The sequence below is a fragment of the Microcebus murinus genome, chromosome 19, assembly GCF_040939455.1.
Source record: "Microcebus murinus isolate Inina chromosome 19, M.murinus_Inina_mat1.0, whole genome shotgun sequence".
Lineage (NCBI taxonomy): Eukaryota > Metazoa > Chordata > Mammalia > Primates > Cheirogaleidae > Microcebus > Microcebus murinus.
The window spans coordinates 43,548,750-43,792,542 of record NC_134122.1 but is presented as its reverse complement, the minus strand read 5'-3'; the positions used below and the strand labels follow the sequence as shown (position 1 = coordinate 43,792,542).

The following is a 243,793-nucleotide window of genomic DNA, read 5'->3' as shown; positions in this document are numbered from 1 at the left end:
ATTTCCTTCCTCTTGGTACACTGATTTAAAAAAACCAGTGGCGAAATCTTGAGGTATCAAGACAGGAAGATGGGATAGAACAAGGCCTTCAATTGAGAGAAAGGGAGGGAATCAAGAACATGAGAACTAGTTTGGCATACGGCAGGAGGACAAACCTTTCTTGATATAAAAGGCAGACTTCGGTATTTCAAGACAGACCTAAAGTAGAGGGGAGGAAAGCTTGGAGAGTTTACATTCAATGGGAGAAGAGTGGAAGAGAAGCAGGGGACATTAGACTGACAGGTTTGAAATCTCCAGTAGGAAAGGAAGATTTGATGCAAAATAAAGAGGTTACTGAAGATGCACTACGTAAACTTAAAATGGCTACCACAGCAGTTCTCAGCAACATGGGAGGTGCAAAGAATGTAGCTGGTTAGATTCATCCAGGATTGGGGACTGGCAGAATGACAGTGGCCAAGGAAAGAAGAAAAGTGATCTAAGAACGAGTGCTCTTGGAAGTCTCCCTGAAGTAAACGACTAATAGAGTATAGGTTATGTAGGGAAGGAAGTCAAGTAGGAAGAAGTTGACAGAGTAGAATGAAGAACTGATGATTTTAAGATCTTGCTAAGGTTAGAAAGTGATTTATGGCAATATAACTGGCATTCATTCTCCTGTATTAACAGTTATGACAATAAAGTGAAAAGGGCAGAGTTTTTGATTATTTGATAAAATGATCCTGTTAAAAATCCCCATTTCAATTCCAAGCACTGCCGTCACTGATAAAGGCAGGATAAAAATGACAAAAGAATCAAAATTGATTAGGTAAGGAATAAATTTATGTAAGCAATTTTTATACTTAAAAGTAGATACTTTGTATAGCTAGCATTAGATTTTTAGAATCATGTTTTTTTTAAAAAAATTATGGTTTCATAAAGTTCAAATTTCCTTACTATAGCACAAATATCCATGATTTTAAGAAGTTCTCTCATCACTGTTAAAATGGAAGATTTAAATCATTTTAGAAGTTAGTAAAGGCACCCAAATTTTCAATAGGATTTAGGTTGAATGCTTGGGTGAGAATTTCTCATACAATTATAGGTGATTAGATCCTAATAAAACCAGTCAAGCAAAACATAATGTCTCTTAAGGAAAACACAGAATTTCATTTTAGGATGTCAACAACTGTTAATACTAAAATTAGTTTTTTTTCCCCTACTTCCTGGGCCACAGACGGCTCCAGTGGATTGGGTCTTATAATTACACAAAAGGCAGAGCAGGGTCAGGGTTAAAGCACTAAAAAATTACTTAGTGGTTGATAGTAAGCCTTTGGCTACTTCTCAGTCAGGCACTTTCTCTCAGGTTAGTGCTTCTGTTTTCTTTAAAGATGCCTACTCCCATTCTATTCAAGCATCTGTTGCCTTCAAGGGTGGTAGTGATTTGGGTGGGAAGGAAAAGGGCATTTTCTGCTTTCATATGTGAGGTAAGCAAACAGCCCTTTTAAGATTTTCACTACCAATGATGGGGAAATGTAGTAAGGTTCAAATGCTCCCTTCTATACTACTTATTCCAATATCCTTTTTCCTTCCCAATTGGAAAGACAATGCTGTACTTACATACTAATCAGTTTGGGGCACACAAATGTTATAAGGCGGGAAAAGAATTTAGACTAATATATGAATTAAATTAAGCAGAACTCCTTGGTCAAAAAGCAGAATTTGTGAGGTGGAGAGGAAGGAAAAAAGGAAAGAGGTAAGAAAAAGGACCAGAGTGCTTACTGTTCATCACTATCAGCCTTATTTTGGAGACAGAGTCTGGCTTTGTTGCCCGGGCGTCAGCCTAGCTCACAGCAATCTCAAACTCCTGGGCTCAAGCGATCCTTCTGCCTCAGCCTCCAGAGTAGCTGGGACTACAGGCATGCACCACCATGCCTGGCTAATTTTTTCTATATATATATTTTTAGTTGTTCGGCTAATTTCTTTCTATTTTTAGTAGAGATGGGGGTCTTACTCTTGCTCAGGCTGGTTTTGAACTGACCTCAAGTGATCCTCCCGCCTCAGCCTCCCAGAGTGCTACGATTACAGGTGTGAGCCACCACGCCCAGCCTACTATCAGCCTTTTCATGGGAGACTTTAGTAAGGGGGTTTTCAGGGAGGATACTGAGATATTTTTAGCATCAACATTTAGGAAAAAAGAGGAGCTTTGTGGTCTTTGGGCCACAAAGCTAGCTGAAAGAACATAGCTTGGAATTGGAATAGATGAATAGGGAACTGCTCATACAGTACAGTTAGAAGTATCAGGATAAAAATTCCTGGAAGCTGAAGTCTTTTTTATTGACAGAATCAACAGCACATTTGTAGGGCAGAGATGGTCACAATATCCTGCCATAGCAATTTCTGACATTCAAATTAGACCTATATAAATGTGGCTCCTTTTAATTTTTTCAACTTTGTATTATGATCTGTACGGATGGGTTTCTAAATTGAAACAAATTCACATCTCCCCTATAGTTTTTGGAGAATAACAGCTTGGACCAAATTTTTTTAAAAAGGTGATAGGCTAAAAGACTAAAAGATAACAACAAAAAACATTAACTAAAACAAGCTATCAGGACCAGTCAAGAATAACTTAATATTATTCATTTTGTTCTTTGAACATCTTACTTAAGTGCTTTATTAGGGCTACTAGTTCAGGGTTCCCACCACGTGCATCAATTTGTTTGTAGGCTTTAGATTCGAGCTCTTTAAGAGTTTTCCGAGTGTATTCAAAAGAACCTACATCCTCAAGATAATGCACACAGTATTTTTTAATATCTATGTTTTCTGTTCTCTGGCGCAAGATATTCTGCACCTGGGTGCTTTCAGGCCTCGACCAAATAGCATGAATAGTGGGAAATGAGAACTTTCCTTCTGTTAGATCTTCACAAAAACTTTTGTTTTCACTATATTCTTTGGAGTGTAGGTTAGCATAATCATCCCTAATTTGGAAAAAGAGCCCAAGTGTATTAAGCAGTGGCTTTAAATCATCTTTGTAATCAGAGAACAACTGCATGAGACCTACTGCCAATCCAAACAGTCCGCCTGTCTTTTGTAGCACCATAGCTTTATATTCTTCTTCAGTGGGACAAGTGTAATTATCCCTCCAGTAAATATCTAGGCCTTGTCCCTGATGGAGTTCCAAAAGTTGGCGGGTGAAAAGCTTTACTGCATCTGGGTGATCAAGGGTTAAGACTTTCTCTAAGCCAAGAAAATACACGTAATTGGCAGAATTGATGACAGATGGAATTCCATAGATGCTGTGTGCCACTGGGAAGCCACGTCGGAGTTTTGAGTTGTCTTCGATATCATCAATGAGTAAACTCGCATTATGCAACATTTCTGTCACTTCAATGATAATCTAATAAAAAAAGAATTGAAAATTTCACTTTATTAGAACTATTCAAAATAGCTTTACAGTAACATTATGAAAATCTCAGGTATCTTAATTTTTACAACTAATAATTATTTAGCAACCTCAATATAAAATAATACATTGTATGAACATTAAGTTCAATCAAGAAGTAGGAGTATTTTTATGCAACAGCTATTAATTTCTTGGGGATTAAGAATGAGATTCAGAATTGCCTAAATACCTGTAGCTTGTCTTCTGGAACTTTCAGCCAATGATTAAATGCCTGTGAAAGTTTGGTTCTCACTTGTTTACCTGCAATTTAAGAACAAAATCTGACAATAAAATGAATAGAAACTCCCTTCAAAATTGCTCAAACTTGGTAAATCCAGCCCCATCAATCCATTACCTACTGCAAGGCTTGCGTTCCACTGCTTGACACCCCATCCTCAACACCTCTGAAATCCACAACCTTTTAAAATTAGGGCAGGCCTGAGATTCTAAAGCACTTTAGTGGCACATAGGCCAATCCTTTTATCCTAACTTGAATAGACAGTTTTGGTGTAGGATAGGCTTTTTAGGCATTATGGCCTAATTTATTACCTTTTTTGAAAAATCTAGTTAGTGGCAGTTAATTATCAGTATATATTTTATAGAACTATTGGTATTTTTAATGAAATGTACTTTACTATTGAATTACCTCATAAAATGATCCCTTAAAATTATCTACCATTCCTTTAAATTAAGGTTTTAAAGACTAGGCAGCTCTGCTTCTTTCCTATCAACTATGAGACTACTGTACTCAGAAGTATTCCCTTTTAATATCCTTAGTTTAGTTAAAAGCTAATCTCTTTACTGTGAGCATTTCGCTTTTCTTTTTTGAGACAGGGTCTTGCTCTATTGCCCAGGCTGGAGTGCACTGGTGTCATCATGGCTCACTGCAACCTCAAACTTCCTGGACTGAAGAGATACTCCTGCCTCAGCCTTCCGAGCAGCTTGGCCTACAGGTTTGCACCACCACACCTGGCTTTTTATTTTTTGTAGAGACAGGGTCTTGCTATTGCCCAGGCTAGTCTCGAACTCCTGGCCTCAAGAGATCCTCCTGCTTTGGCTTCCTAAAGTGCTAGGATTACTGTGCCGAGTAAAGAGAGATCTTTGGATAGAAGTTAACCACTAGTAGTAGTTAGTCACCATGGCCCAAATATAAAGCAATGATAGATGAAAATCACAAATAGTTCATTTAATTAGAATGTTCTGAGCTTCCTGATAAATGAATGCATAGTAACATCCCAATTTTAGATTAGGTTTCAGGAAAATGGTTACATAAAAAGTTAAGTTTCAATTAACCAAAACACTATTTCCTAAGTCCTATATAATATGTTTTCTCAGTACCAATCGCCCAGACAAATGACTCTACAAACTCTCCTTACATATCCTAATGGGACAAAGTTTCACTTTTTATGAGAAGTCTAGGAAGAGAAAATATCTCTCTTCTGCTTAATAATCCTTAAGGTGCACATGGTCTGGGTAGCAATTATATACTTCATATTCCTCATCTACTTTCCAGTTTGACAAAGATCAGTCTGGGCTGTACTTACAAAGCACAATTGTGCAAACTAATCTATTACCACTTTAAAAAAAATTACTTTTGAAGATGAAAACCACAGAGTCCCATTACATTTGGAGTCCCATTTTTCATTTCACTTCCAAATATTATATAGAAAACAGTACAATAAATGGCTTAATTTACAGGTACTACAGGCTTTTAAAATTTTTTCCCCTTGATGAGATTCTAGGATCTGACCTGATATTTTTAAGTTCCCAAATCATTTCTAACATTGAGGCTAATCACAGAGATCCCTCAAAATTAAAACAAAGATTGTTCTTTTCTCTTTAAGACCCGAACATTACTCTCTTTTTGCGGTCCCTATTCCTCCACTCCCAACTTCATCCTCCTATCCCTAACTACAAAGGCATGGGAACTCACACTAGGGCAAATAAACAAACAAATTAAAGTCATTCTCTTCACTAATTTCAGAAAATCCTGGTATCATTATTACTATCTTATTAGCAGAAGTAATTTTATAAAAGTACAAATGATCTGGCCCACCTTTAAGTTATTTTAGTAACTCTGAAGCTTTCTGTAAAAAAACAGATGTGTGATACACATTGCAATGCCCTATTTCTTTAAGAAAATCTTCAAGGCCATATTCTATCATGGATCAAGAACGTATTTGATAAAAAAGATAAGGTATCAACTAAGAATTTTAAATATGTTATCTAATGGCTTAAAACACTACTTCCAGGTAATGAGAACTTAAAATAGGCTTTGTCTCTTAAACAAAAAAAAAAAAAAGAAAAAAAATTAGGCTTTGTCTCTTAAACAAACAAACAAAAAAAGAGAACTTAAAAAAAAATGTTACGGAAGTAGTTCATGGCATAGGCAAGCATTGTGTTAAAATGAAACTACAGGCAGTCCTTGCTTTGCATGTAGTGGAGTGGGAAACACTCAGGAGACACTTGTTAGACTCCTCAGCACTCTGATAACTGGCATGTTTTATGGCAGTCCAGTTCTGGCCAGTTTGCCAATTTGTTACCAAAGAAGTCCAACAATAGGTAGTGGGTAGAATGAAGGAAAACAGTGCCATCTTTCTCACTAGGAGATCCTGAAATAAGTGAAGTTACTAATTGCTGAACAGATGTCACTCAGTAACAGTCTCTTGGCTTTTTCTTAAACAGCGGGCAACTTTCCCTTTGAATTCTCTATTTCTGTCTTCCCTGCATGCTTTTTTTTTTTTTTTTTTTTTTTTTTTTTTGAGACAGAGTCTCGCTTTGTTGCACAGGCTAGAGTGAGTGCCGTGGCGTCAGCCTAGCTCACAGCAACCTCAGTCTCCTGGGCTCAAGCAATCCTCCTGCCTCAGCCTCCCGAGTAGCTGGGACTACAGGCATGCGCCACCATGCCCGGCTAATTTTATATATATATATTAGTTGGCCAATTAATTTCTTTCTATTTATAGTAGAGACGGGGTCTCGCTCTTGCTCAGGCTGGTTTCGAACTCTTGACCTCGAGCAATCCGCCCGCCTCAGCCTCCCAGAGTGCTAGGATTACAGGCGTGAGCCACCGCGCCCGGCTCCCTGCATGCTTTTGAAGCACTGATATTAGCAGGTGAGTCTCCATTAGGGTCTGCCAGAATAGAATGACATTACTCATGATGGTTTTCAAGGTGTAGCTCAGGAGCTAGCACTGTTTTGACTTTTGATAACTGTATTTATCCTTCTTGGGCTCATGAATAATAGAAATGGATATATTACCACTGAGGTATACACTGTAGAATAGAAATAAAAACATGTCTGTTATGATTGAGTTGAGAGCATCACTAAGGTACAGTTTAGCCACATTACGGGCTAGATAGGTTTTTATAGTTGTCTAGGATTTACTACCTTTTATATTATTTCTATAAGAAAAACCCTCATTTATTATATTCATGAGTTTTTACTCATTATCATTTTCCAAAGTTTAAAAAAAAAACAAAATAAAATAAAAACATACACGTACATGTGATTAGGCAATTGTTAAGGCAGAAGCCATGTCCAGGTCATATACCCTTAAAAAGGAATAATGTGAGCTATGTTTCCACATACTGTGATTTAAATGCATTAAAATTTGGCTCTCAAAGGAACTAGTAGTGTAAGAAATGCAGCATGTGTGTGAGATACTGGAAAACATGGACATGGAAGGTAAAACTTGAATACAGAAAGTAAATGAAGTTTTTTGTTATATAAATTTGAGTAACTTTCTCTAACATTTAAACTGTGGGAAATTCAAACATGTGATATCCACAAAGAATAAAACTTCCAGCTGTTCGCGGTGGCTCACGCCAGTAATCCTAGCACTTTGGGAGGCCAAGGCTGGCAGATCGTTTGAGCTCAGGAGTTCGAGACCAGCCTGAGCAAGAGCAACACCCTGTTTCTACTAAAAATAGAAAGAAATTAATTGGCCAACTAAAAATAAATAGAAAAAATTAGCTGGGCATGGTGGTACATGCGTTTAGTCCCAGCTACTCGCAAGGCTGAGGCAGGAGGATTGCTTGAGCCCAGGAGTTTGAGGTTGCCGTGAGCTAGGTTGATGCCACAGCACTCTAGCCCACGTAACAGAGTGAGACTCTTTCTAAAAAGAAAAAAAAAAAGAATAAAACTTCCAATGAAATACCAAAATTAAAAAAATTTTCTTTTAGAGACAGGGTCTCATCTCACTATGTTGCTCAGGCTGGTCTCAAACTCCTGGCCTCAGTGATCCTCCTACCTAAGTTGCTAGGACTGCAGGCAGGAGCCACTGTGACCAGTTCCAAAATGTCTTAAGTATTTTTATTTTTCTAAGGAATGTTACATAGCTGGATATTTTTAAAAGTGTCTTAAAAAATTACCTTTTTTTTTTTTAAAAAAAGAGATGGGGTCTCGCTATATAGCCCATGCTGGAGCACTGTGGCTATTCACAGCTGTGATCATCACTATAGCCTTAAACTCCTGGGCTCAAGCCATCCTCCTGCCTTAGCCTCCTGAGCAGCTGGTACTGAAGGCATGCACTACTGCACCTGGCAAAAATTACCTTTTGAGTGAAAAATTATGAAGTTCTGTTTATAATTTTTCTCATACGCATCACCTTAAACAGAAAATCTCAAGAGCTAGCATGTCTAACCTTTTTTATTTGCTAACATTTGAATGACCACTACCATATGAAAACTAAGCTATATGTGGACTGTAATCAAACTGTTACCTGGTAACTGAAGTAAGTATTTATAGGGTTCTAGAAGAATTCTTTGGACTGTTTCTTGAGTCTTCTCCATTGTTTTTAAATTTCAAAGCTGATCTGTCAAAAAGAAGAAACAAAAAAAGATCTCATGAATCTAATTATCTTTTGAGTTCAAACTGCAAAAGAATTTGTATCTCAAGGTGTATTTGGAAAGGCAGACTTTCAGTTTGGTTTAAAGAGAAAATTCTACATGCATGAAGCCTTGAAAACATTATGTTAAGTGAAAGAAGCCAGTCACAAAAGACTCCATTATGGGATATTATATTATTATATATAATATTATATTATCCCATTTGTACGAAATGTTTAGACTAGTCCAATCTATAGAGACAGAAAGTAGATCAGTGGTTGCAAGCATGGGGAGGAGAGGAATAGGGATCGACTGCTAATGAGTATGGGGTTTCTTTCTGGTGGATCAAAATGTTATAAAATTAAATTGTGGCGATGGTTGCACAACCCTGTAAATATACTAAGAACCACTGAGTTGGTGGTATTAAATTACATCTCAACTTTTTTGAAAAAAATTCTTTTTTTTTTAATATATTTTTTATTTTTTAGATATCAAGTTTAGCATATAAAAAATTCTTCATTCAAGTGATTACACTGGTCAAAATGTTCACTTGGTTTTTAATTGGTTTTCTTAGTTACGGAACTTATATCAAACCGTTTCTTTTTTAAGAGAGAGCACTGGCTTTGTCATCCAAGCTGAAGTGCAGTGGTAGGGTCACAGCTCACTGCAGCCTCCAACTTAGCTCAATCCTCCTGCCTCAGCCTCCCAGGTAGCTGGGACAAGTGTGCACCACTGAACGCAGCATAAGCCTTTCCTATTTTATCAACCATACAAGGCTTAATTTGTTGACAGCACATAAATGTCAAAACAAATCCACAGAATTAGGAAGATACCTTTTTATTTAAGTGATTACTTAAATTAGTAAACATATTGTTTCTATGAACATTAAGATGGGTATGTTTTATAAATTTAAAATTTAAAGAGATTCCCCCTCCACTTAGTATTTTCTATATAATTAATCCATTTCAGAGATTCTGACTGAAGATATGCATTAACTTGAATGCAATTATTTTATTAAAAATATTTCTCTGCAGTACCTTATTATTCTGAATTTCACATTTATTTTAATATTTCCTAGAGTATCACTTGTGGTCATCCTAGGGTCTTCCTTTACTGTTGAATCTCTACTGTTTCTTTGTAAATTTGTTTCTATTTTACTTGTTCTCATATTAGGATTCTTTTTTTTCTTATTGCTCTGGCATCTTTGGTATATTTTAGGTTTATCATTTTTTTCTTTCTTCCTTTTTTTTTTTTTTAGAGATAGGTTCTTGCTCTGTAACCTAGGCTGGTATGCAGTGGCATGATCATTGCTTATTGTAGCCTTTAACTCCTGGCCTCAAGCAATCCTCCCACCTAAGCCTCTTGGGTTGCTGGGATTACAGGCATGAGCCACTGGGCCCAGCTCTTTTGTTCTATTTCTTTTGCTGCTTGGGGCTATGATTTGGCCTCTGGGGTCTTAAGCCCTCTCCTAACCAATTTTCTGGCTTCACAACACAAGGCTAAACATAATACGATATCTAATGGCAGTTCATGATCAGTGCTGTTCAAAGAGTTGCACATTATTCAATTTTTTTTTTTTTTTTTTGAGACAGAGTCTTGCTTTGTTGCCCAGGCTAGAGTGAGTGCCGTGGCCTCAGCCCAGCTCACAGCAACCTCAAACTCCTGGGCTCAAGCAATCCTCCTGCCTCAGCCTCCTGAATAGCTGGGACTACAGGCATGTGCCACCATGCCCAGCTAATTTTTTCTATATATATTAGTTGGCCAATTAATTTCTTTCTATTTATAGTAGAGATGGGGGTTCTTACTCTTGCTCAGGCTGGTTTTGAACTCCTGACCTTGAGCAATCCACCTGCCTCGGCCTCCCAGAGTGCTAGGATTACAGGCAGGCGTGAGCCACAGTGCCCGGCCTAGTTTAACTCTTTATTGAAGGCAGATTACAATTGGATATTAAAGCATGAATCTGGCACAAAGTTCAGGTTACTCTTTAGGATTGCAAAGTCTGTTCTAGATGATTATCTATGTGAACCAATCATAAAAAAAAATCAGCACTCCGCCAAAGGAAATTATTTTAGGAAAATGAATTCAAAAAGAAACATTTCATATAGAAAATTTCTACATCTACTTTGATTAGTAATTAATATTAAATATATTACAAGCCAAAAACAGTTCATAAAATATTTTGAAATAATAAAAGTAACTATTGAGTAACCTATTACCTATGCTGTTTGATCTGATATAGGTTGTCTTACTCTTAGGAATTAAAGAAAGGAAGATACAAAGTAGGGAAAATAATGGCTTAGGTAAAAGATTATTGAGCATCATTAAAGGTAGGATTAAAAAAATCTCACAAACACCACATGCACTCTCTAATAAATTGGAACTGACGGGCATACAAGTGCACAGAGGGAAGTAGAAGTCATTGGAAATCAAGTAGGAGGAAGGGGGAAGAAAAGGAGGGGCAAAAACCCACCTAATGGGTACAAGGAACCCTATTCGGGTTATGGGCACATTTATAGCCCTGACTCAAGTCTTGTAACAAAGACATTTGTATCCCCTTTAATATTCTGAAATAGTAATAATAATAATAATAGTCTCATAAACTTTCTATTTAAATCTTCTTAACTAGGTTGGGAGCAAAAATCATGTTTATATCTTTTTTTAACAGCCTCCAAAGCACATATGACTTAAATTAAAAATCAATGAGACCCATTCTCAGAATTCTTTTTTGTGTCTGGATCACTAACAGGTGTACTGCACAGAAATCAGAGCTAACCTTTGTTTCAATTCTTAGAGCTTTATGGCTGATGCTATTTCTCAACTTAAAAAATTTATTCCGTTGCTCATTCAGAAGAGTTTAAGAATACTCAATTAACAAATAAGTCCATTAATGTTCCTTTCCCAGAGGATGTTTAGATCCAACTATTCTCAGCGGTAAGAATAAAAAGAAACCTCAATTTTTCCAAGTATCAAAAACCAATGTCTTGTGTCGTCTTAAAAGTCTAAGGGATTCTGTACACTGGCATGTGCTCTTTACTGCCTGCTTTTTCGTTTTTCTTCTTTTTTTATTCAAAGGACTCCCAATTTATCAGAGCTGGAAATTTCAGCTATCATGTAGCAGATTATTCTTTCCACCGTATGAACGAACTACTAACGTAGTAGCCTCCTGGTTGGGCTCCTTGCATTTGCCCCTCTAATCAATAGTCCTCTACTCTTCAGTCAGTAATGATAGCGAAATTTAAATCTGGTCTTCTCCCTTCCAACTGAGAACCTTTCGAAGATATCTCATTTCTCTTAGGACAAGAACAAAACTCCTTAATAAAACCTATAAAGTTCAGCAACATCCCCTATCTCAGCTTCAGTTCTTCGAACTGGAGGAGCTCCCTTCTGACACTAGGCTTTCTAACATGTTACTAACTCTTTTCGTCTGGTGGGTCCTTTCCTTAGTTAACTCCTTTAGCGCTCTGTTCGATCCTCACTTGCTTTGGAAAGTCTTCCCTTAACTCCTTAAGTCCAATTTCTTACTTCACACCCTCCTATCACCATGTATTGCAACACTATCACTGTTGCAATTTCACATTTCACTTGGGTGTCTGTTTTAACACCTGTCTGTCTTCCTAGGCTTAGGTCTACGAAGGCAGAGGACATACCAGTTGTTCCACATGGTGGGCGTTCAATACACGTGAAGAAATGGAAAGTACCTTCTAACGCACTAGAGGACGAAACTAGGGCACAAACATACAAAAAGTGAAAACACAATGCAAGGTGTTTTTGTTTGTTTTTTTAAAGGGAAGGGCCTGGTTTCAGAATTTCTAGAGACATACAAAAGTTACGCGCAGCTGTGACACACAGAGTGAATCCTTTCACTCAAACTCCGGGAGACGATGGAGTCTGAAGGAAACTAAGAGATACGGGCAGGGCATTTGACAGCAGCTTGGCAGAGGGCTTGAAATGTTTACTGGGCTAGCACAGAACTCGCAGGGTTTAGAACCGTGAGGTTTCTGCTTCCGCTCCACTGGGTCACCTCTTCCTTCTCCCAGTCTTAAGCAAGGGGATGGAAAATTCATACACAATCCGGTTCAGCATCCGGGTTCTCACCCTCCTTTCTTTCTTTCCTCTCGACCCCGCCTTCCAGCCTCCCCCCGCCCTCCTTCCCATCCGGGTCCCCCCCAGCCGCCACCACCGCCGCTCACGGTTCAACGATGATATCACGACTTTCACACAGCCAGTCCAGGGGTCGCAGTACCAAGCATCAGCTTCTACTTTAGAGTTCACACTAAAGCGCCTCTTGATGCCTACATAAATCCCTCCCCCTACTTCACCACAGAACTCTCCGCCCTTCTCAGCCGCCAGCGACACCGCATAACTCGGTGCAAGAAAATGCGCCATCCCGGTCACACTGCGCAGGCGTCGTTGCCACCTCCCCCTCTGCTTTGGGGCCCCGCCCCTTTCCCCTCCCCTCTCCCGTCTCACGCAGGCGCGGGGCATTTCGGGTCTTGCAGTTCTCACTGGAGAGAGTTAGCACATTGGCCCCAGAGACTGGACTGCATTTCCCAGGAAGCTTTGAGGCGTAACTTTCTGTTTCCATAGAACTGGGATAAAATGGCGTCGTTGTTTGTATCCAGGGGGCCAATAGGAACATGGTATGGGCGGGTTCTAAAGAACCCTAACCAATCCGAGGTCGTCTGAGAGGCCATCCGGGAAAGAGGTAGGGGAGGGGAAAAAATCTAGGGGAGGAGAGAAAAGAGGGAAGGGGGGGAACGTGGGGTGGGGGGGGAAGCGATGTTTGCCCGTCAGTCGAGTCCGGAGTGAGGAGCTCGGGCGCCGGAGCGGAGGGAGACTCCTGAGCTTAAGCTTCCCGCCGCCACGGCCACCGATTGGACCTTTGCCTGGAGGGAGCCGCAGAGGGTCCATCGCCGCCGTCCTCTGGAGGGCAGCGCGATTGGGGGCCCGGACCTCCAGTCCGGGAGGGATTTTTCGTCGTCCCCCCTCCCCCCAACCAGGGAGCCCGAGCGGCCGCCAAACAAAGGTACCAGTCGCCGCCGCGGGAGGAGGAGGAGCCGGAGCCTCAGCCTCAGCAGCCGCTGGACCCACCGCCCTTCTTCCCCATCTCTCCCCCGGGCCTGCTGGTTTTGGGGGGGAGGAGGAGAAGGGACTCTGGACGTGCCAGGGTCAGATCTCGCCTCCGAGAAAGGTAGGGGACATTTTCTGGGGCTTTCGTGGTCTCCTAAGGGGGTCCCTTCGGTAGTCACTGGGCCCGGCCGACGAGCCCGGGAAGATCGCCGTGGTGGTCTCACCGGCGCCTGAATTCAGGGCCTCGGCCTCCCGGGAGCCCCCGTCCCCCCTCCCGCTTTTGCCGTGTCCGAGCCGCCCCCTGGCCGGGCGGCCGCACACTCAGCGGTTTAGGGGCCTCGGCGGGGGCCCTGGCGGGGTAGGGGCCCGTGCCGCCTCGCGGGCCCTCGGCTCTCTGGTCGTGCTTGCGACGGGGGCAGATGTTGATCCCACTCTCACTTGTCGGGTCTCCATTCGAAACGGGACGTGGGCAGAGGCTCTGCGGAGGGTCGGTCCTGCTCGCGGCCCTCGGGCCCGCCTGGCCCCTTGGCGGCCCCCGGCTGGGCTCCGGCTCCGACGCGGGGCTGTGCGGCCCTTGGGGGCGCGGACCGGCTCGGCCCGGCGCGGAGGCCCAGGGAGAGGGCGGCCGGCCCCGCGCCGGACTCCGGGCTTGTTGTTGAGTTTCTTCTCTGACAGAAATGGCGTCATTGTCGGAGACGGGAAACTCCGTCTGGTCCCGACAATGGGGACGGGAAGCCGCCGAGCTGTGTAGGTGGCTGGGTTTGCGGGGATGGCGAAGCCAGAGGGAGCCCCGAATCGGCGTATGATGGTTCGGGGGCTGACGCCCTGTACGACTCTTTCTTCGGGGTTCGGGCTTCGCTCGGTTCCTTCCCTCCGCCTCCGCCAGTGCAGAGGGGTGCCTACGGTGTTGACTGGGTGTCTTTTGTTTCCCCTCCAGGTGCAGGTGAACCTGGTGTTTTCGAGGGTATATTGGTCCCAGAATCATCATGAAGGTAAGATTGGCTACAGAAAACGAACCTCTGGGGTTATTCAGGAAGTAAGGGGTTTGGACGAGGTCGCTGTGTGAGGCCTCCAAGTTGTGCATAGGAAGGTGTGTTTGGTGGCTCAGTGACCGAGCCCTTCCCTTGGAGACGTGGGGGTCAGCTGGTGTGAATATCCACGGGCTTTGCTGTGGAGTTGGAGTCAGTTATAGGCTATCTCATTGAAGATATGTACATCGTCTGTTTTTGCAGGGAATGACAGGAATAAGTGCATGAATTAAAGTGTTGTAAAAAGTAAAATAAAAAGCAGGTCAAGTAATCTGACTCTAGAAACCGAACTGTATAGTGGTTCTATCAGTTACACTGATGAAAGAAAATCTCATTTATTGTGTGAATAGTACTGTGAAATTTTAGCAGAAAACCATTTAATTAGCCGCACAAATAATCTTAGTTGAAAGATTTTAAAAGAATTTTGGTGATCTTTATACAATTCACAGATATCCGCAGTTCCTTATATCTTCCAGGTTGTATGTTTTATTTTTCTTTATTGATCTAGTTGGCCTGCAAATTGTCTGTTGAGTTCCTATCTCACTGCTCATGTAAATGAAAACATAACAGTGATGTTACAGGAATGATTCCTTTTTGTTAGTTATAAATCCTTGCTGACCTGTGACCTGTGTAAAAGAGTGGGTGAAAAGTGATTTTATTAGGTAAACTATCTACATTGGTGTTGAATGAGAATTTCTTAAGAAAAGTGTTGAGTTGAATAATATATAATAAGTTCAGAAGCTGAATAAATACGGGTTTAGTTTGGAAGAAATGTTGTAATTTGTCACAGTTCCCAATGTACTGCCTGTCACATCTTAAGTACTCTGTAAATGTTTGGTTAAAAGAAATGGTTGTAAGCTGAAGGTCTTTTAGATTTAAATTTTCTTTTTCTCTTCCTTTCATTTCCCTTTTTTAAAAAACAAAACAAAACAAAACTTGTCTGTTTGAAAAAATGAAAGTAAGTTGGTAACTTTAGCCTTAAAAGTCTCAGGGTGAAGACTAGGCAAATGCAAATTCTTTGGTATTATTTTAGAACTGCTAATTGTAAATGCTCATCATTTCCATTCTTACTACCTTTAAAAAAGGGTACTATTAATGTTAAAAGGAAAATGTTATTAAAATACATTTCTAACTTTATATAAGAAGGACTTCCTGTTATTGTAAGTACAGCAAATCTTCTCTTAGCGAATCAATTAGTAATCTCTAAACACTTAGCTTATTTCTTATGACTTGTTTTCTTATATGATAAAAGATGAGAAGCTGTCCATGATTTCTATTTGCTTTAGCAAAAATTGCAAATTAAGAATGTTTTTAGTGTTGATTATACTGGGCATAAATTTTCTTCTTTATGTGTTTCCAATTTCTATTTTACAAGGTAATTGAGCGATAGAAGGACTTAGGCCATCTATTGTATCTTACCAAACATATTTATACTTTGAAGCAAGCTTTTAGATTTGAATTATCTATCCTATTATTAACAAAAAATTCTTAAATTTTATTAAGTGACAGTGTAGTGAGGTAATTGAAAGAGTATTTTGTAATATTTAGTAGTAGTATTTTCTGGTTGTTGCTTTAAAGTTCTGAAGTAAAGAAAAATGCATATGCTATTTTAAATATTATATGTTTTATCAGCAATTTTCCTGTAGTACCACCTTCAAGATTTTAAAAATAAATCCCTCTGACTAGTATACAAATATTTTGTAATATTTTTGCACAGTGTGTTTTTGAGAAATAAGACTTGTAACAGAAAAGCATTTGTGCTTTAATGTGGATCATGATGTTGATGTTATGTTGGGTGTGTGTCAGGTTTATTTTTCATACTTCTGATAAACCTTTCAATGTTAGTGATAGCACCATTATCAGGAAATGATAGGTTATTGAAGTTTGATAATAATTCCAACACTTAATTTTTATTAATGTGAGATTAACTTCCTATTTTTTTAAATAAAACTTTTTTTCTGCTTTTGTTTTGTGCATGTTATTAACATCTCCTATTACATTGCAGTAATTTTTTATTTCAGAGTAGCATGATAGAACTTTATTTCTTACTACTGCAGTACATTTTTGAATGTGTGGGAAGGGCTAGACATATCATATTCTTTAAGAGATGAGTGATTTACATGGTTGTACTTAGAATCTGGGTAGATGGGCTTTTTCAGATGTACCATTCTTTCTTCTACAATAACTGGCTTAGACCACATAAAAATAATTGATTGATTACAAATGCTCTTTCTTAATGCTGTGTGCATGTTCTCTTTCCCTTTCTCTCTCTTACTTTCTCTCTCCTCCTCCTCCCTCACTTCTGTCTCCCTGCCTTTTTCTTTCCTCTGTCCCTTGTTTCCTTTTCCTGTCTTCCTTCTGTCCCACCCCTGTTTCATAAATCATTCATTTAACAATGACCCCTTCCATGTGTTAGGCAGTGTGGAATGAAGGTTAGTAAAGTTTCTGACCTGTCAATGAGCTCACAGTTTGGTAGAAAACATAGAAAAATTGAAACTTACAGCATATTGAATAGTAAGAGTATGTATATTATTTCAACATAAAGTAATAGTCATAAGTGCTATGGGAGGACAGAAAGAGGACATCTAAATCAGAGCCATGGAAAGTGTTCTGATGTAGTTGCTACCTAAGCTGAGTGTTAAAGCTTTTGCTAGGCAAAAAAGGGGAGAAAAGGGTGTTTCAGACAGAGGGAACAACATACTGGAAAATAAAGAACAAAACAAGGTGATGTATCTGGAAACTCTATGTAGTGTGCTGTGGTTGAACTAAAGCATGATACATGTGGGGTAGAATTAGAAGGGCAGTGATGGGAGATGAAGCCAAGTGAGGGGGTTGAAAATTTTCTTGAAAGCTACATGGAACCACTGAATGTTTTTAGTAAGGGCTTTTGTAAATATATGGAGAGATCACTTTGGTAGTATTATAGTGAATACATCAAAAAGGAGATCTGCATGGAAGGTCTGGAGATTCCAGATGAGAAATCCAAGTGAGAAATGAATAAGGACCTGAATTAATGCAGTGGGAGTGGAGCAGAAGAGATAAATCTGAGACATTTATTAAGTAGTATTCAAGACCTAGTAACTCACCCTGAGGTGAGAGGAAGATGGAGGTTTCTATCTTGGGAAATTAGATGGATGTTATTGTCATTTGAAGCATGTTGTGGTTGTAGTAAAGAATGCGTAGGAGGTCCACATCCAGATGGACCTATTAATTAAGAGTTGAAAGCAGGTAGGATGAAGCCAAAGTCTTGGTTAATCCAGTGTGAATGTTAACCTTATCATTCATATTTTAATATTTGAAGGGCTTTAAGATCCATAATATAGCAAATGTATTTTGTGCTATAGATTTGTGGTCTTTTTGATGAACAGGTAATTCTGTAAAATACTAACTTGTTGTCTGTCCAAATTGCTAAATCTTTGCTTATTGTAATTTTAAAAACTATACTAGGTGAGTACATATTTCACTGAAGAATGTGTTTTTGCCACTTCAGCTGGTAAATTCAGTCACTGAACAGATTATATACCTTCTTTGTAACAGACATGGTTCTGGGTTTTGAGGATGCAGCAGTGAACAGACAAGAAGAGTTCTTACCTTCATGGAGTTTTCTTTCTACTAGGGTAGACAGACACTAAGAGAAAAAAGTAATAAATGCTATGAAGAGAAATAAAGCAGATTAAGAGGTTAGAGTGACAGTGGTGTTACTTTAGGTAACAACTAAAAATGGAGGGCTTGTTTGAGGAGATGACATGTAAGTGTGATGTGGAGCCAGTGGTAGAGTGAGCCATTCAGTTTTCTGGGGTAAGAGCATTCCCTGCAGAAAAGCAAAATGCAAAGTGAAGTGAAATGTGCTTGGCATGTTTGAGTGTGGCATATATAAGGAAGGCCATCAAGGCTGGGGTGGTAGGAGATGCTAGAGAGGATCACAAAGGCTGGTACAATGTGTAAGGCCTTGTAGGACATGGTAAGGACTTGAGTAAATCTGAATGTGTTAGAAAGTCTTTTTTTTAAGTATTTTTTTTCTTATTTCAGCATATTATGGGGGTACAGATTTTAAGGTTTCAATAAATGCCCATTTCCCCCCCTCCCCCAAAAGTCTGAGTCTCCAGCATGACCATCCCCCAGATGGTGCACATCTTACTCATTATATATGTATATCCCGCCCCCCTCCCACCTGCCCAATACCCTATTACTGTTGTTAGAAAGTCTTTGAAGGGTCTTGAGTGAAGTGATCTGATACACATTTTTAAAACAGAACATCAACTGCTGTGTAGAGAACAGACTGTGGGAGCAAGAGTAGAAGTAGGGAGGTCAGTCACAAGGCTCTCCAGCTAGTTCTGGGGTGAGATGGTGGTAGATGAGGTAGGAGAAGCAGTATTTGAGATATATTTGAAGGTGGGGTGGGGATGATTGGATTTGAATGGATTGGGTGAGGGAAAAGTTCTACTTGCTGCTACTTACAGATGAATATTCCCCTCTGCCCTTTAAAAAAATTTTTTTTACTGTGATTAGTTGGTTGATGGGATTCTTAGAACTAAGTATAACCAAGAAGGCATTTCCAACTCTTAGCCTTCCCTTAGTAATGAGTAGTGAACATTGAGTTGAGCAGTCCTGTCAGTTGTTTTTGGTTTTGTTTTTGAATTTTAAGAAATGAGATATAATTCACATACCATCAAATTCACCTTTTTAGAATGTTGAAATTCATTACTCGTTAGTATTTCACAAGATTGTGCATCTATTACTACTATCTTTTTTAGATTTTTAAATTTTTGTTCAAATTTTATTTTTTTAGAGAACAGGGTCTCATTGCCTAGGCTGGCCTCAAACTCCTCAGCTCAAGTGATCCTCCCACTGTAGCCTCCAGAGAAGCTGGGACTGCACCACTGGGTCTGGCTGTCCATCACTACTGTCTTTAACTCCAGAACATTTTTATCCAATGAAAAAGAAGCACCTGGCTGTACGGGGTGGCTTGCGCCTATAATCCTAACACTCTGGGAGGCAGAGGTGGGCGGATCATTCGAGTTCAGGAGTTTGAAACCAGCCTGAGCAAGAGCGAGACCCTGTCTCTACTATAAATAGAAAAGAAATTAATTGGCCAACTAATATATATAGAAAAAATAAGCCGGGCATGGTGGCGCATGCCTGTAGTCCCAGCTACTTGGGAGGCTGAGGCAGGAGGATTGCCTGAGCCCAGGAGTTAGGCACTCACTCTAGCCTGGGCAACAAAGTGAGACTCTGTCTCAAAAAAAAAAAAAAAAAAAAAAAAAGAAGCACCTTACTCATTAGCAGTCCCTCCCTCTTCTTCCCTTCTGTCCCTGTACTGACAATCACTAATACACTTTCTATCTGTAAGGATTTGCCTATTCTGAACATTTCCTATCAATGGAATCATATAATTTGTGGCCTTTTGTGTTTGAAAACATTTTTGGAATGTTTTCAAGTTTCATCTATTTTGTATGTAGCATGTGTCAATACTTTATTCCTTCTTATTGCTGAATAATATTCTATTTTGTAGATTTATCACATTTTGTTAATCCATTTGTTATTAATACTTTGTGGACATATGGTTTTTTTTTTTTACTTTTTGCCTATTAAGATAATGGCGCTGTGAACATTTGTATACAAGTTTTTGTGTGAACCTATATTTTTAATTCTCTTGGGTCTAAGGAATGAACTTTTCAGTTTTAGGGTGGCAATATTACCTGTATGATAACCTATTGAGTGCTGAGTTTTAACTTTAGGTGTTTTGTTTTGTGGCAAGTGCCCAGAGTTGGATATTTAAAGTAAGTCATGCACCATTTATTGAACATGTACTATATGCTAGTCTCTGTTATAGCTATTTAGGATATATCAGTGAATACAGCTAGGAATTCTTGGCTCTGGATTTTACATTTTAAGGTGAGAGGGCAGACAAATAAGAATGAATATAAATAAATAAGTTTCTACTTTGTTAGGTAGTATGGAAATAAGAAAACAATAGAGCTGGGTAAGGAAGATAGAGAATGTGGGGGCTGGGTCAGATTGCAGTATTACATAAGGAGGTCGGGTTAAGCTTTATTGAGAAGACATTTGAACAAATACTTGACTGAAGGAGGCAAGTCAATTAGCCATGTGGCTTTCTGGCAGGACAGCCTTCAGAGCTGCTCAACATGTTCAGTGAACAGTACAGAGGCCTGGGTGGCTAGAGTGGAGGAAGGAAAAAATGGGTGGGGATGAGGTCAAGACAGGTAAAAGGGCTGTGGGTTGGGAGTGGAGCAGATCAGATCTCTAGGTCTTTGGGGGCACCTTTGTATGGACATGGCTTTCACTGTGATAGAAATGGGGAGCTACTGCAGGTTTTGAATGGGATGGTGCAGTATCATTACAGAGTGGCAAAGTTTCATTAGATTTTGAAAGGGTCACTGAATGCTATGTTAAAAACAGCCAGTAGGTGAGTCAGGATAGAAACTAACCAGTTTGGAAGCTATTTTGATAAAGGATTATGGCAAGATGATTGGTGTCCTCAGTGAGGGAATGAGGAATGGTCAGATTATAGATGTCTTTTTTTTTTTTTTTTTTTCTATCTATAGCAAGTGCATATAGATGTCTTTTGAAGGTAGAACCAACAGGAGTTCCTGTCAGATTGAATGTAGAGGAAGGAGAAAGAGGACACCAAGATATTTTGGCTGAATAACTGGAAAACGAGTTTAGGATGAACTCCAGTTTTCATCTTGGGAAATGAACATTTATATTTTATACTTGTGAAAAACGCTTACTGGTATATTGCTCTGTGAAATGTGGCTCTAAACAAAATACAGATATGCTGTATTCATTTTTTACAAATGGACACATTTAAAAGAGTTGCAAACTTTTATTGATGAATTGGTTAAAAATGGGATTTATGCTTGCCTTCCTTTTGGTGTCACAGAACAAAAGTAGTGAATCTTGTAGGATGTTTCTACATTCATGAGACATATGCACTATTTTTCTGTGTAAGATGACCCACAATAAGTAATGGAAACCATAGTCCTATTAATTCTTTTGATCTTAAACAATTGCAGATTGTGGAAGGTGTGGATTTTGGTAAGGTGTGTAATGCAAATAGAATTAATTTGAAGTTTTTATCGATTAAGTGCAAAATATCACTGTTAGCTTGTAACTTAATTTGAATATAAAAGACTAAGGAAAATATTAAAGAAAATATGTCAATAGTGCCTTCTTTTCAGTTTAGCCTTCTTTAAACCTAATAGACATTGAATAAAATATAAGCTTTAACTAACCTTTGTTCCCAGGATGATTGAAATATTTTTGTTTTTGCCTCAAAATAAGACAGTTTATTTGTTAACCTCTTAATCTACTAATCAATATGTTTAGCTTAATTTTAAAAGAGAACTTTTGTTATAAAACTTTTTACATTTTTGCTGTCTTAGGAGTGCAGGAAAACCTAACATTCAAGTTTTCCATGGAAAATAATGTGTTTTTAGAAATCTGATAATTTTCATTCTAAAATTGGAGACAGCATTCAGGTTTGGGGAAGAAAAATTGAAGTTATGAAAATAAATAAACAGTTTACTAGAAAAATAAAGCAGATCTACTAAGGTCAGCATAGAGAAACCAAATTTTGTGTTTACCTTACTATACTAATGGTCATATTTTAGACTGATTAATAAAAGAAAGGGACATAGGAAAAGATGCAAAAAAGGGGAAAAGTTTTAAAACAAAACTTGCTTTACTCTGAGCGTAGTTTCCAGTATTCCTTAATTAACACTTGCTCATACTCTACTCATATAGTACAAATACAGGCTTCAGAGGAGAGGAAGCATAGCTTTCATTGGGATCTCACCATGTTGCCTAGGCTGGTCTTGAACTCCTGGCTTCAAGTGATGATCCTCCTGCCTTGGCCTTCCAAATGCTGGGATTACAGGCATGAACCAGTGCACCCTGCCATTTCATGAGATTCTTGATGGAACTGCAATACAAATGTTATATACACAGCTCTGTAGTATCATCTGTTGCTGATCTGCTGCTAATCTATTTAGTTGTTTGTGTATCCTTCTACTCTTACCATTAAAGAAACAGTTAACCAAGCAGTCACTATTCATTTTTTAATTTTTTAAATTTAAATCATTGCGTAGCCAGAAAAAGTTTTTATTATATTGTTTCTAAGATGTTAGCATTCACATCAGTGCATGTATACGTTGAGTATCCCTACCCGAAATGCTTCGGACCAGAAGTATTTCAGATTTTGGAATATTTGCATTTATATACTTACTGGTTAAGCATCCCAGATCTGAAAATCTGCAGTGCTCCAACGAGCATGTCCTTTGGGTGTCATGTTGGTGCTCAGAAATTTTGGATTTTGAGTTTTTCAGATTAGGGATATTCAATTGCAATGAATTGCTCAAAATGTTTACCTTTTTGAATGTGTAAGAAGAATCTGAATTTTTCAATTATAGTTGGCCTTTGATTCATGGAAAATTTTTATGAAATAATTTCAAAAGTTTACTCAGGAAATCTGGAATTACAGTTTTTAGCAAATTGGGTGTAATTTATGAAAAACTACTATAAAACTTAATATATGCTTGCTTTTACCTTTTGCATAGTATTTTGCCGTAATGGGGTTATTTAAGGTGAGGATAATATCTAACTGTGAATAACCAGATGTACTTAGCTTTAGGATACAGTTAGAAATAAGTGTAAAATTTGACATTACTCTGTCTGGCATCAGTGTCTTTCCAGCTTAACATTAGTGTTAGTAGTAAGGTGGTAGAAGGAGCAACTTCTCTGGGTCATGATTATTAATTTGTAAGGAAGAAAATCTTACAGAAAATAGCATATATCACTTCATCAGTTAAGAGAATAATAATTCTGCATATAGCTTTATACTATTAAAATGTGTCAGGTTATAGTATATCCTGGATAGTGGGACAGATGCTTATGTAGACTTTTCTTTCTTTTTTTGGAGACAGGGTCTTGTTCTGTTTCCTCAGCTACTATAACCTCAAACTCCTGGACTCAAGGGATCCTCCTGCCTCAGCCTCCCGCGTGTCTGGGACTACAGGCGTGCACCACCACTCCTGGCTAATTTTTCTATTTTTTGTAGAGATAGGGTCTTGCTGTTGCTCAGGCTGGTCTTGAACTCCTGACCTCAGGCAATCCTCCCACCTCAGCCTTCCCCAAAATGCTGGGATAACAGACATGAGCCATTTTGCCGGCCTACGTTTTTCTTCTTCTTCTTTTTTTTTTTGAGACAGAGTCTCATTTTGTTACTCAGGCTAGAGTGAGTGCCATGGCCTCAGCCTAGCTCACAGCAACCTCAAACTCCTGGGCTCAAGCAATTCTGCTGCCTCAGCCTCCCGAGTAGCTGGGACTACAGGCATGCGCCACCATGCCCGGCTAATTTTATCTATATATATATTAGTTGGCCAATTAATTTATTTCTATTTATAGTAGAGATGGGGTCTCGCTCTTGCTCAGGCTGGTTTCGAACTCCTGACCTTGAGCAGTCTGCCCGCCTCGGCCTCCCAGAGTGCTAGCATTACAGGCATGAGCCACCCACGCCTGGCCTACAATTTTCTTCTTTAAGCCAGTATTTTCTAGTTGATAGGTAAATTGTTGGCAATGTGACTTTTAACTCTAGGATATCTAAAGTCATGTATAAAGATTCTATTAATGCTGCCTACTAATTTGATGATCTTTGTATTACAGGGCATAACTGCTTATGAAAGCATAATTATTGATAACTGTTTAATAACTTTAATTGAGAAATCCCACCCAATTCCTTTCTTTTTTTGTGGTCACACTAGAGTGCAGTAGTGTCATCATAGCTCACTACAACCTCCAGCTCCTGGACTCCAGTGATCCTCCTGCCTCAGCATTCTAAGTAGCTGGGCCTGCAGGCACAAGCCATAATGGCTGGCTAATTTTTCTATTTTTTGTAGAGGTGGCATTTTGCTATGTTGTCCAGCTTGTCTTGAACTCCTGGTCTCAAGAGATCCTCCTGTCTTGACCTCCCAAAGTGCTAGGATTACAGGTGTGAGCCACTGCGCTGGGCCCACAGTTTTAAAATATCATTTACAGGCTGGGTGCGGTGACGAGTGCCTGTAGTCCCAGCTACTTAGGAGGATGAAGCAGGAAGATCACTTGAGCCCACGAGTTCAAGGCCAATCAAGAGCCACTGACTGCACTGCAGCCTGGGCAACATAGTGAGACTCCATCTCTAAAACAAAACAAAAATATAATTTAATAGCAGAAATGAAGATTATAAACTAAAACCCTTGAAAAAATGGCATTTAAAGAAAAGATTTGCTTCATGCTTATAGTAAAAATACATACTTTATATATTATGTATAATTTAATTAAATATTAAATACTTATATAACATATATAAGTCATATTTAAATATAAAGAACCAGATTTATTTATTCTGAGAACTCTTTGCTCTCATTTCTAACCTTTACTTTCCTAAGTTCTTACTGATGCAGAAGCTTCTCTTAGTGAGTATAATACTTGTCCTCTCTTCTAATTTACTGCTTGAATATGACTGTAAAAACTGTCTTTGTTTAGCTAACGTGCCCAATAAACATTGTAACTTAGTGATTAAGAGCATATGTCTTGGAAAGAGAGAGTGTACTCTTGTTTCCAGTCCTGTCTCTCTGTCCTTTTGGCTGCTGAGGTTTGGGTAAATTTACTTATTTTTAAAGTGAACATAAACATCAGTTTCATTTTTTGTAAAATAGGAATAATAGCACCTATCTTGTAAGATTGTGTAAGTTACACTAAATGAAATAACATATTTAAAATGCTTTACACTGTGCTTGGCATAGTCCTGAGCAGTCAGTACATGGTAGTATATTATTGGCAGGCAGCTGTCACTTTTTAAACTGATAGAATGAGGATTCTTTTAATCAAGACTGCTTGGGATCGAATTGCAACTACTGCTTACCAAGTTTTGGGCAGCTTTCTTAAACTTTCCAAGAAAGCTGGTGTCCTCATTTAAATTGAGGAATGATTGTAGTACTTAACCTCAGGGGTTGTTTGGGGTTACTAAATGTGATAACAGAATTTATTGCATGCTAAGTAAGTTTCCAATAGATTGTAGCTGTTACAATTAGTGCTACTGAAGGAGTTGCAAATTCTTGTGAATTTAAATAGGCTTTCAGGGTGATGTTTATTTTGAAGTTGCAGTTTTGTGATTAAGATTAAAATCTGCTATTTTTATCGTTTTGAAATCCTTAAAAACAAGGTTTAGTGGAAAGTGACAACCAGATTTCTTTTCTCTAAGAACTCTTTGCTGTCATTTCTCACCTTTATTTTCCCAGTACTTACTGATGCAGAAGCTTCTTTTAGTGAATATAATACTTGTCCTCTCTCCTAATTTGCTGCTGTCTTGCCCAGATGGGGTTCTTTTAAGGGAAAAGTAAATTTTACTTCTAAGCCTAGAGGGTTTTAGTAGATTAGGTGAACCAGTAGAGATACTTATTTTCTGGGTAAGTGTCCACCTCAAGCCTTACTTATGTAGGGCAAAAATTTTTCATCTCTTGATCAGATCGCTGTTCTGATGTGGCACTTAGTCACCTGAAGCAGGTCTAGCATGGTGAGCTTCTGGGGGTGGGGCAAATGAGTGCTGGGGCCCTGCCAAACCCCCAGTCTCTACTCTAGGGAGGAGTAAAAAGAAAGCCGAACAGGCCTGAAGACAAAGGAGCCACTATTGCTGTCAAAGTTTAAGTAAGGCAGCTTGGCTTGTGTTTGTTTTGGACTTTTAAAAAGATTTAGCTGTTTACATTTTCAAATTTTCTTGATAAGTATATCTCATCAAAGGACCTATTTCTGTTTTTTTTTAATCTGAATATTCTTACTGAAAATTGCTTAGTGATTTCTTTTTTAAAAAAGTCAAACCAGAGGCCTTTTGACATTAAGAAGTCAAAACTTTTGCTTTGCTCCAGTTGGTAGAAATGTTTTTCCAAACTAATTCGACTACCAAAATTAAAGAAGTTTTTGGCTGGGCATGGTGACTCAACACCTGTAATCACAACACTTTGTGAGGCCTAGTTGGGAGGATAGCTTGAGCCTGGGAGTTCGAGTCTAACCTGGGTAACATAGCAAGACCTCATCTCTCTAAAAAAAATAGGCAGGGACTGTTTGTGCCTGCAGTCTTCCATACTCAGGAGGGTGAGCCAGGAGGACCACTTGAGCCTAGAACTTTGAGGCTGCAGTGAGCTATGATCACACCATTGCAGTGCACTCCAGCCTGGGTGATAGAGCTTGAACCTGTCTCTTTAAAAAAAAAAAAAAGGCTTTTTTTTTTTTTAAAAACAGTCTCACTCTGTTGTCTGGGCCAGAGTACCCTGGCATCACCCTAGCTCACAGCAACCTCAAACTCCTGGGCTCAAGCAATCCTGCTGCCTCGGCCTCCCGAGTAGCTGGGACTACAGGCATGCGCCACCATGCCCGGCTAATTTTTTCTATGTATTTTTAGTTGGCCAATTAATTTCTTTCTATTTTTAGTAGAGACAGGGTCTCACTCTTGCTCAGGCTGGTTTCAAACTCCTGCCCTTGAGTGATCTTCCCGCCTCGGCCTCCCAGAGTGCTAGGCACTGCACCCGGCCAAAAAAAAAAGGCTTTTGAAAACAGTAAAAATTTGCTGAAATATCAAAAATTGTAGAATACTGTATAGTGAACTATACATTCTTCCTTCCTGTTGGTAACCTGATTAAACAGTTCGGGGTATATTCTTCCATACCTTTTTCATTGCACATAGAAACTTACATGGATGTATTTAATGTTTGGCTTTATAAAAATGGGCTTATATTGTATATATTCATAATTTTCTTTCCTTCTATATCAGTGCATACAGATCTGTGTCATTTGTTTAATGGCTTTAGAGAGGTTTTATTTACATTCAATGTATTTTCTCTACAACCAAATGATTTATATAGGGTACCACTATGTTTCTTTTAGTTTTGGTAGATATGTAGAAGCCTCACTTATAGCAGTGTTTAGCATTCAGTAGGTACTCAGTGTATATTGCTTATTTATTTGGATGTCTAGTACTGCTAGGTGGCGAATAATCCCACTATCTAGAACAGGTAGAAAGCCACTCAGGGTGGTGTAAGTTATTGCAACTACCAATTAATGAAATCTAATTGCATGAGATTGCTACTAAAAAATAAGCCATGAGGATTACTGAAGGAGCATCCCTGCACTATATGGCTATTTCTAAAGAAGCTTATACTGTTCTTTGGGATAGTGTTAACTAGAAAGGTTAATTTTGCAACAGACCACTGTGGGCAATGACCCCAGCAGATGCTCAGGGTCAGAATTTATGGTTCATAAGGAATTCTTTAACATTATAGTTATATAATGTTTTTATATGGCACATCATGTTTTTTTTAAAATTTCATAATCATTAGGTGTTTCTTATAATATCCCTTTGAGGCAGGTCAGCAGCATTTTCCTTTTTTATGGTTGAAGAAGTAGATATAAAGATGTTGAGTGATTTGCCCACAGGCACACATTAAACTGGTCGCAGAGCCTGTTCTCTTGTTAGTAAACTGAACCATGCTGCCTCTCTATTAGTTATTCTAAATGAGTAATGAAGTTGTTGCCATTTAGTGACCTTTTGATGGCTTTATTGAATAGTAAATGTAGTTTAAGAACCTTTTACCTGCTTTTGTTATTGAAAGAAAACAGTTTTAAAGTTAGAATTTACTTGTATTATGGTATTAAACATTTTTATGTAAATTTACCTTGTTGTCTTAAAAATTAGAATAAATTATATGAAAATATATTAAGATGAACTACAGTGGACTTAGTTCTTCTGGGAGAACCTTTGCTAGCTTGAAAATGAGTTGTGTTGGGCATGGTAGCATGTGCCTGTAGTGTCAGCTACTGTAATGTCAGCTACTCAACTACTGGTTGAGGCAGGAGATTCGCTTGAGTCCAGGAGTTTGAGGCTGCAGTGGGCCCTGATCTTGCCTGTGAATAGCCACTGCATTCCAGGTTGGCAACATGCTGAGACTTCATCTCTCAAAAAAAAAGGAAGTTAGTATTGTAAATTAAAATGTTGGAGGGAAATGGTACAGTGCTTTGAAAAGTTAATATTTTAAAGTAGGAGAAAAATGAATTCTCAGGTTATATTGCTATAAGTAATTTTGGGTTGAAACACTGTGGCCCATATAGCTAGAAGAGACTTTCAAAGTTCATTTGGCCCTGTGGAATTAAGACCCTAACTATTCTGCCAGTTGACAGTATGTATAGAAGGTTATGTAGACTAAAGAATTTTACCTGGGTAGCTTCCCTTAAATTATAAGTTTACTTTGTCCATTTGAAACATTTTCTGTTTACTTGTTTGAACTTGGCTCTATTATTCCATTCCCCCTTTAATTATTTTTCTCTAATTTATATGTGCCACCTTTTTTCTTCCCAGTTAAAGAATTCCAAATTTAATCTTTCTGCATTGATGGAGGTAGTGAGGAGGGTCAATTAATATACAACTATTGCAAAAAGATTTTATTTAAGGGATCATAGGAAGTCCGAAAATTATATATTCACAGTTGGAGTGTTAAGACAGATGCTTTGCATTAATACAAGTCTGTGATAATAAATAATGGTTAATCCTCATGTAGTTTGGTAGCACAATCCAAATTTTTAGGAAGGATGTAATTTCTGAATTCATCTTTTATTGCTATAGTAACATCCCTTTTATGTCGGTGTTAAGCTGTCATCAGTTTTGTCTTGTTTTGAAATAGTATTATGGTATTTATTACACCAGCCTCTGTCCTGGTCATGTTCTTTTTGCTGACGCCATCATCATCATCATTTTTGTTATTGAATGATAATTTTGCTACAACGTATTTATTGCTTAATATATGTCAATCTTTTCTTATATTTTAAAACTTAATCTGCAAAAAAATCCAGAGAGATATCTGTGAATGTTCTTATTTTACAGATGAAAAAAATCAAGGCTGAGAGCGATTATGTAATTTACTTAGGGTCATGTCACTAGTAAGTGGCTGAGCTAAGACTTAAACTACTCCAAACCAGAACTCTTACTAATGCTAATGCTGTTCTACTTATTTAACTTATATCTTTACTTAGATATCTAGTTTCCTTAGTCCACAGATGATTTAGAACTATCAATACTGTGTGAGAGCCCACAGCTACTCGAGAGGCTGAGGTGGGAGGATCCCTTGAGGTCAGGAGTTTAAGACCAGCCTGGGTAACACAGCAAGACCCCATTTCTTGGAAAAACAACAACAACAACAACAAATACTTTGTGTGTGTGTGTGTGTTTATATCAAGAGGGAGGAATTTTGAAATGGGCATAGTGAGAGCTGGATGGACTGAGACACTGAAGGAAAAACTATAACACATGTATTATTGCTTAGCATTAAGTTTATTTTAAAAACTATAACACTTTAAAAACTATAACACATGTATTATTGCTCAGCATTAAGTTCAGTTTTCAAAGGTGGGCCTTAAGTTAGCAAGCTTTTAATATGTTCCTTATCTTTGTTTAAGAGGGCAAGGGAAGTAGAAAGATTTAGAAAGTGTTCCATTAAATTTTCATAAAAGATAAGTCTATTTTCTGGAAAGTGTAAACTTCACTTACTTGCAAAAAATCAACTTCTGTGGAATTTGTCATTCTTCCTTGGTGTTGGACAAATAAGTTGCTGCTATATTTTGAAAGGATATTATGTTTTAAATTCAAGACTAATTATTTCAATTTTTTTTTTTTTTTTTTTTTTGAGACACGATCTTGCTCTGTCACCCTGGGGTAGAGTGCAGTGGCATCATCGTAGCTCACTGCAACCTCAAACTCTCAAGTGATCCTCCTGCCTCAGACTCCTGAGTAGTTGGGACTACAGGTGCGTGCCACCATACCTGGATAATATTTTCTATTTTTGGTAGCGACGAGGTCTTGCTCTTGTTCAGGCTGGTCTCAAACTCCTGACCTCAAGCGATTCTCGTGCCTCCCAGAGTGCTAGGATTACAAGTATGAGCCACCTTACCCAGATTAATTATTTCAAATTTTTTAGGAGTCAAGAAACTATTGTATAGGGGTATACAGATTGAATTTTGAGGTATTGAAAAGGACAGAGGCTTTTATAGGCATCTCATTGCTAAATTTTACAGTTTACTACTTCTTCACAAAACCACTTAGCAAATTTACTTTTTTGCAGAATGGTGGCAGGATTGGGCTCTATGTTTGTTTCTTATTGCTGCTGTAACAAATTGCCACAGATTTAGTAACTTAAAACAACACAGATTTATTATTAAATATTTTATAATTCTGGAAGTCAAAAGTCTGGCATAGGATTTACTGGGCTGCATTCCTTCTGCAGGCTCTAGGGGAGAATTGGTTTCCTTGCCTTTTCCAGCTTCTAGGGACTATATGGTTCCTTTGCCTCTGATCTCTCTCCTCTGTCTCAAAGCTAGCAGCCTACTGTCTCCAAATCTCTCTCTGACTCTGACACCCTCCTGCCTCCCATTTCCACTTACGAGGACCCTTATGTTAACATTGGGCTCACCCAGATAATCCAGGATAATCTTCCCGTTTTATGGTCAGTTGATTAGCAGACTTAATTCCGTCTGCATCTTTAAATTCTCCCTTGCTAGGTAACGTCATATTTTCACATGTTCTAGAGATTAGAATGTTGGACATTTTTGGGTGAGGGGGCATTATTCTGTCTACCACAGGCTCCTTAGTTTAGCAAAATTTGTTAGCCTTTTAGGCCTATCTGTAAAATTAGATTAATATTTACTGTTTATCACAAAGGAATTTTATGAAGATAGAAATTATATGCCAATACAGACAGGCCATGCAAAGAATACACAATTAATAGGTGCTTTCTGGTTGATCTTCTAGGCAAATGCTTGCAGGATAGGTAGTCTCCAAGGTAACCAGTGGGCTTGGTAAACTCCAGTCTGAATACCTGACTTTTCTAAAGGCAGGTTTTTGTTTTAGAATTAAGCCTTTCCGGACCTTTATGTGTTAAGGATAGTGATGATTTATAGAACAATGTTGACAAAATAGATGAGTGCTGTTTAACTCTAATTTGTTTTATGACTTGAGTCTGTCTTAATCTAGAAGATACAACTTGTTTTTTAAGCAGGTGGCTTTTCTATTTACTACGATTTCCCAAAGGATTGCTGTAGAAAATAATTGAGGGGACCTTGAGTAATTGTGCTTTTTTTTTCTTTAAGAGACAAGGTCTTGTTCTCACCCAGGCTGGACTGCAGTGGCGTGATCATAGTTTACTGCAACCTTGAACTATGATCCTTTAATCATATGCTCCTTTGATCTGTTTGGACTTAGCCACAGGGATGGTCTGGATGCTTAAGAGCAGTAGTGGCTACAGCCCTGGTGGTCTGAGAGACCACCAATTAACCTTGGAGATGTCCTTAAAGGTCAGAACTCCCCACTGGGTACAAGGGGGTCTTAAAAACAAAAGGTCACCATTGGCTAAAAGAACCATGCCTTACCAAATACCAGGCCCTCTTGTTGGACTCCCCAGAAATCAGTCTCAAGATGTGTCAAACCTTAAATCTGGCCACCCTGATACCCATGGGACCCCTTACCAACTTAACATATTACTGCACAAAAACTATAGAATAAGTATATTCTATCAGACCAGATTTAAAAGACACCCCTTGGACAACCCAGATGACGAATGTTATACACATGTCAGTAGATTCATGCTGGACGACATCTGAAAGGCAGGATATGCTATAGTCAGCCTTAATGGTGTTGTAAAAATAAGACTTCTACCTCCCAACATTTCTGCCCCAAAGGCCGAACTGATTGATCTCATAAGAGCCTTATTGTTGGGAAGAGAAAAGAGAATTAGCAACTACACAGACTCCAAATATGCCCTTCTTATCCTTCATGCTCATGCTACTATTTGGAAAGAACGGAGATTACTAATAACAAACAATTCTCCCATTAAACATCATTTTGAAATCCTTCAATTATTATAGGCTGTCCTGAAACCAGCCAAGATAGCTATAGTACACCATAGAGGACATCAAAAGAAAAAGTCAGACACAGCTTCTGACATATGGAACAAACTATCTTCCTGATGGGCTGCTTTTAGGTAAATGCTGTGGTCTTGGCTAGGATCCTTTATAATCCCCATCATTATCATAATTTTTACTCTCCTTTTCTTTCCTTGCATTATTAAACTTTTAAAATCTCTTGTCTCTCAGGTTGTCCGGACTGCCACACAACATGTCATGGCACTTCAAAGGTTTCTCCCTGGCCCTGACCCTCTTCAGAGATATAAAGAAAGAGACTATCAAAATCCCCTTGATTGGGCTGCTTGTTCCTTCTACTGACAGCCACTTGACTTCCCTGAGGGCCCTGAAGATCCCTCCTGCCATAGTGAGGTGCCTTAAATCCCATGTCCTGACATGCAGTCCCATTAACAGAGAACACGATGTCAGTAATTTTGGTTCCCACAGGCAGGGTCAGTGTCCCTTACCAGCAGGAAGCAGATTCAAAAGATGGATCTTCTTCCCTCGGCCTCCCTTGTAAGATTCCAACTGCCCAAAGGTCTTAAGGAGGGAAATGTTACAGAGCAGGAGACTAGGAGACAGGGCTGAGATCAGATGCAGAGGCTTGCAGAGTGGGTGCAGGTGTTGAAATAAATAAACCCCAGGCAGAAGCTAACTAGGCTACTAGGCTAGGAGCAGATGCAGGTGTTAAAGTCTAACTAAGAGGGGGCTGATGACCACAGACAAGAACCGGCTTCAGCTGACTTGTCTGCTCTCTGGGTCACCATACATAAACTTTGGCTAATCACAATAACATTTGCATTGTGGTTTTAAAATTTCTACACCCTTGAAATTGCTATGATAGCTCTGAAACAACTACATGAAGTATAAAAACAGGAGGGAACCCAATTCTAGGAATTACTACCCAAATTCTTAGGAAAAAACAACCCCTTATTCTTGAATCTTCCTCCCTTCAATTAGTGAAGCTTCCTAAGACCAAAACCCTTTCCTTTTGGTGCAGCTGCTCTTTTCGAGCCACCTCTTTTTCTCTTGAGAGAGTGTACTTTCACTTTCAATAAAAGCTACTTGCTTGGCTTAAGTGGGTGAGTCCTGAAATTCTTTTCTTTGGAGAAAGAAACCTCCGCCTGGAGGACAGTAACAATAGTACATGTGGTATTGTGTATGTAACATTTTTTAAATTAAAATATCTACACCTCGTTTTAATGGAGGTGATAATTTCAAGTGCCATTCTTCATTGTCAGACTTCATCAGAAGTAAATTAGAAGTAAAAGAGAATGTGGTATCGCTTACCTCATCACCTTGATAATAGAGAGTGGAATTGATTTGTTAGTTTTAAATCCTGTTCTGCCTCTTAAGTAGTTGCATGGCCTTAGGCAATTTACTTCTTTGAGTTTTCAGTGTATGAAAAATGTGGATAATAATATTTACTTCAATGCTTTGTTACAAGTTAAATAGGATGATGCATGCAAAATACTTATTACCATGTTTAGTTTATAAGTGCCAAAAAATAATAACTATAATATATTGTTGGGTTGAGGGAGGACCACTTTACTAGATGCCTTCAAATTCCTAATTGGAAATAGTTTAGAATGTGTACTTTATATGGTTAGTGTGCATTGCATTAAGATAAGATGGAGGACTTATTACCTGTGCATTTAATTATTGGAAGTCAAATTCTTAGAGCTTTGATTAATCTTTGTTCTTGCAGCCAAAATATGAGGGGATTTTTTGCTTTCTGGTTGATTCCCCCCATCCCCAACATTTAATTTAAAAAGGGAATTGATGCCGGGCGTGGTGGCTCACGCCTGTAATCCTAGTACTTTGGGAGGCTGAGGCGGGTGGATTGCTCAAGGTCAGGAGTTCGAAACCAGCCTGAGCGAGACCCCATCTCTACCAAAAATAGAAATAAATTAATTGACCAACTAAAAATATATGTACAAAAAAATTAGCCGGGCATGGTGGCGCATGCCTGTAGTCCCAGCTACTCGGGAGGCTGAGGCAGTAGGATCGCTGAGCCCCGGAGATTGAGGTTGCTGTGAGCCAGGCTGACGCCACGGCACTCACTGTAGCCTGGGCAACAAAGTGAGACTCTGTCTCAAAAAAAAAAAAAATAAAATAAAAAGGGAATTGAATGGCTTTTAGAACCTCTGGAAAATACCTGTTTGGGGGGCAGTGTCTTAAGATAATATAAAATTCAGGAATATAAATTTCAGGTGGGAGACAGTAGAGCCTAGTATTTAAGAATATAAACTTTCAAATTAGACTGTTTGAATTCTAATCCCGACATCATTACTTAACTCCCTTGTGACCTTGGGCAAATGACTTAAGCTTCTTTGATGCTTAATTTTAAATCTTCTCTGAAATGATGGTAATGATAAAACCTACTTCCTACTTTGGAAGGATTGAATGAGGTGATCCATGTAAAGCATTTAGTGTGGTGTCTAATATTCACTAAGTGACCCACAGCAGTTATTGTTAGTAATGATAAATAGGAAAAAGGCAGGTATTCAGATGTTAGGGTATATTGCTTATAACAATGTTATCAATAGGAATATAATGTGAGCCATGTGTAATTTTAAGTTTTTTAATAGTGTGTTAAATAAATTAAAATAAACAGGTATTGAAATTCATTATAATACTTTATTTAACCCAGCATATCGAAAACATTCTCATTTAAACATGTAATAGTATCAAAATTATCAGTGAGATATTTTACATTTTTTTCATACTATGTCTTTGAAATGTAGTATGTATGTATACACCTATAGCACATCTTAATTTGGGCACTAAATTAAGTGGAGATACTTGGTCTGTATTTAGATATTTTTTGAAGCATAAAAATTTATAGTTGAAAAAGATTCACAAATCCAGGTTGTTCTAAACATATAAAAGTCATCTAATAACTAACTGACTTGAGTATTAATTTTTAAGTTACAATTATATATATTTTATTTTTATTTTTATTTTTATTTATTTTTATTTTTTTTTTGGAGACAGAATCTTGCTCTATTGCCCTGGGTGTAGAGTACAGTGGTGTCATCGTAGCTCACTGCAGCCTCGAACTCTTGTGTTCAAGGGATCCTCTTGCCTCAGCCTCTCAGGTAGCTGGGACTACAGTTGTGTAGCCATGATGCCCGGCTAATTTTTTTATTTTTAGTAAACACGGGGGTCTCACTTTTTATTAGGCTGGTCTTGAAATCCTGAGCGCAAGTGATCCTCCTGCCTCAGTCACCCAGAGTGCTAGGGTTACAGGCGTGAGCAACTCCATCCAGCCCTACAATTAACATTAATTAAGTAAAATTACAAATTGTGTTCTTCTGTAATAGCCACAGTCAAGTGCTCAGTAGCACATGTGGTTGGTGGCTCCTGATTGGATAGCACAGTTTTGGAGGCTCTTTCTCCTGTGTCTCTGTGTTCTTTCCCATGCCTGTCTTGGAGTTGTTTTATGGTGCTTATGATTTTGTATTTTCTGTAAGAAAGTTCTTTCTTTTTATGTAAGGTTTTGCTGTCTTCATTTAAATAGCATCATACTTTTATTGAATCCTGGCATTTCTTGATGTACAGAGAATAAATTTTTTTCCTTTTCATTTCTTATGCCCTTTTAGATATTTTTCTTTGATGGTGTCTCATTTTAAAATAGTTATTTTTTCCAATAATTTTAAATTAGTTTTGTTTAGGCCCAGTGTGGTGGCTCACACCTGTAATCCTAGCACTCTGGGAGGGTGAGGCAGGAGGATCGCTTAAGGTCAGGAGTTCGAAAGCAGCCTGAGCAAGAGCGAGACCCCGTCTCCACTTAATAGAAAGAAATTAATTGGCCAACTAAAAATATACAGAAAAAATTAGCCGGGCATGGTGGCCCATGCCTGTAGTCCCAGCTACTTGGAAGGCTAAGGCAGAAGGAGTGCTTGAGCCCAGGAGTTTGAGGTTGCTGTAAGCTAAGCTGATGCCACAGCACTCTAGCCTGGGCAACAGAGTGAGACTCTTTCTCAAAAAAAAAAAAATTAGTTTTGTTTAAAAATAATGTTGCTAAAATATATTCAATAGGTATTGTGTCTGTCATGTGCTAGGTACCCTTTTTGTTGTTAAAATAACATTTACGTACTAAACTTCATATATATAGCCCATTTACCTTTTATTTGACTTAGATAATAAATTATTTGATTATTAATACATAATTTATTTTTATATACTTTTTAAAGGAACATTTAAGATTTTAAATAAAATTTTATGATTTATTTTCTTAATGTCTAATATTTAAATAGAAATAAAAACTTAGAGAACACAATATACTCTAGGTAGCCTACACAAATTTAAGGAAATATATCATAAATGGAACTTCTGTATAAAAAATTTAAACCAGGTGCCCTAGAAATTGTGTATCTTTGACAATTTTTGAAACATCTATATGATGGAGGAAAAACATCTATCACTGAAGAATAATATTTATTTACAATATGTTATTGTGGTTATCCTTTATTTCTCCTGTAAGGCATCTTTAATGTAGAATAAGCTATATCTAAGTAATAATAGTAGTGATAAAAAATGATAGCCAAAGTTTATTGAGTACTACTTTATATGTGTTATGTCTTCTAAGCACAGATATCTCATTTAATCTTTATGACAATACTGTGAGAATAGATACTTTTATTATCCCTCTTGACAGATGAGGAAAATGAGGCCCAGAGAAGTATTAATAGTAGAATATGGATTTGAGCTCGGGCTGACTCCAAAGTTTACCTTCCTAAAAACCACACAACCTACTTACTGGTTGCTGGATAGAGTGAAAAAGCAAATGGAAGTGTCACTTTCCACTCCTTAGTAGTTTTCTGAGTTTCTTTTATGGGAAAGCTGGGTTAGAATGATGTGGAGAGTAGAGAGACAGTGTTTCAGCAACCCATTTAAAGATATTTAAGAATAGGACTAAATATTTAAATTCCTTCTTGTGACAAAAAGATACCAAGTAAAGCCACATTCTTTTCCAGTTCCAGATTCTTTGCACCATACATTTAAAAACTAGCATGGACTCTAGACCCTTTCTGCTGGTCCTAAAATGAAGCTTTAGAATCTTTTGCAGGATAGTGCTATAGGCAGCTACCATCAATGGATAGGAATTAGAATTCAAACTCTGGTGTAGACCAGCTTTCCTACTCGGATCTCTTAATCCATAATCCAGTATTCCTTTCTATTATATCTCAGAGAACTGCTCCACTTTTAAAAAGCAGTGCCAGGGCCGGACGCGGTGGCTCACGCCTGTAATCCTAGCACTCTGGGAGGCCGAGGCGGGAAGATTGCTGGAGTTCAGGAGTTCGAAACCAGCCTGAGCAAGAGCGAGACCCTGGCCGGGCGCTGTGGCTCACGCCTGTAATCCTAGCTCTTGGGAGGCCGAGGCGGGCGGATTGCTCAAGGTCAGGAGTTCAAAACCAGCCTGAGCAAGAGCGAGACCCCGTCTCTACTATAAATAGAAAGAAATTAATTGGCCAACTGATATATATATAAAAAATTAGCCGGGCATGGTGGCGCATGCCTGTAGTCCCAGCTACTCGGGAGGCTGAGGCAGAAGGATCACTCAAGCCCAGGAGTTTGAGGTTGCTGTGAGCTAGGCTGACGCCACGGCACTCATTCTAGCCTGGGCAACAAAGTGAGACTCTGTCTCAAAAAAAAAAAAAAAAAAAGAGCGAGACCCTGTCTCTACTATAAATAGAAAGAAATTAATTGGCCATTTGTTTTCTAATATATATAGAAATACATATAGAAAGAAATATATATATATTTCTAACATATTCTAATATATATATTTCTATATATTCTAATATATATAGAAAGAAATTAATTGGCCATAATGTTTTCTAATATATATAGAAAACATTAGCCGGGCATGGTGGCGCATGCCTGTAGTCCTAGCTACTCGGGAGGCTGAAGCAGGAGGATCGCTTGAGCCTAGGAGTTTGAGGTTGCTGTGAGCTAGGCTGATGCCACGGCACTCACTCTAGCCTGGGCAACAAAGCGAGTGCCAGGATTCAGATCTCCTCAAATGGTAAACACTGATAATCAAGACCCATTTGTTTCTGTGAGCAAATAACTCCTTGATGTATTAGTCTAGTGTTAATTTTGACTGAGTTATTGACTAAGTTAATTTGTTATTTCTTCAGATATTAAACATTCAGGCAATTTTAGAAACACAATTTATCTCTTAGAAAAACACCAAAAAATTTCTTATATATATGAACTTGTATTAGGTTCACACTTTAAGATGGCTTTAGAAAGTACAATGAGAAACTTATAAGACTGCATTTTTTCTTTTCTTTTTCTTCTTTTTTTTTTTTTTTGAGACAGAGTCTCGCTTTTTTGCCCAGGTTAGAGTGAGTGCGGTGGCGTCAGCCTAGCTCACAGCAACCTCAAACTCCTGGGCTCAAGCGATCCTCCTGCCTCAGCCTCCCGAGTAGCTGAGACTACAGGCATGTGCCACCATGCCTGGCTAATTTTTTCTATATATTTTTAGTTGGCCAATTAATTTCTTTCTGTTTTTAGTGGAGATAGGGTCTCGTTCTGCTTAGGCTGGGTTCGAACTCCTGCCCTTGAGCAGTCCTCCTGCTTCGGCCTCTCCGAGTGCTAGGATTACAGGCATGAGCCACGACGCCTGGCCAAGACTGCATTTTTTGTTATTAATTAATTACAGAATCTCGTTCTGTTGGCCAGGATAGAGTGCAATGGTATGATCATAACTCTCAGTGCAATCTCAAACTCCTGAGCTCGAGTGATCTTCCCTCTTCAGCCTTCCACGTGCTACCACACCTCGCTAATTTATTTTAATTAATTTTTTTTTTTTTTTTTTGTAGAGACAGGGTTTCAATATATTACCCCAGGCTGGTCTGGAATTTCTGGCCTCAACAATCTTTCCATGTCTGCCTCCCAAAGTGTTGGGATTATAGGTGTCAGCCACTGTGCCTGGCTAAGGCTGCAGTTTTTAATCGATGAAACGCCTCCGGACGTGGATAGAAGCCAGCTTTTACGGCAAACGTTAACACTGTATTTTAGTTCCCCATCTCCATGCCTCTTAACGTTATAACTTAAATTGTTGTGATTGTAGTATTAGCTGTGTCGATGAAAGAGATAAGGAGTTCTAATTAAGTATGATGAAGATCTCAAAATCGAAGTAGAATGAAGCAGTACAACTACATAAACACCATTCTGCTAAACAAATACTTAGCTACAGATAGGCACAGAATTTGTTTATGATGCAGGTAGTCATTTATGTATACATTTAATATGATATAGTAGTTGACTTTTAGATTAAATATGTGAGTTTAAACTTTTTGAAGTTTTTTAATTTTTAGAGAATTCAGTGATGTTGAAATTCTGGAGGCGAATAAAAATAAATGATTAGAGATGAATACGTTTCAGGGTAACAAACATGCCAGTGATACAGCTTTAAAATTTTATTATGGCAATTTAAAACATACAAAAATGAAATTAATTGATGTTTCACGTACTCATTGCCTAAGCTTCAACAGTTGACAGAATTTTCCATCCTATTTTATCTCTTTCACTCTGCTCTCCCTCTTATCTTCTTTCCCCCTCACCATGTAGCATTTTAAAGCAAATCCCAGATATTGTTTCACCCATAAATAGTTCAGTATGTATCTGTAATACATACGGACTTTTTCTTCACAGCACCACCACAATGCCATTGTGGCAACTAATAACATTAATGATAATTCCTTAATGTTGCCTGGTAGCTAGAACATGTTCAGATTTGCCTGTCTAAAAAATATCTTTCACAATTTGTTTGTTTACATTAGGACCCAAATAAAGTCCTCACATTGCAATTGGAAGATATATTTCTAACTAGTCTCTTAAGTCTCCTCCCTTTTCATGCCCTTTATTGATGGAAAAACTGTGCTATTTAACCTGCAGAACTTCCTACATGATGTTTGGCTGATGGTGTCTTTGTAGTTTGGTTAACCGCTGTAATTTCCTATAAACTGGTAATAAGTTCTGGAGGTTTTTTTCTGGTGAATATCCTTCATAGGAGGTGTTATATTCATTCTATTACATATCATCAGAAGGCACATAATGTTAGGTTGGCTCGCTCTCAGTATTGGCAAAGATTGGTCATTGGTTTTAGGTGTTGTCAGCCTGATCTGTCCTTTTTAAAGTTCTTATCAACTTTCACTCAGAAGTTTTAGTAGCATCTGAGTATTGTTGCCTAGATCTATTATATAAGGATTGTAAAATGGAGATTTTCTAATTATCTCACTCCTACATTTATTAATTGAAATTCTATAAAGAAAACTTTATTTTTTTTTTTTCAGATAAAATATTATAGGTTTATTTAAAACTTAATTCTCACCTTGAGTATGCAAAATACAAACTCCACAAAATGTTCATTTTACTTTGTAGTTTACAAATATACAAAATAGAAGTTTGTTTAAAGTTATATTACATATTTATTAAGGCAAGGAACTATATAGAAAAAAACATTTGTTCTACTAAAGGCATACTTGGGAATAAACCATTGTACAAATTATTGCACATCTGAAACCACAGTGCATAACAGACTGTCTGCATAAAAATGTTAAAGTAAACCAGGCTTATTTACCTGACTTAGGTCATAAATGTAGATCGGAAGACAAAAATAGATTTTCCTTGTCAAAGTATGCAGCAGTTTGAGAACTTTGGCTTCCTCGTTTGGTACCTTTAGAACCAAGACTCACCAAGCACCATCATTTAGGCTATTAAAACACATTTTCAGTACCTGAATTTCTTCCTTTTCTTCTAACATCATAATAATGGCTTTTAGAAGGCAAAAAGAATTACAAGGTGATCTTTACGCTTATATTGCATCAAAACACAATTCAAGGGAATTCTGGTCTTCCCTCCCCCAACTCACGGATCTAATTTATACCCTGATATCCACAGCTTCCAGTCACCCCCCTCGGTGTTTTGTAAGTCCAGGAATATTCAAGTTGGATTTAGAATTGGAATGATAAGAAGATCCAGTTACAGACCCCATCTGTTCTTTGATTTTTCACTTTTGGATTCCTCATTGCTCCTGATTATTCATTCACGAGTGGACTCAGTTGGGAAACTTGACCATGATTGTAGTGCTCCAGCTGGGCTCCTCCCCTTGTCGGGAAGACAGTGTGAAAAGTAAAAAATACTGAATTCTCTTTTGGCAGTGTGGGTCATATTCACTGTTTGAGACTTAAAAGTGTCTCTTCATGTGTAAGGCGAGGTGGTCCGACCTGGAAAACGCCCGGTCGCACTTCTGGCACTGGAAGGGGCGGTGCCCGGTGTGTTTGCGGTAGTGCCTGGTCAGTTCATCGGAGCGGGCAAACTTCCACCCACAGCCGTCCCAGTCACAGTGGTAGGGTTTCTCACCTGTGTGGGTTCGCAGGTGTGCCTTAAGATGAGAACTCTTTGTGTAGGTTTTGCCGCAGCCCGCATAATCACAAGTGTGGGTGGCGGTTCTTTTCCGGGGCCACGATCTTCTTCCCCTCTTTGGCTTGGGCTCCTCCGGCATGCAGGAACCCGGTGTCAGGAGCTCTTGGTAATGGAGCGGCGGGACCTGCGGCTGCAGCTGGTCGGACAGGAAGGGTGGGTAGTTGGGCCCGGGGTGGGCATGGAAGCCTGGGTGAAGCGGCAGGGCGGGGTGACCGTCCCTGCTGCTCAGCAGTTCCTCGGCACCCAGGGTCTGCGTAGTCCTGCTGGGGAGCTGCCGCCCCAGGGGGAAGTCGTGTGCAGTCGGCCGGTGGCCATTGCTGAGAGGGGGTCCAGCGCCTAAGTGGGCCTCCAGGGGCCGGCTGACGGTGCACGAGGGGACCGCCTCCTGCTTGATCTTGGGGCACATGCGCGGCGGCCCGCCGCTGTAGGGCGCCACCACCACCGGGTGGCTGCCGTCAGGGCTGCCTTTGCTAACACTGATGACCGACGGGCTGCCGTACTCCGAAAACTTTATTTTTTTAATTTTTTTTTTTTTTTTTTTTTTTTTTGAGACAGAGTCTCACTTTGTTGTCCAGGCTAGAGTGAGTGCCGTGGCGTCAGCCTAGCTCACAGCAACCTCAAACTCCTGGGCTTGAGTGATCCTTCTGCCTCAGCCTCCCGAGTAGCTGGGACTACAGGCATGTGCCACCATGCCCGGCTAATTTTTTATATATATATCAGTTGGCCAATTAATTTCTTTCTATTTATAGTAGAGACGGGGTCTCGCTCTTGCTCAGGCTGGTTTTGAACTCCTGACCTTGAGCAATCCGCCCGCCTCGGCCTCCCAAGAGCTAGGATTACAGGCGTGAGCCACAGCGCCCGGCCTAATTTTTTTTTTTTTTAGAGACAGAGTCTAGCTCTGTCACCTAAGCTGGCGTGCACAAGGGCGATCATAGCTCACTGTAGCTTTGAACTCCTAAGCTAAAGCAATCCTCCTGCCTCAGCCTCCTAAGTATTAATAGCTTGCACACCACCACATTTTTTTTTTTTTTTTTTGCGAGAACACAGTCTTGCTTTATTGCCTGGGCTGGAGTGCAGTGGCTTGATCAAAGCTCGCTGCTGCAGTCTTTTGGACTCCTTGGCTCAAGCAAGAAGTCCTTCTCCTTGCTCAGCCTCCCAAGTAGCTAGAACTATAGGCCTGTGCCACTACAATGACCAATTTTTAATTTTTGTTAGAGACAGGGTCTTGCTATGTTCCGCAGGCTGGTCTTGAACTCCTGGGCTCAAGTCATCCTTCTGCCTCAGCCTCACAGAGTGCTGGGATTACATACATTAGCCACCCCATCTGGCTTATTTATTTATTTTATGGTGCAAATTGTGTATTTAGAATTAGCTATCTGGACTCAGTTTAGATGATCTCAATTTTGTTGGCAACATCCAAGGCGTCATAGTCAGGAGCTAGTTGGACATATACCTTCTTTTTTTCCATAGGCCTGATCAGGGTGTTGACCTTGGCCATATCAGTGTCATAGAGTTTTTTCTCAGCCTATTTGATCTGTTGCTTCTTGACCTTGACATCCACAATGAACACAGATGTGGTGGTGTCTTCTTCATGGCTCACTCAGTGGTCAGGGGGAAATTCCTAATGGCATAGTGGTCAAGTTTGTTTCTGCTGGGGGCATGCTTCCATTTACATTTGGGCTGCCTCTTGGGCAGTCAGGAGGTGGGTGATGCATGCAGATCTCCTTTTTATTTTTGGTAGAATGGACACCTTTATCATTGCCTTTTTGGCCTTCAAAGCCTTGGCTTTGGCTTTGGGGGAGTAAGGATTTCCTTCTTCGCCTGTGATGCACCATCTTGGTAAAAACAGACTGTTTAACTTCTTTTATCTTTGTATCATTTTTTATCTTATTCTAAAAATCTTCATTTCTAATAGCATTAACATTATATCTATAACATTAGTTTTGAAATAATACTAGTCTTATTAGTAATGATAGTAATGATAATACATATGAATATAGTTGAAGATTCGTTTATGGGTTTTTTTTTTTTATCTTTAGGCTTTATTCCACTGGGGATATAATGTCAGAATACTTTTAAAATAAAAATAAAAATTTAATAGAAAATAATATTTTGAATATTTAAAATACCCAAGATAATTCTTTTCTATGTGTTTATGCCAACAACTTAAAAATAGGACATATACTTCAGTTTGGTTTTGGTTTTTAGGGATTGCTTTATTTTTTTCCTTTTTAATTGTTTTTGGTGTAAAATATTTACATGGTTTCAAAATGTTGATGATATTTTTAAAAAGATGTTCCTGGTTTGCATATCGTTTTTCTGCCCATATCCTATCAGTAACTAAAGAAATGGAGTATTATTTTATCATATATATGTTTTTACTTAAAATTTAATTTATGCTTACATAATTGAAAAAATAATTTTTTTTTTGAGACGGCATCTTGTTCTGTTGCCCCAGGTAGAGTGCAGTGACATCACCTTTGCTCACTGCAACCTCAAACTCCTGGCTCAAGCGATCCTCCTGCCTCAGCCTCCCAAGTAGCTGAGACTATAGGTGTGTCCACAACAGCTGGGTAATTTTTCTATTTTTAGGAGAGATGGGATCTCACTCTTGTTCTCGATGGTCTAGAACTCCTGAGCTCAAGCTCCTGCCTCGGCCTCCTAGAGTGTTAGAATTTACAGGTGTGAATCACTGCGCCCTGCATGCTTACACGATGTTTTCAAGGTTCAGATTTGAAAGTTCAGTGTAAATTTTCCAAGTCACCAGCTAATGATTATGAGACATTAGTACGTAGTTCTTGTTTATATATTACGTTTTAGAATTTTAAATATTTTACTGGGTTTTGAACCTGTTGCATGTTATTAGAAGGCAGATGGAACTGTAACTGTTTAGAAATTGAGATTATGATATCTGTAGATTATCAGTTTTATTCCTTGTAATCTACCCTCCCAATCAGTTAATAACTATTGAAAGACATTTTACAGGCTGATATACTGAAATTCTGACACAGAATCACACTTCCAGATTATGTTGCTCAAATTTGCCAGATTAGGTACTTCTAATGGAGGTATTTCTAATGGAGTACTTCTAATTAGGTACTTCTAATGGAGAAAAAAGGGATCTTTCCTTGAGTTTGTTACATATATATTTGCTTAATGCCTTGTTACCATAGAAATAGATGTTAGAATCAGCTGTTAAGTAGGTAGGTGGTGACAAATTGGCTGTACTGCTGTATTGGGTTGCTAGACTTTGTTTGGCCCTTTGTGCTTTTCATCCTTCTGCCTTCTCTTTTATTCTTTTCTTTTGCTCTATGTGCATTTTAGAATATTTAATGTGGTTAAACCCAAGTTTATTTACCTAGGCTTGGGCAATAGTTTACTTTTGCATACATTTATACTATCTATAAGTAGATATTTTACCTCATATCCACTTATAGATAATTATACTGAATTGACACATTGTCAGTGCTTCTAAGAAAAGGTCTGGAAAGAACTGTAATGATGTTAATAGTGATTGTCTCTAGAGGGTGATGGTAGAGAAAACATTTATTGTCTTATTTTGCGGAATTAAGATATTTGATTTTTAAAATGAGCTTATACTGCTTTATTAGTTATAACTTTTTTACTTGTAAAAATTTGTTAATGACCAATCTTTAAAATATTAAAAATTAAGGGAGGAAAGTGGAAATCCTCTGTTAGAGCATATATATTTTTGGCCTTGACTTTGACATTTAATCGTGTGATGCTGATTACCAGTTATTGTAGGTAGATACTGAGGATAACATTACCTATGTGTCACAGTGTTGCTATAAGATTAAATGAGATCATATTACTAAAGCATAATGGTTGGCACAAGGTGAGCAGTCAGTAAAACAGGAGCTCTGGTCTTATGGATCCTAGATTTGCTGCCCTATAGGTTTGGGGAGAGGGTAGTATAGCTGTATAGGTATGAGGAGGGTGTTGTAGAATCTTAGAAGAGCTATGTATTCATTTCAGTCTACAACCTGCCCTTGAAGCTTTCTTCTTGGCTCTTTAGTTTTACTTCTGCTTTTCTCCTCTGTCAGTATATGTCTAGTCATTTTCAGTTATTTATTTATTTATTTATTTGTCTCACTCTATTGCCTGGGCTAGAGTGCTGTGGTGTCAGCCTAGCTCAAAGCAAGCTCAAACTCCTGGGGTCAAGCGGTCCTGCCCCAGCTTCTTGAGTAGCTGGGACTACAGGCATGTGCCACCATGCCTGGCTAATTTTTTCTATATATTTTTAGTTGGCCAATTAATTTCTTTCTATTTTTAGTAGAGATGGGGTCTCGCTCTTGCTCAGGCTGGTTTCGAACTCCTGACCTTGAGCAATCCACCCGCCTCAGCCTCCCAGAGTGCTTGGATTATAGGTATGAGCCACCACACCCAGCCCATTTTCAGTTTTTGGCTCAGCAGAGACTTTGGGGTTCATTTTGTACCTGTTCTGTTATTGTTACCTGCAAATATATATATAAATTTATCTTGTTAATAATAGTAAAAGAAGTTAAAATGTCAAGTTTTATATATATCTGGGATTAGCCTTCTTCACCCAACCTTAAATTGGATCATGTGATTGAAAAAAATATTTTTGGAGTGCATCTTCCAGGTGTCACTGTCGATATAATTTGGACAATTTGGAATTTCCAGGACCCTTTATTAATTTATGAATCAATAACTTTGGAATCGAGTATTTGGAACTGAAACGGTTCCCAGAATATTCAAGATACGGAAGTTTCTGTAGGCACATACAATTCTTCACAAAAGCAGACTCTCGGGGACAATCAGGATGGTCGCAAAATTATGTCAAATACATAATGAAATGAGGAAGCAGATAATTTACATTAAAGGGTATATCTATTTATTGTATTATTGAAGTCCAAATACGTATTTTTAGTTTAATTTTCCAAATGATTAAAACATGTGGCTGAAAAGTTAAAAAAATACATATAAAGGCATATAGTATTATAAAAAAAAAACCTTTCATTCTACTTTTCTCCTCCATTTGTTCAGTTTCCCTTCTTTCTGCACAGATAGCCATTGTTACTTGTTTTTATATATTGTTTGAAAGTTAGTTACACATAGAAAAGTACACACAAATTAGCCTTCTTATTCCCCTTTTGTTGTCTTCAGGTTTTACGTTGTACATACTAAGTTGTACACTTTTTAATTTTGTGACTTAGCACATCTGGCAGATGTTTCTATATCAGTACATAGAGAATGCCTTCATTTGTGTGTTGTTTTTTTGTGTGTATACTCCTGGGGCCAGGGTTATATACATTTTTAATTTTGATAATTAAAAAGAACACACAAATGAAAAATACTCTAGCCTGGACAAGAGAGTGAGACCGGTCTCAAAAAAAAAAAAGTATATATATTTTGTAGAGAATGGGGGCTGATTGTGTTGCCAGGCTGGTCTCGAACTCCTGACCTCAAGCAGTCCTCCCATCTTGGCCTCCCAATATGTATTCTTTTTTTTTTTTTTTTTTTTTTTTTTGAGACAGAGTCTCCCTTTGTTGTCCAGGCTAGAGTGAGTGCCATGGCGTCAGCCTAGCTCACAGCAACCTCAAACTCCTGGGCTCGAGCGATCCTTCTGCCTCAGCCTCCCGAGTAGCTGGGACTACAGGCATGCGCCACCATGCCCGGCTAATTTTTTATATATATATCAATTGGCCAATTAATTTCTTTCTATTTATAGTAGAGACGGGGTCTCGCTCTTGCTCAGGCTGGTTTTGAACTCCTGACCTTGAGCAATCCGCCCACCTCGGCCTCCCAAGAGCTAGGATTACAGGCGTGAGCCACAGCGCCCGGCCAATATGTATTCTTTTTAACAGCTTTATTGAGGTGTAATTTGCACACAAAATGAAACCATTGTAACTGTAAAAATCAAGGAATTTTGAATAAATGTGTAGGGTTGTACACCCATCACCAAGATCCAGTTTTCTTTTTCTTTCTTTTCTTTATTATTTTATTATTATTTTTTTCCTTTTTTGCTGTAAATTCGTGTTCCAAAAATCCAGTTTTAGAACATTTCTATCACCCTTAAAAAGTTCCCTGCTGCACATCTGTAGTCAGTCTTCCTATCCATCTCCAGCCCCAGGCAACCAGTTTTCTCATTTGTTTTTGCAGTTCTAAACTAGTCAGTTTTATGGCTGTAACATAATTTATTTAACCACTCCCCTATTTTTAGACATTTAGGTTGTTGACCTTTTGCTTTTAACAGACAGGTCTGAGATGAGGTAATTTTGTATATATATTACTTCATACACTACTAGCAAGAATATCTGTAGATTAAGTTCCCAAAGTAGGTTTACCAATGAAGGCATTTACACATCTTTAATTTTTATAATTATTGCCAATTTTTCCCATATAGGATATACAGATTTACATTCTCTCCAGTAATATGAGTGCTAATATTTTCTTAAAATCTTACTAGCTAAGTATATTAATAGACTTCTGAATTTTTGCCAGTCTGATATTGAAAAATGGTATTTTGGAGTAGTTTTTATTCAGTGGATTTTATATCAAACATGAATATGAGCATCTTTTCATATATTTAAGAGCCAGTTGTATTTTTTTTTTTTTTTTTTTTTGAGACAGAGTCTCACTTTGTTGTCCAGGCTAGAGTGAGTGCCGTGGCGTCAGCCTAGCTCACAGCAACCTCAAACTCCTGGGCTCAAGCGATCCTCTTGCCTCAGCCTCCCGAGTAGCTGGGACTACAGGCATGCGCCACCATGCCCGGCTAATTTTTTATATATATATATATATATATCAGTTGGCCAATTAATTTCTTTCTATTTATAGTAGAGACAGGGTCTCGCTCTTGCTCAGGCTGGTTTTGAACTCCTGACCTTGAGCAATCCGCCCGCCTCGGCCTCCCAAGAGCTAGGATTACAGGCGTGAGCCACAGCGCCCGGCCTGTATTTCTTTTTATATGAACTACCTCTTCCTGTCATATGCTCGTTTTTCTGTTAAATGGTTGGTGTTTTAAAAAAATTACTAATTTTAGTATTTATATATGAGAGATTAGATCTTTGTTTAATGATACTCAGTACAAATAATTTTTAAGAGCTTGTCATTTATGTATTTTTTTTTTTTTTTTTTTTGAGACAGGGTCTCACTTTGTTGCCCAGGCTAGAGTGAGTGCCGTGGCGTCAGCCTAGCTCACAGCAACCTCAAACTCATGGGCTCAAGCAGTCCTCCTGCCTCAGCCTCCCGAGTAGCTGGGACTACAGGCATGCGCCACCATACCCGGCTAATTTTTTCTATATATATTAGTTGGCCAATTAATTTCTTTCTATTTATAGTAGAGACAGGGTCTTGCTCTTGCTCAGACTGGTTTCGAACTCCTGACCTCGAGCAATCCTTCCGCCTCGGCCTCCCAGAGTGCTAGGATTACAGGCGTGAGCCACCACGCCTGGCTGTCATTTATATTTTGATTTGTTTGCTTTGTCTTTTTTTTGCCTTGTATGTTTTTTTTTTATGGTTAAATTTATCAGTAGTTTCTTTTATAGCTTCTAAACTTTGGGTTAATTTGCTATTTAAAGTAAGTCATATATTGAATCCCCTTCGAAAATCATAACTTCTTATATTACTTTGAATTAAGCTAGAGTTTTGGCCAGACCTACTGAATTTCATCTGTGATAAATAACATTGAACATATGTTATCTCAGCATGTACAAGTATATGTATTGGATACATTTTGGGTTATATTCCAGGGGCCAGGGTTATATACATTTTTAATTTTGATAATTATCATCAAGTTGAATACATGTATCTTTTAAGACTATTAAGATATTACATTGCTAATGATTAGTGTAGAATTTAATGGTGATTAATGTTCAAGATGCCAGATTGTTACATTCCCCCAGGACTAGAAAAGCTTTGGTTGAAAATAAAACGCTTAGCTGTAAATAAGAATCTTCTTTTTTCATTATGTATTGGTCTTCAAGGTACCAGAATTACATTTTAGAAATTCCTTGGGAAAATTTGGATTATCTATTAAAATTAAAAATTTGCATGTTCAGTGTGTTCCCTCTTGACATCTACCATAGAGCAGCGCCTATATAGGCTCACAAGGAAGCATGTATGAATATGTTTGTTGCAGCCTTCTTTGTAATAGTGAAAAATTAGAAACCATTTGATATCAACAATAGAGAAGCTAAATAACCATGGTACATTTCTACCAGGGTTATACCACAAAAATAATTTAATAGCCTGTGTTTACCGATATGCGAAGTTTTTTAAAACATGTTTTGAGTGAAAGAAAAGTTGCTGTAATCCTAGCTCTCTGGGAGTCTGAGGCAGGCGGATCGTTTGAGCTCAGGAGTTCGAAACGAACCTGAACAAGAGCGAGACCCCGTCTCTACTATAAATAGAAAGAAATTAATTGGCCAACTAATATATATAGAAAAAATAGCCGGGTATGGTGGCGCATGCCTGTAGTCCCAGCTATTTGGGAGGCTGAGGCAGGAGGATTGCTTGAGCCCAGGAGTTTGAGGTTGCTGTGAGCTAGGCTGACTCCAAGGCACTCTAGCCCAGGCAATGGAGTGAGACTCTGTCTCGAAAAGAAAAGAAAGGCATTGTATTGAATATAATACCAATTATGGAAAATATATTCAGAGAAATACTATTCTGTGTGGATACATGTACATGTATGTAAGTGAAAGTCTGGAAAAATCTAGAAGGACGTGTCAAAATGATAATAGTGATTACTGATGGGAAGGAATTGAGATTGGGTATGGTGATTTAGGATTTACTTTAATTATTTTTACTGTTTTATTTTTATTTTATTATTTTTACAAGGATAACATATTCATAGATTATATAACTAAAAGCTAACATGTTGGCCAGAAAAATATATAATTTTGTACATAGATCCCTGTAAATGCAGAGAAAGGAGACTGGAAGGATATCCTTCTTTTTTTTGTTTGTTTTAAAGAAATAGGGTCTCACTCTTGCCCAGGTTGGAGTGCAGTGGTGGGATCATAGCTCACTAGAGCCTTGAACTTCTGGGCTCAAGCAATTCTCCTGCCTCAGCCTCCCAAGTAGCTGGGACTACAATCATACACCACCATGCCCAGCTAATTTTTCTTTTTTGGAGAGAAAGGATCTCACTCTACTCAGGCTAGTCTAGAACTCCTGACCTCAAGCAATCCACCCCAGCCTCCCAAAGTGCTAGAATTATAGGTGTGAGCCACCACTCTCACCGCCCGGCCCCCCCTTTTATTAGTTCAGGATCAGATCTGTTCTTAGGAAATAGGAATCAGCAGTGGGGAAAAAAGGTAAAATTCTTCATCCCTTTATTCAGTCAGTCACTTTATATGAGGATGTCTCCAGCCAGTCTTTCTGTCTTCATCCGTACTTAAGTGCAGGCTAATTATATCTCATTCTAGATTATGGTAGCAGATTCCTAACTTGTCTTTCTGATTCAGCCTTGTGTTTTTTTTTTTGTTTGTTTGTTTTTTGAAACAGAGTCTTGTTCTGTTACCTGGGCTCGAGTGCAGTGGCATCAGCCTAGCTCAGTGCAACCTCAAACTCCTGGGCTAAAGCAATCTTCCTGCTTCAGCCTTCTGAGTAGCTGGGACCACAGGTATGCGCCAGTGTGCCCTGCTAATCTTTTTCTATTTTAGTTGCCCAGCTAATTTCTTTCTATTTTTTTTTAAGTACGGTAGAGATGGAGTCTGGCTATTGCTGAGGCTGGTCTTGAATTCCTGACCTCAAGCTATTCTCCTGCCTTGGCCTCCCTGAATGCTAGGATTACAGGTGTGAGCTACCAGGCCCAGCCCAGTCTTGTATTCTTGAAGTCTGTTTTCCATGTGGCAGCCACAGTGACATAAATCAGATCTTGTCATTACTCCTCATAAAACTTTGTAATGCTGCAGTCCTACCCCTGGGCTGTGGACAGGAACTGGCTGCACTGCTGCCTGAGCCCTGGTTCCCCAGTTCTACCCCCATCACCCCCCCACGCAAAAATTGTCTTCCATGAAACTTAGGAACTAGCCACGCAGCAGGAGGTGAGCTGGAAGCAGGGAAGCTTCACTTATATTTACAGCCACTCCCCCATTACCTGCATCACCACCTGAGCTCAGCCCCTGCATCCCCCCTCACTCTGCTCCCCTGAAAATAGCGGTTGGTGACTGCTGTTATAATGGCTTTCCTGTTGCTGTCAGGCCATGCTTCTCCACTGACTATGCTAATTTATAATTGTAGACTCCTATATTACCACCTTTCCCCATGTATTGCAGTTCCCCAGAATTGGTTGTTTCTCATTTTAGGTCATTGCTCATCCTAATTCTTTTTCCTAGACTGCCAGTTATCTTTTAGGTATCTTTCCCTAATATCCTAAGATAGATTTACATCCTTTTTATGCTCCCCTTAATCAGAACCTGATCAGAGTAGTTATCTTTGTATAGTGATTGATCACTTATGCCTCCACTAGATTCCTTAAAAACAAAGACTAAGTTTTAAATTATATTCTGAGTTCCTAACTAGTGCCTCATAGAGTATAGGCTTTAGGTTAAATATAGGAATCAGTGAATGGTTAATCTTATGCAACCTAACTTAGTTTTTTCTCTTACTCTTCTGTCTCTTGTTCTTTTCTCTACCTACTAATTAATAGATAGTGACTCACAGTTCGAAAAACACTTGTGGCCAGGTGTAGTGGCTCACGCCTGTGATCTCAGCGCTTTGGGTGGCTGAGGCAAGAAGAATGCTTGAGGCCAGGAGTTTGACACAGCCTGAGCAACATAATGAGACCTCGTCTCTACCAAAAAAAGAGAGAGAGAGAGAGAGAGAGAGGTTAGCTGGGCATGGTGGCACATTGCCTATAGTCTCAGCTACTTGGGAGGCTGAGGTAGGAGGATCACTTGAGCCCAGGAGTTTGAGGTTGCAGTGAGGTATGATGATACGAGTGCATTCAAGCCCTGGCAATAGAGCCAGACACTGTCTTTTAGAGGGAAAAAAAAAAAGAAAGAAAGAAAGAAGGAAAAGAAAGAAAAATATTTGTAAGGAAATTCTGATTTACCAGATAGAATTGTCAGAATAAGATCTCTCTTCTGCCAGATTCATCTCTTAAGTATTTAATAATTTTTTTTTTTTTTTTTTTTGAGACAGAGTCTCGCTTTTGTTGCCCAGGCTAGAGTGAGTGCCGTGGCGTCAGCCTAGCTCACAGCAACCTCAAACTCCTGGGCTCAAGCAATCCTCCTGCCTCAGCCTCCTGAGTAGCTGGGACTACAGGCACGTGCCACCATGCCCGGCTAATTTTATATATATATATTAGTTGGCCAATTAATTTCTTTCTATTTTTATAGTAGAGACAGGGTCTCGCTCAGGCTGGTTTTGAACTCCTAACCTTGAGCAATCCGCCTGCCTCGGCCTCCCAGAGTGCTAGGATTACAAGCGTGAGCCACCACGCCCGGCCTATTTAATAATTTTTTATTCTATGTTAATGATATTGGTTTTTTTTTTGTTTGTTTGTTTTTGTTTTTGAGACAGTCTTGCTCTGTTGCCTCGGCTAAAGTGCCATGGCATCAATCAGGCTAGCTCACAGCAACCTCAAACTCCTGGGCTCAAGCAATCCTTCTGCCTCAGCCTCCCGAGTAGCTGGGACTACAGGCATGCACCGCCATGCCTGGCTAATGTTTTCTATATATTTTTGTCAAGCTAATTGTCAAGCTAATTTCTTTCTATTTTTAGTAGAGAGGGTATTTTGCTCTTGTTCAGGCTGGTCTTGAACTCCTGACTTTGAGCAGTCCTCCTGCCTTGGCCTCCCATAGTGCTAGGATTACAGACGTGAGCCACCACGTCTGACCGATGATATTGTTTTAAAATTTCAATTTCTGATTTGTTTGTTGTTAGTAAGCAGGAATACTATTGATTCCTCTGTATTGACTACGTATCATGTGATCTTGCTAAAACCACTTATTAGTTCCAGTAGCCTTTGTGTACATTGCTTTGGATTTGCTTGCTTGATAGCTGATCATGTTGCCAGTCAGTAAAGACTGTTTTAGTTCTTCATTTCCACTTCAAGTGCCTTTTCTTTTTCTTTCTTGATTGCTTTGGCTAGAGTCTTTAAAACAATGCTGATTAGAAGTGGTGAGGTGGACATCTCTGATTTTTTGTTTATTTTAGGGGAAAACATTCAGTCTTTCACCATTAAAGCATGATGTTAGTTGCAGGTTTTTTTATACATTCCTTTTTTCAGGTTGATAAAATTTTCTTCTGTTCCTAGTTTGCTGAGATATTTCATCAGGAATGGATTGGGGATTTTGCCAAATGCATTTTCTGTGTCAGTTGAGATGGTCATATGGTTTTTATTTTTCAATTTGCTGATGTTGGTTAATTATACTGATTGATTTCTGAATTTTAAAACAATATTCCATTTTTATAGTAAACTCCACTTGATCATGATATATTATCTTTTTAACATTGTTAAATACTATTTGCTAGAATTTTATTTGGAACTTTTGCATTTATGCTCATCAGAGGTATTAGTCTGTAGTTTTATTTTTTCATAATGTCATTATGTATTAGAATAATGTTGGCCTTGTGGAATGAGTTGGGAAGGATTCTGCCATCTTCAGTTTTCTATAAGAGTTTGTATTGAGCTGATATTATTTCTTTTTCTTTAAATGTTTGTAGAATTCACCAGTGATTCTATCTGGGCCTTGACTTTTCTGTGTTGAAAAGTTTTAAACCACAGATTCAATTTTTAAAATAGGTATAAGGGCTGGGTGCAGTGACTCATGTTTGTAATCCTAGCACTCTGGGATGCCAAGGTGGGAGGATTGCTTGAGGTCAGGAGTTCAAGATCAGCCTGAGCAAGAGCAAGACCCAGTCTCTACTAAAAATAGAAAAATTAGCCGGGTGCAGTGGTATGAGCCTGTGTTCTGAGCTGCTTGGGAGGCTGAGGTAGGAGGATTGCTTGAGCCCAGGAGTCTGAGGTTACAGTGAGCTATGATGACGCCATTGCACTTTAGCTTGGGCAAAAGAGCGAGATTCTGTCTCAAAAGAAAAAAAAGATAAGTCTGTGCTGGTTATCTATTTCTTCGCTGAATGTTCTTTTGTAATTTGTATCTATCAAGAAATTTGTCCATTTTATCTAAGTTGTTGAATTTATTGGCATAGAGTTGTTCATAATATTCCCTTATTATCCTTTTAATATTTGAAGATTCTGTAGTGATATAACATCCCTCATTCTTGACATCTTTCAAGTTTTAAGAATGATTTTTGTGATTTCCCAAATGGTTTTTCACTTGTCCATTCCTACCATAATACCTCATACTACATGGCTGAGGAAACCAAACGGAATTTCTGTTAGTTGTTGAGTATATCTATTGCAGGTATCCACTTAATAACTTCTAGGTCAATGTTTCTCAATCTGTGGGGTGCATTAGAGTTCCCTGAAGGGCTTGTTAAAACACAAATTCCTCTGCACACACCCCTTCCCTCCAGTTTCTAATTCAGGATGTCTGGAATGATATCTGGGAATTTGCATTCTGTTTATTTATGTATAAATGTATGTGTGAATGAGACAGGGTCTTAATCTGTTGCCCAGGCTAGAATGCAGTGGTGTCATTAATAGCTCAGTGCAGATTCCAACTCTTGGGCTTAAGCAAAGCAATCCTCCTGCTTTCAGTCTCCTGAGTAGTTGGAACTACCGGCCCATACCACCGTGCCTGCCTAATTTTTCTTTCTTTCTTTTTTTTGTAGTCACGCTATTGCCCAGGCTGGTCTTGTACTCCTGGCCTCAAGTGATCCTCCAGCCTTGGCCTCCCAAAGTGCTAGGATTACAGGCCTGAGTTACTGTGCCAGCCTGAGAATTTGCATTTCTAACAAATTGCCAGGTGATATTGATGCTGTTGGTCCTAGGAGCATACTTTGAGAACCACTTTTCTAGTTTATATAATAGTACAATCCACAAACTCATGTCAACAAGAAAAATGTAGTTATCATATACAGGCATACCTAATACAATATGCCGAAAGTGAGTTAAGCAATTGAAGGCCGCGGTGTCAACTGTTGTGTGTTGTGCACCTACCTTCAGAATATACGTGTGTTTTCCCTCAGAATATATATTTACAGGGCACATTACTCATGTACATCAACATAAGAAATATTTATTACTGAAGTTTGTTTCTTATCTATTTTTAAAATAAATAAATAAAAAGTTCAGGATTTTTTATGTGCTCAGTGAATCTTCCTCATATCAGCTGGAATTTATCATCTCACTTAGATAATCACAGTCTAGTGCTAGTGGATTCTCTCTTCACCATTTTCTTAGGGAAAAGGGGTTGGCAAAGGAAACGCTAGACTATTTTAAGGGCTTTACTGGCTTTTTTTTTCCTGCTGGGAATGCTTATGGAAGGGGATGCCATGGAAATGTTTTTCATGATTTTAGTGGGGATTAGAAAATCCTAGGGAGGCCCAGTTTAACAGGAGGCTAGATAGGTGTGGTTACCACATTAGTTAGCAGGACAGGTTTGATAATGAAATTCTCATTGTTTTGACTTATATGGGATCCCTAGGTAGATAAGCAACCTAGTAACTCATTTCATTGGTTATAATTTTTTAAAACTCCAGGTCTTATGATAAACTATCTAATGTGAACTGTCCTATTAGAATGCTTCCAGATTGAATCTGTTTAGTTCTCACAGCCTGTTGAAAGAAGGCAAGATCAAGTATCCTGGAAAGGCCTTCCTATATGCCTTCACTTAGGATACCTTGTGTGCATTTACTTAAATAACTGTGCAAAAGGTATAGAGGAATAATATTCAATTCTTAAAACTTGATATTGACACTGACTTAGTAATTTCTGGTAATTTAATAGAACACCAGTGTGATCTAGCAGTAAAACTAGGTACATTTGGAGAGTTAGGAGATAGAATTTTGATCTAAGTATGTTTCTCTACACTAATCCTGAAATTATTTCTCTTGGTCCTAAATGTATAGTTTGAGCAGATATACTCAGCAACTAATAGAATCCTCATTTAGTGTGATGTAGTATGATAGGAACAGTCAAGTAAAAGCTATTTAGTGCCACCATTAAAATTCTGAAAGATTCTGGGAAATATCAGGAGAAAAAAAACATAAAAACAGAAAGAAAAAAAAAACCCAAATATAAGTACATAAGAAGTTAAGACATTTAAAACAGTCTCATTTACATTATTTTTAATTATTAAAAATAATATCACTGTTTATCTTGTCATAGACTGATAACTTATAAAAAGAGAATTCTCTGGATGTGATGTATAAGAAAGTTCTTTCAAGTTTTAGTCATAAACTGTAATACAAATTAAGACTGCATAGATGGCAAAGACTATATATTACTGTAAGTGATTTCATTCTTCAAAATTATTGTTCTAAGTATCTGACTTTGTATTATAGTGAAACACAAACACACACATACACACACGCACACACACACACGCTATGGGAGGATCACTTGAGTCCATGAGTTCAAGACTGGTCAGAGCAACATAGACCCGTCTCTCTACAAAAATAAAAATAAAAAAATTAACGGAGTATAATGAAACATGGTAATTTTATATGAATTTCAGTAATATAAAAATAATTTATCATCACTATAGTGGACAGAATTTTTTTTTTAAGTTTAGGAACAGTGCTATGTGAATAATGTTGATCATCTTTCCTGCCATGCACATATCATCTTTTCTGATTCCAGAACCCATGGATAAATATAACTGCCAGGAACTTAAGATTCCAGAAAACATTTTTCCAGAATATCTGGAAAATCACCTGGCCTAGTCAAACAAAATTGCTACTTGAGGATATTTGCTGTTGATACCCCTATCATTCCTCTACCTAGTCATGTGTTCATAGGACTAATAGCTTAGCTGCTCATACTTTTCTTGAGCTATTTCTGTCATTAATCTCTACATCATCTGATTAAGTACAAAATCTACTTTTAAAAGAATGGTAATAATAGCAGATTAAAGCAAGCATATATTTATCAAGTGCATATTACATATCATGTACTATTAAGCATTTCACATATGATTTTTAGTGTAACAGGTCACAACTTTATTACATATTTAATATATAAATAATTTATATTTAAATAATATATAAATATATTATATATTTATTTTGTTACTGTAATCAACCCCACTTTACAAATGTGAAGCTACTCTCAGAGAATTAATGACTTGTCCCAAGGGTCATATAGCTAGTAAGTTATGCACTTGTAGTTGACCCCAGGTATTTTGATTCCAGAGCTCATGCTTTTCACTTCCCAATATAAGGTGTCTCCCAATATAGGGTGCTTTTTGAAATATAAGTAATTTTCAACTTAAGAGAAGTCTCATTTAGCAGGGTTTATCTAATGTCTGTTCTTTTTGATTGAACACATATTTCCAGAATTCTTCCAATATGTAGGTGCTTTTCTAGGACCAGGGCATACAAAGATGGATAAGATGCTATTTCCACCTTAAGTAGCTCAGTTTAGAAGACAGATAAAAATCTATTAAAATACATTGTGAAATGGTCACCTTTACAAAATTTGGTCACCTTTACAAAGTTTGTAAATTTGGGACAAGCAAAGTCAATATATAATGTTGTATCAGTGAGTATTGTAGCATTGGTTACCAAAGGGCTCAGTACATTAGAGCTCTGAAATTAGAATGAATTCTATGACTTAGAGTGTTTATTACATATTGTATGGGTCAGTTTCTTTTGGTCACTAGACAAGTAATTGATAGTTTTTTGAGAGATCAGAGATTGCTGTTTCCTGTTGATGGCTTCTTTCAATGTCATATTCTTAAGAATATAAAATAGGATAGAGTTTCCTGAAGATATGTGGGAATATGGCGGCACCCGCCTTCCGGGATCAGAAAATTGGTGCTAGTCTTGCAGATCTGTACAATTGCCATCTCCTTCAGGACCTGTGGTGGAAAAGACCAGGACTGGTCAGCATGGGAGCCTGTACCATGACTAGTGTGGAACTGGAAATAACTGTCCAGAGCATCAGCCAGGCAATAGCAGGATGAACTCGAGTGGATGGTCAAAAGTCAACTCCAGCAATGGAGGGAATGTGGGATGCTGCTCAGATGCCTTTTAACTTCTGGTTCAGAAATGGATCTGAAGGGCCAGCAAGCTTCTTCAGGGGTGTCTGTGGAATCTCTCTGGAAACCTGACCTCATCAACCATGCTGTGAAGCAAGAGGCAACTCTGGACTTCAAGCTTTTCCTTCTCCTGAGCAACTTTCTGTTCTGGCCAACTCAGACACTGTGCATGGAGGCTGCCAGGGCCCAGGCCTCACTACTCATCAGGACTCTTTACCATTTGTAAATGCTGCAGGCTGGATGGGGCCTGCTAACTGGCAGTGTCAGAGAGGTCTCTGCTAATTCTTGACCTATGTAAAGTCATTTCTTTTGTGTGTGGTGATTTATTCATTGAAATGTGGGTGAAGACATTTGACAATGTGACAGAGGGAATTAATGTGCTAATTGGAAGTATGCACTATCCTAAGATGTTCCTATGGTGACTTTGAACCTTTAGTCTTAATGGGTCCTTGTGGGTCCTGTAGTTTTCTATTGGCACACAATTTGTGGAGAAGGTGGCATCACAGAACCTGAAGTTCACTCACCTTAGGTCAAATTCCACATTTCTTTGGGGAGAGACCCTAAAGTGTCTACCTTTAACTCAGTAGGTTGTCATTCATACCTTTGTGACTTGTCCCTGTCATTGGTGAACTTACTTTTAATCCTTGGAAGATGAGAGTCATTTTTATTTTCCACCCAATGTAAAATTGAGTCCTGAGATCCACGGAAAAACGTTACCCCAACCCATGTTTGTTAACCAAATATTGTGATGATGACCAAGGATGGCTTATTTCGTAGTCAAAAGCCCTTGTGAAACTTGAGGTAACTGTGATGCTTCCTCCCTGTTACACATGTACATGTTTTGCCCTCGGCCACTGCAATGTCACCGCCATCTTTGGTTTTCTTTTTTTTTTTGTGAGTGGGGAATCCTTGGGGGAAGACCAAAATGCGTGCCTTGGTGGATAGGTACACTAAGTAATAGCATGGAAGCAGCATTCTCAAGGTAGAGGATGCCAAAATGGCGTCTCCGTGATTGCTGTCAGTCCCATGGATCCAAGCCTTCGATGAAAGAGAAGGTGGACCTCTTCAGAATTTAAGTTGAGACCTGGTTCCCTGGACCTTTCCCAGGAGTTCAGTCCTAGGCCAGGCTTGTCGCTTAGTTTTTTCTGGTGTGTAGTCACTGAATGTCTACTCACTAGTGATAATGGTAATGTGCTGTAAATTCTTGGTGTGCAGTATTTGACATCACATTCCAATTTGCCTTAAAGTGCTTTTTCATGCCTGTTCCTTATATGAGTTTTACGAAGAGAGTGGATTATATTGGCCACTACAAGGCAAGGCCTGGGGCTGAAACTCCGTGGATTATTTAAGTAGAGGGAGAGAATTGATTTTGCTACTATTTGATGAAATGGTACAACATACATAAGGGCTGATGTGCTCACTTTTCATCTGGTTTTGAAATGACTTTTCATATTATACAGTTGCTATATGGTCATGTACAAAGTTGAGCTATTTCAGGAGAATATAATGAAATTTAATCTACTGAAATCCCTATTTGTATACCTACACTCACTGTGACCATTTTGTATGATTTGCAGTGACGCTTTTCCCTGACAGTACCTATTTTATAGGTTCCGACCCTTGTCATGGTTGTTTATGAAGTAAATTTCTGATTTCCCACTGGAAAAAAAAAATGGGATAAAAACTTGGTCAGTGGAGGTTTTTGAGAATTGTTTTTAAATAAAAATATTCTTAGAAATGTTCTCCAAATGCATCGTTAGTTCTTACATTTTAAAATATTGTACTTATACCTTCTAATCTATGTCAGTAAATATTCCTAACATGTTCAGATAGATATACACAAAAACAGTGCCAGTTATGGTTTCTCTTTATTCTTATTTTTGAGCTGGCTGCACCACTAGTCTCCTCTATTTTCTAGATCATTGAAGTTTATTTTATTTATTTATTTATTTTTTGAGACAGAGTCTCGCTTTGTTACCCAGGCTAGAGTGAGTGCTGTGGCATCAGCCTAGCTCACAGCAACCTCAAACTCCTTGGGCTCAAGTGATCCTCCTGCCTCAGCTTCCCGAGTAGCTGAGACCAACAGGCATGCGCCACCATGCCTGACTAATTTTTTCTATATATATTAGTTGGCCAATTAATTTCTTTCTATTTATAGTAGAGACGGGGTCTCACTCTTGGTCAGGCTGGTTTTGAACTGCTCACCTTGAGCCATCCGCCTGCCTTGGCCCTCCCAGAGGAAGTTTAAATATGTTTTGAGAGCGGAAGTTACTCTAAAACAGATCCAGAGCCATTTGCATTTCAGTAGGTTGTGACCTCACTAGCAAGATAACAAACAAGATTAACTTTGCCTTCTGAAGGTAGAATAAATTGGCTATCTTTGAGTTACATGGAGCTCCTTTGCTTTTTTGGTACTTGGAGCAATGTCTTAAATATAACAGGCACTTAATGTCTTCCCCAGTTTCTCTCTTACCTCTTCACCAATGCTGAAAATTCCAGCTAGAATGTCTCTTTGGAGTTATTTAAGTTTCCAGGAATATATATAGATACTCCTCTGTTAATATCTGTGAGTGTGCAGATACCTGATTTGTAGATGCGTATCTGAAATTTACTTATAAATGACTTGCAGTTTCATCCTCTATACAGTAACTTAAACTTTAAGGACAATTTTAAAGGTCAGGCACGGTGGTTCACACCTGTAATCCCAGCACTTTGGGAGGCTGAGGCAGGAGGATTGCCTGAGCTCAGGAGTGCAATATCAGCCTGAGAAACACAGCGAGACCCTGTCTCTACGAATAAATAAATAAAATTAGCTGGGCATGAGTCCCAGCTACTTGGGAGGCTGAGGTAGGAGGATCGCTCAAGCCCGAGAGTTTGATGTTGTAGTGAGCTGTGATCTTGCTACTGCACTCTAGCTGAGGAGACAGAGTGAGACTCTGCCTTAAAAAAAAAAAAAAAAAAAAATGTTTTAAAGAAATATAAATAGCATCGAGAGAAGATTTTTTGTTTTGGGGAAGGGTTGATTTTTTAAGGATATGCAATAACTTTTACAATCCAATAAAAATGAGTAGCTTAGAAGATGGGTAAAGAACAAATGAATACATACTACTTGACAATAATTTCAAATTTACAAAGAATTCATGTAATTCTCTTTACCAGGTTGGCCAGTTATTGACATTCTACCTCATTTGCTCTATGTCTAATCTCCCTCCCCCAATGTATGTGCATACATATGTATCCATCATCATTATCATCATTATCTTTGAATTCTTTCAGAGCAAGCTGCAAAGTAGACCATTCTGTCATTCCTACATAGTCCAGTGTGTAATTCCCAACAAAAAGGACACTCTTTTACCTAACCTGTATTCAATCCTCCAAACCAGGAAATCAGCATTGGTACAACATTACCATCCTATCCACCGACCCTCCCTTTCAGAGTGTCTCTTTTTTCTTCCTATTCCATGCTTCTATCAAGGAACAGTTAGTTGGTTATCACTTCTTCAGACTACTTCAGTCAAAAACTGTTCCCCAGCTTTCCTTATATTTTATGTTCTTTTTTTTTTTTTTTTTTTTTATTTATTTTTTACTTCCATCAGCTCAGAGGTATCTTTTTTTTTTTTGATACAGAGTCCTGCTTTGTTGCCCAGGCTAGAGTGAGTGCCATGGCGTCAGCCTAGCTCACAGCAACCTCAAACTCCTGGGCTCAGGCGATCCTCCTGCCTCAGCCTCCCGAGCAGCTGGGACTACAGGCATGTGCCACCATGCCCAGCTAATGTTTTCTATATATATTAGTTGGCCAATTAATTTCTATTTATAGTAGAGATGGGGTCTCGCTCTTGCTCAGGCTGGTTTCGAACTCCTGACCTTGAGTGATCCGCCCGCCTCAGCCTCCCAGAGTGCTAGGATTACAGACGTGAGCCACTACACCCGGCCTTTCATGTTCTTTAGAGTCTTAAGGAATATAAACCTTATATATTTTGTAGAATAACTTCAACCTTTGTCTAATTTTTCTCATTACCAGGGTTGGTATACCATAGAAAGGATGCTTTTTTGTTCTTTTTTTTTTTTTTTGAGACAGAGTCTCGCTTTGTTGCCCAGGCTAGAGTGAGTGCCATGGCATCAGCCTAGCTCACAGCAACCTCAAACTCCTGGGCTCAAGCAATCCTTCTGCCTCAGGCTCCCAAGTAGCTGGGACTACAGGCATGTACCACCATGCCCGGCTAATATTTTCTATATATATTAGTTGGCCAATTAATTTCTTTCTATTTATGGTAGAGACGGGGTCTCACTCTTGCTCAGGCTGGTTTCGAACTCCTGACCTCAAGCAATCCACCCAACTCGGCCTCCCAGAGTGCTAGGATTACAGGCATGAGCCACTGTGCCCGGCTGCTTTTTTGTTCTTGATGCATAGTATCATTACACCACTGATAATTCAGTAGTATTACAAGATTATTCCAATATTCTGTTCATCAAACCACTGGTCAGCTTAACCTCTATTACAGCTCTATGAATCAGCTACCTTTATGATGGTTGCCAAATGATGATTCTCTATTTCTATCAGTCCTACTACCATTATTAACATTTTACTATAAGGAAGAGCTTTTCATTTTCTGCATCTTAAAAATAGATTTATTCATTCATGTCAACATGGAATCATAGATTTCAATTTTATTGAATGCATTTTAATTTGTTATCAATTTTAAAACTGAGATATAATTAATATCTCAGTGGAACACATGGATCTTAAGTTGATCAGTTTGATATATGTATACTTCCCTAAGAAGATAATAGAACAACTATTTGTTTGTTTGTTTGTTTGAGATAGGGTCTCGGCTCTATTGTCTGGGCAATGGTGTCATCATAGCTCACTGTAACCTCAAACTCTTGTTATCACATGATCCTCCTGCCTCAGCCTCCTGAGTAGCTGGGACTCATGCCTGGTTAATTTTTCTGTTGTTTTTGTAGATTCAGGGTCTTGCTGTGTTGCTCATGCTAGTCTCAAACTGCTGGCCCCAAGCATTCTTCTTGCCTCAGCCACCCAAATTGCTGGAATTACAGGCATGAGACATGGTGTCTGGCCATATTTGTTTTAATGCTCAAAGTTTCCCCCATTTAGCCAGTAAGAGGAACCCTTTCAAGGTGCTGCCCATGTCCCTTTGAAATATCCTCATCATTCATTGAGTATTTCCTTAGTTTATGACACAAGATGTCTCAGATTCTTCTTTTACTTTTCTAGGCCCAACCTTGAAATTAGCCATTTCTCCAAGGATTTTGGTTTCCTTAAATGGAGGATGTAATTGAGAAATTAAAATCTAGGCCATTGCTATGTGTTTCACACAGGGCTGCCTGTCAGTTGCTCTTAGCTCTTCTTGGTGGACAGAACTAGGAAATATAGGGACACACACATACATCTATAAGTACTTCTTTGTTTTTTCTGTGTATATATTACACAACTATGAGTTCAAGCTGTGTTTTGAATTCCAGTCAAATGCTTAAATTTCTTTATAGCTTGCCCCCTTCCTTCCTTTTTTACTTCTTTGGCAGTGAGAAACATAGCTTTCACTATCTTCAATATATTTACTTATTTGGTCAGTCAGTTTACTTATTTGAGCGGTGTGACAAATCTTCAAGCCTGCTGCTCATCTTGTCTGTCCCTACTCAGCTCCTACCCAGGTCCTCAGCCACAGGGTCTGACTGTGCCTCCATGTGGCTCCCCAGACCTCCACCTCATGGCTCCCCAACCCTCACCCTTCACAAACCCCTGTCCTTTGTATCACATGAAAAGGGAGAGAGGAATGGCCCCTGTGAAGATTTCAAATTTAGATAGCATGGTGTTATTTTCTCAATGTATTCATATTTTTGTATAGTCCCCAAAATTGTGCATTTTAAGCTAGTTTTTAAATGCTATATCCTTTTGTATATAAGTGTGAGTATTTTTTAGTCATTCATTTGTTGTAATTAACCCCATTACTGTTTTAACCACTTTGGTACGAGCGTCGACTATAGTTGACAGCCACAGATGAACGCGCACAGCGACTTTAGCCAACAGCTGTGATATGACTTTTCTAATTTTTCATTTATCAAAATAAAATTGTGAACATTTAAAAATAACATAATGAAAACATATATGTATATGTTACCTATTCTGATTTACGAGTACAGCTGCCTGTAAAGTAAAACAAGCTTTCAGTGCTTTAAAGCTTTCCTCATCACACAAGAGCAAAACGGACTCGTCATCAATGCACAGCACAAACTATCGTGCGGACTGTGAGTGCTGGCTGTGAGCAAGGTTTCGTGGCCGTGAGCGCTGTACCGAAGTGGTTAATACCTCTATGGATTGTTATATGCAAACTAGATTCTTTTAATAGATTTATTGTCACACTGTATGTGTTTAAATACATTTATTACTTACTACTTTTTAGCACCAAATTTTATATTCTTGTTTTCTGATTCTGCTGGCTGCTTTGGCACTGTAACTAGTTTGAATGCCTTATTGTTTTAAAGAAACTATAATACCTCAATAAAATTGCATAAAGTATGTTTTGCTTTTAAAAAAATAGATCTTGAATAAATGATTGCTTTTCTAGGCAATGTCAACGTTAGCCAGCCATTTGAAGAATTAACTGTTATCTTTCTAACACTTATTTTATATATTTTATGTACTACAGCCTAGAGACACATTAGAAGTTACTGTTGATTCGTTTGTGCACTTACATGCTTCCCTGGCATTTTGGCATCTTGAAGGATTATTAACTACCAATAGCTAATTTAAAAATTGCTTATGCTTTTTAGTGTTCCCATGGAATTCAGTGATTTTTAGGTGCCTATTAGGACATTTGGTAGATTGGCTAGAAAAATAATTGTTTAAGCAATGCTGGATAACTGTGAGGTAGCTGTTGCCTTGACAACTAGAAAACTGTTCTGTTTGCTAAACAAAGGGATGGTAATTTAGTAGTTTAATTTCCTTTTTGGCATGGAGGTGCTACATAAAAACATTTTATTTTAGCTGCTGAGATGTTCCATATTATTGACCAAAACCAGAGAAGCAGAACAAAAAGGGAAGGTAAGAGTTTTTCTGGATATATAGATACACCCGTATGTCTATCAGGGTTGGTGTTGGTCAAAGGAATCTTAGTTAACCTGCTTACATAATTCTTTGTATATTTCTACATTAGACCAAAGTACATTAGCCTCAGAATCCATGTATAATCTTGTCTCTCTGCCACACCAAAAGGTCATGATATACTTACTTATGGAGCATCCCCACAAGAACTTATCCTCTCTTGCTGCTAGAATTCAACACCATTACTTTGTATTTTAAAGAAACCCCTCAACCCCTACCTATATACACAATTACACTAGCATTTGCTCTGTTTTTGTGGGAATTAATTCTTTATGACTTAACCCTTTTATATGGACTTAAATTTGTACTGGACTTATTTAAATTTATAAGCCCCCCAGATTATTATATAATAATAATAATAATAGCCTTTATTTGGCACTCTGCTGGGCCCTGGTTCCTAAGCATTATATGTGTAGCGTCTTATTCCGCATCCCTGTGAGTAACTGTTATTGTATCCTGAAGCACAGAGGACTATAGCTGTTACTGTATCCTGAAGTACCCAAAGCCACCTAGCTACTAAGTGGTAAATTTTAACCTTGGCATTTAATTCAGTATATTCTTAATATTATACTGACTTTCATTAATATGATAATTGCAAATAAATTAGATAATGTAGAAAAATATTAATAAGAAAATTCAAAATAACCCATATTCCTGTTCACAACAGATCTGGGGTTCCCTTCAAAATAATGAGTATTTAAGAGAAATGAGTAAGAGTATAGATAAGACAAATTGTCTATGAGTTCATAATTGTGGAATCCAGATTATGGGTATATGAGGGATTCATTATACTGTTCTGTCTTCTTTTGTATATATTTGAGATGTTCCTTAGTATTCATTTTAAAAAGCAAAGAATACATACTAATTGTAAAAAACAAACAAAAAATAATCTCTTTTAGAAACAGAAAGACTTTGAGTAAAATATTCACATACCCCTCTATTTAATTGGGAAAGTTCTAATAAGTTAATTCTTCTTAACCTATTTTTATTACTACTAATACAATTTTTTCTATATGTATAATATAATGTATCCTTTCCTTATTCTTAGGAGTGCAAAAAGTATAACATTTTAAAGATTTATCACATATATTACCATCTGTCCTGTGGTATTTTTAAAATTAGATTTATTACTGAAAATGTTGAATTCAGAGTATTAACACTAATTGACAAAGCAAGGAAAGTGATTTAACTTTGGATTTGCACTTATTTATGGTGAGCAATCATTTAAAATGAGAATTTTCCTCTAGAACAGTGGTCCCCAACTGCTCTTTTGGCACCAGGGCCTAGTTTCATGGAAGGCAATTTTTCCACGGGGTGTGTGGTGGGGGGAGGCAGAGCTCAGACTGTCATTTCATGGAAGGCAGTGTTTCCATGGTTGGGGCTGGGGGAAAGGTGGAGCTCAGGCGGTGGGGATTAGCTAGCTGTAAAAACAGATGAAGCTTCACTTGCTCACCACTCACCTCCTGCTGTGTGGCCTGGTTCCTAACAGGCCATGGACTGGTACTGGTACTCAGCTCGGGAATTGGGGATCACAGTTCTAGAATATTAAAAAGAAAAATATGGAGCAGGGCCAAATCTGAATTTGTATCGATGTAATGACTTGTTTGTGCACATTTGAGTGTTTCATAATATTAATAGTAATTATTGCTAGCTATTTCAAGCATAACTGAGTGCTTTCTAATATTGACCCTATTTTCGTACTGTGGTAACTGAAGCTTAGAGAATTTGAGTAGCCTACAAAAACTCATCTAGTGAGTATATGGCATAGAGCTTGGATTAGGACCATGTCTTTTTGCTTTGAAAGCCTGCGGTTTTTTTGTTTTGTTTTGTTTTTTTGAGACAGAGTCTCACTCTGTTGCCCCGGTTAGAGTGCTGTGTCGTCAGCCTAGCTCACAGCAACCTCAAACTCCTGGGCTCAAGCGATCCTCCTGCCTCAGCCTCCCACGTAGCTAGGACTACAGGCATGTGCTACCATGCCTGGCTAATATATTCTATTTTTTAGTAGAGATGGGGGTCTCACTCTTGCTCAGGCTGGTCTCGAACTTCTGAGCTCAAATGATCTCCCCCGGCTTCCAGAATGCTAGGATTACAGGCGTGAGCCACAGCGCCCAGCCTAAAGCTTGTGTTATTAATCATTCTGCTACATTACCTCATGTTAGATTAATGACAGAGTGCTACCTTATGCCCTGGCTAAGTTATATACACAAGTCTGACCGTGTTGGTTATGAATTTGATTTGGGTTTTTGTGGAAAGTTTCACCTGTATTTTGCTTAGCATTTAAAAGTAGTTCCATAGTTTTACTTCTAGATGATTATGTATTCTTAAAGCATTGCATTCTGACCATCTTTGATATAGACTTGTTAAATAAATGTATACAAAATTCAAATTATTATGCTAAATGAGAATTTAGGAACAGAAAAGTAACTTATCTAAGATGATGCAAAAAAAAAAAAAAATAGAGGCAGAAACAAGATCAGAACATAGACTACTGTTTTTCCTATGTTCTTTCTAATAAATTAACGCTGCTCCAGCAATGTATTTCAGTTTCAGCAGCTTTTATTAGACTTTGGCTTCCCATTTCAAGTCTTTTTCTAAGAGGCATTTCCTTTATATGCTTTAAAATTCTTTTCATGTGTTCTAGCTTGAATGAAGGAAAATATTACCCTTCAAAATAATAATTTCCCCCCCATGATATTTGAGGTAATTAATACCCTTTTCCTGTAAACATGGATTTTTGTGTTGGCAAAAATGGCCAATGGTCTTAGTTTGGGGGAAAATTCCTCTGTCAAATTCAACTTTAATAAATCTTCCCAATAAGCATATCTATAGTTTATTGTAGTTGAAATGTTGCTAGTGTTTGATATTAATAAAAAATATATAAGTGGGTTTATGTATAGTCATTTAAATATGTTACTATTGTATTCCCTTTTTGTTCAGAAATATTAATAATTAAAAAGTTTATCATTTAAAACATGGAGTATTTGTATGTTCTTGAGAAGGTACAAATGTGCAACTTTTAGTTGATTTCTTGTTTTCTTCTACATTTGATAATTTTAGGTTCCTCATTCGTTTTTTTCTTTATTGAAAAAATTTTTTAAATTAAATTTTATTTTTTTGTCCAGTCTTTGTAGAAACTGTCAAAAATTGCCAGTGCCGATTATAATTCTTTATTATGGTGCGGGGTATTGGGAAAAGTTCAATTGAGCCAGAGTTCCTCATTGGCTATGATACTGCCACTGAGCAAAGCTCCTCATTCATTTTTATTTATTTTTACTGTACTATTTGTCTCTGAAAATAAAATTTTACCAGTTGACCAGGAACAGTAGTTCATGCCTATAATCTCAGCACTTGGGGAGGCCAAGGCAGGATTGCTTGAGACCAGGGTTCAAGACCAGCCTGGGCAACACAGCGAGATCCTGTCTTTTTAAAAAAATAAAAATTATCTGGGCGTGGTGCATGGCTGTAGTCTTACCTACTTGGGAGGTTGAGGTGGGAGAATCACTTGAATATGGAAATTTGAAGCCGAGGTGTGCTATGATTGCACCTGTGAACTGTCACTGTACTCCAGACTGGGCAACATAGTAAGACCCCTGCCTGAAAATTTTTTTTACCAGCTAATAAGGCAGGATGTGTTATTGGAAGAAGTGGCAAGTTGTGCAGAGTTATGAGCCTATGGTCATGAAGACTGCCCCACTATTTGGGCTTTTCCATCACTGACATTCAATACCACTTGAACCACCAAAGTAAATTGAAATTTCCTTAAAATTTTTCTCCTTTTTAAAAAATTTTAGGCTGGGCTCGGTGGCTCACTCCTGTAATCCTAGCTCTCTGGGAGGCCGAGGCGGGCGGATTGCTCAAGGTCAGGAGTTCAAAACCAGCCTGAGCAAGAGCGAGACCCTGTCTCTACTATAAATAGAAAGAAATGAATTGGCCAACTAATATATATAGAAAAAATTAGCCAGGCGTGGTGGCGTAGCCTGTAGTCCCAGCTACTTGGGAGGCTGAGGCAGAAGGATTGCTTGAGCCCAGGAGTTTGAGGTTGCTGTGAGCTAGGCTAACGCCATGGCACTCACTCTAGCCTAGGCAACAAAGCGAGACTCTTTCTCAAAAAAAAAAAAATTTTTAAAATATTTATTTTTCAGGTAAAGGCTAAATATATTTAGGATGTATGACATGATGACTTGATATACATATACATTGTATAATTATTACCACAATCAAATTAACACATCTATCATCACCCATGCTGTACATTATATCCCCATCTTTAAAATTTTTAAATAAAATACTGTGAATCTCCTTTGACATTCTTGCTAAAATAAAGCCACTAGTCTGTCTGGACTCTAACCATAATTTTGGCCAAAGAAAATGATGTTTTCAGAGAGCTGAGACAGGTAGGTTAACTTTTTTTTTTTTTTTGACCCAGAGTCTCACTTTGTTGCCCAGGCTAGAGTGAGTGCTGTGGCATCAGCCTAGCTCACAGCAACCTCAAACTCTTGGGCTCAAGCGATCCTTCTGCCTCAGCCTCCCAAGTAGCTGGGACTACAGGTTACGCCACCACGCCTGGCTAATTTTTTCTCTATATATTAGTTGGCCAATTAATTTCTATTTTTTTTTTTCAAGTCTTTTTTTTTTTTTTTTTTTTTTTTTTGAGACAGAGTCTCACTTTGTTGCCTGAGTTAGAGTGCCCTGGCGTCAGCCTAGCTCACAGCAACCTCAATCTGCTGGGCTCAAGTGATCCTCCTGCCTCAGCCTCCCGAATAGCTGGGACTACAGGCATGCACCACCATGTCCAGCTAATTGTTTCTATATATATTTTTAGTTGTCCAATTCATCTCTTTCTATTTATAGTGGAGGTGGAGTCTCGCTGTTGCTCAGGCTGGTTTCGAACTCCTGACCTTGAGCAATCCACCCGCCTCGGCCTCCCAGAGAGCTAGGATTACAGGCGTGAGCCACCGCGCCTGGCCTACCTATTAACTTTTAATTATTAACTTTAGGTGCAAAAGCAATGTAAAATCATCAAGCTGTAGTTAATATAAAAATTTTTTTTAAAGTAGTAATACAGAAATGATTATTTTACTGTGAGGATACACTCCTGTTATAGCATGAATGAACTGGTGTGTGTCTATTTTCCTAAATTTTAAAAATTATAAAAAAAATTAAAAATTATATACTTGATATGTTTTGAGTTTTTTTAAAAAAACTTTTAATGAAATATGTAGAATGTGATACAAATGGCTGTTATGGAGATCTTTGATATATTATTAATTATGGATATTTTTGTTTTAGCATTAGAAAACCTTTTAGTTATTTATTTTTGAGACAGAGTCTTGCTCTGTCACTCAGGCTGGAGTGCAGTGGCACAACCATAGGTCACTGCAATCTCGATCTCCTGGGCTCAAGTGATCTTCTCACCTCATTCTCCCTAGTACCTGGGACTACAGGTGTGTGCCACTACACCCAGCTAATTTTAAAAATTTTTGTACAGACAAGGTCTCACTATATAGTCCAGGCTGACCTAGAACTCCTGGCCTCAAGGGATCTTCTGTCATTGGCTTCCCAAAGTGCTAGGATTACAGGCATGAGCCACTGTTGTGCCTGGTCCAGATATTTCTTCATAGAGTTTTTGCCAGTCATTTGAATACATGTATTCTGCTTCCCCTTTTATACTATTCTACCCTAGAATTATCTAGATAGAGAAGTAATAGAACTATTCTGAATTTGGGTGGCTGCCAAGATATTATAAGAGATTTTTTTCCAAACTATAAATGTTGAAGATCTGCCTCTAGTAAATTTATCCTTCTCTATAAATGATCATATAGGAAATAAATATTTGAATAAATGAATGGGTGAATGGAAGGCTATATTTGTGAGTGAGCTAATTCATATCATAGACCATATGTGTTTCATAGAAAAAAAGTCTTTATATTTTACATGATATATATTTAGTACATTTAAATAGGCTTTATGATAAATATTTTACTTATTTTTAATTTATAGAATTTTATAAATTGGTCTTGTTAACAAATACATTCCACAGGCACAACTTTTATGGCTTAACAGGATTAGGGACACTATTCTGAAGATTTGATTGTAGGAAAGAATTAGACATTTTAAATCTAACTATACTTATTTACATTTTTAGGCCCTTGATGAACCTCCTTATTTGACAGTGGGCACTGACGTGAGTGCTAAATACAGAGGAGCCTTTTGTGAAGCCAAGATCAAAACAGCAAAAAGACTTGTCAAAGTCAAGGTATAGTATTTGTAGATTTTATCAATTATGTTTAGCAGTTGATATTTAAACTTTTATTTGGTGGGTATATCTAATAATTATTTTCCTGCAAAATGAGTTTCTAGGTGTAATGGTTGTAAAAATACCCTAAAACAAAGCATTTTTTGTGTGATTTTAAAGTATTCCAATTGGAATGAAATTAGATTATCACAGTTGGTATTTTGATTGCCATTTCATATTAGACTTGGTATTTGTATTGTTAGTGTTTCAGAGCTGGAAAGGACCTTAGAAATCATTCAGTTTAATTGATTACTTTTATTAAAAGAAAAATGAGGCTCTGAGAGAGTTTGTGATTTCTCGGAGGCCCTTATAACAAATTAGTGGCAGAATTGGAACTATCATAGTTCATCAATTTTAAGACATCTCCCTCACCACTTTAACCATGAAATTGGGATGTGACTTATAATTAATAGTGTCTTAGATAACAATGAAATAAGGTACATCTAGTTGTTGATTCCTTATCCTTTGTGTTTCTTGAAAAATCTTTCTAAAGTACTTGAGTTTTGTCTTAATGCAGAAAAAAATGCAGTTGCTTCCATTTTAATAAATCATCAGTGTCAAAAAACACTGGGCAAGTGAAATATCTGAATGTAGATATTTATTCACTTGTCAATAATTTATTGAGTGGCAAACCCTTTGCAAGGAACTCTTTATTAGGTAGGAAGGAGGATGAGGACATGAGGATGAGGTTGATCTAATCTCTGTTCTTAAGGGATTAATAATCTAGATTAGTAGATACCCTATAAACCATTGGTTTTAATATCACAAATTAAATAGGTTGTGTAGAGGTGTTGTATACTTCCTGTGGATGGTAGCAACTATAAATCTGTAGGATGCTAGTCTTGGTCCCACTCTGCCTTCAGTTTCCATATGTGTGGTGCTGGGTACTTGGTGCTCTTCTAGTGGCATTTCCTGTTCTGGCTTTACACACTGGTGTTCCCTGAGCACTCAGATTTTTTGCCACTACTATTTTAGAGGTGAAGAATTTTCTCACTTTTTCAGGGCTGCTGCTGGTTGTAACACCGTTGTGTGAATTAGACAAAAACCCTGCTTCCTAGGGGAGAACCTCCTTACCTGAGCTTGGCATGTAGATCGCATGTTTGTGCCAGCTAGAAAAGGTATTGTCTTTGGGCAGAAGCAGTGTTACTTCAGGACTCATGTTTTGGCCTGCAAAGAAAAAAAGGGCTAGATTTTAGCCCCTGCTTTCACCTTTAGCTGGTTGTCCCTGTGTGATGAATGAACCAGGAAAAATGACATGATAGCAGGCTTGCCATTTCTTGCTATGAATAAAAAGAACAAGACTGTTAGTACCTGGCTCTGATGCCTCTATTGATAGCACAGAGTACCTTGTGCCTTGTAAATAATGGATATCTGAAAGTTAATTTTTTAGGCTGCTTTATAAATTTGTTTCTAATTCAAAGTTAATGATCTTCTCAACAGCTATGGGAGTTTATTTCTCAACCAGTTTAATTTGTTTATGATTCAAAGTTAATATATTTTCAATAAATTTGTTGATACATTTCTTTACCAGTTTTCGTTTCTGGAGCTTTTACTGTGTGCTAAGCACTGTATAAAGATACTGAAACTGTAGTCTTAAGACTTAGTCCCCATCTGTAAGTGGTTTACTGTTTAAGTAAACAAAACATACTTAAACACATAATTTAAATAAAGTGTGGTAATGCTTTGTGTGATACACATGCCTGGGATGCTGTGGGTACAGGCATCTCCTTTCATAGTTGGTTTGTGAGTATACCTATTACCTAAAATGATAATCATATTCATCCGATAAGACCTTGCTGATGGTTCAATCTCTGTAAGAACTCTTTTGCCCTACATAGAGAATACAACCTTTACTGAATAGTAGAAGGATATCTGGTTTTTTACCAGTTATTAAAATGTAAATGTGAACCCTTGATTTTTTTTTTTTTTTTTAGCATGATCATGAGGATGAACCCTTGATTTTAACTTACTCTTTTTGTCTGGTTTCCCATTCTCTGATTTCTATGCTGATACAGAGAATACAGTAAGGTTCTGGAGCTAGACTACCTACATTCGAATGTTACCTTTACCATATAGTAGTTCTGTGATCTTCTTGGACCATTTATTGATACTTTCTGATCCTCAGTTTTCTTATCAACAAAATGGGAATAATCATACCTACCTAATAGAGTTGTTGTAAAGATTAAATGTTTGATTCTTCAGGCTGATGCTTAGTTCTCCAGTAAATGTTTGTTTATTATTAAGGTAGGCCTTCACAAAATGATGTAATACCTAATAGCCTAAGATCTCCACTCCTTCCTTCCTTCCTTCCTTCCTTCCTTCCTTCCTTCCTTCCTTCCTTCCTTCCTTCCTTCCTTCCTTCCTTCCTTCCTTCCTTCCTTCCTTCCTTCCTTCCTTCCTTCCTTCCTTCCTTCCTTCCTTCCTTCCTTCCTCCCTCCCTCCCTCCCTCCCTCCCTCCCTCCCTCCCTCCCTCCCTCCCTCCCTCCCTCCCTCCGATAGTGTCAAGTAAAGTTTGATATGTGGAATATCAAGTAATTTAGATGTGATGTCATTGGTTACTTTAATTTTTAAAAACTGAGATACAGTCTGGGGAGTTATCTGATTAAATAATTTTTAAAATTTTTAGTCAGTCTATTTAGGGATTGGCTTTTTGTTTTCTTGGTTTTTTTTTTTTTTTTTTTTTAAGGGACATGGTCTTACTTCTTCACCCAGGCTGGAGTGCAGTGGTACGATGATAGCTCATTGCAGCCTTGCTCAAACTTCTGGGCTCAAGTAATCCTGCCTCAGCCTCCAGAGTAGCCGGGATTACAGGTTAGAGTCAGAGTGCCCAGCTCAGGGATTGGGATCTTGTATAAACTAGACAGCTTTTAGTTTATATTACTTGTAATAAAAACAAATAATTAGTATATTGATGAGCTTGATTTTTTTTTTTTTGGTGGCTAATTACATTTATAATCTCTAGGTGACATTTAGACATGATTCTTCAACAGTGGAAGTTCAGGATGACCATATAAAAGGCCCACTAAAGGTAACTCATTTGTTCATTATTAATTCTAATATTTGTTTGGGAAACAATGATAATACTTTGTCATTTCCATTTAATTCATTGGCTGTTTAGTTATTGAGTTGATAAATATGTAGTTTTCTCTAAAAACACTAATATTAAAAATAGATTTATATTAAATAATTCCTGATATTGTAGTAAAACATAACAATGCATTCAGAAATGAAATGAGCATCAAGGAAGCACTGACTACTTTTACTTACTCATCTGTTTTAGTTCTATCGTGTGTTCGTTATTGAAATGTTGAATTTTTCCAGAATTAGTGGGTGATGAACTTGGAATTAATGATGCAAGTTCCATGGTGATCTAAAAAGTGAGAATATTAGAAAATCAAAACTCAGAGCTCTTACTTCTTTGGAGCAACTATTGGTAAATGAAATCTTTTAAGGGTCATCAGACAGTTATGAGCATGTTCATACTGACAGCTAGAGAGATTTTTTTCTGTACATTAATTTTTCCTCACTGGCCAGTGAAATAAATGCTGCATTATTGTCTCTTAGTAAACAAGCTAAAGGATACATGTGGGTTGCCACTGTGTGCATTTTGGCCCTTTTAAATGTCTGAAAATGGCCATTGGTCTGGCTAGGAGAATAAGATATATTTGATATTTGCCAGTTTTTGTTTGTTACTGAATTTAAAACTTTTAATTGGATTCCTGGGGCATTAGTACCTTGCCTATATAGTAGGTACTACACAGAGCTATAACTCTTAAGATTTTTATTTAAATCTTGCCTTGTAAAATTATTTTCTGCCATTTCTGTTTTGTACATCTTTACGGTTATATATACATATTTATCCCTTGCAGGGACAAAGGGACAAAAACATGTATAGTTACAATATGATGTTAGTCACAATTTAGTTAGCACTTGCACTGTGCTAAGGCTTTTGCACATATTATTTAATCCTCATATCAGCTCTTTATAGAAGAGGAAACTGAAGGAAAGTGAAGTAATTTAGCCAAGGTTTCACAGCCAATAATAGCAGAACCAAAATTCTAACAGGGACACCACCTGTAATTGAAACATTGTGCTTTCTGTATACCCAGTACATATACATACCCATGCCCTTATTTGTGTTTTTGCCTCCTAAGTGCAGCAGCATGTCTTTTCACTGCCTGCTTGCCCTATTCACCCAGCACAGGCTATAGGTATCAGCTATAGAAAATGTTCATTCAGTATTTCAGAGATAGAAAAGGTAACAACTGACTTAATGTAGCCTTAAGCCATCTTTTTCTCCTTGTACTGCTCCAGCCTCTTTGATTGTGGCATCATTAGTATAGTTTGGTTTTTTGGTATTTCTTATTTTATTAAAATTTTCTTTGTATGTAATTAGGTCTGGGGACCATTTTGATTTTGAAACAGGCAAGTCTGTCGAATTTCGGTTTCAAGATTGTTGAAATATCTTTCTTAGTAGATTTTTTTTTTTCTCTCTAGATTTTGAATTGTTCCTTCATTTACTTTGTAGCTCTTCATTAGCTGATAGAATGTGTCAGCATTTGGATAAATGTTTCTCTTAGAGGCAATAAATCTACCAGAAGTGATTGTCATTTGGTCTCAATACTTTTTCAATAATGAGTTTACATGAAAATAATACTTATACTATTTGACATTAAGTTAAAAAATTATAGCATGTATTTATTGACTCATGTAATTTAAGGAAAGTTTTGTTAATTCCCCTGAATTCCCTGTCCTCTTTTGGGTATTCTGTGGAGCTAATAGTATCTTCTGAACAAGTTTGTTTTTTATCACTATAAAAACTATATCAATGTAATTGTTAGCATATTCTTGATCAAATGGAAAATATTTGAAATGACTGTCATTAGTGGTACATTCTAACCCTTAAGGCAACCTCAGAGCAACTTTTTAATTGCCCCTGCCTTTCCCTAACCTCCTTGAAAGAGGAGTGAAAATATGGGGCAAGGACATTCAATTTCACAGACATTGGTTCTCCCAAGTATGGTCTGATGACCTCTGGAAGGTCCCAACGCCCTTTTAGGGTGGTTCAAAGGACAAAACTTTTCATAATATTGCTAGATATTATTAATATTTGCCTTTTTCATTATGTTAACATTTTCACTGATGGTACAAAAACATTGGTAGGTAAAACTGCTGGCACTTTAAGTTAAGTCAGTAGTAATTTTATTCTTCACCCCCATGTACTCAGTTAAAAAAAAAAAAAAAGACCCAGGCTTGGTTTGCTCATTTATTTTCTAAAACTTTTTCTAACATTTAAAAAATATTTTAGGTAGGAGCTATTGTGGAAGTGAAGAATCTTGATGGTGCATATCAGGAAGCTGTTATCAATAAATTAACAGATGCGAGTTGGTACACTGTAGGTAAGAGAATAAATTTTGTTTTAAAAATGTATTTTCAATGACACAAATAAAGCTTATCTTAAATAAAACAAAGAAAGTGAAATTTCCTTGACTCACTTTCTCCCTGGATGCCATAGATGTGATTAGTTAATGGTTTTTATCTTTCCAGATCTTTAAAAAATTTATTTCAAAAATGTATATATGCACATATAATTTGAAGTTATTTAATTTAATTATTTGATTTTCAATAATTTGAAATAATTATATTGTGCAGTTGGATTTCTAACTGTTTTTACTTCTAAGTATATCTTAAATTTCCTTTTTATCTTAACTATTTTAAGTATACAGTTATTGTTAAAGATATTCACATTGTTGTATAACAAGTTCCTTTTAATCATAGTATGTTTTATAATATTTGATATACCATAGTTTATTTTCTTACTGATGATGTTTCCAGGTTTCTTGTTATTGCAGTAAATGCTGGATTGAATGTCTTTTGTATGTGCACATTATCCTAATATTTCTCTTGTGTATACACTGAGAAATAGACATAAGTTGAAGGGAAATGTACTTTTGAAACTTTAGTGCTTGATGAAAAAACTGCCTCCCTAAAAGACTGTGTTAATTTACACTCCCATGAATAGCGTATGAGTGTATTTGTTTTCTTAATCCTTGTCAGATTTGATATTATTAGTTTTTAAAAACTTTTGCCAATTTGGACTCAAAGTAATATCTCAGTTTTGTCTTAATATGCCCCTTGGTGGCTCATGTTTATATTTCTAGCGCTTTTGGTGGCTGAGGTGGGAGGATCACTTGAGGCCAGGAGTTCAAAACTCACCTGAGCAACATAGACACTCCCTGTTTCTACAAGAAGTAGGAAAATTAGCTGGGTGTAGTGGCATGTGTCTTCAATCCCAGCTACTTGGGGGAGGCCGAGACAGGAGAATCAGTTGAGCCCAGGAGTTAAAGGTTGTAGTGAGCTGTGATGATGCCTTTGCACTCTAGCCTGGGATGATAGAGTGAGACCCTGTCTTTCAAAAAAAAGCCCCTCTCAAGATTACTTACTGAAAATGAACATCTTTTCATATATGTTTATTGAAAGGAACATCATTTCATTTGTATGTTCTCTGTTGTGAATTGCTGGTTCTTTCCATTCTCCTTCTTTTCCTCTTAGAATGATAAATCTTTTTCTTATTATTTTGAGGATATAAGTTCTTTATATATTCTGAATATTACCTTTTGCTACTTTAATTATAAATATTTTTCTCCTTTTCCTTTATTTTTATCTCTTTTTAATTTTCATATGGTCAATTTTTGTGTGGTGACCTTTTTCCTTTGTGGTTTCAGTTTTGAATCTTGTTTAAGAAGGTCTTCCTTCCATCATTGTTATAAGTCCATTTTATAATGCCTTCTTAATTCCTTTATACTTTTATCTTTGTTTTAAAAATAGGTTTTTATTTTACTTACAGTACATTTTTTCAAAACTCTGAAATAATGATTGAATATTATTTTTCTAAATTGATAGTCATCCCAGTATTACTTATTAAATGGTAATAATTCTTACTGTTTAATGACCTCAGAGATGATTGTAAACACCTAGTAAAATATCTTGGGTGATATCAGAATTTGATAAAGTTTGGAAATAGTATAGGTGAGTGTTGTTTATATTTTGGGGGCTGAAAAAACCTGGTGAAATAGGGGAAAATTATTTGATTTTGAGACATAAGGAAATATCTGGTTTTATATAAGTTGCAAGAATGACAGCAATTCTATGTAGTAAGTATAGATGGTAATTAGGTGTAGTTGTTTCACAAGTGTGGCACTTTTATTGTTGTATATTTTAGTTACAAATTTAAAAAATGTAGTAAAAGTTATTTATCTAGTTTGACAGAATGTAAAGTAATATGTAATATACAAGAACCTAATTTTGATAGGCAAAACCTGTGTAATCTTTAAAATTGAGGCCTGATAGCTTTATTTAAAATAGATGTACCTTTTTCCATGATAGAAATGGAATATGGAATGGAATATGTCCTAAAATTATGCATATCGTACAAATATGCAGATATTCTATGTGTTTAAGTTTATAGTCATTTTGTTGGGACATCTTAGTTTTTTATTATTTTTTATCTTTTTGAGATAGAATCTCATTCTGTTGCCCAGGCTAGAGTGCTGTGGTGTCAGCCTAGCTCACAGCAGCCTCAAACTCCTGGGCTTAAGCAGTCCTTCTGCCTCAGCCTCCCGAGTAGTTGGCAAATTTTTTCCATATGTTTTTAGTTGTCTAGTTTCTTTCTATTTTTAGTAGAGACGGGGTCTTGCTCTGCTCAGGATGGTCTTGAACTCCTGACCTTGAGTGATCCTCTCACCTGGGTCTCCCAGAGTGCTAGGATTACAGGTGTGAGCCACCACACCCAGCCAGTTTTTTTATTTTTAATTGCTTAAAAATCTTTTCCAGCTTTATTGAGACATAATTCACTAATAAAATTGTATGACTTTGAAGTAAAACATGATGATGATTTGACATACATGTACATTGTGAAATGATTACCACAATCAAGTTAGTTAACATTTCCATCACCTTTTAGTAGACATTTTAGTACTTTAAATCAGTAATTATCGTTTTTTTGGTTTTTTTTTTTGAGAAAGTGTCTTGCTCTGTCATCTGGGCTAGAGTGCAGTGGTGTCATCATAGCTCACTGCAACCTCAAACTCCTGGGCTCAAGCAATCCTCCTGCTTCAACCTTCTGCCTCAGGCTCCCCGAGTAGCTGGGACTACAGGCGTGAGCCACCACGCTCAGCCTAAACAGTAATTTTCAACCAGGGGTAAATTTGCCCACCCCCCTTCCCAATTTGGCAATGTCTGCAGACATATTAGGTTGTCACAGCTGGGAAAGGAGGCATTACTGACATCTAGTGGGTAGAGGCCAAGGATACTGCTAAATATCCTGCAATGCACAGGACAAGCCTGCTGCACCAGAAATTTTTATTTGGCTCAGTATATCAGTGGTGCCGAGGTTGAGAAACTCTGCTTTAAATAATGAAAATACAATCTTTTTTAAAAAGGGACAGACTTACTATAAATTTGTAATCTTTCTGGTTTTTGGATAAGTCTGTCAGTATCTGTCAACAGTAAAACTTGCCTTTCCTTTACCATCTTGAGAAGGGTTAATTAGCATTTAAATGGTTTCACCTGAAATGCCAACTTCTTATTTTATTTGGTGTTTTCTGTTTCAGGAAAGATGTTTTCATTTCAGGTATATTATTTCTTTTTCACTAGATATTGGAAAAGATACTCTTATAACTCTATGTTTGAAGTTATTCATTAGAAAATAAAATGTGAATAATTCAAAATGTAATCTTAAACAGTAGGTCTATTTGCATTCAGAAAATTAAATGAAAATTTTATATCGTCTTGTTAATCTTATACAGATCCTTCAATAACTTCCATTTTTACCTTTTCTCGTAGTTTTTGATGATGGAGATGAGAAGACACTGAGACGATCTTCATTGTGCCTGAAAGGAGAGAGGCATTTTGCTGAAAGTGAAGTAAGTAATCATTTAACAAATGAACATGTATTAATGTTTTATACTGGGGGGAGTAAATTTTTGCTTTCTCAACTCAGTCAAGTTACTTGTTATTCAGGAAAATTCGTTAATACACAATACCATTAATCTATGAAGCCTGTTTAAGGCCTTGTGTTTGAGCACCAAGTTCTGTCTTCTTTTTTGCCTAAAATATTTTAGTATTTGTCCACAGAGAAAATATACTAGGCTTGATTAATTATTAACTTTAGGCAATCTTTATATAGAGTTTTAAAATTTGTAAATAATTGTAAAAAAGAGTTATTTGTAAAGCCACATAAACCTTGTCATAAAGGATGTGTAGATACAGTAAGCAGTCTCTTACCACTGCTACTACTACTGCTGCTAGCTGAGATTATTACAGCCTCTCCTTAAAGAAGCCTTCCTTGCCTGACTGCCCTTTCTAAAATAGTCACTTCCATTCCTCTTCATCCTTTTAGGTTGATTTAGTTTTCTTCATAACACTTATTCCCTGACATCAGAATATGTGTATGTACTTAATTATTTACTTATTGTCTGCCTTCCTCACTAGAGTGTGTCACAAGGGCAAGGACTTGGTATGTCGTCTTTATCACTTTCTTCCTAGTTCTTGTAACAGTGCCTGGCACAGAGTAGAAACTGAGTAGACGTTAATTAGATGAATCAGTGAAGTGCTTATAATTGCCAGAGGCTTTACTAAATGTTTTTCTTACATTATTGTATTTACAGCATTATGAGGCACTTAATTATTATTATCCCCAATTTACAGACGAGGAAAACAGATGGCCAGATCTGATTTGCACACCAGCGCTTTTCTAGCACCAAAGCCATGTTCTTAAATTGAAAGGTGTTACTAAGTTACTAAGAACGGAGGGATCACAAAATTTTATAACTCAGTAGTTTGCAATTCAGAATTTAAATGACAGACATATTATTATAAATGGTGTCATGTGCTGTAGTCCAATCTATAAATACTAAATAATGCGTAATGTAGCCAAACTAAGATTTTTTTTCCTAGTTACTTATTTAGAACCATGTTTCTTTGGGGATATTTTCATATTACTTATTAAACTATAAGACTTTATGGTTTTGTGTTTTGAAAATATTTTTGTTTTACTTAATGATTGAATTCCTGTTTAAATTCAGAATTTGAGACAGGTTCTCTGTATTACGATTCCAGCCTATCTCTTTAGTCTCATGATCTACCATTTTCCTCTACTTTTGCCTTATTAGACTACTGGGTATTTCCAGACTATGGTCCATACTTTCCTTTCTTGGCTCCTGTTGAGCCCACTCCTCTCCTCTTATTGGAGTCTCAGTTATGTTGTAAGGCCACTAGAAATGCTCCCTCCTTCCTGACATCTTGTTATGAGTTATCTAACCCACATTTGATCGCTTTGTCCTTTGATCTTTTTGTATTTCTCTTTTTTATTCTTCTTCTATGATGATCTTTTTGTTACTTTTTCTATTTTCCCTATAAGAATTTAAGCTGTTTTAGGGGAATATCCGTGTTTTTCTCAATTGATGGGCCATCCTTTTCCCAGCAGTTTTCTTTTCTTTTTTTTTTTTTTTTTTTTTTTTTGAGACAGAGTCTCACTTTGTTGCCCAGGCTAGAGTGAGTGCCGTGGCATCAGCCTAGCTCACAGCAACCTCAATCTCCTGGGCTCAAGCCATCCTGCCTCAGCCTCCCAAGTAGCTGGGACTACAGGCACGCGTCACCATGTCTGGCTAATTTTTTGTGTATATATTTTTAGTTGGTCAATTAATTTCTTTCTATTTTTGGTAGAGATGGGGTCTCGCTCAGGCTGGTTTCTAACTCCTGACCTTGAGCGATCTGCCCGCCTGGGCCTCCCAGAGCACTAGGATTATAGGCGTGAGTCACCATGCAGTTTTCTACACAAAAGTTTTCAATAAATATGTGTTGAATTAATTGTGAATGTTTAAATATAGGATATACAGACAGCTTTTGGGCAAGTATGGTGATGAAGTACAGAATTCTCTCAGATTTTATGTAATTATTATAAATAATTTCATTATCCTTGAGTAGGATACATGTTCAATTATAGACAGTTAGTGAATGGGGACTTGAAGACTTGATTTTTCACCTGTTAAGTGAAGACATGCGTCTTACTTGTTAAGTCCAGAGAAATATCTAAAATAATAATTTTAGCTAGGCACAGCAGCCTCACACTGTAATCCCAGCATTTTGGGAGGCTGAGGTGGGAGAATCACTTGAGGCCAGGAGTTCGACATCAGCCTGGGCAACATAGTGAGGCCTCTCTCTACAAAAAATTTAAAAATTAGCCAGGTGTGGTGGCTTGTGCCTGTAGTCCTAGCTACTCAGGAGGCTTAAGCAGGAGGATTACCTGAGCCCAGGAATTCAAGGCGGCAGTGATTTATGATTGCACTACTGCACTGCAGCCTGGACAACAGAGCAAAACCCTGTCTTTGAAAAAAAAAGTTAATTTTGTTTCTACCAGGAGAATTTTAAGTCAAAATGGTTCATAAGACAGTTGTAGTATAAAGGCTGAAGTAATATGAACAAAGTAGTTGTATATCTTTTGTACTTTTAAGGATGATCAGTTTTACCTTGTTTCTTTGCAGGTACACACTTGCATTTATGTTTTGCTAGAGGGAAATTAGAATACTGGTATATGATTCCTTAACTCCCTTCCCATATACCAGGAGTTGGGCTGGGTACTGGGACTCAAGAATAAGCCTGGTAGGCTGGGCGCAGTGGCTCACGCTTGTAGTCCTAGCACTCTGGGAGGCCAAGGCAGGCGGATCGCTTAAGGTCAGGAGTTCAAAACCAGCCTGAGCAAGAGCGATACCCCAGCTCTATTAAAAATAGAAAGAAATTAATTGACCAACTAAAAATACATAGAAAAAATTAGCTGGGAATGGTGGCGGATGCCTGTAGTCCCAGCTACTTGGGAAGCTGAGGCAGAAGGATTGCTTGAGCCCTGGAGTTTGAGGTTGCTGTGAGCTAGGCTGACGCCACAGCACTTTAGCCCAGGCAACAAAGTGAGACGCTGTCTCAAAAAAAAAAAAAGAACAAGCCATGTAGACATAGAATTTTTCCTTAGGTACTTACCATCTGTTGGAAGGGAAAAAGCATTTGTCAAACAATCAGAAATATTTTAGAATTTACCTGTGTTAAAGCTCTATGAAGACATGGTCAAGAGTGTACATAATAGGGGAATTTAATCTACTGTGTGTATATTCTTTTTTTTTTTTTTTTTTTTTTTTTAAGACAGAGTCTCACTTTTGTTGTCCAGGCTAGAGTGAGTGCCGTGGCGTCAGCCTAGCTCACAGCAACCTCAAACTCCTGGGCTCGAGTGATCCTTCTGCCTCAGCCTCCCGAGTAGCTGGGACTACAGGCATGCGCCACCATGCCCGGCTAGTTTTTTTTTTTATATATATATCTATCAGTTGGCCAATTAATTTCTTTCTATTTATAGTAGAGACGGGGTCTCGCTCTTGCTCAGGCTGGTTTTGAACTCCTGACCTTGAGCAATCCGCCCGCCTCGGCCTCCCAAGAGCTAGGATTACAGGCGTGAGCCACAGCGCCCGGCCTGTATATTCTTTTTATTTGATAAATTTTTACAAAGTTTTAATTTTTTGAAAGACTACTCAGTATTGTTATTATTAGTATAACTTTGGCATTTGAGAGGAAAGCTGCTTCATACTGGCAATACTTTGAGTTATTAATCCCATTAATAAGCTACATGCTTCAAGACTGAAATTCAAGATTTTCATAGCAAGAGATCACAATAGCACTTAAGTCAGTTCAAATTCCAACACTGAAATCACTGGTTTTAGCCATAACTAGGTTAGTGAACATATTACCCACTGCCTAACATCTGTAGGAAAGTTTGGGTTTTTCTACAGAGTGTTCATAATTTGAGTGTTATCCAAAAGTAGATTAATCATCTGGTATTCTCTCTGTACATTACTACGTGCAATTGAAAACTGTGAAGAAAGGTTAGATGAGATCCCAGTTCCATGTTTCGCAGCAGTAAGGCAGTAAGACAGTAAGGCTATAGACATTTCCCCCCTAGGCCTATAGAATTTTCTTTGTTGCTTTAATGTAAGTTACAGGAGTGTGTAGTTTTGGGTCTTGAGCTATAAGACAAGACAACTTTTACCCTCCCACTAGTTTTTCCATCCCTTGAAATAAAAGATGCTCATGCTTTTCTGGACATGGACTGAGGTCAGGGACCAAGATAGTGCTTATTATTGTTCTAACTCTTTATTACATACTGGGGGTAGTCTGTGGTCTCTTATTTGAAAATATACTATATATGATTCTTAAACAAGTCTTTAGAAATTTTCTTTTCTATAACAAGTGAAATGAATAACATACTTAATACATTATAGAAATATCTGCTTTCAGAGAGCAACTTTAATTTTTTGTGAGAGGAGAGCCATTTAATCTATTTGTTAGGTTGGCAGAAAGTGAATCCAGATTATTTTTCCCCCTTTTTACCAAATATATAATAGTAATTTAGTAATACTAGATAGTATCACCAAAATAATATTTCAAATTATTTTGAAATTTTCACCCTTTGGAAGCATAATTAGGCATTGATGACAAGTAATTTCTGAAGAGTTTAGGTTTGGCATATATTGTATTTAGGATAGCTTTTGACTACAAATAATATTTTTTAAATACCTGATTTAAGGTTCATTTGCACGGGGGTGAGGTTGCATACAAACTACATTTGAAAGATTAGGGGCCAGGTGCAGTGGCTCACGCCTGTAATCCTAGTGCTCCAGGAGGCTGAGGTGGGCAGATTGCTCGAGGTCAGGAGTTCGAAACCAGCCTGAGCAAGAGCGAGACCCCATCTCTACTAAAAATAGAAAGAAGTTAATTGGCCAACTAAAAACATATAGAAAAAATTAGCCGGGCATGGTGGCACATGCCTGTAGTCCCAGCTGCTCGGGAGGCTGAGGCAGAAGGATTGATTGAGCCCAGGAGTTTGAGGTAGCTGTGAGCTAGGTTGACGCCATGGCACTCTAGCCTGGGGCAACAAAGTGAGACTGTGTCTCAAAAAGAAAGATTAGATTTTTTTTGCCCTGTAAAAGTTCGGATTTTTGCCTGTCTTTTGAAGGAATCAATCTTTATTTATTCCTTTATGGCTAGTGCCTTTTTTCTATGCCATATTCTTTGTTATTGTATACATATATCTATGTATCTTAAATTCATTTATATATGTACTAATGAATTATGCAAAAAAGATTAATATGCTTCCCCTTTTCACAGTTTAATTCATCATTGTTTTCATAATTCTATCAATTTTAAAAATAAGTTAGTTTGGGCATGGTGGCTTGCACCTGTAATCTCAGCACTTCCGGAGGCTGAGGTGGGAGGATTGCTTGGATTTCTGGGCTTCATAGCAAGACACTGTCTCTACAAAAAATAAAAAAAAAATTAGCCAGGCATGTTGGCACATGCCTGTAGTCCCAGCTCCTTGGGAGACCAAGGTAGAAGATCACCTGAGCTCAGGAGTTTGAAGTTACAGTGAGCCATGATTGTGTTACTATACTCTAGTCTGGGTGACAGAGGGAGACTCTTGTCTCGATCAATCAATGAATCAATAAATATTGAACATTAAAAAAACCCAGCATTAATTTGTTTAGATGTCTAATCTTTATTTATTTTTTATTTTTTTATTTTTTTTTTGAGACAGACTCTCACTTTGTTGCCCAGGCGAGAGTGAGTGCTGTGGTGTCAGCCTAGCTCACAGCAACCTCAGTCTCCTGGGCTCAAGCAATCCTACTGCCTCAGCCTCCCAAGTAGCTGGGACTACAGGCATGCGCCACCATGCCCGGCTGATTTTTTCTATATATATATATTTTAGTTGATCAATTAATTTCTTTTCTATTTATAGTAGAGACGGGGGTCTTGCTCTTGGTCAGGCTGGTTTCGAACTCCTGACCTCTAGCAATCTGCCTGCCTTGGCCTCCCAGAATGCTAGGATTATAGGCGTGAGCTACCATGCCCGGCCAGATATCTGATCTTTAAATCGATAGGCAGCCTTTCTTATAATAACCACCTTTGCTTGTAACTTTAAGAAGTCTCTTTATACTAAATAGTCTCTCACTCTCACTTCCATTGTGGCAGTTTTCCTGGGAATCTCTAGTTCCCCTGGTATTCATGAAATTATAACAGTAAAAGTTCTGGTGGTGATGAAATGAATAGCAGCTGTGTAAAATCTTAAAAATGAATAGAAAGTAGAGGGCTGGGGAACCTGTGGCCTTCTATATCCTTAAGTATGGAATTTTGACAGAATCCAAATTTTATAGAGCAAATCCTTTTATTAAAAGGGTGCAGCAGAGAAAGATGAAGCTTTTCTTGCCTCCTTGGGTATTTAAAAAAGAACTATCTTGAAATCAGAGGGCTGCAGGTTGCCTACATCATTCCAAAATACCTTTTTATTCTTTTCTGCCTTCAACCATCAACTAGTTCTTGCCTGGAAAACATTGTTGGAGAGAGGTGAGGGACTAAAGGATTAAGAGGAAGAAAAGAAATGAAGAAATGTCCATTTATTGCTTAGTAGTCTCATACCAAGCATGGTGTTGGATGCTGCAGATTAAAAAGGAAAGAAAGAATATTAAATATAGAAAAACTAAGTTTTTACAGTTTCTTTAGAAAAGGTTTATTGCAGATAATGTTTACAGAGTAATAATATAACTTAAACCTTTTCAAACCATTTATGCTTATCTTGATAATTTTGTTTCTGTTACTTATTAAGAATTTTGTTTTGTAGATTATGATTCCTTATGTACAAAGAAAAACAGGAGCTGCAATTGGCCCCATCCTAGTAGTAGATAGGTCCTTACAACAAATATGTTTTTTAACTCTCACATCTGTGTTTCCACTGAGCTGTGTTTGTTTTGTTGTGTAATTTTTATCCTTCTTAGATGCCTGTCAGCCTTCAAATAGGTAATGAATCATCTAGAGAGACCAGCCAGATTTCTTTTCATTTTTTTTTCTAGTGATGGGCTCATTCTTCTTTATTCTAGTATCTTTAAAACTAGAGTTTTCTATCTTTAGGAAAGTTGTGTTTTAGCTTTCCTTGGGGGAGAGTTTTAATCTGAAAAATCTGAGCATATTCTTAAACTGATTTGGTTTAAAAAAGGAAAGCACTTGCAAAGTAATAACTTTTGATGGGTTTATGTTCTCACCCACAGACATTAGACCAGCTCCCACTCACCAACCCTGAGCATTTTGGCACTCCAGTCATAGGAAAGAAAACAAATAGAGGAAGAAGATCTAATCATATGTAAGTCCATTTTCATAACTGTTAGTTGAACCTGAATTCATTTCGCCTTCTAGTATTGTTTAAATAGTTATTTTTAAATTGTAATTTGCAAAATGCTAACCAGATCTAATAGTAATTTCAGATCTAATAGTAATTTCAGACTTCTCAGCATGGGTGATTGAGGTTCTCCATGCCCAACCAACCTTAATCACTGTGTCTACCTCTAGTTTCACTCTATGTGTATCTTGATGCTGTAGTCAAAATGAAACTAATCAATAATCCCTGAATACATTGCTTATTTTCTGATACCGTGTTTTTATTCATGCTGTTTTTTGTCTCCACTGCCTCCCTTCCCTGTCACTGTCTTGCTCATTCTTTAAATCTCAACAGAAATGCTTCCAACTTTATGTAAATCATTTTGTGTCTCCCAACTCTTTCCTTGAAACCAGATGTGTTTTTCTCTTCTCTGAACCCACTAAATTCTTTGCATCTATCTAATATCATAGATAAGATTTCACATCTTATTATCATTGTAGTGTTTGTTTTCTCAATAATTTTAATCTCTCTGATGGCAGGAACTGTCTTAATTTTTTTTGGCTTTTTTATAGTTCTGACACTTACTTTACATATTTAACCAATTACTTTCAATGAAATGTGCCTTGGTTTCAAAAGGCTATCAATGACTAGGGATCACAGGACCCAAGGGGTCATGAAAAGAAACAACTTTCAAACCGTTCTACAGAGAAAAATAATTTATTGCAAATGATTGAGAGAATGACATCAGACTTCTCAATAATAACACTAAATGCTAGTAGGCAGTAGAATGCACAGTGGAGGAATGGAAGTCCTTATTAAAAAGGAGGACTTCATTACCTAATATAGTGGAACATTGGGGAAAAGCTAAAGATAGGGTAATAACAAATACAGGAAGGACAATAGCAAAGGTGTTTAGTAACTCCTCCCCAAGAATTATATAAGAAAGGAAAGCAGAATTAGTGGCATAGAGGGTGGGGAAGTGGTTTAAATATAAAAGTTATCCTAATAGTGGGAAGTCAGTGGGTTTAGAATAATGTCTAAAATGTGTAAATTGGCCAGCATAGTGGTGGTGGTGGCCCATGACCTCTAATCCTAGCACTTTGGGAAGCCGAGGCAGGAGAATTGCCTGAGAGAAGGAATTTGAGACCAGCCTGGGCAACATAGCAAGGCCCTGTCTCTATTTTTAAAAAAATCAGACTGGGCGTGGTGGCTCAAGCCTGTAATCCTAGCACTCTGGGAGGCTGAGGGAGGCGGATTGCTCAAGGTCAGGAGTTCAAAACCAGCTTGACCAAGAGCAAGACCCCGTCTCTACTATAAATAGAAAGAAATTAATTAGCCAACTGATATATATAGAGAAAATGAGCCAGGCATGGTGGTGCATGCCTGTAGTCCCAGCTACTCGGGAGAAGCCCAGGAGTTTGAGGTTGCTGTGAGCTAGGCTGACACCATGGCACTCACTCTATCCTGGGCAACAAAGCGAGACTCAGTCTCCAAAAATAAAATAAAATAAAATAAAATAAAAATTTAAAAAGTCAGCTGGGTGTGGTGGTACAAGCCTATAGTCCTAGCTACTCAGGAGGCTGAGACAATAGGATTGCTTGAGCCCAGGTGTTTGAGGTTACAATGAGCTGTGATTGGCCACGGCCCTCTATCCTGGGCGACACAGTGAGACCCTGTCTCCAAAAATATATATATAAATCAAGAAATACGAGAATAAGGATATTATTTAAAGATACGGTAGTAACTAGCAGGAAAAAACAGCTGAAAGAATTTAAAACATTAGCCTCTATGGAGCAGGAGAATGAAGTTGGAAGGGATGGGACAAGGGAATATAGTTTTTAATTTATTCTGTTAGAGGATATCTTAAAATTTTTTCTGAATATATTGTTTAGATTAACATTTTTTATATGCATAAGCACAAATATTGTTAAAGTAGCTGTTTAAAAATAAATACTGAGCTGAATTATTAAAAACTTTAGTGTAAGTGAATACTTTCATTCAAAATGTAGAATCAGGTGTTAAACCTCATTTTGACTGAGCTTTGAAGATAGATGTTGGGTAAGCACGGTCTCTTATATTATTTAATTTTTCAGCCTCACAGCAAGTAAGTGAAGGTAGGTATTATTTTTATCACTATTAAAACTGGAAAAATCAGCCTCCAAGACTGTAAGTAATGAATCCAAGGAAAACAGGAAGGAAGGGACCCGGGACTTCACCTTATCTTTGCTCTGTAGGCCTTTTTTCATTCACTTGAATGACTCTTTTTTGTTTAGATAGAGTACTTCAGTTACTTTACAAATTACTTTTAACAATAAATAAATACTCATTTGAGAGTAGAAGTTAGAATATTAATTATGGCATTGAAAATATACTTAATGTTACTTATTTTCCTAATTACTAGGTAAATAATTTGACTTGTGACTTTAGTTGCTGGTGACTTGATTATTTTTATGGTAGTCAGGATATAACTATTACTTATTATTCATGTATGATATTTAAAAATTGAGTGCTTTGGGCAGAAAGGAAAACAAATGAAAAATGTATGATGGCATTATTAGTAAGAAAGCATTCTGTTGTGAATGTTAGCTGTTACTGTGATCTAATGTTTTCACTTTTTCCTGAGGGCTGTTATATTGGCATAAAATATATTCACTTAGTAACTTAAAAGTTTGTCATACCTTTTGATATCTCTTTGAAAATTAATGATTTTACTTAAAAATTAATATTTTATCTATCAGCAATCATTAGAATCTTTCTATAGTTTTATACTCAACTTTTAATTAACTATGATAGATGATATCAGCAGTGAGTTTGGGTATATATAAAGTATTTCATGAGTTAATTATATAGAGAATTTCTAATTCTCTAGCATGGTATAAACTATGGAACCAAGCCTTGGTTTGAATCCTGCCTCTGTCACTTCCTTGCTCTCTGACCTTGGGCAGGTTATTTCATCTTTTCATCCTTCAGTTCTCATTTGTAAAATTGGGAAAAGAGTATTACCTATTTCTTAGAGTTGTTTTGAAAATTAAGAGAATTCATATCCTTAAAGTGTTCATATAGTAAGTACTATGTAAATACTAGATATCATCATCATATATTGACATAAAAAAATTTCATGATGAAATACCAGTATGTAACATGATTTCATTTATCTATGAAAATATATTTACATGTGTGTATATAAAAATTCTGCCTAGTGGTCTTTATGTCTGACAGGTAGGACTGGTTTTTGCTGCAATATTTGGTCTTTTTAAAACAACATTCCTATATTATTTCGTATATATATTACATGAAAAATAGTTTTCATATCAAATTGTTTTTAATTTTGAAAAAATTGCTTGTAATATTTGGACATTTTTACCTTTTTATAGATGTCATTCAGAAGTGGAAAAATAAATTCACTCTAGAATATCACATAATGATCTACAAAATGATCAAAAATTATGATTTATTAAAAAGTCTGTTATATTTCTTAGTTGATGTTCCTTTCTTGTATATGAGAATAAAGAATGCAACTGTCACTGAACAAGTTGACCTTTGCTTTCTAAAAACTCTAGCAAATATTCTAAGTTAGTGATTTTCTTGTTTAGAATCTCTGTGTGTAATGAGAGATTTGCTGTTGGGATTGTGTTGTAAATGTGCAAAGTATGAAGCCACACAAAAGGTTGAGAATTACTAGTTTAGGAAATGAAGCTCAGCATGTCTGTAATCTTGTTTTGCTTGCTCTTCCTTCCCCCTCACTACTATGGTCGGTCATTTTCACTGCCAAGGGACCTGACAATGATATTCTTGCTTGGTGTTTTAAGCTTTGGTGTGTAATCATCACAGGCAAGTACCCCCTTTTGAAATGACCATCTCCTTAATAACATTTCCTCAAAGTTCTTTGTCCCCTTTCCTCAGGGTTATTTCCTACAACAGTGATTTGGACCCAGATCTTAAGAGCTTCATGTAACCTTCATTTCCTCTTCTATTACTCCATTGAAAAAAGTCTTCACTATGGCTCTCAGATTGCCATTTAAAATGTATTTTTTACAAAGATAAATAAGTTTACCTCTTCCCAGAATTTCCAGGACTACATTGTTACAGTAGGAAATTTGTTTTCTTTTAGCAACTTTTAATCTGTATACCAGTTAATATACCCCCAGTTATTCCAAAAGTGATTTTTTTTACATCTTCCATTAAATTTAGTTTCACTTATAGTCTACCTTTAATCAGTCCTAAGAAGTTCAAGTATTTTCTTTTTTAAATGATTATCATCCTCCAGCTTGTTAATTTTTAAAAGCAAGTTATTGACTTTTTTAATCAATGTATTACTTGATTGAGTTTTGCCCTTATAATGTACTGATTTTGTGCAGAGATTGTATTTCATTCTACTTGAAGAATAGAATATCTGAACGGGGCCGGGCGCAGTGGCTCCTGCCTGTAATCCTAGCACTCTGGGAGGCTGAGGTGGGCGGATTGCTGGAGGTCAGGAGTTAGAAACCAGCCTGAGCAAGAGCGAGACCCCATCTCTACTATAAATAGAAAGAAATTAACTGGCCAACTAATATATATAGAAAACATTAGCCGGGCATGGTGGTGCATGCCTGTAGTCCCAGCTACTCAGGAGGCTGAGGCAGGAGGATTGCTTGAACCCAGGAGTTTGAGGTTGCTGTGAGCTAGGCTGATGCCATGGCACTCACTCTAGCCTGGGCAACAAACAAAGACTCTGTCTCAAGAAAAAAAAAAAAAAAGAATATCTAAACGGAAATTTTTTTGTCCCCTCCCATCCAAAGTTTTTTCCGGTAACGCGGCAGAAGTTTATGTGCAGTTAAACAGCAAGTAGGAAACAGTGTACTTACTATTATTTTTTTCCCTTGCAGATAAAGGATGAAGTAGACTAATGATGATTCTTGTCAATAAGGAATTAGGGTATAAATTTTTCCCAGTGACAGTGTTAAGATTTATCTGATACCTGATTTATACTTGATATTTAAACATCTACAGATCTTAATACATTTTAAAAATTGATTTAATTCACATATCATAAAATTCACTCTTTTAAAGTATATAGTTTAGTGGGTTTTAGTGAATTCAAAACCCATCACTGCTGTCTAATTCCAAGAAGCCTTTTATTTTTTGCTGCTTCATTTCGTTATGAGAATTTGATTCCAGTTTCCTTCTTGATAAAAATGCAGAAAAAATTAAAACCTTTTTATTGTTGTATATATGTTCATATGTTCTGTATGTTTTGATCTCTAAGAAGCTATACATTGTCAGTCTTCCTGATACTAATATAGATTCTAGCACTACTCACAGTGAAGCTTTAATGATTATGTCTTAGGAAAATGTGTCCCATCATTGAAATTTCTTATAGCCATTTTCAGGGACTTTAAATGACTTCAATGTCCTTAAGGCTTGTAACATGACTTTACTATTGCCAGCTTTTAAAAAAATTCTGCACAAACATTCAGGTAAGCAGATTCATTGGCTGACTCAGATTCTAAATTTACTGCAACAAAGTTTGAAATTGAGTTAATTGACTTGGCTGAAATAATCATTGAAGTCAGAATTGCATTTCAAAGATCGAAGCTCTCAAATTCCTAACTCAGTTTTCTATTTGCATCTCATTATATGCTATTCTTTGGCTCATATTTTGTCTAAAGTTCTTCTTTCTTGATTTATGATTAATTTATAATTAATAATGATGCGTGATCAGCTTTAAGTAATCAGCTGTTAATGTATTATGGTAAATATTTTCATGTAATTAGCTTTGTTTCTAGTGACAACATCCGATTTTGTTTCATAGAGAAAGTGCATTATTTTGTGGTGGCTCTATATGTAATTACCATGCCACCAGAGAAACAACAATGTCAGAGGTGAATAAAAACAAAGCAGTTCTAAAGTCATGGGACTTGCTAGCAAGAAAGAAAAGAAAATTTAAAAAATCAGACAGACTCTCTGCTTGGTCTGTCTTTGCTCCCTTAAAATATTTTTGTTGCTCCTTTATTTTAGTTTACCAGTTTATTGAGCAACTGACCTGTGTAAACAGTTTTCTGGCTAACCTCCTCTAAGAGGAAAAGTTAAAAAGGTATAATGGTATGGTTTACGCTGATTGCATACGTTTTGTGATTTTTAGAGTAAAGTAAAATCAGGATTACTGTAGTAGAAAGAAATAAATCTTCTTTCACTTCATTTGTTTCATCAACAGGTATTTACTGAGCATCTGTGGTGTGCCAAGTTCTGTTCAGCTACTTGAGATATATATCAATGAACAAAACAATTAAAAAAACTCAACTATGCGTGATGGCTCACACCTGTAATCCTAGTACTTTGGAAGGCTGAGGCAGGAAGATTGCTTGAGGCCAGAAGTTTGAGACCAGCCAGAAAAAACATAGCGAGATCCGGTCTCTGCAAAAATTTAAAAAAAAAAAAATTAGCTTGGCATGGTGGTGCACACGTGTAGTACTAGCTACTTGGAAGATTGAGGTAGACGATCGCTTTGAGCCTAGGAATTTGAGGTTGCAGTAAAGTATGATTGGGCCACTGCACTTTAGTCTGGGCAGCAGAATGAAACCCTGTCTCTTAAAAAACAAACAAAACTCTCCACCTTTAGAACTTACATTTTCTCATGGGGGGAGATGGCTGTTTAAGAATAAACACAAGAGGTTGGGTGCAGTGGCTAACGCCTGTAATCCTAACACTCTGGGAGGCCAAGGCGGGCAGATCACTCAAGGTCAGGAGTTCAAAAGCAGTCTGAGCAAGAACGAGACCCCATCTCTTCTAAAAATAGAAAGAAATTAATTGGCCAACTAAAAATATATAGAAAAAATTAGCGGGGCATGGTGGCGCATGCCTGTAGTCCCAGCTACTTGGGAAAGGATTGCTTGAGCCCAGGAATTTGAGGTTGCTGTGAGCTAGGCTGACAACAAGGCATTCTAGCCCAGGGAACAGAGTGAGACTCTGTCTCAAAAAAAAAAAAAAAGAATAAACACAAGAAATAAGTAAATTACATAGTAAGGTAGAAGTTGTAAGTACTGTGGAAATAAGAATAAGAGCAGGGCAAAGAAAGGCAGAGGGGCAAGTAAATGTAAAGTGAAGTCTTGAGTAGGTGAGGGAGGAGGGGCATGTAGTCCAAAAGTGCCGATGGCTTTAGAGTACAATATGGTGATTTAATGTGTAAGGTGGATAGATGTTTCATCTACCCAAACAAAGATTTTTTGTTTTTCTTTTTAATATAACTTTTTGGAGTCTGAAGTCTTATTAAATCTTAAGAAAGTAGTTAGGAGTTTCATAATGACACAGATAACTTTGTTAGTCACACAAAGCCCAGTTTTCCCTTTCTGTGTTTTACAGAGTTTTATATATGTTACCTCTAACATTGTGGATTTCTAGCTTGCTAATAATAATGTTATAAAGAGTGTTCAGGCTGGGCAAGGTGTCTCATGCTTGTAATCCTAGCACTTTGGGAGGCCAAGGAGGAAGATTGCTTGAGGCCAGGAGTTCCTGGGGAGTAGAAGGTTCCCCTTCTCTACAGAATATAAAAAATTATCTGGATATGGTGGCTCTTGCCTGTAGTCCCAGCTACTCAGGAGGCTGAAGCAAGAGGATCTCTTAAGCCCAGGAATGTGAGGTTGCAGTGAGCTATGATGGTGCCGCTGCACTCTAGCTCAGGCAACAGAGTGAGATCTTGTCTCAAAAAGTTCATAAATCCCTAGTTGAGCTGGATGGGATGGCTCATGCCTATAATCCTAGCACTCAGGGAGGCAGAGGCAGGAAGATTGCTGGAGGCCAGGAGTTCGAGGGGAGACGTGGTGGGCCTGTTGTAATCCCAGCTACTTGGGAGACTGGTTGGGGAGGATTACTTGAGCCTAGCAGATGTAGGAGACTGAGTTATGATTGGGCCACTGTACTCTGGCTTTGGCAACGGAGTGAGATCTTGTCTTTTAAAAAACAAAACAACCCTAGCTGAATGAGTCTTCTGTGAGTGCTTTGAAAAAACAATTATTATGATTTTAAGTTTGGTTGTGTTCTGTAGTTATTTGAAAGTGAAGAGATAAAAGTCATTGCCCTAGAGAAGCTCTTCTAAATCAACTAGAAATCAAACTTGTCAAGTCTGTTACTACTGTACTAAGCCATGTGCCTATGTGTAGAATCTTTTGCTCAGCTAATACAAAGATGTGTTGCTTTTTTCAGCTACCTGTTACCTACTTTCCCAGTAGAGATTAAACTTCTTTAAGTGCCATTTGAAGTATAGTACTTCTACTCAGTAGCAAACTTTAAGGATTTTATTTTTTTTCCCAGGGAACTATTTTTAAATCCCCATATCACTTCAAAATGTTTAATATTATTATAATAGTTTTTCCTTCTTTTATGTTTATGTTGATATACATAAATATAAAGGGGTATGATTTATATTGTTCCAATCAACCAAATAGGTAAATCATGTTTAAAATTTTAAAATAGTTGATCTTTCAGGTCATATTGTTTGGTTGGTGAACTTGGTCATTGCCAACTATGTCAAAAATATTTTCATCCCTGTAGGTAATCAATATTAGCCGTTATTCTGTTTTATTTTATAAAAACATACATTGTATTCTATCTGTTCAATATTTACTAGTATCTTTACTTATTCTGGACATTTTGAGCATCCAGTTGTTAGTATTCTTTATTTTTATTACTAGCTGTAGATGTTTTTGGAACCAGATTGAAAATAGAATAGCTTTTTGTTTTGTTTTCCTTTATAGTTTTACTTTTTATTGCACTCAATCTAACATCAAACTGATGGTTTCAGATACTTCCGTTTTCTTCTGACAGTTAATATCTTTATAATTTACTAGTACAATATTCAATGTTACTGAAAGGAGTTTTCAACTTAATACAAAAGAACCATATTGTGTATTTTATGAATACCTAGTTCCTGTATATTTGATATTAACAATAGCAGTGGCGATCTCTTATTAGATTATCTCCTCTTCCCACCCTAACCCTCAGTCAGCAAAGATCTGCTTTCCCCCTTTTAAAGTTAGCTTTGTACTAGGAATGTAGAATTATTATCTCCAGACATCCTTTAATCTGAGATTGGGATTGAGTATATTTTCATGTAGTACTGGATTGTTAAATATGGAGCCTTCAGCTTTTTGAGGATTTGGGGACCAGTTGATCTTCCCCTTTAATCTTTTGAAATAGCACTAAATAAATCTGAAAGATTTTTAGGAAAATAATGTGTTTTCATTTCCTCTAATGATAAACTCTTGCTATCATTTTTTTTTAGAAATTTAGAAAATGCTTTAAAATTTAAATTAGCCATTTTCTAAGTTTTAGAAATGTGATGAGTTCTAGAATGCCTATGTTCATCGTTGGTATGCTTATTCTTGTGAAGATAAATGGAACTATCTATTTTTTTCTCTCCCTAGACCAGAGGAAGAATCTTCATCATCCTCCAGTGATGAAGATGAGGATGATAGGAAACAGATCGATGAGCTACTCGGCAAAGTTGTATGTGTAGATTACATTAGTTTGGATAAAAAGAAAGCACTGTGGTTTCCTGCATTGGTGAGTAGCTTCAGTGTAAAAGAGTTTAATTTCAACTATGTAAGTTAATGAAGTAAACAATGGATTTTCTTACTATTGTTTTTCATAGGTCAAAAATGGGGAAATGTTTTTAACATCATTCATTTCACACAAAGATTACTTTGAAAATTTTCTTTGACAACAAAGAACTCTTGAAGTCATCCAAGATGGCAAAATCTTGATAATCTTAGAGACTAGGTATATGGGAGTTGCTTATACATTCCTTTCTATTTTGAGTAGAAAATTCATAATGCAGAGACTACTGAAACTCCTAAGTCCACCATGAGGTCGAGACTGCAAAAGAACCCAATCTTTTTTGGTTAACCAGGATAGCTGGCCAATTTCCTCATTGTTTTTGAGCCAGGGTGTTTGTGTCCTTGATCTTAGTCTTGCCTTTTATGTACTCTCTACATAACCATAACTGCAATTATACATTCCCCCAGTCTTTGACTTTCCCTACAATAGATTCTTTTATCTATCTACTTTTTAATGTTTTCACTCCACAAGTTTTGTAACTCCTTAGATCCCAGGTTGAATATTTTGAATTTGCTATTTGTTTTCTCACATTGCCTTTCTGTGATTTTGAGGAAGCACCCAGTGCTTTATTGTCAGGAGTATCCTCATTGTCCCAAGTTCTGTGCAACTCAAACTGTGATAACAGATGAGAGAAAGTCTTTTGAACTTTCATCTCTTTGTTTTTGGTAACCACTATCCCCTATAGCAAGTTGGAAGGGCTGTATATAGGAGACCATTTTCTTTGATTTTTTTAAAAGGAATATATGCCAATATCTTTTAGAAACTTACTTAGGCCACCTTTCAGCTAATCTTTTGGTAGACATCAAAATAATTTGTAGCTCTTAAAGCAAACGCAAGTTCAATCAATAATTAGTTGTATATCATACACTATAATGAAGATTTAACTCTTTGTGGCAATAAGAATGCATTTCTTTTTGGACAGGATATAATTAGATAAGTCATTTAAAGTTTTGAATTTCAAACAGGAGACTGAAATTAGTAATCAGTATCTCTTCACAATTATTTTGACTTGTCTTTTAAAATTTGATGTGTTTGAATTGTCATGGCCTTTGGTCATTTTATCTGAAGGCCATTGGGTCATTTGTATCAAATACTGGAGTCCACATCTTTTACAGATATGTCCTCCTCACCACCACATACTTATAAACTGAAGATCCATTGTTTAACGTAAAAATATTTTGAAGGTACCATTCTTCTCACTTCTAACAATTACTTTGTTCTGAGCTATCAAGGGACAGGATGGGTAAAAAATTAATCCCTGGTCTCTGTTTCATGTATTCTCACTCCCTTACTACTATTAGCCAGATCACCTTTAAATCTTGTTTTCTTCTGCTAATGGCATTTAATAAAATTTTTGTGTGTTCTCAAGCATATTTAACTCATATTTGTTACATATGCCATTTATCATATATCAAATACTTCAAATATGTTACTATGATTGACTCATTTAGTGTTGTAGAGGTTCTCTGTTCTTATGTTTGATAAATTTAAAAAAAAATTTTTTTTTTTTTTTTTTTTGAGACAGAGTCTCACTCTGTTGCCCCAGCTAGAGTGCCGTGGCATCACCCTAGCTCACAACAACCTCAGACTCTCCTGGGCTCAAGCGATCCTTCTACCTCAGCCTCCCGAGTAGCTGGGACTACAGGCATGCGCCACCATGCCCAGCTAATTTTTTCTATATATATTAGTTGGCCAATTAATTTCTTTCTATTTATAGTAGAGACGAGGTCTCACTCCTGCTCAGGCTGGTTTCAAACTCCTGATCTCGAGCAATCAGCCTACCTCAGCCTCCCAGAGTGCTAGGATTACAGGCGTGAGCCACCACGCCCAGCCAAATTTTTAAAATTTTTAGTTGAGCATCTACGCATCTTTATTTTCATTCTCTTGTTTTCCTATCACTGATTAAGAATTGTAGAAACCTTGGAAATAGGATTAAAATATACTGTTCTTTGTTTATGTGCATTTGTATGAAAATTTATGTCCATAAAATATATAAACTCTTGTATATTTATGGTTTTTATGAGCTAAACTAAGTAACCATGGTCTCATAATTATTCATTTTTTCAAATGAAAAATAAATAGTATGGAGTAGAAGCATCTTTCCTTTATACTGTCATCTAAAAGTGATATCTGTTTATCCTTTTCCATGAACATGTTGTATACTTTATACCCACTGCTTAATTTAGTGTTTGGCACAAACTAAGTGGCCAATAAATGTCAGCTCTTAAATTATAATGAAAAAATGTAGACAATTATTTGTTTTAATAAATACAAATACTTTATGATACCTTTGTACCTCCCCATGTGTCCATCCATCCAACATATATTGAATGCCTATTACATATAAGGATTGTGCTAACACCTTTATAAATATTATGAGGTAGGTATGATTATATATCTGCATTTAGAGATAAGGAAACTGAGTATTAGAAGAATTAAGTAATTTGCAGTATTTGGGGGTTAATGGGTAATCTAAAAATTTAAGTATCAGTGTGAGATTATTTCTTTGTTCCTAAAGCACTAAGATTATTTTGAAAATATGTTTTTTGGAGAGACAGGGTCTCATTCTGTTGCCTGGTTTAGAGCGCAGTGGCGTCATAGCTTACTGGAACCTCAAACTCCTGGGCTCAAGCAGTCTTCCCATCTCAGCCTCTCAAAGTGTTGGGGTTACATGTGTGAGCCACCATACCTGGCCTGATAATATGTTTTTAAAAACTGTTTTGTGTGTCTTTTTCTCAAGCAACAACAACATTAAATTTTCACTATTAGTGTTTTGAGTATTAAGTTTCTCTCACCATAGTTAGTAAATAGTTTCCTTGATGAAAAGAAAAACATTTTCAGGATTTATGATATTGAAAGGTTAGTAATATTAGCCATTCCATTATTATTTTGAAAATCTTAGAATTATTGATATGTATTATCCCCTCCCAAAATTGAGATCTATTGGACAGTGATGGAGTTATTTTTGTTCACTAGAACGTGAAATTTTGCTCTAAGTCAAACAGTCTTGATAAAATCACATAAATAATATTTGTGTTTTAATTTTAAAGTTATTTATAAATTCAGTAAATTTTTATAAGTGTTCTGGTAACAACATCATATTGGAAAACAATTTCCTATTTCTAGGAACTATAAATAGCTACCATGCACTGAGCATTTACCTTATTAGGCACTGTGCTAAGTTTGTAAAATCTAAGTAGTTTTGTTTAATCTTAATTGAGACTGGAAAATAAGTGGTATTTACTCCCATTTTAGGAGGAGGAAATCTTAGCTTCCATGCTTTGCATTGTCCTCCTTTTTATTTTCCTTCACCAACTTCTCCTCTAACCAGCCTTTCAAGTTGTAATTTAGGGTTCAGAATGACATCACTGTATTTTCTTTAGGGTAGTCTTCTCCCCCTCTTACAGCTTCAGTTGCAGAGATAACAAAATGAGGTGCCTTAGAGATCAAGAAAATAACATACATGAGTGAACAGGATAAAATGCAGATTGTGGCCAAGCATAGTAGCTCATGCCTGTAATCCCAGGACTTTGGGGACTTTGGGAGGCTGAGGCAGGAGGATTGCTTGAGACCAGGGGTTTGAGATCAACCTCAGCAACACAGTATGATGCTGTCTCTACAAAAAAACAAAAACAAAATAAAATAAAAATAAATAAAATGCAGATATTGGTTCCTGTGGTAGAACTGGAGAGTGAGCCCACTTATTAACACTACAGTGTCAGTACTGGCCAGAGCTATCATATGTGCAGTTTTTGAAACCTTTAATTCATCAGAGAAAGATAATGGGTGGATTTGGCTCACAGGCCCCAAGCTTCAAGCCCCTGATATTTAGGCTGTTGACTCCTAAATTTATATGAGCTCCAGACCTGGGTATTTGTCTGTTCACTATCTCCATTTGGATGTCCTTTAGCCACCTCAAAACTTAGTAAGTCCCATGCTTTTATTATCTCTTCCCTCATGCCCAGATGTGACCCTTCTCTGTTGTTTTCCTTTCATAGTGAATGGCACTGTCATCTTTCCATTTGCACAAGGCAGAAAACTAAGTGTCCTCTTCTCTCTCATCCCTACTTCCCTAGTTATCTCTGATACTTCTTTAATTTGCCACCACTTTATATCTGAGCCACCACCCCTCACCCGGATGATCATAGTAGCTTAGTCTTTTTCAGCTCTTGCCTTTCCCTTGTCCATTTTCTTCATAGCATCCAAAGTAATTTCTTAAAAGACATACTATTATGACATTTTGCTTCTTCAGACCCTTCTTGTAAATACTTTAGATTTTATCCTAAGAATTAATATGGCCTAAGGCTCTAGAAATTCTGTTCCCTTGCCCTTCTTCAAACCATGATGTAGCCCCTCAGTTTCCAGCTCTACCACTTTTCTATTTTTGACCAGAACTTGGTCTGCAGCTTCAGTCTAGTCCATGGTCATTCTTCTGCTTTCAACACCATGCATGTGCTAAAAAAGTCTGGATTATCCAGAAAGCTGGAAGGATGTAGGATACCAATTTAAAATTACTTATGTGTGCTCCCCTATGTGTGTGTACCGATTTATTCTCAAACTAAAATTAGTTTTTAAAGTTGAAGCTTAAATTTTTTTAAAGCATTTAATTAGTAGGTACTTATCTAACTATCTGTAAATGTGCTTTTAGTTATAAAAGTTTCACATTTTTTTTAAAGGTGGTTTGTCCTGATTGTAGTGATGAGATTGCTGTAAAAAAGGACAATATTCTTGTTCGATCTTTCAAAGATGGCAAATTGTAAGTATAATTCACTTGGTTTAAGAAGCCTCTTTATAAAAATATATTATATTATTTTTCAAATTAAGATGTTAAATGATAAATTAGTTATTCCCAATGACCTTAGACTTTTAAATAGAATGTCTTTCAAATAGAATGTTTCAAAGAGTGATTGTTTTTCATACTATCTTTAAGTGTAGTATTCTTACAGTGTGTCTTTCTGTACTCATCTTGGTCTTCGTTTCCAAAGTAGATTCTCAGTGCTGTCTCACTGGTCAACATTTGCCCATATAACAGATGGTGATTTGAAACAAAGTTGCTATACCTAACATATCTAATACTTTACTAATATATTTATTGACCTTTTTTTAGGGCGTGTTGATTGTGATTGATTGTTTAGGAATTGCTAATATTTCTAGTTATATCAAATGGTTGTAGTGATACCTGTTGGACAATATTCAGTTTTTGCTGTAGTCAGGATTAAAATGGGTTACTGTAGATTTATGTTAAGTGTAAAAGTGATTTTTCTTGTAGAACATTTTTAGAGCTGAATTCTGAATTTCTATGTTTTCTTTTAAGAGTTACATGACTAGAGAAGCCAGATATTTTATACTGAGCTATGTTGCATGTCAGTACCTTAACTAAAAAGTTCATCACGTTTTAAGATTTGATGTTTGGGTTTTCAGGTTCTGAGAAGTTATTTTTTTTTTTTTTTTTTTTTGAGACAGAGTCTCGCTTTGTTGCCCAGGCTAGAGTGAGTGCCATGGCGTCAGCCTAGCTCACAGCAACCTCAATCTCCTGGCTCAAGCAATCCTCCTGCCTCAGCCTCCCAAGTAGCTGGGACTACAGGCATTCGCCACCATGCCCGGCTAATTTTTTTTTTTTTTTGTATATATATATTAGTTGGCCAATTAATTTCTTTCTATTTATAGTAGAGACGGGGTTTCGCTCTTGCTCAGGCTGGTTTCGAACTCCTGACTTCGAGCAATCCACCCGCCTCGGCCTCCCAGAGAGCTAGGATTTCAGGCGTGAGCCACCGCGCCCGGCCTGAGAAGTTATTTTTAAAAGCAATCTGTAGAACTACCTTTAACAAAATTGAGATAATAAGAGAAATTTGAACACTAAAATTGATTACTCTATATTAAATTATTGTTGGGGATGGAAGAAATGGAGAAATGTTAGTCAAAGGGTACAGACTTTTCATTATATGATGAATAAATTCTCAGGATCTAATGTATAGCATGGCACCTGTACTTATTTGTACTATATTGTATACTTGAAATTTGCTAAGAAAATAGATCTTAAGCATTTTTACTCCCTACCTCCCCCAGAAAGTAACTATGTGAGGTGGTGAATGTGTTAATAAACTTGATTGTGATAATCATATCACAATGTATATGTATATCAAATCATCACACTGTATACTTTAATTATATGCAGTTTTATTTGTCAGTTATCCCTTAGTAAAGCTGAAAAAATGATCACATACCTAATGTTTAGATGTGCAATTATGATATGGTTATATTTTTAAAAATTTTTCTTTCAAAGATTCATAATGAAATATCCTAAATAAATTACATAATATCTGGGATTTGCTTCAAAATAATCCAGCTGGGGTGGGATGAAATAGAGGTATAAACGAAACATTGACTGTTAGTTTATGATCATTGTAAGCTGGGTGATGGCTGCATGGGGGTTTATTGCACAATTTTATCTATTTTTGTATTTGAAACTTTAAAATAAAAAGATAAAACGTGGCAGACCAAAAATGTATTTAGAATAGTTTTTAGGCTTTTGTGATTGATTGACCCAAACCAAATGCATGGAAGCTAAATGATGATTTGTTATTAACAAACATAGGAAATACATGTGATATATGTGATAAGCCCTGTTGCAGTAGTTTGCATCTGACCCCCTTTCTATCATGGAGTTCCATGAAAGGCCTCAGATTGTATCTTAGAAGTTTGCTTGTGAGCCTAGAATCCAGTTCTTAAAAAGTGTTTAAAAGAATATTTACATTATAAACTGGTACAGTTTCCTTCCAGTCTTAAACGGATTTCTCATGAATATCCCAAGATAATGGCACATGCTTACTGTTTTTCTTCTTTTTTATTGGGTTCATGCGTTCTGCCATCTAAACATTTTTATTCATCATTATATTATTATAAACAGTTTCCAGTGTTACATTTAGGGAGGAGACTGTTTGATATTTGAGAACATCTTGGTATTATAAAATATGTTTTAAGGTAGGATCCTTCTATAGATGATAATTACATATTTTAACATCCTCCCTACCATATTATTTGGGCCTTGCAACCTTGTGTGCAGTCATTTTGTAGATACCCATATTTTCAGTATCTTTCTATGTATATAAGCAACTGGATACTTAATTTGTTATTTTTTTTGTTTTTTTCCTTTATAATTAAAACATATATGTAGTACTTCAGTGCCAAGAAAAGATGTTCATGAAATTACTAGTGATACTGCACCAAAGCCTGATGCTATATTAAAACAAGGTAAGGATTATCTTGGAATAAATTATAAGTAATTTTAAAACTGCCAATATTTTTGAAGATTAAATTTTATTTTATTCTTTAAAATTTGTTTTTAAAAAATCATGTCCTTGAAGTTATATTTAGATTCTTGTGGCTTATATTTTTATAAATCCATGTGTCTTTTGTTATATAGATTTTTTTCTTTTTAATCTCATAATCTGAGGTGATAATCTAGAAAAGTGGGAAAGAATTGTATCTTCAGCTAGTACTATAGTCTAGCTTTTGCCTAGTAAATAAAATAATACTGCCATGGGATCATAGAAAAAAGAATCAAAGCAATTTTGATTTGCTTTTTCTCACCTAAAGAATGTGCATCTTAAATCACAAGGCTCCAGTAGTTTTATTTGATTAGGAATGTGCTGTAATTGCATTTGTTACTTGGTTTTTGGTATTGTAAATAGTTATTTTCTATTTGCCCTTATTCATTGAATCTGATAACATGCTATGTATATTGGCTCAAAATCATCTAAATTTTATGGTTTGTAATTTATTATAAAATGAAAACAATTGTGTCTACCTAATTTTAGTTTAAGCTAATTGTTAACATATTTTTAATTTGGGTTTAACTAAAAATGTTAAAAACATTTGTAGTCAATTTTTAGGTGTTGTATATTTATTACAATGGCTCTTTGCCTGATATATAATTGCTTTTTGGCTAAATTGTTACATGATTTACCTGTTAGTTATTTTTATTGGACAAGATTAATTTGCATTTAAAAGAAAAAAACCTGCTTTCTTTCTCCTGTATATGTTTGAACCTAAGAACCTTTCAATGGTAGCAGTATTGCCATCCGTAAAATGAGTACTTACTGCATAGGACTGATAGGATTAAATGGACTTTTGCATTAAAAAGCACTTAGCATAGTGCCTGGTATATAGCAAATACTTAATCAATATTCGGTTGACTGAGGATGAGAGGAAAAAAAAGTCAGTGGTATTAGCACAGTACTTTTGTTTTAAGAGATGTGGTCTCCCTGTGTCACCAGGCTAGAGTGCAGTGGTGTGATCATGGCTTACTGCATCCTCAAACTCATGGGCTTAAGTGACCTTCCCACCTCAGCCTCCTGAGTAGTTGGGACTATCGGTGTGTGCCACCATGCCCAGCTAATTGTTTTTTCATTTTTTTTAGAGATTGGGTCTTGCTATGTTGCCCAGGCTGGTCTTGAACTCCTGGCCTCAAGTGATCCTCCCACCTCAACCTCCTGAGTTGCTGGGATTATAGGCATGACCCGCTGTGTCATGCTCTAGCACAGTAGTTTTATTTCTTAATATTTTTTGGCAAATCAGTTGTCTTAATTTCTCCAGTTCATGTAGGTTTATGGTCTCTTTCCAGCCTTTGATCAGGCACTTGAATTTCACAAAAGTAGAACTATTCCTGCTAATTGGAAGACAGAATTGAAAGAGGATAGCTCTAGCAGTGAAGCTGAGGAAGAAGAGGAGGAGGAAGATGATGAAAAAGAAAAGGAGGATAATAGCAGTGAAGAAGAGGTAAGTAAAAACAGTTGCTGCCTATTAAAATTATAAAAGTTGGGGTTTTTTTGTGGGTTAGGATTTGGCATAAAGTTATTAATCACATAATTATTTATAGTATGAGAAATATCTCATAATAAAATTGTTTTTGATATTTATCATGATCCAGTAGTTTGCTTACTTTTAAAATAGAAATATGATCTTGTGAAATTAAAAATATTAAGTATAGTTATCCTAGTAACCTCAAAAAAGTTTCTTGCCTTGCATTTGGTTTATCATATGATAAAGGAAATACCCAATGTTTTTCATCACAATATAGACAGCTGTCACCTCATAATGTTTATACCTTAATATTTTATCGAAATATCTGGAAACATACAAAATATCTTTCATTTAGTATGAAAAGAAAAATCAGCATAAAAGTAAAGATTAGTATCTCTTTGATTTAGAGAACCTTAAATCATTTTACCTAATACAAATGGGTAGATAGTTCTAATTATATCATAAATAAGACATCTGTGAATTTACATGGATCAAAGAGCTAAAGTTTTGGATTTATTTGTAATTGGTGCTTTAGGTTTGGCAGTGATAAAGCACTCCTTAGTGGTTTGCTGAACAACTTCCTAAAAGTTATTGAGTGGTATATATAGTGAAGGCTGCTATATTTGACCATAAAGTAAATTTTATTGAATATGTTTAGGAAATTAAGGTAATTTATTATCATTATATAATGTTTTTGGTAGGTTATTAATTTCTGCCATTTAACTGTAGTAAACTCTTAATGAAATAGGATTATTTTGGAGGTTATGTTCTAGTGTATAGTAATTTATAATGACAATGTATTATGTAAAAATTTCCTTGCTTCAGTCTTCTCCCTGCTTTCTATGTAAGATGCTCAAATGAGCAATTTATCCCTTGCTGAAAACCTGAATGGCTTTTTGTCACTGTAAAAGTCAAGCTTCAATATAGAACCTCCTTTCTGGTCCACCTCATGCCTCTTTTTTCTCATCACTTCTTTCAGCAGCCCCCCCCCTCCCCTTATGCTGTAGCAATGTGAAATTACATTTCTTCCTGCTACTTACCTTTGCACATACCAGTACCTCTGCCTTCCCTGCCTTTCCTTTTCCTCCTTCAGTCAGCCTGGCATGCTGCTGTTCAGAATTCAAAACCTACTTACGTGCCATCTCTGTAAAGGGAAACCTATGAACCATCACCTCCCTCACCTCAGGAAAATTCATTACTTTATTTGCTGGTCTAAACTACTACTGTTCCTTGTACATATTTTTGTCATTGTGCATATGTATGTACACATACATATATATTTATAATTATTGTCTGTTTTTCCCACATTAATTTATAAGCTCTTCATAGATAGGAACTCTGTCTTGCTCATATTCACACTCACGGTGTCTGTCATAGTATATAAAATGTAACATGATCAGTAAATATTAGTTACCAAACCTTTTGGTGCTTAGATTTGTGTTTTACAATTGTTTTTGTAAAAGCAAATCTGATATCCAGTTTAGTTATTTATTTTTTGAGACAGGGTCTCACTGTCACCCAGGCTAGAGTGCAGTGGTGTCATCATAGCTCACTGTAACCTCAGACTCCTGGGCTCAAGCAGTCCTCCTGCCTCAGCCTCCCAAGTAGCTGGGGCTATAGGTACTTGCCACCATCACACCTGGCTAATTTTTCTGGTGTGTGTGTGTGTGTGTAGAGATAGGGTCTTGCCTCTTGCTCAGGCTGGTCTTGAATTCTTGGCCTCAAGCAATCCTCCTGCCTTGGCCTCCCAAAGTGCTAGGATTACAGGCACAAGCCGCCGCACCCGGCCCTGATCTCCAATTTAAACATTTTCTTAAGTTAAATACAACCTTCCCTTAAATGGTTGAGGAATAGGAATAAATTTTTTATTTTTTTCGAGAAAGGGTCTTGCTCTGTCTTCCTGGCTAGAATCCTGTGGCATCATCATAGCTTACTTCAACCTCAACCTCCTGGGCTCAAGTGATCCTCCTGCCCTCAGCCTCCTGAGTAGCTGGGACTATAAGCGTACACCACCACACCTGGCTAATTTTTCTATTTTTAGTAGAGATGGGGTCTCGCTCTTGCTTAGGCTGGTCTTGAACTCCTGAGCTCAAGTGATCCTCCCGCCTTGGCCTCCCAGAGTCCTAGGATCACAGGTGTGAGCCACCACACCCAGCCTGGAATAGGAATAAATTTGGCAGTTTATTAAAGTCAAATATTGTACTATGAGGACACCTAATATCAAGAAAATAGATTTCTTAGATTTGTATTTGACTACCTTACCAAACCTGACATAAGTGGAGTATGTTTAAATTCAGAAATATAGGTTTATTATAAGCAAATTAATGGTTGTCATTTATTCTTCTCTCTCAACTAGAAAACCTAACAGTTTGTAAACGTGGATTTTTTTTTTAACTTGGCTTTTTTTATTGTATTTGGTTTTAAAATAAAAGGACAAATCTCAGTAGATACATGAAATTCCAAATTAAAAAATGATAGGTTTTGATTTATTTAGAATATCACAACCCTATTAGAAATATGTATGTTTCAGCCAGGGTAACTGTAAAGTTTCGCTGTATATTTTGAATCATTTTCTCTGTAGTTACTCCTAATCATGTTCTGTTATGGCAGGCCCCATAGCTTATGGGTCTTTTATTTGATTGAGCACCTACCATAGTGCTTAGACTTACAGGTGCTCATTAAATGTTTGCTGAATGGATAAAAGGCATAAATTGGTGAGTTCTTCATCTTAACCTACGACTCTGCTCCTTGCAAGTTGCTTCAGGACCAGCTCCCTACTGCCACAGCTTCAAGAAGCTAGTCCCTTCCTTGTAATTGATAAATCAGGGAACAATTTTATTACTTGAAGGTTTCCCTGAGTCTGAATCTTCAGGTATCGTAGATCAAGTTTGTTCTCTAGTTTACTGATTATATAAGCCTGAAGTACTATACAGTAGGGCTGTGTTTAGTGAAGGATACTTGTAGTTATAGCTAATAGGACCCAAGCTTGTGTAGTTCCTTGAGGAGCAATAATAGAGTCAGCTTTGACATTAAACCCTGACCCAATTTCATGTAAGTGAGAGTAAGTCTTCTTGAGCTAGTGACTCTGATTTAAAGAATAGATCCCTGATGTGGTAAAAAGTTCACGAACAATCTTGCTAGTAATGTTTCTTATATGAGAAGTTACATTTGAGATTCTAACTATTGAAATACCTTTTAGGACATTGCTCTATAAAGCATAAAATGTTAGACTTACTTGGTTTTGAACGGCTTAGCATTAAGAAATAATTCTCATTTGGTATAAAATACCTTTGAAATATTTTAATGACCATTAGTCTTTATTGTTGGTAGGAAGTATATTTATATTACTAAAATATTTAATTGAGGAAAATAATATTATTTTCTTCTGTGACTAAAATTAGGAAGAAATAGAACCATTTCCAGAAGAAAGGGAGAACTTTCTTCAGCAGCTATACAAATTTATGGAAGATAGAGGTGAGTAGTTTCTCTTTTATTCATCCCTAATGTTGTAGGTTTCAGACAGATAATTAGTGTCTTAAAAATAAGAATTCTGTTCATTAAGCTTCATGTCACCAGTAATTTTGGCTGCAATTTTGACTGCTGAAATCACCAGCACCTAGCATAGTTCCTGTCACATAATAAGTGAAATGAGGAATTTGATAGTATTTTGATAGATATTATGGCAGGGACACATAATGCTTGTATCCTTTCCTGCCAATCTTTCTACCTATGCATGAGACCCCAAAGAACCCTTATATGAGGGAGTAGTAGCAGAATGGAACTCATAGTACCATTTTGTTAGCACCTACACAAAGGCCTTTAGTAAAAAGTCTCCTCCAAAATCACTTAAGTTTAATAAGTGTGAGTGTGAGAAAGAGAGAAAAAGAGACCGTATCTTAAGATGTACCATAAGTCATGTTATAACCCAGGCACATAGAACTAAGGAGAGAATTAAACTATTCATAGAGAGCCAGAAATAGAGAAAGAAATGTGAGAGAGTCTCAAGGTGGGCCTTGGCTCAGCTTGTTGAATCTGCCTAATGATGCTAAAACCATGCAAAGATTGAGGGAAGAGGAATAATTTACAGTGATGATCTGCTCCGTTAGTGATTGTGGCCCTGTTACTCTCCTGCTTATCTTCTTGGTCAGTGTCTACTTTCTCCTTTCTTGGGAAGATGCTAGAAAGGGAGTGGGGAGAGGCAGAAAACTTTTTAGCTTAAAGGGAAGAATTAAATGATTAATATTTGAAAGTGTCACAATACTCTGGAAATTAATGTTTTTAAATCTCTGTAATGCTGATGAGGAGAAGCTGGCTCTGTTTATCTTTTGGTCTTATAAATGATAATGGCTACCACAACATAAGTATTTTTTAATCCTTTAATATAAGATACCTGATTCCTGTATTTTTTTTTTATATGAATGGAGACATGGCCTAACAAGTTGCTGTTTCACAGGCTTTTGTATAAGATAAAATGAAAAAGTGAAGAAAATGAATAAAATCTAGTATTAGAGTAGATTAAAGATGATTAAGCCAGTCATATTTTCTGGATAGGGCCATAGATTACATTATATCACTACTCTGTTATCTCCTCTACCGCTTTCTAATAGTTTGTTAGTTTGATTTAGTGTCCTTGCCCTGCATGTTCTTATATTAGAATGAAACAAAACTATAACTTTACTGTAGAATCATTTTTTAGTAGTAAATTAGTAAAATACAAAGAAAATATTATAAGTCTTATTGTGAAGCAGTTGCCTTTCAAATGATCTCAAAAAAAAAATTTTTTTTTTCCCCCAAAGAGATAGGGTCTCACTTTATCACCCAGGCTGGAATGCAGTGGTACAATTATAGCTCACTGTAACCTTGAACTCCTGGGCTCAAGGGATCCTTCCACCTCAGCCTCCCACATAGCTAGGGCTACAGGCATATGCAATCATGCCTGGCTAAATTTTTGTAGAGATTGGGTCTTTCTGTGTTGCACAGGCTGGTTTCAAATTCCTGGCCTCAAGCGATGCTCCCAGAGTGCTGGGATTATAGGTGTTAGCCACTGTGCCTGGCTTTCTCAGTGTTTTCTTTAGTTCTACAAAACCTTATTTTCCTAATTTTATTTTTTTATTTTTTTTTTTTGAGACAGAATCTAACTCTGTTCCCTGGGCTAGAGCGCCATGGCATCAGCCTAGCTCATAGCAACCTCAAACTCCTGGGCTCAAGCAATCCTTCTGCCTCAGCCTCCCGAGTAGCTGGGACTACAGGCATGTGCCACCATGCCCAGCTAATTTTTTTTTCTATATATTTTTAGTTGGCCAATTAATTTTTTTCTATTTATAGTACAGACGGGGTCTCACTCTTGCTCAGGCTGGTTTTTTTTTTTTTTTTTTTTTGAGACAGAGTTTCGCTTTGTTGCCCAGGCTAGAGTGAGTGCCATGGTGTCAGGCTAGCTCACAGCAACCTCAAACTCCTGGGCTCAAGCGATCCTTCTGCCTCAGCCTCCCGAGTAGCTGGGACTACAGGCATGTGCCACCATGCCCGGCTAATTTTTTCTATATATGTTAGTTGGCCAATTAATTTTATTTCTATTTATAGTAGAGACGGGGTCTTGCTCTTGCTCAGGGTGGTTTTGAACTCCTGACCTCAAGCAATCCTCCCGCCTCGGCCTCCCAGAGTGCTAGGATTACAGGTGTGAGCCACCGCGCCCGGCCCTCAGGCTGGTTTTGAACTACTGACCTTGAGCGATCCTCTTGCCTCCCAGAGTGCTAGGATTATAGGCATGAGCCACCACGCCCGGCCTTTTCCTAATTTTTAAAATGTTCATTTTGTTGGAATTTTATTTTGTGTTATTTGGTATTTATTCTCTCGCTTACCAGAGGGAAGAAATCAAGTAATATAAGGAAAGATAGGATTAATTGGAGGTCATGAGATTGTCTTAGCCGAAGATGGAATTAATCAGAACTTTTAAAAGCTCTGCACTTCTGCTCAGAAGCAGGACATTGGTACTTTGAGACAGGAATCTGCTAGCCCCGTCATGTGCCGGCAAATTAATAAACTCCTCTTTCCTTCTAAAAAAATAAATAATAACAAAAAGGTGACATGGCTTTAGTTATAGATACCATGCCTTTGATTAACAAGGAATTTTTTTCTCATATTTAATACATATGTATTATACTGTGTATATTCAGTGGTATTATTTGTATCCTTTGAAATTTTAAATAAAAAATGTAGTGTGTCTCTAATATATATTTTGTATCTCCTCTAACAGGTACACCTATTAACAAAAGACCTGTACTTGGATATCGAAATTTGAACCTCTTTAAGTTATTCAGGCTTGTACACAAACTTGGAGGATTTGATAATGTAAGTATTACAGTCATTAAATGAGACGCCTTTTTCATACCTGTGTTCTTGGGTATCTGCCATCTCTAAAATTGTTTATTAATAAAAATCTAAGAATAGAACAAAAAGAAAATGTACAGTTTAGAAATGTAGAGGTATCTTTCTTAGGCAAAATATAATTTTTTTTGCTTTTATTTTTTTCTGAAGAGATGGGATCTTGCTTTGTTTCCCACTCAGGTCTTGAACTCCTGGCCTCAAGTGATCCTCTTGCCTCAGTTTCCTTAGTAGCCTGGATTTCAGGCAGGAGCCCCTGGGTCCATGTAAAATTTAAGTTGTAATTACAGATTTTTTAAAATGAGCTTTCTTATTTACTGTTAAGTTGGTCAAACTTTCATAAACCTTCTGTGTATATCTGAGTTACAGCACAACCATACTGGTGAAAACTCTTTCCACATCTCTTTTTCACTAGACTTCATGCTCCTTGAGAGCCAGGGCCTGTCTTAATATTCTTTATATTGTTAATCCCTTTCCCAATGCCTTATATAGAGAGAAAAGGGTTGTTGAACTAATCTGAAGAAATTATTTGAAGGTTGTCATGATGCATGATACTCATCTAATTGAGAATATTCTGTAGAATAAAATGCTTTGATAATTTTGATAGAACTACTTTGATTTATTAACTTATTAATTTTGTGGGAAATAATAAATCCTGTAAATTTTTGTCTACTTTTTGTCTACTCTTTACAAATTTTGATTTAGGAACCTGGATGTTTTTATATTTACTATAACTGGGTTTATTTAAATGTCAAATGATCTAATATTTCAACATTTGTAATCCTGTGAGGTTTGTTAGAGTACTAACACCTTTTATTTATAAACCAAATTTAAAACTTATTGAGTTTGATAATTTTTATTCCTTTTGAATAAATATAAACATATTTCTATATACTATATATATCAAAATGTTATTATATTCCCACCTTTTAATGTTGGAGTTTTCATTTCACTTTGTCCATTAGATTGAAAGTGGAGCTGTTTGGAAACAAGTCTACCAAGATCTTGGAATCCCTGTCTTAAATTCAGCTGCAGGATACAATGTCAAATGTGCTTATAAAAAGTAAGTTAGTGTACTAATAAGGCTCTCTTCAATATTTTACCTAGAAAGCAGGATGGAATTTACTATATAGCTGAGTCTAGTTCTTAAAAGAAGGAATCAGAAAGTTTTACTAGAGTAATCACTCTGATAGCATTTTGTAAAGTGTATTCTATGAATACTAGGTGTGTGAGAAATTCTGTGAAGAAAGTTTTTGTGACCAGGTATATTTTTAAAGTACTGCATAGAGTTTAAGAAGCCAATGTTCTAAAGTCAGACAAATCTAAGTTTGAATCTTAATTCTGCCAATTATTAGTTGTTTGTGCCTTTGGACCATTTATTTTTTCTGCTAATCCCTAGTTTCTTCATTTGTATAATGGGTTAATGCTACTTGCCTCAGAGAATTACTCTGATGATTAAATGAGATTTACTGAGTGACCCAAAGCCTTACATATAATAAATGTGCAGTGAATAGATGCTATTACTAATATTCTAGTAGCTATTATTATTAATATTAGTATACTTAAGATGATGATTGCGTTTTCACCCAGAGCATAGTTTTTTTTTCCATGATTTTTTTTTGGCAAAATTTTGTATTGGGTTAAAAAGAGTGGAAAGAGCTAGAATAAATTAGAATGTTAATATGGCTCAATATTTGAGAGTTTAAACAAAAGCGAATATACATTAAATAAAAACTCTATAGTTATATTTTGAAAAAAATGTTTTCACCAAATGTAATGTCTTTTCATGTTTCCAGATATTTATATGGTTTTGAGGAGTATTGTAGGTCAGCCAATATTGAATTTCAGATGGCATTGCCAGAGAAGGTTGTTAACAAGCCATGCAAGGAGTGTGAAAATTTAAAAGAAATAAAAGTTAAGGAAGAAAATGAAACAGAGATCAAAGAAATAAAGATTGAAGAGGACAGGAATATAATACCAAAAGATGAAAAGCCTACTGAGGATGAAATTGAAAGAAAGGAGAATATTAAACCCTCTCTGGTAAATCAGATATTGTCAATTGTCCTTTGCCTTCTTTAGTATATTTTCTACATTCTCTGTAAAATTCCCCAAATTAGTTTATTATATAATATTATACTTTATTATATATACATTTTCTTCATTAAGTGCTACTTTTGTATAATTTTGATGTAATAACTATTCAAAATAGCCATTAATTATTTTTGTGTAGTGGTTTAAGAATGACAGGAGATTTTTTACAAATAACTTTATTAGTGTTGGTTTGTACCTCCTGTTGGTAATAGTAAGATAATTGATTTAGGTTGAAAATTTTTACTTTTGTTGGTTTAGTTCCTCTGATCTTTTTTTAGGGAAGTAAAAAGAATTTATTAGAATCTATACCTGCACATTCTGATCAGGAAAAAGAAGTTAACATTAAAAAACCAGAAGAAAATGAAAATCTTGAAGATAAAGATGATAACACAACTAGGGTAGATGAATCCCTCAGCATAAAGGTAGAAGCTGAAGAAGAAAAAGCAAAATCTGGGTAAGAAACTTGTTCTTGGTTACAATGCATTTTGGCTAGTTGAATTCTTATAATTTGCTTTTTGTATGTGTGTATTTATGAATCTAAATTTGGTTAATGAAATACCAAATAATAGAGTGATTGGCACTTATTAAGTAAATAACATTTGCCTCCTTCAGAGACCCTACTATTGTAAATTTGTAGAAAAAGATCATATTTTTGATCCATTCTTCTTGCTCTCATCATAGAAATTTATAAAATTTTTTGGTAGAGAAAAGTACTTTTTATTGCATTACGATCTGCTCAGTGACATGATAATACAAACTTGGGAAGATGTCCTCCTAGTGTTTTGTAGATGGTATGTTGGCTATAGATTCTCTGAGAGTTGTATTTTTTCTTAAGCAAAATAAGAAAATGGAAAAATACTATTAATTTTTTAAAAGGCCAAAAAAACTATTCTGTTTTATGTGGTAGTAGCATTTACTTGTTTTAGTCACTTTAGAATGATGGATTATTTGACAATGTCATTTATGCACTGCCAGTGGACCCCTGGATTTTATAGGTAATCTTTGGTGGTTGATCTTATTTCTCAGGTTTAAAAAACATAAACCTCTCCATGTTAGTGTGGTTCATTTAAATAAGCACAGCTGATGTTTCTTGATCATTTTAGTGTTTTTCTGAAATTTGGCAATAGCATACAGAGAAACAGGGAAGAAAAAAACCCTGGACTTAGATGAATATAGTAACAGGTGATTGTTTATTATACTTTGTTGTATTTCTGTGTATACAAATATATATTTGAAGTATATCTTACTGCTTACTGGGAGACAGTTTTAACTATTTAGAAACTTAGTATAGATTCAACTTTTTGCCATTTAGAGTTCTTCTGAAATTTTGTTGGTATCATAGAGACAAATAAATAAGGAAGGAAAAAAACACTGGGTTTAGATGAATATAGTAAAAGTATTTGTTGGTTATACTTTGTTATATTTCTGTGTGTACAATTGTGTATTTGAGGTATTCCTTACTGCTAGTGTAGATTTTTTCAGTAAGGAACTTAGTAAGGATTAGCATTTTGCCTAAAAATTTGATTTTTAAATATGCAGATGTTTCTGAAACATCTTCTGTTTGCAAAACTCTGTGGTAAATGTGTATTTTTTCTCCGTTATTAATAGTTATCTTAATTTTCCAAGTTGGTACTTTTGCTTATTTTATAGAATAAATTACGTTTTGTAGGTTTTTATTAATCCCTTTAGCTCTTTTAAATATATGGATTTTTATGCATAACAGATATTTATTTAATATACCCATACTACAAACTAAAATTTTCTTGCTGTGACTGCCTTTATTTGGTAGATATTGCTTAGAAACATTATGTGTTGGGACTGTCTATGCATTAAGTCCCTCCTTTTCTACAATTTTGCCTTCCATGGTTTTCTAAAAATAGGTGAGTATAGTATAATAATATTTTGTGTGAGAGACCATATTCTTATAACTTTTATTATAGTCTATTATATTTTATTATTATTTTAGTTAATCTTTTACTGTGCCTAATTTCTAAATTAAACATTGACATAGTTACATATTAGAATGTGTAGGAGAAAACATAGTATATATAGGGTTTGGTAGTATCTGTGGTTTCAGGCATTTACTGGGAGGTCTTAGAATGTACTCCCCATAGTTAAAGGGGGACTACTATAATTGTTTGAATTTTATTAGATAAGTATAATAGAAACTTTTATAATTATAAAGAATTAATATATAGGTATTTTTCTAGTATATAAACTTTCTCTGAGTAATTGGCTACTACCAAGAATTTTCAGTGTCCTTCCTCCATAGTCTAGGTGTAGTAGGTTGAAGAAGTTAATATATATAAAATGCCTAGTTCAGTTCCTAGCCTGTAGTAGGTACTTAATGTAGTACCTACTACCTTAATGTAGTACTTTTTTAAAAAGTTTGTTTCATTGTAGGAAGTGTAACATCAAACTGGGAAAATTTGGTATTTCTTTGTGAATTCAGATGAAAAATCTTTGCTGATACATTTGATTTCCCAAAATATTGTTCTCTAAAAGATAACTGACTTAAATACCTGTGTGTGTGTATGATGTAATATATGCATCAACTTAATTTTTTAAAATGTGTATGTTGTTTGTATTTTATACTTTTCAGGGGTTCTCTTTCTTGGCATTCTGTGTTCCATCTGGTTTAGTACATTACCCTCTGAATTCTTAGAATAGAATAGATTTTTTTGACTGATTGCCAGTAATTATGTTGTTTGCTTCTTTATACTTCAGTGTATTATTTCAGTGAATTTTGTTTGGTTTGTATCTGAGGTGGATGCTAAATGCAAATCTTTTATTTTAAATTTTTGATTGCTTTGTTTTATTGGATTTTTATTCTAGATTAAATAAAAATTTGCCCTGGCTACCACTTAAAGTATGGATGTGCTTGCTGTCTTTGGCATTTACCAGTTGTACTCAGTGTATTGTATTATGTAAGATAAAGTTTAGAGTTTATTTTCATTTTGAAAAATTTAGAGTTTTTATTCTACATCTCTTTATATGATGATTCTGAAGTGCATGATGAATCTCTTATTGTGGCCATGAGAATACACTTCTTCCTCAACTGCAAAGATAAAGTCTTATGACTTAAGCAAGTAGTATTCTTCCCCCAAAATTTATTAGCTGTTTTAATTTACCATATAAAATAACATTAAAAATTGTTTATAATAGTTTATTATTCATAATACCATTTCTGTTAATTTCTTAGTTTACCCTTATTAAAATTATTTCTTCATTATAGAAATGTTAATGTATTTCCAAAAGCAGATTTTTTTTTTGAGACAGAATCTCGCTTTGTCACCTGGGCTAAAGTGCCATGGCGTCAGCGTAGCTCACTGCAACCTTAAACTCCTGGACTCCAGTGATCCTCCTGCCTTAGCCTCCTGAGTAGCTGGGGCTACCCATCACACCACAGTTAATTTTTCTTTTTTTAGTAGAAATGGGGTCTCATTCTTGCTGAGACTGGTCTCAAACTCCTGATCTCAAGTGATCCTCTTGCCTCTGCCTACCAGAGTGCTAGGATTATAGGTGTGAGCCACCACGGGTGGCCCAAAAATAGAGTTAAAAATTTTTAAATCTCAGATGACAGCCATCTTCCTTTAGGTTTTAGTTTTTAAATACCTATTCATTTGACTGCAAATGTGTTTTTAGGAATAATTCCTGAGAGTCTTTGTATACTTTGTGATATATTTCAGACAAACTTGATACATTTGATGCTTCCATGAACTCAGGTTTAATTCCACAAGTCTGTTAGGTTTATCCCCAACCCACCTGCCGTACTATACAGAAAGAAAATGGTGAATAAAAAAGCATTATAGTGCTGCTTATATCACTATAGATTATTTTTGTTGTCTATATAATTACATAATTAGGAATGATGAAGTATGTTATCACTAAAAAGGTTACATATAAAAATGTAAAACTGAAATTATCAGTAGAGGAAATCTTTTAATGTAAATGCTATAATCATTAATCTTTAAAGCTTAATTACTCAGTTGTCTTGTGGTTGTGTTTTATGATGTTTATTCATTTGTCAGCTATAAATTGATGTCTTTTTGGACAACTGTTGTATTAAGTACAGACATACTGCAAAGCAGAGAAAACTAATTATACTCTTAGATTTTATATTGAAGTTTTTTTTTTAAATAAGTCTAGTGCTTGGAAATCTTAGAAAGATTTATAATTGAAGATTTTCTCTAACTTGTTTAATATAGATTCATGGTCAATATAAAAATAATATAAATACTCGGTTTTAGAAGGTATATGATATTAAAATCAAAATGGTTGTAATGCTTTCTAAAATGATTTGGCTTTTAGTTTCATATATTTGTAATTGGCCTCTAATATACGTATTTCTTTGGAACTTTAAAGCTGAGGATTTGTTGAAGAAAGCTTTGAGTAAATGTGTGGTAGAGAACAGAAATTGTGGCAAAGTGTGAAAGGCTGGAAAGAACAAACGATGTAATGTATATGTGACATTAGTAGAATGTTTATGTAAACGTTAAAGTAGTATTTTAGTTAGTATAACATTAGAAAATTTGGTTGGAGCATGTTTTAAAGTTATTAATACTAGCCAAGTGCTAGTAAAAATTTGTTTTAAACATCTTGAGGCTGGAAATATTTGAATGAAAAATAACTTTTAGTGAGAAAATGGCAGTGAAGTATAATGAATTTTTTTCTTTTTGTCAACTGAGATGTAAAACACTTTTATAATAAAATTGTTACAGTTGACCTAACTAGTTTCTTGCTGTTCAGTACAACTTCTGTTCTCTGACTGTTGGAAATTTCCTTTTAATGTACTTATTTTTGAACCCTCATTTTCTCTAAATGTATCTTTCTATAACCATGGTCATCTTATACAGTTTTAGTTTTTAAATATTAAATTGAAACTCAGAGAATTTCATACACACGGAATCTGCTGTTCCTGGAACAATCACAGCCACGATTTTTATCAATTTATGTGGTTTGGAACTGAAAAGCTTATGAAGTATCTTTTATTAACTCTGCAATTTTTTAAACCTTTCAAGAGATGAAACGAATAAAGACGAAGATGAAGATGATGAAGAAGTAGAAGAAGAGGAGGAGGAGGAGGAGGAGGAAGAAGAAGATGAAGATGATGATGATGATGACAACAATGAGGAAGAGGAGTTTGAATGCTATCCACCAGGCATGAAAGTCCAAGTGCGGTATGGACGAGGGAAAAATCAAAAAATGTATGAAGCTAGTATTAAAGATTCTGATGTCGAAGGTGGAGAGGTCCTTTACTTGGTGCATTACTGCGGATGGAATGTGAGGTAACTTGAGTTTTAGCTAGTGATTATTACCTAAAAACACTTCTAAAATACTTTTCTATTTAAAAACTTAAGTAACGAATTATGGACTCGTTAGTATTCTAATTGAGGTCATAGTACCGTATAGAAGATACGTAGTTTTTAGCACATAAATCCCTTACTTAGTGACTTCCTACTTAATGTTTTTAGTGCTTAGAAGATATCCGTAGTGTCTAGAAAACTAAAGTCTACACAGTTGATTTTTATGTGTAATACATGTAGGTTGGTAGAGAAGACATTATTGATGAAATGATAGAAAAATCTATTCAAAAGGTAAAAGGGATCGAAACTTCTTGACATCCACAAGCCATTTCAGGCTGCCTGTTTGTCTGCATTTTTTTTTTTTTTTTTTTGAGACAGAGTCACGCTTTGTTGCCCAGGCTAGAGTGAGTGCCATGGCTGTCAGCCTAGCTCACAGCAACCTCAAACTCCTGGGCTCAGGCGATCCTCCTGCCTCAGCCTACCATGTAGCTGGGACTATAGGCATGCGCCACCATGCCCGGCTCATTTTTTCTATATATATTAGTTGGCCAATTAATTTCTTTCTATTTATTTGTCTGCATTTTAATCTACATTACCACAGTAACCTTTTTGTATTAAGTCATCATTTTTTTCCTTCGGTAGGCAGACATTTAAAAGTTTTACTTTCCTAAGAAATATTAGCTATTTTAAGAAGGCCGTATCTCCTCATCAACAGCTATTACGTTCCAACCTAGTTCAGAAGTCTCAGAAATTTACTGCTATCTTCAAAACAATATGGTTGAAAATGTAAGCAAGTCTGCGTGACTAAAATAGAATGCACTTTGTGGTGACTACTGACCTAGGGAACTGAAAGGCAAAACTGAGATTCAATGTTAGGGTGTATTCAGTGACTTATGTTTTTTTCTTACACAAGTTTTCTTTGGCTTATCAAAAGAAATTTGTATTTGATTTTATCCAAAATTGGCAAGCCAGTTTGGGGATTTGATCATTTAGTTATCTTTTAAGAATAACTTAATTCCTTTTGGAATGTTTGATATTATTTTTGATATCTACCCTATGATAGAATTAGATCCCTTGAAAAATTAACCATGGGAGTTTTAAATTGTGGTTTCATGGTGAAGCTAGTGTCTTCAAAAAGGAATACAGTTCTCATGATTTACATTTAAATTGTGTTTTGTGGTTTGGGATGTTAGTAAGGACATCATCTCACATTCTTTGTTTCTTAAAGGAGAAGTTTTATTACCTGTTGCAGGAATAGTAAGCATGGTCTAATCTAATTACCTTTCTTATTTTGAGAAAAGTACAATTCTGATCCATTCCAATGCTTGGAAGAAAATAGCAATTTAAATCATGAGGAAATGTTCAGAAGTTTTTTGGGGGACTCATTCTTTATTATTTCTAATCATAACTAACAAAGTTCTGGAGTTAAAGAATATCTGTTATCAGTGCTTAGATGTGATAGTTGTCCTAAAACAAGCTTTTCCAGTTATCATTTTAACACTATGTGCAATTTATCCTTTTAGCTGTTGGTTCTTATTGCTGCCTATAAAATACATGATTTTCTCACCTGAAGTCATGGAATATACTTGAGATCTTAGATATAACTACTGTAGGAATATTTTGCTCAGTTTTTGATTTTTAGTCATTTTGATCTTACTAAACGATCTTATTAAATAACAATTTAGAGGGAATTCCACTTCTGCTTAGGATATAAATGAAAAATATGTTATTTTAAAATTAGGAAGAAAAAACTGAATCAGCAAAAATGAATAATTACTAAGCAATGCCCACAGATTAGATAAGAATCACACCATTTTTTACCTCTTTTTTCAGTTCTTCTTTCCTAGTTATTTTACTAGTTTATGTAGTCAGTTTTTCCTCTTGGTCTTTATAAAAATATTTGAAATTCTGTGGTGAATGGATTGAATTTAAGTGTTCTCCAATTTTCACTATAATTAGGGCTTGATTATTTTCTATTAGCTCATTAATATTAGGTATAAGCATTGAGAGATTCATGAAATTATTTCACAGTTAAGATATAACTTTCTGTTTTGTTAAGAAAAGGTTTGACAGGGTCTTGCTCTGCCACCCTGGCTTCAGTGCAGTGGTGTGATCATTGCTCACTGCGGCCTCAAACTCCTGGGCTCAAGCAATCTTCCTCCCTCAGCTTTCTGAGGAGCTGGGACTTTAGGCATGCACCACGCACGGCTAATTTTTAAAATTTTTGTAGAGACAGAGACTTGCGATGTTGCTCAGGCTGGTTTTGAACTTCTGGCCTGAAGTGATCCTCCTGCCTCAGCCTCCCAAAGTGCTGGTATCATAGTTGTGAACCACTGCGCCCAGCCTTGTTAAGAAAAAATTGACTAAATGAAACAGAAATTATAGGAGCACTTGGGTTTTAGAGGATAGAAAGAATGTCTAATAAAATTGATAGTGGGAGGGGAAGATAAGGAAGAGTTTAATTGAAGAATTTAAGTCTTTAACAGCATGAGAAGGAAAATGAGAGCTAGTTTAACAAGACATGCTTGTGTTACTAAGAAGGATGCTGTATATTTCTGACAATTGAATGCTTATGTGCTGTGAACTTTCAAAAGAAGAAAACGTGCCATCTTTGTGAAGACCCGCAGGGTGGATCTCTTCATGCTCCAGGATCATAGAGAAAATAGCTGTTCTTCCATCGATTAAGCTGTTTATTTTCTTATAGTTAACATAATAGTATTCTTATTTCTCTGTGTAGTAGGAACCAAAGAGTCTGTCTTATTGATAAGTAAGCAATAATTATGATTTTTGCTGCTCCTTCAAGTCTGAATAAGGACTGCAACAAATCCTTATCCAGCTGTATCACGATTTTTCTATTATTTGGGGGGGCCTTCAGCTTGATCTCTAAATTTACACTTAACAGATATGAATTAGGAATTAAGATTTATGCATAAAGTTTCATGAAAATAGTTTTATCTTCAGTGGCAGTCATTCATGATCAGAACAATTTAGGAAATTTTGTATACAGCTATTTACATGTGTTTTTAAAAAATAAGAATATCTTATTTTTTAAAATACTATTTTTCTTACTAAATTCTACATTTTTTCTTTTTTCTAAAATGATATATAAATCTTTAATATAATTTTGATTTGTCCCTGTTTCACAGCTGATGAATGCTGATTTTTGTTGCACGAAAGGTTAGCATTTTGGCTAGTGAGAAAAACTACTATAGTGAAAAAAAGGGCATATTTTATATGCTTACACCGGATTTACTGGAAATAGCCAGAACTCTTGACCCAAAACCGCAAATGATGTAATATAGCTACAGAATTTTCCTGACATGGTAACCATATATAAAACTATTTTCTAACACTAGAGAATTTACTAGATCACCAAGCATAGAATGCTTTGGCGTATTCTAAATTGATATTTTTACAAATTATTTTTTAAACTCTTTTAGAAATAGCAGTCAATTAGAAAACTGAGAACATACATAGAAACATAAAATCATTGTTAATATTGTAGTGTGTTCTTTTAGTCTTTTAAAAACTGTATCTCCTTACATTTATTAAACTTTAGTCACACTTAAATAATCTTTAATAGTAGGCTCTTTGTTACATTTGTTTTAACTTTTCTTAGTGATGTTAATATTTTATAGAGGTTTTTAGTATCATTATCTAATCATTTTCATTTTCAAGTTTTGAAGTCATGTCATAAATATAGGATTGATTTTTGAAAGTAAAGTTACAAACACATTGATATTTACCTGCCATAGACTCTATTGAGTGTGTTTGACTTATCCTTTTTCAGTTGTTTAGTAACAGCTGAATGTATTGAAAACTGTCTAGACTTCTTGGTACAGAATTTTATTATGTATTATGTATTTAGTATTTTATTATGGTGTATTGATGCTGATTAAATTTTCTCCATTTATTTCCAATTTGGCTTTACATAGTCAAAGAGTCACAAATTTGATGAGAGAATAACTTTTTCTATATTGAGGATCACCTGCTGCATTAAAGGATACCCAGATGTAAAAGAGGAGTAGAAAAGAGACACTTAAGAATTTTAGCTATGAAACTCTTAAATATGTCACATAACAGTTCTAGTCTAGATTAGTAATTATAGAAAACTGAAAATAAGATAAATTATGCTTAAATATATTAATATTATTTGAAATAGAAATGCATTACATTTAAAAATATCTTATTTTCTCTAAGTGAATTAAATCCTCTATGGAAGGAAGAGCTCAGGGAGTGAGAAAACCTAGTGGAAGGCTTTCACAAACAAATATGTTCAATCCCAGTTTTTGCCAGCATTCAGTCGCTTTTAATCAAATTTTATTCCCTTATTTGGCAAACATAAGATGAACGTCTACTATGTGCTAATACTGTGCTTGGCACTGAAGATACCAAGAAATGATCCCTATTAAGGAATTTATAGTCTAGGCAAAGGGATTGCCCCAGCAGAATTTACGGTCCATTGATCCTACCACCCGTTATCCACTGTATTGCCCTTCAGTCCTCTCCTTATGTTGCTTACATTCCTTGGTCAGCTGTTATAATCACTAGTTTTGACTCCCAGCTCTTCTTTTACTTTCCTGTTGCTTTGTAGTACTCGTCAGACAAAACCCTAAGAACCCTGGTTAAATCTATCACTCGTGCTTTTTGCCTGTACCTGTGTAGCTGATCCTAGTTGGAGTAAAGCAATCAATCACAATGATTCTTATTTTAAATTCATGACATGTGAACCTCAGTGGGTCCTTAATTCTTTATGTCCTTCTTTCATTCACTCTCTTACTTTCTTAGAAGACAGTTTCATACTGCTTGTTTCCTCACATTAACATCTCTTCCACATTTTCACTTTCAGTTGGTGATCTTGCCGTTTACTTCATTGAGAAATTGAATCAGGAAGAAAATTTCTACAGGCTTTGATTCTATCAACCTTTCTTCTTGGATCTGCTGCCACATTCTCTGTGTTCTCATCTTTAGTCCTAGATGAACAGTCATGCTACTATCTATAAAACCAGTCTCTAATTGCCATCCCTTCTTACCTAATCAAAGATAAGGCCCATTTTCTTGCTCTATTCTAAATCATTTCCATCTACATTGGACCTGTGGTTATTTCTCCCATTTCAAAGAAGACCTTTTTTTGAGCCTGCCTTCTCTTATTGTGCTATTTCTATCTAACAGATCTATTTGAAAGTTGTCTATACTTGTTATCTAGTTTCTCTCCTGCTGTTCCTGTGTAAACCCACTCTGATCAGGCTTTTGCCCCCTCCAGACCTCCAAAACTGTTTATTGGGATCACTAGTGACCTTGTGTAGCTGAATTCCACTGTTTTCTCTTGCCCTCTTGTCTTATGTGCCTTATTGGTAGTATTATGCCCAGTTGATCACTTGTTCCATAATAGTTTGCTTGGGTTCCAGCTGCTGCAGCTATAACTGTCTTTCTTGTTTATTTTCCTTCTCTACCTTTCTCAAAATTAAGGAATCATTCTTCAATTACCTTGTCTTTTGTTTCTTCTTGTTTGTCTTTGTGTTTTCTCCCTTCTAAATTGTTCCCTTATATTTTCCTTCTTATATCCATTTAGCTTTTCTTAACTTTCTTTTCCCATTTTTCCAATCCTAATTTATGTCACATTTCTGATACTGAATTTTTCTAAATTATATTTCTGAGCCAAAGGAATTTAGTCTCTTGGAATATAACTTCCATCTAGCATTCTGGGCAAATTATTTTACTTCTACTCTCCCCCCTCCCTTTTTTCATCGTTCAGGCTTTCTACATCAAGACACTTTACTTTATATTACAAAAGTGTATTTAATTTCAAAACATGAAAAAAATCCCTATTCCATATCCCTTCCCCTAATATCCTTTACTGCATCTAGAAAAGTATATACCTGGCATATGGGAAATACTAAACGACTGTTAAACTAAATTGGACCTCCTGACAGCAAAATGGAAGTAGAGCAAAAGTTAAAATCCAAATTAAAAGTGATATTTAGAGAATATAGAGACTAATGGAGGATTGAGGCAGATGAGGCAGACACCCTGTCATTAGAGTGTCTTCTCAGCTCATTTGTATATAGAAAACTCTGTATTTCATTTTCTGAAGAACTGTCACATTTCCCCACAGAGGCTGGGTCATTTTGTATTCTCACCAGCAGTGTATGAGGGTTCCAGTTTCTGTACATCCTCATCAATACATCTTCATTTAAAAATTTATTATTGGCCTTCTAGTGGGTGTGAAGTGGTATCTCAGTTTGTTTTTGATTTGCATTTCCCTAATGACTAGAGTCATTGAGCATTTTTTCATGTGCTTATTTTGGCCAAAGATATATAATATCTTTTTTGAAGGAATGTCTGTTCAAGTCTTTGCTTATTTTCAAATTTGTTGGTTTTGTTGTTAATTTGTAGTTCTTCATATATTCTGTATATTAATTGATTATCAGATATATGATTTGCAATAGTTTATCTCATTCTGTGGGTTGTCTTTTTGTTCCTTTGATGGAATCTTTTGATGTATAAAAGTTCTTAATTTTGATAAAATCCAATTTATCTATTTCTTTGTTACCTTTGCTTTTGGTGTTATAGCTAACAAGACACTGCCAAATTCAGTGTTATGAAAAATTTCTCCTATGTTTTCATCTAAGAACTGTATAATTTTAGCTATAATATTTAGGGATTTGATCCAATTTGAGTTCATCTTTATATAAGATATATGATGGTTCTTTTTTGTGATCGCTTCAGTTCATATAATCAGCCCAGTTCTTAGTTAGCAACTGAAATGGAGTTGAGGCTGAGAGACTAGAATGAATTTGATTGGAAATGCTTATATCCTATGACTTTCTGTCTACACTTTGTCTCAGTTTTTAATGTCACTTTTTATCTTAATTTCTCTTTTCCTTCCTTCTCTAGAACGTGCTGTGTCCTTCGGTGTTTTTTCTTTTGCTTCCATGTAACCTGATCCCTCCTATACTTTGTATATGCCATTGGATTTAGAAATATTGATAAAAGAGTACCAAGTTCTACTTCCATATTTTGAAATAATTATTCTGCTAATGATAGAAAGCAAGGTTCCCTGGGAACTAGTCTGCTTTATTTCTATAATGTAAAAGTTAAAGGCCTATAAAGTGAATACTATTTGACAGTGGTTTCCAAGTAAATATCTGTAAGCTTGTCTTAGAGGAGAGTGACTTTTGAGTTAACTGTAATTTAGGGGTACAAGTGAAAACAAACTTTTCCTTTATGAAAAAATATTAACAATTTAATTATTTGTTGCATTCAAATAGGCTTTTTCTTTCTTTGTGTGTTCAACATAGAGCATTTGCTAAACTTAGACCTGTTCCATTCAGTAGTTTTTGTAAAAATGGCAGGTACATTTAATGTATTAATAAAATATACATGTGTTTCATTCAGTAGTTTTGTAGATTGGTAGGGACATCAATATTTTTGTCTAAATGTATACAAATACTATTTCCCTAAACTTATCAAATATTAGCAAAATAAACATTTGGGGTATTTTAAAAACTAAGTATCTGAGTCACAATATACAACTAGTGCCACAGTTGTTAGCCATTTTGCAGTGGCCCTTATAAGCGTGTGGTAAGATGCTGTGTGATGTGTTCTTAGTGTTACATGTTACCTCTACCTAAAGACCTATACTTTTGTTTCATTTTATGGAGTTATATTGTTTAGGAAGATCTACTGGTATAATTATTGTTCCATTCTGTTGAGCTGTTTGTGTCAAAACTTAAATATGGCTATGCTATAATATTCATGTTTCTATTATTCTGCTGCTATATTCTTAACTATGATGAATACCATTCCTGTCTCTTTGTGGATTTAACAGTACTATATGAAATGGAAATATGAAATGTTGGTAGCATGCTTAGGATTTTATTTTTTGAGTAATATAATACTTTAATTTTTGTTTTGTTTTATAATATTTTAGGTACATGACTAAAAGCATTAAATTGTGATAAGTGGTTCTTTTCATAAATCTTGCTTTAGGTATTTTATTAGGTAAAATATATGTAAATTGAGATTATTATATAAAATTCATAAAGTAATAGAAATATTGATAAAATTGCTTATAAAATTTATGATTGATAATAACTAGTGCTGTTTTTCATCATGACTTGGTGTTTTCCTATTATTTTGTAATGCTTTTTTTCATATTTTCTTATTCAATTAAGGAGGAGAAAATTCCTTTCCTTATTAAAATAGTCTAAATTTACACTTTAGATGTGAGGTTATTAAACCAAGTAAGGAAGTTATATGACATATGTTAATGTTTTTGTGTATAGAGTGGCAAGCTATAAAATGCATATTGTTCAGCAATTATTAAATGAGTCTATCCATTACAAAAAGCAAAATATAGATGATTTTAATATTTTACTTAAGTTAATGGTTGATCATTAGACTTTATATTTTTTTAATATTCTGTATACATATTTTAAATAGTATATTTTTAACTATTATGTCAGTTTAGTCTTGCTTATGAAATTGTTTTTTAAAATATCTTTATGCTGCATGTTATTTATTATTTGTTTTTAAATCTCTAAGATGATGCCTTTTCATGCTTATAATATTTCTTCAAAGGTTGGGTTTAAGAACCAAAATCTGAATTGATACGGGCATAGTAACCATTTCGGTAGTATATCTGGTTGACTAACATGGTTTTTTGTTTTCATTAGTGCTAAATGATTTCTTAGATAATTTGCCAATATATCCAAACAAAAAGTCATAAAGCTTTGTTTTTAGAACCCATATATTTCTCTGGTGAGAGCAAATATGTTTATGGTCTCTGAATGGTTTCTTCTAGCTTTGTATGAATATTTAAATTTATATTTTATATAATTTAAATATCTATGTGACTTCTTTCAGAAAGTTTCAGAAGGTTTGTGTTATTATATTTGTAATTACTGTTTTAGTGCTGTATTCTCCATAAATTGTAAGCTCCTTGCAAGCAAGGAGAGCTGTGTTTGTTGCATTCATTGTTGAATACCCAGAGCCTAGTGCAGAATCTATCATATACTAGGTACCTAAGAGGTATTTGTCAAATGAATAAGTCAGCATGCATACTTATAGTCTTGGAGTCCTATATAATTTTTCATTTTAGGGATCATCTGGTCCAGTTCATTTTGTATAGGTTAGGGAGCATCTGAGAGCTTTAGAAGTTAAATGAATTGATCTTGTATATGTTCTTTCATGTTTGTTCTGTTAGTTGAAATGTTAGATGATCTCAATAGAAAATTCTCAGATAAGCCATGTGTATACTTTAAAATATTTTCCTTAGTGCTTTAGATAAATATCAGATAGGATACTTGTCTAGATTCCCTCTATAGCTTTAATGATAATGAATGTATTAATAATGGAATTGAAAAAGTATAGGCTCATCACTAACCTGTAAGTCTTAATTTTTTAACTCAGTATTTGTTTTTAATATTTGTTTCAATACTTTATAAAAATATTCTTTTGTTGTTGTTTTGTTGCTATTTTTGTTTTTGAGACAAGGCCTCACTCTGTTACCTGGGTTAGAGTGTAGTGTCGTCATAATAGCTCACTGCAGCCTCAAACTCCTGGGCTCAAGTGATCCTCCTGCCTCAGCCTTCTGAGTAGCTGGTACTACAGGAGCACACCACCATGCTAATTTTTCTCTTTTTTGTAGAGATGGGGTCTTGCTCTTGCTCAGACTGATCTTGAACTCCTGGCCTCAAGCAATCCTTCCACTTCGGCCTCCTAGAGTACTAGGATTATAAGCATGACAATATTGTTTTTATTTATTTTATTTTATTTTTATTTTTATTTTTTTGAGACAGAGTCTCACTCTGTTGCCGAGGCTAGACTGCCATGGCTTCATCCTACCTCACAGCAACCTCAAACTCCTGGGCTCAAGCAGTCCTTCTGCCACAGCCTCCCAAGTAGCTGGGATTACAGGCATGCACCATCATGCTTGGCTAATGTTTTCTATATATTTTTAGTTGTCCAGCTAATTTCTTTTTTTTTTTTTTTTTTTTTTTTTAGTAGAGACGGGTTCTCGCTCTTGCTCAGGCTGGTCTTGAACTCCTGAGCTTGAGCGATCCTCTCGCCTCGGCCCCCCAGAGTGCTAGGATTATAGATGTGAGCCACCACACCCGGCCTGACAATATTGCTTTTAAGTGAAAGAATTTAGTGATCCTCTTTTCCTTATGCCCTGGCAAAGTAAATTTTCTATTGTCATGGCAGTTACTCTCTTCTGATCATACTTTCTAAAGGCAAAGTCCAATTAAAGGCAGGATGGTTTATATCAACAGTCCAAATCTATGTGGTTTTTCACAGACATTCCTGTAAAACTCTGTTGCTTGAATCTAAAGTTACAAGAAAATTTAATTTGATTGTAGGCCAACAGCTTACTTTAAGTTTCTCTCCAAGTTCTCCAGTTGTATTATCACTAAATGTAATACCTGACAGTAATGGGCATGCTATACTTGGAGAGAAAGCTAGCTATTTAGCAGTAATATGGTTTCTCTGAAGACCTGTTGCCCATAATTGCTGTTACAATGTTAGGGTTCTTCCTACATAGTAGAGAGACCCCCATCAGAATATGCCCTTTAACTTCTTGATTGTCCATGTGATACTTAAAGCAGAGTCAAGAATATTGGAAAGCCCCTGTAGAGGAGGACAGGGTATCAGTGTATTTGTGGATGTCTAAAAAAAGGACTTAAAAGCATTTTAAACTCAAAAAGTTTGTGTTTGACTTGCTTTTTAAGATTCTTGTATTACTGAAGAATGGAAAGATACCTTACTTGATATGGCCCTCCAAGGAGAAATTGATAAATAATTTATGGTCTTCTATTATAATTCTTAGCTGTAATTTTTTGTTCTTTGCCACTTTTTAGTAATTTTAAATATTATAATGTTCAAGATATTTGAACTTGAGCTAAATTTTCCCATTTTCTATCTGCATTGACTATTTTCTTATCTATTTTGACTAAAGCAAATGTGTTGTAGTATGTATTTAAAAGTATATATGAAATATACTGTATAAAAAGTCTGAATTTATATAGAATAAACAGGATCAACTGAAGTCTTTTGTTATAGTTTTGAACTAAATTCCCTTCATTCAAGTCTTATTCTTGGTATTTGATAAGGAATCAGAAATCTTGACCCACTAATATTTCTTCGTTTTATTAAATTACTTGGCACCAGTATTTGTACTAGTCTGGCTATTTCTTATATAATTTTAGAGTCTGTAGGAAATGTTGGGTTTCAGGGGCATTATTCTTGTTTTTTTCCTTCACGTGAATTTGTTTCTCTTTTTCTGTTCTTTTGAAAGTATTCTGTAAAGAAAATAGAACACTTGAATAATACTCTAATGAATAATTACATAAAGGGAAGGAACGTTTCCTATCTTTAAAATATATGATGATTACTTATAGTTATTTTATCTTCTGATCATTTTTATTTTCCTTATAACATTGATCAGACGACTAAAATGCTGTTTAAAAAACGTCGTTAAGTTTTGAAATATTTGTCCGCCAATATGTTTATATCCAAGGTTTCAGCCTCTATTTGGTAAGGGCATTTGTAATTTGATAAAAAGCTTCCTCACCCAAAATTCTCACATGTTCTTTTCACCCATTCTTTCTCTTCATGGGTACAATTACTGTGAGGCTTCTTTAGACATTGGTCTCCTACTATTGCCTATGGTGTAATCTGGACAGGGCCTGGAATGCCCTCTGCCATCATTCTGGTGTTACATTCTTTTAACAGGAAGTCCATTTCCTATTCTTCTCTAATTCTCCACGTAGTGCTTTTCGGCAAACCTATATACTGCTCGCAAGGTCAATTTGCTTCTGTTGTTGGAATTTCTTAGTCTGTGAAATAAATTCATTGATAGATTTTTTAAGGTATGCTCTAATTCTAAAAACTCTAAAATATTGTGTTACTACATTTTATAAAAAGAGAGGATAAATTGGCTAAGAAAAGAAAAATCTAAGAGAATAGTATCAGAATAAGAGACTACTTGAACAAACAAATGAAAAACAAAAGCATCGAGAAAGTAGAATAGAAAGAAGCCAAATAATAAAGAAGTCATAACATTAGCTAATATTTATAGACTCACAAGTTACCATGTAATTACTCCAACAGGAAACAATAGAACCAAGGAATTTTCCAAAGAATCTCATAAAACCATACAGAATATTCAATGCAAATTTTAAAACAAATTTTTATCCAGAATAATAAAGACCATAGTGTTTAATTACTACTATTCAAATATTTATGTAGTTTATTTCATTTAATTCCAATATTTGCCCTTTTTGTGCTCTATCTGGTCCAGCACTCTTTCTACATCCTAACCCACTACATTTTTCTGACAACTAGTCCTCTTATACCATCTTATTTTTTAATTGGGTGGAAGAGAAAATGATTACCATGTAGCATCTGTACACTGTGGGGCTTAGGCATTGGGCCCCAGGCAATATCATACTGAGCTCCATTATTATTTGTGTATATGTTTTTTCTATCTTGTTCCTAAGAGAATTTAAGCAACATTATCTCTAAGTAATAAAGAAATCTTCCTCTATCACAGTGAACATTTTATCCATGAGGCAGTAACTATTTTTCCTTATTTGATGTGTTTGGTGCTCCATATAAAATATACAAATGTACAATATCATGATGGCATTCTTAAATTGAAGACTACTATTTTGCCCTAATTTGAAATATAATTCCTGTCAAAACCCTAGGTTGAATTGAATGGGTTTTTTAATTGGTAGTAAAAAATGTCTGGTATAAAACTAGCTAGATAACAGATAGACTTTGTTTAAGATAGATAAAAAACTGTTATATCTTGGTTTAACTTACATTAATGTTAAGTGTAGTCAGCATGAACTATCTTCAGTTTATCACATAAAAAATGAGAAAGCTTGTTTTCTTTTCTTTTAGACAAAGTTGACAGCATTGATTTTATTCCATAACTATATTCCCATAGAGCAAATCCTAGGAGTTAACATTGAACCTTATAAAGGGTGGAGCTATTTTCTGTTCATTTTCGACCATCCTCCCAATTTTGGAAGGAACTAAAATGATTAAGGATAATGCTTACGAAATGCTTAAGCATAATTCTTAAGTAAACTACACCTGATTTTGAGAATGGCTTGGTCAGGGCCATATAACTAATAAGGAGGGATTATGTTAAGACTTTCCCTACACTCATTCCTTTCCTTTCCTTTCTCCATTCACTTTATTTTTATTTATTTATTTGTTTGAGACAGAGTCTCACTCTGTTGCCCGGGCTAGAGTGCCATGGTGTCAGCCTCGCTCACAGCAACCTCAAACTTCTGGGCTCAAGCAATCCTTCTGCCTCAGCCTCCCGAGTAGCTGGGACTACAGACATGTGCCACCATGCCCGGCTAAGTTTTTCTATATATTTTTAGTTGGCCAGTTAATTTCTTTCTATTTTTAGTAGAGCCGGGGTCTCGCTCTTGCTCAGGCTGGTTTCAAACTCCTGACCTTGAGCAGTCCTCCCGCTTCAGCCTCCCAGAGTGCTAGGATTACAGGTGTGAGCCACCTCACCCAGCCTCCCCATTCTCTTTAATTCTCATTGTGGTCCTTGGCAACGTAACATAACACCTCTCATGGAGTTGAATTCTCAGCTTTACTGTTGGTAGTTTGTGCCAGCAGCATAACTCTGCCTGGGAGTTGCTGTAGATACTTTCTAGGTCTGTGCTAGGGCAAGAATATAATTTACTAGTCAAGTAATGACCCAAGTTATTTACTTCTTGATTTTGGGGCCATTTTGTTACTTCATTTTCCTACCCCTAACAATGAGGACATTTTATTTTAAAAGCTCGTTTTCAGACGTTCATGCTCTAGAGTTAAAAATGTCAATGAGTTGTCCATTTTCCACAATAAATGTGTATAATTTTTGAACACAAAGAGGAAATGAGGAATGACTGTTAATTAGTTTGTAATGTTTTTTTCCTAGCTTTATAAGTTAGTCATTCTTTTTGTTTTATATAAATAGCTTTATTGAAGCTTTTAGCGACTTGGACCTTATAAAATCATGAAGACTATCAGCATTGAATTGAGAGACCATCGCATCTCTGTTGACTCTCAGCTGGTCTGTACATGTAGGAAGCATCTCAGAATACTGAAAAGCTTTGTAGAATAATGTATTTTATGAGTAGGAGTTTTTTTTCTAGGTGATTTTGCATTGTCTACAATGTATATTAAGGGGATGGTTTTCTATCACACAATGCCATTGCAAACTACTGTAGCATATTATCTTAGCATACTGAATGTCTAGGAAAAAAATTGCCCGCCTGCTGTTTAAGAACAGAAACAAATGTTTTTAAAGTGTAGAAGACATTGTGATTTCTCTTGATATGTATTGTACAGATTTAGTTTCTGTGCTCATCAAAGAGTCAAGAAATCTTGCTTTCTAGTCTTGGCCTAACCGGTAGCTAACATATCCTTGGGCAAGTATTTCATCTCTCTCTTCTGGCCTTGGTAGCTTATTCTTCAAACCAGAAAGTTGAACTAAATGATCTCCAAGGTCCTTTTCCTTTTAAAATGTTATGATTCTATATAAGAGTTTCTCTTTAATATAGCATAGTTATTTCTGTGGTATATATTGTACATATTTATATTAATTTCCTTTATTTTAGGTATGATGAGTGGATTAAAGCAGATAAAATAGTAAGACCTGCTGATAAAAATGTGCCAAAGATAAAACACCGGAAGAAAATAAAGGTAAATGCTTATTTTACTATACATCATGAACTCTTAATTAAAGAATTTTTTTTCCAAAGTGATGTAATTGAATGTGTGTGCCTTAGTGTTACTTTTAGTGTTGCTATCTCTTGAAATAGCACATTTTTCAAATGTTTAAATTTTATCATTAATTTTGTCAGGTTAAGGAAAGCATTTTAGAAAACAGTACTAAGTGATCTTTGAGGGTTTTTCAGTCCCAACATTGTATAATTCCATTCAACCAGATTTCACTTATCCATTTCAACCCTTTCCTGCTGCTCTGGTCCCAACCAGGAGCCATAAAGAAGTGTGGCTTGGAGACATGAGTTATTGTAATAGCTGTAAACCCTTCCATACAGGGAAAGAAGGTGTCTGAAGGCATAAGAGATCCTATCTAACAACTCTTCTTTTTTTCTTTATTGTATCTGACTATAGGTTGTGCCTTAGAATATGCACACAAGACTCTATTAATCACACACCCTATTAGCGACATAGATACTATGGGAATTTACTCATGAGCTCATGGGGAAAATTGATGTTACTTTTATGTATAATTGAGTTAGTTTTATTCATGCTAAGACTTAATCTTTCTAAATGTTTGATTAGAAAGTAGATCATTAACTAGGTTTTAGAATATTTTTTATCTTTTTTAATGGCTTTTATATACTTTGATTGGTACATGTAGTTGAGGTGCTTAATAGTTCTTCTGAAATTCAATCTTCATATTCAAAGTGAGGAGCTGTTTACATTAATGATACCCTCGAGGCCCCAAATAATGAGAGCTTTCCCCTAATGTGGTTATTCTTTTCTCAGTATAAAATTGGGTCCATGTTTTTAAATTTTTAGTATAGTAACTCAGTAGCTACAATTCAGGACTTCTCAAACCTGTTTTCATTTTCACTCTTGGACTTTATGGGAATCATGATATATTTAGTATTGTTTATAGTTACTAGAAGAGTTTTTGTGTATGGCACTTAAAATGCCAATGTTTTTACACAAAGCAAGTTTTAGAGTAGTATTTCTAAGGTAGAGGATAAGCAATATATTTGTTTCTATTCATTTCTTCGCCCCTCCATAGGCATATAAAAATTCCTGGCCATACAGGAAGAAGCATGTGAATTTTGAAAAGTTTTCCTAGATAGTATTCTGATTTTGTACATCCTCCCTCACTCCATCTCATCTTATGCCAAAAGTCACTGTTGTAGAGACTGCTCTCTGACAGCCTTTAAAAGCTTAACCCATTAACTGCCATGTGAGTTGTATTTAACTCACTCTGGTTTTGAGCATGGGGCCTTGTGAGGCATAAGTAACTCACACATCTCTTCACCTTGGGAGCCGAGAGAACTGTTTTTCAAGTTGCATGTAACTCACACACAGAAAACAATAAAAAATAAGTTTTTCTTTAAATTAAAGAGGATCATTTTGTTTTTGAAGTTTTTATTCTATTTTCGTAATAAAACACTGTGGCTCCAAGGAAAAAATATTTTTTCCTAGTGTTGTAGTCAATGTGTTAAAACTTGGACTGGTATGGACTATTTCTGCCTTCAGCATGCGTGGTAGATTATGACCTCTGGGATAAATTAATGAAGTAGTGAAAAGGCTGGCAATAGCAGAAAAATTGGAATAACACTAATTATTGATTGGCTGTGGAAGTATACCTACACATAAGCCTTCTCAGTGCATTCTGAGAATTAAGCTGAGATGCCCTAAGGCAGCAGATCTCATACTTAAGCATATATCACAATCACCTGGAGGACTTGTTAAAACTCACATTGCTTTGGCCTGTCCCCGGTATTTCTGATTCAGTAGATTGGAGGTTGATTTCAAGAGTTTGCATTTCTAGCAAGTTCCTAGAAGGTGCTACTGTTGCTGGGTCAGGGACCACACCTGGATAACCACTACCCTAAGGCATCTATTATATGTAAGGAATTAATGTCTCTCCTAATGCATCTGGAATGATACTAGCTGTGTACCATCCTTAGGAGAATTGTGAATACAGTTAGTCAGATTTTGTGGTCTGACTATATATATATATATATATGTATAAAAACATATATATAAATTATTTTCTTGTAAATTCTTTTTAAACAAACTTAAGAATAGTTTCCAGGAGATATATTAGTTAGTCTTTGTTCATCTATTTGAAAGCAGAGAATTTAAAAAAAAAATTCTCAATTTTCTCTGAAACATTAATCTGTCAATGATGTATAGTAAGTCACCGACTTAACATTACAAAATACTTGGAATTTCGTCATTCCCAACTCACATTTTATAATGAGAATGTTAGAGATTTTAAAATGACCAGATTGAAATTGTGTTTCTTTTTAAATCATGATTTAATTTTGAAGAATTTGTAATGCCAATTATTAGCAGCATATAGATTTGCTGGTCTTATCACCTAATTGCTAATTTGATTCCCATTATTAAAATTTGTTATAAATATAAAAACTTTTTGCTCATCTTGTAGTATTCTGTTAAATAACTTTTAAAAATCTTTGGCTATTTTAAGGGGCTTTTTATATTTTTATGTTCAGTAGTTAACAATATATTCTATAACTTTGAGTTAAAAAACATTGTTACTACTAAATGTCTCACGATAAATTGTGGCTAACATGTATACTTTTTTTTCCTTAACCTAGAATAAATTAGACAAAGAAAAAGACAAAGATGAAAAATATTCTCCCAAAAACTGTAAACTTCGGCGCTTGTCAAAACCTCCATTTCAGACAAATCCATCTCCTGAAATGATATCTAAACTGGATCTCACTGATGCCAAAAATTCTGATACAGCTCATATTAAATCCATAGAAATTACTTCTATCCTTAATGGACTTCAAGGTAAACCTAACTGTCATCCTGTTGCGTGCAAGTGTTTGATTTTAATTTTTATAAGTCAAATCCTATAAAGGTAATTCAGTGACATTTCAAATTCTGTTTTTCAATTGGAATTTTTTTTTTTTTTTCTTGAAGACAATGTGACTGAATCAATTGGAATTTTGTTTGTTCTATTATTACAGATAGAGTATCCCTTATTGAAAATGCTTGAGAAAAGAGTGTGTTGGGGCAGGGCACAGTGGCTCATGTCTGTAATCCTAGCACTCTGGGAGGCTGAGGTGGGCGGGGATTGCTCAAGGTCAGGAGTTTGAAACCACCCTGAGCAAGAGTGAGACCTGTCTCTACTAAAAATAGAAAGAAAATTATTGGCCAACTAAAATACATAGAAAAAACATTAGCCAGGCATGGTGGTGCATGCCTGTAGTCCCAGCTACTCGGGAGGCTGAGGCAGGAGGATTGCTTGAGCCCAGAAGTTTGGGGTTGCTGTGAACTAGGCTGACACCACAGCACTCTAGCCCAGGTAACACAGTGAGATGCTGTCTCAAAAAAAAAAAAAAAAAGTGTGTTGGATTTGAGATTTTTTTGGATTTTGGAATATTTGCATTATACTTATTGGCTCATCCTAAATCTGAAAATCCACAGTGCTCCAGTGAGCATTTCCTTTGAGTGTCATGTTGGTGCTCAAGAAGTTTCAGATTTTGGAGCATTTTGAAATTTTGGATTTGGGATACTCAACCTGTACTTGAAATAAAATCAACCATTGATTAAGGCTTAGAAATCTTTCTGTTAATAGTAGATCCAAGGACATTATTAAATTTTACTTAAAATTTAATATTCACTCTACAGCATTGTTACTGTATTTTTTTATTCATTCTTTCTGTTGACATATAAAGCATAGTTTATATTATATAACATCAAACTATAAACCTCTACAGGGCGACTTCTGGGGCCCCTGCTCTTGGGGCCCCAGAACCTCGTCCATAAAAAAAAAAACCTCTACTGACAGTTTTTTGTAAAAAAAAAAAAAAAAAAAAAAAAAAAACAACCCAAATTTTGCTTACCTTGATTACATCTATTATGATCTCTTTTATGATGGTTATTGCTTAGTATTTAAGGCAGAATGAAGTGTAAGTATCAGATAATAAAAGCAATGAGGACTGTAGGGGGTGTTTATTAAATCTAACTGGCAGGGGAATGGGATATATCTGACCTATGAAATGAATTAAAAGAATGTATAGGCCGGGCGTGGTGGCTCACGCCTATAATCCTAGCACTCTGGGAGGCCGAGGCAGGCAGATCGCTCGAGGTCAGGAGTTTGAAACCAGCCTGAGCAAGAGCAAGACCCCGTCTCTACTATAAATAGAAAGAAATTAATTGGCCAACTAATATATATAGAAAAAATTAGCCAGGCATGGTGGCACATGCCTGTGGTCTCATCTACTTGGGAGGCTGAGACAGTAGGATTGCTTGAGCCCAGAAGATTGAGGTTGCTGTGAGCTAGGCTGACGCCATGGCACTCTAGCCCAGGCAACAGAGTGAGACTCTGTCTCAAAAACACAAAAAAACAAACAAAAGAAAACAACAACAAAAAAACCCTTTGCTTGGAAGGAGTCCCGAACAGACCCTGGACATGATGGCACATTCTTATAGTCCCAGCTACTAGGGAGGCTGAGGCAAGGGGATCACTTGAGCCCAGGAGTTTGAGGTTGCAGTGAGCTGTGATGACACCACTGCACTCTATCTCAGGTGATAAAGCGAGATACTGTCTCATAAAAACCCCAAAAAACTTCACAGTGAGGTATGCCTTGTGTGGATGTATTTTCACCCACTATGGTGTATTACACTTGCTAAGCTTTTTTATTTTAGGAACTTGTGTCTTTCCTGAACTTGTGTCCAGGCAGTTTTCTTGAATTATTTTGTTGATTATTTCTTCCTCTGCATTTTACTATTTTTTGACTAGTTATTATTTTGATATTATACCTTCTGTAATATACTCTAATATGCTTATCTGTTTTTGCTTCTATACATTCTTTTGTCTTTTTCCTCTAATTTTTTTAAAATTTCCTTTATCTTCCAATCCTCATATTGACTGTTATAATTGACTGCTATAATGTTAAGTTTTAATTAATGATTTTAATCTCTTAAACTGGTTTAATTTTTTTTTTTTTTTTTAAGAGACAGCTTCTGATTCTGTCACCCAGGCTGCTGGAGTGTAATGGTGCAATTATAGCTCACTGTAACTTCCAACTCCTGGCTCAAGCAATCCTCTGCCTCAGCCTCCCAGTAGCTAGAACTGCAGGCACCTGCCACCATGTCTGGCTAATTTATTTTATTGATTTTAGAGAATGGGGTATTGCCCTGTTGCCCAGGCTGGTCTCAAACTCCTGGCTTCAAGCGATCCTCCCACCTTGGCCCCCCAAAGTGTTGGCATTATAGGCGTAAGCTACTGTATCTGGCCTAAACTGGTTTAATTTTTTTTTTTTTTTGAGACAGAGTCTCACTGTGATGCCTGGGCTAGAGTGCTGTGGCGTCATTCTAGCTCACAGCAACTTCAAACTCTTGGGCTCAAGTGATCCTCCTGCCTCACCCTCCTGAGTAGCTTGGACTACAGGCATGTGCCACCATGCCTGGCTAATTTTTTTCTATTTTTAGTTTTTGGCTAATTTCTTTCTGTTTATAGTAGAGATGGGGTCTCACTCTTGCTCAGGCTGGTCTCGAACTCCTGACCTCAAGCAATCCTCCCGCCTCGGCCTCGAGGAGTGCTAGGATTATAGACTTGAGCCACCATGCCCGGCGTAAACTGGTTTAATTTTTTAACAGCTCTATTTTCTACATGTTTTTGAACCATTCTGTTCCTGTAAATGGGTGTGATATCTTTCTTACCTTTTGGACTTTGACCTTATCTTTCAAAGGATGTTTTAGTTTTTTGTTTTTTTTTTTTTTTGAGACAGAGTCTTGCTTTGTTGCCCAGGCTAGAGTGAGTTCCGTGGCATAGGCCTAGCTCACTGCAACCTCAAACTCCTGGGCTCAAGCAATCCTCCTGCCTCAGCCTCCCGAGTAGCTGGGGCTACAGGCATGTGCCACCATGCCCGGCTAATTTTATATATATATATTAGTTGGCCAATTAATTTCTTTCTATTTATAGTAGAGACGGGGTCTTGCTCTTGCTCAGGCTGGTTTCGAACTCCTGACCTCGAGCAATCTGCCCGCCTCGGCCTCCCTGAGTGCTAGGATTACAGGCATGAGCCACCACGCCTGGCCGGATGTTTTAGTTTTTATTATTTATTTATTTATTTTTGCATGGTCAGTTACCTCTTGTTTGCTTTTTTCTGTTTTATTGTTTTAATTCCTTTCCTAATGATTTTTTTTTGTCGTCCATCTTATGACTATGAGTCAAGGGACTAAAAACTGAAATGGAATCTCAAGCATTAAGTTGGGACTAGTCAACTTTCAGCTTCACTGTAGGGTGATCTAATGGGCCATTTCTTGGAGAATCTGCAATATGAGATCTTTAAGGTCTTTTTCTCTTAGGCTAGTTGGATTCCATAGAGAAAAGTCTCCCATTCTCTTGATTGGCAGGTAAGAGAATAACTTCCAGTGTTCTAGGATCCAGCTGAGGAACAGAGAGTGAGGTGGGGTGGAGATTCTTAAGATTTAGTATGCATAATTTCTTTGCTAATGAATGCCCTTTATTTCAGCATCCCATCTGTACCTGCAGCAGTTCTTAGCATCTCCTAGATCAGAAAGCCTCCTCTTTTACCATCTTCAGAGAATAAACCTCTAGAAGAACAGTCACCTAGCAACCTTAAGTGGGGTAGAAATCTAGGCATCTAAGTACTTTTCAGATAGTGTTTACCTAGTGCTTCTTATGTTAGCCTTCCTGCTCCCCCTTTTCATTTTCACAGGTACATGATGCAGCCAGTTACTATTGAGGGTTCTATGGTAAACTGGGTTGGTTTTTGGCTTTTCTCACTGCTGGTGTGAAGTTTGTCTTTCTTAGGTGTCTTTCCCTCATCTGTTTTCTAGCTTGCAAATTCTGTTGCTGTTTTCTCTTGTTTTTTCCCTATTCTTGTAGGTTTATATAATTTCAGAAATTGTATTTATATACATATATACAATTTATATATAATATATAAAATATCCCAAAGCAATGTATATACTGTATAAAATATATATGCACACAGTCTTTTTACAGATGGGATTATTATCATATTACAAATTCTCCCCCCCCCCCACTTAATGGTATAAGTCTTTGCATATCAGCACAACCATAACTGCTGAATGGATGTATCATGGTTAGTTTAATTAGCTCCTAATAAAAAGGCATTTATTTCCTGTGTTTTTCTCATTACAGACAATTCATCAGTGAGCATCATATTGGCATACTTTTAACATTTCGAATATTCTTTGTATTTTCTCTTCAGTGAATTTTATTTTATTTTAACTTTAGCTATAATTCATATTCAAGACATTTTAAATATTTCCAGTTAAAAATAATGTTCATAGGAATGCATATGTGTATGTGTATATATACAGAAAAAGAAAGATGCCTCTTGTTAGTGTAGTACATAGATAGCTATGATTCTATCTCCTTGGCCTGAGATGGGCTGGGAACAACTAGAGGGTGGTGGTAGTTGGATGGAGTTCTGTGGAGAAACTGAGTGTCCAGAGAATAATCCTTCCACATTCTGGCATTGGAGATCCCCTAGAGTAATCTGTATCCCTGGTGAATCACCCAAATTAAAAGCTTAATTGTCTCTCTTGTTAATCTCAGAGAACCTGTAGCATCCATAAAACAAAAATATTATGCAAAGAAAAAGGAACAAAGAACAAGAAAAACCTGGAATTAAAAATATAAAATTCAATAGAGTGCTAGAATTTAAAGTTGAGGAAATCTTCCAGAAAGCATTAATATAAAAAAGCAGCAATAGAAATTTTAGAGAAGAGATAAGTGATAATAGAGTATTAATCTTGGAACAGAAATATATAGGAAAGATAATAGAGTATTAATCTATGAAACAGAAAGAGGGAACAGTGAAAACAGGGAAGTTAGCATAACCTAAAGAAGAAAAATTCCAGAACTGACGTGAATTTTTAAATTGAAACTACCCACCAATTACCTGATAAGTTAATGGAGAGAGAGCCATACCATAAAACATTATTATGAAATTATAAAATACCAAGAATCCAAAAATCACCACAAAGGAATGAGACTGTAAATAAGTTATGGTTTTCAACACCATAAGCAAAGGAGCAGTACCTTTAAAATTCTGAAGGAAATAATTTTCAACCTAGAATTCTGTAAACAGTGACATTTGAGGGTAAGGATGTATTCAGACATATATGGACAAGGAATATTTATGTCCTGTGTACCGTTTTTAGGAAACTGTTAGATGATGAGCTCCAGTACAGTATAGGAATAAACTAAGGAAGAGAAAGAAGTGAGTTTCACTTGACAGTGGGTCGAGAAAGCATTGAAGGGGATTCCCAGGATGACAGCTGTTGGAGTAGATCCGGATAGAGCAGAAGATAGGTTTCCGGGGGGAAGAGATTGGGTGAATAAGGGGTAACTTGGTAAGGGCGAATAAGATGCTTGACATTATTAAAGGAGCAATTTAAATAAATGTGAAAGACATATAAAAGAAGACATAACATTCAGAAAAGAAAGGCAGTTAGAAACTCTGAGAAAAAGAAAAGGGTATATAAGAAATCTTATCAAGTATACTACTTATTTTGCAGGTCCCTCATTTATATTTTAAGAATACATATTTTTAAAAATATATTTTTATATGTTTTAAATATATTTTTAAAATATATATATTATACTGTATATATTTCTATATATAGAAAGGATGGCAAAGGGGAAATATGGACATTGATCACAGAATCCTCATTGTTCAAAAACTTCATAAATAAATCAACAAATAGTATATTAGTAAGAGATGGCAATAATTATCAGAAGTAGTTATAACACTTTGGAGTCTATGTGAGGCAGAAAAGGAGGAACTGTTGGTTTTTCACTATGAGTCTAAATTTGTTTTTAACTATATGTATTTTCATAATTTAAAAAAAGCAGTCATGTAGGAACACATTGAAAAGATTAAGTGTTTTAGCCATCTTAATTATATCAAATTTTTTTACACTTAAATTTAGCTAAAAATATGCATGCATTTCTCAGTAGATTGTTGTAGTTAAGATTGTAAATTCTGGAGTTAAGTGACTAAGATTTAGATCTCATCTTGACTATTAGATCTTTGGGGTAGTTTAACCTCTCTAACTGCAGTTTGTTGAACTCTAAAATGAGGCTAATAAAAACATGTTCTTATAGGATTATTGTGAGGATTGAATGAGATGATCTGTGTAAAAGCATATCAAAGTATCTGGGCATGTAGTAAGTTCTCAATAAAAGTTTTCTTAAAATCATAATAGTAATGTTATGTGCCTGTAGTCCCAGATGCTTGGGAGGGCTGAGGCAGAAGGATGGTTTGAGGCCAGCTTAGGCAACATAGCAAGACCCCAGCTCAAAAAAAAATCATAATAAAATCTATTATTTTGTATATGTAATTGAGTTTACTAAAATGAACATGGAAGAAATAAATTCTATAATTATTTTTATATAAGTTATTAGTTAAGTTTTATATATATATATATATATATATTCTTTAAAATACCATAGAAATCCATTATTACAAAAATTTTTGGATAATCAAACTTTGGAGGTAGTACAACCCGGGCCTACATCCTAACTCCACTATTTTCTACTCATAAATTTGGAGACTTTTTTTTCTTTTCTATAATTAGCTTTATTGAAGTATAATTTATATTAAATAAAATTTACCACTTTTATGTTTATAGTTTGCTGAGTTTTGGCAAAATTATACAGTGGTGTAACTACTACCACTGTGATCATGGTAAGAGAACATTTCCATCATTGGGTGAGTGTCTTAACCTTTTCAAAACCCACTTTCTGCCGGGCGCGGTGGCTCACGCCTGTAATCCTAGCTTTCTGGGAGGCCGAGGCGGGCGGATTGTTTGAGTCCAGGAGTTCGAAACTAACCTGAGCAAGAGCAAGAGCGAGACCCCCGTCTCTACTATAAATAGGAAGAAATTAATTGGCCAACTAATATATATATAAAAAAAAATTAGCTGGGCATGGTGGCACATGCCTGTAGTCCCAGCTACTTGGGAGGCTGAGGCAGTAGGATTGCTTGAGCCCAGGAGTTTGAGGTTGCTGTGAGCTAGGCTGACGCCACAGCACTCACTCTAGCCTGGGCAACAATGAGAGAAAAAAAAAACAAAAAAAAACAACAACCCACTTTCTTCACCTGTGAAATGGGGATAAGAGTGTGCAATCAGATTGTTGCTGAAAGCACAGGAGCTAAGATACAAAGTACCTGGTACATAGGAGACATTGCTAGTGTTATTATTATACTCATCATTTTTTTTTCTCTTATTTTTTAGCTTCTGAAAGTTCTGCTGAAGACAGTGAGCAGGAAGATGAGAGAGGTGCTCAGGATATAGACAATAATGGCAAAGAGGAATCTAAGATTGATCATTTGACCCACACCAGAAATGACCTTATTTCAAAAGAGGAACAGAACAGTTCATCTTTGCTAGAAGAAAACAAAATCCATGCAGATTTGGGACTATCCAAACCAGTGTCAAAATCTCCAGAAAGATTAAGAAAAGATATGGAAGGATTATCAGAAGATACTGATTATGAAGAAGATGAAGTCACAAAAAAGAGAAAGGATGTCAAGAAGGACACAACAGATAAATCTTCAAAGCCACAAGTGAAACGTGGTAAAAGAAGATATTGCAATACAGAGGAGTGTTTAAAAACTGGATCACCTGGCAAAAAGGATGATAAGGCCAAGAATAAAGAGTCACTTTGCATAGAAAACAGTAGCAACAGCTCTTCAGATGAAGATGAAGAGGAAAAATCAAAAGCAAAGGTGACACCAACCAAGAAATACAATGGTTTGGAGGAAAAAAGAAAGTCTCTACGGACAACTGGTTTCTATTCTGGATTTTCAGAAGTGGCAGAAAAAAGGATCAAACTTTTAAATAACTCTGATGAAAGACTTCAGAACAGCAGGGCTAAAGATCGAAAAGATGTCTGGTCAAGTATTCAGGGACAGTGGCCTAAAAAAACGCTAAAGGAGCTTTTTTCAGACTCTGATACTGAGGCAGCAGCCTCCCCACCTCATCCTGCCCCAGAGGAGGGGGCAGCAGAGGAGTCATTGCAGACTGTGGCGGAAGAGGAAAGTTGTTCACCTGGTGTAGAGCTAGAAAAACCACTGCCAGTCAGTGTCGATAGTAGACCTACAGAAGAAAAAACAGTAGAGGTCAATGACAGAAAAGCAGAGTTTCCAAGTAGTGGCAGTAATTCAGTGCTAAATACCCCTCCTACCACACCTGAATCGCCTTCATCAGTCACTGTAACAGAAGCCAGTCAGCAGCAGTCTTCTGTAACAGTGTCAGAACCACTGGCTCCAAACCAAGAAGAGGTTCGAAGTATCAAGAGTGAAACTGATAGCACAATTGAGGTGGATAGTGTTGTGGGAGAGCTCCAAGACCTCCAGTCTGAAGGAAATAGCTCGCCAGCAGGCTTTGATGCAAGTGTGAGCTCCAGCAGTAGTAATCAGCCAGAACCAGAACATCCTGAAAAAGGTGAGGAGGAAAAAATATATATTAACTTATTTTAGGATTTCCCCTCTTAAAGTTTCAGTGGTTTCACAGTTATCTCTTGTCACAACATGCAGTTTTTAAATGACGTATTTGTGTGAACATGGTAAAAATGGAAATTTGAAAGGTAATTTGAGTAATGAATAGTGGAATGCATTTAAAAGCTTGAGAAGGCTTTAATGTCCTTTGCTTGAGCTGTCCATGACGTTTCATTGTGGACCAGAACACATGCTAGAAATTGCAGCCAGGCCCAAATCCAAACCTATATGAAAATTCATTATATACACTGGTTGACTATATGGCATGAGCAGCTTAAATATATTTCTGTAACATTGTTTTTGCAATTGTAATGTGCAGTTTCTCACAAACATTTTGATTTATTGACAGACCCCTCCACCCTTAACCAAATACTGTATGTAGGGGTTTGGAGCAACCAACTGTCCAGGCACTGCTTTCCTCAGACAACCGTGTCAAACTGATTTTCAAGCCTGACTAACTTGTGTGAGTTTGTAAAGGAATTTGATGCTTTTTTAGATGCATAGCTTCCAAATTGAAGGACCAATGTGTATGTTAATAACCTAAAGTAATACTTCTTTCCGTGAAGTTGTTAAAATTGGAAATTCAAATTAGTACTTTCCAAAAGTATTAGTGCCTTTTGATGGTGCCATAGCTATACTTCTGTCATCATTTTTCTTATAAACCACTTCATTCAGGTATTTTTAAATCAGTATACTGATGCTTGGCTTTGAAACACACTTTTTCATTGTAAAGGTAGAGCACTAGTGTATGTATTTTATCTAACATACCAGATTTCAGTGTGCTAGCTTTAGGTTTTAGCTAAGCTTAAAGAGATATGGTCTAGATCAGATTAGTTAATTCTAAGTTTTCTCACAAATCTTGACTTAAAACGTTTCTTTTTTAAATAAAAAAAATATAGTTGCAATTAAATGGGGGCGTTCTTTGTTTTTTTCACATGCGCAAGTACAGCTACTACGATTATGTTTGTGTGCCATACTGTCTCATGGAATTGAATTATCCAGACATGAATACAGTAATCTTCGAAATGAAAGAATCCTTGAAATTTTCAATTCAGCTGATTAAAAAAAAAAAAGAAGACCGGGCGCGGTGGCTCATGCCTGTAATCCTAGCACTCTGAGAGGCCGAGGTGGGAGGATTGCTTGAGCTCAGGAGTTCAAGACCAGCCTTAGAAAGAGCGAGACCCCATCTCTACTGAAAATAGAAAAAATTAGCCGTGTGTGGTGGCCTGTGCCTATAGTCCCAGCTACTCAGGAGGCTGAGGCATGAGGATCACTTGAGCCTAGGAGGATCGCTTGAGCCCAGGAGTTTGAGATTACTGTGAGCTAGGCTGACACCACAGCACTTTAGCCCAGGTAACAGAGTGAGGCTCTGTCTCAAAAAAAAAAAAAAAAAGAAAAAGAAAAACAACCATAAATGACCAGATGAAAAAATCCTTTATCACAGAAGATTAGAAGATAGGTTTTCAACAGTAATATAAGATTTTATTATAATTCTTGTTTTTAGGTGGTTTTTTTTTGTTTTGTTTTGTTTTGTTTTTTTGAGACAAAGTCTTGCTCTGTCACCCAGCTAAAGTACAGTGGCATCATCATAGCTCATTGCAACCTCAAACTCCTGGGCTCACACGATCCTCCTTAGTAGCTGGGACTATAGGCATGCACCACCATGCCCAGCTAATTTTTTCTATTTTCAGGCTGGTCTCAAACTCGTGAGTTCAAGCAATCCTCTCGCCTCAGCCTCCCAGAGTGCTAGGATTACAGGCATGAGGCACCTCCAGCACTCCAGCAGCAGTCTTATTATAATTCCCTTTTTTTTTTTCTTTTTGAGACAGAATCTTACTCCGTTGCCCAAGCTAGAGTGCCTTGGTGTCAGCCTAGCTCACAGCAACCTCAAACTCCTGGGCTCAAGCAATCCTTTCCCAAGTAGCTGGGACTACAGGCATGTGCCACCATGCCCAGCTAATTTTTTCTATATATTTTTAGTTGATCAGCTAATTTCTTTCTATATTTTAGTAGAGATATGGGTTCTTGCTCTTGCTCAGGCTGGTCTTATTATAATTCTTAAGAGGTTGTATCCTCACCATGTTCCTCATATCTAAAGAAAGATTAAAATTGACCAAAAAAGAATTCTGCTATCTTGTCTGCTGATAGACTAAGTCAGCACTGCCCTTTGGGATCTTAATCTTGTCTAGATAAAAAAGTATGGAATTTGAGAGCTACTCACAAATTTAGGGCAAGAGAGACCATCTGCTGTATTAAATGAAAGCATTATCCTACAGTGTTTTTTTCAAATTTATCTCTCTGAGAAATAAATTCTTAAGCACCTATTTCATATGGCCTCATTTCAGTAAATTTGTCTCCTATGAATATTAGAGAATCCGCATTATATTAAAAGTAAAAATATAACTTTTACTATTTAGATTTAGTTTTTTCTTCTAATTTACCCTGCATGAAGATTTTTATTTCTTAGTATCTGACCGTCCCTTTAGAATTAAGCTGTCTTGGAGAAAAACCTTGTAATTATTTTCAAGATTCTGTGCTTCAATATGATCAATATCTAAGTTCTTTTCTTAAGTTTCACTTCAATTGTTATATTAAAATAGCCTTATGAAAAATTATAAACAAGATGATGTGATCCATTGAAAAATAAAACTGTCTAGGGAGTTACAGACAGTTAATAGGGTGTGCCGTTTTTGACCAACGAAGCCATGTTTTATATACTGAATGTTGATTTTGACCATTGGTTATAGGATTCAGAAACTTTTTTTCGTGGTAAACATGGCATAATTTTATCATAATATTAAGGTATATATTGTATTGTATTATCTGACATTGGAACCAAATGGAGATAGCTTGATTAGTCTCTGGGATAAAAAGCTTATTTTGTATAGTCTGAGAGACAATATATATAATTAGAAAGATAAAGAAACATAGCAGATGCTAAGGACCAAATGAGTAGTATAAAAAAATGCTACAGTTCTGAGTAGTGATTAATCAGTGAAGCCTAGAGCATCAAAGATGTAGGACTTAGGCTAGTCCTTGAAGAAAAGGAAGATATTTATTTATAATGTTTTGGGATATTTTTCCACCAAGAAGATGAGACATTTCTTAGAACTACTATGCTGGATTTGTAAATGATATACATGTTAACTAACCAGTGCCTTGGGAGCTAAGTTATTCTTGAAATCAATTGATAAAAAAAGATAAATGTGAATTACTCTTAAAACTTATCACATTAATATTATATCATTTAAAGATTATATTAATATCGTAAGAGATAATGTCATTAACATTTTAATCTGTAATAAAATCTTAATATTTTGGTTTTATTGAAACTTAACAAATTTCAGTTTTTATTTTCAGCATATACTTATTTTCAAATTACTAGACTCAGATTCAAACACTTAGTACTATTTTAAAAACTCTTTTTGGTTTATATCTGACTTTTCTAACAAAGATGTGCATACTTTATTTGCTTTTTAAAAGAAGCCTTAAGTTTTAGTATGTACAAGAATTTCGCTTCATTAATGACAGTTTATTAAAAATTTGTAATTTCTATGATAATTTATAAATCTCATAATGAACATGTAGTTTTGGGATTGTTCTATGCTTCTAAAATGCGAAATTACTTTATATCTAGGAAATGTTTGATTTTATTTTGTGTTACTTAATTTCTTTCCCATCATAGCCTGTACAGGTCAGAAAAGAGTCAAAGATGCTCAGGGAGGTGGAAGTTCATCAAAAAAGCAGAAAAGAAGCCATAAAGCAACAGTGGTAAACAACAAAAAGAAGGGAAAAGGCAGTAAGTGTGACACCTCTAATTCTTAAAATAGATAAATAATAGCTGATATATTTTTCCCCATTAAGAAAAAGGGTATTCAGGATATGGGATAGTGCAATACAGATTCTGTGAGGCTACCTCCTTTAAGAAAAAGAAGTCACAGAAGTTTTTTGATCCTTAGGTAAATTCTAGGATTAAGCAAGTTGGTATTATTCAGCAGTGGTATTGATTGCAAATGAATGATCAGGTAATCTGTTTTAAAAATAATATCCAGTATAATATAAACTTCAACATCTTTGTTACCTTTATATTTCACAGCTCTTTCCACTTAGTGTTACATGTGTCACATATTGTGAAAATGCTTCAGTTATATTATTTTTATTACAGTGGAATTGCTTAGTAATTCTTCAAGGCAAAATCAGCATAGAAGTAAAGAATCAAGATAGCTTTAGAGCTATAATTCCAACACCAGTCTATGACATTTATCTTTGGTACCCCAAACTATGTTACCTGAGAACATCTACAAATGATAACTTTTGCTAAGTATGCTCCAACCAAAGACTTAATTTTAGCAATGGCTCTCTGTTCATCAGTCTACAGAGAATTTATATACTGTATTTCTTCTGAGGGCTGCACATTTTATCTCTCTTTTGTAGACAAAGTAAGAAGCAGAAAATATGTAAAGAATTTTTTTTCAGGTGCCCCACACTGACCTCCTGCTGCTCTTCCAGGAGACTCCTGCCACCTCCACTGCCTGACCTTTGCTAACAGCCGGCTTGGCTGCACTTCAGTGCAGAAAAGGGTTATTCGGCCAGCTCCCCGAGGTTCTGCTGAGCCCATATGACTTCCAGGCGGTGAATATGGCGTCCCTGGGGCCCCGGGTGGCTGTGCTCAGCAAGGCCATGAAAGCCAGGCTGAGGCAGGCCACTGCACAGAGTGGGGCCAAGCCTTGGGTGTCTTAGCTAGGAGTTGCCAGGGGTTCCAGAGCAGCAGTGGGGGAGTTGGGAGGGGATTTCTGTCAGATATGTGTAAAGAGTGATGGAGTTTCTTTATTTCCAAAATACCACAGTGAGAGGAGTTGCTATATACCTTTACTATTTGGAATACTTGTCAGGCTTTGAGAGCCTAGCAATATTGGTGTTTTTTTGTTTGTTTGTTTTTTGTTTTGGTGGCTGTTATTTAATGAAGAATCAATAAGTATATGCCAAATTAAGCTGGTCATCAATTAGTTGGTGTAACTGATAGGATATTTAAAGTGTTTTTTCTTACACTGTAATGTTTTTGTCTTCAAGACTTTACTATTTAAATGCTATTTCTCTTAAAAGGGCTCATTTTCAACAAGTCAATATTTGCATATAATTTAGGGCTATAGTAGTGGTTGGTTATATTCTCCTGTTTTATTTAATTGGGCTTCTGCCATGGTAAATCAGAATGAATTAACCATTCTCTGGGAATAATTTAGTAAAGTGAATTAACTATGATGTAATCTAGAGTAATACTTTTATCCAGAAAGAAGTAATCTGTGGAAATACTAATCCCATCACCTATTCACATGGCAAACTGTGAAGGTTAAGTATTTTCATTCTAGTACTGAAGTTCAGTTAGCAAAACTAGATGTAATATAATTATTACACAGACTTCTGAATTCTTTATAAAATAGTGAATATATTTGCTGGGGTGAAACTGCTGATTTATTTTAGTCAAGATACGGTATAGGAGTTACTTAAGAATTATGTCAAAATTGAGAGACTCTTTATTGAATATGATGATCACGTGTCATTCTTTGTTACCAAAGGAGTAGGAAAATTTTGTGTGTGTAGAATCTAAAATATTAGAATTAAGAAGTTTCTCCAGTAAGTCATTTTAAAACATATTATGTTCTATACAATAGAATAAAAAGCCATTTAGATGATGATTGTATATTTTACAGTTGACCAAGTATAATGAAAGATTAGTGTGAGTGGTTTTTCTTAAAAAATATTATTATTGGCAGGTCAGGTAAGAGATTTTTGTGGGGTTTTTGTGTTTTTTTTTTCCCCCTTAAGATGCTTTTGTATGTGATTTCCATTTTTATAGACAGGTTGCTTTCTGTAGTAGTAAATTCAAATGGTTAATTTAAAATTATGCATTAAAATCTGTGACAGATTTATTGTTCATTTTTGTTTATTAACACTTTTTCTTTCTCTTTCAGCAAACAGTAGTGATAGTGAAGAACTTTCAGCTGGTGAAAGTGTAACTAAGAGTCAGCCAGTCAAATCAGTTTCCACTGGAATGAAGTCTCATAGTACCAAATCTCCTGCAAGGACACAGTCTCCAGGAAAATGTGGAAAGAATGGTGATAAGGATCCTGATCTCAAGGAACCCAGTAATCGATTACCCAAAGTTTATAAATGGAGTTTTCAGATGTGTAAGTGACATACATGAAATTGACAATTAAACATAAAAATTTCATCCCAGTAACTCTTGATGCCAGTCCGAAAAAGAGGCTATACTAAACTTAAGAGGCATACTAACCAATTGCGCTGTATCAATCTTACTTGGGTCCTAAGTTGAATAAACGTGTTGCTAAAAGAAAAATTTTAAGGGAATTGAGGCAAATACCAATACTGATTTGATATTTCTGTTATGTGATGTTGGGAATTTGGTTTAAAATAATCTGGTGTTGGGGATGAGAAGTGGATGGGAGTACAGATGAGACAAGATTTTCCATAAATTGATAATTACTGAAGCTAGATAATGGGTACATGGAGTTCATCACCGTAATTTTCTTTTTCATTTTTCTTAAATGCTATACCAGAGTTTTTTACACAGGGAAATATCTCAAGTATTCTTAGGAGGATGAAGATTGCTTTAGAGCTCTTGAAAATTTTCTTCCAACTAAAAGTTATACACACTCCTAAGAAACAATAAAAAGGGGACAGAAGAGAAAATTTTATCCATAGTCCTGTCACTCAAAAAATATAGACAATGTTAAAATTGTCATCTTTCCAGTCTTATTTCTAAGTATGATTTTTTAATGATGCACTGTGATGATACTGTATATGACTGTGGATATTTCAGCATACATATTTAGGTTATAAGTTCTTTAATTCTGTACATATTCATTCAGTAAATATTGCATATGTATCATGTGCTAGGCATTGTTCTATGCTAGGGAAAAAAGCTTGGAAAGCAAATACTTGATTTTTTAGTTTATCTGCCTTGACTGTATTCTACAACCATACTCTGTTCTCTCTGTTATATATTAAATTTCAAAAATATATATTAAGGAAAGTTTTAAATTCACAGCGGACCTGGAAAATATGACAAGTGCTGAACGCATCACAATTCTTCAAGAAAAACTACAAGAAATCAGAAAACATTATCTGTCATTAAAATCTGAAGTAGCTTCCATTGATCGGAGGAGAAAGCGTTTAAAGAAAAAAGAGAGAGAAAGTAAGTATTTAGTAAAGTATTTTACTTTATCTAAATATAAACTACAGTTTGTGATTCATAGTTAAACTAACATGGGTTTATGTCTGTCTGTCTTCAGGCAAGTTGTCTAATCTCTCTATCTTATTTTCCTCATGATTTATAAAGTGAAAAAAATTATCTCAAAAAATTATTTCATATCATAACGTTCATTTTCATGGAGTTTACAATCTGGCAAAAAAAATCCTAATAAGGCCTGGGCGCAGTGGCTCACGCCTGTAATCCTAGCACTCTGGGAGGCCAAGGCGGGCGGATCACTCGAGGTCAGGAGTTCAAAACCAGCCTGAGCAAGAGCGAGACCCTGTCTCTACTATAAATAGAAAGAAATTAATCGGCCAACTAATATATATAGAAAAAATTAGCTGGGCATGATGGCATATGCCTGTAGTCCCAGCTACTCGGGAGGCTGAGGCAGCAGGATTGCTTGAGCCCAGGAGTTTGAGATTGCTGTGAGCTAGGCTGACGCCATGGCACTCACTCTAGCCTGGGCAACAAAGCGAGACTCTGTCTCAAAAAAAAAAAAAAAAAAGGCCTAATAAGATAATTTCAGATAGGGAAAAGCACTGTGAAGAATATGATGTTAAGGCAATAAGTGGATGGGTTACTTTAGATTACAAATGGTCAGGACATTTTTTTTTTTTGAGACAGAGTCTTGCTTTGTTGCCCAGGCTAGAGTGAGTGCCGTGGCATCAGCCTAGCTCACAGCAACCTCAAACTCCTGGACTCAAGCGATCCTCCTGCCTCAGCCTCCCGAGTAGCTGGGACTATAGGCATGCGCCACCATGCCCGGCTAATTTTTTTCTATATATATTCGTTGGCCAATTAATGTCTTTCTATTTATAGTAGAGACGGAGGTCTTGCTCTTGCTCAGGTTGGTTTCAACTCTTGACCTTGAGCAATCCGCCCGCCTTGGCCTCCCAGAGTGCTAAGATTACAGGCATGAGCCACCGCGCCCGCCGGTCAGGACATTTTTATTGATACCTGAATAACAGGAGGAAGTAAGATGAGTTAAAATCTGGAGGAGAGGAGTTGTCTTGTTTTGCCAGAGCTGCTATAACAAAACACCACAGACTGGGTGCCTTAAACAACAGAAATTTATTTTCTCTCAGTTTTAGAGGCTGAAAGTCGAGGATCAAGGTGCCAGCACATTTGTTTTTTTCTGGTTCTATCTTATTGGCTTGCTATGTCCTCATATCATCTCTGTGGGTATAGAAAGAGGGATCTGATTCTGGTGTCTCTTCTAGCTTTTTATTTTTTTTATTTTTTACTTTGTTTTTGAGACAGAGTCTCACTCTGTTGCCTGGGTTAGAGTACTGTGGTGTCACCCTTCCTTTCAGATGAGGATGCTACCTGCATGACCTTAATTACCTCCCTACTTCCAAATATAGTCACATAGAGTAAGGGCTTCAAGGTAGAATTTTGGGGGGATAACAATTCAGTTCATAACAAAAGTCCTAGGCAGAGAGAACAGCATATGTCCTTAAGGTCGGATTTCTCAAACTTGGCACTATTAACATTTGGGGCCAGATAATTCTTTGCTCTAGGTGGCTATCTTGAGCATTGTATGAGTTTAGCAGCATCCTTGGCCATTACCCATTAGGTGCCGGTAGTACCCCACAGTTGTGATAACCAAAAATATCTCCAGACATTGCCAAATACCCCCATGATAGGGGGGCAGATCACCCCCAGTTGAGAATCACTGCTCTAAAGTGGGAATACACCTGGTGCCTTTCAGGAGCACAAAGAAAACCTTTGTGGCGTGAAAGTGGTAGAAATAATCAGCCTGGGCTGGTGTGGTGGCTCACTCCTTTAATTCTAGTGCTCTGGGAGGCCAAGGCGGTTGGATTGCTTGAGCTTAGGAGTTCGAGACCAGCCTGAGCAAGAGTGAGACCCAGTCTCTACTAAAAATAGAAAAACATTAGCTGGGCAGCTAAAAATAGAAACAGAAAATTAGCTGGGCGTGGTAGCGAAAACTTGTAGTCCCAGCTGCTTAGGAGGCTGAGGCAGGAGGATCACTTGAACCCAGGAGTTTGAGGTTGCTGTGAGCTAGGCTGATCCATGGCACTCTAGCCTGGGCAATAGAGTGAGACTTTGTCTCCAAAAAAAATTAAAAATTAAAAATTTAGAAATACTAGGCAGATAAGCAGAGGTTGCAATATGTGGGGTCTTGTAAGCCAGGATAAGGAGTTTAGATTTTAAATGAAATAGACAGCTGTTGGAAAGTTTTAAACTGTGAAATGTGATGATCTGTTTATAATTTTTTGAAGATCACTATCTATCATGTGGATGATAGATTCTAGAGGGGCAGTGCCATAAGCCATGTCTAATAGGGAGCCCATTGCAGAGGTTCAGGTAGGAACAGATAGTGACTTGGACAAGGATGGTAGCAATAAAGCTGGAGAACAGTTAATGTTGAATTAATGGTACTTGCTGATAGATTGGATGTAGTAGATGAAGGAAAGTGAGGAATTGAGGATGACTTCTAGGTTTTTGACTGGAAGAACTAGATACATAGTGCCATTTTTGGAAATGGGGCAGATGTAAAAAAGATGGGTTGTGGGTTAGGGAGCACAACAATGTTCAAACATGTTTCAGCTATGTTAAGTTCTGAAGTGCCATTAAACATCTAAGTGGAAATGTCAAGTAGACAGTGGGATATGTAAGTTAATAGCTGAGGGGAAAAGTCAGGACTAAAGATACAATTTTAAAGTCAATGGCATATCTATATGTAGTAGGTTTTGCAAGTGGTTTAGAAAGCCCCAAAACCTGAGTAGATCACCTAGGAAAGAAATGTAGATAGAAAAGAAAAGGAAAGCTGGCAAGCCAGCTTTTAGAGGTAGTGCTGTGAAGGAGAAGACCAAACCAGTAAGACTTGAGAAAGGAGTAGCTCCAAAGAGGAAGGAAGAAAACTAGGAGATGATGGACCAGAAAAGAATGTGAGCAGGAAGGGAGCAATCTGCTATGTAAAATGCTGTTGAAATTCAGGGAAGTGGTGGGAGGGTTTGGCAATGTAAGAATCTTTGTTTTGACCTTTCAAGAGCATTTTCAGTGAGCTGTGGAGATGGAATCTAAATTGAGGCTGGTTGGGGGTGGAGGAAGAGGTAAGTAGTAGAGACAGAGACCCTAGGGAAATCTTGAGTTTTGCCATGAAGGTGAGCAGAGCAATGGGACAATAGAGGTGGGAGGAGAGAAAAAGTGTCACATATTGTAAGCTGGTGACTTTGCTTTCCCATCCCTCTTCTTTTGCCATTATTACTGTCCCCTGAAACACTTTCATTTCCTTTTTTTTGCACACAAATTTTTCCACTTTCTTCTTCTACTGTCATATTATTTAACTCTACCTTAATTTGTCTAGACCTTTTGATTTGTGGAATGGGTGAAAGTTTGTCTATCTGAGTTATAGAGTATTTGAAAATAAATGTTAATATATGGAAAGTATATGCAGAACATTCTGTCAAAGGAAGAGGATCTAGGTTTTATGTGTTTGATGTCATGTACCATTTTAAAATAATTAAAAATCAATTATATAAAAAAATCAATTATAGGCCGGGCGCGGTGGCTCACGCCTGTAATCCTAGCTCTCTGGGAGGCCGAGGCGGGCGGATTGCTCGCTCGAGGTCAGGAGTTCGAAACCAGCCTGAGCAAGAGCGAGACCCCGTCTCTACTATAAATAGAAAGAAATTAATTGGCCAACTAATATATACAAAAAATTAGCCGGGCATGGTGGCACATGCCTGTAGTCCCAGCTACTCGGGAGGCTGAGGCAGGAGGATCCCTTGAGCCCAGTAGTTTGAGGTTGCTGTGAGCGAGGCTGACGCCACGGCACTCACTCTAGCCTGGGCAACAAAGCGAGACTCTGTCTCAAAAAAAAAAAAAAAAAAATCAATTATAATTAACACATTAACAGTTTAAGCACTTTTTACTAGAGCTCCCCACTCTTTAGTAACCAAAGCCTTTTTGTATAGGAGCTTCATATATGATAACACATTTATCCAGAAACTCCTTCAAAACAGTGTTTTGTAGATATGAAGATTCTCTATACTGAACAATTCTGCTAAATAGATGCTTTCTCTGGGCAGTTAGCATTAAAAGTTCCTAAAATAAAGATTATTTAAAATGCAATAGCTGAGTGTGGTGGCTCAAGCCTGTATTTATTTTTTTATTTTTAGATCTTATTTTAAGATAAGGGTATGAGCACTCTGGGAGGTCCAGACAGGAGGATATTTTAAATTTATCATAGGTGCCTGCTAGGATGCTTTAAGGATGCCTTAAGATGCTTTTTTTTTTTTTTTTTTTGAGACAGAGTCTCACTTTGTTGCCCAGGCTAGAGTGAGTGCCATGGCATCAGCCTAGCTCACAGCAACCTCAAACTCCTGGGCTCAAGCAATCCTCCTGCCTCAGCCTCCCAAGTAGCTGGGACTACAGGCATTCGCCACCATGCCCGGCTAATTTTTTGTATATATTAGTTGGCCAATTAATTTCTTTCTATTTATAGTGGAGATGGGGTCTCGCTCTTGCTCAGGCTGGTTTTGAACTCCTGACCTCGAGCAATCCGCCCGCCTCGGCCTCCCAGAGAGCTAGGATTATAGGCGTGAGCCACCGGGCCCGGCCAAGATGCTTTAAATTTACAAATAGGCATCTGCTAGGATGCTTGAGTTATGATAGGGGCTTCTTTTAGGTGATGTTAATGCCATACCAAGAATCTGGTTGGGAAGTAAACCACCGCTTTATTTGGTTAACAAAAGCCGCTTAGTGAGAATTTAGCATTTGTCTGCCTGACCCAGCAGGCCTCCTTAGGAAGGAGTTTTTAGCAAAAGAAAAAGATCAGAGTTTAGTCCTCAGTTCTAAGAATAGATCTGAAAGAAAAATACCTAGCCACAAAGAAGTTTATTACACTAATATTTATAATGGCAGATAGAAATAATTATATGATTAAGTCGATGAAAAATAGACATTTAAAATTTTATTTATAATACACAGAATATTCATTACATTGTTATTCGTAACAGCAAAAGACTAGGATAAGACTAATCTTAAGACTAAAGACTAGTCAAAAGACTAAAGTTATGGTTTATAAATACAGTGGAGTACTACTCAACTTGCAAAAGAAAAAGATGTTATATTCTAATATGGAAAAATCTCTTAAAATATATCAAGTAAAAAATTCAAGTCAGATACTATACTATGCTTCCACTTGTGTTTTAAAAGTATTGTATCTACATATTTTAAATTTGCGTATCATATCTCTAGTTTCTAGAAATAAAATTCTGCTAGAACAGAGGTTGCAAAGATTTTTTGTAAAGAGACAGAAAATATTTAAGCTTGTGGGCCATTTGTTCTCTGTAGAAACTACTCTGCTCTTCCATGATCAGTGTGAAATCTTCCATAGGCAATATGTAAACAAACAGATAGGGCTGTGTTCCAATACAATGAATTTCCTTTACAAAAACAGGTGAACCGTATTTGGCCTTGGGGCAGTAATTTGCTGCCTGTCATCTAGAGTTTTAAAGAATGGGAAGCAACTAGTAACAGTGGGGAGGGAAATTTGGGGGATTAGGAGGGTCCTGGATGAGAGGGAGTTTTGCCTTTCTGCCTTATACCTGTCTGCTAAATGAACTTTTTCTTTTTTTTTTTTTTTTTTACCTGTGCATGTATTCCTTTAAAAATATTCTTTTTGGGACACTGTAACAGTGAAAGAATTTTCCTGAGGAAAATAACGTGTCATTTGTTTTATAAACCTAGTGGAGGAGAATGTGTAAGAAAACTCCACAGGCAGAAAGATGGAGGAATCAGGAGGTGGGAAAAGGTTTTTGGATGGATTACAGATTTTTCTTATTTGATTCAAAGCTCTTTATGGCATTTGTTTCACTGTTACAGAAAGTGTATTCTGTGTTTTAGTTCCATGTCTTATAGACCGACCACACAATTTTTTCCCCTCTTTAATCGATGTGGGAGACTGGATTGTCATTTTTCTTGTTTTGAGACAGAGTCTCACTCTCTTGCCTGGGCTAGAGTGCTATGGTGTCATCCTAGCTCACAGCAGCCTCAAACTCCTGGCCTCAAGCAATCCTCCTGTCTTTAGCCCACCAAGTAGCTGGGAGTAGGTGTGTACCACCATGCCTGGCTAGTTTTTTCTACTTTTAGTTGCCTGGCTAATTTTTTTTTTTTCCTATTTTTAGTAGTGATGGGGTCTCACTCTTGCTCAGGCTGGTCTTGAATTCCTGAGCTCAAGGAGTTCTCCTGCCTTAGCCTCCCAGAGTGCTAGGATTACAGGCATGAACCATTGTGCCCAGCCTGTCATTTTTTATTACTTCTGTAGTTGGGCACATCATGGTACTATGAGTATTGCCTGCTCTTGCGGTAAGCTAAATGATTTTGAGGAATACAATAGAATTTCAATTCAGAAGACTAGTGTTTTCTTTCTTTCTATTGATAAATACACTTTTTATTAAGCTCCTGGTTTGGTCTCCATTTTCCTTAGGTGCTGCTACATCCTCATCCTCCTCATCACCTTCATCCAGTTCCATAACAGCTGCTGTTATGTTAACTTTAGCTGAACCATCAATGTCCAGCGCATCACAAAATGGAATGTCAGTTGAGTGCAGGTGACAGCAGGACTTGCTAAAGCACTTTGCACTTAATGGCTGTTGAGGGCCACGTCTTTTTTATACTGCACAGTGGCACAAAAAAATCAGACAAGCACTATTTTATATTTAAAAATTGTTTCTTGACAAGCTGACTTGGCACTTAAGTGCACTTTTTTATGAAGAAAAAGTACAATGAACTGCTTTTCCTCAAGCAATAATTGTTTCCAACTTGTCTGGGAATTGTGTGTCTGGTAACTTGAAGGCCTTCCACTGTGGCAAATGGAGGCTTTTCACTGCCTGTAGAGACAATACAGTAAGCATAGTTACGAGGTGGGCCAGAACATGTTAAGATATCTTACTGTATATGTATTCCCTTGTATTTTGTTAAAGCTGGAACATTTGATATTTTTCCATTTATTTATGAAAAAATATGAACCTATTTTCATTTGTACAAGCTAATTGTTTTTTAAAGCAAGTCACCTTAGGGTGGCTTTAATTGTATAAGTCAAGCACATGTAATAAATTCAAAACCTGCAGTTAACAGGATATTAGACATCAATCCTGGTAACCAAATATTAAAGATTCTCTTTAAAAAAGACTGAAAATGTTTACAGGTTTGAATTAGGCTAAAAGGTCTTGCAGTGGCTTTTCATGCCCCTTCAAATTGGAATGGAACTACTGTACTTTGCCATTTTTCTATAAATCAGTATTTTTTTTTAATTTTGATATAATACATTGTGTGAAAAAAGAAAATGGCTAATAAACTGTATTAAATCTTAAACAATGTATAAAGATTGTACTTAGCCAGTTCAAAGTGTATATTTATTCATAATGAATTATAACAGTTATATTTTTGTGTTTTCTTGTAAATGTTTCTTTTCCCTTAAATACAGATAATTCATTTGTATTGCTTATTTTATTATGAGCTACAACAAAAGGACTTCAGGAACAAGTAATGTATTAGTATGGTTCAAGGTTGTTGATATGAACTCTCTCAAAAGGATGGTTATTTTAAATATAAATAGCTAATTGGGGTGGTAGGCCTATAAAATTAAATGCCTTGTATAAAATCCAAAATGAACGCAAAATTGTTTTCACTTGTATTGACTTTATGTTGTATGATTCCAATCTCTGTTCTGTTTGGCACTTGTATTTAATTCTTCACCTTTGTAAGACATTTGTATATTGCGGATGTGTTCATTCAAGCTATTTAATACCTGGCACTGTTAATACACAGTACTTTACTGTACAGACTGTTTTGCTGTTTTAATTGTAGTTCTGTGTACTTTTTTTGGATGGGGCTGGCATGTTTTGTTTTCTGGCAGTACGACGTGAGAATTTCGAAGCGTTTTGTTGTAGATGCTGACGTGTCAGAATCCTTTACATTCAACTTTTCTAAGAAAAGCATTTTCAGTCTTGTAGTGTGTGCTTACCAGTAACTAATTTTGTTGAAAATGGTTTCAAGTTATTCAAATTTGTACAGGACTGTAAAGATTTGTTGACAGCAAAATGTTGAAGAAAAAGCTTATAGAATAAAAGCTATAAAGTATATATTAGGATCTGCAAACAATGAAGAATTATGTAATATATTGTACAAATGTAAGCAAAGGCTCTGAAATAAAATGCCATAGTTTGTGAATCCTTGATTTTGTTTCTAAAAGATTTAAGTAATTTTAGTTCATTTCTGTAGGTGATGACTGACTGGAACATATATATCCAGTATGTATTATCACAAGGGATTGATTAACATATAAAAAAGGGATTCTAACTATAAAAATTAAAAGTCCATTAACCAGATAAGGGATTTATTAGACATTCTTTTATCTTTGCATACACTATTTTGCTTGTGTCTGAATGTAAAATTTTTATTAAGACTTGGAGGTTTGTCCAAAGGAGAAAATCAAATAAAATGTTTATTTTTTCTTTAACACTTGAAACCATTACCATCAGCTTTTTTTTCTTGTATTTGGACCCTTGCTGGTCTCTTATACTCCAGTGCACGCTACTCTGTTGCACATTGGAATCAGATGGGCACTGTTAAAACAATAGTCAATATGCAGACCCCATCCCAAAGAGTCGTATGTAAGTGGTCTGGGGTGATACCTAGATGTTGATCTTCAAAGGTCTCCAGTAATCTTAATATGAATCAGAGTTGAGAAACCCTGCTTTGCACCAAAGTTTTTAAAATCAATAAAGTTTTTTTGCCCCTTTAGTGGACTTTCTAACAAAAGAAAATACCTTCTTTAAAACAAAGAAAATAAATTTTTTTAAGGCCTAAAAAGCTCCAATATGTGTTTTTAAAGCATCGTTGGGAATGTCTGTTTTCATAGAAGTTAGCTTAACTTTTAAGGGATGAGTTTTAAAATCTGTAGAACAGTACTTCCCAAAATGAGTTCCTAGAATTCTGGTCCCTGGAAATTCTCTGGGAATTTATTATCAAACATATTTTGGTAATGCTTATATATGGCACATTCCCTTCTTAGAGATTCACAGTGTTAGCATATTAAAAACTTAGAAAAGGCCTGTGAGGAGACACCTGGCTAAATAAGGTAGGACATGTAGGGGCCAGAGAGGAGGGGAAGAGTCCTGAAGGCCAGATAGGATGAGGTTGCAGTAAGTACTCCGGCTAGGAGGCGATTCATAGAATAATGTTAGGAATTGAGAAGGAACAGGATTGGTTGGGGGACCTGAGGAAAAAGGAATAGTATTTCTTCACTGAACTGTACAGGACCAGAGGCATGAGTTGCATCTCATGTTTGTGTGGTTATAGGTTTGTGTCATTTTTTTTTTATGACAGATGATCAAGATTATGAGAAACCAAAGTAAAGGGCTTGGTAATCAGAACCCAGGGCCAAGCAGTTAAATGTTGTGGGTTTTTTTCATAACCTTATCTGATGGGGGCAATAAAAGGTTCCAGTGAACTGGTTTAGTTAAGAGCTTTCAAAAAGCAAGGCTGTTCCCAAAAGATTCAAAGTCAAAATTCAAATTCAAAATCCTATTTTACCACCCAAACTATTCAATAATTTATCTAGTAATCTTTTATGACCTAGAAGTCAGTTTAACAGGTATTCTCTAGGTACAGCATGCAGGATGAATAAGACAATGGATACTCTTAATGTCTTGCCTTTACATCTAAAGAGAGTGTGTAGCCGGCTCGGTGGGCTCGGTGGCTCACGCCTGTAATCTTAGCTCTCTGGGAGGCCGAGGCAGGCAAGGATTGGTTGAGTTCAGGAGTTCAAAACCAAGCTGAGAAGAGCGAGACCCCATCTCTACTATAAATTGAAAGAAATTAATTGGACAACTAATATATATAGAAAAAATTAGCCAGGCATGGTGGCACATGCCTGTAACCCCAGCTACTCGGGAGGGTGAGGCAGTAGGATTGCTTGAGCCCAGGAGTTTGAGGTTGCTGTGAGCTAGGCTGACGCCATGGCACTCACTCTAGCCTGGGCAACAAAGCGAGACTGTCTCAAAAAAAAAAAAAAAAAAATAGAGTGTGTAAATAACACTAATGCAAAAAACGATTATAGTAGGTATGATGGGGGCTTGGGAAAAGATTAATTCCTACAGTAAATAGCAGAGAAATTTTCATAAGTGAGATAGTATCTGAGCTGGGTCTTGAAGGATGGGTACTATTTTGCATAAGGGGAAAGGAGAGGCAGAGAAGAAAAGCTGGCTAGAATGGAAGGGTTTGGAGGGAGATGAGTCTTGGAGGGCAGGCTGAGAAACCAGCATAGAGAGTTCTGAGTGCCAACCATACACTTTTCCTGGTGGAGCAGCAGAGCAGCATTACAGTCTTTCGAACTCTATATCCATTTGATCAGTTAGAGCTGTGCTCTCCAACTATGTGTTCTTAACTTTATTCACTTCAGAAGATGTAAGAACAGTTCGAAGAACTCTTGTATACTCTTCACACCGACTCAAATTGTAAATACTTCTTTCCATATATCCCCGTAACCTCATTGCTTGTCACACCTCCCTCCTTCCTCTTAAGCAATTCAAGTTTTCTATGTGTTTTTTCCTCTGCTTGGATTTACACCCCACTCCCAGCCTGGTTGATTCTTATTCATACTTCAGGCCTCTGCTACTCTCAGAAGACTTTCTTCACTCTCAAGACTAGGGTTCTCTGAAAAAGGGCGAGGAAAGCCAGCCGGTGGGGACAATTCAGTCTCCACTCCCTTGGCCAGGCCCCAGGCTCCCGCCCGAGCAGCTCAACATCCCACGCAGCCGCAGACGGCGCGGAGCGGAAGGGGCGTGGCCAGAGGGCGGAAGTAGCCGGAACCCGGAAGTGCGGCTCGCGTGTTGCGGCTGTCTCAGAGGCCTTGGAATAAAAATGGCTGTGGAAGGGAAGAACAAACGGAGGAAAAAAAGTGCCGAGCAGGGGTGAGTGGCGCGCGGCGCGTGTAGCTGGGCAAGGATGTTGTGCGTTCGCTTCGGCAGACGAACCGGTGGGGTGTGGCGTGGCTAAGTTTCTGGCGTCCGTTTCTAGAAAGAACCCAGATGACGGTGTTCGCGGGAATCTGACCGGAGACTATCTGGTTGGACAAGTCGCCAATAGTTTATTCCACGACAAGCTCTCCAGAGGCAGCACAGGTCGGCTGGCGTCCCTCTTCAGCTCTTTCGAGTCTCAGGTTCAACCCGTGTACGTGCCCGCGCCTAAAGTAAGTCACTGGGTTCTACTTAGAATGACCCGTTAGAACAACTTTCAAACGAGCGGCTTACTATTCAAAGCGTGTTCTAAAGGCGGGTAGATAGGATTCATTTTAACCCTTTGCACTCGGATGTCGAGCCACACTCGACAGGTTGTTTCACCGCGGGGGGAAGGGGGATTTTTGTCTATTTTTCCAGTATCTTTTCTTGTTTTCATTAGCATGAAAGGACAAGTAAAATGTAAATGCAGAGATGGTACACTAACTTCCAGGGGTAGATTATTATCCACTTAATTAGAGCAACGTTTAGATGGAAAGCTCCATATAATCACACCTCACCCTAACAAAAATCACAAAGATTGTGTTGTTTGTTCTAACAGAAAAATCAAAGGAGGAAGAAGAGAGATGATTTATATTTGCGAAACATGTGAATGTAAACCAGGTCTTCATGTGGGTGAATGTTTCAAAAAGTATCACACCATGAAAAGTTATAGAGATTAAAATTACTCTTTGAATGTATTAATAATTTGAAATATAAAAAAATCCAGATAAATAAGTTTGTATGAAATGAAACTCCAGTTTTTTATTCTATTGCCGCGCTTTGTAAAATCTGGGGTATTTAAAAAATTAAATCCCGAGTAGAATAAAGGAATCGAGAAAAAAGCAAGTGAGTGCAAAGGGTTAAGTAACCTTTGATTATTCTATGTAGCAGTGAGAGAGAAGAGGTGCTAATTTAGAAAGAACACTAGTTATTGGTTAGGGTACAAATTTTAAAAGATGAGGTTTCAAACATAACTTCAAATTTTTAAAAGGAAACCGCTAGAAAAAGGAAACGGGATGAGGAGGAAGAAAGTACATCCCAGATTCAAAGACCACTTTTGGAAGAACCTGCAAAAAAAATGAAAGTGAAGAAGAAACACTCTGATGCAGACAAAAAGTTGGCAAACAGGTTAGTAAAATTCTCTTATTTGATGTTAAATAGATTAGATGATAAAGAAATTGAAATTGTGTCTTAATTTTTCTCTCATTTTATATTTCTAATTTGTTTCATTATTTGGAGGCAAACTTAAGACTTTCATCTATAAATATGATATTTCAACATGTGTATAAAAGATGAGTTTGGTTTTCTTAAACTTATTCAGTCAGAGACCAAATTTTTCCCATTAACTTAAATTTTTTGATTGTGTATTTGAATCGGGATCCAAATAGTGGTACCATCATGTGGTCCTAGTTAACTTTCCTCATTCTTCTCTTCTTTGCCACTTTCTTCAAACTCCTTATTTCCTTTTCCCTTTTCTCTTTGAGCCGAGGACCTTTTCACCTATTCTGAGAGCTATTAATCACAATTGTGCACTGCTTCTGCTTTGGGGCCTATTTACTTAATGTATTTATGCACAGCCTTAATTTCTTCACCATCTTTCAAAGAAAGATGTTTTCCTTCTTGTCTGAGATTAACTTAACTGCCTGTGTGCTGTGTATGCCTGTTCTGCTCCCTTAGGGATTGTGCCATCAGATCCATCCATTTTCTCATTCCTGTATCTTTGATCTTTCCACCATAAAAACATGCTCAAGATTCTCATCTTAAAAAAAGAAATTAAAAAAAAAAAAACCCTATCTACAGATGTATGTCTCCGTTTGCTACCATTCCCTCAATTCTGTCTTTCATAGTCAAGCTTTTAGAAAGAGTAATCTATTCTTACACTCTTTTTACACACTTACAGTCTGGTAGTGGTTGATTTTTGTTTTTCTTTTTGCCCTGCCCATAGCAGTGCTCAGGGAGGCCATCCTAACCTAGTTGCCATCTTTGCCATATTTAATGGGTAATGTACCCTTTGTCTTATGAGTCTTCTCTGTTACATTTCACATGACTGCTTTTCTTGTTGAAGCTACTGGATTCTCTGAGAGCAATGTTTCTTCTTTTTTTTTTCTTTTTGAGACAAGGTCATGCTCTGTTGTCCAGGCTAGTCTTGAACTCCTGGCTCAAGTGACCCTCCTGATTTAGCTCCCCAGTCACTGGGACTAAAGACATGTGCCACTGTACCCAACTGTGTTCTGTGTTTGGATTGATGCTCAGACCTTACTTATCCATGTGTACCAATACTTTATAGTGTATTTGCCATTTCAGAATTTACTTTTGGTAAGCAGTCCTTTAAATATTACAGAACTATTATGAGTAACTATTAGGGAATTTGGTTTGTCCTATTGGTCAGATAGCTTTTACGAAGTATTTTGCAGGCATATTAACCTTTTTAGACTCCTAGGGAGTGTTATAGTGCCCCTAAAGCTTTAGAGCAGAGAATGAAATTAGGCATTGGTAGAGTGAAAATCTCTGAGAGTTTTAAATGAACCAGCTTTCATTTACATAAACCACTTTTGCTGCTGCTATTACCTGGAAGTTTTGGCATATGTATAAAAATTGAACTTAACTTCTTTTAACTCTTGAGTTATAGATTTGTTTTCTAAAGATAACTAGTTAACTTTCTAGATAATGCTGCTTTAAAAATTTCCATATAAGGCCGGGTGTGGTGGCTCACACCTGTAATCCTAGCACTCTGGGAGGTGGAGGCGGGAGGATCGATCAAGTTAAGGAGTTCGAAACTAGCCTGAGCAAGAGCAAGACCCCATCTCTACTAAAAATAGAAAGAAATTAATTGGCCAAATAAAAATATATAGAAAAAATTAGCCGGGCATGGTGACACATGCCTGTAGTCCCAGCTACTTGGGAGGCTGAGGCAGGAGGATCACTTGAACCCAGGAGTTTGGGGTTGCTGTGACCTAGGCTGACCCCACGGCAGTCTAACCTGGGCAACAGAGTGAGACTCTGCCTCAAAAAAAAAAAAAAAAGGCCGGGCGCGGTGGCTCACGCCTGTAATCCTAGCTCTCTGGGAGGCCGAGGCGGGCGGATTGCTCGAGGTCAGGAGTTCGAAACCAGCCTGAGCAAGAGCGAGACCCCCGTCTCTACTATAAAATAGAAGGAAATTAATTGGCCAACTAATATATATACAAAAAAAAATTAGCCGGGCATGGTGGCGAATGCCTGTAGTCCCAGCTACTTGGGAGGCTGAGGCAGGAGGATTGCTCGAGCCAGGAGTTTGAGGTTGCTGTGAGCTAGGCTGACGCCACGGCACTCACTCTAGCCTGGGCAACAAAGCGAGACTCTGTCTCAAAAAAAAAAAAAAAAATCAATATATTTGTCAGTGGTAAGTTTATGTTCAGGAACAGCCAGAAGTCATTAGGAAATGTTTCTAATCATGAGTTTAGGACTGTGCTTTGTCAAATACTAGACCTGACTTCCATGACTTTTACATCTTAATTTCTTTTGTTTTTGCCTTAAAAAGGGAAAGTGCTCTAGCGAGTGCTGATTTAGAAGAAGAAATTCACCAGAAACAAGGGCAGAAAGGAAAAAATTCTCAATCTGGCATTAAAGTTGCACATAGAAAAGTACTTGACGATGTAGATGACACAGATGTAAATCAAAGAAAGAAAATTCAGATCAACCAAGAAGAAGAGAGATCAAAGAATGAAAGAACTGTGTTTGTTGGCAATTTGCCTGTGACATGTAATAAGAAGGTGAGTTTGTTGTTTGTATACTGTAAAAATTTAAAGAAATGGATAACTTTGTTTACCCTTCCTTTATTGAATAAGCCTTTTTTTTTGAGACAGAGTCTCACTTTGTTGCCCAGGCTGGAGTGAGTGCCATAGCATCAGCCTAGCTCACTGCAACCTCAGTCTCCTGGGCTCAAGCTATCCTACTGCCTCAGCCTCCTGAGTAGCTGGGACTACAGGCATGTGCCATCATGCCTGGCTAATTTTTTTTTTTTTTTTTTTGGTATATATCTTTTTAGTTGGTTAATTAATTTCTTTCCATTTTTAGTAGAGATGGGGTCTCGCTCTTGCTCAGGCTGGTTTTGAACTCCTGACCTCTAGCAATCTACCTGCCTTGGCCTCCCAGAGTGCTAGCAGTATAGGAGTGAGCCACCGTGCCTGGCCTGAGTAAGCATTTTTATAAGTTCATTGTAAACGACTTAATATTACAAATAATTCTATAGATGGATTCCAATATCTGTCCCTTTTCATTCCTGTAGGCACTGCCCTAATTCAGGCTTTTGCAGATCATGTTTGAACTATTGCATTGACCTGTCTAGTTTTTTCTTTCAGCCTTATCTCCTATTATATACCACTAGAATGTAAGCTCCATATGTTTAGGGATATTTATCTCTTTTCTTCACTGCTGTATCCGTGACACCTGAAATAGTGCCTTGCACATAGTAGGGGCTCAATCAATATTTGTTGTGTAAAAGAATGAATAGATCCTCAGTTTCTTCCATTATGTGGGGTTCACTGAACCAGAAACGTGCCCTTTGCCTTCTGTGTTCATGTAGTAGTCACTCTGTTGACAATCCTTGTATCAAAATCCTGCTTATCTTTTGAAAGACAATTTAAATTCTATTAGTACTTCCTTAAAAACAAAACAGTACAAAAAATTTGCTGATTTTTTTTCCATTTTCACTTACCCATTTGCTTCCCAGCATTTGCTTTGTGATTATTTGGTAGGACAGAAAGAACATATTTTACTTTGTAGCATAATTTTAGTTATTGATTCTATTAGATTATAAGGAACTCAAGGGAAAGGATGTTTTTACAGTACTTTGGACAAATACTAACCATTCAGTAAATTATTTTTTAGTTAGAATTGGTTGTAGAAATTATTGTCCTATTGAGCAGATCACTTGAGGCCAGAAGTTCCAGGCTATAGCACTCTCTGATTGTACCTGCAGACAGCCACTTCACTCCAGCCTGGGCAACGTAGTGAGACCCTCTCTCTCTCTCTCTCTCTCTCTCTCGCTTAAAAAAAAAATTATTGCCCTACCTATAAAGCATATGCATCCTTCACATCCTGAACCAGTCATAAGAATAATGTATAGAACTTACCCATAAGGATTTTCTTCAGTCTGGTGGTCTAAATTAGGGATAGCTGGAGAATTTCTCATAGTGACATAAGATGAGAGAATCTATGGAAGCTGTAAGTCTAATCTTAATTTACATGTGGTAAAGAATCTAAAAGATTGAAGGAAAAATATTATGCACCTGATGAATACTAATAAGAATTTGAATTGTAGTTTCTTTGTATGTAAGTTTCCGTGAAATTTTTTGTTCATCCAACTGAATAGTCACCTACTTTTCCTGAAATGTTCTTAAAATAAAACTGGAAGTAAAGGATTATCAGACAATTTTACTTAATTTCTTTTTGTAGCACTTACTTGATGTTCTAAAAGCGAGCTAATGTACATATGTATTTTTTAATTTTAGAAGCTGAAGTCATTTTTTAAAGAGTATGGACAAATAGAATCTGTACGATTTCGTTCTCTGGTATGTTTTCTCTCCCCTTACAAATGCATAATATTAAAATGTATTGCATTTACAACAAAGTGACTATAATCAACAATAAGTTAGGGTATACTTTAACTAAAAGAATAGAATGGAGATGTTCCTAACAAAAAGACATGCTAAATGCCTGAGGTGATAGATACCCTAGTTACCCTGATTTGAATTCCCATTTTATATGCCTGTAGCGAAACATCACATGTACCCTCTAAAGATATAGGAAAAGATATAGAACTGTTATGTACCCATAATAATTAAAAATAAAAAATTGAAAAAAACGTATTGCATTTAAATCAGACCTACTAACTTCTTGGTATTAGTGAGATGGAGGAGCACTTGACTGTAACCTTTTCAGTCAAAAGGTTCGAATCTAACCCAAGAAAATAATTGCTTTTGGTATCTATTGCTGGACTTTGTTAAATATTGTAGTGAGTTCATCTAATAAAATGATATCCTTGTTCCTAAAGCCAGCAGTGTATTTTGGAATATAAATGGGTGATTTTTATTTGCTGTGTGAATAGAGTAGACTGAAAAGTTAATACTTAACTGAATAGCATTTCTGGAATCATAGGCATTCTCATCACATGTTGAATCGTAGGCATTTGGTGTGTGAGGTTGGTGTGATTGCTGCAAACAGTACTTATGCTCTGCGCACAGACAGATGAAGTATTTTTTTAAGCCAATTTAATGTTAAAATTTTATAGAAGTGAGTGGTATCTGATTTACCAGCTGAGCACTCTGGACCAGTTATAGCCCCATTGCTTGGAGCAGGAAATGAGCATCATTTGTATTTTGGTTTTCCCACATGTGATTTTTTTTTTTTTTAACTGGGTAGTTGACATACCATAGTGTATATCCTTTGACGCTATTTTTTTTTACATAATTAATGTGTATTAGAATATAGGAAATGTTTATTCCATGTTTCTAATTGCCCTTTCTCATGTGATTCTCTAGAATGAGCTTTCTCAATCTCAATACTTACTGACATTTTGGGCTGGATAATTCTTTGTTGCTGGGGACTGCCCTTTGCATTATAAGATGTTTAGTAGCATCCAGGACCTTTGCCCGACAGATACTGGTAGCAACCCCCACTGCACCCCCATTCTAACAACTGAAGATACCTTCAGGCATTGCCAAATGTTGCTGGGAGCAGAACAGCCCACTGCTCTAAAAGTAGACATTTGACAGGTCTCCATAATTTCCCTCAGTGTGTTTGTTTCCCACTTCTATCACGTATGTTTTGTCTGCCCTTCAAAGTCCCATTTCTCGATGTTAGACTGCTGGCTAACACATTAACTTGGGTGTCTTGCCAGTGCCCCAATTTCAGCATGTCTGTGCTTTCCTCTATCTGTCCCCATTGCCAGCCTATGCTGCCTATTGATTTTCTGTAGTATTTAGTGGCACCTGGGCTTTGTAGTTGCCTTTGAGTCTTTTCACTCGCCCACTCAGCCTAGTGTTTGCCATCCCTACCTGTTTTTCAACTGTAATTTCTTCCTTATGTCAGTCATTCCTTTCTTTTTCCCTCGTCCCACCTAAGTTCTCATTACCTCTTGTCCAGAATAGTTACAGAGGCCTGTTGCAGTTCCTAGCTTCAGTCTTCCCCTGATTTGTGCAGCATATCACTGTCAACTTCATCTTCCTAAAAGCACTTGTTCCTGTGACTCCTGCCCACTCTGCACCACTCCCATTAACATCACACACCTGCCCCCCTTGGCTTGGTATTATCTTCTCACCTTTGGGCAGCCTGCAGATCCTTGTTTGTCTTGCTTGTCTTGCTTGTCCTTGGGTTACCAGTACCTGCACATTGTGCTCATTAAATGTATTGAAGCACCTGAAGACTTTCAGCTAGTCTCACTGTCAGTGACGGTTCCCCACAGGGTGGCACTGCTCACTGAAACACCTCCACTCAGGGGCTGTTTCTCCTTGTCCTTTTGCTCAATTCATTTCTTTTGCCTGGAATCCTCCTTAAAGCCCCATTTTTGCCTATGAAAACACTTTCTTTCAGTATGCAGTTAAAATGTCACTTTTTTAAGCCTTTTCTGATACTTCATACCATTAAGTGGTATTTTTCTCTCTCATTCTTATACTTTACTGCCTTTTCTTATGCTTATTAATATCTTCAGTGACAGGATATAGATCTCGCAGAGGGCACAAAATAAATGTGTTTTTTAAATTTAATTTAATTTTTTAATTTTCATTCTTTATAAGAATTTAATTTTACTTTTGGTCTTCCCTCTGCCGCCACATGCCTCGCTTCCGGTGTGAGCTTAGAGTGCAGGGGAAGATACATGTGTTTTTGATGACTGTCATTCATGTGTTGATTATTTATTTGGAAGTTTCTCATGTCTTACGCTGTTTTTCTCTGTATTTTTTGAGAGTTTGACTATGTATTAGTGATTTGAGCAGAACAAACTGAAAAGAGAAGAAATAGTTCGAATTTCTTAGTTTTACTGTGTATCAGGTGACTAAGAAAGAAAATAAGCTTTCCAGAGGGGGTTTATTACTGCCCTAAATAAGGTTTCCATTCATAGATTGTGAACTTAGAGGGTCAGCATCTTCTTTTCACCTTGATCTTCTGAGTACCTGGTTATATTAGGCACATTACTGACAGTCATAGTTTTTGAAGTTCTTTTCTTCCATAACATTTTCCCTACTTTTTTTCCCATTCACTTTTTTTATGTCGTAAGTTTATTTACAAACATGTTGATTATGCTATATGAGTTCAAGAGTTTGTTCCATTTTTCAAAGAGGTTACGCCTCTTAAAACGTTCTTCATATCAGTTAAATGAACTGAAACATCCTTATTTCTTAAGCAATTTGTGTGTTACTTCAAAGAAAGCTGCATCACATCCAGATCCAAAGTACAAAGTCATCATAATTAGGAACTGCTGCGTGTTTTCCACTGATAATGGCTAATTCTTTTTGGGCCCTCTTCAGAGTGGTTCCTGTAGACTACAGACATTGTGACTCTCCAGGTGCTCTGTCCTAAACTGGTGCTGTTGGAAGCTCAAGAGACCAAGAGCTGGAGCAGTGGCACTGCACCGAGTCCTCCTCATGTTTTCATGGCCCTATTCCCCACATCCCCTTTTACTCTTAAGGGCTGTATATGACTGAAAATAAAGTTAGCCTGGATATGAAAGGAATTCCCATACTTGCACAATTAAAGACACCACTAATTTTCTTTTTGCCAATTAGATTAAATAAGCTCTTAGAAATATGGATGAAGTAATGTATGCTTATATTATTTATCAGTTTAGTTGGATATTTAATATTATAGAATATACAATAAAATATAAGCATTGCTTTTTTTCACACTCGTTTTATAAAACAATTTTCCTTCCATTTTTCATGTGTCATCAACATCAGTGTCTCTTCCTGATGTCCTCCCCCTCATTGATAGTTTGAAGGCTCAGTATCTTTACTTCTGTCTGGGTTTTTTGAGAGTCACTATCTGTTAAATCTGAGTATGATACTGTCATTGGAAACTTTTATCCTAAGTAAGCCACAAGGTCCCTTTCACATAACATTAGGATAATTGTTTCTGATTTATTTCCCCAGTGTGTTTTTAATCACAACATACCAGAGTTAGATATTTAGGCTTCAATTAAAATATAATTAATATGAAGTAATATTTGAAATATTGAAGTTTCTTTAATACTTTTCTTTTCCCTCTTAAAAGATTCCAGCAGAGGGAACTCTATCCAAAAAGTTGGCAGCAATAAAGTAAGTTTATAATTAGAGGAAGGTAATTGTCTTAAACTTTCTTCCTTTTTGGTTAAAAATTGAGATCGTTTCGTAAGAATTTCATAGACTTTTATATTTTTATAATATAGCATGTTTGACTGTTTCCTTATGTCTGTAACACCCTTTAAATTTATCACATTTGTCATTTTTTTTTGAGACAAAGTCTCACTTTATTGTATGGGCTAGAGTGTAGTGGCATCGTCATAGCTCACAGCAACCTCAAACTCTTGGTCTCAAGAAGTCCTCCTGCCTCAGCCTCCCTAGTAGCTGGGACTACAGGCTTGTGCCACTGTGCTTGGTCCATATTTCATAAGTTCTAAGGGGTACCTTATAGTTGCTGTGGGATCAAAGTGCTCCTAAAAATAAGGGATGTCTCATACTTGCTCAGATTTTTCCAAAGAATTCATGTTTGTTTCTGCCAGTCACAGAAACTGGGATACTGTGAGCTTGTGACTGCTTTTAAGTTCTCTTTAAGTGTTTTGGGACTGGTGGTGTGGCTTGTGGTTCAAATTCTCGGGGTTATTTTTTCCATCCAATGTTAAGAATGAGACTTACATATCTCCTTGTTCCCCCTTCCCACGGGGAAGGTTTCTCATTTACCTTCAACGTTATACAGTTTCTTACTAGTTTCACTATCTTGGGTGTTTCTTTCTCAGTGATACACGAAATGATGGATTTTACAAGCAGAGGTGTCTTTATATTAGATAAAATATAACGTACTTTAAAAATATTTCTGGGAATCCTGTTCTGTCAAAGGTTACATTACAGCTGTTCCTTTGGATGTCTTTCGACTTCATATTGACATTCTTAATCTTAATTTGGAGTTACTTGAGCAGAGTTGCATTCTTGCCCTTTTTATTCTCTGTGCCAAGGAGATCTTTTCCCAGAGAGAGTACAATGCAATTACCGAGATTTTTAACAGTCACTTTCCAGCCATGTGTTCCTGGGGAGGCACCACGGTGTGTTGGATTTGCATGTTGTCTGCAGCTGTGTGTTGTGTGGAAAGAGTAGGGCTCACGAGTCAGCTAGACGTGGCTTCAGTCCTAGGCCGGTCACTGTGATTGTGGTTATATATCTTTCTGAGTTTCAGCTTCCTTATTCATAAAGAGATGACAGATGGTGAGATTAAAAGTGATACATAAAATGTCTAGCTCAGTGCTTGGTATATATCAGGCATTCAATAAATCATAGCTGGCCCTATCAGTCTAAAACTATTAAATAGTATAGTACATTATTATAGAATGCCATGAGCCATGCTGGGCACTATTTTCCAATACCTGTTATTTGTGTAGTAGCATCTTTGTAAATTTTATAGAACACTCATTTGTGTAGTAGTATTTTTGTTACTCCAAAATGATAGATTGATGTGTTCAGGGAATGATTATGGTCATTACTAGATCCTTTTGCTGACTTATCACATCTAAATTATATCACCGTTTTGCAAACCTAGTGAATCAATGGATTTAGGCAGGCGTCCTCAAACTACGGCCCTCAGGCCGCCTAGCACATTTATCTGGCCCTCCAGGTGTTTTTGCTGCTGCTGCTGCCTGTCCTGCTTAGCAGCTGGTCCTGAACCCACAGTGCGCACTCTCCAACGGTCTGAGGGACAGTGAACTGGCCCCCTGTTTAAAAAGTTTGAGGACCCTTGGGTTTAGGCATTAAGTAGCACCAGCTGTAGCCATTTTGAAAAATAGTGAAAACCAGTCATAAAATGCCTTCCCTTGAAAGAACATAACACCTTCCTACGGTCCTGGCAAAGGCAGGTCCTGGTCAAATCTAAGTGTGATCAAACCTTGGGATCCAGCTTTCACTTATAAGAAGCGTCAAGGACAGAGGTACATATTGAACTGCATTATGAGCTTGCAGTCAGCAAAATCCAGGCTGTCGGAAATTCTTCAGGTCAAGTGGTAAAATAAGGGGAAAATCCTATAAACAAGATTCAAAAGGCATATCAAGTCAAAGAATGGACAAGACCAAAATATGATGTCCAGGAATAGATACTTGGGTGGTAAAACCACATAGATATGCAGGGGAGTGGTTCCTATCAAAGGGGACAGTGGTTACTTTTGGATGTAGGGGAGAACTACATCCCCTACAGGGGCTGTACTTGGGAAGGACCGTAGAGAGAAACTTCTGGGTGGGCGATAGCTGCAGTGGTATCGAGCTGTTGTTAATTCACAGAGCTGTATACACTTGTGTACTTTTCTATTATGGGTGTTTAATTTTACAGTAAAAGGGAAAACTCAAATTGTCTTTCACATCTATTTGCGTGTGTTAGATATGGAGTAGCAGCTGAGATAGTAGTTTCTAGTCCTCATATTGTTCTCGGGGATTTGCGTACTTCAGTGTCTTATGGGCATTCCCGTTTTCTTTTTTCTTGTCTTTTTTTTTTTTTTTCTTTGAGACAGAGTCTCACTCTGTTGCCCTGGCTAGAGTGCCATGGCATCAGCCTAGCTCACAGCAACCTCAAACTCCTGGGCTCAGGTGATCCTCCTGCCTCAGCCTCCCAAGTAGCTGGGACTACAGGCATGTGCCACCATGCCCGGCTAATTTTTTCTATATATTTTTAGTTGGCCAATTAATTTCTTTCTTTTTTTAGTAGAGATGGGGATCTTGCTCTTGCTCAGGTTGGTCTTGAACTCCTGAGCTCAAGCGATCTGCCTGTCTTGGCCTCCTAGAGTGCTAGGATTACAGGCATGAGCCATTGCGCCCACCGGTCCCCTGTTTTCTTATGGTGATGACTACACACCTGAGAAGGTGTGGGTTACATGTCTCTGCCATTTGTAAGTTATTTTTTGGGTTATTACTAAATATTTGTTCAAAGAGATGAGTCTTCTACCCAGCAGTTCTTGTCACATGTGTTGATTGAGTAGAAAACAAGCTGGATTTATTTTAGTGGCTTAGAGGCTTAGATGTTAACAAATCTTACATTGTGGTTTTTTTTTTTTTGGGCATGTAGGCGTAAAATTCATCCTGATCAGAAAAATATTAATGCCTATGTTGTGTTTAAGGACAAGAGTGCTGCTACAAAAGCATTGAAAAGGTAATTTTATCTCTGAGGTTTGAATAGAATTATTGTCATATAAATGTGGGGGGGAACTTTTTTTATTCTTTGGTTTCACTTTAAAGCATGTAAGTAATCTATGGCTCATTTTTAACAACCATTTCTCTTCATATTTATAATGTAGAAATGGGACTCAGATTGCAGATGGATTTCGTATTAGGGTTGATCTTGCATCTGAGACTTCATCGGTAAGTAGTACTTGATTTGTTTAAAGAACCTAACTAGAGTCTTGTAGAGAGAAGTATTTCCTTTTGAGCTTTTGCTGGGAGGGCAGTGGAATCAGTAGTGTGAGCATGAGGGATGCACAGAAGGAAATAGCCTCTGTCCTCTATGGTCACAGAGATGGTATGAAGAGTGGCATAAGGACTTAGGTCAACATTAGCTTTGACTTAGTCATCTTCCATTTGAAGTATGTCTCCCACCCTGCCATTAGATTAAATAATCAGGGGGAATTAGATTGGATAGTACATTAGAGATATTTGGTCTAGCACCTTAGTTCATAGACTGAGGTCTAGAAAGTTCCATTATTCATTGGACAGTTTTTTTAGTATGTGCTCCGTCAGGGGTATAGTCCTAACACATAGTCTCAACTTTCCAGGAGCTGACAGTATATGGCGGGGACAAGCAGAGGGACAGTGTGGCACTGTTACATGATAAATACTGTCATAAATGCACAGGATGCTTTGTCAGCTCAGGAATGGGGCACTTGACTTGGGGACCTGCCAGTGAGAAGGGACAAGGAAGGTTTCCAGCAGAATAGCATTCATATTAGTATTGAAAGATAAGGAGGTATTATCTAGCCAAAAATGTTTTAAAGGACAATGGCAATATCTGGGAAAAAAAAAAACCAGTGAAAATGATGACAGAAACTTAATTTGCTCAAGGAATGGCAAGAACTTGGTACAGTTATTAGGGATATGTAGAGTATGAGAGGCATTAGTAAGGAGTTGGTATTGGACAAATAGGTAGAGGTCAAATCATGAAGACCTTGGTCTGCCATGCTTCATGCAGAGGAGTCGGATTTTATCTAGGAGATATTCTCAAAGTTTAAACATGACAGTTATATAACTAGATTTTCATTTGACAAAGGTGTCTGGAAATGAATGAAGGATTCTTTGTAAAGGTTCACCCTCAGAAACACAGTGCATTTCTGTCAGTGTCAAAGCACCTTAGTTGAGAAATGACAACAGGCTGGATGAAAGCCCTGGCTTTACCTGGCTTTGTTGGAGACCTAGGACAGCATCAGCAAACTATGGCTGAGGACCAAATCCACCCGCTATCTGTTTTTGTTAGTAAAGTTTTGTTGGCACGCAACCACACCCATTCATTTCTGTATCATCTATGAGCTGTTCTCCAGCTATAAGGGCAGAGTTGAATAGTTGCAACAGATACCACATGGCCCACAAAGCCTGAAATATTTGCTACTTGGCCTTTTATGGAACACGTATGCAGACTCCCAGCATAGCAAGTGGTTTCTGAGCATTACCATGTGTCAGTGTCAGCTGTGAATGAAAAGTCACTCCTGCCTCTGGTGCTCACTCACAGTGTAGTGGGGAAGATGGAAGAAACAGTTAAGGGATAGCTTTGTGGTTAAATCAGATATGGGGGACATGAGGGATGGGAGCTTAGCTTAGGATAACTTCCATCTTCTGGTTCAGTGAGTGATTTTCATTAACCCTCCTTGTGTTTCAGAGGGACAAGAGATCAGTATTTGTGGGGAATCTCCCTTACAGTAAGTGTGTTTAAACAAATAAAGTAAACCTTTTTAAGCTAATAACAGGAAAATAAAAACTAAGTAGTAACTTAATGTTTTGCTTTAAGACTAACTTTAGGCTGGGTGCAGTGGCTCATACCTGTCATCCCATCACTTTGGGAGGCTGAGGGGGGCTGGTGGGGGTAACTACTTGAAGCCAGGAGTTTGAGACTAGCCTGGGCAACATAGCAAGAAACCATCTTTAAAAAAAAACTAACTATAAAAAGCATGCAGTGTCATGACATATTTTCAGGGGCTATGTTTGACTAGCTGTAATATTAAATGTCTCCACTTCTCTAAGGAGAGGCCAAGTCTTTACTTCCATTTTGGTTGAATTTGGTTTTAGAAGTTGAAGAATCTGTCGTTGAGAAACACTTTCTGGATTGTGGGAGTATCGTGGCAGTGAGGATTGTGAGAGACCAAGCTACAGGAGTTGGCAAAGGGTTTGGCTACGTACTCTTTGAGGTATGGGAGACTAATACATTTGTCCTTTGAAATGTGCTGGGTGGCGTTGACACTGCTATGTCATCTTTCAGACATAACTCTTATCATTTCTGTCCTTAAATTCCATCTGAAGAAAAATTCATAACCTGCCATAGAGTACTGTTGCTAAAATGGCACTTAACCAAAGATGTCCTAGTTCCCTCTTCCTTCATACTAATGTTACTAAATAATGTTTTAGATTTTGGATATTAGAAGGAACAAGTCTCTGAATCTCCACTTTTAAAATGGAGAAAATAATTGAACATTTACTCAGGTAAAAAAAAAAGTTTGAGGCCGGGCGCGGTGGCTCACGCCTGTAATCCTAGCTCTTGGGAGGCCGAGGCGGGCGGATTGCTCAAGGTCAGGAGTTCAAAACCAGCCTGAGCAAGAGCGAGACCCCGTCTCTACTATAAATAGAAAGAAATTAATTGGCCAACTGATATATATATAAAAAAAAAAAAATTAGCCGGGCATGGTGGCTCATGCCTGTAGTCCTAGCTACTCGGGAGGCTGAGGCAGAAGGATCGCTCGAGCCCAGGAGTTTGAGGTTGCTGTGAGCTAGGCTGACGCCACGGCACTCACTCTAGCCTGGACAACAAAGCGAGACTCTGTCTCAAAAAAAAAAAAAAAAAAGTTTGATCTTTGTACAAAATCGGTTATATTTAGTTGACTAATTATTAACCAGTGTTTCATGCCTATAATTGTTAAGTAATAAAAGAATATATAGACCGGGCGCGGTGGCTCGTGCCTGTAATCCTAGCACTCTGGAAGGCCCAGGCGGACGGATCGCTCAAGGTCAGGAGTTCGAAACCAGCCTGAGCAAGAGCAAGACCCTGTCTCTACTAAAAATAGAAAGAAATTAATTGGCCAACTAAAAATATATAGAAAAAAATTAGCCGGGCATGGTGGCGCATGCCTGTAGTCCCAGCTGCTCGGGAGGCTGAGGCAGGAGAATCTCTTGAGCCCAGGAGATTGAGGTTGCTGTGAGCTAGGCTGATGCCACAGCACTCTAGCCCAGGCAACACAGTTGAGACTTTATCTCAAAAAAAAAACCCAAAAACAGAATATACATACAGTCGTCCCTTGGTATCTATGGGAGATTGGTTCCAGGACCGCCCTCCGATACCAAAATTTGGAGATGCTAAGTCCCTGATATAAAATGCTATAGTATTTGCATATAACCCATGCACATTCTCCTCTATACTTTATTTTATTTTACTTTTTTTTGAGACAGAGTCTCACTTTGTTGCCCAGGCTAGAGTGAGTGCCGTGGCATCAGCCTAGCTCACAGCATCCTCAAACTCCTGGGCTCAAGAGATCCTACTGCCTCAGCCTCCCGAGTGGCTGGACTACAGGCATGCGCCACCATGCCCAGCTAAATTTTTGTACATATTTTTTTAGTTGGTCAATTAATTTCTTTCTATTTTTAGTAGATATGGGGTCTCGCTCAGGTTGGTTTAGAATTCTTGACCTTGAGTGATCCGCCCGCCTTGGCCTCCCAGAGTGCTAGGATTACAGGCATGAGCCCCACCGCGCCTGGCCTCTCCTGTATACTTTAAATCATCTCTAGATCACTTATAATACCTAAATAGTTGTTGTACTGTATGTTTTATTTTTATTTTTGTTGTGCCCCCCCCCAAATATTTTGCATCATAGTTGGTTGAATCCTTGGACACTAAACCCTAGGATGCAGAGGGCCAACTATACCTGTTATTTGATAGCATTTAAATTTTTCTTCCCTCATTGGCAACCTGTTAATATACTGCTTTTAGTTTTATCCTCTGCTGCCTTTTTGTAGTTGAACTTCTATCTGTAAACATAAAGTTTTGCAGCCTGCTTTTGTTTTCTATTGTGTGTGTTCCATTGCGTGATGTTATATATTTTGTACTGTTGTTTCCCTAATATTGGACATTGGCAGTGTTCTCTATTTTTCCCTGTAATAATTAAATTACAGTGTTATGCCTTTTCCTCAAAAGTTTGCCTGAATTTTGGATTGGATTACTTCTTTAAGATAAATCCCCATTGGGATATTCCTACTGACTTTGATCAGTATTGCCAGGTTGCTTTTTAGAAAGGTCACAGTGTATGTTGCCATTATTACTATTTCTCTGCTGTCTTTTTTTACTTGATAACATTGTAAAATCCTTTATCAAATATCTTAAGAATGTTCAGGGTTGTTAGGATTAATGGTTCTATATTAGAATAAAAGAACAATAGCTAGGAGGAGATTGAATGTTCTAACACAAAGAAATGATATTTATGAAATGATGGATAAACTAATTACCCTCATCTGATCACCATATATAAGTATTGAAATATCACTCTGTACCCCATTGAATATGTAGTTATTATGTATCAGTTATAAAAATAAGGTAGGTGTGGTGGCACACACCTGTAATCCCAGCACTTTGGGAGACTGAGATAAGAGGATTGCTTGAGGCGAGGAGTTCAAGACCAGCCTGAGTGACACAGTGAGACCCCATCTCTACAAAAAGTAAAAAAATTAGCTAAGTATGCTGGCACACGCCTGTAGTCCCAGCTACTTGGGAGGCTGAGCCACGAAGATTGCTTGAGGAAGGGAGTTGGAAGTTACCATAAGTTATAATGGCACCACTGCACTCCAGCCTGAACAACAGAGCCAGACCCTGTCTCAAAAAATAAGATAAAAATAATAACGATAAAAATAAAATAACAAATAATTTACCGAAAGAAAGAATAATAGAATTTTGGATCTAAATGGACCCCTAGGGGTTATGTAATGCAACATCTCAGGGACTGTAATGGAGAGTTCCCTGCCTTCAAGTCAACTAATTCAGCAGAGCTTTGACACAAAGATGCCTTGTGAGAAGGGGGTTCATTGCTTTAAAAGACTACATATGGACCGGGCGCAGTGGCTCACGCCTGTAATCCTAGCACTCTGGGAGACCAAGGCGGGCGGATTGCTCGAGCTCAGGAGTTCGAAACCAGCCTGAGCAAGAGCGAGACCCCGTCTCTACTATAAATAGAAAGAAATTAATTGGCCAACTAATACATATAGAAAAAATTAGCCGGGCATGGTGGCGCATGCGTGTAGACCCAGCTACTTGGGAGGCTGAGGCAGCAGGATTGCTTGAGCCCAGGAGTTTGAGGAGGTTCCTGTGAGCTAGGCTGATGCCAGGGCACTCACTCTAGCCTGGGCAACAAAGCGAGACTCTGTCTCAAAAAAAAAAAAAAAAAAAAAAGACTACATATGACTAGTGTAGTCAAAAACCTCATTTTTACAGTGAAAAAAATGAAGCCTATGGGATTGTGACTCATCTCAGTTTTTGACAAGCCAGTTTGAGTGCTTTCTGGGGAAACTGTCCTGAGGAAGGTGACAGTGAGACTTCACACATGGCTGCTGAAACATTGGGGATTGGATCTCCTCCCATGGAAACAGGAGGGGGGATTTGCTTGATTTCATGCAAGCAAAAATCATTCTAATTCATTAAAGTCACACTTTTACCTAGTTTCTTTGTAGGTGAGTCTCTGGTAGAAATTAGTTAATTGATCTTTTTTTTTTAATTGCAGAATACAGATGCTGTTCATCTTGCTCTGAAATTAAATAATTCCGAACTAATGGGAAGAAAACTCAGAGTCATGCGTTCTGTTAATAAAGAAAAATTAAAACAACAGAGTTCAAATCCAGGTTTGAAGAATGTCAGTAAACCTAAGCATGGACTTCATTTTGCTTCCAAAAATGCAGAAGGACGTTCTAAGAGTTTATTTATTGGCGAAAAAGCTGTTCTCATTAAAAAGAAGAAGAAAGGACAGAAGAAAAGTGGTCGAACTAAGAAACAGAGAAAACTGAAATAGTGATTAGAAGCTGCTTTTTACTCCCCCCAACTAAGTAGTTAGTAAAAGTACTATTATCTGCTAATAGCATTATCTGCTAATATGCATGTAATGACTTTTACAATTTTTTATGAATGATGTATATAAAATGTGGAGATTTCTACATTCTTAGTTTATTCACATTGTGTTACTACCTTTGAAACATTTGTTTTAAGATTAGTTACCATGGATTATGTGTTACTTCTGATTGTATCAGAGATGATTTTAGACTTAGGTTGAACATTCAGAATTATAATGGCTGTTATTTTAGTGGATGTTAGAAGTAGATAATTAACACTTCTGTTATTTCAAGAATATTACTTGGGCACTCTGGGAGTGGGCGGATTGCTCGAGGTCAGGAGTTCGAAACCAGCCTGAGCCAGAGTGAGACCCTGTCTCTACTATCAATAGTAAGAAATTAATTGGACAACTAATACATATAGAAAAAATTAGCCGGGCATGGTGGCGCATGCCTGTAGTCCCAGCTACTTGGGAGGCTGAGGCAGGAGGATTGCTTGAGCCCAGGAGTCTGAGGTTGCTGTGAGCTAGGCTGACGCCACGGCACTCACTTTAGCCTGGGCAACAAAGTGAGACTCTGTCTCAAAAAAAAAAAAAAAAAAAATATTACTTGGGATGAGACAAAGTTAAAAAATAAGTAAACTGAAAGAAAAACAAACAATAAACTTCAATACTGATTATACTTAGACTAAATATCCTAATAATTAAAGTAGGAACATTGATCCAAGGTCTAATCATAATTGCTAAGAAAAAGGTTTTGAGAGCTGTTTTGTAATATCCACTCATTTCTTTCTTTCTCTTGCACTTATGATAAGTGGGATTCTGAATTTTTATATTATTTTATCAACCTAATAACTAACCAAAAAGAATACTAAAAAAAATGTTGCTCTGATTTTTTTTTTTTATTTCTAACCAGGGATTAGACTGGTTATTGAAGTCCTTGGCAACTTGGCTGTAAAGCAGATTTCTGCTTCTCTATTTTTATTTGAAAAATATTCTCTCAGGAAAACTTGTGATTCTTAATGTTAACCAGTAGAATGAAAAATTCTTTCCAAAAAAATTGTATTTAAAGGAAACATTTCTAATAAAACATGGTAATTAAGTCACAGAGTATAAATAAAGTTCAACAAGGAGGGAGAGGCTACCATTGCATTCCCTTGGGGCTTAACCTTGTGAGAGACTGGCGCCCCTCACGGTTCTTACAGAATGGGTCCGTGTCCAGCAGAGAGCTGCCACATGAGGGTAAAGCAGGGTGGCTGATTTTAGGCGGGCAGAATCTGCAGTCAACAAACATCCTGTCACTTCAATGGGTGAGTGAGTGGGGAAGGTGATTATTACTGATTGTTTTAAAAATCCTGTCTTTTGGGACTAGTACAAGGAAAACCTAGTGAGTCTTTAAAATGCAACTCTGTAGAGAGCAGAGAGAGCTCTATTTTCCTGCATTTAGGGACTGGATAGTTTATGCTTAGTATCCCTTATAGGGCTTAGAGCCTTGTAAGTTGGCTTCAAGTAAATATTTATTATCTGATCATTCTTGAATATTTTTGCATATATTTCCAGTTATATAAAGATGCAACATCTGTAGACTATATAGGTGATATGTTCATGTGTAGTCTCTGTGCATAAACTTAATTGTGACTCTCCTATGAAAGGGCTGGTTCTTAAAGCAGGGAAGATAAGATTATTAAATACATTAAAATGTTACTTCACATTTGTTACTATGTAATCAATTTCTACTTTTTCTAAGCATAACATGTTACTGTAATATTTCAAAAGCACATTTAACAGCCTGGGCAACATAACAAGACCCTGTCTCTAAAAATAAAAATTAAATAATCAGCTGGCTGTGGTGCTGTGCACCTATAGTCCCAGCAGTAGCTGAGACCAGGATGCTGAGGCCGGAGGATTGCTTTAGCCTAGGAATTTGAGGTTACAGTGAGCTATGATGGTGTCGCTGCACTCCAGCCTGGGTGGTATTTAACATAGGCAAAAGGTCATGTGTGCTTTATAAATAAAATTCAACCAGAGATCATTTGTATAATTCTTTGTTAGCTGGAAAAATACTGGTATGTTATATCTGCTTAAATATTTCTAGCCATGAGAGTATATATGGGTGGTCAACAGTGGCTAAAATTTGAGTTACTGTTCTAGAGACTGTTGGTGGTTTTGATTAATCATGAGCATTACTCTTGTCTTTCTCATGAGCACTTTTTCCCTGACTCTGCCTCATGAAAATCTTTTTTTTTTTTTTTTTTTTGAGACAGAGTCTCACTCTGTTGCCCCAGCTAAAGTGCCATTTCAGCCTAGCTCACAGCAACCTCCAATTCCTGGGCTCAAGCAATCCTCCTGCCTCAGCCTCCCAAGTAGCTGGGAGTACAGGCATGCCCCACCATGCCCAGCTAATTTTTTACATTTATTTATTTATTTATGGTTGTCCAGCTAATTTCTTTCTTTCTTTTTTTTAGTAGAGACAGGGTCTTGCTCTTGCTCAGGCTGGTCTCAAATTCTTGAGCTCAAACGACCTGCCTGCCTCGGCCTCCCAGAGTACTAGGATTATAGGCATGAGCCACCGCGCTGGGCCAAAAATCTTTCTTCTGCTAATGATCCTGGGCTTAAAATGTAAGGCCAAAGATTTCTTACTTAGATTGAGAAGACAGGGATGCTTTATGTCCCCTATTTCGTCCCTCTGAACCCATGGCTGGAATCATCCCAAAAGCAGCAATAGAGTTCTCTAGATGGGGTTGGTTGGGATTCCAAAGAAAGAAGCACTAAATGCCAGGGTGATCAGTCCAAAACATTTATTAGGAGAGCTTAGAGTGCTGCAGCAATCCTAAAGCAAGACAGCAAGAGAAAAGGAGTGTTCTAAATAAGTAGTCTGCAGTGAGGGGGCCAGGGTATGGTTTATATGAGAGTTAAGCAATTTTTTTTTTCAGAGACAGGGTCTCTGTTACCCAGGCTGGAGTGCAGTGGGGTGATCTTAACTCATTGCATCTTGGGCAGGATCCTCCTGCCTCAGCCTCCACAATCACTGATTAAGTTGTGAGCCATCGGTGCCTGGCAAGTTTAAGGAATTTGGCTCAGGGCTGGGGCCAGTTTCTTTCAGCGTTTTGGGCAACAACCTAATGTTATCAGTGCCTGGGAATGTTTAAGGCCCCAGCTTGGGTCCATGCCTGTTGGAAAAACCTGCAGTGGGCTGGGTCACAAAATAAGGCACTCTGATTTTCAGTGAGGATACAAAGTGGAGGGAACTGGAGGACCCTACAATTCACCCCCGTTACCAGCTCACCTCTTCCATGACATTCCCTGAACCTACAGGAAAGGGTGGGATCACATGCAATGTCTTTTTCCCCAAGTTTATGAAACACTGCAAACCAAACCCACACCAGCAGTAAATGTAAGTGTACATGTCAAAACTGCAAGGGGGTTGGGATCCAGGTCTAGTTCTGGTAGGACAAAGATCCAATTATTGATACGAGGATTGCCAAGGAAGAAAGGAATTTTTAATATGGCAGATGTCTTGCCAGGATGATGGGAAAAGCTGCCTCAAGTTTGTCTCCTGGACTAATGGAGATCATGGGCTTGGAGCAAGTGGACAGGGGGATGGTGAGTCCTGGCATCAGGAAGATTCTCCTTCAGAATCTCAGCTCCTTTGTCTTGTAGGAAATCCATCATTTCAGGCTGGGTGTGGTGGCTCAGCCTCTAATTCCAGCACCCTGGCAGGTTGAGGCAGGAGGATAGCTTGAGGCTAGGAATCCATTTCTGGGAAGCAACTCAAAAGGGTCAAGTAGTTAAGGGAGAGGATTATTAAAAAACACAGGGCATCACGGAGTCGGTTACAATGTGACAAAACCTAAAATCACAATTTCTAAAAGGCTTACTAGCAGAGCTTTTCACCAAGGAAAATCAGAACCAGCCTAAGGGAGAGAAGCATAGGGAGAGGTCTGGGAGGGTCCCAAACTTGAAACTTAAGTCGTTCTCCTTACAGTTAGGAAACATCACCTCAGCATGTTAGCACCTCCATGTGTAACTACATATAGTATTGCCAACCTGGGAGGCCCACCCCAAACTTTAGTATCCAGGGTTTTTTTATGGGGGTTTCATTATGTAGCCCACGCGGTTGAATCTTTAGCCCCCCTCCTCATCCCAGAGGTAGGACTGATACCACCTTTATCAAAGCACCAATCCTCAAATCACATGGCAAGTCAGGCATGGCCAGCCCTCCTCCTGAGTCATTTTAGCATGAACTGTCAGGGTCCCCCACGAATAACAAAGCCATCCCTATCCCTAGGGAAATTAATTCAAGGGTTTAGAGCTCCCAAGAACCAGGGAAAAAGGCCAACTAAAATTGTTTAATAACACAAGCCTGCACTTGACTTCCGATACCCCTCATCAAGTTACGCTTGCCTGTTCAATGTCTGCTTTTTGCCCACGGTTTTCCTTTTGGAATATTTTAAACTACAGATGTAATGTTTTCAGGTGTCTTTAAAACAATTCACGTTTTCTATTTTTTTAATTCAATTTCGTGTATAGGTTTTATCTTTTGCAAGGACAATTTTTTCCACTCATAAGTAAAAACTATATCATAAGTCTTTTGAAATCTAACCGCTGTGTACAATGGATCGCGACTGAACTTGAAAAGCAAGTGCAGTTCAATTCATACAAGTCACGGGCTGCCTGTGTTACACAAGACTAAGCGTTCATCACCAGCGACCCTCCATCTTGGCCTTTCACAGGCAAGGCTGTCCTTTTGAGTACGTGCACGACGGCAACGCGCCCGCCTCGTCACATCCTGCTCGGGGGCTTTGCAGGCAGTGCCTGATCCCTCCCCAAATCCAGATACCAGCGCGTTTACCCGCCCGCAGCCTGTCGGCCATGGCGACCAGGCCCGCGGCGCAGGCGCAGAAGTGGCGCGGGCGCCTCTGCTCAGGCACTGCCGCGGTCGACCTCGGGGGCCTCGGAGGGCTGCGACCGGAAGTGGCGTGCGGTCGGCCTTTCCGAGTCCCAGGCTGGCGGGCGTCGGGGACTGAGCGGCTCTGTCCGCTCTGAGGAGGGTTCGCGACCAATCGCTTCTTCGCTGTCCCCGCGGCCGCCGTCTACACTCCGTGTTCTAGGGAGAAAGAGAAGATGGTGGGCCGGAACAGCGCCATCGCCGCCGGTGTCTGCGGGGCCCTTTTCATCGGGTATTGCATTTACTTCGACCGCAAGAGACGGAGTGACCCCAACTTCAAGAACAGGCTTCGAGAACGTGAGTGGGTCTCCTCGCCCCAGGGCCTGCCGCCCGCTGCCCCCGCCGCCGCCCTCCACGGAGTGGGTGGGGGGTCCTTGCCGCCCACCCCGCTTGCGGGCGGCACGCGGGCGGCCGCGTGGTGCGGCCGGAAGAAGAGATGGCGCTCGCTGCGCGGCTCCCGGGCCCCCGGGGCTCTGGTGCCCCACAGGATCCCCTCCATTTTGGTGGAAGGATTTTTCCCATTTTCTTTCCCCAAAACACTTTTGCCGTGTAAATGCACTCTACATGTTTGTTATAATTTAGGATGTGTGTATCGGGGCGGTTGTCTTTTTTTTTTTTTCATTCACCTTTTTAAACCTTTATTTTTAACTTCAAAAGTCGTGCATTTTGTATTTGGCGAATTTAGCCTGAGAGTAAATCTGCATTCCCAATGCGGTATCTGTTGCATTCTTAAACCCTCTTGGTTGCTTCGCTCTAAACGCTTCCAAGATACGAGTGAATGCTATAGAAATTGCAGGGGAGTCCAAAGGGCTGCGCTTCTTCTGTGGCTCAGTCTTATTTCATACCTGCGACATCTTTTGCAAGAGGTTTACCAGAGGGAAGTCATGTCACCAAAACCATTGTGATCCGCTTTGAGTCTGTATTTGCAGCAGAAGAGGAAATTTGTTGCAATGAGAAATATTTTTGTAACTTATCTGTAAGGTTGCTCAGCCAAAACAGGTCCTGAAAGTTAAAATTGATAAGTTATTAAAGTCCGGGAAGTACAAAGAAGTGATTGTTTACTGAAATAGTGATTACCATTTAATTAAGCTATATTAAGTCATTTCAAGTGTTCATTAGCCACATATGGATAGTGACTACTGTAGTGGATAGCGCTGACCTTAGCGTTTGCAATATGACGGCTAGTTATAGCTCTCTTATGTTCTAGAAGGGAAGGGATATAGACATAATTTGCTTTATTTTTGGTCAGGGAGACGAATAGAAAGAATGCTGTTTTGGATTAAGACACTGGGTTTCCAGGCCCAGGTTGGTCACTGATTAAGGTTAGCAGAATAACCTTGGGCTTTCTGAATCCTAAATTCCTTAGCTTTAAAATAAGGTGATGCCACCTGCTTATTGTTGGGTTTGTAAAGATTAAGTAAGATGTTTAAAGTGCTCACCACGATTCCTGACATAAGGAATGCCCTTCTATAAATGTTGGCAGTAAGTGTAACTATTGGAATTTAGGCCATTTTCCTGTAGTTTCAAATATGGGTGGCAACTTGGGGTGTTGGTGCAGATGCAAAGCTCTGTAAAGAATGGATTAACCACATTTTCCATTGGAAACTTTGAAATACTGTTGAACATGTTGAGAAAACTAATTTTTTTGGTTGACAGAATCGTCCTAAGAGCTATCATTTTAGGCAAACTGAGGAATGTTATTTTGAATTTTTTTTTTTACATCATTTTCAATCCAAACATTTTTTCCTGGGTTTAGTAAGTGTAGAGTTTAGTTCTGTTCCTGACACATGGTGATTGATAAACAATAGAGATTTTCTTATGAATAGGATTAGTTTGATATTTTCCTTAGCTTGTGTGACTTTTATTCAGAGTCATTTTGCAGTCTCTTTAAAGGTAATTGCATAATGGGCAGATTTTAGCAATTTGAGGGTATTTTGCATTTGTGGAATGAAATTGATTTCAGTTCAGTTAATTTGGAGTTTTTTTAGTCTCATTTCCTGTAGAATATTTACATCTGCAATAAAAGGGCAATTTCTCAATTCAGTTATTTAGCTTGTTTGTTGATTTTTTTTTTTTTTAAGGAAAGGAGACTTAACAGTGTTGAAGGTTTGAGGTTAAATCTGGGATGCTAATATATTCAGACTTTTTTTGTCTCCTGTTAGCAAGACTAGAGATTATCAGGGCTCTTAAAGTATAATTCTTACCCACCTAAATAATCATTAATAAATGAAATTTAACCTCCAAGTATAGTGTCAACCACAGGAGTGCTTTACTTATAATAGTACCAGTTAAAATGGTACATCACTTAAAAATACATTAAGTAAGCATCCTATTTTAATGAATGCTTTAAAAATGATTTTGATTTTGGACTTTTGTAAGCTCATGTTTTATATGTAATTTTTCAAGTAGACATGCCCAGTAATGTTTGGAACTGATAATCTATTGATAGCAAATATTGAATCAGGGCCTGATTTGGCTGATTGAATGTATAATTTTTTCTTGGCTTTTTATTTTATTTATTTATTTTAGAGATGGCATCTTGCCCTTTCTCCCTGGCTAGAGTGCAGTGGCTCTCATCATAGCTCACCACAACCTCAAACTCCTGGGCTCAAGTGATTCTCCTGCCTCGGCCTCCCGAGTAGCTGGGACTACAGGCGTGCACCACCGCATCCTGCTTATTTTTGTTTTTTGTAGAGACAAGTCTTCTTATGTTACTCAAGCTTTCCTCCTTCCTTGGGTTCCCAAAATGCTAGGATTATAGGCATGAAGTGCCTATTTTTTTGAAATGTCTCAACTCTGTTGTCCAGGTTAGAGTGCAGTGGCATGATCATAATTAACTGCAGCCTCTAACTTCTAGCCTCCCTTCTCGGCCTCCCAGAGTGCTGCCATCACACTGGGCCTTGATTTTTTTTAGTCAATTACTATCTGTCCCTATACCACAGAGATACTATATTATACTATGTCTGAAAGCAAATTTAATATACCAAGTTAATTGTCCTATGAAACTAAAGCCAGAATTTTAATGTTATTGTTGAAAATGTAAAGGAACTAGATCATCTTAAAATTTGGTAACTGTATCAGTCAGTTGTATTCAGTGACAATCATACTTCTCCCTGCCCTCTTGAATAAAATGTTTTAAGTTGGATAGTAATGGACACTAAAGTTTCACTCTATTGGGTTAGTCATTTTTGTCATTTTCCCTAAATTCTGGTTTACAAATTGTATTTCTTAGTGTTGATTTACAAATTTGGCTTGTTCATTTCTTAGGTGCCTTTTATTTTGACCTCTTACTAGTTGTGACCTTGGTAAATCTTCTCATCTGTAAAATGGTGATAACAGTATGTGTTATTGTGAAGATTAAATAAGCATGTGTTATTGTGAAGATTAAATAAGCCAATTAAAAAACATTGAGAATAGTGTCTGTTGTGTAGCATCTGAAACTTGAGTGCTTACCCCTAATATCCAGGTGTTCTTTGTCTTCATGTCCAGTTCCTCTGTGAAGTCTTCATTTCTCTCTTCTAGACTTACTGCTCTCCTTGTACAGGTTCCAGTCTGTACCATGATATTTAGCAGTTAGATAATGTCATCTTGTATCATTCATTGTTTTTTGCCTAAAGAAGTGAAAACCCTTTAGCAAATTGAGGATAGAATTATATTCTGTGTTCTGTTTCTACGCAGTTGTGCAGTGATGGACACTTAGGCAAGACAGTTTGTTAGAAAAATTGACAGTCTTCAAATTAATATGTAAGATCAGCTTTAGCCTATATTTTTCTGTTGAAACTGCTGGAATTGTATTTAAGCCGTAGAGTGTTAGCACTTTGTGTATTATGAAGGACTAGAGTTGACATCAGGTACTAATGTGGTTAAATCTGATTTGTAAGAGTAGAGTAAGAAAAGAGGGTATGCTGGTCATAGTAAGTTAACTATCTATCTAGAGTTAGGCAAACAGGTCACTTTAGTCATGCATTGAGACTTGGATTTATAGGTTTTTCAGAAAACATTGTCTGCTTTTATGGCTTTTGTTTCTCATAGTAGGTCCTGTATGTTTAGGTAGGCTTTATCTTTGGAAAGTTAAGAGATTTACTTGCCTAAGGTCACCTGCCTAATAATAGTAAAGCCTTACCTTTTCTCTAGGTTACTTATAATACCTAATACAATATAAATGCTGTGTAAATAGTTGTATTGTTTTTGTTTGTATTTTTTATTGTTTTTTTTTTTCCCCCTGAATATTTTCAGTTGATGTTAGTTGAATCCCAGGGTCGGGAAAGCTGACTGTATTTAGTATAGCACAGCTCCTTAACTGAAGGAACTGTCTCAATTCCCAGTGCTTATGTGGCACATAGTATGAACCAGGCACTGTGAAAATACTTTATATATATTAACTCATTTAATCCTCAGAATAGCTCTGTGAAGCAGGTATTATTCTTAGAACAATTTTATGAAGAAACTGAGGGCCAGGTTATCATAACTTGCCCAGGACATACTGCCAAAAAGTGGGAGAGCCAGGATGAAAACAAGGCAGTTGAGCACAAAGCTTTGTGCTTACTGTGTGCCACCAACACCCTTTCACATGGGGTGTACCATTAAAGAGCAGAGAGTTGACTGATGATTAGGGTTGTAAACAGCATCTCTCCTGCGATTTTTGGTGTTGCTTAGTTTCATATTAAAATCAAGACAACTTACAGAGACTTCTAGGCAGAGGGGGTTTTTTTAATCCTTAACTAATCAACGATAGTTGAATTCAGACTTTAGCAGTGCATTCTGAGCACTGCCTACCACTTTTGCTAAATGTATAAATACTGTATTTGTTTTATTTTTAGAAAACTTTATCACATTTTTAATTTTTTTCATTTATGAATGGCAGTTAGTTTTCAGTATTCAGTAAAGATAGAGTCTGGTGTGTTTCATTAATGAAACTCTCTAATGCCAGTGACCTGATCCTCACTCCTATTACATGTCCTGTATAGGTTGGAAAGGGAGTTGTTCTGCTTATTGTAACTACTCAGAGGTCCAGAGTCAGGAATATTTTGCAAATGGAATTAATGACTTGCCACGGCAAGTAGACGTCTTTTGATTCCCATTTTGATAATGGCAAAATGAAAATATTACATTACATTTCTTGTAGGAAGAAAGAAACAGAAGCTTGCCAAGGAGAGAGCTGGACTTTCCAAGGTAATAATCTTTTGTTTAGATTATGTGGTATACTTTATAGAAATGTTTAAAAATCTACTTCAAATACATATTTGGAGAAAGCTAGTTAATAATGGACACTGATTTTCTATCTTAAAATATAGTTAGATGTTTTTAGGAATAGGTGAATAACTTAGTTTAACTGCAGATTGTGCAGTCCTGCATTATTTTTCCTTCCTTGGCCATAAAAGCAAATAGCTTTTTGTACAAGCTATATTTAAGGGACAGAAAGATGATCGTTTCCAAAAGACATTTATACCAAAAGGTGAAAACATTCTGAGTTGCTTCAAAAGGATAAAATAAAACATTTATGTAATTTTCCTTGCTCCAACTTCCTTTAAAAGAACTGCATGCTATTCGTTTGAAAAGTTATTCAAAATTATTTATACTCACTGATCCAGAATCCCACTATCCTGAGAAATTTTTACCTTGTAGTATGCAAATGTAGATATAAATCTTATTATTTATTTTTTCTTTTCATAGATCCTGGGTTCATGATTATTTTTAATGACCACATAGGTTTATCTACTTGGTAAAAAATGTTCTGTGGCATGAGTAAGTAAATTAAGTAAGTAAATGTTAATCATTGTGCTTATAGCTTTTCCTTTTTATTGAAGTTAGTTTTGTTCGGATCCCTAGGACTCCAATTACTGGATCGTTAGTGGTTCTTTTTAAAGCAAGCTGAGGCAAGGAAAAATGAATCAATAAATATTACATTTTGTTATTGTGAAAAAGTTGAGTGATCAGGAGAGCTAATTGACTGAACATGTAATGGTAAAGTGAAACTGGGAGGGAACCATTTTGTTCTGATATGTTCAAACAACCTTTCTGAAATATGTAATATGTTAATTATATTTTGGGTAGCCTTTTCTTTCTATGGGTTATAGGAAAATAGATATGTATCTGTGTATTTTTAGATCATGAATTTAATTAAATTTTTCCTATATGTTGGGATAGTCAATGAAAGATGCTTCCACTTTCAGAAATTTTTTTCACCTATGTTAAATCAGCATATACAATATAATTCAAGAACCAAAACTTTAAAGAAGTTTAGATATTAAATACTTCTTTTCTAAATGTTAAAAAATGGGACTTTTTAACATTTTTAGGTAGGTTTACATTTTTAAATAGACAAGCCATATAGCTGGTGGCAGAACTATTCAACTACTGATTTGATCAATAAGTACCTTTTCTTTCTTTCATTTGAATATACATCATAAACTCTGATTCTTACAAGTATTAAGTGTAAATTTCTTTTTATTAGTTGTTTAGAGTGACCTGTTTAATTTTTTTGTTTTTATTGATTTTCTGAGTATTGTTTATATCTTCTGTCATAATTTTGGTATCAGTTACTAAATATTGTATTCCTAAACAGTTACCAGATCTCAAAGATGCTGAGGCTGTTCAGAAATTCTTCCTTGAAGAAATACAGCTTGGTGAAGAGTTACTAGCTCAAGGTAATAGTCATTAAAAGACTAAGGAACTAGATAGCATTCTTCAAAATTATATATAAATTTATGGTGATAAGAGGTTTTCCTATGTAGTTGACTATTTTTAGGAAAAATATTCTAAATATTTCAAGAAAGAGTTTTAGGCACTTAATAATTTGAGATTAAGTGAGTTTTAGGTTTACTTGCTTTTATCTTATGACATAGAAGATATTATAAGAAATTTTTACAAATGAGGTTACCCTTACTCTTAAGTTTTTAGAGCATAATATAGTCATGGTGTAGTATGTAAATAAGTAACAGAAGGAATGTGAGCTAGAAATATACTCCTCAACTCTCTCATCTAATCTTCAGATCTTTTCCAGTATTTATAGGAAGGAATGGCTAATATAAGTCCCAGAGAATGTTAATTTACTTAATCAAGGTCACACGGTGAGTTTATGACACTTCGTTTCAGAACCAACGTGTTAAATGATCCAGAATTTAGACTTTTCATTACTTTGTACCTTGTCTATTTCATCAGAAGTATTAAGTTTTTTTTTAAGATACCTATTAAGAAATTAAAATTATCTAATTGACAAGCCTGAGAACTAGAGTTCACTCAGTAATTTAGAGTCTTAAATGTTTATGTAAATCTCTTTGGTGTTAAATTAGGTTTTATCTCAAAAGTAGCTTTGAAATAGTTGTCATTAATAAAGATGGTATCAAGTGTCAAGGTTTTTTTTTATTCTTATTGCTGTATCAACAGATTTAGACATGATTGAATTACATGTTGTGGGACATTTGTATGTATATGTTTCTGTTGTTTCTTTTATGGGAAGAGATTAACTGTTTAAAATGGTGATGACCAGCCTTTTTAAATGAAATTAATGACTTGGCCACAGCAAGTAGACATCTTTTGATTCCCATTTTGATAATGGCAAAATGAAAATATTACATTACATTTCTTTTATTTTTTTTGAGACAGAGTCTCGCTTTGTTGCCCAGGCTAGAGTGAGTGCCGTGGCATCAGCCTAGCTCACAGCAACCTCAAACTCCTGGGCTCAAGCAATCCTTCTGCCTGAGCTTCCCAAGTAGCTGGGACTACATGAATGCGCCACCATGCCCAGCTAATTTTTTCTATATATATTAGTTGACCAATTAATTTTTTTTCTATTTATAGTAGAGACGGGGTCTCACTCTTGCTCAGGCTGGTTTTGAACTCCTGACCTTGAGCAATCCGCCTGCCTCGGCCTCCCAGAGAGCTAGGATTATAGGCGTGGGCCACGGTGCCCGGCCTACATTACATTTCTTATAGGAAGAAACAGAAGCTTGCCAAGGAGAGAGCTTGATATTTGATACCATGACAGCCTTATATCATTTTTTTTAATATCCAATATTAAAAGGATCTCCTTCATGGAAAAGTCCTCTAACAGAAGAGTACTTAATTTGGAATCATATTTAATAGTGCAAAGTTTTGCTCAGAATTGGGGCAATTCTGTGGATTTTGATTTAAAATGGAATTAACTGAGGACAAGGACCACATGACATGGCAAATACTTAATACTTATTGAACTAAATGAACCTTCAAAAAATGTAAGACTTAAGTAATTTTTTTTCTTTCAAAAGTAATAAGCAGCTATTTTTAAAAAATTTTATATTCAAAAACATTTTTATGTTTTTTTCTTATCAAAAGAGGCCAATATTCAGAAATAAGCAGCTACTGAAGGAAATATGTAGGTAATTGATAACTAAATCCTCCCACTCAGAGAATCATTGTTTTGCTGGACATGTGTAATCCCAGCAACTCTGGAGGCTGAGGCAGGAGGAGTTAGCCGGGCGTGGTGGCCTAGGCCTATAGTCCCAGCTACTGGGGAAGCTGAGCGAGGAAGATTGCTTGAGCCCAGGAGTTTGAGGTTACAGTGAGCTATGATCATGCCACTGCACTTCAGCTTGGCAACAGACTGGGACCCTATCTCAAAAAATAATGATAGTAATAAATTAGCCATGTGTGGTGCTGTACATCTGTAGCCCTGGCTACTCAGGAGGCTGAGGCAGGAGGATTGCTTGAGTCCAGGAGTTGAATCGGTGAGCTGTGATTATACCACTCTAGCCTGTGTGACAGAGTAAGACCCTGTCTCTTAAAAAAAAAGATAATCATTTTGTTACATGTTTTTTCCTGTCTTATATGACCATTTTTCCTGCTGGTATCACTTTACAATTTTTTTCTTATATTTGTGTTGTAACATTCACATAGTACAAAGGGTTGATTTAAAATGAAACTGGGTCTTTTTTTCCATTTCAGTTGATAGTCTTTGTTCTTTCTTCTCACAGAAAAGATCCATTTCATTGTTAGCAGTTTCTTATGTTATCTTTCAGAAATATTCTAAGTATATATTTCCCCCTCATGTATGTATATTAGAAACAGTTCCATATGGGTACAAATGATCTGACTCTTTTTAACAGCTACATAATATTCAGTTGTGAACGCACTATAGGTTGTTTCCAGTATTTGGCTTGCTCAGTCTTTTTGGGTAGAGTCATTTGGAGATAGAGTCGAAACAGCAGATGATTTTTTTTTTTTTTTGAGACAGAGTCTCACTTTGTTGCCTAGGCTAAAGTGAGTGCCGTGGCATCAGCCTAGCTCACAGCAACCTCAAACTCCTGGGCTCAAGCAATCCTGCTGCCTCAGCCTCCCGAGTAGCTGGGACTACAGGCATGCACCACCATGCCCGACTAATTTTTTCTAGATATATTAGTTAGCCAATTAATTTCTTTTTATTTATAGTAGAGACGGGGTCTAGCTCTTGCTCAGGCTGGTTTTGAACTCCTGACCTCGAGCAATCCGCCCACCTCGGCCTCCCAGAGTGCTGGGATTATAGGCGTGAACCACTGCGCCCGGCCAGCAGTTGAATTTTGACAAAGGCAAAGGCATTTCAGGTTACATGTAATTTTATGTAAATCTTACAGGTGAATATGAGAAGGGTGTGGACCATCTTACGAATGCAATTGCTGTGTGTGGACAGCCACAGCAGTTGCTACAGGTGTTACAGCAAACTCTTCCACCACCAGTGTTCCAGATGCTTCTGACTAAGCTCCCGACAATTAGTCAGGTAAGGCATTGAAATGTTACGAAATAAAAGTGAGCAGGATCTGAGAATTGAATGGTTAGGGACATTTATAAATGATCCTAGTGAACAGGATGAAATCATGAAACTCATCTGTTCAATGAAAGTAATACTGGAGATAGCAGTTCTTGAAATTATCTTCCCTCGTGGCAAAACATCCAAATGACTGGGCCATAAGATCTAGTGATTGTACCTTGGAGATGGATCAAGGAAGTGTTTGTCTTAGTGTTAAGTCTCAGGCCATAGTATTTCAATCCCTAAATTCAGGCCACTGTCAGCTACTTTGTACAACTAGCTTTTGTCTACTTTCCTGAGAGACTGTGCCTTTAGTTAGGTGGCCTGACAGGAGCCAAGATGGCATAGCCTGGTCGTTAAGTCATCAAGGAATGAGGACTCTGAGCTGACCTGTCTAAAGGCTCTGTGTCTCCACTGCTGCTGAGGTAGTGGGCTTAGAGTGTGGCGCTTTATAGACTGTATCCCTACTAAGAAGTATAAAGTACCGTCAAAATACTGTAAAAGATTAAATTATGCTTAACTTAAGAGTGAATTAAAATGTATTGTATTCATTTTGAATTCTTTCCACAGAGCCCAAATGAACCTACTTTTTGGAATAACATGTCTATTATATGTGTTCATTTCCCAAGTTGTTGTGATTAAACATCCGTGAATTGACGGAAAAGAAAGTTTTTACAGAACTTTAATAACTGACTGAAATAAAGGTCCCAAAGATTTGAAAGGAAGAGTTGGAAAACCAAGGACTTGGTGTAAATCTTTTTTATTTAGAGTAATGTGGTTGTGGTCCTGCCTGTTCATACCAGAATCTTCTGTTTAATATTATGTGTTATTTGAAAGGCAATATAGCATAGTGCTTTTGGAAAATTGACCTGAGGATGATGTCTTGAAATATGTGTGAGTTCAAGGTGAAGCCTAATTCCTTTCTATAAAAGTGGCCTCCTTAGGCCGGGCGCGGTGGCTCACGCCTGTAATCCTAGCTCTCTGGGAGGCCGAGGCGGGCGGATTGCTCGAGGTCGGGAGTTCGAAACCAGCCTGAGCAAGAGCGAGACCCCGTCTCTACTATAAATAGAAAGAAACTAATTGGCCAACTAATATATATAGAAAAAATTAGCCGGGCATGGTGGCTCATGCCTGTAGTCCCAGCTACTTGGGAGGCTGAGACAGAAGGATCGCTTGAGCCCAGGAGTTTGAGGTTGCTGTGAGCTAGGCTGACGCCACGGCACTCACTCTAGCCTAGGCAACAAAGCGAGACTCTGTCTCAAAAAAAAAAAAAAAAAGTGGCCTCCTTTACTCAGTTATCTTTTTTTTTTTTTTTTTTTTTTTGAGACAGAGTCTCGCTTTGTTGCCTAGGCTAGAGTGAGTGCCGTGGCGTCAGCCTAGCTCACAGCAACCTCAAACTCCTGGCTCAAGCAATCCTCCTGCCTCAGCCTCCCAAGTAGCTGAGACTACAGGCATTCGCCACCATGCCTGGCTAATTTTTTGTATATATATTAGTTGGCCAATTAATTTCTTTCTATTTTTATAGTAGAGACGGGGTCTCGCTCTTGCTCAGGCTGGTTTCGAACTCCTGACCTCGAGCAATCCGCCCGCCTCAGCCTCCCAGAGAGCTAGGATTACAGGCGTGAGCCACCGCGCCCAGCTTATTCAGTTATCTTGTCCCATGTTATCTGGAAATGTTTTCAGAATGCTAATTTCAGAATACTATGTTCGTTCTTCACATAATGGCTTACTAGCATTTCCAGGCCAACCAGAGAAATGTTTGGAGTATAGAATGATGGGCAGAACACTAATCAGTATTCTCAATTTGTGTGGTAGTGAAAAGAGGTCTTGAATTCTTGATGTTTTCTAGCATGTAGCATAATGTAATCTTATGCCTCCTTTATTAACTTTTGAAATGGGACTGGCACTGGTATGATCTTGTTTCATTAGATGCTAAGAGTGTATAAAGTGTTGTATTTTGAAATAAATGTTAGAATGGGTGAACTTTAGCAAGATTTGATTCTTTAAATACAGAGAACATTTTATGTCAAAGTTAGAGTTTTGATTAAATACTTACGACACTTTTGAAAATTACTTATTTTTTTTCTCTTTCAGAGAATTGTAAGCGCTCAGAGCTTGGCTGAAGATGATGTGGAATGAGAAACAAATGTCAACGTAATAAAATCTCAGTTAAAAATACTTTAAAAATTCTTAACTCGGAAGTTGAGCAGCTCTGGGGGAATAAGGGCAAATATGCTTGTGACGGACTATCCTACACTGAAATCTACCAAAGTTCATGTTTACTTTGTGTAGATCCATTTGTCACTTTTATTTATTTTTCCCAGTGAAAAGTGTATTTTGATAGAGAGCTTTTCATTTTATAAATACACTACGAGTTACTGAAATACCATGGATTTTGTTTATTTCTTAAACATGCAATTAAAATGTATATATAACAGAGCATTATTAAAAATACCCAGTGCTCAGTTTTGAAAGAGGCAAAAAAAAAAGTGTAAGAGAAAGGTGAAGAATGCACATTTTTAAAGCTTGTACATTTTGCTATAAATCAGAAAGTTACACAGAGACTTGTTTTATGGAAACTGAGCATTAAAATTTTTGAGTGATCTTTTCTTTCCATTTAATCTCTTAAACATAAATTTGTAAGGTGTGTTGCTGTGCTGTATTAACAACTTCACCCCATTCCCCTGCCCCCATATATCAGTCTTGCAATGCTTTGTTTAAATCAGTGGTCTTAATGTGTTCTGGGTATTTATCTCCTTGTATTTTAAATATATGTAGTTGCAAATGGCACCAGGAATTAGATCTATGTACGACCCCCTTCTGGCCATGTGGACTTCACCAGTTCACATCTGCTCACTTTCCTCACTGTATTAAATGAGGGAATCAGGCTGCTAAACTCTGAGGCATACCTTTTATCTTCTCATTTTGGCCTTCTGTTCAGCATCTTTAACTCCACCTTCCCCTGCTTCCCCTGAGGAGTGTGTGTGGGCAACTAGGCCTTGCATATTTTTATTTTCTGAATTTTGCATGCTTGCCTGACTTAGTAGTTCTGAATTAATCTCTTTTTTAACGGTATAACTATATTGTTGATTTTTGCTGAAATTATGTGTTTCTGTCACTACCCCGTAAATTAATCTTTAACCTTTAAGGTAACTGGGATGATCTTGTAAAAATGTTTCTTTCCTTTTATCTTCAACGTACTTCCTTAATCCTATATCAACTTGATTAATATATCTTATTAAACGATGAGAATGAGGTGTAACCTTGTGACTGAAGACTCGAAAAGAATGGAGCCATCTGCAGTCTCAGATTCAGTTTCAGAACTGAGGGTGAGGATCCTTGGTACTTAGGCATCTGTTGAAGTGAGCAGCATTTCTCATCGTACAGATTGCCTTTCTTCTGACTAATAATCTGGAGAGATCCCAAAGACTTCCTGTATACTAGGCATTTTATTTTGGTTTACAGATTTTTCTTAACCATTATTAATACCTTGGGTTTCTTGTGGCGTAGTGGAAAGAGTTAGGAATACAGTTCTAGTTTCTGCTTCTGGTTAGCAGTGCACAGCCTTGGGCAAGTCGTCTAAACATCTCTGAACTAAAATAAGAGCATTAGATTAGGTGGCACACATTTGAGGACTCTTTCAAGTTTTGTGATCCTGAAGGCTTAAACAGTACTTTTTTGAAGGTGACACGCAATATGCTTTGGTGGGGCATTGGGGGAGTGACCTGTACAAACATGCGAGTTAATCAGTTTTACTAAGATCCCAAATCCAAAGTCGTGCATGGTGGTTGATCAGTAACCAGGCAGCTAAGAAATGGTCTTCTGCACTAGCCCAGACAGATAGCGGAGTAGTCAGAGGGAGAAGAGAGGTGGGAAAGGGAGCAAGGGGCCCGAAGAAATGAGGGCTGGCTGCAGGAGTGAGGGCAGGCAGCTTCGCGTTGGGGGTGGTAGGAAGACTGCCCTGGAGAGCTGCAGTGTGAGCTGGGGATCGCTAGGCTCCCAGAAAATAATTGGCTTTGGTCTAATGCTTGTGAAGGCAGCTGGTATATCTTCATTTTGCAACTGATTAAGCCAAGTACATTTTCTTAGTTAAATGATAGCTTTAGTGTGTTAAAATTAGGTACCACTTTTGAAAGCTAGCTGTGTTAAAAAAAAAAAAAATCAGCTGATTCTTTCCCCAAGGAATGTAATTACTGAACACTGTCTGTTGCCATCTTAAGTATTACAAGATGGTAGAACCAGGTAATTTTGGTGATGCTGGCCATATGGTGCTCAGTAGATGAGAATGAAAAAACTCTGTATTTAAGTGGAGTAATAGCTGAGTGTTCCCATGAGCTAATGTTGCACACTTATAAAAACCAAAAACTTTGGAAATGGAAAATATGTATTAGTGCACATTGACATGCTTCTTTGGGCAGTGATCTATTGTTTCCACAATTTGTACTTAAAGTGAAAAGGCATTTAAAACATAGACTTAACTGGCCATAGCAATGCTGTTAAAAGATAACTAGAACTTATGTTCACATTTAATTTATGTAAAGTGTGTAAAATCTAGTATAGTGCGCGTAGTGGGCAGTCAGTACATGTTTGATTCTTCTTACCCTTCAGTAAGTTCGATATTTTACCATCTTCCTGCCTGCCTTTCCAACCTTGTTGAGTCAACCTGTGGACTAGAGTGTTAATGAAATGTTAATGCAGAAGAGATTATGAGCAAATTAATATCATGCAGATATAGTACAAAATCTTTCTTGTAACGTAAAAAATGCAGTTTTATTATTGCTTGTGCCTCAACTGTTTAAGTGGATATTAAAGGGCTTGGAGAAAATTTTGGCTTGGTGTCTGTTTGCAGAAGTGAACTCTGCTGAATTGGATGGCTCTAAAGCAGTGGCACCAAACTTTTTTTGAAATCACCGAGCTCTGCAGCTTCTTCCCCAGGGGAATGCACATTTGCCTATGACTTCATGAAATCCTTATTAGAGAGTATTGCCCATGTTAAGGTCACAGATTATGTGCTTTAGTACTGAGTTAAAAAGTGGCTTAATGGTAGCAGATGGTCATATTTGAGAATGCTAAGTATGCTGTGTTATTGATAATGATCTAAAGCATAAAGACCATCAATATCAGACTTTCTGTTCAAGATAGGCTAGTTCATTTAAATGTATTTTAAAATTTTTCAGAAAATAGCCCATCAAACTAGACAGGTTAATTAAGCAGAAATTATGTTCCCTAAGATTTAATTGTGAATTTTTATTCCATATTTGGGTCATTGGTTGAACCAAATGGATTTATTTCCCCTTTTAGATACAGGATTTCTAAAACATAATGTTTTTATACATTTTACTCTTTAAAAGCTGCAACTATATTTTGAAGACAGTCCAGGAGGCATTGTGGAGGCACTGAACCTTGCTGAATTTCCATTAATACTGAGAAAAGAGTCAAAGACTCGACAGTGACAAGGGAGCAGGAGTTTGCGGGGTGAAGGTGTGGGAGGGAAGTGGGGACCAGAGGCTGTGGGTAATCTGGAGCCCCACTGGAGAAGGGTGGTGTTCCCATGTCACACCAGAATTCATTCCCAAAGGGTCCTGCTGAGTCTCCAGTAAAGTTCCCTGGATTGAATAGGAAGTTTCCAATAAAGTTCCCTGGATTGAATAGGAAGCCACCAGTAAGTACAGAAACCCAAATCCAATTTGTTTAAGAAATAATGGCACTTTGTTAGCTCCTCAGGAAGAGCAGGTCCCACCTTTCAGCGTTAAGAGCTAGGATCTCCAAACAAGGACAGCTGCCACCGTCTCTGCTCACTGGGATGGTTCCTTTTTCACACACTTGAGGAAGAGCTCTGGGCACTGGATAGCTCCAGATTCACATAATAATCAACTCCTCACAACCATAAGTGGTAGTAGTTACCCTTTTACATATTAAGAAACTTCTCCAAAGTGTGGTAAATGGAAGATTCAAGATTTGAATTAGGAAGGGTAACTTGCACTGTGCTTGACTACCTGTTTGACAGCTGGGATTAATGGAATTAGGAGGGGTTTTTGCTTTTTTTTTCAATAATGGCACTTTTCACCCAAGATACGAGACAATGGGCAAACAAAATGGCTACTATTTAGTTCAAGTGGTGCACGGAGTGGATGCTTGTTTCTTGCAAGAAAACAGCCTGAGGAGGAGTTGAAAACACAAAATAGCATTGAGATCTTGCGGTATCTTTAAAATATGGAAATTTTTTGTTCTTTGTAATTTTGTGCTAATAAAACCTCTTAGCCACCTCCCAGTTAGTGGAAGTAAAGTCAGTGCTTTGGAAGGGTGTGTTGTGACCTAAGCTCCTGCCACAGACCGGCCCAGGTGGGCAGGACCAGAGGGTGCTAGAAAGCAGAGAGCATGAGAGCAGGTGGACTCTGGAGAGCTGGAATGAACTTGGCCTAGAGCCAGAGGCTCAGGCCAGGGAGTGGGACCTCTGCCAGAACTTCCCTTAGACTGGCCAAAACTCCTGTTTTATCTAGAAATTTCTGTCCATTCTTCCTCGGTGGTTTCTCCCTCTCTGCTGCTTTCAGCTGCCACCTGTAGCTGGAGACTCCCTCCCGAGCTCCCGCCACTCCCTGTTCAGCGTCATGTGGGTGTCCACAAGCACCTCAAACTCAGAACTGAATTCATTTTCCCGTGTAATCCAGCCTCATTCCTCAAATGCCGTCCTACCCTCCCAAACACACACTCATGCAAGGTCTGGTCATAACCGAGTTAACTTGCTCCCAAACATGCCTTCCTCTCCAGCTGTCATCCCATCTTCTGCACGTGATGCACCCTAGGGTTTGGGCAGGCACTGTGCTAATTGCCCAGATTGTCCTGATAGACAAGTCCCTGCCTTCACTATTTTACCATCTAGTTGAGAGATTCTCTTAGTGTAGCCTTCCCGGGTGCTGCTTGGTTTAATGCCACTTCTTGTAGATTCTGTAGAACCCTGAGACATCTCACCAAGGCGTTTACGAAGGTCTCCTGAAATTGCTTGCTAGCTTGTCTATCTTGCTCACTAGACCATTCCTAAGTCTTACTGATGACTGGGTTCTCCAGCATAAAACTAGTAGTGAATGGAAATCCAAATGAGCAGCAGTAGGCTGGGAATTTTTCACATTGAAATTTAAAAGATTGAGGGGTTACGTATGCATGCCAGGTAAGTGGAAGGAAAAAAGCATATGATTTTGAGGAGTGATGTGATCTGCTTTAAAAGTCACTTATTTGATTATTAGAAATATGCTATGTTTCAGAATGGGAGAAGGGAATATAACCTATTTAATTTTTTTCATATTTCTTCATGGTCAGCCTCCTAATTTAACAATAAAATGCCAAAAAAGGAAAGAAAAAGAAAAAGCAGACCTGGCAGCCATTGAACACCATTCACCATTATTAGGTTTTAGAAAATAAAACAATTTAGAGTCACTCTAAGCAATTCATCCTTCTCATGGAAACTTGTCAAATTCAGGCATGAATTCTACATTTGAGGCTGCTCTTGTGTAGGCCAATGTAAGTCTTTGCCTTTTCCATTCCCTTTGAAAGGACAGGATTTTATTTTGTTTTTTTTAGCTTTGCCTTGAGCTAGATGAACTATAGACAACAGTCCAGAGTGGCATGCCACAAAGAACTTTTAGACTGGGAATGTATTTTTCTGTCACAGATGACTGATGTTTGAAATCACTTAGATTCAGAAAAAGATGCTAGCTAAAATAACCTTACTAAATTTTTGTTGGCAAAGACAAGGCTTTCCAAATCATCTTTAGCTTCCCAGCTATTACATCAGATATTCAGTAAGCTCTATTGAAATACTATTACTAAGCCTGGGTGGCTCACGCCTGTAACCCTATCACTTTGAGAGGCTGACGTGGGAGGATCCCTTGGGTGCAGGAGCTGGAGGTTGCAGTGAGCTATGCTGATACCACTGCACTCTCGTCCAGGCGACAGAGCAAGACCCTGCCTCAAAAAAAAAAAAAAAAAAAAAGACTTTCAACAGGAAATGTACAGAATTTTTATGCTCTTCCTTCTGCCACATGTAACTTCTGCAAAAGGCCATACAGATCTTGGTGCACTTAAGAAAAACAGTATCAATGCCACCTGTTTCCCATGAAAAAGGAAAAATCGTTCCATGTGAAGCCCCTGGGTGATGCGGTTACCTGCGGGGATGCCTGGGGAAGTAGGGAAAATAGGGAGATTGGAAAACCCTGGAGGTCATCTCAGCAGCTTTAAGTCACTCAGTTCACTGACTCTCACCTGGGATGCACCTAGGTCTCCGCCCGCCCTGCAGCCCGTCCTCCTTCTTCAGGGCCCGTCTCGGGTCCTGTCTGTGAGCACCCTACCTGCATCATACCTCCTCCCGCCTCGGCCTCCCGGGGTGCTGGGATCACAGGCGGCAGCCACCGCGCCCAACCTGGATCCGTTTTTTTTTTTTTTGAGACACAAAAATCAGCAAAGTATGCGTCAAGTAACAATTTTTACAAAAATACATTCCTCCTCCCAACGTCCCATCAGCGTTCCGGGCCTTGCGAGCGCCCGCCGCGCTTCCGTCGGGGTGGGGCCGGCGCCCTCTAGCGGCGGCGGTCGGGGGTGCGCGCCATGCCCTGCGCCCCACCCGCTCCCCGCACCAGGTGCCCACCGCAGCTGAACCGTGATTCTGTAAATGATAGCAATCATCACAGCAACGTGAAAACGCTCCAACTATTATTTCTTCAGGCAAAAAAGTACCGCCTGGAAAATGCGCCAGGTTGACAACTTGTGAAGTCTTGTTTCAGGTCTTCGTGCATTAAAATTTTATATGGGAACATGCCAAATGAGAATGTAATTCACAAGAATAGTTGGAAGGACTGCTGACCTGTCCAAGGAGAGGCATAATTCCAGATCAGTCTTCAGAGTGATTCAAAGCAATGTATGATCTTTTCTGTTAAAGGCAAAGAATAAAGACAAAAAATTAATAAAGGCAAAGAATAAAATGTGGCAGAGGGTTTAATTCCTTACCTTCCCTGTTCTGTATATAATTACATGTGCAAAAATAGAGGGGCAACTGTGGTGTGGTGGTAGGAACACGATTTTTAGAAGCAGAGAGAGCTGGGGTTTGAGTCTCAGATCTCTCCACCCTCAGGGTCACCTCTCCAGCAATTCTTTCTCTCTCTTCCGCATCATCGATTTCACCTCTGTGACTAGATATTTCCATTAGCACACAGCCATGGTGTAATTTCTCCCATCTTGCAAAAATTTCTTGACCCCTTCGTCCCCTGCAGCTAGCGCTTTTATAGCAAAACGTCTGCTGTCCTCTCTGCCTCCACTTCTCCCATTCTCGCCTGACCCACCCCCTTCACTGGGGCTGCTTTTGCCAAAAGAGCCAATGGCCTCTAAGGTGCTGAATTCTGGGGTCAGTGTTCAGCCTTCATCTTCCGTGGCCCATCAGTGGCTTGACATGATCGTTCTCTTGTGCAAATCTTTTGTCCCCTTGGCTTCAGGACACTACACTCTCACATCTTCTACTGCCCTGGCTGCTGTCGTCCGGTTTCCAGGGCTCAGTCCTTGGGTATCTTTTCTAGCTATGTTCACCCCCTTAGTGATCTTATCCAGTCTGTCTTTCTCTCTCTCTCTCTTTCCTCCCTCTCCCTTCTTTCCTTCCTTCCTTCCCTCCCTCTCTCTCTCTTTCTTCAGCCCTTAGTGATCTTATCCAGCTTCTCTTTCTTTCTTTCTTTCTTTCTTTCTTTCTTTCTTTCTTTCTTCCTTCCTTCCTTCCTTCCTTCCTTCCTTCCTTCCTTCCTTCCTTCCTTCCTTCCTTTCCTTCTTTCCTTCTTTTCTCTCTCTTTCTCTCCCTCCCTCCCTCCCTCCCTCTCTCCCTTCTTTCTTTCTTCTTCCTTCCTTCCTTCCTTCCTTCCTTCCTTCCTTCCTTCCTTTCCTTCTTTCCTTCTTTTCTCTCTCTTTCTCTCCCTCCCTCCCTCCCTCCCTCCCTCTCTCCCTTCTTTCTTTCTTCTTCCTTCCTTCCTTCCTTCCTTCCTTCCTTCCTTCCTTCCTTCCTTCCTTCCCTTCTTTCCTTCTTTTCTCTCTCTCTTTCTCTCTCTCCTTCCTTCCTTCCCTCCCTCCCTCTCTCTTCTTTCTTTCTTTCTTTCTTTCTTTCTTTCTTTCTTTCTTTCTTTCTTTCTTTCTTTCTTTCTTTCTTCTTTCTTTCTTTCTTTCTCTTTCTTTCTTTCCTTTCTTTCTTGTCTCAAACTCCAAGTCTCAAGTGATCTTCTAGGCTCAGCCTCCAAAAAATCCGGGGTTACAGGCATGAGCCACTGCACCTGGCTGCAGCAGACTTTACAGGGCTGATGATTCAGACGGACTGGCCCACTGTGGCCCCCAGCCAGCCACAGCACCAGGGTCCCCAGGCTCCACGCAAGGAAGCGTGGCCAGCAGCTTGGTGCGGGCGGTGCTGCCTCCACGCGGTTCTTGTGGTGGCCTCTGAAAGACGAAGGGCACACGTGAAGTGCCACATGCTCCTCTGGGCCAGCAGCTCTCTCAGCCAGCTCAGCTGTTCTGGCAGGAAGGCGTCTGGTGCTGGACCACGCCCAGAGCACGGAGGGCTCCTCTCGCCCGGCCTCTGGGTCCCGGGGGTACAGGTTTGTGGCTTCTGAACGTGGAAGGAGAAAAAAATACTCTTTAAATCAAAATCCTGCTAGAACTACTCTCCACAGCCAAACAGAAGTGAGCTAGTAACGCTTCTGTTATGCGGCTTAAATGAGAGAACCTGTGAAGGGTCTAGTTTGGGTGACTGACATGTTTTGAAAGTGTTCACGAATGGTGTTTTTGTCCTGTTTGGGGAAGAGTCGGTCCATTTTACCATTATCTCTAGGTTAGATTATAGGTGGATTTTTTTTTTCCCTTTTCTTTCCCATATTTTTCACATATTGGGCCATAACCACACACTGTTCTCATAGTCTGGCTTTTTGACTGTCCCTCGTGTATTAGCGGGGACACCTTCCGCTGGGACTACTAACAGACCCGATCACACTGAAACAAAAGGGGACTTTGTGTCTGGACAGCAGCATGAACTTGGACCCGGTTACTTTCTCTCCGTCATCCTGCAGGTCTCACCTCCCGATTCGGCTGTGTGGTCAAGGCAAACGCTTCTCTTATGGTCACAGTACAGCTGTGGTGGCTTCAGGCTTGGATCCTTCCAACTTCAAGTCTAATGGGAACAATTTCCCTCCCGTGATTCCTGGCAAACTGCTTTTTTGCATCTCGTTGGCTCCGATCGGTTAATATATGCACCTAAAAGCCAGCACTGTGCGAGGGAGCGAGCATAACCGCTTGGCTCATGCCTCACCGCCCAGACGGAGGGGAACCTCTCTCCCAAGCACGTGGCTGGGAGTAGGGGGAGGACAGTTTCCTTGGAGGGATTTTGGGGTCTAGTTACCAAAACGGGGAATGCACGGATAGCCCCAAAATCACAAATGCTCCATCTTCCTACCTACTTCCAGAAAGGATTTGCAGTAATGCAGGGAGAAGAAAATTTAGGCTAAAAAAAAAAAATCCCTGCTCTAATTAAACCCAGAATTTAGCTCTGAGCTTTCTGGCAGCCAGAGCAAAAGGGAAAGACTTGTTCACAGAATGTTAACCCGGCAGGACTGAACAGCGGGGAAGGATGGACGTTTCTGATAAAACTATGACTCCAAGCAGAGGCTGTCTGCTACCCCTGTTTTTTCTTTCCATCTCAATATTTCTTCCTGTTTTCACTTTTTTCCTTTCTTGGACAATCTTCGCTTTTTTTTCTCATGCTACCAAGATGAGTCCTTGTCCCCTGTCTCTGCCCAGGGCCAGCACATGGCCTGCCGACCTTTCTTTGTGGTCAGATGGGAAACTCTCAGGACGTCCACGGGGTTGGGCCAGCGCTGCGGTAACTTTCGATTTTATGCTCCTGGACGTGGTGGTTAAACTTAAAGCTAAAGGTTAAAAATTCACTGCCATCGGAGCAGCCACCGGAAACAAAGGGTCAAGAGACCTGGAGCTCAGTCCTGTTTCTCTTTCAGAGCCACCCCCCCCCCATCCCTGGACTCTTCTTAATTGGAAGAGGAATGAACCGCATCAGTTGGTGACACCCCCATTCCCCGGAGACTGCAGCAAGCCCATCGCATGGTGGGAAAGCACAATTCGCACCAACGCCCCTTTCGCAATGTCTTTCGCATCAAAAAGCTTTGCAGAGATTTTCTTTCCAGACCATGTAGTTTCTCACAGGTCCCTGGAGGTTCACACTCAATTCTTTTTCTTGCGTTGACAACCGGAGGAAGCACATCTGTCCAGGGCCGCGGCGGTGCGGCCCATTCTCGCCCCATCTCGTCTCTCCCGGGCCTGATTCTGGGTTGCCAGGGCAACCGGCAGCTGCAGGTGTGCAGGGGCGGGGCCGGCGGGCGCCGCTGGTCGGTCCCTGCGGGGAGCCCTCAGGACAGGTGCTGCAGCTCCCCAGGGAAAAGGACACATGCAGAGAGGGTGACCCTTCTTACCCACTGCTGGGCTTCAAGTTTGGAAAGTAGCTACAGGGGACTGTCGATCCCCTAAAGCAAGAGTGAGAAGGCCATCCTTCGGCCTTACTTCTGTCTGGGACATTTTCTTTTTCTTTTTTAAACAGAGTCTTGCTCTGTTGCCTGGGCTACAGTGCCGTGGCATCAGCCTAGCTCACAGCAACCTCAAACTCCTGGGCTCAAGTGATCCTTCTGCCTCAGCCTCCAGAGTAGCTGGGACTACAGGCATGCGCCACCATGCCCGGCTAATTTTTTTTTGTATATATATTTTTAGTTGGTCAATTAATTTCTTTCTATTTTTAGTAGAGATGGGGTCTCACTCAGGCTGGTTTCGAACTCTTGACCTTGAGCGATCGGCCCGCCTCGGCCACCCAGAGTGCTAGGATTACAGGCGTGAGCCACTACTCTCAGCCCAGAAACCTACATTTTAAAAAGAGGAGGCAATCTGATTGAGCTGGACTCCAGACCAAAGTTTTAGAAGTATGTTAAGAAATAGATATATATTTTAAATAGTTATTATGCTATTAGTGAGTATAGTCAAAGTTACACTATCCTTTATGTATTAGGCTCATTATCTCATTTAATCCTCATAAACTTTCCAGATAGATATTATTGGGCCTCATTATGCTTTTGAAGACACTGAGGTTGAGAAAAGATTAAATAATAAAAAAGCCATTGTGAGGAACATAATTAAGATCACACATTAGGATCCCAAACCCATGGAAAATGAAGGGACAGATGAAACTGACATTATTTGTTCCACCCAACTTGCAGCAGGGCTCTGCCCTGGACACCTGTTGTTTCTTGCCTGTCCAGAGTCTCTGTCTCTGTCATGTTGGGCATAGTGCCCCAACTTTGTTTGGGAGAACCATCCAGTCCCCACTCCACATGCCCCGCCCCCCGTGGGGTGAAAGTCATTGTGCCCACCACCCAATTCTTTGTCTTACAAAGAATTCTTTCTCTTTTCCCCTTGCTCCCTTCCTCCCTTCTTCCTCCCTCCCTCCCCAGAGTGTGCAGTCAGTCTCTGCAGAATGTCGCCAGAGAGCCCTGGCCCCACAGGTGCACGGGCCACTGGGCTGTGTGCGTCACTGAAGTGATGTATCCTTCCTCAAGGTGAGGACCCCTGCTCAGAGTCGGCCTTTAGACTTTCAGACTTTCCTTGGAAAATAGGATATGACCATGTGAGGGTATGCCCGGGCTGTCCGGCATTGCAGAAGGGCATCTCCACTTTGCAGAACTCTCAGCCACTTTGTCCCTCTGTCCCCTCCCAGGTGGATCAAGGGACAGGGTGCTATGGCTTTCTTCCGAGATAGAGACCTCACCAGGCCACTGCTCATGTTGTGTGTTTAGAAGCCTTAATTTAAAAACTGGATTGCGAAGTAGAGGGAATCTTATATAATTTGACAGTTTTTCCCCCCAATAGTTTTTTATGAGTTTATTACAAGTGGCCTAATTTCACTTTAATCTAAAGGGTTTTATTATGCTAACTGACAATGTATACATACAAATTAAAGTTTTTTTTTCCCCCTGAGAATAGTTTCTTTAAAAAACAACAACATGGAAGAATAATGGGTAAGTTTACTGATAGTAATATTTGCAGTTTTAATGGTGAAAGAAAATACTTTAGCAGCCAAGGTGAGTTTGTGCCTTGCCTTAGCAAGTGGTTGTTTATGAAACTGGGTCTACACACGGAACTTTCCATCAGTAGAGTGGTTCTAACAATTACACTGAACTCTGGAGGCTTCCTTTGAACAAGCAAATATTTCCAGTTGACAACAGGAATGTAAACATGATTGCAATTAGTGAATTTGCTAATAGCTCTATGCTATCTGACATATTAGCTGTGCTCAGCTAAGAGGGTAAAATTTCTTCTTTTGTCTCCTTGCTTACTCATCTGCAATTAAATTAGTCACCATCAATTTACAGCCCTTTAAGGATTATCAGCTAATTTTTTTTTTTTTTTTGAGACAGTCTTGCCCTGTTGCCTGGGCTAGAGTGCCTTGGCATAAGCCTAGCTCACAGCAACCTAAAACCCTTGGGCTCAAGCAATCCTCCTGCCTCAGCCTCCCAAGTAACTGGGACTACAGGCACGTGCCACCATGCCTGGCTAATTTTTTCTATTTTTAGTAGAGACAGAGTCTCGTTCTTGCTCATGGTGGTCTGGAACTCCTGAACTCAAGCGATCCTCTCACCTCTGCCTCCCAGAGTGCTAGAGCTAATTTTTAAACATTGACTAAAATTCTGAAAACAGCACATGTAAGTCCCATAGGTTGGGATAGTGCCTTCAGAAACTTAGTTCAGGACCACTCTCATGGGTCATGTTCCCTGCATTGCCTTCTGGGGTTGCATGTGGGAAAAATATACCAGTCCACGAACCTATGGCTCTCTTCAGGAGGAAACAGGTCTCTGCTCCAGAACTTGGTGCTCATTATGGGGCTTTTGGGGGAGGACAAGAGGGAGACAGAGGATGCAGGTCTCCAAGGAAGATCATGGCTTTTCTGGGTCCACTCAAGGGGAGTGTGTGTGTGTGTGTGTGTGTGTGTGTGTGTATGTGTGTGAGACAGTTAATTTTATGTGTCAACTAGGAGGGTGTTTGGGGACAAGATTAATATCATATTGGTGACTTTGGAGTAAAGCAGATTGACCTCCCAATGTGGGTGGGCCTCGTCCATTTAGTTGAAGGTCTGGATAGAACGAAAAGACTGGCGTCCCCCCAAGCAGGGGGGAACTCTGTGGCAGAGGCCCTTGGACTGCATCTGCATCTTCAGTTCTCCTGCATCTCCAGCCTGCTTGTCCGCACTGCAGATTTTGGACTTGCCAGCCTCCATAATTGCATGAGCTAATTCCTTATAATAAATCTATGTACATATCTTATGGGTTCTGTTTCTCTGGAGAACTCTAATACAGTATGAGCCGCTGAAACTGGTTAATTTGTGCAAGCTCTTAGACTTTCAGTCAAGGGGACATTGTATTAACAGATCAGCTGCTCAGTCTTCCTTGAAACCCCTCTGCCAAAGCCACGCAGCCCTCGGCCGTGTCTCAGCAGCACCTTCTTGGTGTTCTCGGGCGCCATCTCGTGTCCTATTTAGGTACTGCAACGCCTCCGCCGCCTCCCTCCCGTGTGTCCATCAACATCATCGCCAGTTTAACTCCCTAAGCGCATGTTGGTGGACCTCCATATCTGCGTGCATCATTCACTCTTTTATTCATTCAAAGAATGTATCGAGGGCTCGCTTATGCACAAGGCATTGCATCAGATGCAGAGACGGCCCAGCCGGTGGTCTCTCCCTTTCAGGGAGCTCACAGTCTAGCACAGATCGAACGCAGACCATGACAGTCGAGTGAGATCAGGGCCCCGGGAGAAACGTGACAAGGAGCTCAGGAGCTAAGGGGGGCGATCAAAGGGGTGGGGGGCGGAGGGGGGGCTGAAGTGGACGCTGTCTTTGCCGTGTTCCAGGCACTGAGTGGGCTGTGGGCGTAGAGGGGCACGGCCACTTCCCTGTGGCAGTTTAGGCTTTAGTGCCTCCTCCCCGCTGCCTGCATGTGCACTGGGCCTCTGGCTGATGGGCAGACAGACAGACAGGCAGACAGATGTAGGACTGTTCACGCCGGCGTCCAGGCCCGAGCAGCAGGAATGATTTCCTTGCATTGCCAGAGTGTGGCAGTGGTTTTCTAAAGATCGGGGCTCTGCACGTGTAAGCTCCAAGTGACACCTGTGGGCACCTGCGGGCAGCTGCAGACGCTGCATTGCTGGGAAGGGGTGGAATGTCCCTGGGGTCAGAGTGGGGGGTGGGGCCAGATCCTTGCTCATTTCCCTTGCCTGGGGGCTGAGCCTTTGCCCCTCACTCCAGGGTCCCCGTCCCCCTGGTGTCCCTGTCCTTTCCTCCCCCATCAGACCCCTGTCAGCACAGGTCCTGCAGGGCTCACAGGTGCTTTGGGGGTGGCCCTGAGACTCTGGGGCCTCCTTCCCAGGGAGGGGGGATGATACTTCGCTGGAGAAGCCACTGTAAGCCAATATCAACTAACACCGATTGAGCACCGACTGTGTGCTAGGCGCTGGGAGCTTTCCGTAGGTCACTTCCATTCCTCCTAAGCCTTTGTAGGGTGGCTCCACAGGGATTTGGCTCAGAGGGTTGAAGTGGGGGCGTGAAAGGCAGAGGTGAGCGCATGGAGCCTCCACCCCAGGCAGGCCAGCTTGGCCCCAGCGAGGGGCCAGCGCCCGCCTCTGCCACCCCTCCCTTCAGCAGAGTCTGCCTGGCCTGGCTCGAGGGCTCGTCGTCGGGACAGGCTGGCGCACACCAGCCACCCCTCCGACCGCCCGGCCACGCGGGTCGGGCCACGGAGAGGTGGGGCGCTCGTTGTCCCGTATGCAGGGCAGGCGGCCTGAGTTCCACTTGTGCTTCGCCAATTCTCCTTCCTTTTGACCTGATCCCAGGCCATGCGGATTGGGTTGGGATGGCTCCGCTGCGGCAACTGCTCTGCCTAGACGGGGACCCGGGTTGTGTCGAGAGCCGGCAGCGGTGGTCCCGGGTCCCGCAGCTTTGCTCCGAGGGTCTGCTCTGCTGCTGTCCCTTCTCTGCAGGGGGATCAGGCTGTTTAGACCCTGGGGAGGGTCAGGGGGTGTCAGCTGGCCCTGGCTGCTCAACAGCGAGTGGCACAAACGGTGATGATGCCAGCGCCAGGGCAACTGGCTCTTTAGTTCTACTTCCTGGTCAGCCGAACACAGGCGTCACATCGACCGTCCCACGTCTTGACCGATCGGCGTTGCTTAGGTATCGAATCCTCCTGATCACCGGGAGAGCAAAAGTACCAAAGTTGGTGCTCGGGGAGGGAGTGGAGAAGGGTTCCCTCTAGCGTAGGTGACACATGCAAGTCACCCATCATTTGGGAGCCATTAGATAAGAAGCCCAGGCAGACGCTTGGCCACATGGAGCCTGCTCTGCTCGCTCTTTCTTTCTTTCTTCCTTCCTTCCTTCCTTCCTTCCTTCCTTCCTTCCTTTCTTTCTTTCTTTCTTTCTTTCTTTCTTTCTTTCTTTCTTTCTTTCTTTCTTTCTTTCTTTCTTTCTTTCTTTCCTTCCTTCCTTCCTTCCTTCCTTCCTTCCTTCCTTCCTTCCTTCCTTCCTTCTTTTTTTTTTTTTATTTTTTATTTTTTTTAAACCCAATTTGAGAATCTCATCTTCCTTCCTTCTTTCTTTCTTTCTTTCTCTTTCTTTCTCTTTCTCTCTCTTTCTTTCTTGTCTTGCTTTGTTCCCAGGCTTAGAGTGAGTGCAGCATCAGCCTAGCTCACAGCAACCTCAAACTCCTGGGCTCAAGTGATCCTCCTGCCTCAGCCTCCCGAGTAGCTGGGACTACAGGCATGCACCACTATGCCTGGCTAATTTTTCCTATATATATTAGTTGGCCAATTCATTTCTTTCTATTTATAGTAGAAACAGGGTCTCGCTCTTGCTCAGGCTGGTTTTGAACTCCTGATCTCGAGCAATCCTCCCACCTTGGCCTCCCAGAGTGCTAGGATTACAGGCGTGAGCCACCGCGCCCACCCCACACTTCCCTTTCTGCCAGAGCCGTTTACCCTCTGACAAGAGGCAGGAGACGCTGTGGGGTCAGGGCAGAAGGTGGCAGCTTGTCCTGTTGTCTGCTTGAGTGATCGTGGTCTCAGCGGTCTGGGGAGGAGGGTTGTTTATGAGGGAGCTAGGTTTGTGTGTGTGTGTTTCCATGGCAGGTGACCAGGCTAAAGTGCATGCCCACCGAGGGACCGCGTAGATGGGTGTAAGGGTGTAGAGTGGTGGCCTTGTGGCAAATTCTCAGAGTTCATCTGTTGCTTCCTGTGAGTGTGACAGGTGGAGAGAGAAAGGATGACAGCCAGGTCAGGGACCCAGGCTCCTGGTCTCTGTAGTGGCTCCTTTTGGCGGGGGGCCGGGCTGCAGCATTTGGGTTTGCATTGGTGACTGGAAGCCCCACTGTCTCTGTGACATATGACACAGGGAGGGGGGGTGTATTCCCTCCCACCCCGTCCCACAGGCCTCAGGGGGACTCCTGCGATCACTCGGGGCTGGGTAGCGCTGCTCTGCCTGGGAGGTGATCAGAGGGGGTGTCCCAGCAGGGGTGAAGCTGGCCACCAGCTCTGGGGCCAGAGAAGTGTCCCCGGGAGTGTCAGGAATTAAGAAAGGGATGAGGAGGTACAGCCTGCCCCAGATCTTTGCTCAACACCAAAATGATGTCAGGCACTGGCGACACGTTCCTGAGAAGACAGACCCACTTCCTTTCCTGCTGGGGTTCCAGGTCCGTGAGGTGGAGAACATTCCCGTAAGGGGGGGGGGACGAAGGGAGCTCCTGGGGGAAAGTGGAGCTAAGCCACAGGGTGGCTGGGGTGCCAACGGGTGGCAGTGGGCCCATGCTCAGAGCTTGAGGTCCTCTGCCCTGGCCAGGGGTGCCCTGGTGACCCATGCCGTAAAGAGCCTGTGACCTCCTCCCGGAATGGAGTTTCCCACAGGCAGCCAAACGTGCAGAAGGAACATGGACTCGCTCTGAAGACTTTGATTCCGGGTAACCTTATATTATGTCTCTCTTGGCCTCAGTCTCCTTATCCATGAAATGGAACATTTTTTAAAAAAGAAAAAGATTTTTTTTTTTTTTTTTTTGAGACAGAGTCTCGCTTTGTTGCCCAGGCTAGAGTGAGTGCCATGGCGTCAGCCTAGCTCACAGCAACCTCAAACTCCTGGGCTCGAGCGATCCTTCTGTCTCAGCCTCCCGAGTAGCTGGGACTACAGGCATGCGCCACCATGCCCGGCTAATTTTTTATATATATATCAGTTGGCCAATTAGTTTTCTTTCTATTTATAGTAGAGACGGGGTCTCGCTCTTGCTCAGGCTGGTTTTGAACTCCTGACCTTGAGCAATCCGCCCGCCTCGGCCTCCCAGAGAGCTAGGATTACAGGCGTGAGCCACCATGCCTGGCCAGAAAAAGATTTTTGTAGAGACAGGGTCTTGCTACATTGCCCAGATGGGGTACTTGGTACATCGCCCAAGCTAGTCTCGAACTCGTGGGCTCACCAAAGTGCTGGGATTCCAGGTGTGAGCCACTGCGCCCAGCCTGGAACTTTTCGACGCACGGGGTCGTTATGAGGTTGAGGTGACGGATGTGAAAGTTCTCTGGAGGCTGAAAGGCGCTGCGGAAGTCTCAGGCTTACTTCCTGGTCAGCAGGTTAAACCTCAGGATCCTCATCCTGAGACTCATAGAATCTTGCCACCCAAGGGGGCTGTCACCGTCACCCGGCCCAGCCTGCTGTCTCCCAGGTGAGAAGAGGGAGGCGAGGGAGGTCGAGCCCCGGCCTCCTGCCTGGGGGTGCAGGACGGGTCATCGCCCAGGGGAGGAAGGGCTTGGAGAGGCCGGACGTCCCCTCTCTGGAGGGGCCGCCGTGGAGCATGGAGTGGGAACGACGCCTGGCCTCCAGCGTGGCCACAGGGGCCTCCAGCTCTGGGCAAGGCGGGAGCTGCGGGTGTCTTCAGATACCCCGGCCGGCCCCGCTGGGATAGCGGCCCGCTCTGCACGGCGACATCCCCTGGCAAACCAGACAGTGGAGCCTCGATGAAATCAATGCCACGTGCCCCGGCTGTCCCCGCAGGGACCGCACTCATCTTCCCATTTTTGCCACATCGCTGCCTCTCGTGACAGCTCAAGATGTTTTTCTGCTGCTGAGCCTGCCTTTATTAAAAGGCCCGGGCCCCCTGCCGGCCGCATTCACCGGGGCTCCCTCTGGCGCCCCCCTGTCTTGCCATTTTCCCAGCCCGGCTTCTGCCTCTTCGCTGCTCCCACAGGCCTCTCCACATCACTCATTTTGACATTTAGAAGTTTCCAGGCTTGCTCTGAAATGCCACGAACACTGCCGCTGGTATTTGCTGCGCTGTGGAATCCTGAGAATCCCGGGACACTGGGAACCGGGGCCTCATGCCCTTGCAGGGGGGCTGGGGGTGTGGGCCGAGAGGGGCGGCCACCCTGTCCCTCTGCAGGACGCGCCAGGCCCAGGGGCCATCGGCTTCCCCGCCTTCTTCCGCTCTCACGGTGCCAGGCCCTGGCTTGGTGCTTCCCAGAGTGCCGCTGCATCACCCCAGGCACTCCATTTATTTAGCAAAATCACCCCTCTTTTTTTTAAATTATTTTTTTATTGAGACAGAGTCTCACTCTGTTACCTGGGCTAGAGTGCCGTGGCATCAGCCTAGCTCACAGCAACCTCAATCTCCTGGGCTCAAGCGATCCTCCTGCCTCAGCCTCCGGAGTAGCTGGGACTACAGGCATGTGCCACCATGCCTGGGTAATTTTTTCTATATATTTTTAGTTTTCAAGCTAATTTATTTCTATTTTTAGTAGAGACGGCATCTCACTCTTGCTCAGGCTGATCTTAAACTCCTGATCTTGAGCCATCCTCCTGCCTCGGTCTCCCAAAGTGCTAGGATTACAGGTGTGAGCCACCGCGCCCGGCCAAAATCACCCTTCTTTTCTGCACTGCATGATTTCTTCACCTTCTGCCTGGTTCCTGCTCATGTCAGGCTCTCCGGTTTTCAGAAGAAGATATCAGAGAAAACAAACCTGGACGTGTTTGAGGGTCCAGCCACTGTCTCGTTACCATTCTTATGTTAGGGCTGTTTTTATGGGGGGGGATTTTTTGTTTGTTTGTTTATGTTTTGGGAGGAATGAGGTCTTGCTCTGTCACGAGGCTGGAGCACATAGCTCACTGCAGCCTCGAACTCCTGGCCTCAAGCGATCCTCCTGCCTTGGCCTCCCAAAGTGCCGAGACTTCAGGTATGAGCCACCACACCCAGCCTAGGGCTGTTTTTATTAAGACTTCATGTCCATGACCACGGCTTTGGCCATGCGTGCTGTTTTTGCAAGCACTTGGCGCTCTTACAGTGATCTGCTGGTTGGCAGGTGTGTTGGGGCAGCCGGACGCACTCGGGTAGGCAGGCCTGGGCTCGTGCTGGATCTGCGTGGCTCTGGAAGGCCACCTTCAAGCCACACTGCTGGCTTCCTGCGTCCATTTCTGAGCTCTGCGCACAATGCTCCTCCCAGGCTGGGCACCCCTTAAAGACTTCCGCGCCCCGGATCTGACGTGGGGCGCCACATTCCAGCCATGCGTCCCCAGCACAGGAATCAGCAAGACGCCGCGCTGCCTTCATTTCTAGTTATTCCCAGACTCTTGGATTCCTGGGCTAGAAAACTGAAAACAGCAGGGTAGACATGGGTAACCAAGTTTTATGTTGCCCAGCGAAGACATAAAACAAAACAAAACAAAACGACATCCACAATCACGATCGCTCTCATGTCTTAAAACAAAGCATATTTTAATGCCAAAAAAGTAGCAGGAAAGGAATAAAATCGGAGTGAAAGGCAGCGCTCGCCAGGGAAGGCCCGATCTCACGCCAACAGTTCCAGCGTGGGCTGATGACAACGTGACACTGCCCGGTGACGGCGAGTGAGCCGGCATTTCTGAGTCTCTGGTTTACGCCACCGCACCTCGAACTTCAATGCCTGCACGGGTCTCCCGGGGGTCTTGTTAAAATGCAGTTTCTTATTCGTTAGGTGTAGACTGGACCCGAGATTTCTGCCTTTTCTCGAGCTCCGAGCTCCGGGGTGACGCTGGGACTGATGCCCCACGCTGTGAGTGGCCAGGTCCACTCTGCGAGGTGCCAAAGACAATCCCCGGGTTCGGTCACGTCAGCGTAGAAAAAGGTTAGGTAAGGCCGGGCACGGTGGCTCACGCCTGTAATCCCAGCACTCTGGGAGGCCGAGGCGGGAGGATTGCTGGAGGTTAGGAGTTCGAAACCAGCCTGAGCAAGACCGAGACCTCGTCTCTACTATAAATAGAAAGAAATTAATTGGACAACTAATATATATAGAAAAAATTAGCTGGGCATGGTGGCGCATGCCTGTAGTCCCAGCTACTGGGGAGGCTGAGGCAGGAGGATCGCTTGAGCCCAGGAGTTTGAGGTTGCTGTGAGCTAGGCTGACGCTACGGCACTCAATCTAGCCTGGACAACAAAGCGAGACTTTGTCTCAAAAAAAGAAAAAGGTTAGGTAGAATGGTCACACAAACAAAAAAATCACTTTTTGACTCCATTGTCTGCTGTTTCGTGGCCGTGGCCGCAGTGGACAGGGACCGCCACTGTCCTGCTAGGGGTTACATGCAGCGATGTCCCAGGGCCCTCGGAGACCCTTGGCACCCGTGGGAATGAGCAGAACTGGACAGCTCCCACCGGCAACTCCACGCGTAGCACTAGCGTGACCGAAAGTGACCAGGGGTTTCACATCTGGCTTCCTGAACGCTACTGACTCTATCGGCCACCCCCTTCCACCCCCTACAAGGGACCCCAAACCAAAAACCAAGAGCCAAGCAGATGTGTGTTGGGAATCCAGTGTTGCAGGACTGGCCAGTGGCAGAGGAGGACAGAAACCAGGGTTGGGTCAGTCTTGGAAATTCCTACCGCCCTGTGGGTATCTAGGCTGCTGCTGAGATCCTAGGTGAGCGCAGTGATGAGCAGGGGCCCTGGGGTGCGTGTGTAAGCGTGCACGTGTGTCGTGTTGGGCAGAGGAGTGAGGAGAAGAAGGGCAGCGTGGAATGGCTGGGCAAGAGCCCTGGTAGGCTGCTTTGACGGGGACCCCCAGTGAGATGTACGTTTGGCATCTTCACCCAGCACGTGCACCTGTACGCGGCTGGCACCAGTTTTTACAAAACTGATGACGCACTCTCATTTTAATAAAATTCTAAAATACCAGTTCTGACCCACTAAATTGGTTTTAGAGCCCACTATCGAGTTGTGACCCAAAAGTGTGATAAATATGGAAGTACCTTGGCAGCATTTTCTCCTAGTGAGAATATGTAATTCTTGGTCTCCTTGAAAATAAGAAAATCCAATGAAGGAAATACATGTTTAAAATTGTGATTTCTCCAAATTCTACCCTGGAAGCTCTTAGTGAAGGGATTTTTGCCATCTGTGTCTTCAATAAATCTCAGCGCATCTAAGAAAATGGATAAATGGACAAATGAATGAACTAGCCTATTCACAGGTATGTGAGTCTGTGGATGGAAGATTTCAGGACAAATACATTTAAAGTGTTAGATGTTACTGATAGGTGTAGTCCAAATAGATAGGCGTAATAAAGCATTTTTGAAATTAAAATTTATAGTGTTATTGATAGGTTATAGTCCATGTAGCTATGAACAGTAAAATGCTTTTGAAACTAAAATTTATAGTGCTGTTGATAGATGTAGTCCAAGTAGATATGAACAATAGTGTTTCTGAAATTAAAATTTATAGCAACAGGGAAATATGAATTATTTATAAACAACTTTTGAAGACATCAATAATGGAGGTGATAATGTTAATATTTACTGAGTCATTTTATGCCATGCTGTATTGAACATTCTAATTCATAAGATTATAGTCTATTTAGAAATCTCTCTTTATTTTAAAAAACAGCAAGTGGCCCTCAGGGAATGAGGCGTATTGCATGGGGCATGCTGATCTTGTTTCCTGAAGTTGGGAAGAAGCTTTTAGATAATCTTGACTACTGCTTTATTTGTTTATTTAAAGATGAGTCTCGGCCGGGCGCGGTGGCTCACGCCTGTAATCCTAGCATTTTGGGAGGCTGAGGCAGGCGGATAGCTCGAGGTCAGGAGTTCGAAACCAGCCTGAGCAAGAGCGAGACCCTGTCTCTACTATAAATAGAAAGAAATTAATTGGCCAACTAATATATATAGAAAAAATTAGCCGGGCATGGTGGCGCATGCCTGTAGTCCCAGCTACTCGGGAGGCTGAGGCAGAAGGATCACTTGAGTCCAGGAGTTTGAGGTGGCTGTGAGCTAGGCTGACGCCACGGCACTCACTCTAGCCTGGGCAACAAAGCGAGACTCTGTCTCCAAAAAAAAAAAAAAAAAAAAAAAAAAAAGATGAGTCTCATTCTGTCACCCAGGCTGGAGGGCAGTGATAGAATTATAGCTCCTTGCAACCTCCAGTGCCTGAGCTCAAGAGCTCTTCCTGCCTCAGCCTCCTGTGTAGCTAGGACCATAGGTGCACGGCACCATGCTTGGCTAATTTATTTATATATTACTTTTTTTTAGAGACGAGGTCTTGCTATGTTGCCCAGGCTGGTCTTGAACTCCTGGCCTCCAGCAATCCTCCCACCTCAGCCTCCCAAAGTGCTGGGATTATGGATGTGAGCCATCACACCCAGCCATGTCTAGTGCTTTTTAAGCTTTTAACAGACGACCTTTGATACCAGTCTAAAGAAAACGGGGGAAATACATCGTAGGAGAACACGGTGCTGAGGGCGGGGTGCAGGGGAATTGGAGAGCCGGGCTGGCGCTGGGGCTGCCCCACTGAGCAATCCAATATGGCTGCCCCCAGTGGCCGCGGCCGCCTCTGGGGTTGCCATGCTCCTGCCTGTTCAGGCGCTAACAGAGAGACTGACTCTGACCCAGTTTGACCCAATCTCAAATTCTGGGGAGGGAGAATCAGACTGGCTCCCCTGGGACAGGTGTCCCTCTCTTATAGAATCGGCAGCAGTCCGGGTCTGGGGTCATGGAGTATAAACATGGTGTTAGGCCGCAGCTCTGCTGGCATGGCGGACAGCTCTGAGAGCCATGGCAGGGCACGTCCCTCCAAAGGTGGCTACAGCACCTCGGAACCCTTTGTCCAGACAAAATCTTGCCTAAAAGCCAAACATGAAAGACAGAGGGAGGCAGAGTTGCTCTGGTAAAGGGGGTGGGGGACAAAGTCCCACCAGACAGGCAGCCCCTCCCCTTGGGGAGCCCAAGGGATGGATCTCGTTCTAGTCTCTGTTTTTTTTTTTTTTTTTTTTGAGACAGAGTCTTGCTCTGTTGCATGGGCTAGAGTGCCGTGGAGTCAGCCTAGCTCACAGCAACCTCAAACTCCTGGGCTCAAGCAATCCTCCTGCCTCAGCCTCCCGAGTAGCTGGGATTACAGGCATGCGCCACCAGGCCTGGCTAATTTTTTATTTATATATTTTTATATATAAATTTATATATTTTTAGTTGTCCAGCTAATTGCTTTCTATTTTTTAAGTAGAGACGGAGTCTCGCTCTTGCTCAGGCTGGTCTCGAACTCCTGAGTTCAAACAATCCTCCCATCTCAGCCTCCCAGAGTGCTAGGATTACAGGCATGAGCCACCACGCCTGGCCTAGTCCCTGTTTTTACACGAGGGAAAAATGGGGCCTAGAGAGTGAGGCCACCTCCTCAGAGGGGCACAGTGACTTAGTGTCCACACTTGGAGCTGCCCCAGGGGCCTGGACTCCTTGTGGAATGTTCTCCCTCCTCCTATCCACCTCCTCCTCATTGCCAGTGATCCAAACACACCACTGCTGAGAAGGTCTTTTGTTTCTTTGAAATTCTTCTCTTTAGAAATAAAATAAAAACTACTTTCGTATTTCTAAGGTGGATTGATTTTGATTTGCAGAGTTCCAAAAAAAAAAAACAACACAAAAAAACCCCCAAAAAAACCACGAATGCAAGTGGAATGAGTGAAATGCCAGAAAACGCCTGTCCCCCTGGCTGGAAGTTGAGCTGGAGGGATCCTAGCAAGCCTTTTCCCCCGGGTGCCACTGGCCACAGCTAGTGTTGTGTGGCACCCTTCTGTCCTCTGCTGTCCTGTGAACATAGACAAGGGCGTGATGGCACCGACCGGCTTGCTCTGGTGGCCGACTGCGTCTCCTGTTGAAAATGTGCTTTGGTGCCTCTTACGGGAAGGTGACATTTGTCCTGACGCCTCCCAGGGAAGCCCTTGCAGGAACTTGGTAAGCCCGATCGCCTGCATCCATCAAGGATCTGAGGCATTAGACTGCACTTGGGAAGTCACCTTGCCCAGCTCCTTGCAGACCCTTCTACGGAAAGGTGTTTGGCCACACGGCTGGGAGGCTAAAGACTGGCCCCTGGCACTGGCCGGTGCTGGGAGCTGCCCCTTGGCCGGGCTTCCTGCTCCTGTCTCTCCGGGTCAGCTCCGGGTGTCTGCAGGCGCTGCCCTGCGCCTGCTCACCGCGCCGCTTGATGGCACTGTTAGAACTGCGGAAGGGAGAGAGGCTGCTTCTCCACAAACAGTTTGCTCCACGCTGATGTCTCCAAACTGTCATTTCCACCCAGCTCCTTCCAAACCGAACAGATCAAAATCACTTCACGCACCCGTGGCTGCGGCCGTGCTCCGTCCGCCCGCCCTGCCCTGCACCCCCCAGCTGGGGGCAGAGATTTAGTGGCCCCTCTGCTCTCTCTCCTGCCCTCATGCACTGATCTTTCCATCTTATTTTTTCAGAGCCTTATCACTCTGTGTGTTTGGGGGGGCCTCTGGGATTCCAGGCAGTCTGCAGGCGGAGAGAAAGCCATGAAAATCTTATAAGAACCCGGGGATCTCAAAGAGAAAGCAGAAGTGCCTGAAATCCTTCTGGCCACGTGACTTCTTTTCTAGAAGACAGAAGAAAATAGCAGTGGGAGAAGGTGCTCAGCAGGCATGGAAGGAATGTGCAGAGAGGGCAGGAAATGGGGTCTCTGGGCGGAATCTTGGCATTAGGTTGCATGGCTTAAAGGCGTTCTGTTCTGTTCGGGGCTGTGCAGCTGCCACTGTGTCAAAATCCCCCTCGACCGGTCAAGGGTGGGTGGAGGCGTGGTCAGAAGGGACCCTCGCCTTCATCTACTCGCCGTGGCCTCTGCTTCCTGGTTCTTTTTTTTTTCCGTAAATAAATTTTATTGTGCATATTGTGCATATTTTATTGTGCATATTGTGCATATTTAAGGTATGCAACATGATGTTATGAGATACACACATATGTGTGTAGCAATGTGGTTACTATAGTGGAACAAATGAACATATCCGTCATCCTCTCACAGTGACCCACTTCCCTCCCCGTGGCAAAAGCAGCTATAATCTACCCACTTAGCAAAAATCCTGAAGACTTACTATTGCCTGAATCTTACTAACTGATCCTGAATCTTACTAACTATTGCCTTCGGACTGTGCATTAGACCTTTCCACTGTTCATCCTGCAGATTCGCTGCTTTGCGTCCTTTGACCTACAGCTTCCCATCTCCTCTCCCTCACCCTGGACCCTGGTAACAACTGTTTCATTCTCTATCTCTGTGGATTTGACATTTTTCCCTTTTTTTCAGTTTCCATGTAAGTGAGACCATGCAACAGTTTCCTCTCTGTGTCTGGCCTATTTTCCCCCAGCGTAACGCCCTCCACATCCATCCATGTCATTGCAAATGGCAGGACCCTCTTTGGCGAAGGCTGAGTGACGCTGGCGGTACATCCGCACGGCAGGTTCTGCGGCCATTCTCGGGCCCACGGGCGCCCGGGCTGTTTCCACGTCTCGGCTGTTGTGAGTAGCGCTGCAGGGACAGCACGAGTGCGGGTGTCTTTATGATGTGGTGATTTCATCTCCTTTGGGTATGTACCCAGGAGGGAGATTGCTGGGTCAGATGGTAGTTCTATTTTTAATGTCTTTGGGTGGTTCCCAGTTCTTGCTGCCACTTCCTTTTCTTCGGAGAGATGAGCCGAGCGAGGCCGGGGAAACTCAGGGGCTGGAGCAGGAGAGAAGCCCCACGGTGGGCACCCCGGCCTCAGGCTGCACCGCGAGGCCCCTCCCGGGGCTCCTTGCCTTCGCCGGAAGGAAGAAAATGCTGTTACTTGGGAGGAATTTGCTATGAGAAAAGCATTTTCCCCCAAACAATGACCAGGAAATACTGTCTTCGCTGATATTCCTGAGTGCGCTGCCCTCTTGGCAGAGTCGTTTGAAGGGTTATCGCACCCCGAGAACGAGGACGGGGCACGGTTCCCACAACCAAGGATGGCCCACCCAGCCCAAGGCCACCAAGGCCTTTTGGTTTCCCCTTGACAGGTGCTAGGTGTGCTCTCCACGCCTCTCCTGTTGGCCAACCCTGACCTTGAGCAGGGCCCCAGCCAGCCCTCCCAGCCTGCCTGTAGGCGGGGGGCCATTCTCTGCTGACTCAGGCCCAGACTGGGGCAGGTGCATGCCTTCAACCCCGTGAGTAATACCGTCTTGCCATCTTCAAAGGGCCTTCCCAAGATTAACCAATTAGTCACTCCCAGGAGAGCTACAAAGCAGGTTATTACTGTCTTTATTAGGTCCGTGGTGGGGGGGGGAGGAGGGTAAGTGGAGTCCCCACCCCAGGCCAGAGAGGAAACCTGGCGGAGAGTTATGGATTGGGGTACAGGAGTTGACAGTCACTCAGGACTTCTCAGGGGGTTGGGGGTGGGCAGTGATGGACCAAGGGCAGATAAGGTGGGGGCTGGAGCTTCTCACTGATCAGGAGAAGGAGAGACCAGGGGCGTTTTGGGGGAGGGATTGGAGAGTTTCAGGCCAATGCAAAAGAACGCCTTGCTGAATCCAGAGTGAGAAGGTGGAAAGACAGCGCAGCGTAAACTGACCCATGCAGGGCGCCACGCTGTGTTCTAAACCATCCGGTGCCGACTGCACCCGACTCACTCGGCCCCTTTGAGCCCTTGCAGATATTTGTGAAATGAATCTTGGAATGCTTTCCCTTTGTGTATCTATATGAGGATTTTGTGGGACTACAAATGCTAATAATACATGTCACTCAAACACTTTGCAAAGAAAAAGTGTGCGAGGAAGGCTTAGAAGGGTAAGAGGTGAACATTTCTCCAGCTGCCCCCGAGCCACCGGTGTGTCCCCTCCCCTTCAGGTGCACAATGCAGAAAGCTGGAGAGTTTTAAGAGGTAAGTCTGAGTCCTGGTGACAGAGTGAGAACCCAGGCACCTTCTGGAAGCCAGACAGCAGAGCAAGCCTTTCAGTCAACCCTGTCTGCAGCTGCTTTTTATAAACTTGGCATAAATATGTGCTTGGGAACGCCAGGACAGTGTATCTGGAAAATATTTTCTACCATTTGAAAACACACACACACACACACACACACACAGACACACACACACACTCACATGCTCGGAAAGGAAAAAAAGAAACAACAGAAATTGGTGCATAATACAGAGTGGCTTCACTTGTGGTTTTTTTCCATTACTTCCTCAGTTCATTTTTCTGCTGCCAATTTTAGAAGGCCATAAGTCATAGTTGTTGTTAAACGTTGTCAGTTAAAATGTAACTCTAAGAACAAAGTCATACGATACACTGTGGCCCAATAGCCTCTGTAGAGGAGTCTTGCTGGAAGGCAACACCTCCTCCTGCTCTGTGAGGCTGCTAAGTTGAGTCCTGGGCATCTCCAGGTATTTTCTGGTGTGTGTTACACATCGTGCCCGAAAAGCCGTCTCTCAGGCCCGGGGCTTGTCGTCTATACCACAGCTCAAGGGCCACTTTCCAGAGGAAAGGAGATGATGAGTCAAACTGTCAACATTTACTCTGCATGACCCAGGAACAGAATGTGGTTTCATTAAGGGTGAATCGTTAGGAGTTCCCCACTCTTATTCCCCTAGAAATGGCTGGATCTACTTTCTCACATATCTCGACCCAGCCGAATCAGACATTAAGAGGCCCAGAGGGTGCAAACAGCCTTGTCCAGGTGCATCTGAGCTTGGAGACTGTGGGAGGCCGTGGCGTTTGCTTTGCCTGCCAGACTGGGAGCATTCTGAGGGTAGGGCCCTGCGTTCCTCCCCACCCCACCCCAGAAGTCCTAGTGCTCAGACAAGGCCGGAACACAGCAAGGCCCCGGGAGCAGAACCCACCTTCAGTTTGGATTCTGGCTGGAAGCCCCCCTTTCCAGCGTGTTTTTCCATCTGTTGTTCTTGTCCTCATCTCACCGTCCCCTCTAGCCAACACTGGGGGCTTTGAGCAGAGCAGGGGAAGCCAGGGCGGGAGAAGGGAGGCTTTCTCAGTGGCCAGCTCCCCAGACTTTAAGGCTGGGTATGATCTTTGTGAGGCAAAACCAGAATTTAGACCCTTACTCTGAAAATTAGATCATCGCTTCCATCCATGATCTGATCAGGGAGGCATGGGCAGGACCGAGAGATCTGATTCCACACTCAGCCCCTGACTGGCCAAGCTACAGCAGGATAAAGCACTGCTCTCCGTCCCTGGTCCTTCATCTGTCAGAGGGGCACTGCGACCCCACCTGCTGGGTGAGGGGCCCCTCCCTGCCCTCCCTGTGCAGGCCGTCCCGGGACTTTGATAGGAAATGCAAAGGGCGCTTCGCTGCCCAGGAGCCGGGCCCCAGGGCCACGGTGTTTGCCCAATTGTGCGTGCGGGGTTTGTGCACTGGTTTTGAAATGATGTCGTATGGCAGCTGGCACGGGCCACCGACTCACCTGCCAATCGGTTTTGCTCACCGTGGCGGCTACGGCAATGCAGGGGCGGTGCAGGCTGCTAAGAGAGCGTCCGGCAGGGAGGCCGACCTGGTCTGCCCGGTGGGCGCAGTGACCTCGGCTTGGCCGCCCCACCGCCCCGAGCCTTGTCTGCGAAATGGGCGGCCCACCATCCGCCTCACGGGGTGGCCGTGAGTAGTGGGTGCAGTGATGTCTGTGACAAAGCACTCTGACAAGTGTTGGCTGCCCTTACAATCTTTTGTTAACAACAGTCTTAATTATCTCCCACATCCATTTTCCACCTTCTCCAGTGGATCAACTGACTTAATAAATTCAACCTTGCCCGGACAAACAACCCACTGCAAATTCCAAACCGGCCTTAGAAACGTGCTCTTGGAGGGTGGTGGGAAGTGGAGTTGGAGGGGGACTTTCGTCACTGTGTCATTGCTGAATGCAGTTTTCCTGTAGACGGCTTGTGAAGACCCAGTGTGGGGACAAGCTCCCCTCCTCCTCCCGTGAGCGCCCCCTACCTAGGCCCGCTCTGGCCTCTGGCTACATCGCCTCGATGTTCCGTCTACAGGGAAATATCTAAAAGGCTCAGGAGGTGAACTCACACTTAAAAAAATGTCCCCCCCCTCCTTTTCCAAAACAGTGCAGCCTTCCTGGAAGAAAGCAAACAAAACAAGTGTGACTATTTAAAAAAACGACTGGAAAACCCGTTCTGGACAGTTTGGGGTTGAATGGTTCTCCGGGGTGGACGTGCCACCCTCAGTAGGGCGGGCTCCTTTGTGGCTTCTCCCATGGCGTCTACTTGTGGAAGGGGGAGGGCATCCTACACGGTCTTGGGGGGGAGGCCTGGTCCTCTCGAGCCACCCAACGCAGGCAGCCTCGGTCCACAGGCAGGCGCTGACGTGCGTCCCGCTGGGATTAGACGGCACAGCGACCTAATCACCTCCCAAGTGTGGGCGACGTCTGCTCTGCATGTGGATGACTAGTTCGGGTTTCTAGGTGTGCTCGTGAGACGGGTGGCATTTGCAGTGTTGCCATGAATACCGCCGTTTGGCTGCACAGAGAGGCTGAGGATGAAGCCTTTTCATTTCAGCCATCTGGTCAGAATGCTTTCCCTTTGATGGGGGAAAAACCTTTGCTGGGTGTCCACGGGAACGCTGCCTCCCAATTGAGGTGGCGGCCGAGGCTGGGTGGCCCTGCCAGTGCGGGGAGAGGATGCTCAGCGGGCTCTGGGAGGCCGGGAGGGAGGACGCTTCTGCTATTGATCGCGCCTTGGTATGCAGTTCAGGCACCGACTTGAAGGGACGCCGGGCCAGGAGAGCTACCGGGCGGTGTTTGCCGGCTCCGAGCTCAGGTTTTCCATTGTCAGGCGGTGACAGTGCTGTTACCGACGCCCTCGGGAGACGTTCCTCTGCTTTCATAACGACGGAGGACTTTTTTTTCTGAGTCATCTTCAGAAGATTTCCTCCTCCCTCTTCGTTTGAAAGTAAATATAATTAGAAACAGGCAGACTTACTGTATATAGCCAGCCCTGCCTAGCCGAGAGAGTTATAATTAAACATGCATGCTGTCTGTTGTTCACTGTCTGCTGAAGGAGGGCCTTGCTAAAATCACCTGCAGGGTGGGTGGTTTGTCTTGAAGCGGTGGCCTGGGGTGGCTGCTGCGGGGACCCGCCGGGGCTCCGAGTCTGTCGTCCAGTCTGAAGCTAAGATTGAACCATTGACCGAACAGCAGACATGCCCGTTGGCCCTCAGACCGCCCTCACTCCGGCTCTTCTGTTCTCGACCCCCGGCAGCTCCGATGTGCACGGTCAGGGCTGGGGCTGGCCCCTCTTGGGGGCAGAGGGAAGGCTGCCAAGTATGGTTGCCATGGTAACGAGCGGGTCGGTGCCACTGCCATGGGCTCAGGGGGCACCTATGTGCCTGCAGGTTGTGATCTGCCCTCCTCAGGCCGGGCGCCAAGATTGCTTGTCTTTGTTCCCGGCTCCCTGCCTGAGAGGCTGGCACCGGAGCCGCAGCCCCGCCCCGCGTGGCGGGAGCTCAGGTAGGCTATCCCCAGGTAACCCCGCTCTTCCCCCTGGCTCAGGGCAGCCTGGGTGCTCGAAGGGCACTGTCCGGGCCCGCGGAGGGCTCATATTCTGCTGAAACCAGTGGGTCAGGTGGCCCCAGAAGTGCACACGCACCTCGTGGGCATATTCTGGGAGCACAGCGTGGCCAACGGGCTTGCTGACATAGGCTCGGTGACACAGGCCTGGAGACACGGGACAGGCCGCTGCGCCTCCCGCCCCTGAGGCGGGCGCGGCAGTGACCGGATGACTAGTTGGCGCAGCCCTCCCTGGCCTGGATCGCATGCGACAGGCGTCATCTGAGCCACAGGCACCTTTACCCAAGTTGCTCAAAGTGTTTTCCGAGCAAACAGTTGTTTCGCAACACCCGTGAGAAGTAGGTGGGGTGACAAAGCATTCTTTGTCCCTGTCTTACAGATCGGGAAACTGAAAGGCTTGCCCGTCCTGGCGGTGAGGCCAAGGGAGGGAGAAGGCGCACTCCTGCCTGGGGCCCTGGGCTGGGGACGGCCGGGGCCAGCTCCTGCCCTGTCACCACCTCCTGTGGAAAGTGGGTTGGCCCCAGCAGAGCAGGAGGCCAGAATGGAAGAGGCCTCAGACGCATGGCAGGAACCCCCGAGGTGTTGAAACTGGCTGTTGCTGACTCCGGGAGGTGTCGGCGTACTTTGTCCTGCTCAGTTTGCTTGAAGTCCCTGGACGCTCAGAGGAGTCAATAAGTACTTTTTGAGCACCCGGTTCTGGCCCAGGAATTTTTTTGGGTGGCAAATGAGGTGGATGTGGTCCTGCCTTTTTGGTGCTCATGGGAGACAAGAGTGTCGGCATGTAAAATTAAGAAAAAATTATTTCAAGGCCGGGCGCTGTGGCTCACGCCTGTAATCCTAGCTCTTGGGAGGCCGAGGCGGGCGGATTGCTCAAGGTCAGGAGTTCAAAACCAGCCTGAGCAAGAGCGAGACCCCGTCTCTACTATAAATAGAAAGAAATTAATTGGCCAACTGATATATATATAAAAAAATTAGCCGGGCATGGTGGCACATGCCTGTAGTCCCAGCTACTCGGGAGGCTGAGGCAGAAGGATCACTCGAGCCCAGGAGTTTGAGGTTGCTGTGAGCTAGGCTGACGCCATGGCACTCACTCTAGCCTGGGCAACAAAGCGAGACTCTGTCTCAAAAAAAAAAAAAAAAAAAAAAAAAGAAAAAATTATTTCAGAGAGTGACATGTGCTATAAGGAAGAACAATAAAAATGCATGCAGGGGCTGTGTGTGGTGGCTCACCCCTGTAATCCCAGCGCTTTGGGAGGCCGAGGCAGGAGGATCAGTTGAAACCAGGAGTTGGAGACCAGCCTGGGCAATAGCGAGACCCCTATTCCTGCAAAAAACAGAAAAATTAGCTGGGCGTGGTGGCGCACGCCTGTAGTCCCAGCTACTTGGGAAGCTGAGGCAGGAGGATCACTTGATCCCAGGAGTTGGAGGTTGCAGTGAGCTATGATGATGCCACTGCACTGTAGCTGGGGTGACAGAGTGAGACCCTGCCTCAAAAAAAACACACAAAAAAACCCAAAAAGGACAATGGGACAGCGATTGGCCAGAGGGGAGAGTAGAAGAAGGAGGAGGAGGGGTCCGCATGAGCTAATTCCGAAGGAGAAGTAGGCAGACCTGGGGACCAGCATTCCGGGGGGAGGGGACGGCTGGTGCAAAGGCCCTGAGCAGGGGATGAGGTGGCCTGTCCAAAGCTCAGGGAGCAGGATGCTGGTCCTGCATGGTGGCCAGGGGCGACGAGAGATGGGAGGGGGTGAGCAGGGCTCTGGTGGTGTAGGGAGGACCCTTTTGGCCATAGGGCCACAGGTGATATGGGACTCTGAATTTCTTGGGGAGGTGTCGTTGACATTTTTTCCTGATGGGCCGGGCGTGGGGCACAAAGAAGGGAGGAATTAAGCGTGGTCTCTCGGTATCTGCTCGAGTGGGAAGATGGCGCTGTTGATCGCGACAGGGAGGACGGGGAAGACCCTGCAGTAGAGGGGAATGGAGAGGGTGGGCGTGGGCGTGGCGAGTCGGAGAGGCCTGCTTCTGTGTGGCCGCGAGTGGGGCCTGGGCACCTGCATTTCCCGAACCCCTTTCTCTCTCTCTCAGATCACAGAGAGGAAGGGCAGAGGGTTGGTTTTGAATTCACCCAAACCTCCCCGTGCCCAAACCCCATGTCTTTTAAGGACAAGGCTCCTGTTCTCTGAGCTGGAGGCCTCTGTTCATGTTGGTTTACGGGGGGCGGGAGGGGAAAGGAGACCAGCTGAGCACAGCACGCGGGAGGCCTGCGTGTCCCTTCCAATCCAGCGCTCTGCCATTCGCATGGAGATGCTTGCTGATTTGTCCTTGGGCATCATAATCAGGCCAATCTTACTACCTGTGGATTAGGAAGGACCCAAGTCTTGCCTCTCTTTTGGTTGATAACATGGAACAATACACGTTTTGCAATTTCTTTGAAGAAGAAGCATCTTGTGAGCAGGGAGAGCCATGGGTCGGGGAAGGGTCTGCGGGGCAGGAGGGCCGGGATTCTTTTTGGCCACTGCCTTGGCGTGCAGCTTCGAGAAAGTTGTTAATTCTTCCCCTTTAGTGTACACATTGGAAACTGCTAAAGGACTTGCATCTGGGAAAACGGCCCGGCCCCACCGCTCTGCCCGCCTACTGAATCTCACTGCAGGGTCAACTTGCAGCCATTGGTGCGACAGACGTCCCGCGTCTGAGTCTGCAAGCAATTATTTCGGGGCAAAGGATGTATTGTATTCACATCTAGGGATTGTATTTCCTGACATCTTATCATAAAGCTTTACGAAGTGGCATGGGGCTTATCTGTTAGATTTTACTCGGGAAGTTTACTCGATGATATATAGGTTAAGCGTCCCAAATCCAAAAATCCAAAATCCGAAATGTTCCAAAATCTAAAACTTCTTGACACCGAAAGGAAACGCTCATCGGAGCACTTTGGATTTTCAATTTCAGATTTGAGATGCTCAGTTGGTAAGTATTAATATATGACGCAAATATTCCAAAATCTGGGGAAAAAAGCAGAAATCTGAAATACTTCTGGTCCCAAGCTTTCTGGGATAAAGGACGTTCCACTTGTAATAAAAGCATTGCTTCATGAGGTTTTTCTTTCCGTGTCCTGGAAATGGATTTGGTGACATCAGTTCTCACACCCCAAGAACTCGTTGGGTAAAGAAAGACTCTGAAGTTCACCCATCGTGATCAATTGTTCCACAGGGCAGAGCCACTGTCACTTGCCGCTTCATAATAACTTAAAAAGTGCTTTTGCAGCGACTTTCTCATTTGTTTTCCCCCAGGACTCACGTCATTACTGGTAATGTGTCAGTGCAGAAGCTAAGAGAGGTTAGGTCATTTGTGCAAAGTCACTCAGCAAGGGGAGAGCTGGGCATGAGCCCCAGTGCTTGGCCTCTGCTCTCACTTTCTCAGGTCCCCGTGGCTGGGCCTTTGGTGGCAGCGGGCCAAGGCAGTTCCGGGCACCTGGACAGACTGTGTGACTGTGAGTTTGGTAAGCCGAGCCTGGGAGGCGTTTGCAGTTCCCCGAGCTGGTTCCTGGGAACTGGTTCTGCGCCACGGAGGGCTGTGTGGCAATGTGACTGGTGCATGAGGAGGTTGAGGAGGAAAGCCATTACTTCACCAATGTGAATCAAGGTCATTCGTCACCCCAGGAAGCACGCGGAGCCGTGACATCCGGGAGGGGAGGCACCACGCTGCTCCCAAGCCAAGCCCGTGGTGTGGCCTGGCGCCCGTCCCCCGTGGCAGGGAGAAGGGGAGTTTCTGGAATTGAGGATGAGCCAGGCAGCCAGGCCCAGGGCCCCAGAGCCAGAGGGCCCTGGCCATGCCCGGGTCAGCCCCTCCTCGGACAATACTTGGTGGGGGTCTCGCCCACAAGTGAGGGTCCCCGTTCACAGCGGGTGCTGGCGGGAGTGGGCTGGCCACCCTCACTGGCTGGGCTCTCCTAGAGACTGAGACGGGAGAGTCCATGGGCCCCTCACTCTCGAGTGTCACCCGAAGAGACCAGGCCACCGTGCACTACCCAGTGTCCTCACAGAGATGGCCTCTCTCTGGCCTAGCAGGGTAGGGGGCCAGGCCTGGGGCTGTCCCGATCCGGGCCAGGGCATGCTCGGGTCTGCCCAGCTAGGACAGCGCCTTGTCCCGCCGGGCCCTCAACATTTCACCCTAGCAACCGGGATCCTCTGCCACGGCTCCCCCCTGGGCTCTCCCGCGCAGGGACCAGCCCAGAAAAGTGCTCGCCGTTCCCCGCTCAGGCCTCAGCTCAGGTGTCCCTTCCTCAGAGAGGAATAAATGAGCCCCTCCTGCCACCATGGCTGTTCTTCCTGGCGCTTGTCGCTAACAGGAGCTATCTGGTCTACCTGCGTGTGGGCTTCTGATGTCTTCGCTCACTGAAAGGGAAGTTCCAGAACAGACGGAATCCTGCCTGGCTCGGATCACCTTACATCCTCAACACCTTGGGTACAGCCTGGAACCAGGGACACCCACGATCTATCCTTTGAGTGAGTGAATGAATGATTGCATGCATGCATGAGGTGGAGGTCAGGAGGGGCACATTTTATATAAGTAGGTGCCGCGCAACCGCCCTCCCGGGTGCTGTCACCAGCCCGCGAGCCCCCGGACGGAAGCCACCCGGACACCCTCAGACTCCTCCCAGGCCGGGCAGGAGGCGCATCGCGAGGGCTGGGTCATTCCCTGCTGAATGAGTCGGTTGTGCGAATGAGTAAACAGGGATTGACCCAGAGGTCAGGTGCAATTCAGCCTCAGAAACTGCACGTGTCAATGGGACTCGAAGAGCCCAGGAATGTGTTTTTCGCTGATGTCAACCTGCCACCTCGGACCACACCTGCTTCTTGACCCAGGAACGTGGGAAAGAGAAAGGCACGGCTTGTTTTGGTGGCGGCGGAGGAGCTGGCGATGTGGGAAGCATGCCCTTCCTCTGACTCAGAGCGGGAGTGCTCTGGGCCTGCCACTGCCCGGGCCCCGCCGGTGAGTCGTCCCCGCAGCTTCTCGCCCTTCCCGGTCAGCTGCTCCGGCAATGGCTTGTTCCGACAAGTACTCGCTTTCTGCACGGAACAGCCTCACTTTTGTCCAAACCCTTCCTTTGAATTTAAAATGCACGAAGAACCTTTCGAAGAGGACAAGTACAGGACCAGGAAGAGGAGGCTGTATCCCACGTGGACACGCGGGTCCCCAGCGCCTGCCCGGGGGGGTTTCTGCATTTGCTCCACACCGCACCACGCCTTTTGGCTCCCTGCTTGACACCCACGGCTTCATTCTTCCAGGAAGGCCGGCTCACATTCCCTGGAATCTTCTTCCTTTCCTCTCCCCACCCCTCGGTCGTCCTGTTAAGAGGACTTGGCATTTGAGCAGTGAGCTTCGGAAGCCTGGTCAAATCCTGCCCGCGGACCCGGACATGACTACGGAAACTCTTCTGAAACAAAACGCAGGACTCCAGAGAAGCGCAGCCTCTGTGGTCTTTGCAGATTTTAAATTCAAACTCGACGTTTTGTGCGACTCACTGATGGGGAGGTGTGACCTCGTGTTCACAAGCGTGGGAGGGGTTCCTTTGCTGCACTCTGGCCCAGGCATTGGTATTGAATGAGTGGGACCACGAGGGGACCATGTCATTTAAGCCTTACAGGCCCCTGTGCCCTCTTAACCTTGTAATTTGTCCTGGAGCCTGAGTCCAGGGTGGTGGGCACAGGTCTGTTTTCTCCAGTTGAAGTAGTGCTTGTGCCATGTCATGCGGGCGGGTGTTTGCCAGACAGAGTCTACGATGTGGACCTTACACCCATTCACACTCCTTACGTCTGCTTTAGGAACCCTGTTCCCGGTGAGAAATGGGTTTAAAAGCCCATAGCTGCGTTCCACCCATGTCGGATTCAGCCTCTATACCAGTGCTTTTTGTAAGTCTTCAGTAGATCAGATGAGCAGTTTGATCCCTTGATTCTTTAACATATTGGATGTTTATTTCTTCTTGCTTCTTGATCTTTCAAGTTTGAAATTTCTCAGCACATCAAAGTCTTCAAAATGCCCTCAAACTTTTGTTTCTAAAAGCATTTTTTTGGTGGGGCAGGGTTTTGCTCTGTCATCAAAGGTAAAGTGCATCATAGCTCGCTGCAACCTCAAACTCCTGGCTCAAGCGATCCTCCTGCCTTAGGTAGCTGAGTAGCTGGGACTACAGGCATGTGCCACGATGCCTGGCTAGTTTTTAATATTTTTTTTATAGAGACGGGATCTTGCTATTGTCCAGTCTGGTCTCGAACTCATAGCCTCAAGTGATCCTCCTGCCTCGGCCTCCCCGAGTGTTGGGATTACAGATGTGCACCACTGCGCCTGGCCCCCACTTGGCCCTGTACAGTGGACCTGTGTCTCCATCAGGGGGTTGAAGTTCATGGCGGGTTCCTGAGTTTGGTGGTGTTTGCAAGGATAGGACACAAAACTAGACAGCCTTTTTTATCAAATGACCAGCCATTTATGTTATATTTTCATGGATTTCGATTATTTTAAGTAGAAGTAATAGCCAAAATCTTGATGGTGTTCGATGTTTGGTGATCTTATCAGCTGAACTTTATTGTTTTTACGGTTTTGGGGAATCTCCGTAATATAATTCAGTGTTGCCAGATCCAGGAGGTGTTTTCCCCAGGGCATTTGGTGTATAATCAACATAGATATGTCCCATATGGAGAGGTGTGACCAGGTTACACTTAGCATTAGTTTATCTTTTCTTTTGCTCTTTTTGTCTCCTTCCTTCCTTCCTTCCTTCCTTCCTTCCTTCCTTCCTTCCTTCCTTCCTTCCTTCCTTCCTTCCTTCCTTCCTCCCTCCCTCCCTCCCTCCCTCCCTCCCTCCCTCCCTCCCTTCCTTCCTTCCTTCCTTCCTTCCTTCCTTCCATTGTCCTATCAATAGAGATTGCTACTTTCGAAAGAACTAGTTTATCTTTCTAAAGATTCTTTCACCCAGTCATTTCTTAAACATGGTCTAATGACCTAGGTAACTTTCATTAAGCCCGTTTTTCATAAGGAAGAACAGCACACAGCTCTCAACTTCTTGTCCCCCTTTGTCCCACCTTCCCATGTCGCCTCCACTCTTACTCATCTTTCTCTTGTTCTCTCCGGGAACAGAGAATCAGCCGCCCCTTTCTATTCACGGCCGGCCGTGTGCGCCCGTGGCTTCACCCCAACGGACGACGTCCCATCCCTTCCTAGCGCACCCCACTCGCTCTGTGGCTCCAGCCCAGTCGCATGTGGGACTCTCGCTCTTCCTTTTCTTCGTAGTTAACGGCACTGATGCAGGAGTAGCCCACACACTCTGTCTTCATCCTCTCACCCCGTCTTCTCTGTGGTCTACCACACCCCTGAACACACTCTTGCTCAGGTTATTCAAATGGCCTCTTTCCTCTACACTCTTTTCCACGCTCACCTGTCCAGGTGCACGCTGACACCTCCACGTGACTGTCCCACAGATCATCTCAAATTCCAGATGGCAAGGAATAGACTCACCACCCTGCCCTATGCGTCTGTCTGTCTGTCAGGGTTTCTCACGCCAGCCGGGGCTGCTGCAATCCACCCACCTGTCCACGACAGAAAACTTGGGTGTCGTCCTGGCCCCTCCTCTCCTCCACATTCTATCACTGCCCAGGTTGAGTTCACTTACTAATTGTCCTGTCCATGTCCCCTCTGTCACTCAGCTGCCCCAGCCCAGGCCCACATCTCTGCTGCCTGGACTATTGCAACAGCTCATCTACTAGTCTCCTTGCGTCTATCTTTTCTCCTTTAAAGCTGTCTGCATGCTGTGACCAGAGTGACCATCTCAAGTGGGAATCTGACTATGCACTCGCTGTGGACATGCTCCCCCGTCTCCTGTTTAGTGACGGGCATGTCCGTGCCTCAGCACAGCGTGCAGTGCTGACTCCCTGACCTGCCTGCCCTTCGTTTCCTGCCACGCTGTGACTGAGCGATTGAGCAACCTGTGTTCTCCAGCACGCTGCCTCGGTCAGGGGCAGCTCCCGCTTCCTCACCTGCCTGGCAACTCCTACCCTTCCTGCAACATCCTCACCTGAAGTCACCAGGGCTGCAAAACGTCCCCAACTTCCTCCCTAAGACAGGTCAGCCGTGCTCCTCTGGCCTGTGTGAATTTCATTTTCGCCACTGCTCTGTTGCCATGATCTGTTTCCGGGCTGCTGTCGCCCGCTGGCTGTAAACGCCCCGGGGGCAGAACCCAGTTCCTGGCACGGTGTGTAGCACGGTGGACCCTCAATAAATGCATCAAAGTGAATCCTCCTGGTAAGCACAGAGGGCCCGGTTACTAGGCCTGTTCGCTGCTCCTAACCGTCAACGAGGAGAATCAGGCAGGGACCCAAGAAACGTCGTAGGGTCTTCTCCCCTTTTCTAGGCACCGGACTGCTCCCACATTTCCTTCTTTTTGTTCAGAAGACCTGAGCTTGAGGTTTGGCTCTGCCATTTACTAACTCTGACTCTCCGAGCTCCATTTTGCTGAAGGAAATGAGGATCCAATAGGACGCCGCCGTCTCCAGTGCTCTGCGACCCTCGGGGCTCCAGGGCCCTCTTCACACCCCCAGCACGTGTGCTGGCTCCCAGCTGTGTGCGTGAGGGTGGCGTGTGCATGTGTGTGCGGTGTACCCTTGGCTGAGCACATGCTGTTTATAAAGGCAAACCGAGTCGTCTAGAATTCGGTTTCAGTTGGCCGTGGTTAGGGGCACTCACAGCTGTGTTTGTTTATTGGGGTGATGGCCGAGGAAGGCCATAGCATTGTTTTGGGGTGTCTCAGGTAGGACGTGTGATGTAGCCACCAAGTTTAGGCTCCAGAGTGGGCTGTGCTTTGGCCCGATGCGTGGGAAGCAACTCCTGGGTGGCAGGGGGCTGGGCCGGGGGTGGGGGGCATGGCAGGGCAGGCAGCCGCCTTTCTCTGCTGCTCAGGTGCGGGGCTGCAGTCTCCACGCGCTGGGAAGCCCGGTCACGGCTGTTAGCCACGGCACATGCCAACAGACGTCTCAGCAACTTGAGGTTGCATGGCACCACAATGGGGCCAGAGGGGACTTGGGCCCCGCGCGGCTGTTGGCCTTGGCAGTACCTGTTGGGGGCGGGGGCTGCTCTTGAGCAACACCTGAATGGATTTTGCCCTGAAGCCGCTTTGTGTAACTCCAGTGATTAGCTAACTAGGTTAGTCGTTGCTCACACCTCCTGAGTCCTCAACCTTTTTGAAAAATTTTCCAGGACGATCTCTATAAACAGGTCATGTAATATGCCACATGTTTTGTGCCAAATTCCTCTGTAGATACTTGATTTCATTTTGCATATGCAGGTGGCTCCGAGGCTGGTCAACTTATTCTGCTGAGTGTCCTCTCCTAGAGGCACTTTCAATGGTGGCTGTGGTTTTTCTTGCCCAATCCCTTTATCTAAGGGATAGGCTTTGCCCTTTTGTCCACTGGTGTATATCTTCACTCCCTCCCTCCTGCCCCAAATGTTCCTGAGCGCCTTCCTATTAAGCCAGGCACTCTGCCAAGTCAAGGGGTAGAAATCTCATTAAGGCTCAATCCCCACCCTGGAGAGCTTGTGAGAACCAACCTCGGGCATCAGTGAGCTCCCTGCTACCAAAGGGGTCCCCGTACAAACAAAGTCCTTGGGCCCCAAGCACGGTTATCAATACAGAGTTGCTCGGCCTCTTTCATAGAGAAAATGCAATCACATCCAGTCTGTCATCAATAAATATGAAATACTTATTCTACTTAATTGGTTATCATCAGAGCATCACCCCAAACAGGTACTTCTGATGTGTAAAAACTCTTGGTACTGTCAGTATAACCAAAAGCACCTAACGGCAGGTCCACATGTGCTAATGCAAACATCATAATATTAGTTTTTTTTTTGGTTCAAACATGTCTCCGTGAAAGATTTCTGCAGGCCGGATGCAGAAAACCTTCCTTGGGTAGCCCAGTGAAAGAAGAATACTGGAATGAAGGTTAGAGTGGAAACCTATCCCTTCTCTCACAATATTCCTCACCTGGGTAAACATACATTTGCATATCAATGTATGGATTACAGACTTTTCCTTTTCTGAGAACAAGAAGGTGCCTTGTTCCACACACAGGCGGACAAACAGCCAGGGAGCTTTCAAATTCTGTGCAATATGAGAACAGAGCACTCGGGTCTTCAGAGCCCCAGAGGCCAGACCTGTATAGCAATCTGTGTCGTCTTTCCCTTAATGTGGGCGATTCTGTTTTGTAACCCTCCCTGCCTTCCACCGTGGCCTCCTCCGGGCTGCGAGGCTGCCCTGGCGGCTGCGTGAGCCAGCCGGATTTTGAAATTCCACATGCAGCGAGTCATTTTCAAAAGCCTGGTTCTTGGAGGGGAAGAAAGGTGGCTTTGATAGTTATTGATGAGCTCACCAGGTATGGATGGAACTTTTCAAACAGGAAAAATGAAATACTAGGCCTTGAGCTTGAGGCCTCACACTGCGGCTGTGAGGAGCAGGTGGGAGGCTCTGGGAGTATCCGATGTGCACGGTGCAGGTGAACAGGTAACCGGATCGGATTGCCGCAGGTGCCCTGAGGCTGGGAAACAGCCTTGGTTGGTGGGGGTGGGGAGCCAGCCTGCAAAGTGGCGTCCCCATTTGGGCCGACAGGTTAACCCAGCCCTGTTCCTGCAAGACTGACATGCGCTGGTTCCAGTCGATGAAAGTTGATGCAAATCAGTGCAATTTCCTCCGCAGCAGTAATTAACCCGTGGGAACCTTGCGGGAGCAGGTAGTTTCAGGAGAATGGCGCTGGAGATGTTGGAGACAGATTAGCATTTTCCAGCTCTGGTTGCAGTGATTTGTGCTGCATTTCAGTGTGCGTTCGGTTCCAACGCATTACCATAAAAAAAAAAAACCTCATAAATTCAATTGCCAGGCAGGGAAAATCGACTTTGTTTAGGTAGATAGAGGATGCTCGTCTGCTTTGACAGAGAACTGGCTGTGGAAATATGCCCTCAGTTTCCTGATCTGTCAGGGGAGGGCATTGGCCTCACCATCCTTTAGAACCTGTCTGGCCCGGCCACCTAGGATTCTATTTGCATTCCTGAGTCGGAGGCCTGACCAGGCCCAGGGAAGCATCTCTCCATCTGCCTGAGCTGCAGCTGTCGGATGACACAGGATTCTCATTTCAAGCTGATCAGGGGAGAGGACTGCTTTGTTGGGCCCCTCTGCCTGCGGGCAGTCCCTCCACCATGGTAGCTGCCCGGTCGTGGCAGGATTATTTTGGGTGGTGGGAGTGGCCCAGACAACCGTGCACTCTCCGAGAGCAGGCCTTCTGTTTTTGATTGTTTTGTATCGCAGCATCTAGCACAAGGTGTTTAAGACCTAAGAACTGCTTGTGTAAAGAGGGAGGAAAGAACACAAGGAAGAAAGCTTTCCCATGATTCCTTCCTTATGCCTGAGCTGACTCCTACCTGTCCTCAGCTCAAGTCACTTTTTCTGTAGCTTACTCTGATTTCCATCAAACACTTGGACATATTTTTAATTGGCTCCAAATATCAATGAGAGAAATCATGTCCTCTATCCACATTTCACTGGCCAGGCCATCGGGGCACAGGGCAGGGCAGGCTCACCTCCCACGGCAGTGGTGCCATGGGCACAGAGAGGCCCCTGGTTTACGCACATGCTCCGGGCCCCTTGGGTACCTGTGCCCTTTCCCTTCCCGGAGGGTGGGGTTGGAAGGGGTCACTTAGGCCAATCTGAGGTCCCCTGCCGGGCTTCCAGAAATCCAGAACTGACCCCCGTTTCCAGAATAGCCAGTTTGCATTTCCCTTTTTTTTTTTTTTTTTTTTTTGAGACAGTCTCACTTTGTTGCCCAGGCTAGAGTGAGTGCCGTGGCGTCAGCCTAGCTCACAGCAACCTCAAACTCCTGGGCTCAAGCGATCCTACTGCCTCAGCCTCCCGAGTAGCTAGGATTATAGGCAAGCTCCACCATGCCCGGCTAATTTTTTGTATATATATTTTTAGTTGGTCAATTAATTTCTTTCTATTTTTGGTAGAGACGGGTTCTCGCTCAGGCTGGTTTCGAACTCCTGACCTGGAGCAATCAGCTCACCTTGGCCTCCCAGAGTGCTAGGATTACAGGCGTGAGCCACCGCGCCTGGCCTGAATTTCCTTTATCTGCACAAGAAGGCTGATTCCTTTGGGGGTCCTCTGGGTGTGGGCATGGTGGGTGTGAATACATCAAGATGCCTAAAAGGACCAGGACAGCTGCTGAGTATGAGTATTCTCACCTTGAAGCTGCCTCGAAGTTGAGTTTCACAAGAAAAGAGTATTAAAGTAATTCTTTAAAACCTTTGAGCCCTTAAATGTTTCTATTTCTGGGGTTAGGGCGGAGGTCACTGTTTTTTTC

General features: G+C 39.4%; 4 protein-coding genes, 2 non-coding genes and 1 pseudogene across 15 annotated transcripts; 4 read left to right on the top strand and 3 right to left on the bottom strand.

Moving 5' to 3' along the window:
* Window positions 1–2,285: 2,285 nt before the first annotated feature.
* Window positions 2,286–12,679, bottom strand: GGPS1 (geranylgeranyl diphosphate synthase 1). Its single transcript, XM_012738263.2, has 4 exons — window positions 12,435–12,679; window positions 8,139–8,231; window positions 3,609–3,679; window positions 2,286–3,373 (listed from the first exon to the last, which is right to left on the bottom strand). The coding sequence occupies exons 2-4, from the start codon at window positions 8,206–8,208 to the stop codon at window positions 2,612–2,614; spliced, it is 903 nt and encodes a 300-aa protein (XP_012593717.1). The 5' UTR covers window positions 8,209–8,231; window positions 12,435–12,679; the 3' UTR covers window positions 2,286–2,611.
* Window positions 12,680–13,025: 346 nt separating this feature from the next.
* On the top strand, window positions 13,026–165,212 carry ARID4B (AT-rich interaction domain 4B). Of its 7 annotated transcripts, none has more exons than XM_075995473.1 (25): window positions 13,391–13,435; window positions 14,252–14,306; window positions 65,886–65,942; window positions 72,148–72,258; window positions 75,260–75,325; window positions 77,606–77,696; window positions 81,142–81,221; window positions 88,434–88,525; window positions 97,939–98,077; window positions 102,808–102,887; window positions 105,306–105,382; window positions 106,755–106,909; window positions 110,335–110,407; window positions 113,187–113,281; window positions 114,280–114,377; window positions 115,111–115,354; window positions 115,732–115,859; window positions 120,427–120,693; window positions 135,348–135,432; window positions 138,072–138,270; window positions 145,729–146,940; window positions 150,679–150,792; window positions 152,963–153,178; window positions 154,060–154,206; window positions 160,724–165,212. In XM_075995473.1, exons 2-25 carry the CDS (start codon window positions 14,301–14,303, stop codon window positions 160,849–160,851), a joined length of 3,960 nt encoding a protein of 1,319 aa, XP_075851588.1. In that variant the 5' UTR covers window positions 13,391–13,435; window positions 14,252–14,300; the 3' UTR covers window positions 160,852–165,212. The 7 variants fall into 7 exon arrangements, with proteins under 7 accessions (XP_012593712.1, XP_012593715.1, XP_075851588.1 ...); XM_075995474.1 differs by having other exon boundaries at window positions 115,684–115,859; window positions 120,427–120,585; XM_012738256.3 differs by having other exon boundaries at window positions 115,684–115,859.
* LOC142862458 (Krueppel-like factor 4 pseudogene) lies at window positions 40,630–42,274 on the bottom strand (annotated as a pseudogene). Its single transcript, XR_012913550.1, has one exon. The product of XR_012913550.1 is annotated as a Krueppel-like factor 4 pseudogene (transcript).
* On the bottom strand, window positions 93,892–94,020 carry LOC142862506 (small nucleolar RNA SNORA33). The gene has a single exon (XR_012913592.1). It is a non-coding gene; the product is annotated as a small nucleolar RNA SNORA33 (small nucleolar RNA).
* RBM34 (RNA binding motif protein 34) lies at window positions 165,118–188,824 on the top strand. Of its 3 annotated transcripts, XM_075995475.1 has the most exons (11): window positions 165,118–165,212; window positions 165,319–165,490; window positions 166,291–166,427; window positions 168,817–169,048; window positions 170,789–170,848; window positions 174,543–174,586; window positions 177,567–177,650; window positions 177,796–177,859; window positions 179,364–179,403; window positions 179,771–179,889; window positions 183,457–188,824. In XM_075995475.1, exons 1-11 carry the CDS (start codon window positions 165,163–165,165, stop codon window positions 183,739–183,741), a joined length of 1,287 nt encoding a protein of 428 aa, XP_075851590.1. In that variant the 5' UTR covers window positions 165,118–165,162; the 3' UTR covers window positions 183,742–188,824. The 3 variants fall into 3 exon arrangements, with proteins under 3 accessions (XP_075851590.1, XP_075851591.1, XP_075851592.1); XM_075995476.1 differs by lacking the exon at window positions 174,543–174,586 and having other exon boundaries at window positions 177,619–177,650; XM_075995477.1 differs by lacking the exon at window positions 179,771–179,889 and having other exon boundaries at window positions 183,457–183,632.
* TOMM20 (translocase of outer mitochondrial membrane 20) lies at window positions 188,726–201,101 on the top strand. The gene is made up of 5 exons (XM_075995478.1): window positions 188,726–189,022; window positions 193,851–193,897; window positions 195,291–195,372; window positions 198,313–198,455; window positions 200,580–201,101. Exons 1-5 carry the CDS (start codon window positions 188,902–188,904, stop codon window positions 200,622–200,624), a joined length of 438 nt encoding a protein of 145 aa, XP_075851593.1. The 5' UTR covers window positions 188,726–188,901; the 3' UTR covers window positions 200,625–201,101.
* LOC142862497 (small nucleolar RNA SNORA14) lies at window positions 189,447–189,581 on the top strand. The gene has a single exon (XR_012913583.1). It is a non-coding gene; the product is annotated as a small nucleolar RNA SNORA14 (small nucleolar RNA).
* Window positions 201,102–243,793: the final 42,692 nt, after the last annotated feature.

Bases quoted from the DNA above. Each gene is read 5' to 3' on its own strand.
- GGPS1 (XM_012738263.2), bottom strand. From the start codon at position 8,208: ATGGAGAAGACTCAAGAAACAGTCCAAAGAATTCTTCTAGAACCCTAT. The intron at 3,680-8,138 runs GTAACAGTTTGA...CTTAAATTGCAG, and splicing joins ATACTTACTTCAGTTACCAG to GTAAACAAGTGAGAACCAAA. The intron at 3,374-3,608 runs GTATTTAGGCAA...TTTTTTTATTAG, and splicing joins TTCCAGAAGACAAGCTACAG to ATTATCATTGAAGTGACAGA.
- RBM34 (XM_075995475.1), top strand. From the start codon at position 165,163: ATGGCTGTGGAAGGGAAGAACAAACGGAGGAAAAAAAGTGCCGAGCAG. The intron at 165,213-165,318 runs GTGAGTGGCGCG...GTCCGTTTCTAG, and splicing joins AAAAAAAGTGCCGAGCAGGG to AAAGAACCCAGATGACGGTG. The intron at 165,491-166,290 runs GTAAGTCACTGG...AATTTTTAAAAG, and splicing joins TGTACGTGCCCGCGCCTAAA to GAAACCGCTAGAAAAAGGAA.
- TOMM20 (XM_075995478.1), top strand. From the start codon at position 188,902: ATGGTGGGCCGGAACAGCGCCATCGCCGCCGGTGTCTGCGGGGCCCTT. The intron at 189,023-193,850 runs GTGAGTGGGTCT...CATTTCTTGTAG, and splicing joins CAAGAACAGGCTTCGAGAAC to GAAGAAAGAAACAGAAGCTT. The intron at 193,898-195,290 runs GTAATAATCTTT...ATTCCTAAACAG, and splicing joins AGAGAGCTGGACTTTCCAAG to TTACCAGATCTCAAAGATGC.
- ARID4B (XM_012738256.3), top strand. The intron at 102,888-105,305 runs GTAAGTATAATT...ACATATATGTAG, and splicing joins TCTTTCAAAGATGGCAAATT to TACTTCAGTGCCAAGAAAAG. The intron at 146,941-150,678 runs GTGAGGAGGAAA...TTCCCATCATAG, and splicing joins ACCAGAACATCCTGAAAAAG to CCTGTACAGGTCAGAAAAGA.